Source organism: Antennarius striatus, chromosome 2 (genome assembly GCF_040054535.1).
Source record: "Antennarius striatus isolate MH-2024 chromosome 2, ASM4005453v1, whole genome shotgun sequence".
Classification (NCBI taxonomy): Eukaryota; Metazoa; Chordata; class Actinopteri; order Lophiiformes; family Antennariidae; genus Antennarius; species Antennarius striatus.
The window spans coordinates 3,527,059-3,784,857 of record NC_090777.1 but is presented as its reverse complement, the minus strand read 5'-3'; the positions used below and the strand labels follow the sequence as shown (position 1 = coordinate 3,784,857).

The window sequence follows — 257,799 nt, the reverse complement described above, 5'->3', positions numbered from 1 at the left end:
TAAAATGATTTAAAATCTAGTTAGATAATTAGTTGGTTAGTTTAGGAAGAAATCAACTTGATTAATCCCCCCATTGGGGAAATTATTAGTTGTTCACTGTAGTGTAAATTCTTGTTAGTCTCTCTCACACACACACACACACACACACACACACACACACACACACACACACACACACACACACATGCATGTAGTTGAGAGGTCAAGTGGCAGGCGGGGTAAGGGTGTAAGAGTTAGGACTAGAACTGTTAGGGTTATGGTTAGGTCGAAGGGTAGTGTTAGGGTTAGAGGTTAGAGTTTAAGGGGTTAGGGTTAAGTGTAGGGTTAGGGTCCAGAGTTGGGTTAGCGGTTAGGGTCAGGACTAGAACTGTTAGGGTTAGGGTTTTTTTTATTTCTTTATTTTTTTGGACATATTACAACAGTCTTCACCACCTTCATCTCATTTGTAACAACAACCGAAAAAAGGGTAGAAGCCTCTGGTTGGTGTCCCCGTCCAAAGATTCAACTAAACACCTCATCACAACAAATTCATACAATAAATACAATAAATTCTGACAGTCAAATGGTTTAGGGTTAGGTTTGGGGTTTGGGTTAGGATTAGGATTGGGGTTAGGGATAGTGTTGGGGTTAAGGTTAGGTTATGTTTGGGATTGGGGTTAGGTTTGGGGTTAGGGTTAGGGATAGTGTTGGGGTTAAGGTTAGGTTTGGGGTTGGGGTTAGGTTTGGGGTTAGGGTTAGGGATAGTGTTGGGGTTAGGGTGGGGTTAGGTTTGGGGTTGGGGTTAGGTTTGGGATTAGGGTTAGGGATAGTGTTGGGGTTAGGGTTGGGTTAGGTTTGGGGTAGGGGTTAGGTTTGGGGTTAGGGTTAGGGTCAGAGTTAGGGTTGGGGTTAGGGTTGATTTAGGATTGGGTTAGGGTTGGGCCTATGGTTAGGTTTGGGTTTATGATAAGGTTTTCGGTTGGGGTTGGGGTTAGGGTTGGGTTACGGTTGTGTATATGCAATTTCCTCCGGGATTAATAAAGTATCTATCTATATGTCACAGCGTACAATAGTGCTGACAGATGAACAGTAATAATTGGACCATGTCATGAAACACCAGGGTGGGATCTACTTTGAAAAGCTGTGTCATCCAGAACTATGAACATTTCGTTCAAACTTTATTGATAGAAACATGCTTTTGCACTCTGGTGTTTCACCAATATAACTTTAACATTGCAGTTTTTAAACAATACTTTCAGCCTTTGTAAAGACAAATGGTATTTAGGATTAGATCAACATGTCAGTCAGCTCTTCATGTTGCTCCGTAGAACACTTCCGTTTGGTCCTGGTTCTCCAGTGGGCTCCTCTTGTCACTGTGGTGCAGCAGATTGTCCTTACGATTATTAAACAGTTCCACCGAGGCTTCGAGGCTTCCTGCAGGAGGTTGAATCATGGTTCCGTTCAGAGGACTGACTGGAGGGGGTGCAGCAATGGGCCGTTGGTTCCAAACCTTCCACAGATTTCACTTTAATGGCCGCCCAGACTTCTCTTTTCTCCCGTCACCCAGTCGAGTCCGATGAACGTTAGGCTCATGGTCATGAATAAGAAACCCAGGGCTGTGAAACACGCAGCCTGAAAACCAAAGAAGACCAATCAGAACAGAATGACTCCACCTACTGTTCTCCTGGCATCATATGACCTTCAACACCCCCCCCTTCCCCTTCACTCAAGCGGAGACATGGGCCCACCTGGATCTTTGGTCTGGTGTTCATGGGCTCTTGTTCTGGGGGGATGATGCGGATGTAGAACAGTCCAGGAAGAATGAAGATCAGACAGGGAGCAGTGGTTGCCCCTGGAGACAGGAGAGCAGCAGTGAACCAGTGATTGGATCGTTTGATCTGGCTGTTGACATCTGGTGATATTCTTATATGTCGTCTGCATCAATGTGGTAAACATTAAGGGTCTAACTTCAGTCATTTTTTTGCTCTGTGCGCACATTAGGGTTAAGGTTAGGGTTAGGGTTAGTGTTAGGGTTAAGGTTTAGGGTAGATGTCGGGGTTAGGGTTAGGGTTATGGGGTTAGGGTTAGAGCTAGAGGGTTACAGCTAGGATCAGGGGTCAGGGTTAGGGTTAGGGTCAAAGTTAGAGTTAAGGTCAGGGTTATGATTAGGGTTAGAGTAAGGGTCAGGGTCAGGGTTAGGGTTAGGGTCAAAGTTAGAGTTAAGGTCAGGGTTATGATTAGGGTTAGAGTAAGGGTCCGGGTCAGGGTTAGGGTTAGGGTTAGAGTTAGGGTTAGGGTCAGGGTCAGGGTTAGGGTTGGGTTAGGGTTAGGGTTGGGGCTAGGGTCATGGGTAAGGGTTAAGTTTAGAATTAGGGTCAGAGTTAGGGTTAGGTTTAAGATTTAGGGTCAGCGTAAGGGTTAGAATTAGGGTTAGAGTTAGGCTAGGGGTTAAGGTTTAGGGTCAGGGTCAGGGTTAGGGTAAGTACTGACATCTATTGGAGTGTTGGTCTTACTAAATCAAAAAAGTGTTCAAAAACACAGTAATTTATTCAAAATACACTGAAATCTCACCAGTAATTCCAAAAATGTCTCGAATGTTGGGAACAAGGATGACCAGCAAGTTGACGGCAAACAGCAGACACAGGGCGATGGCGATGTGACGGAGCCAGTGGAATGGTTTTCCAGGAAACAGCAGGTGCTGGAGGGCACGCCGGATCTGACGGCAACACGTGTGAACATGCATGACGCTAGATCAAGGTTTCAGGCATTAATTTACTCAGAACAATGGGCTAAATATCCTCTTGAGTTTTAACCTTTAACTTGTAATCTTGGTCAAATTACATATTGATCAATAATTTCAAAGAAAATTTCTTCGAATTTATTGTTAATTTAATGTTGAATTTATGTAACATACGTTAACATTTCATTTGGTATGAGTGCTGGCCTGAAGGCCTTTACTATACGCTAATAAGTGCAGTAAGTGTAGTAATTTGTACAAGTGATGTAAATGAACACAAGGGCTCTGAAGCAGCTTAGACCCTCCAACGTCTGTTTTTACCCTCCCTTCTCTAGAGACGTCTTTTTTTAATGTCGACTTCATTGAAATCTGCCTAGCTTTCTAACTGTCTTTAATAAAACTAAAGGTAAGTCAGGTGAGATGGTGTGTGTGAGACGTTCATGAATGTTCTCACAGGGAACAGGACCACAGGGACGGTCAGGGTGACAGCCACCAGGACGGCCAGCCGGACACACAGGATGAGGGTGTCCAGCGGATCCACCTGGCTGTAGGTGTGCAGCAGCTCAGCTTCAGTGTTTTCTACGCACGCACACACACACACACGCGCACACGCACACGCACGCACACACACCACACACACACACACACACACACACACAAACACACAGAATATGAGACGTGTCTCTGCCGTCATTCAGGAGTACGCTGCAGCTGGAATGAAGGGCCGTGACCTCACCGTAGAAGGTCAGGTAACCAAACACAGCGGTGAAGAAGTACATGATGAACATGCCCAGGATGGAAACGTTGCCAACAGTCTGCATTCTTCTCTTGGTTGGGCTTCAGGGGAACAAGACACATAGTTCTACATACAGTCCATAGAAACCCAGCGTACATGAAAGTAAGACAGAAACATGGTTACTGCTCTAGAGCTCATGTCCAACCCACGGCCCCCCAGCAGAACAAACAATTCATTTTACTGATAATAATGAGAATTGGTGCAGCCCTGAACTTGTTTCTCTGCAACCAGCGAGTCCCATCTAGGGGTGATGGAGACAATGACACCAGAAGTGCGTTCTGGACGTCCGGTCGATTCTGTAGTTTGGTTTGGTTTGGTCCCTGCAGAAAATCTCACTTCACAAAGACAGGAGGTTGGAAATGGAAGCAGGGTTTCAGTGCTTTACGGGATCTCAGGATATTCTGCCTTGACTTTAATCCAGAACAGACTTTAATCCGACCGGTACCTAATGGCCCGCCGCCTGGTCCTTGGTTGTGACCTAATGGTTGGGGACCGTTGTTTCAGAGGAAGTGTGTGTACTGTGGGTGTCCGACTGTGTGATGTGTGACTTACTTGCTCAGCTCCGTGTAGATAGGAAGCACTTCAGGGTGACATACAAAAGCGAAAGCCAGGATGGGGATGGCATATGCTGTCTGAAAATCAAGAGACCTGGTTGTTGTCTTTGAGGTGGACTTTGAACTGGCTTCTACAAATAGTTCCCAACTGTACATGGGTTTGGAGCTCATGCCAGACCAGTGTATAGTCAAAGAACAGTTTGAATGCACAAGGTGTTCTGTGTTTGAGAGAGTTCCTGCCCAACCTCTTGGTTGATGGTGAAGAACTTGGCGGAGCACGAGTCCTCCAGGATGACGGTGTGGTTTACAGAGTGGTTACCAAACACCTCCAGAGGGCAGGCGATGTTGAACTTCTTGTAGATGACCTGGTGTGACAGAGGAAGTGTCAGGAGCTAAAAAACAACACACTGTTTGATTCTCTTTGGACGCTTCTGAAGTAATGTGTTGTTTTTGTTTCCTGTTATTTACCAGTTAGTTCCGGCAGGACACTGTTTTCACGCTTACTCACCACACAGACCGCTGGGTCTTTGGCTGCTTCATTACAGACTGCCACGTCATTGTGAACGTACTTGTGTGTATTTCAATGACAAAGTTTCGGCCTCTCACATAATGCCTTTAATCGACCAGAGAATAATTCAGAGTCAAAAAAGGCGAAAAAGCGTTAGGAACCCCTCGCCTCCAATCAATAAAATTAGGTAACATAAGTTAAAAGCACCAAATCAAGGTTTAAAGTCCAAACATACAACATAAATTTGTATTTCTAGCACATGGGGCACAGTCTAGATGGCCAAAGTCTTAAGTTTTTGTTCTTGGAAAAATGTGAGAAAATAGGAATTAGGTGGGGTCCGAGTGCCAAGACGTCAGATAACTGCTGACTAATCAAAATGGCAGAATTTGAGGGGGAAGAGATTCATAAAATGCGTCCGCCAAGTCAACATCAGGCACCTGGGGTGAATTGTTATGCAAGCTTGCCAATATTAAAATCAACCAAACTCAACCAAACAACCGAATTTAACTATTGAAAGATTGAATAAATGGTCTGTAAACCTTATCGCAGTAGGTCTCACGGGACTGTTTTCTGATCTGAGACCAACAAATAATAAACAATAAAAATAAAAGAAAGAAAATATGAAGCATTTCAAACAAGTCTTAAAACAGCTTTTGAGAAAACCGTGAACAGAAAGAAATTGGGAAAAATGGAAGATGATTTGAAATCCCCTCGGGGTGTGGTCTAAGATTGTATTTCCTTCAGATTGTGTAGAAAAGAGCAAAACACAACCTCAGGTCCTTTGTGTGACGTTGTGGCTGGCAAGGGAAGAGTCCTCCGAGGGCAGTCAGAACCCATGACTAGGGACAACAGTTTTAATAAAGATAAGAATGAGATTTATTTGAAAACAAGGGTGACAATCCATTCAGGAACATCCCAACTCAAACTAGGAACTGTACAACAGCACAATCCTTATGTCCAGGTTCAAGAGATGTTACAACAAACACACAATAAGTCATCAACGACAAATGTCGCAGCTAGTCCAGCTAATCAACAAGCCCTGTGGCATTTAAAAGAGGTAGTCTTAAAAACAGAAGTGGATGGAGAAACAGATGATGCACATCAAACTATTTGAATTAGCAACATTAGCAAGAGACAGAGAAGAGAGAGAGAGAGAGAGAGAGTGGAGCATGAGATGTTGAGACTAATAAAGTAAATGAAAGAAGTAAGACAACGAAGAGAAGCAGAAGTTGAAAGTGAGGGGGAAGGGATATCAGCGGTCCCTGTTGGAAGGTCACTAGATCAAAAGAAAGTTGATAAGGAAGACATTGAAGAGGATGTTGAAGAAAGTGAAAAGGCAATTAGGGAAAGAATTTCGGCAAGACCAAAAGCAAAAAAACAATTATAAATTACAAGAATACAGAACCACATCATGCAACTGTCGACCAAACCCAAAGAGGCGGGCGAGGACTAATAGGTCACAAATATGCTCTCTTCACTCTCTCTGATGCAGAACATATTAGATCTAAATTGCCATCACCATGACAAGGGAGAGCAGCATGGCTTGTCTCCTTCATTGACATCGCATCAGGACACATTTGAGGTCTTTTTTAGGGACTTCAGAAATGCTATCAAAGTAGATTTGACTCGGGAGAGTTACAAGACATTGAAGGAGAAGCAGGAACTGACAAATTAGAAAATGACACACCCCTAGCTGAAATAGCTGATGAATATATATGGCTCACTCTGCGGCAGGTGTTCACAACTAAAGTAAAGGGAACTGATCCCATGTCACGCAAGCTGAAAGTAGATGAGACACAATCTCATAATCATAGTAACCATGCAGTGACAGCCTTCCTAAATAGCAAACGTATCACACTATCACCCAAACGTCATTTGAAGCTGACAGAAATGTTGAGACAAACAAACTTGCATTTTCCTACATGTTCCCAAAGAAATCTGGCTGGATTGATGGGAGACCATGACAGTGTACTGCACAACTGTTAATAAGAAGAAACAAATAAAATGATAAAAGTACAGGGTACAGCGCTCGAGAACTCAGGCATCTGTATGTACACAGAAGGACACATTGTCATTTTGACAAAGAAACAGGCCAAATTGCTGAATCATAAGGCACTACCAAGAAACCATCCAACAAACCAATCAAGAAACCAACCAAGGAATCAATGAACAAACCAAGGAACCAACGAAGAAAACCAACCAAGGAACCAAACAAGGAATCAACCGAGGAACAAATCAAGGAACCAACCAAGGAACCAACTAAGGAACCAAGAAGCCAACCAGGGAACCAACAAAGGAACCAACAAAGAAACAAAGGAACCAACCAAGTAACCAAACAAGTGACCAAGTTTCATGGCTAGATCCAATCTCATTGTATGTTGGCCGTGTCATTGTGGATGACTTTAGTCTGAGTGGATTTACGTTTATTCCTGAACGCTCAGTTGTTGCTTGATGGCTATCAGACTGGTCAGACTGGTAAGTCATAGTGAAGTACATATTGATGCATGTTCAGTTGCTGGTGGTGTGTAATGTACATTATAGCTATTTCCATGCTACATCTGATTATTATCATGCAGCCCTAGTGTCAACTGGTCGTGGATAAATGGAGATTGTTCTGGCAGGAAAGGCATCCAGCATAAAAAACAACTACACGCATTTATCTAAAAAAGGAAAATGATGACGCGCTATGACGACCCCTAATAGGACACACCCAAAGGAAGTGTTTCAACACTGCCTGACCAAAATATGTCACCGCCCGGATTTAACCAAGCAAATAGACGAGAGCCTTTCGCTGGATAAACATTATTATGTTGAAAAAAATAATAAAAAATGTACAATTGAACCCACGGCTGTGTTTCATAGGGAGGTTTCCATGTAAATAAAACAAAGGCAACCACAGAAATTTGGAATGAGCAGCTTTATAGCCATAAGAAAATAACTTTTCAGTTACACTAATTCGGAAAAAAAAGTCTTCTATTTTCCAAGGAGTCTAGTGATTGGGTTCTGAAGCACGTGAAAAAGGTTATGTGGTCTGATGAGTTCAGATTTATTCTCTTTGAGAGTGATGGGGTATTGAGGTGGAGTGATGTACCCATGATGCCTAAAAATGAGGCTAACTGACCCCCTGATTAAACTGAATGACCAGCTTTCAATGGATTTGATGTACAGTGCGCCCCCGTTCTTTGCGGTGAATGTGTTCTGGGAACCACAGGCGATTAAGGGATCCGCGATCGGAATCGCAACCTGTTTTATTTATGGAAATTTAAAAGTTTATGAACCCTCCCCATACCGATATTAACCACCTTCTATTTGTACTACCTTTTCTCACACTCTTATTGACTGTTTAAAGCTCTTTTGTGTCTCACAAAAGTCTGAGAATGATAAAACAGAGCACAATTTCGGATGCTGTTAGCCAATAGAATGCGTGTACGGTATCATGTAACTCCATACCAAAAATCCGCAGTGAGGTGAAGTTGGGTGGGTTGATGCGCGAATGTGCAAGGGCACACTGTACCTTGATGGCATGGGTACAACACAGTCACTATTCATTGGGCTCAACATGTGAAGGAGATGTTAAAGGAGCATCAGAGGTGACTTTCACCCATGGACTGACCCCCAAAATCCCCTAACCCCTTTGAGAATCAACTCAACAGTACGACATGTTGGTGACAAACCCACATGAATCTGGCTCGAGATAATTGGCTAATTAAACGCCACTGGGATTGGGCACCACAATGAAAGCTGTGGAAGCTGAAAGCTTGTCCAATGAAATGCTGTGTATGTTTTTGATTGGCCAGGTAACTTAAGAACAGAACTTAAGTTATGAAATATTTATGACGTTCTGAAATATTTATTCTTGCACTCCTTTCCCTTTGTTATAAAATAATGATTTCATATTCTCATAAACTGGCACCTGCATGAAGATGCTGTAAGTTATCCCTGGGACCAAAAAATACGCACCAGTGATTTGACCTCAAGCCCACAGTGTGTTTGACAGAATCGTGAACCTTGCCCTGTCCTTGTTTGTGAATGTCACGGTGCTATCAGTCATTACCAGTGAGCCTGTTAGCCCTTTATTGGTCCTGTTCCACTGTGTTTACCAGCTACTCTCTCTTGTCTGTTTACTATTTGCTGCTGAACAAATTTTCACCGCTTTGAAGCTGAACACAACACAAAGAGACTGATGTTATGACCTGGACAGAAAAACAGAGCTGAAAGAGGCTAAAATGGTGCAGAGTTGGGTGTTCATCACTACATGCAACATTTTTTACATCACAGCTTTTAAGTATTGCTTCACCTACTTTCTGAGCTAATTATGCATTCATTATTTATTTACATGTGTTCACTTTTAATTTTGGAAAATCTAGTGATTACCACTGTGGCTAAAGGTTTACGTTTTGAGCAAAAAACAATAGAACTCATCACCTTCTTTAGATGCACACACCAATCCAATACAACATGTGTTTTTTTTCTAGAGCTATTTGTACCAGACTCACCGCAGAGAGGAAGAAGACCATACAGGAGAGAGAAAATCCACTTGTATAGCCAAGATATCCTGCGGCAACAAGAGAGGGGAGAAAAAAACACTGACATTTTTGAGAAAGCTTTATTAAAATAATTTGTACTGTATGAGAAAACAAGCTTGGACCTTAAATAATTAATGGCCTTACACAAAAACTGGACCAAATAGCCTGTAGTATTACAACCACCTGCATAATAATGTGTTACAAATGCTCCAACCCTTCAAACCCTTCAAAGCATCGGTCCAAAACGGTTGGACCATTTTGGACCGATGACAGTGTTCTGTTTCATGGTCAGGGTGAGGCGGAGCTTTCCTGGATCTGGCTTGTGTGTCCAGGAAATCCAATAAATGCTAAGTTGGTTTGAGATCCAGGCAGCTAGAGGCCTCGTCAACTCCATAAAGTCACTCTTGTGTTCTTCAAATCATTCCATTGGTCTGTTGTCCAGTTCTGGTGCTCATTTGTCTATTAACGGTAATTCTGGCAGTAACCAGATGCATTATGGGCAATCTGACTGGTCTGCAGAAAGCTTTGATCACCTGTGTTCTGACCCCTTCTTTGGACCCAGCATGAACCCTTTCAGCACTGTCTCCTGTGTTAACTGTTCCATCAGATTGGCGTACGCCTTCACCCCCCTTGTGAGTCTTGGATGCCTACGACTCTGTTCATGGTTCAGCAGTTGTTCTTCCCAAGACCAGGTTTTGATGGTACAAACTACTGAAGACCAGGACAAGGTTCTCTCACCAAGTGGTCCGGACTCTAGACTTTACAACTGGTTCTCTTCAAAGTCGATCAGATGCTAGACCGTTTATCCAACTTACAGGCCAAATTATTCACTTCCTGACTCATAAATCCCACCTATTGAGTGATGTGAAGTTATTCACTTTACCTGTCAGCAGCTACTTGTATAATGTCACTACTGATTGGCTTGTAAAGCATTCCTGGAATCAAGCTTTAAGTGTTGATAGGTTGAGGGACATACCCAGGTGTTTCATCAGCGTCAGTGGGAGGATGATGCACAATGTGACGATGATGATGAGGTAGTTTCCATTCATGAACCAGTCACTGGATACAGTAAAGCAGAAACACAAGATATCAACAGAGATATCAGTTGTCTCATGAAAGGACAGAGTCAAAATAACAGATATACCAATATACCGAGATATCTCCAGAGTCAAAAATGTATTTGGGTTGAATTCACTTTGTATTATATTTATGATATATTAACATGTGAGAATCAGTGTTTCAGTGCAAACTGAACAAATCCTCCCTCATCTCCCTTCTAATTTACCCCTCACCCCTTCTCTGCAGATGCTTGAACCAACTCACTGACGTGATCATTCCTAATCCAGTCCATCCTCTTGGTTCCCAATGGAAAAGGCAGCATCTTCAACTCTGTCACCTTCAGCTCTCACTGACTCAAAGCAATTGATGATCCCCTCATAAAACCATTCTAAGAAGTGGTCAGAATAAGAACCACCTAATGTACAAACATTGCAGATCTATATGAACTAATCATTAATTGTTCACTGTGACAGGAGGTCATTCACCTCATGAAAATCCTCTTTGAATTCACACATATGGGATTTTATCATTTTGAAGAGAGCAATGCTAAATTTAAAGAGTCTTGAGGCTTCAAACTCCAAATGAAGTGAACCTTCACTCGGAGTTTCACTAATGCTAATGACACAATGCCCCATTAGGCAAACCACTGGAGTCCTCAACAACACTAAAGAGCCCTCAGTCGTAGGTTAGACTAAACTCTGGTTTTCTTTTCCTTACCTGTCCCCTATAACCAAGTGCTGGACTCTACCTGCCACTGCTGTCATCATTGGGCTCCTTGTTGCCCATGAGGATATGCTCCACCAAGGACAAACCCAACATTTACCTTCACTCTGTCGACAATTCTATTGTTAACTGCACAACATGGACATAATTGCTTGGTGTGAACCTTCAGAGAAAGAGGCTCAGATGTGCTTCATAGTATAACATGGTTTTTTATCATTACTGAAGTCATCATTTAAGATTTAAAGACTTTTAGGCAAGACAGTGAGGTGACAAAGATTCCTTTATTTTCAGTATTTTACAGGAACAATAAAACATCTTGGTTCATATGAATCTTCAGTGTCCTCATTACTTAATTGGGTTATTCTAATGGAAGAGAAATATTTCACTCTCAGAAATTTTGGGACCCATAAGGGCTGTCGTCCAAAATCAATAGAAATGGAGCTGAGGCCGCAAAATGTTTTTGGAGAAAAAAAAAATCTGGCAATGATTATCTGGTCATGTTCATATTGATCCTGATCAAGATTTCCACAAGCCAGTAAAAGTGCTTATTTTAGCCTTTTAGCTAAACATCATGCATGCTATTTGTTACACTTGTTGTTAGCGGTACTCACTCAGAGCTGGACGTGTGACCGAGGAAAGCCTGGATGACCAGTGGTAACTCAGACTTAACGATGAACAGGTAACTAGACATGGCTGCATGGGAGGGAAAAGCAGTGTTTATTAGTGTAGATTACTGGTCACCTAGTTACCCAATGGAGAACACTGTCAAACCTATTTGTTTCAGCATAAATCAATCCGTTTACCCACATCAACACCATAATGTAAAGGAATAATTCCTGGGCCGAACCTTACCCATCAACCAAGCTTTTTGTAAAGCAGTAGTTTCTGTGCGCTGATCAAACAAGCCAACCAAAAGGCATCAGAGTGCTGATGTACTAGATCTATGGACTAGACTTCTGAGACTGTGGTAAGAAAGATGACAGAAGACAGAACCAGATTCGTCCTGTGTGGACCAGTCCAGGAAACAGTCCAACACTCACAGTCTCTGAACTCTATTCATGACGGCATGACAATGAAGGACGAGGCTGGCTTAGTGACACATCTGAAACTGAACATGAATCAAAGGATTTCTACTGACGTTATGTCGCTCTGAAACATTCCCAACATCTATCTCCTCTACATGGCTCTTCAGTTGAACCATGTGTCCAGCGCTACCTGGATTACCTGTTCCATACAAAGATGGACAGCAATGAGTGGAGGAGTATAATCTAAGGCAAATGAAAGATTTCCAGACCTTCATCAAGTACCTGAGTCATGGAACCAACTGCACTGGAGCCAAAGCATCATCAAATGTGAAAGCAGTGATGGAGGCCCTGGGTGTCTGGACCAGTCTCTCGTCCACCTCAGATCCTATCGGTAAAGATGTCTGAATGGCGCCCCATGGGGCTTGAAAGCCTTTGGGACAATTTGGCTGAAAAATGTTCCATTTCTCTGCATTCATTGGGAATGTGGACACCCTCTTTGGCAAGATTGTTGCCACCTCGCGCCTAGAGCCTGCGGACTGGAAGAAGCAGCTGGGATGAGTCCGTCAGATGAGCAGCAGCCGTGATGCTCCCGTTGATACGATGGGGACAGAGAAATGCTATGACTCGGAGGTCCCTGTGCATGAAGGCGTGTTCTACTATAAGGTTTGACATTTTCTGCTTGTCCAAACTAACGTCACTGCTGTCAGCACAGGTGAGACGTTTGGAAAAGAGGTGAAGAAGCGTGTCCAGGCAGGATGGAACGGGTGGAGGAGGAAAGTGTCAGGTGTGATGTGTGATAGAAGAGTTTCAGCTAAAATGAAAGGAAAGGCGTACAAAACTGTGGTGAGACCAGCGATGTTGTTTGGTCTAGAGACAGTGTCACTGAGGAAAAGACAGGAGACAGAGCTGGAGGTAGCAGAGATGAAGATGCTGAGGTTCTCTCTGGGAGTGACCAGGAAGGATAGGATCAGGAATGAGTACATCAGAGGGACAGCACATGTTAGAGGTTCTGGAGATAAAGTCAGAGAGGCCAGACTGAGATGGTTTGGACATGTCCAGAGGAGAGATAGTGAATATATTGGTAGAAGGATGCTGAGTTTTGAACTGCCAGGCAGGAGGCCTAGAGGAAGACCAAAGAGGAGGTTTATGGATGTAGTGAAAGAGGACATGAAGGTAGTTGGTGTGAGAGAAGAGGATGCAGAAGACAGGGTTAGATGGAGGATGCTGATTGGCTGTGGCAACCCTTGAAGGGAAAAGACCAAAGGAAAAGAAGATTATCACTATTGTAAATTATGCAGGCTGATCAAAGCCAGACTGAGGATGATCTCTGCTCTTTGATTTGTGGCCTTTGTTACAGACGTTCAGCTACCAACTAATTTACAGCCATTATAATGACAGCTGTGTTATTTCCCTAAACCTAGACATTAAACTTGTCATAGCTGTCATCCCACTTTGATGAAGACATCAGAGCTTTCATGTCTTTCATTTCATCACCTCTTACATCTCTGACCTTCTCACTATATAAACCCGTTCACAGTTTAAACAAGCAGCTGTTGGTATTGTAATAGAAAATAATTCAAAAATGCCAAGATTAAGACGAGCTGTGGACCCTTCATGTGACGCAGTCATCTGTGCTGGGGGTGTTGGTTTTAATGTTCACAGGGTCATCATGTGTAAATGCAGTCCATACTTTGAGTGAGTAACTTATTGATTATCAATGTAAGCTGATAGAGTTGTAGTTCATCTTCTCACACACCCTGATCACTCTCACCACCAGGTGGTGATCAGCTGACAGCTCAGCTCCTGTCTTTACCCATGTGTCATGAACATCTGGCTGTAGATCAGCTGACACGACTACCAGGTTAATCATTGATCTGTGACCTGGGGCTCACTGGTCCCGAGAGTAATTGTCAGTGTTCGTGTGTTTGTCCGTTCGTCCGTCCGTTCGTCCATCAAATATCTTCAATCAGGAATCGGATAAGATAAAAAGGCGAGGGAGAAGGCTAGTTTGAGTAATGACCATAGATCATAGCTAGTGCTTTGATCTATGAAAGTAGGTCATTGCACTAGCTTTGATCTTTGACCTATGCAAGTAAGGTCAGGGTAAAATTTTGAATTCAGGGGTGTCGTAGGATGTTGCAGTCTGTGACTATCTTGGTTCTAAATACTTTTCTTTATTCGCAGGGCCCTTTTCTGCCGACACGCAGGCGATAGAACACATTTCACCATACCAGATGTGTCTGCAAAGGCGATGAAGATCATCATTAAGTTTGCATACAGAGGTTCTGTCTCTGTGAGAAAAGACAACATACAAGATCTGCTTATAGCAGCTGACTATTTGATTGTAACTGGCATTCTAGAGGTATGCAGAAACTTCCTGGAAAAGAATCTCACTCCAGAGAACTGCATTGGTGTTTGTCGGTTCACCATCTTAGGTCCTCGAGTACTGCACAAGGCTCACTTCCTGTTACTGAATAGGTTTGAGGAGGTTGTTTCCAGCAAGGACTTCCTGGAGCTTAGTTTGCAGGAACTCACTTACATCCTTGATAGTGATGAGCTCAATGTGGACGAGGAGAAAACCGTGTATGAGGCCGCCGTTAGGTGGATCAACCATGCACCTGAGCAAAGAACCTCACATTTACCTGCACTCTTGTCAAAGGTAAGATGACTTTCTGTCATTATGCTTCATTTAAATGTTCAGGCTCGGTAGTTGGTTTGTCTTTTACAGGAAAAAATAATTAAATTATAAGGTTACCTGGGTGCTTTTACACCTGTAGATAAACTACATTTTATCAGGATAAAGTAACAAAAATATATTTTTGTCATTTAGTTTTGTGATGAGCCCTGTTATTACTAAAACATTTCTAAAGTTAAAAGTCGTATCAGACAGAAACTGCTAGTTTTTATTGTTGGTGTCTTTAACAAAAATTTGGATTATCACAATTTCATCTGTTCCATTCAAACTCTGTTCTGTTTCCTCTGTAGGCTCGGCTGGCGTTGAGCAGTACAGACGACATTAAGACTCTAATGAACGATCCATATTTGAGCAACAACACTCAGTGTGTGCAAATTCTAGATGACGTCTTGCGACTCAAAAATCAGCTGTCCCATGCCGCACCGCCCAGGAGATTTTGCTCTGACCTCGCTGCTCGTCCTCGTTTACCTCATGCCATCATTTTTGCTATTGGGGGCTGGAATACCAATAGTAGGACTAACATCATCGAGGTTTACGATGACCGTGCTGATTGCTGGTTGGACATTACAGATCATCAGGAAAAGCCTCATTGCTGTCATATCACTGTCTACCATGATGGGTTTATCTACTGCATTGGTTTCGATGACGGGAAGGAGTCTTGGAACAGCGTGCGCAAATTTGATGTGAACAGACGCGTTTGGCTTGAAGCAGCACCATTGAATGACCGCCGCTGTGGTGTGAGTGTCGCTGTTTTGGATGGATATATTTATGCAATAGGAGGGGGTGATGGGAAACGTTCCCTGAACACTGCAGAGCGCTACAGACCTGAGACGGACCAATGGAGGCCAATTGCACCTATGCATCATAAGAGAAGTCACGCCGGTTGTGCAGCATTCAATAACAAGGTGAGTGAAGGTACAGAGTAGTTGGAAATAGCTCTGGAGTTGTTCTCATGCTGACAGGAAACATTGTTAGCTGTTAATTCAAATATCTGTGGACTAGACTATATGCTAGAGGTTATTCAATACAGTAATCCCTCGCTTGTTCGAACTTCAAGATGCACTGCTTCACTAAATCGCGGATTTATAGTAGGAAGTCATGTGATACCATACTCGCATACTATTGGCTAAGAGTGCGCTGCGTTGTGAGACTCACGGAATGCAGCACACTCCCAGGAAACACAAAAGTGTTTTAAACAGTATATCAAAGTGTAGGAAAAGGAAATACAGATAGAAGGTGGTTTAGTATCAGTATGGGGAGGATCATAAAAGTTTAAATTACAATAAATTCCGCTGTATCGCGGAATTTCATTTTTCACGGGTGATTCTGTAACACATTAACCGTGAGTAACGAGGGATTACTGTATTTGTACAAATATGAAGTCAATTATATGAAAGAAAAGAGAAGAAAATGAGGGAATCTTTCCTGGGGTTTCCGCCAAGAAGAGTGATATTTGTTGACTGCCTTCCTTTTTTTTCCCCTTTTCTGTCCAGATTTACGTCTGTGCTGGTCGTTACTGGTATAGGTGCCTTCAAAGTTGTGAATTTTACAGTCCAAAGTTTGACCAGTGGACGCACTTCTCCAGCATGAACATCAAACGCAGTGGATTATGTGTCGTTTTGTACGACAACCGGATCTTTGCGGTGAGTAAACAAAGAACTAACCTAGACTGAGGCCAGCACCTGATTTTATCTGGTAGCACTGTCAGTGTCCTCTTGTTGGTGTCTAGTTGTCGTTACGCATGTCATGTTCACAATCTTAGTTTCTTAGCACGCTACACAATATGTTAAATTTGATTTGAACCCAAACACTCACATGACTATTTTACTTTGTCTTCATAGCTCGGTGGCTGCATTAACGACGATTTAAAAAGCGTTGAGGCCTACGACCCAGAGACCAATCGGTGGCATGAACTACCCCCCATGTTGAATGCCCGCTGTTACTTTGGCACTGCAGTGATTAACAACAAGCTGTTTGTCATGGGGGGCATCAGGGGCTTCCCCAAAATCAATTCTGTTGAGTATTATGATGCTAAAACCAATACCTGGACTACAGCCGGTCCGATGAGGACTGATCGCAGGGGTCTCAGCTGCTGTACCGTCTCCAATCACCCCAGCGTGAAACAATACACCAAAAGTCGTGACACCTTGCCACGAGTAGAGGAAGTGTAAAACTTGGAGCACTCTTCACAAGATCCAGCATTACCTATCAGAGTGCTGTCGGGCATTTTTGGGAAGACACCATACGGGTCTTCAGGAAGGTCACGCCTTGGAGTGCGGGCCCTGATTGAAGGGCCACCACTTCCTGCTGCGTTTAAACTTTGGACTTTAATGGCAGGAGTGTAACAGAATTACGTACGCAGCAGAGAAGTGATTGGATATGTTGACATTATTGTGTTCAAACAGCTTCCTGCTGCTTCGTACACAACAGAGGACACTATCTCCATGTTAACACCTCAGAAGGCCCTGCTGTCATAGGTCTAGACTGCTGGGAATCCCTCCCATGATATGCTGAGCTCCACCCTCTCCATATCCTCTCCATCTATTTATTCACATTAACTTCCTTACTTCCCTGTAGTTGTTTGTTCTCTAATTCTGTTCATGGAGACACAGAACCTGGACCTGGGACGGTCGCTCCCTGCTGCTCATCATCAACCCCCTCTGTTATCATCAGTGCTATCAATAACATTTGCTCTTTCCGTATTTCCTCTATAGCGGCTTCTTCCATGTAGTATGAACTGTCTGCAGGTGTTCCCCCTGCTCTACCTGAAAGTACTTGAGATAACTTGTTGTCATGATGTGATGCTTTGAGCTGCATTAAACACACACCTCCAGTGTAAACCGATGCCTTACCTCCAATGTTGTGCAGCGTTATGATGATAGCCGCTACAATCTTCCCTGGTTGGCCGAAAGCTCTCAGACCAAGCTGCTCATAGGCACGAATACCTGCAGTAGAACCATCCTTTGGATAACCATTAACTAGATAACTGAGAACCTACACAGACATCTGCAGTAGAACAAATACCCTATCAACAAGCAGACGGGAGACATGCATAAAGAACTACTGGCCTAATGTAGAGACAAGGAGAGCTAAACGGAATCAGTCCTTACCAACAACTCCAGCACTGCGTAACAGTAGGTGGATGGAGTAGCAGGAGAGGCAGGCGATACATGTCAGCAGGGTCCTGCAGGAGATACAGATGTGTCCAGATCATCACAGTCCCTTTCCTGTGGAAGGCTGGTTTGAAGACTGCAAGTCTCCCGACATGAGCAAAGAGCTCATTTAAGCCAAACCACAAGGATTCCTTTACCCTAACCAAGTTCTTCTGGTGTCCTAATCCTAACCAAGTTCTTTTGGTGTCCTAATCCTAACCATGTGGATTCTTGTGGATATATTCTGGGATTTCAGTGAAACAAAACAAAAGATATTGAAATAGAAAGTCAGCATTTTATTCCTTATTTTACCATCTTTAGGAAGGAGCTTTGGTGTTTTTGCCAGCAGTCTGTTTGTAGGACTGCTTAACAAAATGAATGGAGTCGATCAGGAGGGGGCAAGTTTTTTGACTGGTGGGTCACAGAGTTCTAAAATTTGACAGAGGGGGCAGTTAAAGAGCAAATGGATGATTGTTTACTGATGCAAATGACATAAAAACTGTTACAGAGAATCAAAATTACAATGAATTTGTTTTGGTAAGAGTTCAATTTAATACTAATAGTCCTCAACTTACAAACATTTGACTTACAAACATTTGTCGATAAGAACAAACGTGTTTCGACATATCCGACTGGTCCTGCAGTTCTCCTGTCTGCCACAACCCCCGTCGTCTCCCCCTCTTGTTGTTAGCTGTTGTTGTTTCTGTTAGTATCTCAGTGCATCAGGCTTCCTACCTTGGATACTTTCATGTTTATCATGATGATAAGCAAAGGCTAGTGAAGGTAGTGGTAGTGGTGATCATCTCTCTGATGACAACTCTGACTCTGAACAACAGTAACTTCCTCCTCCTCTTACTTCACTCCAAAGGTAAGCTACATGCTACGTGCTACATGCTAAAGGACTGTGCAGTGGATCATCAACAGCTGACTCTGACTGGTGTTGATAATCTTAAAACTGGTGCCGGATTCCTTCAAAAGTTTTTTCTTCATATTATTAGGAGCAAAAGTTAACCATAAACTAATCTGAATTAAAACGATCATGTGAATAACAAGTGACGCTTAACGGTAGATATTGGAACTATATATACTGTATATATATATATATGTATTTTAATATGATTATATTTTTTTATTCTGATTTATTTTACGGTAATATAATATGTGCTTTAATCAGTTTTTTAGTGATTTTACAGTCCAGTATTTCTGGTGGATGGACATTAAGTCCAGTGAAATGACTTAAACTGCATTTTATTTTTCAACTTTTTTTTAAAAACAACGTATAATCAAGAACTGAACTCAAAATGAGCTGTACCTGTATTTTATTTTATTGTGTTTACCTGTTTTGATGTTGTCAGGTCGTCCTCCTGTAGGAACTAAATGATGTAGGACCCAATGTTGGCTGGGTCAGGTTTCTGTCTGGAAGCATTAACTGACGCTAACGCTGATCTCTGCATGTTTTACTTGTTGATGTTAACTATTGGTGGAGTTAACTGAGAAACCTAATGAAATCAACAGTCATCAAACATAAAGGGGCGTGTCTGACTTTTGATGACCAGGAAGTGACATCAGCGTGTCATTCACGTCACTGTGGTGGAAAACCTCAGTGGATTAACGCTGGATTTAGCCTCTACACCCTCCAGGAGGAAAATTCATTCAGCACGGTACTACAGGATTTTATTTGTTGTTTGTTGTTTTAATGTCCTGTAATTGATTCTGGTCAGTCTGAGGGAATAAAACTGTAGTATTTAGAGTAGTAATGACATTACTTTAATATTTAGAGTAGTAATGACATTTAAATGACATCAAATGAAGGTTATAGATTAAAATGTAATAAATAACAACTTACAAACAATTCAACTCGCAAACAACTTCTCTGAACCAGTTATGTTCGTACGAGTAACGAGGGATTACTGTAGTTTAGAGAAGGAAGGTGTGTCACAAGGAAACTGAAGCTGGGCCACAGTACGCTGAGATGCTGCGGTGTGTGTGTGTGTGTGTGTGTGTGTGTGTGTTGTGTCCTTACAGGAAGAGGATGATACCCGTGTTGGACATGGCGTAGGACAATCCCAGAATGCCACTGCCCATGATGGCATTGCTCAGGTTGAAGATGGACATCCCGAAGGAGGTGTGGCCCTCGAACTGGAAGAGGAGAGAGTGATGGTCATCAGTGATGTCATGAGCGACTCACTGTCAGACGACATCCTGCACACGTCACCAGGACAGGTTGAAGGTTCCATCCTGGATGGAGAACCGGACTCGCCATCATACTCACGTCCGTGAACTGAGGTCGTTTGGATCCACCATCCTTGTGCTGCAGGAACGTTTCTTCTTGTGATGGGACCCTGAAACAATCACCACAAACACTGAACGTCACGACGGCCTCATCTGTTACCGTGACGATCCTGGGTTCATACGTACCCGTCATGCACCGCCACAGCAACACCAGGGTGGTGCTGACCGTTTGGGACCTTGTGCAGTTCCATAATCAGGAGATGAGTTCTGATGGAGGGAAGGGTCTTCTGATGGAGGGAAGGGTCTTCTGATGGACACACGCTGCATATATATATATAATATACTGTATATACTGTTGAACTATATATCTATAAATATAAATATAAACTGTAAAACCTTCAAGAAGCCATACTTGCCGTTCTTCCTCAAAAATCCCAAACTCACAACTACCTCAGTTTAATGCCGAAATTAATGATATTGATTGGAGCAATGAACTGACTTTAGAAAACCCAGAACAAATCCTGTCTCAACTCTATGAAAGAGTGGAGTCAATACGTAAAAAATGTACTACTGCATACAAGGTACAGTCTCGGCAGAGTAAATTACCGTGGGTAAATTCCGAAATCTTGCAATTACTCAAACAGAAGGCATTTTCTCGTAAAATGTATAGATCATCAAAAACGGAAAATAAAACACAATTTATTGAGATCAGAAATAAATGTACGACTGAACTATATAAAGCTGCTTAATTCCAAAAACAAATTACCCAAGCTGACTTGGGTTTCCATTCCACACGATCAACCATGTCTGCATTATTATTTTTCACTGAACAAACACGTACTTCACTCAACAAAGGTCATGTCACTGGAGCCATTTTCATTGATTTCTGTAAAGCCTTTGATACAGTGAATCATCAGATTTTATCGCACAAACTTAGCTCATTCCAACTTTCTTCTTCTGTGGTAATGATGCTCTCCTCATATTTATCAAACAGGTCTCAGGTGGTTAGAATTGATCATGTAACATCGTCCCCTTTAACGTGTGATATGGGAGTTCCACAGGGTAGCATACTGGGACCCTTACTCTTTCTACTGTACATCAATGATCTTCCAAATGTGTGTAAATACTCCAATTGTTTGCTATATGCCGATGACTGTCCTTTTTCTTTCTGACCCAGACCCTAATATTGTAAACTCTAAACTCTGCTCTGATCTCGGTATCCTACATGACTGGTTGAATGCTAACCATTTAACTATTAATGCCAAGAAAACAAAATGCATCTACTTCCACTCACCTAAGAAATCCAAATTAATCTCAGACCCAATTCACTTTGCTAGTCATAAGCTATACATTACAGAAACCTATAAATATCTAGGAGTAGCTCTTGATTCACATCTCACTTACCGAAATCATGTTCATTATTTAACAAACAAGCTCAACCAGAAACTACGTATATACCAAGATCAGGCCATGTCTTACCATTACTGTCTCTAACACATATCTTCATGCAGGAATTCTTTCAACACTATCTTACTGCCTCCCAATCTGGTCCCTCACCACAAAGGAAACTACTGAGCCAATAGCGAGACTGTACAATAGAGTTTATAAGATTCATAGTAAATGTCCACTCTGGACTCACCACTGTACTGCACTTTCTCATTCTAATGCCTTGACCTTCCAGAACTATACAAATAATAAAGGCTATGAAATTTTACCATTGGATTCAAAACATTAACACGTCTTCAACACTCACTGATCTGGTGCCAAGACCCAACATGAGACAGGAACTCAGTCTCCCAAGCACTTATCCCAGTACCAGCTTACAAAAATAGCTCATTCTTTCACACATATACCCAACTCTGGAATGTGATACCATATTATATTAGAAGAATAACCTCTGTTACACGTTTTAAACAGACATATAAACACTACCTGATGGAAAGATACACTTGCAACCACTAACCTAACCCATAACGTGTGCATATTTCATTCAAGTCCCTGCCTCTTTGAATGTTTTGTGTTGCTGTCTGTTTTGTTGACTGTTTTATGATGTCTTTCATGTGCTATAGAACAGGAACCCGCTGTAAACCAGTTTTAACTGAGTTAGGCCCGATTAATGTAACTGATTGTTTATTATGTTACTTTTAATCCTTTCCTGTATAAATAAACAAATTAAAAAATATGTGTATGTGTGTGTGTATATATATATATATATACATCAAAAACGGTATGTGTGTATATATATATATATATATATAAATATATATATATATATATATATCATCACTGGTGTTAAGGATTTGTTACTTGTTGTTGGTTATGATCAGTTTAGTTTTTGGGTTTGGTGTTGGTGTTGAAGACGGTGACTCCCATTGAGCCCACTATGGCTAAAAGAGGGGACAACGAAGATTTGGTCGTCCCATCCCTGAACTAGCTAACCTGTCCCAGGTTGGAAAAGGGTTTGTCCCCCATTTCCAGACAACTAATTACGAGCAGTACCCATGGCCACAGGCTCCGAAGGACGCTGTTAATTTTTCTGCTGAGAATGCCTTTTGTTAGCAGAGGATCAATTTGGCGTTTAGAGCCACACTGGATTTTTAAACTTGAATTGTTTATAACCAAGGCAGCAACAAGACACCAAAGCATGACTGGACATTTGCAGCTAGGGTACTTTTAAAAACTTTTGGGGACACCAGGCCGGATTCGAAATTTAATGAACATGTAGGCAACTACATGGAACTTTCTTGCTGACCTGCATTACCACTTGTCCACTAATAGGGTGTTTACTGGGACATCTGGCAAATTACAAAATTACTTCATTCGTCATATTTCAGAAGTCATTGGAGAAGAGATCAGAACAGTAATCAAAAAATGCATTTTGTCGCTGTAATGGTGGACGAGTAGAGCGAACGCCTCTCCAAAAGTACTGGTTTTTGTCCCAGTTGGGATACGTTATAAACACCTCAGGGTGAAATGAACGGCTCGCCACTCACACTACACACCGTGTGTGTTTGTGTCACGCGTCAGGTCAACAGAACCACAGCGTGGCCCCACTGATAAGAGACTGGATGACCTCGCTGCTCCAACACGTGTCCAACACGTGTCCCGTCACACGTGTCCCATCAGACATGAGCAGGAGTCCTCACATGGACGTCTGTCTGTCTGTCTGTCTGTCTGTCTGTCTATCTGTCTGTCTATCTGGGTACCTACCTACCTACCTACCTACCTACCTACCTACCTACCTATCCGTCCATCCATCCATCCATCCATCCATCCATCCATCTTGCTACTGAGGATTAGGGTCAGATTCCGCGTGATCAATCTCCTCACCTTGACGCAGGTAGCTCCACCCACACTGAGCACCAATCAGAATCCACAGATTCTGGGCAATGCTTTGAAGTATTGAACGTGGACTGGAAGTTTTATTTGATCCATGTTCTAAATGTGGGTTTAATTCAAGCTGTCTGGAGTCAACGGGTTTAGAACACGACAAGCAGTCGAGGCGGAACTGCAGACTAAATAGACGCAACATCAGCTAGAACAACAACACAGCTACAAACAGCTGTTTGTTTCAACCTGCTCACAAACCTGTGTGTGTGTGTGTGTGTGTGTGTGTGTGTGTGTGTGTGTGTGTGTGTGTGTGTGTGTGTGTCCCTCTCTGAGATTATTCATCTTCACACACCTGTAGCAGGAACATGACAGCTGCACATCGAAGGCAACACGCCACACAACACGGACGTGCAACACTTAAGCAACCGTCACCTCTGGCCTCATGTCAACAAGTGGGACAAGTTGAGAAACTCCGTTTGTAAGGGCAGAATTCTGACGAGTGCTGTTTCACAACCAGTGTTCATGAACACGGAGGACGTGTGACTGATGTTTGGAAGCTTTTCAAAATAAAAGCAGAGCACATGTTCCATGAGGAGTCGATGCCGTTCCTCAGTGGGAGCTAATGCCACATCAGAAACACACGTCTGTAAATGTCACACCACCGACACGCAACATTTCTGTAAATGTCACGTCACAGACACACTCCAGTAGTCTCATGATTTTCCAACAAAACACTAATTTGAAAAAAATAAAATAAAATGTGTATTAAAACCTGAAATTTGCCTAAATTAGCTTCATAACATTTAACTAACTTAGATGACTTTATGTCTGTAAAGCATTAATGAAACTTTTGAAAGCCTTCCAGGAGCGAGCTGCTCAAATGATAGACCTGAACAGGAGAACTTCTGATAGACCTGAACAGGAGAACCTCTGATAGACCTGAACATGAGAACCTCTGATAGACCTGAACAGGAGAACCTCTGATCGACCTGAACATGAGAACCTCTGAGAACAAAGCCCTCTCCTCCTAAGCGCACCTTCATTCTGCCTGGACCTGCAGGACCACATGACTCTGGCCCGACTGGAGACGGGACAGACTTACCTCCAGAAGTAGAGGCCTGTGTGGGGACGCCCAAGGACCAGAGGTGCAGTCTGGGTCGGGAGAGTGGTCCAGTCCGGTCAAGCCTGTGGATCCACAAGTCAAGAATGTCTCAGAAAGAGTTTGGGGAGAGGGGAGACAATGTGGGAGACAGCGGTGGGGGTGGGGGGCAGTCCTGTGTGATGGTGTCAGGTTTCTGTGATGTCAGACTTCCACGTGTGTCCACACACTCCTCTTTCCACCGGAAGGCAAGAATTATGCAAGGTGACGGATCGGTCCAGAAAGACAGCTCTGGGCTGCTGTGGCTCGGTCCGACAGAAGGGACGACAGGAGCTGGGGGACGACAGGAGCTGGGGGACGACAGGAGCTCTTTGAGATGGTCCTGTGGTATAAGAGTGTAGCTGCTGCGTTGTTCTGCATTGGAAGCCAAGTGGGAAAAAAAAGACCTGATTAGATCAATATGGAAACGTTCCATGGAAAGGTAAACAAGCAGTGTTCCAAGAAGAACCAGCGCTGACCTGCCGGCTGAACACAGCTGTGTGAAGCCACACATGGTCCAGGAGACACTCCCATGGTAGCATTTGTTAACCTTTGTGTAGGCGTGGGGATCCGGCTGATCAGGACACCCCATGACGACTAGAAGTTAATTATTAGTATGTTTCAGTGTCATTTGTCCTCCTCCATCTCTATATTGTCAGGTTTGCAATTTTAAAACTATCAAAAATGCAATTTTTTTCTTCACGCTCACCCTGGAGGGTTACCTCTGGACGTGTGGGTTCGTGTTTGGGTTCGGGTTCAGGTTTGGGTTCGGATTCGGGCTCAGGTTCAGGTTCAGGTTCAGGTTCAGGTTCAGGTTTGGGTTCAGGTTAAGGTTTGGGTACCGTTTAGGGTTAGGGTTAGGGTTTCGGTTCGGGTTCAGGTTTAGGTTCAGGTTCAGGTTAGGGTTTGGGTTCAGGTTCGGTTTTGGGTTTGGGTTTGGGATCGGGTTTGGGTTTGGGTTTGGGATCGGGTTTGGATTTGGGTTTGGGATCGGGTTTGGGTTTGGGTTTGGGATCGGGTTTGGGTTTGGGTTTGGGATCGGGTTAGGCGGATTGGAATTTGAGTTAGGGCTAGGGTTGCTCCTCAGCTCTGTGGAGCGTCTCCAGGTGATCATGCTGGAACGGTCAAACATCACTGAAGCTCTGAACCAGGATGAAAGTAGTGATGCTTACGATGAAGAATGATGACCAAGAGAGAAGTGTGGTGCTGGTAACAGTGCATTCTGGGTAGAACGGGTGGAGTTTAGATCACATCTGTGGAGATAAGTCCTGATTAGAGCGGTCAGACAGGAAGTGTCTCACTGCCTTCAGAAGTGTCTGTCAGAATCAATCCACTACCTAAAGAACAAACACATTAGAAGGCTTTAAACAGCGCCACCCAGTGGCCTCTGTGTGCCGCTCACCCACTCCTCAGTAGCAGCAACAAAATCCACCTTTATTGTTATGTTGCCGTTTATGTTTTTGTTTCAGACTGAAAATCATCATGATGCTCAAATGACCTCAGCTCCATTTTGAAACTTTGTAGAAGTAGAAAAGAACATTACCAATACTACATGAATAATAACTAAGAGGATCAATGTATATCTTTGAATAATATCATAATACCATTGTTATGATCTCTTAACCAGCTTACATCAAGACAAACCAGATTATTGAACCACACATGGAACCAACTTCAAACCTGAAGAGCTTTCAGACCTTTCTGGGGTACACTCAGGAGACAACACTCTTCTTCAAGGTATTTCATGAAGGATGCATCAAACAAAAGAGCTTGGGAACTAAAAGCTCTGCTTTTGGTCAGTTTGGTCAGTAACCCAGCCTGGATCCTGACTCCAGGCTGGTTTAATGACACCAGGATGGCTATAATCTAACAATAAATCACCAGTGGTCTGGTGTCAAATGCAGACATCAACAGACAATAAACAACCTTTATTCATAATTTAATAATCAACATTTTTGTAAATGAAATTATTATTTTAGAACAAAATTCTTCTTTAGTAAGAAATATTTATGATAAAATCTCGATTCAAGTGACTGCACTGATAAGGTTTATTTTGAAATATAGCGACTCACAATCAGTGCGTCAAGGTAGGACAAATATTGATCTTTTCTATATCAAAGGGTGAACAAGTCAATCAATAACAATAATAATGAGAATTAGTGGAGCCCTGAGCTTGTTTCTCTGCAACGAGAACCCATCTAGGGGTAACAGAAACAATGACACCTGAAGTGTGTTCCGGACTATTTGGGGACCTCAGGATATTCTGCTGGATTTTAATCCAGAACACTAGCACAGTTGTGAGCGCTTCATTTTGGGGTAACGGCTTGTAACTTGTCACGTGACCGAGACCTGTCAAGAGGCACAGGCGCACGCAATCGTCTGTGCGTCATTCCTCCCAGACGTCACTTTAAAAAAAAATTAAAAAAATCTTTACACTGATAATCAATTAAAAAACATTCAAAAGTTCCGTGCATAATGGCTCGCGGTTTTAGTAGAGTTCATCAGAGGCCAGTTCACAACTGGGTCGTGATTCTCCTCCAGAAACTGGGCACACCCACGTCTGGTGACGTCCCGTTGCTACGGCAGCGACGCCAGGTCACTGGGTTCCACCAGCTTATGAATCTTTCCCATGGTGTTTGTCCTGCTCAGGCTAGCATGTGTGTGTGTGTGTGTGTGTGTGTGTGTGTGTGTGTGTGTAGGGTGGGGTCTCTCCTGTGAGGTCCACAAAGGGGTCTGAGTCTGTCCCGGTTCTGGTGATCACACATGACTGACCACTGGTGCTGTTGACACACTCACGACTGCCCCACCTCCAGCAGGCCAACATCACAACCCGTCTTCTAGAGGTCAACTGCTCTCCAGCTGCACAAAAGCATTGTGGGTATTTCTAGAAATGTTGTTTTTGGACTCCAAACTGCCCCCACAAGTCCTGTTCGATGGTCACCAGCCAATCAGCTCAGTGGTTGTGCTGCTCCATGAAGATCCACTTATCTGTGACGTGGCTAAGCTGCTTACCGCAGGTGAACGAGGGACGGCTGGAAAACATTTGTTTACATTCTTGATGAACTAGATGATATTCCAGAGTGACATCATGTTCTGTTAGACGGTGGAACACACTGACCTGGACTCTACAGGGTGGGGCTGTTTGGAGTTTGTGGGTGAGCCAAAACGATCCGGATGGAGACAATCAATAAGGTAACACCAGCTAGGTGTGCTATTGACGACAGCATGTCAGGCTACTGACGATGAGCACAGAGGAGACTAGAACAATCAGAGGAGAACCAACAAGGAACAAACATCCAGAAAGCTAAAGCACTGACACATACAGACAGGAACAGTTACTGAAGGAGAACACACACACACACACACACACACACACACAGTACGGGGACACACTGCTCTGAAAATGACTGCAGCCAATGAGTTCATGTCTAAATCATACATGTTCAGATTGACACACTGCAGTGTTTACCTGTAATGATTAAATGGTGACTGGGAGACCTCCCTTTTCCTAACTGTTCCTGATAGCCGCTACTTCTCTCTGCTCTCATCCCGCGTCCAGTGAAGGACAGGAAGTGAAACATGAGGTCAAATATTTTTTTTCAAGAACGAAATAAAAAGTTTTTGGTTTCGTTTTCATTCCTGCCAAAATACCAAAAGTTTCCGGTTTTCGTTCCATGAGCCGGTTCAAAGCCCTGGATACAACCAGATGACCCTGGTGATCCAGGCATGTTCTGCTGAATCATGTTTAGCTCTAGAATCAGAGGGGGTCAAACTCATTTTCACTGGGGGCCACATCAGCATAATGGCTGTCCTCAAAGGGCCAAATGTAACTAATAAATGTAAATAAATGTAACTCAATGTAATGTAAAATAAATAACTCATTTATTGTGAAAGCCTAAACGCAGCACAGAAGAAACCAGCTTGGTATCTAAGCAGCGCAAACAAAGCCTAACAAGCAGGATTACATCACAATATTCATACTAGCAAATCTGAGGATATAAAAATATCAAAGTGCCTTTTTATTGAAGCTAAACTCCATCAGTTTGTAATCAGTACAAGAAGTTTAGCATGAGAACACGCATCATTCCTGACAATCAATAAAATCACAGAACCGCTGACTCTAGAACCTCAGACAGACCGGTTCCTGTTAAACTTTCACTTCTGCCTCTCCACTCTGACAACAGGTGACACCACAGCTGATGATGGCTGTGGGGACAGCTGTGATTGGCTCCTTCCAGTTTGGTTACAACACCGGTGTCATTAATGCGCCGCAGAATGTGAGTATGTACAAATATAATTAACTCCCTGCTCATTTTGAGCATGAACTCAAACCTTTCATCACATCCACACAACTAGAAGGTTGTGTTTCCTCTGCTCCGTCTATGACTCCTTTATGTCCTCTGCTCCGTCTATGACTCCTTTATTCCAAAGGACTTTTTGCTTTGTTTTGCCTTTTTTTTTGTGTGTGTGGCGTCTCCTTCCTCCCACATTTGAGAACCTAGACTCACTTCACTCAGAGTGGATTCAACCCTTAGTTAAAGTCTGGTTGGAGTCAGGGATGTTTGATCTTACCCATGACCCTTAGCGGTGAGCTACTGAGCCTGTGACATGAAGCCATTCCCGAGGCCTTCAGCAGCATGTTGGACACATCAAGGATTAAAGAGCTCAAGCCACTTAAGCTAATGCTATCTATCCAATCTAGCTCCATCACGAAGCAGGTGTCCAACAGACACGCTATACTCATGTTGGGATGTGTTCCTACCATAAATGTCTAGCATTTGTTCATGTAGGCTAAGAGCTGAGTGTCCCACCTGCAGGATTCGATTGCTGCAGATCTCAAAGTCATCAAACTGGCATCTCTCAGAGGCTAACGGCTAAGCTGCATTAGCCGCTTCATCAAGCAGCCTCTCTAAACTGCCCCCACCCAGCTCTGTGTCTGACCTGATCAGTGTCATTCCTACAGTCACAGATGACTCCACTGCACCGTGGGCTGTAGGCTTTCACTAAACACATGTCAAAGGGCAGGAAGGTCCATGAGCTGAGACCTCAATCAGTCAATCAATCAATCAATCAATCAATCAATCAATCAATCAATCAATCAATCAATCAATCAATCAATCAGTCAATCAATCAATCAATCAACCAATCAATCAATCAATCAATCAACCAACCAATCAATCAATCAATCAATCAATCAACTTTTAAAAAAATTGTATTTACTGATTATAATCCCCGCAGGGAAATTAGAAGCACATTCTAGTTAGTTCAAATCAAATCATACATATATACGTGTGTACACACACACACACACGCACGCACGCACGCACGCACGCACGCACGCACACACGCACGCATACACACACACACACACACACACACACACAGGGGCCTGTGCGCATGCAGAAGAGGTAAAGTGGCGGGCAGCTCCTTTATTGGTGCGCCCCAAATGAGCAACTTGTAAGAGGGACGGCGCCTTGCTCAATGGCACCTCGGCAGTGCTCTGGAGGTGAGCTGACACCTCCCACAATCAGCTCACCTCCGGGTGTTCTTTTTTTTGGGCGGGAACGGGAATCAAACCGCTGATCTTTGAAACATTGAACGTCCCGCTCTACCGCTGAGCCACTGCCGCCCCAAATCAATCAATCAATCTATCAATCAATCAATCAATCAAGCAACCAACCAGCCTACATGGTGCTGGTTTATTTAATGGTTGGTCAGTCTGTGTTAGTCCTACCAGCTGAGCCTACGGTGCTGCTTTGTTCAAAATACGGTCTTTCTGTGTTAGCCCTACCATCAACAGGTAGTCTGTCTGTATTAGTCCTACCATCAACAGCTGGTCTGTGTTAGCCCTACCATCAGTGGCTGGTCAGTCTGTGTTAGTCCTACCATCAACAACCAGTCTGTCTGTTAGCCCTATCATCAACAGCTGGTCTGTCTGTTAGCCCTACCTTCAACAGCTGATCTGTGTGTGTTAGCCTACCATCAACAGCTGGTCTGTCTGTTGTAGTCCTACTAGCTGAGCCTACGGTGCTGCTTTGTGCTTCAGATCATTGAGAGCTTCTACAACGAGACGTGGACCAGCAGGTTCTCGGAGCCCATCCCTCCGCCCACGCTGACCGCTCTCTGGTCGCTCTCTGTGGCCATCTTCTCTGTGGGAGGAATGCTTGGCTCCTTCTCTGTAGGCCTCTTTGTGAACCGCTTTGGCAGGTAGGACTTGTTTAGATTCTGCTTTGATCACACCTTCATTAAAGGTTCTACCCTTCATAAATGCTCTCACTGTCTCCACAGGAAGAACTCCATGCTTATGGCCAACGTGCTCATCTTGATTGCTGTTGTGTTCATGAGTTTTTCCAAGATGGCTGCCTCCTTTGAGATGCTTATCATTGGACGCTTTGTCGTGGGTCTGTACTCCGGCCTGTCCACGGGCTTTGTACCCCTTTACGTTGAAGAGATCTCGCCCACGTCCATCCGTGGAGCTTTAGGGACTCTGCATCAGCTCGGAGTAGTGATCGGCATTCTCATAGCTCAGGTGAGATCCTCAGACAGGTGGCGTAGGGATAGGAGGTGAACGACACCTCTCTGCTGCCAGCTCTCATTCTAAAATGTTTAGTCCACACGGGTGTAGACCCGGCCACCCTCTGGTCCCCAGCCCCTAGATGTCGCTCCAGTGCTGGCCAAAGATACACTACACTGTACTGAAAAACAAGTTGGATAGATCTTTAATTTTTGGCTTGCCTGAACTTTTTTTTTTTAGAATATTGTCCGCACATTTTCATGAAAATGTATGCCTTAAATGTGTTTGATTTGGCCAAGAAGTGACATCAATAGCAAGAAGAACAATGGGTCAAGAACAGAGATCTGAGGAACCCCATAGTGATCTGGATTTATTATTGAAAATGAATAGTAGGACTTCAGTCAAACAAGAGTCAGGTCAAACATGGCAAACCAACCAGTGGACGGTGAAACCACAGAGAATTACTCTAGTCACTTTGTTCTGGAAAACATTGTTAGGACCAAGACATACAGACCCAGTAACTTCCTGACTTGTTCATTTTAGATTTACATAAAATCTCAAATGGACAGGAACACTTTTAAAGGGTGTTCCTGTCCATAGAAGTGTTTTGTGTGTGTTGTCTAGATCTTTGGGATAGAACCCATCCTTGGAAACGCCTCCCTGTGGCCCCTTCTGTTGGGCTTCACTCTGCTGCCGGCCGCCCTGCAGTCCATCCTGCTGCCCTTCTGCCCGGAGAGCCCTCGGTACCTACTGATTGACTGCAATGAGGAGAGCAAAGCTCGCATCAGTGAGACACAAACCCATGAACACAATAGAGTTAAAAACACATGATGTAACGAGAGCAGCAAAACCATTTCATTTGAAGTAACTCACATGAACATGCATCAGGGGCCCCCTATGTCCCACACTAGTCTACCTAGCACATACGGATCAGATCCAGAGGACGTAACCTGAAGCATTGTCTTCCAGTCCTAATCAAGGTGCGAGGCACGGATGATGTTAATGAAGACATGCAGGAGATGAAAGAGGAGAGCGAGCAGACGTTAAGGGAGAAGAAGGTGACCATACCTGAGCTGTTCCGGTCCCCCAACTACCGCCAGCCTATCATTGTTGCCATCGTCCTGCAACTCTCACAGCAGCTGTCTGGAATTAACGCTGTAAGTCACAGAACGTTGGAACGGTGGTGCCAAATTCAGTAGATGGGTGGTCAAGAACGCTCAAAAAATTCAGTCTGAGAGGGTCCAGCAAACAGGACGTAGCTTTAGTTACCTTTAGTTCTCACAACACGCTCAACCGTCTTTGACTCCTCCCTGTGTGATGTCATCTTCAGGTGTTTTACTACTCGACGGGTATCTTTGAGCGAGCAGGAGTATCCCAGCCGGTTTATGCAACCATTGGTGCCGGCGTGGTCAACACCGTCTTCACTGTGGTGTCTGTAAGTCCCAGAGGAACCATTGGAAAAAGATCTTCAGTAACATGTCTTCTTTTTGTACTGGTAATATAATTTCTGTTCCTCTATGCAGTTGTTTTTGGTGGAGCATATGGGGAGGAGGCCGCTTCACCTCATTGGTCTGATGGGAATGGCTGTTTCAGCGGTTTTTCTAACTGTTGCCATGGTGCTGTTGGTAAGTGCTTGAGATCACCTTAGGTTTTTTTAACATAAGGTACTGGAATATTTAATGTTGTGCTGTGTTTCTTAGGAGCGGCTCAAGTGGATGTCGTACATCAGCATTTTGGCCATTTTTAGTTTTGTGGCCTTTTTTGAAATTGGCCCAGGCCCCATCCCTTGGTTCATTGTGGCTGAGCTCTTCAGCCAGGGGCCTCGACCGGCTGCCATTGCAGTTGCTGGCTTCTCCAACTGGTCTGCTAACTTCTTAGTAGGGATGTGCTTCCAGTATGTTGAGGTAAAGAGCTTTGATTAAACTTGTGTAGGTCAAACACATTGGCTCCCCACAGCTGACTATGGGTGGGCCCTTTCTCTTCTGTGCTATTTGCTTTTCATATGTCTAAATACATTTCAAAGTTGATATGGGATGTTTGGTGTATTTAGCCATGGTTACAAGAAAACCTTGACACATGAGATGTAGCTTTACAAAGGCTCCCAGGAATGAGCCATGATGAGTCCTTCCTGTTGGAAATGAACGTACATCTAAATTAGGACATTTATGAGGAACTTCAATGGCACCTCCTCCTTATGTTGATCATTTAGGACGCTTGCTGATCATAAGAGGCCTACGGTCCATTTCAACTGTAGCCCACCCTGTTTGCAGAGTCTTTGGGTTTTTGTGTCTTGTGCAGGTTGTCATTCTGTGACCTTTATCTATTTTTTAAGAAGTGCTATTTGGTTTTTGATGTCCATGCAGCAACTCTGTGGTCCTTATGTCTTCATCATCTTCACCGTTCTGCTACTTGGCTTCTTCATCTTCACCTACTTCAAGGTGCCCGAGACCAAGGGCCGCACCTTTGATGAGATTGCAGCAGGGTTCCGCCAAGCGGCTGGTCAAGGTGCTGACAAGTACTCTGCACCTGAAGAGTTCAACACGCTCAGGGGGGACGAACCCAACCTGTGAAAGCTGCCATTCATGTATAGAGTCATCGCACCGCTGGTACGATTAGCCTACAGCATTACAGCACTGGTATTACTAGCCTACAGCGGTACAACACTGTGGTAGGGTTCAAATATGTCATATAAGCTAATGCTAAGGTCAGTGTTACAAATAGATAGACAGACAGACTTTAATGATTCGAAACGGGGAAATTCCCATCACCACTAACAGCACTGACCATCATGTGAACGTTCAACAGTTGGACCAGTAATGACAGAAGCCTGCAGTCCATGATGCTGAGCTGTGGAACTCTTCTTCATGTCAGGTTCCTTTTCCTAACGATCCAGTTGTAAGTTAGTAAACAGCTTTAATTGTGAATAGTGAGGCGTTTTTCAATGGTCGGTGCACGAGAGCAAATCCTGTTGCACCACTAGACACGAAGGAGGTGACTCACAGCAGTAAGTAACCATTATTTTATGTAATAATTTCCCCAAAGGGATCATGACAGGTTGTTTCTTCTTTTCATTACTATGAAATTACTAAGTACACATTTTTGACCCAGTCAAATGTGTGACGCACTGATAGTGAGACACAGGTGCAATGTGAGAGGGTTTGCATATATAAATGCTGAGGGATGAAAGCAAATATCAGTCGTTAATCATTTGTTCTTGTGCTGCTCGTGAAGAATTTCTGTTGCACTATTACTTTGTGTTTGCATGTTAAAAATGCACGTTAAAGCGCTTTGAAATGTCGATTGATGTGATTAAGCACTTCACAAATAAAAGCTGATTGACTGATAAATGTATTTTTTAAGTGTGCAAAAGGTTTTCACACAAACTAAGTTTGTGGACGTGTACAATAGTTGTACTTTTTTGAAATATTCTGTGTGCATGAAAATAAAGTTGTGCAGGAATATCTTCAACACTGTCTCACTAATGAACAAATACAAAGGTCATGTATTAAAGTGTTTCACTTAAGTAGTGAACACACATGTTTGAGTTTGGAGACGTTCACTATGGAAAAACAGAAAGAGTCTGTGAACCAGGAACCTACTTCCTCAACATGCACCACTCTGCTGCCCCCATCAGGAATATTAAAAACTAATTTTATCTGCTGTTTCTACTCATAAGGAGGATTGTGAACGTCAAGTTGACTATATTAACATCGTCTGCCATCATGTGCATCTTGCTAGCTTACTAGCTTACTTTGACCTAGCCAAAAGTATGAATGACTGATCAAAAGGAATCATATTGAACTCAAACAAAACATGTTGAAATGATGTTACACTAAGTCAGGAAATACAGTGAGTGTTTATTTTGTATAACATGGTCGTGTGGTCACATGGTCATGTGATGCTGTATATCTCAAAAGAGCTGTCAATCAAAAAGAAACAGGCTAATCAACTGATCATCCAATCATCATGTGGAAGTCCAGCGACCAGCCCACTGTGGTCACTTCCATATTCAAATTCGATTTCAGTTTTCCATTTGAACATTTTGGAGAACAGGCACTCAAAAATGTACACGAGAAAAGTTCACATCCAGACACTGACTGAAGGACTAAACAGGCAGATTGTTACCGGAAACACAACCATCTACAACGTATGCTGCCAAAGTTTTAAACCCGATGTGAAGGGAAGAAACTCTCATCCATCCTAAAAACATCTTATCTTTCCAGGAGGCTACAAAAACAGAATGACCCCAGAGTGCTGTGACTATCTATCAAGTAGTTTCTGCTGTCTGATCTGAACTCTGATTTCCAGAGTCACCCAGACCCTGAAAGTGTGAAAATAGTACATCAGGTTTGAATTCAGGATATACTATACTATAAACTATACTAGCATCGCAGGGAATGAACTTCGAAAGCTCCCCATCAGCTGCACAGGATTGTCAAAGTTTCACCCAAAACTGATCCTGGTCCTGAATTCCAGCTGTCTGAAGTTGTTCTAATGAGCTCTACTGAAAACTGGCTGTCTCTGGCGGCACCATTAAATGCTAATGAGCTCTGTCCATTAGCACTTACCATGCCTGTTACACACCCGTCTCCTGGAGAGGATGTGGCTAACTGTAGCATGGGCTAATGTTTACAGTAACATTGGAAACATAATGCTGTCATTAAAAACACCTCCACACACCCCTAGCCCACCCCATTCTTCTTCTGGGACACACCTGACACACCTGGGGTGTGTACCCCCCAAGCGACAGCACGGCAACTCACTGCTACCTGACCACTGGACACACCCAACTTCACACGCCCTTATCCTGGGAGAGGGGGGTGTTCTTGAGCAATTGGGGCGGGGCAATGCTGCATTAATAAATGTTAATAAATGTTCATTTGACTTTATCATAACCGTATTATAAAAGATGTCATCTTGATGTTTAACATTTGTCAGACCTGCTGAAGGTGAACGGTGTAGAAGTCTTCAGAAAGCATGGTATGGGGGTAGGGTTAGCAGGTCAGCAAGGTTTGTAGGTCATTGATGAAATAACCAAACAGGTGATCAGTAACCGAGGACAGGGGGACCGAGACAGGATCGTGTCTCAACGCAGTTCAGCCGTCGGCCACCAGGACGTCTGAGGAGCTCGAATCAAGTGAGTCGACTGGGATGAACATTCATTTTGATCACCTGGGCAAAGCTGAGCATCCCTGGTTTCTGGTTTGTGAAATGGAAGCTTTCAACCATCCTGGGATATGGAACGTGTCATGCTATTCATTCATGCTAATCATGCTGAATTATACATGAACTCATAATGAGGCCAAGCTGGTCCAGTTTTCAGTGTCAAGTCAGCCTGACACGACTGAACTGGTCAGCGTTCCCAAAAAACTCCTGAAAGAGACAGTGCCGTTAATCATTAACTCCATTTCTAAAATAAATAATCAGTCTTTAGACAGAGGTTATGTGCCTCCATCTCTCAAAGTAGCTGTAATTAAGCCCTTCATCAAAAAACCAACCCAGATGGAAGTGTTTTTTCTAACTACAGGACAATCAACAACCGTCCCTTTTTGTCTGAGGTTATGGAGAGAATAATTACCAGTCAATTAAATGAATTCTTGCAGGATAACAACCAGATGAACAGAGACTGTTGCCCTAACAATAAGACCGGCCTCTGATGGAGGCGTCCCGTCCATCTCAGTTCTGTTAGGCCTCAGTGATAGACCTGTTAGACCTGTGATACAGTTGATCTAACATTCTTCTGAAGCTGCTGCAGAATGTTGTGTTTATCAAAAGAAGAGCATTAGATTGGTTTCATTCCTATTGATCAGATCAGTTCCAACTCATTCATGTAAATAATCACTCAGCAGACAGTCAAGAGTACACTACGGTGAACTACCAGGGTCCCTCAGACCAATGCTACTGTATTTGATTTATACATGCTGCCACTAGGTTACCTCATTACAAAGCAGAGCATTACCCTTCATTGTTATGCTGACGACACCCAGCTGTACAAATCTGTCAAACCTGATAATCCTCACAACTAGTTCAATTAGACTTAGTGATCAGATCCTAGATGAAGCAAAATTTTCTGAAAGGTATCACTACGGAAACTGAGATGTGGGCTCAAGAGAACTCAGGCACAAAATCGCCCGAGGTTTCGAGGTCTGCACAATAGTTCCTTAGTGCCTACTGCTGAGGTACCAAACCAAGTCGTTATCTTAGCTCGTATATTAAGAATGTCTCCAAAGCAGTATTTTTCCATTCATGAAATATCCGTCAAATTTGAGATTATGTCTGTTCAGGATGCAGAAAAATATCATACATGCTTTTGTTACCTCTAGATTAGATTATGGCAACTCTTTACTGTCAGGATGCCCATTTTGCAGACAAGCAGGATGACCCCCCCAACATCATCCAATCTTAGACTCTTTAAGACTCAGACCACTGAGCATCAGTAGTCATCATACACACCTGTGCGCACACACAGGTTCATAAAGCAATATTTTGTTGGTATGTATCTGTTTACATTTCTAGATTTATACAGCAGAGTTTGTTCGATGTTCTCCTGCCCCCAGAACTCTTGTCTGCCCCTTCTTTTGTAGGTTTGTGGTCCAGCAGTTGATGTGTGTCAAACATGCATACACACTAGATTGAGGTTGTTTGAGGCTATCACTCTCCTCAAACACGTTAGATTGAGCTTGTCTGAGGCGATCTCTCCTCACGCTGCTGTAGCTTTACGCTACTTTGGGAACGTCTGTTGATGCTATGAGCGTCTCTATCATGCTAACGGGTCTCCACACATTCATGATACTCTTCTTCCTTGGTCTGGTAGGCTCCCATGGTTGGACCTACTGCTGTTGGATACCTACCCAGTATGGTCTCAACCTGCATAAAGAGGCTGTGGTTTGGTCCTACATTCTGAATACTGACTCCAGGGAAGATGACTAAAAACTGTCTTAAAGCAGGAATCATGTTTCACGTTGTCATAATAAATCGAGGCGTTGGAGGCTGGGGTCACATGACGTCAACACACACACGCACACACTTGTTGTTTAAAGCAAAACTATTTAATGAGCTTTAGAAATCAGACACATGATTATTTCCACCGATCACCTACAACATTACGACCACCTGACGCCACGATGGTGGCAACAGATCTGACGCTGTGAGGCGGAGACTCCAGGGATCACACCTGATTGGTCCCAGACCTGGGGGCTCTGGAGGCTGAACTAACACCTTACACACCCCAGGCACGCCACACACACTTCTGCCTTTCACATTTGACCTTTAAGGACAGAATGCCTTGTGTTCTGATCCGTCCCAGCAGCGGTCATAATGTTACGGCTGGTCAGGCCAGACCAGACCAATCGATACAGACTAACTCATTGTTGTCAACACAACTGTCATCAAAGAGTCACAAAAGTCTTTAGGAGAAATTTATATCATGTCTAGTTTTAAAAAAACAACCTTAGAAATAAAAGCATTTTGAAAACACTTTGAAAATGATTCCATGTGTGGACGTCCTGTTTTCACCCGATTCAAATTAAACTCTAAATACAGCCTTTATGAGGACTAGCGTAGATTAGCTGCTAAGTCACACATCAATAGAGTGGATTTAAGACAGAAACAGTGGGTGTTGAACACCCCCCACCACACACACAGACACACACGTATAAACACACACACACAGGAAGGGGATGACACGGTTTATCAATATTATTGCTATTATGATTATCAATTCAATTTATGGCCAACTCAGACGTGTCACTGGTGTCAGTGGTCAAGTCACTTCAATCAGTGGAGCTACAGGAGGAGGAACCAGTGCTAAACCGGTGGCAGTAAGCAGGAAGTTAGCATCTCTGACAGTTACCATGGAGACGGGAGTAACTGGACCGACAGTTTCTGCTCTTCCTGGGGATTTTAGTGTTGCATCATTCGTTGGAGTGTTGCTTCATCACGCTCTGGTAAATAAATGGTTAACCCTAATCCTGAACTCAGTTTGCTGCGTTTGTTCATCCTGTGAATGAAAAGGTCAAATCTACCAAACGAAGCTGGATTTGGACGAGTGGGGGCTCAGAGTCTGGATTGGATCTGGATAAGTTAGATACGGGAGTGAATTTTTGATCCATGAATGCTTCAGCATCTTTATGAATGACCAGGAAATGTTTGAGAGGAGAACGTTAAATATTGAGGTAGTTCAATTAATTCATGTCTTTCTGCATGTTTCACATGTCTGTGAAGACTTTTCAAAGGTAAATATTTATCTTTAGATTTTTTTTTCTAGGACCATCGTTGTGATTTTGTTCCCGGTTCCTCTGACCTTTTTGATTTTACAGTTTGATCTGTTCTCCAGAACAGAATCCACTTTGTGAACATGGTTTAGACTCGACTACTCTTCTGGGCTGGCTCACAAATAATTAATCCCATATATGGCTATTTTAATAGCTATGCAGACAAAGCTCAACAGTTTTGTCGGCCTTCCTTTCCAGCTAGATTAGATCCTATTCAGGGTCTGGTCCGTCACTGACCGGTTCCGGAGGTGCATCCAGAAAGTCAAACATATCATCCAGAACCTGCCACAGGCAGTTGTCTAGAGGAAAGTCATTGTCCACCAGGTTGACCAGGAAGTAGTTGTCATGGATGTACTTGATGATCATCCGTGAAGGAGACTCGTCTTCATAGAGTTTAGCCCACTGCTCGATCCACAGGGCGAAGGCCTCGTCCTGAGGAAACGGGTGGGAGTGGGTTAGTGAACGGAAGGAAGCCAGGCTGAACGATAAACCCAATGTACCCTCAAAGGTACAGTTTGATTGAGCCCGACTTATTTAACATTCTGCAGAGTTCATGTTACCTCAAGAAAGTAGTGCATCCCTGGGATGCGCTTCAAAAAATGTGTGCATCCCAACATGACGTTTATGCATCCCAAAAGTAGTAACAGAATACAGCGGTACCTCTACTTACGAAATTAATTGGTTCCGGAAGAAATTACGTAAGTAGAGACGCGTTTTCAAACCAAATGCCCTAATCCGTTCCAAGCCCCAAAAATTCCGACATAAATGTTTTTTCTCCGTCATTTTCTCGGGGTCCATAGCTAATACTGAAAAAGTTAATATATTTACGTAAAACTATCAGAACACCTCCTGGGTTGAGGGCCGAATGACGAGGACCCTGCATAAACACTGATCTAGCTCCACACAGAAGTGCCTCTTAGCCAATGGGATGCCAGGAAGATGCTAGGTAATAGCCAATGGCAGAGCAGCTATGAGAATGTTGCATTCAGGAACCTGTGGGAGCTGCGAGTATCAGCCCATACTGTAGTTTTAGCTTTCGTAATTCAAAATTTCTTTCGTAACTAGAGGCAATATTTTCCTGTTGAGAAATTTCTAAGTAGAAAATTTCGTAAGTAGAGACATTCGTAAGTAGAGGTACCACTGTATACGGTAGAAGCGTATACGCAAGGATTGAGTTTAGCCAAAAGTACAATATAAAAACTAAACAAAACGTTAATTTGAGTGATTTTAATAACTATGTTAAAGCCTGGTGGTCATTCTTAAAAAAAAATAAACAGTTTTAGAAATAAAGAAAGATGTATTTTAGTTTTTTTTTTCACTTTTGCTTAACACTCAAAAGTTTTCTTTGCGTTCAATTCATTTATTCTCCTGTGGACACTGCACCAAGCTGACAGAACCTTCTCCATACAGATTTCTTATAAACTGCACCGTCATTATTTGGTGTTGGGTGCTGACATGTAGCTGTGCCTCACCCATGGAAACAATCATGTCCATTTCGGTGCAAACGTTGGGATTTTTACTGGTTTTCTCTTGGCTTCTTCTGCCTCTTTATCCGTACTGTTCACAGTAATATCTGTCTCTGTTTCTTCATTAACTTTTGATTGTTTTCTATTCAAGAAAACACTCAAATTTTGCATCTTTTTCTGAGGCGTGGTGATAATGTGAGACTAACTCGTCGCTCTCTCACTGCAACGTGTAACACGCGCAGATGTCGTGTTGCCGTTTGGTCGATTTTAATGAGGCTGAATTACACCAATGTTTCGAGATCGAATTACACTTGTTTCGAGATCGAAACATAATGTAGATTTCCAGCTTTGGGATTTAAATAGAGAAATGAATACATTTTGAATACGGAAGTGCTTTTTGTCCCAATATTATATCGCGGAAAAAGTTAGCGTTTATTTTTTTATTGCAAGTATTTCAAGCTTGCGTCCCAGGGACGCACATTTCCTGATGATCTTGTGTCCCTGTCAAAAACTGTGTGTCAAAGACGCAAGAACGCACGCTAACCAGAACTCTGATAGTGAAGTGAAAACGTCGACAATATTTCATCTCATCACTAAGAACCTCCTGTGTGACTGCAGGTGGGAACCGTTCTCCAACTTGACAGAGCTTTGTCTACCAGGCAGACCCCTTACCTTCCAAAACAGGAAGCTGACCGGGTCCACCACCGTGGGCTGCACTACCTCCCTGCCAGGGAAGATCCCCCAGGTCACAGCGTTGGGCTGCATGTCGTGGGCGTTGGTCAGGTTTCGGCCCTGCACACAGACGAGCGCACGTGACACACCGATCACACCGACTCACACACCAACCAGGAAGGCTTCGTTCACACCTACGTGCACGTTCACGATGTGGTAGTTCACACGCGGCTCGTACTTCTTCAGGACTTTGAGGAGAGCAGTCACATTTTCACTGGAGGTGAAGAACTCCAGGTAGGCCTGTCCAACATAGACCAGAGGGTTACCACGCTGAGCAACCCTACACCCAGCCCTACGCAGCACAGCGTCCTACCTTCTGGAACACATAACCCCCTGCAGAGCCCCAGCCCACCACCGGGTCTGTGGACGGCTTGCCGTTGATGTTGGGCTGGGAGTTGATGGTCAGGACCCCCCGTCGGTTCACCTTCTCCAGCTCGTCTTTCAGCAAGTTGGTCTCTGGGGCCAGAGGCTCGTCGTTCCATGGCAGACACATCACCTGGCAGAAAAAACACACACACACACACACAATGAAGGGTCACGTGTCGATTCAAAGGTTCAACTTCACAGTTTAGAGACCAGTAGGTGTAGATTCTCTCTCTCCCTGTGTGTGTGTGCGTGTGCGTGTGCGTGTGTGTGTGTGTGTGAGACCTTGTGTCCTTTGCTGTTTGGGTGGCCTGTGATGTAACTGGTGAAGATCTCATACACGCTCTCCTCGTTCTTCAGCTCGTCGCCCCACATCTGCAGCAGCGCTTCCTTCGATGACTTGCTCTTCAGGTAGAACAGGTAGTAGTCGTTCAAGTCGCCGAATGCTGGAGACGCAGAGTTTCCCCTGAGGATGTTGGCATCGGTTAATCGTTTGACAGCAGACCTCATTCAATGTCACACCCCTGGTAGTTCCACTGTAAACTTACTGTACCTACAGTCCATAAAGGCACCAAAGACATAAAGGAAGTCCTCACCATCGTCCGTTGGGGAACTCGTCCCAGTCCTGCGTCCTGTAGATGTAGCTCTTGGGCCTGGAGGCCCAGAAGATGGGTCGGACGTCTTCCACCTTCCGTTTGGGATGGGCGCTCAATGCCCAGGGAAGAGGCCGTCTGCCGGAACACATGAGCAGTCCAGAAAACACATGAGCAATCCAAAAAAACATGAACTTTAAGGAGGACTAGTAGAGGTGTGACAGTTTCATGAACAAGGTGACTACTTTCGTGACTAGTTGTTATCCTTTCTATTCATGTGTGTTGGTGACAGGAAGTGACTGACAGTTTTTGTGACCATCAGGTGCTTTGGAGGGGACAGTCTAGTTCCCGTCACTCACCGGGGGTCCTCGATCCACAGCCCCAGCTGTCGGAGGACCTCTATGGTGGCCACCTCTCGATTCAGCGTGTAGAAATGGAGGCCGGGAACATTGCCCGTGTCCAGCAGCTGACGGCACATCTTCACTGCCAGCTGGACGCCGTAGTTACGGATGGCAGCATCGTTGTCTTTGATTGGCTCGAGGACCTTGGAGATCTCGTCCGGTACCTCCAGCTTGGACAGCTTGACGAGTTGACGCAGGGAGTTGTAGCCCTGGAGACAAACCGGTACCAGGTCAGGTGTAGCCATCCTACACTGATGGACAACACTCATCACCACCATGTGGACGGCACCAGGATAGGAACAGAAGGGTGGAGACACACACCCATCATGCTCAGTGCCTACCAGAACTACCAGTGGGGGTGGGGCTCTGATCTGGGCTTGTAGCTTGTCAGGTTGAGGGTCAGCAGGGACCAGAATGAGGTCAGCTGACTGCCTGAATGAACGACTATTGTTCACCAATAGGCTTTTGGCCCCGGCTCAAGTTGGAAGTGCTCACTGTAGTGCCGGGCTCGCTGTAACACAATAAGGCCCCCTTCTGGGGGAAGGAGCAGTGAAGAGCCCACAAACCCCACTGCAATCTGACGCATGAATAGGATGGCAGCTTGAAATAAAGAGACTTCATTATAGAACAGTAAAGTGGTCTTGATTCCTTCACCTTTTTGCCTTGAATCACACTGGGACGTTTTCTGATACTAACTGGGTTGAAGCCACGCCCACCTGTCTTCAGTGACTTACCTGAATAGGAAAGATTCCAGGTAGGATGGGACATGTGATGCCGATGGCCCTGCAGTCATCTAAGAACTTGAGGAAGGTTTCTGCTCTGAAGAAGAGCTGCGTGATGATGAAGTCGGCTCCAGCGTCTACCTTCTCCTTCAGATGCTTCAGATCTTCCTCGTAGCTGTCCGCCTCAGGATGGCCTGAGGGGTACCCTGGATTAAACACACACATTTACAGCCCTGACCGACACACAACCACATCCACAGGTCACAGTGACGGGAGTCCAGAGGCATACCCGCAACACAGATGTCAAAGTAGTCGTCAAACTCAGAGCGGATGTGCTTCACGAGGTCAATCGCATAGTTGTAGCCTCCCTCCTCTTCCTCCCAGTCGGCTCCTATCGGGTCTGAGGAGAGAACCAACATGTCACATGTTGAGAATCCTTCTTGGTGAGTTCTCACATGCAAACATGACAGGATTCATAAAACACCTGACAGAGAGTTAAGTTTACCATTCAGGTGAATTCCAACTTTACTTTCTCAGTCAAGAATAAACTTTTGAATAAAGCCAAAAGGCAAATCCTCAGAACTAACAATCTGTTGTTGAGGCCATCTGTGTGAACACAGTCTCTGTTTTGACTTTGTGCCTGGTTGTTCCTGGAACTGTTCTGAACAGACTCAATAGGATGTCACCAGAGATTAGCCTGTGGAGGACACGAAGCAGCTGGAGATACGAGTTGAATCCGTTCTGTGACTGAGCTGGAAGTCAAACAGCATTCAACCCATTTTGATCCGTTCCTCCTGATGTGAACTGGTACCAATCAGGAACCGGTTTACATCCTGTGCTCAACTGGAATCTGTCTCACCTGCCCACTGAAGTTGCCTAAATTTGCTCAAGTGTTTATGATGCTGGATTCTATTCATCTTACAAGCAAAAGAATTTGGGCACTGCTCAAACCATTTCCTATGATGCTCCGCTTGTCACACTGCTATCTAAAGAAAACATTTATTACTGGAATGCAAACTAGAAATACAAAAGCAGCTTATGAACGGACGGTACGCTGCACCGGGCCCTCCAGATGACACCGCTGGACGTCTCGTAGCGCTGCTCTGTCAATCAGTCCATGAGGGAGAAGTTCCCCAGCGTAGAGGTGGATGTGACACGCGTGCTATCCCATCACACGCTGGGTTACTTATTTCCATGTGAAGACAGAGCATTTCAGTCATCACCCTCTAACACATCTCACCTCATGCAAGAAGCTACGACCACATGCAGGTCCACAAACACGTTCAGTTACCCCATCATGACATCTGAAGGGCAAACACTGGACAACAACAGCTTTAGAGTCCTTCCCTGGAGCAATAGGGTAAATTATTGAGCTATGGAACAAAGAGCAGTAGAAAAAAGTCAGTTTGTCTGGTTTTACCATTTACAGTATAGGTTCAATAAATAACCAAACCAGCTGTCCAAACCACTGACTGCAGGTGTTCATATCCGGGGTGTACCCTACCTCTCTCCTGTAGTTTGCTGAGATGGGTTAAAGCAGAACTTGTGACCTCAGATAGCAGCTAAAGACGAGTAGTCTGATCTAAAAGAAAACGGACGGAGCAGCAGCATCTTCTCTTTATGCACATCCTGTTCCTGCCCTTCAGGGGACTGTGTGTTCTAGTCTAACAGCTTCTGTGTCCGTGTTGACTTTGAGTCGATCCAGACACTCGTCACCTGGTTTTGAGCTGATCGTGACACGCCAGCCTGACACACGTGACCCAGTTCTGAGCTGATCTTGACACGCGTGACCCACTTCTGAGCTGATCTTGACACGCGTGACCCACTTCTGAGCTGATCTTGACACAGGTGACCCAGTTCTGAGCTGATCTTGACACGCGTGACCCGGTTCTGAGCTGATCTTGACACGCGTGACCCGGTTCTGAGCTGATCTTGACACGCGTGACCCAGTTCTGAGCTGATCTTGACACGCGTGACCCGGTTCTGTCCCAGTTTACCGTCTGACAGCCGCTGACGAATCCACGTTCATCCATGCGTTGGTTGACACCTGGAGAATGACGTCACCACCAGCAGCTAACTACCAGCTAACTACTAGCTAACTACCAGCTAACTACCCGTCAGAATGGGTTCAGATGCCATCTGCTCGTTTACACAGTCAGACAACAAAGTAGTTTTTTAACCCCCCCGACACACTGCTGCCAGTCATCAGGTCCAGTTAGACCTCCGTGTTGGTTCAGCTGGACCTGCCATAAAGTTTAATTACATGACTACAGTAATTGTTTAGCGTTTATAGAAGTTGCTCTACTTTCGGTCATATTCTGTTTATTCAAACTCAAGCCTCTGTGTCATTACTTCGTTTTCCTGATTTCACTGTTATTCAGTCAGGTCCGCTGACACATGAGGGTTTGATTGTCGACATAACGATGTGAGCACAAGGACAACCTGAAGGCTCTCATTGCAGCATGAGAAAACAAATGTTAAGTAGGGGTGTCGATGAACAGGTTTATAACCTCCTGAGGGGAGCGTCACAAGAACGACAGCCTACCAACTGAAAGACTGCCGATTGAGAAAATTGACGGCCCAGAAAGACGACACACGGGACAGGAAGGGCTAGGACCTCAACCAGTATCTTCCGTGGTGGAGAAACCCAATCAATTTTTGTGGAAAAGCCTTCTTAGATATACCCACAAGGGCGCTGGGGTGAGAACCCCAGAAGGATGGATTCAACGGTATGAAACCATGGAAACAGAAACACTGTGGGTGGTGGAGGTAGACTTCCCACCTTTACTCACTCTGAACTGGGCAGCAGGGACCTAGGTGTGTGAACATGTCTGACCTCCTCGTAGAGCCATGATGTTCTTCAGACCCTGGCGCTTGGCCTTGTCCAGGTAGCCGGTGATCTTCTCTCTGGTTTGGTTGCAGCAGGTCAGGTGGAGGATGCTCTCCAGCCCACAGTAGTTGACTGCTGTGCTGGCAATCATGATGGATGAGGTCTCCTTGTCCGAACCAGGGTCCCCCGCAGGGTGCCATGTGATGTCAATGAACAGGGGCCCCCCGGAGCCCATACGGTCAAATCTGAAGAGAACGAGAGACGTTAAAACAGGAGTCATCATAATTACACCAACATTTTGTCCTCCAGTTGGTAGATTTGGAGGACAACTCAACAAGTTTAAGGGTCTGAGCGACTTTGCGCAACCAAACCAGGCATGCTCTTAATATTCTTCATAATGCACACATTTCAAATTTGAATTTGACAAACATCTTTGGGAATATTGTAACTTTTCAGAAAAAGGTTAGAAATATAAAAGTTCCCATTAAGGCCAGTGAGCCAGTCATGTGACCTGCAGAAACATTCATGTTTTTTAGCTATGGCTCAGCCGCCAGAGGGACAGATGTTCAGATAAACTTTCCTTACTCATAATTTTGGTTTATGACTGCACAAAATAATCTAAAGACAGACATGGCAGAGAACTGAGGTGAGAAAACATTCTGGTACATAAAACACAACTCATTTCTTCATCATCATTGGTGACATGCAAATGAGAGAAAAAGTCGGTCTGAGGAGAGGACCACAGACCGACGGGTGGAAATGACCTGACACTGTGTTGATGGAACCATCCATCCATCCATCTTCCACCGCTTATCCGTAGTCGGGTCGCGGGGGCAGCAACTTTGACAGGGAGCCCCAAACTTCCCTTTCCCCGGCCACATCCACCAGCTCTGACTGGGGGATCCCAAGGCGTTCCCAGGCCAGTGTTGAGATATAATCCCTCCACCTGGTCCTGGGTCTGCCCCGAGGTCTCCTCCCAGCTGGACGTGCCAGAAACACCTCCCTAGGGAGGCGTCCCGGAGGCATCCGCACCAGATGCCCAAACCGACTCAACTGACTCCTTTCCACGCGAAGGAGCAGCGACTCTACTCTGAGCCCCTCGTGAACAGCAGTGTTTCTACCTTATCTCTAAGGGAGACACCAGCTATCCGCCTGAGGAAGCCCATTTCAGCCGCTTGTATCTACGATCTCGTTCTTTCGGTCATGACCCATCGCTCATGACCACAGGTGAGGGTAGGAATGAAGATTGAACGGTAGATGGAGAGCTTTGCCTCTCGGCTTAGCTCCCTCTTTGTGACCACAGTGCGGTAAAGCGACTGCAATACCGCTCCTGCTGCCCCAATTCTCCGTCCAATGTCACGCTCCATTGTTCCCTCACTCGTGAACAGGACCCCAAGATACTTTAACTCCTTCACTTGTGGAAGGACCTCATTCCCCATCTGAGAAGGCAGTCCACCGGTTTCCTGCTGAGGACCATGGCCTCAGATTTGGAGGTGCTGATCCTCATCCCCGGCGCTTCACACTCGGCTGCAAACCGGATCAGTGAGTGCTGCAGGTCACAGGCTGATGACGCAAACAGGACCACATCCTCTACAAAAAGCAGCGGTGCAATCCTCAGGCCACCAAACTGTAAAGCCTCCTCACCATGACTACGCCTCGATATCCTGTCCATGAAAATCACAGACAGAAGTGGTGATAAAGCACAGCCCTGGTGAAGGCCAACAGCTACTCGGAACAATCTGAGGTTCGACAATCGGAGAGGCCATGGAGTGTTGATGGAACCACAGACAGAAAAACACAAGACGACTGAAGCAGAGACAACACTCAACCTACAGTAAACCGACTGGCCCCGTGTCTGGTTTCATGTTTTTGTACTTATCTAGATTCCACTTTAAGATCCTCTGTTTATTACTGAAGCTCTCATATTTTAGTTGTTTAATGCTGGAAGTCCTTTCTCTAATAGTCCTACCTTTGTACTCTCTTTCTGAGTAGTTATCAAAGACACCACAGTAAGACACAATCACATGGGTACAATAATCATCAAATGAAGGCAATACCAGATCAATAAGTCAAGTTCAAAACGTAAAAATAAAAGTGATCAGTTCTCATATTAAATCTAACAGATCTAACACTATAGAAACAACGTCAGTCCTCCAACCAGCTAACACTCTGGAACCATGTAGTTTGGATGAGTCTCTTTGGTGAACCAAAGCGAAACTAAAACGGGTCGGATGTTTAACTGATGTTTAACACTTTTAAGACAACACTAAAAACACAAACACAACATCACTTTCGAGGCGAACATCAGCAGACTGGTGAGCCTTTGAACTCAAGTCGGAACCGTCACCCATCAGGAACCGATCCCACACCATCAGACATTGGACCAGACGTGGGTCCAGGCTTGGGTTCTATTTGGAGTAGGAACATATCAGGACTCTTGGAAAGTTTAAAGCGTTCTAAAAAGACTGCTCTAAAACTGTCTCTTTTTCATTTCTGCTACTGGATCACAACTTCAGTAACGGTAAGTAGGAGCCTGAAGGAACTGCTGGTCCCTGCCTGAGCTGCGCTGGACGTTCTGTCCCTGTCCTTAGTGTCTACAACTACGACCCGTTTCTAAAGCCCAGTGCCGACCGTACGCGAGTCTATCCACCTCTTCACGTCGACAAAAACTATCTGGTTCCACTTTTTAGAAGCACATCGTTTGGGTCACTTAGAGATGACAGAACCATTACCCACCACTGATGGGTCTGTGCCAGAACACAAGGTCTATCAGCCCTAACTTTTAAACTGGGAGGTGGGACGATCCTGTCATGAGAAGCTGACGACAGGATCACGGAACTGAGGGATGTGTGGAAAACTACACCGCAGCAGTTTACCCCCAGGAGGTCATATCTCGTGCAACGATAAGCTGAAAAGTACACATATCAATCCGAGTCAAGTTGCGTTAGATTGGGTTGAATTGGGTAGAATTATGTTGGGTGGGGTTGGGTTGGGTGGGGTAGGGTCAGATCAGACCGAGTCGGGTTTGTAGTTGCGTCCACCTTCATATCACATGCCTTGAGATCAGGTTGACAGCCCCATTGGCCGTGCGTGGAGGAAAGAACTCCAGCGAGAACCAGTGGTCTCCAGATTCCATCCTCCTCCGCATCTTGTCCCGGAGCCGGTCTGTGCGGTCGGTGTCCAACACCGGCGTGGAGCACCGGGAGCTGTCCTGGGAGCTCTCCCCGCTGCTGTTGCCCAATCCACTGGAGTCACTCTTGCATGATGACTTCCAGCTGCCGTCCACTCGCTGAAGCTGGTTCACCATGATGGAAAGTCACACTGAGGGAAGAGAACACGCAACGCAACCATGTTAGTGTCCATCAGGCGTGGGACAACACCACAAGGGTTGGGGGCAAGACCACCAGGGTGTGGGGACAAGACCACCAGGGTGGGGGGACAAGACCACCAGGGTGGGGGACAAGTCGTCCAGGTTTCACTATGACTGAAGTTTTACTGCCCCCCACTCACCCCCCCTCCCTGATGAAAGACCTACAAACCGTTTGTGAGGAATCTGATGTCCCTTCCCGACACAAAGGGACTGACCAGATTAGTTCTACAGTACTGTATATCCGTGCACTCCACGCGTGAAACCCCCCCAGTGGTGGTCGACAGCTATAAAGAGCCTGCTAGCTCGGTCACACGTCCTTAAAAACGCGCCATCCTGTCGGGTATTAGAGCTGAACACCCGCGGGGGTTCCAGCGGGGAGCCGAAAGCCTTCAAGCCCGAGCCAGGCTCGCTCTCCTCGGGGTGAGAACCCGCGACAGCCCGCTACTCCTACCTGTCGGTCCTCGTCTTCACAGCACCCCAGTCTGGCCCATTCAACACCGCAGCAGCCGCTTCAGCAACAGAAACGCAAACCCCACACCGCGGGCAGCCAATGAGAACGTGGTGCGTTCGTGAGCATGGGAAAGACCAGCACCATCGGCACAACCGGTGGAAGTGAAGCCGTATCTTCCGGTCGGATCGACATCCGCTGCAAAAACGATAATACATCCACCGACATATCACATTTTGATGATGATGACTACAATTTTGACAGTGACATAACGTATGACATACGACACAATCATGACCATGACGAGAATTTTAATGCAACATTAAACACTTATCGTTGACTTTGTAAAAACTTTAACTGAGATGAAATGCAATGCACACACTCGTTAACTTTGAGCAATATAGTTTGATATTTTGTTAAAACGACGGTTGGTGTAAGTTAATCACAGTAGTTAAACATGGAATACGTGTGAAGAGTCGCGTCAGTGAGAAAACGGTTTATTTCTCTGCCATTGAACGCGTCGTGAGGCTGTCTGTGTTTAAGGGCGTTACTGCTGCGCACAGTTTTACGCATAATCAGGCAGTCATCGCTGAGTTTGTATTTTAACTAAATTCCTCTGGAACACACCTGACACTTTCCTCATGTATGTATAAAACACGCACACACACACACACACATACACACACGCACATGCGTCGGTATGCCCGTTATAAACAGGCTGATGCGTAAAAGACGCGCAGCCGTGACGTTTTGGCTCCGCCTGCAGCGCCACGGGACTGAGTGGGGGGAGATGCTGCCTTCACAGGTCGTGGGAAATCTGAGGATTTCACAAATAATGGAGGCGTAGTGAGCATTTAAAATCCACTTCAAGTACAGCTGCGGGGGGGTGGGGGCAGATTTCCACGACACGCTCTACTGGACGTGGTTTCGGCAAAAACGTGTTTTTCCGGTTCTACCAGTGGTTCCGAATGCTTTCCGCGCCGCAGGCATGACCGGATCGTGACACAACGGGAAGATGGCGTGTTGCACGAACGGCTTCTGCTGCCGGTGCTGCTGCGGGGATGGAGAGACGCGAACCCCCGAGGAGCTGGTAAAGACCACCGACGCGCACCGGGCGGGCACCGGGTCGCTGTTTCCCGGTGGAATTCCACCTGCGTCTCGTCACGGAGCGTCGGGTCCGCCTCGCTCCACCCTCTTCCCACTTGTTCTGCCGCGGACAGAGGTCCCCGGTCCGCGGAGGTGTCCACGCCCGGGGCGCGCCTCGGACGGGCTGTGGACCAACGCACCGACCCCCGATGGGTTTGCACCCCGGCCGCACTGCGTTTATTCCCATTGAACAACTGTTTGGATTGATTCCCGGTCCTGCAATGCCGGGTTCGGCCTTGTTGATGTGAAAGCCGCAGTAGATTCAGTGGCCGGTTTAAAGCCCCTGTTTTTATCACCTAAAGCTACAAAACGAATCTCCTTCAGGTCGTTGGGATCCCAACACAGGGTGGTTGGTTCCTCTGAATGTTCTACTGAACTCAGTAGAGTTACTTATGTTTAAATCTATTGTGGTTCCACAGCAGAAGTTTGGCCTCCAGCCATCAGGAGACCTGAAGTTCTGACAGACTGAAGCAGCAAAGCTGATCAATATTATTATTATTATTATTATTATTATTATTATTATTATATGGATAAATGGAATAAATATAAATACTTACAGAAGGCCGACGAAAGGCTGGTATACAGAATATTACTAATGAGAAATCTCTAAGTCGTGATTTTCTCAAACTGAGATTGGGCTGTGAAAACCGAATAAAAACACGGTGGATTTATTTGTGAATGAAGCAAAATGAAACTTAAACTCAAGTGTTAACACACATTCTGGATTTAGCTCTTCAGTTCTGTTCTTTATGAAGCACCTTCAGTTGTTTACATGTTGGTTGTCATTCACTGGCTACCCACTAACCCCCAACCAGACCATCCTGGATAATGGTCCTGAACCGTGGCACAACAGTCTGGATGGTCCTTGTCCTCTTAAACCTAGGGGACACAACCTCCATGGTGTCAAAGCGATGTGAGACGTGTACTCATTAGAACAAGGATATTTTTTCACGGCAGACGAGCTCAGGGTCACGCAGAATGTTTCACACGGTAGAGACTGACCCTACTGACTGACTTAATATCCGGGAACCTGATCAATCGTGCTGTTTCGGAGACATGGTGCTTCATAGAAATCACAAAAAGCATATATTTATATTTTTAAAAAATCAATGAGTTGTTGAGGTGCAACTTAAAATCCAGTTTTTATTGGCAGTTTTTCCGACTGTTTTCAGTTGTATTTAAGGTAAAAACAAAATGAGGAAATGACTGCATTCTGTTTTATAAATTTTTTGAAGGACAGCCCAACTTTTGCGGGATCTGTGTTGTGTAGTGTATTTAGATTATTCCTGTTTTTTCCACCAAGACAATCCTTGGGGAGCTCCGAGAAGAAGGAGAAGATGAGATTCTTCCCAGGAAAGACTATGAGGTGAGAACCCTGAGGACAGAGACATGGTACTGATTGGACATGTTGGGTCAGCATATGTCTGTGTTGTGGTCTTTCTAGAGCCTGGACTATGACCGCTGCATCAACGAGCCTCACGCAGAGGTTCTGGAGGGGATGGAGAACAGGGTAAGTCTGGTAAAGTGTTTGTGACCAACACTTCACTTCTCTGGTGAAGTGTTGGTCACACGTTGGTCTGCATGCCAGCAATACACCAGTGGATTTGTGTTCCTGCTGAAGCAAAGGTCAGGTGGACGATACTGAGAGAATGGTATCAACAGGCTGTTGGCTCTAAGCCTAAACCTAACCCTAAGTCTAACCCTACTCCTAAATCTAACCCTAAGTCTAACACTAACCCTAACAAAGTTTAAACCCAACCCTAAATCTAACCCTAAACCTAACCAAAAGTCTAACCCCAATCCTTTCCAACCCTAAACCTAACTCTGAACCTAACATTAGATCTAAGTCTAACCCTAAATCTATCCCTAAACCTAACCCTAAATCCAATTCTAGGTCTAATCCTAAATCAAAACCTAACGCTAAATCTAATCTCAAACCCTGACCCTAACCCCTGAACCTGACCCCAACCCCTGACCCCAACCCCTTGACCCTATCCCCTAACCCTAACCCCTGACCCTAACCCTGACCCTAACCCTGCCCTACATGTCAATCACATGTAGGGCAGGGTTAGGGTTAGGTGGAAGGTGTTTAAAGTTAAACCCAGGTTAACTCATCGACTGCCAGCTCTTTGTTCTCAACTGATCTTCTTCAATGGACGTTCTCCGACGCTCCAGATATTTATCAGTGTTTGTGTTTGTTGTTGACCAATCCCATGATGCTTTGCTCAGAGTGTTCGGGTGAACTCTGACGTACACAAACTTTGTTGCATCATAAGCTGCTGCAATTTCTCCATCTTCCTCTGGTTCTCCATCTTCTGTTCTGTAGCCGGCTCAGTCGTCATGGCAATAAAATCACGATGATAAATTCATGACAATAAATTCTAGACGTCAGTAACAGCTGGTCAGTTAATTCGTCTGTGGTTTCAACTCTGCTTCAGGTTTTTGAATTTGGATGTTAACATGAACATTTTCTCCATCTCCCAACAGAAGTCCAAACAGTATGAAGCAGTTCGATGGATCATGATGTTCTCCATTGGAGTCACAGTAGGGCTGGTAGGTTCATGTCAGACTCGTTGTCATGGTAGGTCTGGTAGGTTCATATCAGACACCTGGTTATGGTAGGTTGCCTCCTTTCTCTTTCAGGTTGGCCTTTTCGTGGATTTCTTTGTGCGTCTCTTCACCAACATCAAGTTCTCGGTGGTTGCCGACTGTATCCTTCGTCTCCGTTGAGGGCGACGCCCAACGGGTGTGGTCCAGGTTTGGTTTTAAACTGTCTACATTTGATCAGGTTACTTTTGGCTTCACTTTACAATTTTGTGAAAGCACTGAAGGACTTAATGACACACAAGTCACGTCTGATAACTAATAATTAGAAATAAGAAGAACATAACTTGACCGAAGGAAAAGATGAAGCAAACGGTGCTAAAATGTTTGTCGCTCAAGGCTGAGAACACGGTTTGGGTGACGCCTTCCAGCCGCTAGAGAACAGACCACACACAGGTTCTGGATGCTTTCCAGAGAGATCACAAAGTTCACTGATGTCCCGGACTTTTAATTCCTTGCACCCATAATGCCTTGCAGACTGTTGTGTTAATTGTAACCTATCGTCAGTGGTCACTGGATCTTAACTGGGCCCCCTCCAGCTGTGGAGCGCTGCAGCGACAAAGGCTGCCTTGTGCTGTCTCTGCTGGAGCTCTTGGCCTTCAACATGACCTTCATCTTCATCGCGGGCGTCCTCGTTCTCATCGAGGTAAACCTCGTGTTCCACGTTCAGGTTTTCATTTGTTCATCAGAATCAGAATCAGTTTTATTGGCCATCGTTTGTTGAAAAACAGACAAGGAATTTGTTTCCGGCAGGTGGTGTCTCAAACTGTACATTCATACCTTAATTTAACTATTCTAAATACTTTAAATACTATACATTGTGTGGGGGAACACAATGTATAAGTGCTGAGTCCATGTAAACAGGTTGCAAGGACTTGGAGACAAATAATTTAATATTTATTATTCAAGTGTCTTATGGCTTGGGGGAAGAAACTGTTCTTTAGTCTGTTGGTTTTTGAGAGGAGGGCTCTGTAGTGCCTCCCAGAGGGTAGACTTTTAAATAGACGGTGTCCAGGGTGTGATGGGTCTGAGATGATCTTCCCTGCCCGACTCCTAATTCTTGAGGAGTACAGCTTTTGGAGGGAGGGCAGGGAGGTCCCAGTGATCTTCTCAGCAGACCTGATTGTCCTTTGTGGTCTTGTCCTGTCCCTTTGGGTGGCAGCACCGAACCAGACTGTGATGGAGGAACACAGAACCGATTCACTGACTGCCGTGTAGAACAGGACCAACAGCTCCTGTGGCAGGAGCTTCCTTAGCTGCCTGAGAAAGTACATCCTCTGCTGGGCCTTCTTGAGGATGCATCTGATGTAGAGAGTCCACTTCAGGTCCCGGGAAACAGTAGTCCCCAGGAACTTGAAGCTCTCCACCGAGTCCACAGGGCTGTTTGCAATGGTGAGGGGTAGCAGAGGGGAGGGGAACTTCCTAAAGTCCACTGTCATCTCCACAGTCTTGAGCGTGTTCAGCTCCAGGTTGCTACGACTACACCAGTCCACCAGCTGTCTCTCCTCCTGTCGGTATGCAGACTCATCCCCGTCCTGGATGAGTCCAATGACAGTTGTGTCATCTGCAAACTTCAAGAGTTTGACGGCTAGGTGCGAAGATGTGCAGTCGTTGGTGTAGAGGGAGAAGAGCAGCGGAGAGAGGACGCAACCCTCGGGGGCACCGGTGCTGACTGTCCGAGTGTCTGAGGTGATCGCCCCCAGCCTCACCTGCTGTGTCCTGTCTGTCAGGAAGCTGGTGATCCACCTCACACAGCTGGAGGGATCCGTTGAAGATCTGTGTGACTGGAGCCAGTTGATCCGCACAGACCTTGAGGCAGGAGGGGGAGACACCATCAGGGCCTGGTGCGTTCCTGATCTTTTGTCTGTGGAACTGCTGACTCACCTCCTGGACGGTCACACTGAGGGGGGTTGGGGGTGGTGCAGGCTGGGGGTGTGAAGGGGATGGGGGGTGGAGGGGAGTGGGGTTGGAGGTGGGGCAGGCAGGGGTGTGAAGGGGGTGGGGTGCAGACAGTGTTTGTTGAGGGGAATGGAGGTGTGAATGGTGGTGTGATCTTGGCTGCAGGTAGTGGAATGGGGGTGGTGGGTGTGAAGACCTTTTCCAACCTACAATAGAATCTGTTGAGGTCGTCAGCCAGGTTCTTGTTGGCCTCAGCAGGGGGGGACAGGCGTCTGTAGCCGGTGATGTCCTGCAGACCTCTCCACACCAACGAGGGTTGGTGGCTGAAAAGTTTCCTTTTAGCTTGTCAGAGTAACTCCTCTTAGCTGCTCTGATCTCCTTTGACAGTGTGTTCCTGGTCTGCCGGTACAGAGCCCTGTCCCCAGATCTGTAGGCCGCCTCCGTAGCCAAGCGCAGTTGTCTCAGCTTGGCTGTGAACCATGGCTTGTTAGATAGATAGATAGATAGATACTTTATTAATCCCGGAGGAAATTGCATATATCCACTGCTCAGGCATTAGATAACAAATAATACTGGATAAACACCAGGAGAAAAGGAAACATTGACATCACAGGACATACCACAAGACATACATTACACTAACAGACAGGCACATGCAGCACTAACAGGACTTATATACTAAACTATAACTAAAATATAAACAGTATAAAATTTAAAAATATTACAGTATTAAAATATAAACAGTATAAAATTGAATTAAAATATAAAACAGTATAAAAAATAAATAAATAAATAATATATATATATATATATACAACAGTATAAAATTTAAATTAAATTAAATTAAATCCATATTCAACCCCGTGCTGACCTCGCCACCTCCCCCCCGCTCCTCCTGAGAGAGTCATTGTACCCCCTGATGGCACGGGGCACGAAGGAGGACCTCAGCCTCTCTGTGGAGGCGCTGTGTAACAGCAGTCTGCCGCTGAAGGTGCTTCTCTGCTGGGAGAAGGTGGTGTGTAGGGGGTGCCTGGTGTTGTTCATGATGGCCTTAATTTTAGACATGGTCCTGCTCTCCAGAAGCATATCCACAGAGTCCAGGCTCAGCCCGACCACTGAGCCCGCTCTGCGGATGAGTCTGTTCAGACGGTCCATATCTCTTTTCCTGGCCCCCCCACCCCAACACACAATGGCGTATGACAGCACACTGGAGACTACGGACTGATAGAACATGAAAAGGAGCTTAGGACAGATGTTGAAGGAGGCCAGCCTCCTCAGGAAGTACATCCTGCTCTGCCCCTTCTTGTACACACAGTTGGAGTTGAGTGACCAGTCCAGTCTGCTGTCTAGCTGCAGTCCCAGGTACTTATAGTTTTCTACCACCTCCACCTCACTGCCATTGATAATCACCGGCTGTGGAGAGGGAGGTGCCCGCCGGAAATCCAGAACCATCTCCTTTGTCTTGGAGACGTTGAGCTGGAGCTGGTTCTGTTGGCACCACTCCACGAAGTCAGCCACCAATGCCCTGTACCCCCCCTCATCACCCTCCCGGATACATGCCACTATCGCGGTGTCATCGGAGTACTTCTGTATGTGGCATGTATCCGAGTTGTGCTTGAAGTCTGATGTGTAGAGGGTGAAGAGAATGGGGGATAGAACGGTCCCCTGTGGCGCCCCCGTGCTGCTGGTCACCATAGAAGACAAGCAGTCCCCCATACGGACGTACTGGGGTCTGTCAGTTAGGTAGTCCGTAATCCAGCTCACGAGGTAGGGGTCCACAGCCATGGAGGTCAGTTTATCCTGCAGGAGCTGGGGCTGGATGGTGTTGAAGGCACTCGAAAAGTCGAAGAAGAGCACTCTGACGGCACAGCCCCCGGCGTCCAGGTAGGAGAGTGTGCGGTGGAGGAGGTACATGACAGCATCGTCAACCCCAACCTTGGCCTGATAGGCAAACTGGAGAGGGTCCATAGCACCCTGCACCTGTGGACGCATGAGCTCCAGGACCAGTCGCTCTAGGGTCTTCATTACGTGGGAGGTAAGAGCGACCGGTCGGTGGTCGTTGAGCTCAGTAGGGCGTCCTTTCTTGGGTACAGGGACAATGCAGGAGGTCTTCCACAGTGACGGGACCCTCCCCAGCCGCAGACTGAGGTTGAACAATTGTTGCAGGGGGTCCCCTAGTTCCGAAGCACAGGCTCGGAGGAGTCTTGGGGAGACCTTATCTGGTCCAGCCGCCTTGTAGGGACGGAGCCTCCTCAGCGTTGTCGTCACCAGGTCTGCAGTGATGATGGTCTCGGTCGTGGTGGGAGCAGGAGGTTGTGGCGAGGTTGGAAGTCCAGTGGTTGAGGTGGGGCCGTTGAGCTTCGCAGTTCTTGGAGTGGGCTCGGGAGAAGTGGCAGGGGTGGAAGGAGAGGAAGCACAGGAGGAGGGAGCATCAGTGGAGCGGTCTGTAGGGCCAGGAGAGGCCTGTAGGCCAGGAGAGGCCTGGGACGAGGAGCCGGGAGTGGTGGGGGAGCTGAACCGATTGAAAAAGCTGTTAAGTTCATTCGCTCGTTCAATATTCCCCTCCACAGTGCTGCGCCCTTTCCCGTGTCCGGTGATGGTTCTCATCCCATTCCAGACCTCCCGCACTTGGTTGCGCCCCAGCTGCTTCTCCAGCTTCCTCCTGTACGCCTCCTTGGCCTCCCTCAGGCAGAGTCTCACTTCCTTCTGGGCCTTCCTCATCTCCTCCTCATTCTTGCTCCTGAACGCCCGCTTCTTCCTGTTCAGGACAGCCTTGACTTCCTTGGTTACCCATGGTTTGTTGTTGGGGTAACACCTGATTGTCCTAACAGGGGCCACGGTGTCCACACAAAAGTTTATGTAGTCTGTAAAACACTGAGCTGCCCCCTCAATGTCTTCCCCATGTGAGCCCACGATGACATCCCAGTTGGTGGTCTGGAAGCAGTTCCTCAGCATCTCCTCTGCTTCCGGGGACCACCTCCTGACCTGTCGTGTTGTTGCTGGCAGCCGTTTCACCAGCGGGATGTAGGTAGGCTGTAGGTACACTAGGTTGTGGTCTGATTTACCTAGTGGAGGGAGGGGGGTGGCGGTGTATGCCTCCTTAGCATTAGTGTAGAACAGATCGATGGTTCTGTTCTTCCGTGTGGGACAGTCTACACACTGGACCATTGTGGGGAGAGATGAGTCCAGGGTGACGTGGTTAAAGTCACCGGTGATGATGACGAGCGCCTCCGGGTGCCGGGTCCGAAGAGCAGAGGTGGTCCCACAGATGGTCTCTCGTGCCGCCTCAGGGTCCGCACGTGGAGGGATGTAGACGGCGAGGACGATGACGTGTGAGAATTCACGCGCCAGGTAGTAGGGTCTGATGCTAACAGCTGTTAGCTCCAGATCGCGGGTACACAGTGTTGATTTCACCGTCACATGTCCTGGATGGCACCATCTATCGTTGGTGTAGATGATTAATCCACCTCCTTTCTTCTTACCGGCGGTGTTCGTGTCCCGGTCCGCTCGTACGGAGGAGAAGCCGGTTAGTCGGACGTTAGCGTCCGGCACGTCGCCAGTTAGCCACGTCTCAGAGAACACCAACAAGCTGGTCTCCCGGTAGCGATGATCAGTCCTGCACAGCGCTGTCAGTTCGTCCAACTTGTTGGGTAGAGAGTTCACGTTCCCCATGATGACGGAGGGGACGGAGGGCTTGACTCTCCTCCGGTTAGCGGCTCTAGCCGTTAGTCTAGTCCTTTCAACTCGACCCACTCGGCATCCGCGATATCTCCATCGGAGCTCAGCGGGGATGAGATCGCGTGTTGCGGGGTCTCCTTTGACCCTCATGGACATCAACTCCTCCCTGGAGTACACCAGCATATTACTATACATTATCTAAATTTATGCTAGAAAAATACACGCAGAAACATAGAAAAAAACGCAAAATTATGCAAACAAACTCGCTCTGAGCAGAGGAAACTGCAGCCTGCTCGCGCATGCGCAGAAGAAGTTGTTGTTGCTGTATGTGCAGAAGGTCTTGGTTGGCACACACAGGTCCTCACAGAAGCTAATGTAGGCTGTCACAGTGTCCGTGTAATCATCCAGGTTGTCCGTAGCAGCTTCAAAAACACTCCAGTCGGTGCAGTCAAAACATTCCTGTAGTTCCTGCTTTGCCTCGTTGGTCCATTTCTTCACCGTTTTCACCACAGGCCGAGATGTTCTCAGTCTCTGCCTGTAGGCTGGGATGAGGTGGACGAGGCAGTGATCAGAGTTTCCCAAAGGTGCGCGGGGGACCGAGCGATAAGCGTCCTGAGTTACAGTGTAGCAGTGATCCAGCGTGTTGTTGTCCCTCGTCGGACAGGTCACATGCTGTCTGTATTTAGGGAGCTCGTTGTTTAGTTTCTCTCTGTTGAAGTCCCCCAGGATGATTAAAAATGAGTTTGGGTGTTTTCTTTCAATATCCGTGATTTGTTCCGCTAATGTATGGAGTGCAGCATCCACATTAGCTTGCGGTGGAATGTAAACACCGACGAACACGAAAGAGGAGAACTCCCGCGGAGGATAAAAGGGCTTGAAGTTGATGAAGAATGTCTCAATGTTCGGTCCACAGAACCTGCTGAGCACTGTGACATCCTTACACAAACCTTCGTTGATGTAGAAACATAATCCACCGCCCTTGGTTTTCCCCGACTGCAGACTTCATGTCTACTAACACGCCCTTTAGAGCTCTCAGGGGTTAACTCACACAAACTGGTCATCTGGGACACCAGTGGGTTTGTTGCTGGGTCCTCACCTGGGTTCAGGTATAAGTTGCAGGGACCATCAGGTCCTGAACCTGAGCCTGGTCCTGATGGGTAGGGTGGCTTTGCCCCCTGGGGCAGCTGGTGTCTGTCATTGATACAGTAGCAACCCCCGTGACCCGCAATGAGGAAAAAGAGGCTGAAGATAGCACGGAGATGTTTTTTTCTTTTCTATATTAAACAAAACATTTCGTTGTTTGTCATCTTGGAATAGATTTGTATGAACAAATATTAAAATACTTTCATTAATAAAGTTCAGTTCAGAACTGGGAATGGTTATCTACAGTTTAGTCTGGAGACGAGTTCATTCCACCAACATCTGGAACTAGTTAACAACTAAACCAGGGTAAATCAGTCGTTCTGGTCTGCTGTGGGCCAACTGCACCAGGACTGAGGTGGAACCTTATGAGGACTAAACTAGGTTTTGTACTAATTCACTTGGTTCTCAAAAAACTATTTAACATAAACATTGTATTTATTTATGTGTTATTATTAGATTATTATTATTAATATAGATTATTGTTATATTTACTCTGTTTACATTTACACTGTATGTTTTACACCTGTCCTGCTTTATATGCTTTCAGTTGCCCCTTGGGGGCAGCCACTGAACTTATTTTTAGGTGGTCAAAGAGGGTTTTGGGGAGATTAAAGAGGTTTTTAGGGGGTTAAAAGGGGTAAAGGGGGTTTTAGATGCTTAACCCTTCGGGCCTGTTTGGTACAAAAAGTGACATTTTTGTTGTTTTTATGTGTTCCTCTCCCAATAAATCAGTCAATTAAAAGACTAAGTATATGAAATGTTGCCAGTCATTTTCTTTCAACTTTATTTTCTAAATTCCTTAATGCCTGTCATTAGAAGTGTATAGAATAGCAGATTTTCATTGTGTATACACCTTACCCGATTTGTGCAAAAATGGTTGAATTGACTCCTATTATAACCACATATTTTTCATATACTATAAGCATATATATATTATATCTTTATGTATTATATATGTATATTATATACAGTATATTACTATATACAATAATGCTGACATGTTTTTATGAAACTAGATCTTCATTGTCTGCAGCAAGCCCAAAATCACTGCACAACCCAGAAACAGACTCGCTGTTTGTGTTCACACACCTGTAAAAACCTTCAATAATTTTAATATCTTTATCAGAAATATTAAACTGTGCACTAACTTGGAAATATTCCATATGTTGTGTTTTTCCCATTGGAAGAAAAACAGGGTTCTAATGGCAAATTCCACATAAACATATAAAATAATAATAAAAAATTTAATAAACTTTATATCTATAGATAGGGCTGAAATAATGGAAAAGATCAGATGCATTGAAAGAAAAAAAAATTCTGTATTACATTTTTTTTTACCCTTTTATGAGACAGTCTTTTTGTGACTTATCGGGTAAGGTGTATAGCCATTTTAATCGGCCCCCAAGGGTTTTAAAGGCGTCTGATAGGACATTGTCATTGTCATACATTGAAGGATTTTTTGGAATGCTTGGCTATTCTAACCGTGTCTCACTGGTGTGTGATTTTGCCAGAAGTTGTTGTGTTGGTGTTTGTGAATACATTTCCTGTTACAATCACGTTCTAATACTCACTAACACTCACATTTGTCTTGTTGTTTATTCAGCCTTTAGCTGGAGGTTCGGGGATTCCGGAGATCAAAAGTTACTTGAATGGAGTAAAGATTCCTGGAGTTGTCCGGTTGCGAACCTTCCTGTGCAAAGCGACTGGAGTGGTGTTCAGTGTGGCTGGAGGTGAAGCATGACCCCGATCTGAACCCAGATCAGTGTCCACATGACGGCTTGGAGATGAGCCGGGAGAGGGGGGGGGGTGGGTGGGCCTTGCTGGTCTCAACTCTTACTCTCCTTCCAGGTTTGTTTGTGGGGAAGGAAGGTCCCATGATTCATAGCGGAGCCATCGTGGGAGCTGGCCTTCCTCAGGTACCCCCCCCCCCACCCCCACATGTTCATCTCACCACAACACAGAAAACGATTCCCATCCAGAAAACCCTTCCCACCTGACTTCACGTGTCACTGCTTGTGTTTAGTATGTCACGTTGGGTTCTTGTGGAAAAACCTCCACTCCACCTCAGTGGAGAACCTCCGCCCTACCTTGGTGGAGAACCTCCACTCCAACTCAGTGGAGAACCTCCATTCCACCTCAGTGGAGAACCTATATTCCACCACCTGTGGAGAAACTCCACTCCTCCTCAGTGGAGAACCTCCAGTCCACCTTGGTGGAGAACCTCCGCTACACCTCGGTGGAGAACCTCCAATCCACCTTGGTGGAGAACCTCCACCCCACCTCAGTGGGGAACCTATATTCCACCACCTGTGAAGAAACTCCACTCCACCTCCTGTGGAGAACCTCCACTCCACCTCGGTGGACGTTGTTCAAAAGACACCTTCGTCTCCACGTTGGCTCACGTCCACCTCCACAGCACACTGCCACTCTTTTTATTGACTGCAATAAAAAGTTTGTTTGGGTGGATGCCCTCTGTCAGCTGTTCCTCCAGCCCCCCTACAGCTGTGACTGGTTTGTTCTTCTGGGTTCTGGATCGTGGTCAAACAAACCTTTATCTCCAGTGACTTCACCTCTTATCAACTGGATCACATAACGTCACTGAAACCTGGCTTCCAGCTGGGTGACCTGTGCCCATTTGGTCCCCAAGGTGGGCGGGCGGGGGGGTTGGTGAGGCTTACCGGGGCATCTTTGGTGCAATTACTCATCTGACCCTGTTTTACTGCAATATTTCTCAGCACTGCACACCCCCCCCCCCCCCACACACACACACACAGGAGGCCGTCCTGGTGACCTCCTGTTTACTGGAGGCTTGACCACTACCTCCCGGCCGTTGGGGGGGGGTCACGTCGCCCACAGACTTTCGTCAGTCCTTATCAGGCTGACATCATTTCACCCTCCACCTCTGACCTTTGAATGACCAACTTTATTTACTCTTCCTTCTCTATGAAACCACTTCCTGTCCACCCCTGTCCTCTAAAGGAGACCCGCTCGATTTTGGGCCTGGAGCCGATAACCTACTGTAACTCAGCTTGGGCAGGTTCCAATTCAAAATTGACTTTGATTAATATGCAAACAGTTGCACTAAGTCCTGATTTAAGAGCTGCTTTGGATGCCATTTTTTGTGTCGTCATTATTATAGAACACACACGCTCAGGACCAAACGTGTCCAGCAGACGTTCTTTGGTTTGAAGTGGTGGGTTCGGTTGTATAGCACGTCATTCCTGCGCTGATGCTATGCTTAAGTTTGTGCAACTTTACACTGCAGGTTTTAACCACTATTATATTATCCAATCAGAGCGCTGCGTGATGGTTTCCTCAGCCACCCAAGCGTTTTTCAGTTAGTACCAGATTGGATCATTTGAAAACGCCAATCAAATGACACAAAATTTGACATTCACTCAAATGGGAATCAAACAACTGTGTTCCACTCAGGCTCGAACATGTCTGAAAAAGTTATGCGACCCTTCATTGACACCTGGAAAGTCAGAAAAGTGAATGACCAGACCTTCTGGAACAGAACTGTCCTCTGACCTCTGACCAGTGTCGACTCAGACTGGACTGGACCCAACCAGAGCGGTGCTGGTTTGTGTCTCTCTGCACAGAGGTGTGGTGATGTTCACATGGACTTGACCTGATGACAACATCTGGTCCCGTCTGGTCGCGCACCAACACACAGGGGCTATGTTGTCGTGATCTGTGTGAGGAGGTTGGCTTGTTGCTAGGAGACGGTTGTTTCCAATCGGCTGCGACACAGGTCAATAAGGTTAAACAGCTCTGGTCCCTGGTTAGCGTTCCTGAGATGTTCTCCTCCTCTATCAGTTTCAGAGCATCACTTTCAAGAGGATCAAGCTGAACTTCCCGTTCTTCCGCAGTGACAGGTAGGCCTACGGAAGCGTCCAATCACAGCTCCGCTCACCACTTCTCTGGACGCCACTGACGTTCATCATCACTTTTTCCAGGGACAAGCGGGACTTTGTGTCGGGAGGGGCTGCTGCTGGGGTGGCCGCTGCCTTCGGGGCTCCTATAGGGGGCACTCTCTTCAGTCTGGAAGAGGGCTCGTCCTTCTGGAACCAGGCCCTCACCTGGAAAGTGGTGAGTCATCAGTCTAGTGAAGGGGAACGCTTGTTCTCCTGTCTCTTTGTTTCTTCTGTCTCTTTGGTTCTTCTGTCTCTCTGGTTCCTCTGTCTCTCTGAGTCCTCTGTCTCCTTGGTTCTTCTTTATGGTTCTTCTGTCTCTTTGGTTCTTCTCTTTGGTTCTCCAATCTCTTTGGTTCTCCTGTCTCTTTGGATCTTCTGTCTCTTTGGTTCTTCTGTCTCTCTGGTTCTTCTGTCTCTTTGGTTCTCCAGTCTCTGGTTCTCCAGTCTCTTTGGTTCTTCTGTGTCTTTGGTTCTTCTGTCTCTCTGGTTCCTTTGTCTCTTTGGTTCTCCTGTCTCTTTGGTTCTCCTGTCTCCTTGGCTCTTCTGTCTCTCTGGTTCCTCTGTCTCTAGTTCTGCTCTTTGATTCTTCTGTCTCTATGGTTCTTCTGTCTCTTTGGTTCTCCTGTCTCTTTGGTTCTCCGGTCTCTTTGGTTCTCCTGTCTCTTTGGTTCTTCTGTCTCTGGTTCTTCTCTTTAGTTTTCCTGTCTCTTTGGTTCTCCTGTCTCTTTGGATCTCCTGTCTCTTTGGTTCTCCTGTCTCTTTGGTTCATCTGTCTCTCTGGTTCTTCTGTCTCTTTGGTTCTCCTGTCTCTTTGGTTCTCCGGTCTCTTTGGTTCTCCTGTCTCTTTGGTTCTTCTGTCTCTGGTTCTTCTCTTTAGTTTTCCTGTCTCTTTGGTTCTCCTGTCTCTTTGGTTCTACTGTCTCTTTGGTTCTTCTCTCTCTTTGGTTCTCCTGTCAAATGAGCTGTGCAGCGATGGCTGTGGACCCACGAGTTCCAGCCATGGACATTTGTGCTTCTGAGAAGTAATCCTGTGGGATCACAATGGTTCAATCGTTCTCCAGTCAGTGTTATCGTACGGGTCTGTGGACATTAACGTGTGGGTGACGTTCAGACGCCGTTTGGACACCAATGCTGAGTGAGCTAAGGAGTAGTGTGTCTGAAGTTAGCTTTTAACTCGATTCAATGTTTTAATCATCTCAAAGACTCCTCTCTTCAATTATTTTAGGTTCCTTTACCTCTGAAATGTCTCCTTAAAATTAAATATCACAACCCATGATCACCAGTATGTTGTGATTGGTCAATATTGTGTGACCACTGAGGATATATGGAATAAAGCCAGCTAATGGAACAGTGTTCAGGGTTAACCCTAACCCCCCAGAGGAACAGTACCCTAACCCCCCAGAGGAACCGCTCTCCTTCCAGCTCTTCTGCTCCATGTCGGCTGCTTTCACGCTAAACTTCTTCCGCTCGGGGATCAGCTTCAACCGATGGGGGGCCTTCCAACTGCCGGGGCTGCTCAACTTCGGAGAGTTCAAGGTCAGAATCGATGGAGAAGGTCGTGGGCTTCATTCATCAGCTTTCATTCAGCGCGTCACCCAACAATGAAGAAAACACAACAATGTTTTTATCGTTTTTAGTGCATTTTTAAGCTCATTTTTTAATTTTTCTAAAAACCTGATCAAACATTAAATTGATGATTTAATTAATGACATCATTGAGTTTTCAATGCTGGAAAAAAAGGAATTCCAGTTCACTAACTTTCAAATTAATATTTATAAAAACTATTTGTGGCATCATGTTAGTGTTAGAGCTGTTAAGTCCCACCCCTATCTACACAAAAAAATGCAATGGTGTATTTTACGTGATTTTAAATTTTCAAAATAAACTTTAGTTAAGAAGAATTGCACTTCATTGGAACAACTTAACCAAACCCCCCCCATGCCCCCCTCCAGTGTCCAGAGGGAGACAAGGACTGTCACCTGTGGACGGTGGTGGACCTGGCCTTCTTCATCCTGATGGGCATCGTCGGAGGCCTGATGGGGGCGCTCTTCAACTGCCTGAACAAGATTCTGGCGAAATACCGCGTCAAGCACATCCACCCCAAAGCCAAGTTTATCAGGTGACGTCGCATCAGGAAGTAGTTCAGTCTGACCCCGTCGTCACCGCATCACGTGTGACACCGTCGTCACGGCGTCACGTCATCACATTGTCACATGTGACAGTGGCGTCACCCAGCTGTCATCACATTTGACATGATGTCCTGTCAGGCTTTACTCAGAGCTGCTCTGTTCACTGCCCTCCTCCAGAGTGTTAGAGAGTCTGCTGGTTACCATGGTGACAACATTGGTGATATTTACAGCTTCCATGTTGTTGGGTGAATGTCGTGACCTGCCCTCGTTCAATAGCACTGTGGTAGGTTGTTACACGCACGCACACATCACATCAGTCCTCCAGGAGATGGAGCCATTTCCTCCGTCGTTCCCTCATGCCGTTTCTGACCTCCACTCTGACCTTTTGGTTCTGACCCTCCAGCTCTCTGACCGTGAGGACATCAACTCAACCATCCGCCAGTTCTTCTGCAGCAACAGCACCTACAACGACATGGCCACGCTGTTCTTCAACCCTCAGGAGGCCGCCATCCATCAGCTCTTCCACCAGCAGGGTGAGACGCACGCGGGGTTTAAAGGCATTTCTGCCACCGGCCCTTCCCAGCATGCCTTTGGGGGAGGTTGTTAGTGTTGGTTGGGGGTCTTGTCTAATCACTGCAATCAGATGTCGCTCACCTGTAGATATACCCGTCCTGTTGTGAGCAGCATCAACGCAGCATTTAGACCAGACCCGGTTGACAAGAACGTGACCTTTGACCTGTGCCATGTCTCCTAAAGCCTGAAGCTGCCTCACACTCCATCACACACACACACACCATCACACACACACACCATCACACACTATCACACACCATCACACACACCATCACACACACCATCACACACACACCATCACACACACACCATCACACACCATCACACACACACCATCACACACACACCATCACACACACACCATCACACACACCATCACACACACCATCACACACACCATCACACACACACACCATCACACACACCATCACACACACACCATCACACACACACACACCATCACACACACCATCACACACCATCACACACCATCACACACACCATCACACACACCATCACACACACCATCACACACCATCACACACACCATCACACACACACACCATCACACACACCATCACACACACACCATCACACACACACACACCATCACACACACCATCACACACCATCACACACCATCACACACACCATCACACACACCATCACACACACCATCACACACACCATCACAGACACCATCACACACACACCATCACACACCATCACACACCATCACACACCATCACACACCATCCCACACACACACCATCACACACACACACCATCACACACCATCACACACCATCACACACCATCACACACCATCACACACCATCACACACCATCACACACACCATCACACACCATCACACACACACCATCACACACACCATCACACACCATCACACACCATCACACACCATGGAGTTAATGCCCCCCTGTTTTGTTCTGGCTGGGATCAGAGCGCAGTGCTCAGTTGTGGGTGTTGCCCACTGGTCTGAGTTGTGGTGGCTCAGCTCCAGGTGTGTCCCCCCCCAGGTACCTTCAGTCCCGTGTCTCTGCTGCTGTTCCAGCTGCTCTACTTCCTGTTGGCGTTCTGGACCTATGGCGTTGGGGTTCCCAGCGGCCTGTTTGTCCCCTCGCTGCTCTGTGGGGCGGCGTTTGGGCGTCTGGTGGCCAACATCCTCAAAGTGTAAGAGCACGTTCACCTGATGTCCGGGGGGTGGGGGTGTCCGTGTGGAACGTCCACCAACATGTGGCTCCATCGTCTGTTAGGAAACTGGGATTTGACATTTACTCGGGGACCTTCGCCCTGATTGGAGCTGCTGCCTTCCTGGGGGGTGTGGTCAGGATGACCATCAGCCTGACGGTCATCCTCATTGAATCCACCAATGAGATCACATACGGGCTGCCCATCATGATCACTCTAATGGTAGGCCTTCAGCCAATGAGCCGCTCTGAATGCTGAGAATACGTTGCTATTGGTTCAGGTTTCCTGATCGGCTCACATGACCTTCGCCTGTGTTGATAGGTCGCTAAGTGGACGGGAGATTTCTTCAACAAGGGCATCTACGACATGCACATCCAGCTGAGGGGGGTGCCCCTCCTGGAGTGGGAGACGGAGGCGGAGCTGGACAGGTAGGAGCTGGTGGCTCCGCCCCTGGCCTCTGTGTTCATAGGCCCCGCCCCCGGCCTGTGAGTCCATGTCCCCTGTGACTCGTCCTCCTTTCCTACTCTCTAGATTGACTGCCAGCGAGCTGATGGAGCCCAGCCTGACCTACGTGTACCCTCACACCCGTGTCCAGTCGCTGGTCAGCATCCTCCGGACCACCGCCCACCACGCCTTCCCCGTAGTCACCGAGAACCGGCAGAACGAAAAGGACTTCATGAAGGGAAACATCTTGGTCAGCAACAACATCCGTTTCAGGGTGAGTCCCGCTGGGTAGGGGACCTGAGACAAGGGGACCAAAGACGTGGAGGCCTGAGCCAGGGGGACCTGAGACATTGGGCCTGAGACAGTGGGGACCTGAAACAGACAGGGGGTTTTGAGACAGAAGAAACTGAGACAGGGGGCCTGAGACAGGGGGACCTGAGACAGGGGGATCTGAGATAGGGGAATCTGAGACAGGGGGGCCTTAGACATTGGGCCTGAGACATGGGGGGACCTGAAACAGGGGGACCTGAGACCGGGGGATCTGAGACAAAGGGTCCTGAGACACGGGGGCCGAGACAGGGAGTCTGAGACAGGGGGGCCTGAGACAGGGGGCCTGAGACAGGAAGCCTGAGACAGGGGTGCTGAGACAGGGGAGCCTGAGACAGGGGGGCACGACGGGACGCTGAGACAGGGGGGTCTGAGCGTTTGTGATGCTGCCACCCTCTGCCGCTGATGGCGACCCTGTGGTGGACTTTCTGGTGATGCTCTTCATCTCAACAGACGAGTAGAGCGAAGCAGGAAGTGATGAAGCAGGAAGTGATGAGCCCACCCCCCCTGTGTGGGGGTGGGCTCAGGTGGTCAGGTGCAGCTTCAGCAGTAATGTTGGCGTCTTCTCTGACGTCTGCAGCCAGTATTTGTTCTCCCCCTGGTTTTGAACCATTCATCAGTATCACCAGTAGGTGGAGCTAGAGGAGCATGTTAGCAGGAGCAGCTTCTGGCTGAAACGGGGCAGCGGCGCTACAATTCAAGCTCGTTGTTTAGAACGTGTACAGGAAGAAGGAGGAAGACAGAAGTCAAGCTAAATGAAAGAGTGAGAGAAGGAACGAACGAGACGGACAGGAAGCGCTAGAGACAGACATGCTGAACACATTAGCAGGAAGCTAACGACGCGGGACAGATCTGTCCCGGTAGGCTAGCGCTCCTCAGCAGGTGAGGACCTACCTGTCTACCGTCTCACGTCTGTCTGTCCGTCCTACTGGTAGAAATGCAGCGTGATGACCCGGGCAGCGGAGCAGAGGCGCCGCTGTCAGTCCATGAAGTCCTACCCGTCCAGCGAGCTGAGGAACGTCTGCGACGAGCAGAGCGCCGCGGCCGAGCCTTCGGAGGAGAGGGAGGACCTGCTGCAGCAGATGCTGGACCGGAGGTAGGAGCAGGTCTAGCAGTAGGCCGCCAGGGGTAGGCCGCCAGAGGTAGGCCACCGGCAGTAAACCGCCAGGGTTAGGCTGCTAGGCGTAGACCGCCAGCGTCACCATGGTTACTCACCTGCTCAGGTAGGATGAGAACAGGTAGGACTAACACATTAAGTAGAGGTCATGAGATCAGTCAGCTGACAGAAGTAAAGAACCAATCAGATACACTTGGGTGGAGTTCCCCTGTATTATCTGACTGGAGGAGGTGTTCAGCCACTGGTCTACCTGGGGCGTGTCCTGATGGGCGGATCCTGAGGGGTGTGTCCAGATGGGTTTGACATTGCGTTCCGCCCACAGACACGCCCCCTACCCCGCCCTGTACCCGGACCAGTCACCCAGCGAGGAGTGGACCATGGAGGAGCGCTTCAGACCACTCACCTTCCACGGCCTCATCTTGCGCTCGCAGCTGGTCACGCTACTCATCAGGGGGGTGTGCTACGCCGAGACCCAGTCGGTGAGACACACACACACACACACACACACACACACACACACACACACACACACTCTGAACGTCTCCACACTGTCTACCAGAGTGCGTCTCAGCCCAGGCTGTCCTACGAGGAGATGACGGAGGACTACCCCCGCTACCCCGACATCCACGACCTGGACCTGGCGCTGCTCAACCCCCGCATGATCGTAGTAGGGACACCCACATGCTGAGTCAGCAGTCAGTCCTGCCAAGTCAGTGATTCTAAATGACGCTGGTGTCTCCTGTGCTCCTAGGATGTCACCCCCTACATGAACCCGTGTCCCTACACCGTGTCCCCCCACACCCGGACGTCCCAGGTCTTCAACCTGTTCCGGACCATGGGGCTCCGGCACCTGCCGGTGGTCAACGCCGTCGGGGAGGTAAGAATAGAGCACAGAGCTCCTGAAAGCTCTGGAGGGTCTCTGTCTAGCGCCACCTTCAGGTCCTGACCGGGGTGTCGACCCGGGAGCCTTTTTGTGAGAGTCCGTTCAAATGCAGGCAGGCTTCATAGCATCAGGAAATATCCCAGCATGCATCAGTCCAGGCTGTGTCTGACCACACTGTGGTGTCTTTCAGATCGTTGGAATAATGACCAGACATGATCTGACCCACGAGCAGCTGACAGCCAAGCTGCGCCAGCACCACATCACCATCTGACCTGCAGGAAGTCCCTCCGGCTCTCCACCTGGACCCCCCCGCCCCCCTTCCTTGGCACCTGGACTCTGTCCCCCCATCCTGGTCACCTGGACTCCGTCCCCCCATCCTGGTCACCTGGACTCCACCCCACCCGGTCTTAGTCACCTGGACTCCGTATCGCCCCTGCCCCCACGTTCCTGTCCCCTTGCCCCCACCCCCCCCCCCCCGTCCTGGTCAGTTGTCTCTGTCTCCTCCAATATGTAGACATTCCCAAAGTCCTACTTGAACAAGGTTCAGATGCTCAGCATGGTACCGTAGGATGGTCCGCTTCAGTAGGCAGAGCCTACCGAAGAACCTATCATAGAACCTACTGTAGAATCTACTGTAGAATCTACCATAAAACCTACAGTAGAATCTACTGTAGAAGCTACTGAAGAACCTACTGTAGAACCTACTGAAAACTACTGTAGGCAGAACCCACTGAAGACTCTAATGAAGAAACTACCGAAGAACCTACTGTCGAACCTACTGTACAGTAGAACCGACCGAAGAACTACTGTAGAACCTACTGAATACTGTAGGCAGAACCCACCGAAGACTCTATCGAAGAACCTACTTTAGAACCAAATGTAGAACCTACTGTAGTACTTACTATAGAACCTACTGTAGAACCCATTGAGGACTCAACTGTAGGCAGAACCTACTGAAGATCTTCACAATGTTGATCTGATCATAATAAATTTAGAAAAAATTTAGCTTTAGAACCGTTCCTGACAGACTCGCTGTGACTCTAGAACCGTTCCTGACAGACTCGCTGTGACTCTAGAACCGTTCCTGACGGACTCGCTGTGACTCTAGAACCGTTCCTGACGGACTCGCTGTGCCTCTAGAACCGTTCCTGACGGACTCGCTGTGACTCTAGAACCGTTCCTGACAGACTCGCTGTGACTCTAGAACCGTTCCTGACGGACTCGCTGTGACTCTAGAACCGTTCCTGACGGACTCGCTGTGACTCTAGAACCGTTCCTGACGGACTCGCTGTGACTCTAGAACCGTTCCTGACAGACTCGCTGTGACTCTAGAACCGTTCCAGACGGACTCGCTGTGACTCTAGAACCGTTCCTGACGGACTCGCTGTGACTCTAGAACCGTTCCTGACGGACTCGCTGTGACTCCAGAACTGTTCCTGACGGACTCGCTGTGACTCTAGAACCGTTCCTGACGGACTCGCTGCGACTCTAGAACCGTTCCTGACGGACTCGCTGCGACTCTAGAACCGTTCCTGACGGACTCGCTGTGACTCTAGAACCGTTCCTGACGGACTCGCTGTGACTCTAGAACCGTTCCTGACAGACTCGCTGTGACTCTAGAACCGTTCCTGACGGACTCCTGTTACTCTAGAACCGTTCCTGACAGACTCGCTGTGACTCTAGAACCGTTCCTAACAGACTCGCTGTGACTCTAGAACCGTTCCTGACAGAGTCGCTGTGACTCTAGAACCGTTCCTGACGGACTCGCTGTGACTCTAGAACCGTTCCTGACAGACTTGCTGTGACTCTAGAACCGTTCCTGACAGACTCGCTGTGACTCTAGAACCATTCCTGACGGACTCCTGTGACTCTAGAACTGATCCTGACAGACTCGCTGTGACTCTAGAACCGTTCCTGACAGACTCGCTGTGACTCTAGAACCGTTCCTGACGGACTCCTGTGACTCTAGAACCGTTCCTGACAGACTCCTGTGACTCTAGAACCGTTCCTGACGGACTCGCTGTGACTCTAGAACCGTTCCTGATGGACTCGCTGTGACTCTAGAACCATTCCTGACAGACTCGCTGTGACTCTAGAACCGTTCCTGACAGACTCGCTGTGACTCTAGAACCGTTCCTGATGGACTCGCTGTGACTCTAGAACCATTCCTGACTGACTCGCTGTGACTCTAGAACCGTTCCTAACAGACTCGCTGTGACTCTAGAACCGTTCCTGACGGAAACGCTGTGACTCCAGAACCGTTCCTGACAGACTCGCTGTGACTCCAGAACCGTTCCTGACAGACTCGCTGTGACTTTGCTGAGATTTCTTTTGAAAACTCTTTAGCTGCTGGTTTCTCTGTAGGATCTTCTGGTTTCTCTGTAGGATCTTCTGGTTTCTCGGTAGGACCTGCTGGTTTCTCTGTAGGATCTTCTGGTTTCTCGGTAGGACCTGCTGCCGGTGCTGCAATGACTCAGCTTCAGCTGCATGATGGGAGCACCAGGCTGCTATGGGTTCTGTTCCATCCTCCACGTCGGTGGAGAGCAGAACATGAGTCCAGAGGAACGGGGGAATCGTGTTGTGCAGCATTCCAGACCTGAAGGAGCGTCTGCGTCACACGGCTTCAGCCAAACTGCATCATGGGAACAAAACAGCAGTCAGACGTCTGCTCTGTGCCTTTAAATAATAAAACCTGTCAGTCAGAACCCGGGTCTCTCTTTATTCCATTCCATCAGGAGAGGGGGGAGGAAGGGAGAGGGAGGAAGAAGATGATGGGAGGGTGATGGACTAATTGCCTGAAATCACTTCCTGTGGACCCTCCAGTCACTCAGCTGCTGCTTCTCTCAGGGGAGAGGAACCTACGACCTGATTGGTTCAATTCATGACACCCAAACACACAGTTGTGGATCTCGTAATCGTGATCAGGTGCACAATTATCAACAGAAACCGCTTCTGACATGATCACATGATCACCAGGAGTTTGTGTGTGTGTGACTTCAGGTAGAACAGAGCGTGTTCTACACTAGCATGACACACAGTAGCAGTAGCATGACATGCTACTCTCAGTCTTACTCTGACTAGTTCCTCGGGATGTTGGGACTTGCATAGATTAACTCGGGGTCACAGTAGTTGGGTTGACAATGGGTGAATGTTTCAGCAGTGCGTTGATCAAACAGCCTTTGGTTCCTTCTAGATCACATGTGTCAAACTCCAAATAAGGCTATTTTAACTTTGACAAAAAACAACGTTAACGTCCTAACTTGTGTTTGATGTTATTTATCTTTATTCTTTGGATAGTTTGATCCTTGATTGATGGAGTTCTGCGGGTTTGATAACCTGACAAATTAAAATGATTTATGTTAGAACAGAGAAACAAACAAACATATTTCTTCTATACAACTGTTATGTTTGTAACTTGAATAAGTAATAAATTTAGAGTTATTTATCATTAGTAGTTAGGTTTATTTTACATTACACTGAGTTACATTTAGTTACATTTATTAGTTACATCTGGCCCTTTATGCTGATCCTCAGTGAAAATGAGTCCGACACCCCTGATCTAGATTAACGGTGAAGTTTTAGTTCCAGATTTGTTATCTTGAGACCTCGTCACCTCCAGCACACACCTGGACGACTGCTTGGCGTCTTTTTAATGTGTTTCTATTTATGCCTAAGGGATTCACCTACTCAACACACACACAACACACACGTCATCATGATGGAGAGTGATGATGTTTACAAGTCTCTCCTCAGATGATTGGAGATGTTTAGCTCCATTTGTTCCCACCGGAGATGAACGTGACCTCTGACCTGGAGGCTAATGGAACTGTGTCCTTGTGACAGGTTGCATCATGGGTAATAGAGGATGAAGTCAGGGTTTCACTCCTGCTGGTGACATTATCATCATCATGTTCTAGAGAACACAAGTTAGTGATTAGTTTAATTACAGATTATTCTGCTGGTTATTTTCTTCATCAATGTTTTTATTGATTGATTGAAAATCAGGATGAAGATCTTCCACCTGCTGCTCCTCTGTTTCTTATGGCCATGTTGGGTTCCTCTGGAACCTGAAGACAGGCTTACTGAAGACAGGTTTACTGAAGACAGGTTTACTAAAGACAGGTTTACTGAAGACAGATTCACTAAAGACAGGTTGACTGAAGACAGATTCACTAAAGACAGGTTTACTGCAGACAGATTCACTGAAGACAGGTTTATTGATTATCGGTTTATTGATGACAGGTTTACTGTTGACGTATTTACGATTGGTTTAAAACCATCATGTGATCCGATCGCGGGGGCGTGTTCATAGTGCAGTAAGGGCTAACCAGGTTATTCTTGTGGTTGGTTATTAACCTGTATCAACTGGTTCATTGTTTTGTTGCTTTCTACCTATAATTCTCATGTTGATTGCATGCCCCCCCCCCGCCCCCCGTCCACTCATGTCAGCCACACTCACTTGACCTGAGGTGTGGAAGGCAATGAGATCATTATGGGAAATGACTCTGGTGGTGCATTCCAGCTCTGATAATCACCCTGTCACGGGGATTGGGGGGGGGGGGGTTGTGGCGAGGTGGGGGGCGTCAACATGCTCTGCCCCCATCTGCTTGTGTTGGTTTGCTGTCCTTCTTTGGTGGTGCCATCCTTTGAAGCTGCTCCCTTCCTCTACTGACTCCACATCATCATCATCATCATCATCATCATCATCATCATCATCATCATCATCCCTTCATTCTGCCAGCGGTCTGATAAGATGCTGTGTCAGCAGTTTGACAGCATCAACACTTTAATGAGTTAATATGTGTGTGTTGTGTGTGTGTGTGTGTGTGTGTGTGTGTGCGTGTGTGTGTGTGTGTGTATGCGTGTGTGCGTATGCGTGTGTGTGTGTATGTGTGTGTGTGTCATGACTGATTTGTTCTGCTGCCGATGTGCGGATTGATCGGGACGTGAACCGGTACCTGCTTAAAACCTGCTCCTGACCGGTTTAGCTTCAGAGAGTCTGTTACTATGGTAACAAATCCAGAGGTTCAGCTTACCTCATTTCATGAAACAGGTCAGGGTTACTCCTCTGACTCCGGGTTGAGTTACCTCCCTGTGTGAAACCAGAAACCCTGATTTCCTTGATTTCAGGTCTAACACATCCAGGGTTTAATTAAACCTGCTGCATGAAACGGCCCTCAGCTGTTCCTGTGGTCACCAGCAGACGAACACACTCGACCGACATTTGCTGCAGCGCAACCTGGTTAAAAAGGACCAAGTTACTCTGGTTGTAGGAGTGACACCGAATGCGGCTATAGCTGGTTGGGTTCTGGTTCTGGTTCTGTTTCTGGGTCTGGTTATGGATCTAGTTCCTGTTTTGGTTCTGGTTCCAGTTCTGGTCTGGTCTGGTTCTGGATCTGGATCTGGAGATGGTTCTGATTCTGGATTTTGATCTGGTTTTGGTTCTTGTTCTTGTTCTTGCTCTTGCTCTTGCTCTTGCTCTTGCTCTTGCTCTTGTTCTTGTTCTTGTTCTTGTTCTTGTTCTTGTTCTTGTTCTTGTTCTTGTTCTGGATCTGGATCTGCATCTGGTCCTGGTTCTGGACACTTGTAAACCCTGGCTCGGTCGTCGCTGTTAGCCTCAGGTATTTTGGGCCTTTGTGATTCACATTATTTGAGTTGATTTGAAATGATTGAGACGCTGTCTGTTCCTCAATAGAGTTCTCAACTTATTTTTAATGAGTAGCAGCTGTTGTTGGTTGTTGTTTCTCTCTTAATGCCAGGTAATAAAGCAGTGCTGTTTGTTATTGTGCTTAACCCAACCAGTGGTTTAGGTGCTATTTTTCCTTGGGACTATCAGGACACCGGTGGTTTGGGGATCTGGATATTCTCTGGTGGTTTGGGGATCTGCTTGCCTGGGGGGGAACATTGATATCTGTCACCCAGCAGCGGGGGGTCGGCCCACGCCCAGGGACACCACTAAAGAGGTTTTAATGATGTTGAAACCAGCTGTTTGCATTCATGTGTGTCGCTACAGAACATGTAGAATAAAACCCAGAAATCTTCACAGTGTCTCCTTTTGGCAGCTCTGACAGGAGAAGCGTTCTATCGCCCCCGTTCTGGCACAGGTTTAGAGGTTAGGGTTATGGTTAGGGGTTAGGGTTAGGGTATTTAGACAGCATCGTCCTGTACTTTACTCTCGTTCGTATAAAAGAAAACCACCTCACTGAAGTGACCGGTGACAAAATGAACTTCTTTGGTTTGTTTAGGCAACCAGGATAAAAATAGCATGAATTAATGCTAAATATATGCGGCACCATCCCGGTTGTGTGAAAATAGCCTTATCAGTGTGAGGGTGGCACTAGAGGGGTCACATTCACGCGCTGCTGTTTCCACCGCTGGCAGGAAGGTGGAGGATGATGTAATGGCGTGGGAGACAGGGATCAGTCTAGGACAGGAATAGACGGGCTGGGTGCCATGTAGGTTAAACTGTTACCTATCAGCAAGGTGGACTGAAGTAGCATCAGTTGTAGCCCTGCCTCCACAACCTGCGTTGTGGAGGCAGGGCTACACAAAGTGTTCAGGGTGGTGCAGAACTCCAGCGACACCAAGGAGCTGATGGTGTCCTGGGAACCACGCCCAAACCCCTAACCCTAACCCCAACACTTAACCCTAACTCTTCCCCTAACCCCTAACCCCTAACCCTAACATCTAACCCTAACCCTTACCCCTAACTCTAACCCTACCCCTGACCCCTAACCCTAACCCCTCACCCTAACTCTACCCCTAACCCTAACCCAAACAAGCAGTGGAAAGCATCCCGCCTGGATCCTGGAATGTTGGTGCAAAGCCGAGGGCAGGTTGCCTGCTACCCATGATGCATTCTGGGAGATGCCACCAAACAGCAGTTTTCCTTCTGACTAGTATCCTCCACGTCTTTACCAGATCTTTCAATGATCTTAAAATAATGAGGCTTTAGTTGTGTAAAGAGTGCACCCTTGTTACTCACGGTTAGTGCGTTCCAGGAACCACACGCGAATGGCGAATTCCAGGATAGAGCGACAAACTATTAATCTTATTATTTACGGTAATTTAAACGTTTATGGACCCTCCCCATTACTGATATTAAACCACCTTCTATCTGTATTACCTTTTCCCACACTCTTATTGACTGTTTAAAGCACTTTTGTGTCTCACAGAAGTCCGAGACTCACAGAACAGAGCGCACTTCTGGATGCTGTCAGTCAGCGCATGCGGTATCACATGACTACCTACTAAAAATCTGCGATGAGGTCGCAGAGTTTTGACGCGCAAATTTGCGAGGGTGCACTGTATATATTTTATGTATCACCATGACCAACGCTGTCAGTGGGTGTCGTCCCACAGGAACGGCCAAACCTCAAAAAAGTTTAGGTGTAGGGTTTTTGTGTTTGGGTTAGGTTTAGGGATTGGGTTAGGTTAGGGTTGAGTTTAGGGTTTGGGTTTGGGTTAGGGTTAGGGTTAGAGTAAGGGTTTGGGTTAGGGTTATGGGTCAAACCTCCAAAAGTTTTTCTTTGTATTCAAATTGGTTGGAAATTGCAGTACGCATGCCGGGGCAGTAGGTGGCGAGTCACCCTTTTAACGTCATGCAGGCCCACATGACCATCACTGTGGTGACAGGATCGGTGGTTCACATGTAGGAAGACATGATGCTGTGCAGCTTATTAAAGGTCATGACCTTTGTATTATACTGTAAATAAACAGTGTTATATATAACCCCTCCCCCCTTGACGCTCCAATCATTTCATTCCTGCAGAGATGAGGGCAGCAGGGGGGTTCTGGTGGTATCTCTGGACAGGCTGACACCTGGTGATGAGCTGGTGATGAGCTTCTCTGCTGCAGCAGGAGTGCCATGTTTGTGTGTCCTGTCATTTATCAGGTGCTACATTCCCGCTCACACCAGACACAACCCTGTACCAGAACCAGCATGGACTCACGGCCGTCCTCGGCCCGTGTTGGTGTCTCCGCAGGTGATGCTGCAGGTTGAACACGTCTCCTCCACATGGAGGCGTGGACTAAACCAAGTCATGGACTTGTGGTACAGGTGGTGGAGGGTCGTCTCCTTATCAGGAGGTCACGGCTTCCAGTCCCAGTGCCTCCGGTCTACATGCCGACGTGTCCTTAAACACATCGTTAACCCCACTTTGCTGCCTGAGTGTCATAGGTCACGGTTGACCAGGGTCAAATGCAGTGAAGAATTTTACCCCCAGGGGGTGGCAGTAAAAACAGGAGCTATTTATTATAGGTGATCTTGTTATTTTAGAAGTCACAATAGGACTTTATTATGTCTTTAATTTGTGCTCTAATCTCTAAATTAACTGAAACTGAACGAGTGGCTGGAAGGACTCTGAACACGATATGTGTTGTCTGATCAAGTCCCAAGGTTTCAGTTTTCATGGCATGCAGACTTTTGTCCTCTGAGGACAAAGAAGGGCCTTCTGGGTAATGTGTCCTTGTTTACCTTCTGTCTTCATGTAGGCTAGTGGCTCAACTTAAAATAAATTGGTTCAATCTAGAAATAAAATCGAGGCAATGTCTCCCAGTCAGAGACGAGTCCTCTCAAGCCTCCAGAACAGAAACGTCCATCAAGAACTGAACTACTGGCACCTCTCTATGGCATCAGCCATTGGTGGTGGACGGAGCACCAAGTGTCCCAGGGTACTTCCTGCTCCTGAACCCCTGCTGTGGTGATGGGGTTAGGGCAGTGCTTCTCAATTATTTTCTGTTACATACCCCCCTTGCAAGAAGAAAACAGTTTGCGTTCCCCCATTCTCTGCCACAACTATAAATAATAATATCAATTTTCTATAAAATTGTTGTAAGTACACCTCTGTAGTTATATCCTTAACGTTATAGCTAACAAAAAAGAAAAAAGAAACATAGTTCAATTTATAACAAAAAAGTCTATAATGGAAAAGATTTTAAGGGCGTCAATTTGCCTGAAATTAAAACAAAAAAACCTGTAAACATTTTTGACAGAGTTATTGCACCATTTCTTCTTTTCCTCTGAGCTTTTCCCTTCAGGGGTCGCTACAGAAAATCAGTGTCCTCCATCTAACCCTGTCTTCTGCATCCTCTTCTCTCACACCAACTACCTTCATGTCCTCTTTCACTACATCCATAAACCTCCTCTTTGGTCTTCCTCTAGGCCTCCTGCCTGGCAGTTCAGAACTCAGCATCCTTCTACCAATATAATAATGCATCTACAATCACCACGTTATTAAAACAAAAGGAAGTTTAAGGAGTTTAAGGCATCGCGTGGGTGGTTGGAGAAGTTCAGAAGGAGGACTGGAATTCACTCTGTTGTTCATGGTGGGGCAAGAGGGCATGAACCAAAGAGGGCAAAAAACAATGAGGACAGCAGTTAAAAGGTAAATGACCGTCATTTTATTCTTTACTCTATTCTTTGTTTTTTACGTTATGCACAACTCTCATTTACTGTGTAATAATCTAATTATAACATGTATTTGTTACATGTTTTGATGCATTTTTTATGCTTTATAAAACATTTATGTCGGAATTTTTGGGGGCTTGGAACGGATTAGAGCATTTGCATAGAAAACGCGTCTCTACTTACAAAATTTTCTACTTACGTAATTTCTTCCGGAACCAATTAATTTCGTAAGTAGAGGAACCACTTTACTCCCTGCATACACCTGACAGTGAGAGCGCCACTGCCAACTACTGTAGTGGATGCGCAATTACACCTTATTCTGGTACGGCAAAAAAGCATGTTCCCCAGGGTTACACATGCCCGCCCCCCAGAATCTACCCCCTGGGGTGCGCGCCCCACAATTTGAGAAGCACTGGGTTAAGGTTAGGTTAGTCAGTCGGTAGTGGTCTGTGGGTCAGTCGGTATCGGCCCATTGGTCAGGCGGTACCAGTCCATATGTCAGTCGTTACCCTTCCATGGGTCAGTTGGTACCGGTCTGTGGGTTCGTTGGTACCGGTCCGTATGTCAGTCGTTACTGGTCTATGGGTCAGTCAGTACCAGTCTGTGGGTCAGTGGGTACTGACCCGATACCAACTGACCCACAGTTGGTACCGTACCTTGGGTCAGTTGATACCGGGTCACACAGAAAAAAATCCAGAACTTCCACTATTTCTGTTTTCTTTCTGATCTGGTTCTGAAAGTTGAATTTTAAATGAGTGGATTCTCTCTTGACTCTTGACCCTTGTGGAGACGCTTGCCTCGGTCACATGACTACCTTTTTAAAAGGGGCCACTTTGGCCTCTAACACAAAACTAACAAGCCAGCAGAACCAACAAGAAACAAACTGTGTGAAACTGTGTGAGCCTTTAACACCTTCTGTCTGCGTGAGACTTCAGAAACCAAAGGAAACCCGTTGGCGTTTCCACCGGAGCCAATCAGAGCTCAACACCTCCCTCCATGAGCCTGGAGTCGCTTCCAGGTGACGCGTCTCCAGCTGGGAGCTGAACGAATGTCAATTAGCCTGGTCCTCCTCCGCAGCGGAGCGTCTCAGGGTCCAGGCTAATCGCTCATCATTAACCCTGGTGGATGTCTGCCTGTTGCCTCATCTCCTCATCATCGCCCCTCCCCCGCATCTCATCAGTTAATCTGTGATGCTCAACAAACAGCAGAAAGTCACCCAGCAAACGGCGTTTGTGACGGTTCACCAGTGGAGACTAAGAGGCTGCTAGCGTCGCCCCAGAGACCTTCAGACGTCTTCATAGTTCAGAGCTTCATGGACGTTTTTATTTAGTTTGCTTTTTGGTTTTTTTAGTTCATGTCATTACAACAGACTTCACCACTTTCGTCTCATTTCAACATCAACAACATCTGAAAAACGTGTTGGTGGGTAGAAGTGTCCACTAGTGTCCACTTGCGTCTACTAGTGTCTACTGGTGTCCCCTGGTGTGTACTGGTGTCCAATGGTGTTCACTGGTGTCCACTGGTGTCTCTTGGTGTCTACTGGTGTCCACTGGTGTCTCCTGGTGTCCACTGGTTTCCATTGGTGTCTACTGGTGTCCACTGGTGTCTACTGGTGTCTGCTGTTGTTCAGCGGTGTCTACTGGTGTGCACTGGTGTCCACTGATGTCTCTTGGTGTCTACTGGTGTCTACTGGTGTCCACTGGTGTCTACTGGTGTCCACTGGTTTCCAGTGGTGTCCACTGGTGTCCACTGGTGTCTACCAGTGTCCACTGGTTTCCATTGGTGTCCACTGGTGCGTACTGGTTTCCACTGGTGTCTCCTGTTGTCCACTGGTGTCCACTGGTGTCTACCAGTGTCAACTGGTTTCCATTGGTGTCTACTGGTGTCTACTGGTGTCTGCTGTTGTTCAGCGGTGTCTACTGGTGTAGACAAACCACTATGTCTGCGTTGGTCTTCCAGCAGTGGACAGCTGTAGGACAGACACCTGGAGGACAGACAGGTAGAGGACAGACAGGTGTAGAACTCTGTTTGTTCAGTGAGGTAGGACTCTCACTGTGTGTTTTGGGGACATAAAAACCTTCTCTGGATCATTTCCCTCTAAGCGTTTAGCGTCTCTCTCCATCGTGTGTTTGGTTCCTCTGGTTTTTCTGTGGATGAGCTTCAGCCCCACATGGCAGCACCTGCAGCGGCCCCCGCTGACCCGGGCCCTCCATCATCACGGCCCCGGAGGGGCAGGAACCCGTGGCTGCCTGAACCCTGCACACACACGTCCTCCTGTCCTCCCACACACACATTAGTCACACTCGGGCGGTTTTCCCAGCGTGTGACGGAATCATGTCGGTATAAAACGGCGCCGGCAGCCGGCGAACGCCAGCCGGTGGAGGTGGAACCGCAGGAAGATGAGCTCCCGTCTGTGTGTCTGCTGTTTGTCTGCGCTGCTACTCATCACAGGGGTGGGAACCGGACCCGTTCCAGACCTGCAGGTGAGTGTGTTCCCAAGGACCCCCGTGGGTTCCCACGGACCCCCCTGACATCAGGTCTCACGCGTGACTCCTGTCGCCGTCTCCCCTCAGAGTGTGAAGCATCTCCTGGAGGAGGAGCTCCACGCCGTGCCACGCACCCCCTCGGACCTGCTGGGGGTCGGAGATGGGGACACGGACAAGTCAGTGTTCGGGGCCCCGGGGCCGCACACATGGGGCCCGGCCGACTCCAGCAACTCGGCACTGGATGCCAAGGAGGACATCTTTGGGCGGCTCATGCAGGACCTGGTGAAGACCTCCAAGCGCTCCTGGAGTCGCTACAGGAAGGGTGGACTTCGGGGGGGTCTGCGGAGCTGCTTCGGGGTCCGGCTTGACAGGATCGGGTCCTTCAGCGGGCTGGGGTGCTGAGGTAGGACCCCCAAACGTAGACAGAGAAACAGACAGACAGACAGACAGAAACAGGTATGTCTGTGATTTAATATTTCATGTTCTTTTGTTCTGTCCACAGGCGGCTGAGACCCCCCCACCCCCCCCCAATCTAATGTTAAATAGAAAGTTGTTGACATGTATTTATTATTAAATGTTGCATCAGTTTGACTTTGATTGTTACTGTTTTGTAGTAAAATAATGATTTTGCATAAGAGGTGGCTTTAATAAATTAATTTATCGACTTATTTTTGGTTTGATTGAGATCATATTTAAATAAAGTTCTATTTAAATAACTTTCAAGATCCTCATCTGGTTCTTCCTGCATCTCTCTCTCTCTTTCTCTGTCTCTCTCGCCAACCTACTATAACCCAAACAAACAAACAAACACACAATTCACATGATTGTATTTTGATGCATCTTATAGCTGTTGGGCTGATTGAGATGTCACACGGTGTAACGTACACACCTCACACGGTGTGACGTACACACCTCACACGGTGTAACGTACACACCTCACACGGTGTGACGTGCACACCTCACACGGTGTGACGTGCACACCTCACACGGTGTAACGTACACACCTCACACGTTGTAACGTACACACCTCGCACGTTGTAACGTACACACCTCACACGTTGTAACATACACACCTCACACGTTGTAACGTACACACCTCGCACGTTGTAACGTACACACCTCACACGTTGTAACGTACACACCTCACACGTTGTAACATACACACCTCACACGGTGTAACGTACACATCTCACACGGTGTGACGTACACACCTCACACGGTGTAACGTACACACCTCACACGTTGTAACGTACACACCTCACACGGTGTGACGTGCACACCTCACACGGTGTAACGTACACACCTCACACGTTGTAACGTACACACCTCACACGTTGTAACGTACACACCTCACACGTTGTAACGTACACACCTCGCACGTTGTAACGTACACACCTCACACGGTGTAACGTACACACCTCACACGTTGTAACGTACACACCTCACACGGTGTGACGTGCACACCTCACACGGTGTAACGTACACACCTCACACGGTGTAACGTACACACCTCACACGGTGTAACGTACACACCTCACACGGTGTATCTAACTAGCTGACTACAGTAATCCCTCGTTCCTCACGGTTAACGTGTTCCAGAACCACCCGCAAAAAACGAAATTCTGTGATACAGCGATGAACTATTTATTTTATTATTTTCGATAATTTAAACGTTTATGAAACCTCCTCATACTGATTTTTAAACCACCTTATACCTGCATTACCTTTTCCCACACTCTGATAGACTGTTTATAATACTTTTGTATTAAAGAAAACTTTTGGGAGAACCGTGAGTTGGAACGAAACGCACACACGGACGCTATCAGCCAATAGCATGCACGTTTTAACTAACTCTCTAACTAGCTGACTAGCCTTTAGCCGTGGCAGAGTGCCTAACTAACTCATTAACTAGCTGGCTAGCCTTTAGCCGTGGCAGGGTGTCTCCCAATGACAGTTGATCAACCACGTGAACTGGACTCAGGTGACTACGTCGTGACGTTCAGAGACAACAATGTCCTGAGTGGTCGGGGGCGTGTCCGTCCCTGAGACGGCGTCGCTAATGGAAGCTGATGTGTCAGACGAATGTCCCATATCTGAGAGGCGGCTTTAAAAGGAGTCGTTTCCGACAGCTCCTGCTATCAGAGGCAGGTGTCTGGAATGCCATCCCATTCCTGGCATTCCTCCGAGGGTCAAACCCCCGTATAAAGAGCAGCAGGCTGTGGTGGGTTCCAGCATCAAACAGCTGCCAAGAGAAGCTGAAGAACATCTGTCTACTCGCTGATACAACATGCTGCTGTCGTCCATTCCCTTCTGTGGCCTCCTCCTCCTCATCAACCTGCAGCTGTTCACCACATATCCCATCAGCCCCGGCTTGACGGAGAGCGACATGGAGATCCTGCAGGTGAGCTTCCAGAGGAATGATCCAGGCATGAGGATACTGGTCCAGACCGGAGCCGTTTGGTTCAGTGTCCAGGAAGTATCCCACTCCAGGAGTGTGTTGTCCACAAGAGTGTGTTGTCCACAGGAGTGTGTGTTGTCCAAAGGAGTGGGTTGGCCAAAGGAGTGGGTTGGCCAAAGGAGTGTGTGTTGTTCAGGGGAGTGTGTTGTCCACAGGGGTGTGTGTTGTCCATGGAGCCTGCACTGACTCTTTGAGGCTACTCAACATAATCTGAAGGACGTTTCTGCTTTTTATTTAGTCCTAAGTGATGAGTCAGCATTAGCCGCCGTCTGTCCTACGACAGTCTTGGAACGTCTGTAACCTGTTAACCTCAAGAATCCATCGTATTGTTGTGGACGTTGCAGGTTATCCTAACCAAGCTGGAGGACTCAGTGTCCCAGCAGTCCGAGGGGGACCGACTTCCTGCAGAGAGGGACGATGTGGACAGCATAGCGGAGGACGCAGTCGGTTTGAGACCCCAGACTGGACCCCGTGAAGCGGTCCTCAGGGCGTTCGTCTCCACCAAGAGCCTCGGCAATGAGGCGATGCAGAGATCCTCGGGCTGCTTCGGCCGACGGATGGACAGAATCGGCTCCATGAGCTCCCTGGGCTGCAACACTGTAGGCAAATACAGTAAGTTACAGCAGATCTTTTGTTCTAGTCCTAACTAGTCACCCTTGATTCGGCCAGTGAAATGTGATAGATGTAGATGGTCGATGTCATGAAGTCTTAGCGACGGTTCTCTGAGCAGAAGAACAACCAGCGTTCTAACAGACATTCTCAACTTCTCTTGCAGACCCAAAGTAAAGATGAAGTCTTACTGTCTAAATCCTGGAACTGCAACGTCTCTACCAGAATCTGTTTTTATTTGAATGCTATTTATTACAAATATTTATTTAATATCTTCATGACTTACAAGCGTTCTGTGGAAATGAAATGTAAGACTGTTCTGTCTGCACTGTTGGATCTTCAATAAATGTTTACAATCTGCACGTCATCAAGAAGCCAGTCGTTTTCCTGTGAATGGTGTTCACACAGACAGACACACACACACACACACACACACACACACACACACACACACACACACACACACACACACATACACACACTGAACCGACATGTTGGGTCAAGTTATTGAGGTTCTGGTAAAGTGGACAGGGCCATGTCCCCCTCAGAGTCCAGTGAAGTTCGACGCTGTTGGACTTCCTGTGCCCTGTCAGACGTAGACTGGATACGACAGGAGACAGTCTGTCCATGAAGGGCGACGCGTCTCACTTCCACATGGGAGTCATGAGTCACGTAAAGCTGTCAAGTTGGATCAGATTCAGGTGCCAAAGCTCCAGATTCTGGTCCTAGTCTCGTTGAAGAGGTTTTGGTTGAGTTGTGTGAGCCCGGTGACGTTCCACTGATGACGTGATGCTGTTGGATACCAGCCTGAGAAAGGGTTCCATGGAGCATCACGTCGGGAACATCTGATGCTGACAGAGACAACTAACACAGGCACATAATAAAATAATTAGCACATTGCTACTGCTAACCTATCTGGTCTGTCCAACTTGTTATACAAGTCAAGACTGGCCAGCCGACTCATCAGCCACCAAACCAGCATACTGAACCTGGATGTCCTGGAAACATCTTTTCTAGTCATGCTCAGTCACTAACATGACGGAAAAGAAACCTTTTGCTCTGACATGTCGTTTCAACATTATTCCTGTTTCATATGGAATTCTTAAGGATTTTCCTAACATGAACAGTCCATGTTCACGTGTGTCCGTGGATCCACGCTGCTCAGCGGATTGAACTCTGTCAGCGTTCAAACATGTCCTGGTTCGTCTTCCGTCTCTCGTGGGTTGCAGACCAACGGTTATGTACTCTACATTTCTGATGTTTGAGAGGAAGCTAACGAGTTGCTGTGTTTTAATGTAGAACTGAGGTAATTACTTTTTAAAAAAATGTACTTAGTTCATTTTTTTCTTCACACCTTCATCACATCAACATCAACAACAACATCCAAAAATTGTGAATTTCCCGTCGCCCAGAATCAACAAACACCTCTCTCATTACAATATGTTGTCAACCAATTCAGACATTAAATGTTTTTAACCATTTCATACATTGAATTTTGACAGACATTCATACCCTTATCCAATTCCAGATATGATCCTTTGTCTAAGATACAACATAGAGCATAAACCATGTGTACGTTCTTTGGTTTGTTCCTAGACGGTCCAAACTAGAAGTTGACCGTGCCAGTGTTTTTTACAAGAATATAATGATCATATCAACCTCCCTCAGCAGACAGACAGTGTTTATCCAAGAATTAACCAGTTTATCACAGACACTTTAACAGTTATGCATTCCATTATATTATCAACAGATATCAACAGGGTCTCTACAGTCTCAAACTTAATGTTAGCCCTTACTATTGACATGATTCTGTTGTATTGATCTTTGGTGTAAAAACAACTATTGTCCATCTTTATGTCCATCTCGTATTTAACCAACTTCTCTGCAGTCCTGATCACCATTGTTTTCGTCTGGTACCAGAGAAGGCCCGTTTGTTTTGATGAAGATCCTGCAGTTGTTCGTCCAGGTGTTGTCGATCAGCCCATTCTTCTTCAGTTGTCGAGCTTTTTTAGCGAGATCAGCATTCTTTTTAGTGACATCTCATTAATGTAGACATTTTTCCCTTTCAGTTCGAGTCTTTGTTCAGAAAAGCAAACTTGTGTTTACAATTGTTATTCAAGTCTCTCATGTCTCAGGAGAGACATGAGAGACATGAGAGACATTGTCCAAACGACATTGACGTTTTGTCCTCATTAGACGGTCACCTCTCTGCAGGACATTTACCCTACTATGGTGTGTTTCAGCCTGCGTTCCTGTCTGTACACAACAGAGCTCCAACATGGATCCTGAGGTCATGCTACACACACACACACACACACACACACACACACACACACACACACACACACACACACACACACACACACACACTGGCTCATCATTTTGTAGAAAGCCTCAAGAGCATTCTGACACCCCTGCCTGATAAGCAAGCTGGTCAGATGTTCCTTCAAGTGGTGTTTGGTGGTGGGTGATTTGTGTGTTTGTGTGTGTGTGTGTGTGTGTGTGTGTGTGTGTGTGTGTGTGTGTGTGTGTGTGTGTGTGTGTGTGTGTGTGTGTGTGTGTGTGTGTGTGTGTGTGTGTGTGACTATGTATATAAAGTGTTGTGTTGAAGGCTCCGGTATCGTAGTAGCAGCAGACGGATATCATGAGGACTGCGGTCCTGGGGGGCCTTCTGGTCCTACTGTGTCAGCACACACTGGTGAGCAGCCACGTACTGGGAAGACCCTCGTCCACCAGTGACCTGGCTCAGCTCAAGGTAAGACCTACCTGACTGCAGGTCGACGGCGTAGGTTGCGTTGGTGTTGACGGTCTCTGTCATGTTGTGTCCTTAGGCCTACTGCCCCTTAAAACGTAAGCCTGCTAACATTAGTGAGAATTAATGTTATTTTAAAACATTAATTCTAGCGTGTTCCAGCGGATGTCCTCAGACTTTGATTTCAATTCACCTGAAGTCAGGAGGAAATCAGATCCACTAATGATGGAAAAACTGTATATACACTGGAAAGGTCGGATTTATTTGATTTTTTCTCAATTTATTGTGACAGTCTCACGAAAATTTGTTCAAAAATTACAAGATACCTTATAAAGCGTCGTAGTCGTAGGTGACCATAGTCGTAGCAGCTGCGTAATTTCATTGCACTACAGCTACATATCTGAGACAGGAACCAGGAACTGAGGAACCTCAGTACCAACTTCATTTTAAGTCAGTTTCGTGTGTGTGTGTGTGTGTGTGTGTGTGTGTGTGTGTGTGTGTGTGTGTGTGTGTGTGTGTGTGTGTGTGTGTGTGTGTGTGTGTGTGTGTGTGTGTTAATGAAGTTGACTTCATTTCAGTAACCTAAAAGATTCATTTAGTTTTACTTGACTGGTTTTGGAGTGTAGGGAACAGGGAACGCTGTTCAGGATTCAAACCAACAACCCTCATCTCTGTAGTGACGTCCGTGTTCAGACTTCCTGTACACAGATGTACTTATTAGTTTTTCTGAAAGGAGGTAAAAGTAGAAAAGTTTAGTATTTTAGTTTCAGTCTATTAGAGCCAAGAACCTTCCGTACTGTCGGCTGATCCGGGATCAGCTGACAGTCAGGGTCAGGGTTTTCAGTCTGTTCAGTTTGTTTAACCAAAGACTTTAACAGGAGCCCATCAGTTTGAATTAAACTAAAACCAAGCTGTCCTTTAATGAACGACATGGCGGTTAACTTTAACCAGGTTAGTGTCTTCACCCAGGTGTTCCCGGTTAAAGGACTCTCTTGTAAACTATGGTTCTACGTCTCCATGGAGCGTAACGAGGTTCTTGTCTCTCCACACCAGGCTTTACTGGAGCGCTTCGAGGACACGCTGGCTGAAGCAGCCCAGCAGGAGGTCTCAGATTACGACGTCACAGACCAAGACCCAGATCACAGCCAGGCCGGCCCGGGTTGGAACCTGGACCAGGAGGGGGATCAAGAACCGTTGGTACAGGACAGATCTCAGGGGTTAGCTGAGGGCCGTATCAGGGCAGCAAACCCAAGGAGCCGCCTGCAGGACCTGTTGATGACCACCAGGAAACGGGCCTCCAGCTGCTTCGGAGCCAGGATGGACCGAATAGGAAACGCCAGCGGTCTGGGATGCAACAACGGACGAGGTAAGACAGAAACGAAGAGAAAGACCAGAAATCTTCAAACGATTTGCATCAGATATGTGTGATCAATAGTCGTGATCGATAGTCCTGACAGGGCGGGGCTAGAGTTGCATTGCATCATTGGATCTTGTTCAAGTGCAGAATGACCTCGTCCCTAAACGAACACATCTTCTCTTCTCCTGCCAGGTTAGGCTGAAGGTTCCTGCGGCGTGTCCCAGACCGCTTCAGTCCACACGAGGACAGTCGGACACGGAGAGACGGCGTGTGGACGGCGTGTCCCCTGTTTGCAGTGGTGTCTCTAGAACGTTGTCCTGCAGGCTGTTTCTTTACTGCACGTGATTCACATGAAATAAAGTTTTTTTTTTCCATTAGAGGAAGTCAGTCTTTATTTCCTGACACTTCAAGTGGTGAGACTGCAGACAGCCGTCACTGACATGACGACGGTTGTCATGGAGACACTCATGCTGAGTTTGCAAACCGCACACAGAAAACAAAGGGATGGAAACAGGCGTCATGTGTTGTTTGTGGCTGCTGCTGGTTGTCTGTTCTAGATGTTAATGAGCGTGTTTATTTAGAGCCTGGAGGTGTGACTGCGATCAAGTGTGTGTGTGTGTGTGTGTGTGTGTGTGTGTGTGTGTGTGTGTGTGTGTGTGTGTGTGTGTGTGTGTGTATGGGGTGGGGTTGGGGGTGGGTCTGACAGGCAGCAGGAAGGAGATGTCACTGTATGTTACGACACCGTGACAGTCACGCTGTCGACTGGGATCACGTATCTCAGCGGTCCCCCTCCACCGGGTTAGGTCCCGACCTAACTCATCTTTTTTTATTGATCATCATTCCAAAGAGGTTTTATTTGGAGATGACTTCTGTGTGGAATGAAGCACAGACGAACGCACGTGTTGTAATCGTCAGCGTTTGTGTGTTCGTCCGTTAGTCCGTCTGTCCGTTTGTCCAACAAATATCTTCGCAACCGTTGCAGATAGAAAGATGAAACAAAAAGCACATTACTGGGGCGGCAAAGGGGATGAAGATGACCTGATGACCTTGACCTGGACAAAACTAGGTGAAGGTCAAATTTTAACTCATGTACACTCAGGAACTGGATAAGATCAAAGCTAGTGTTTTGATCTATGGAAGTAGTTCAGAGCACTAGCTTTGATCTTTGACCTATGCATGTAGGTCAGGGTAAAATTTTGAATTCAGGGGTGTCGCGGGATGTTGCAGTCTGTGACATCAGTGGTTCTTATTATTATTGTTATTGACTGACTTGTTCACCCTTTGATACAGACATGATCAGTATTTCTCCAACAGTGATTCACTGATTGTAAGTCACTAAATTTCAAAATAAACCTCATCAGTCACTGGAATCCAGTTTTTTATTGCAATTATTTCTTGTCAAAAAAAGATTTTTGTTCTTAAATAAATAATTAGGTTTACATAGATGTTGATAATTAATTTATGAATAAAGGTTGTTTATTGTCTGTTGATGTCTGTTGACGTCAGACCACTGGTGGTTTATTATTAGACCATTAGACTCCTGGTGAAGTTAACGATTATCCAGCAAATGAAGCTCCGTTAAATATTGTCTGTGATGAAGGCAGTCTGTGGAGCCAAAAAAGGTTGGGGGCCTCTGATCTACACCATAAAACACCAGTGGATCACGTCCCTGTGGACCAGGACCAGCTGCGGTGGGTCACACCTGATGTCCAGATGGTGCAGGTCCAGCGACAGTGAGACATCAGCGCCCCCTGGTGGTCACCCGGCCCGACCTTTCAGGGCTTGAGATCCGACTCCCACCCCGAACGGTTTGTCCCCACAAACAGGACAGTACGGTTTGTGTCCTCTGTCGCCATCAGTGTGGACAGACGGTCCAACGGGGTCGAGACCACCGGGGACGGGTCCACCGGGGTCGGGTCCAGCGGGGACCGGTCCCTCGCTAACCAGCTCCGGCGTCCCGCTCGTCTCCGCAGCGGGACAGCAGGAGGAAGAGGAGGGGGACGGAAGCACGGGACAACCCGGGACCGGACGGGTCCAAACGGGACCAGACGCAGCGGGACTGACCGGGAGGGCAGGTGAGCGGTTCTGCTCCGAAGGAGCTGCGTTCGGTTCCAATAGAGATCGATGACGTCACGGTTGTTGTTAGGGTCAGTGTGTCAGGTTCTGGTTGTGATTTTACAATGACGTCACCAGAATGGTTCTCGTTCTGGAGAAGAAGTGTCTCTTACACCGGACCATGACTCTATGACAAGGTTCTACTGGTTCTGCTGATTCTCCTGGTTCCACTGGTTCTACTGGTTCTATTGGTTCTCCACAGGGCTGACCAGAACCACTAGATTCATTAACTCAACAGACAAACTCTGGGGTTGTCCTGCTGCTCTCTGGGAGTTTGTGTGGCTGCGTTTTATTGTTGTTGTTGTTGTTGTTGTTGTTTCTATGACGACTGGACTCATGACTGGGTTGTGTCTCAGAGCTGAAATGTCGATCATGTTCTCACAGATCTTCAGCTCCTGTCTGTTCTGGAGGAACCAACAGAACGTCTGTTGGTCTTCTGCTTTAACGCCGTTTATTAACTGAACATTAACAAGAATTAAATCCTTAACTTAAGTCACCAGGTTCAACCAGGACCTGCTTAACTATCATAACTATTACTATACTATACTATAACTATAACCACTACTAGTCAGCAGTAGCTACTAGCCAAGTCGGGTGACAGCCTTCCAGAGTCTACATCCTGCCCAGAGTTTCTTCCTCATCGAGGGAGTTTTTCCCCGCTGATGTCGCTTATGCTTGGTCTGGAGGGTTCTGTTGGGTTTCTCTGTCTGTTAAAGCGCTTCGAAATGTCTACCGATGTCATGAAACACTATATAAATAAAAGTTGATTGATTGATTGATTGATTGATTGATACTAGTAACTTCGTGGACACGTGTGAATGAACCTTCATGGACACTTGTGAATGAAGCTTTCTGGACACGTCAATCAATCAATCAATCAATCAATCAATCAATCAATCAATCAATCAATCAATCAATCAATCAATTTTTATTTATATAGCACTTAATCATGGCAACAGACATTTCAAAGCGCTTTAACAGACAGAAAAACCCAACTGAACCCTCCAGACCAAACATAAGTGGCGGGGAAAACTCCCTCGATGAGGAAGAAACTCCGGACAGGACCCAGACTCTTTTGGGAGGCCATCCGCCTCGACCGGTTGGCTGTGACATGTGTGAATGAAGCTTCATGGACACTTCATGGCTCTAACTTCGACATTATGTGAGAATGGGTCTTCACCTTGTTTCCATGTCTGGCTTTGGGGTCTGACTGCATGCTGTCTCCGTGGGGGGGTTAGTGGATCACTCAGCTGGGACAATCCAGAGGCTGTTCTCTCATGACAGCTGACAGCACAGCAACCCCCCACCCCCCACCCCACACACACACACACACACACCATTGTCCATTGAGCTGCCACACCCACGTTCTCTTCTTCAGAAGGACGGCTTGTTTCCATGGAGTCCACTGAATTATTCATATCTCCTTGTCTTCTTCTTTTATGTGTTTACTTCCTGACTTCAGAGGTCAATGTTTGTGTTGTGGTGAAGACCCTGGTCCAGACAGGTAAAGATGAAGACATAGAGTTGGACCTAAGACTGTTCTGAGCTCTAGTCTCAGCGAATCAGCTGGTGACAGTCTGGGAAAAGACACGTCTGGATTTGTTGTGCAGGAATGTGGCACGTTCTAGATGCCTCAAGCGAAAGACAACGAGACACAGCTAGAGGCCTGATCCACGTGGTTAAACACCAGGTTCCATGTCTTTAGTTGGTCCACGTGGTTATACATCAGGCGTCAGGATGTGTGTGGTGTCAGTGTTTGTCAGCCTCTAGAGAGCCTCTTTAGACCAGAACACACTTCATTTTGACAACTGTCCTGTTGGGTTTCTCTGTCTGTGAAATCGCTTTGAAACGTCTACTAATGTGAATATAAATAAAAGTTGGTTGATTGATGAACTACATGCTAACTAACAGACGTACGTTCACTCCACTTCCACAGCGTCAGCTGGGCTTGACGAGCCGTGACACTGGTTCAGCGCTCCAGTTGTTAGACAGAGCCCTTCTACTGATCGAGCCACATTGAGCTTTCAGACACGTCAGCTGTCAATGACTTGTCGGACGAATGGACAGTCCTTGATCAGGTCATGTATGTCCGCAGGACCAGGTGTGATTCAGACGACCCAACACGATGATCCACAAACACCTCAGGGTCATCCCGCAGGTGAGTGATTGATGTCCTGTCTGTACTGGGTGAAGAATATAAATATTCTAATAATCACAGCTGAACTTTTGGATTGATCATTAGATGGCGCTAATCAGTCTAGGTCGTGCCTGAAGAAACTCCAGGCAGGACCTAGACTCTGGAGGGCAGTCATCCGACTTGACCGATTGGGTGAAAAAGAAATAAGCTGGGGATGGAGCCAGGGCAAGGAAAAGAGAGAGAGAGAGTGGCAGATAGGTTAGGTTGAATTTCCAGTCCAGATTGTGCTGTAGTTGCCTTTGGACTTCATGTCTTCCATACTTGTTCCCCACCTGTCAAGCAGAAGCACAGAGACAGAGGCAGTAAATTGCAAAAGAAAAGTATGATCTACCAAAGAGAAGGGTTTTTAGTCTACTCTTAAATCAGCTAAAGGGGTCTGACCCCTGGACCAAGACCGGGAGATTGTTCCAGAGTAAAAGAGTCTCCTGTTCTACTCTTAAAGACCTGACAGGTCACCAGAAATCCTGCATCCTGAGATCGAAGAGTCCTGGGAGGGTGATACACTTCAATGAGATCCTCAAGACGGAGCCTGACAGTGAAGAGCTTTATATGTGAGCGTGAGGATTTTCAATTGTATTCTGGATTTAATCGGGAGCCAATGTGAGGATACCAGGACAGGAGAGATGAACTCTCTCCTCCAAGTTCGAGTCAGTATGCGGGCAGCTGCATCCTGAGCTAACGTTAACTCTGTCTAACATTAACTCATGGGAACCCCTTTGCATTATTGTGATCAGATTATAGCCCTTCACCTGAGATGTGGGATTAGAAGCTACTGCATGAACCTCAGATTATGTGCCTTAGCATGCTGCAAGTGAGACTCTTTAATCCCCTGCTGTCATGGCAACAAGGCCTACTAGCTTAGTTACAATATGCTGTATAAGACGGAACAAGCTTCTGCTGGCCTTATGCTGTAGGACTGACACAGACCTACCTGTAGGACTGACACAGACCTACCTGTAGATAGATAGATAGATAGATAGATAGATAGATAGATAGATAGATAGATAGATAGATAGATAGATAGATAGATAGATAGATAGATAGATAGATAGATAGATAGATAGATAGATAGATAGATAGATAGATAGATAGATAGATAGATAGATACTTTATTAATCCCGGAGGAAATTGTATATATCCACTGCTCAGACATTACATAACGAATAAATACTGGATAAAAACCAGGAGAAAAAGAAACACTGACATCACAGGACATACCACAAGACAAAGACTACACTAAACAGTTTAAAATGAAATAAAATCCATTCAACCACGTGCTGACCTCGCCACCTCCCCCCTGTAGGACTGACAGCTCTTGTGGAGCTGTCAGTGAGCAGATGACAGCGTCCAGACTTCTGCTGTACTTCATGCAGAAGAAGGTGAATGTGGTCATGAGGTCCAGGCCCAGTGTCTGCTGTGATGTCTGCAGGTTCAGTGCTTGTTGCTGATTGGTCAGGCTTTACTGTACATTATCAGCTCAAACTTCTGGCTCCACTCTCGTTAACGTGACTAATAATTCTGGATAAAAAAAACCACAATGGGTCCTGATGTCATGTTTGAAGCGACGTCTCCACGTTGAGGCTCCCGCCTTCACCTCACAGATCTTCTGACAGCCGATGAACCTTATTCCAGGATAGATATCAGGAACAGGAAGTAGAGCAGCCATCAGGAGGAAGTTATGATGGATCAACATCCGGGCTGTTCTTTTAGATGTTTGAGTCTCAGTCAGCAGCTGATGGTGGTGTGTGAGTGATTGTGTGCACGTGTGTGTGTGTGTGTGTGTGTGTGTGTGTGTGTTTGTGTGTGTGTGAGTGTGTGTGTTTGTGTGTGTGTGAGTGCGCTCCGTGCAGACAGATGGAGCTTAGGGTGTAATCTTCCGTTTAATCGCTGCTGCTCAGTTGGTCCTAATCAACAGTCTGTTCAACATATTGTGTTGTGCTGGGACCATTGAGGAGACTGGGTTGACCTCTGACCTTATGTCAGCGTGATGTCGGTGAGTCAGGGTCAGTCACTCGGCCCTCATGGACGGCGTTGTGCAGGGGCAACACTCCTGAACACAAACACATCAGATCCGTTGATTAAAGAGACGAACGCAGCAGGTGTTCAGTTCTAGACCAACCAAACCCACGACTCTGATGACATTCTGATGTTAGCCGCCGCTAGCTTCAAGTGGTCATGTGACTAAACGGTACTTACACAACTAGCTTCAGGTGTGTCTACATGAGCCTACCCAAATAATCCCTAATTAAACAGCTTTAAACCTTTCAGAAGATCCTGGTTTGATTTCATAAAATCACCAACAAATACTCCTCTATAAAAAATGTAGTTTTTTGTTTTTACTACAAATAAACATAAAACTTTGTAGAATAATTGAACGTTTGTATGAGCAAATAAACAGTTGCAGAGACCTTTTTAGCAGGTGTAGCATTTCTCCTAATGATGAAGATGATGCTAACGGTTCCCCGCCGAGCCGTTCACACATGCCCTGGATTCCTTTTTAAATAGTTTTTTTTTAAAAATAGTTTTTTATCACATTGTTTTCAGCCATTCCCATTGTTTTTCTGATTTCTCAGTGTCCATACGTGACGGGGCAGCACACATAGAGGAAGAGGAGGATGAAGATGAGCAGGGCGGGGCCTTTGAATTGGATGACGTCAGACCACCAGAGACGAGCGACCCCACAGCAGAAGCAACCACCTACCCCCAGGCAAGAACACCAGAACCCCCAACCAGAGCACCGTGAGACTGGACCTCAGTGAGGGCAGCAGCGGGGGCCTGAGGGGCCACAGGTGCTCAGGTGAGGTACCACGTATACACAGCTGACGTGGATGCACTGAACCTGTAGACTGTGTTATTTACAATAGAGACTTTATGAATCCAGAGAAAATCGTGATGTTTCAATGTTCTGGTCTTTCAGATATGGAGGTCAGGGAATCTCCAGAAGGGTAAGTTCTGACATCAGGGACGTTCCCTGGTAGAACCTAACTCAGTTCTACCAGGTTCTCAGTAGAACTGACCAGGAGAACCCCTGGCAGTCTAGTGAGAGGTGGTTTTTCACCTGATCCTCATGGTTGTTGGTTCATAGCTTTAGACGTGTTCAGAGGTGAAGGCGTCTCCTGCCAGCTCTCATGTCTGGCTGGTCGTGGACGTTCGAACTTGACGCAGACGGGATTCATTTGGAAGCTTTACAAATGTTTTCACCTGACTCATCTCTGGGGAAAAGTCATTTTAAACACCCTAAACATTTCAATTCTTCAATTCAAACTGTAACTCAGCGTTTAACAAACCTTCACCTGAGAACCTTTTCACTGTCATCTTCTTCTTCTTCTTCTTTCACTGTCATGAGTTAAATAAACAGACCAGAACCTCTATCTGACCCGGACTGTGTGACATGTGACCTCTTGATGCGTTCACAGACGGTCCACCTCGTCCGACTTTGGAGCGAACGTGGAGTCGGAGGTTTCCTTGACAACCAGCTGCGTTTATGAAGGTAAGGAGGAAGAGCCGCCGTGTGTGAAGAAGAGCTGTGTCGCAGCGTGAAGATGTGTCTGTGCTTCCGTTTTAGCAGACAAGACGTCACCGCGAGCTAGCGAATGGCTCAGTGTGGTGTCAGAGCTAACGCTACGATTACACAAAGGTATGCAGTGGTAGCATTAGCTGTGGTACGAGCTAGCTCCTACCTTCTGTGCTCCATCCTTTAATTGATGGTAGACTAGGGAGCTGCTTCCTGTTTAGACAGGAAGTTATTGCCAGTGACATAAGCACAGTATCACCTAGCAATTAGCATTAGCAGTTGGTAGCAGCCATTCTCTCCCAACTCCTGTAACGTACTTTTTTTTTTCTGTACATGATGTTAATAACGTTTGTAAGACTATTGGACCAGAACCCTCTAATTAGCAAAACGCACGTCGGAAGTGGTTTCAGATGAAAACTTTAATACAATAACAGCTAAAAAGTTTTTCATTTACAACATAAGACTGAAGATTCATTTTCTTTTTTTTAATTTTCTATACTGGTCTGATCCCCAAAGGGAAATTAAGAGCTCACTCTAGTAGTAATTCTTAATCAAACGCATGCATGCATATTAGTGTGTACACACACACACAAGAGCCTCCAATGAGCAACTTGTAAAGGGGGACGGTGGCTTGCTCAAGGGTGCCTTGGCAGTGCTCCGGAGGTGAGCTGACACCTCCCACTGTCAGCTTACACTCCCTCATTGGGCTGGTCATGAGTAGCGTGTGGATACACAGTCATCATCTGATCATGTCTGAATATTCACCAACAGAGAACTCATTCACCAGCCATTGTAACGTTCATTCATTCATTCTGAGCATTTACGTTCATGGACATTGGTTCGATTGTTCTATAGGGAAACCTCTGGAGGCAGATGGTCGTCGGGGTGAGTCCCACGCTCCTGTCAATGGTTGTGTCCCTCAGCTGGAGGATGAGGCTTCCCCTTCAGCCACTCCACTGACTGGACATCACACGGGTGGGGTTGAAGCTGAGGATCCTGGTCCAGAGTCCAGTCAGGACGTGGAGGTCAGAGACCCCGAGGTCCTCTACGATGACGTTCCTGCTGAGAACCTGCAGCAACCAGTGGAAGGTGATCAGGTTGTGACTCTGACTGTTCGCTCTGCACTGTGTGAAACTACCGCGTGTCTTCTTCATGTGTAGAAGACATCTACGAGGACATCCAGAGACCCGGTCTCCACGCCTCCAGCAGCTGGAGCTCCGGAGAGTTTGAGAGCTACGACCAGCCGTCGGATGAGGAGGCTCCGGCCAGCAGGGGGCAGGTAACTCCTCGGACAACCTTCAGCACTCCTGTCAGGATTGGTTGTTATTGACAGCAGTGCGCTGCCATGGCAACACAATACCACATGACCAGTTGGTCTTTCTTCTGATTCATGATGTAAGCCAACTTATAAAATGTGAAGCACCTGGAAAGTGTTCTGAAATTTATTGTTGGTAATAAAATGAAGCTATTTAAAATGTTTATTGGCAACATGTGTCTGCAGTAAAAGAAGCATTAGCAAGGTAATGATTAGCTACTCAAAGTTGACTGATGCAGTTTGGCGTGCAGCAGGGGGCGCCACAGATTCGCTGCTGTTCACCCAGCTCTGATAAAGAACTATACCGGACAGGTTCAGCACAGAGTCCGTTTGCTTGGGTTTCACACAGCTGGTTTATGTCCTACCAGGTTCTATTCATGTGTTAATAAATGTCAGAATATGAATCTGGTAGCTGAGCTGGTGGGTGGAGAAGAGGAAGCAGCTGGTCGTCACGCGTCGCTCCAGCTCTGCTCCTTCAGGCGTTTACTGTAGACAGAAGTCAGGATGTTCCTCAGTGCTGGGGGGGCAGGCAGGTCGTCCAGGTGCAGCAGGAGGTAGGTGGTGGGGGGTCAGCCAACCGACACTCCGTTTGTACGTACATGATAGCATTTGAAAGAGCCTGAGAACCGCAGAGCACGACCCGCCTGACAGCTGACGCAGCGTTTCTACTACTTCTGATTGGTGCTCAGTTTGTGTGTGTAACGTACTCACACACACACACACACACACACACACACACACTACGCCATTAGCATGGCAGTCTTTCATTCATGGGTGATGTCTTCATCTGTTCCGAGGTGAGATGAGAGGAGTGAGGAGGCACTGCCTCACAGCAGGAGGTTGTGGGTTCGACTCCACCTGTAGAATTGCGTGTAGTATGCGTGTTCTCTGTACCCTAGCAGCTGGTGAGGTGTTGATATTGGTGACCTACCAGCCTCAGGTCTGTTGATGCTTCAGCGCTAAGTCAAAGTGTGTCCGTCTTCAACGAGGTCTTTCTGCTCTTGGGTTCCTCCGGACTGCCAGCTGCCAGAAGATGTCGTCAGACTGAAGGAGCGCTGTGCCCTCCCCAGGAAGGAGCTGGGCTCGCGTCTCAATTCGCCTCATGGGTTCAACATCAGACAGAGCTGTGACACAAAGGTACGACTGAAACTAATCACCAATCAGGTCAGGTTCTACTGGACCTGAATCAGAGCCGATCACTCAGTCGTGTAGAGATATTTAAACCGGAACTGTTATCTGAAACTTTTCTGGAAGTTTTATCTGGAACTGTTCTGGAACTTTGTCACGTGGACCGGGGTATGGACCCAAATGCAGGACACAGTTGGTGAAGCTTTTCACCATGGTTTAATCAGAAAACCCACAACTCCAGACACAGGCAAGAATCCAAACAAAACATAGGTAGAATCAAGACAGGAAACAACAACGGAACCTCAAGGGAAAGAACCTCAGGACAAAACTACAATGACAAACCGGCACAGAGGATAGAGAGAACCTGGCTTAAAAAGCCTCATGTTAATCAACCTGATAGAGTCTAGGTGTGGAGACCAGCAATGGGTGTGGAGATGGGCAACAGGTGTGGAGCTGAGGCTCAACCCCCAAGTTTTGCCTCTCCTCCTGCCACAAATCAGCACAGCCACACCAAACCGTGACATTTTATCTGGAACTGTTCTGGAACTGTTATCTGGAACTATCATCTGGAACTGTTATTTTGAACTGTTCTCCTGAAACTGTTCTGGAACTGTTATCTGGAACTGTCTTTTCAGGTGCAGCAGCTGATGAAAGCAGCGCGGAACGGCACCAAGGACGGTCTGGAAAAGTTAGCCATGTTCCGCAGACTGTCCTTCCTTCAGAGAAAAGACTCCACAAGTATGGACGTGTGTGTGTGTGTGTGTGTGTGTGTGTGTGTGTGTGTGTGTGTGCGTGTGTGTGTTCACATGCTGTTAGAGGACATCGACGTCTGGTGTAACGTGCTCGGGGCAGTCTTTCCTCTTCCTGTCCATATGCAGACAAATGTTTGTGTTGGTGGGACTGAGGCAAAGGGACCAGTGAGGCAAAGGGACCGTGGGTTGAATTGAAGTCACGTGACCAAGTCAGTACATATGTCATATGTAGTAAAGGACTAAAAGCAGCCATGACTTTGTGCTCAGGTGATGAACCGTCTAAACCAGCATTGGAAAGCTGGGCAGATCCTGAAGGCACCTGTGCCTACATTGACTAAAGCTACCACAGCAGGTCCCTGTGCCTCTATGCACTAAGGTTTGTGTTTGTCTGCAGGTGGGGGGACGGACGATGCCGGCTACATGGACGTGTCTGTGTGCGAGCTGAAACACCCCCCAGCACAACTCTGCCCAATGCCAGAAGGGCTGACCAATCAGCAGGTAGGTGGGTGGAGCCAGTGTGTCCAGCTGATCCTGGTAGGTTCTTCAAAATGAGCCTCACAGACCGGGTTCAGAACTTAACTCTAACCCTAACCTAATTAAAAAGAAGAAGAGAACGGACTCTGTGTCCTTGTAGGTAAACCCTGATCAATACTAATTATCAATACCAATTATCAATAACAATCATCAGCTGACATGAACATCTAACATCCATCATCTGTCATTTAGTAGCTCAGTCCACTGGATGAGGCAAAGGAGGGTTACCGGATCAAGACTCCTGTGGGCAAAAACATTTAGTGTGGGAGGGGCAGTGGGAGGAGCCAGTAAATATTGAAGGAAATATCTTTTTACTTATTAATAAAAGCTGGAAACTCCCCCTCCCCCCACTTAGATGGTTTCCTCCACATGGTCCACCTTACATCCAGCTCCACGGTCATCAATGAAGTTGACAACAACAGTGATAGAAGTGTGGAACACTAACGTGGGTTCCTCACTGCCTACCTGGTCGTCCTACCGTGTTCCCTCACAGCGGTGAAGGGTGTTGGGTCAAATCTGGAGTCTTAAAAGAGACAACAGAAGGAACTGTGGAACAGACGTTGGTGAGGAAGAAGGACTTTCACAAGAGAGGAAGACGATGAGTTTCTAGAACCAGAAGTGAAAGTGAGACCAGAGCGACGATATATTTAGCTTCGCAGTGGTTGTTGGTTTGCTACAGCTTAAACAGCGTGAGCCCACAAACAGGAAGTCAAGCGCATTGAATTCTTCCATTTGGTTATTCCTGTTTATTTCAGCGTGTTCCTGTTTTTAGTCGACCAGCATGTACCAACGCGTCGTTACAACACGGCTCCAATGTCCAGTCCTTCCCTGTCCGAGTGGCTCTGACATGAAAGCAGAGTTTAAAACGGTGACGTGATGTCACGTCAGTAACCCTGTTTGTTAGAGCACGTCACCATGATAACACATGCTAACCTGCTGGCCTGCGTCCTAGCCTCAGCTGTCACACGTTCACTTTAACAGAATTGTTGACGACACTCGTTTGTCGCTGCCCCCTTCAGGTCGTCAGACGCCTCATCCTCAGCTCCATCGTGCAGAGTGAGAGAAGATACCTGGAGTCGCTCCAGAGAATCCTCCAGGTGGGTCACGTCTCTGTTAGGTGGCCTCTGGTCGCTCCTTTACAAAGACCCCGAGGAGAACCTGTTTCACCCTTCACATCCAGTCAGAACTGACGGCGTGGTAGGAACTGCAGCAGGTTCCTTCTTCATAATGTTTAGCACCTTAGCTCTGATGCTAAACCCCTGAACACACCCCAAGCCTGTTTATTACTGAGACATAATACAGGAATAATACAGTAGAACCTCTGATAATAACATAGTAGAACCTTAGGTAATGATACATCCTAATCACATCTAATCATAGAACATGTTTCATTTCTTTGTCACCACAGGAAAATGTGTGAAAAGACTCCACTAACAGTAAACTGTCAAACGTTCTCCAGGTTATTGACTAAACCCTGAAATCATCTCTGATCCATTCCATCAAACTTTTTGTGCTGCTGGCAACTGAACCTGTGGACCGTCTCATCTCTCAGGAGTACCAGAAACCATTGCTGGAACCCCAGGTCTGGATCCTGAACCAGAAGAAGGTGCATCAGATCTTCTACCGGCTGCAGGAGATCCATCAGTGCCACTCAATGTTCCAGATCGCCCTGGCGTCACGCGTGGCCGAGTGGGATCGCAGCGAGAGGATAGGAGACTTGTTTGTGGCCTCGGTGGGTCCAGCACACGGCCAACCACAGACTCTGGTGCAGCCAGTCAGAAGGTCTGGACTGCAGCAATAGTTTCTACTAATCCTGATCTTCCTCTGTTCTCCACAGTTCTCCAAGTCCATGGTTCTGAATGTCTACAGCGATTACATCAACAACTTCACCAATGCCATGGCACTCATCAAGAAGGCCTGCATGTCCAAACCTCTGTTCCTGGACTTTCTTAAGGTTTCCACACGTCTCTTTAAACCGGTTTCACACCGGTTCACATGCTGCTTACTGGAACTGATGTTGTCCAGCCTAGAATCTGACGTGACAATCAGAAAGATTCTGACAGGATGTCTCCATGTAGAAGAAGCAGAACTCCAGTCCAGACAGGATCACTTTGTATGGCCTGATGGTCAAACCCATCCAGCGCTTCCCCCAGTTCATCCTCCTGCTGCAGGTAGGCCGCAGATGGTGAGGTAGGGCTGACATCAGGTCAGTCTGATCTCAGGTCTGACCTCAGGTCTGACCTCAGGTCTGACCTCAGGTCTGATCTCTGGTCAGTCTGATCTCTGGTCAGTCTGATCTCTGGTCAGTGTGATCTCTGGTCAGTCTGATCTCTGGTCAGTCTGATCTCAGGTCAGTCTGATCTCTGGTCTGATCTCTAGTCTGATCTCTGGTCAGTCTGATGACAGGTATGATCTCAGGTCTGATCTCAGGTCAGTCTAATCACAGGTCTGATCTCAGGTCTGACCTCAGGTCTGATCTCAGGTCAGACTGATCTCTTCTTACATTTAAAACTGTTTGGCTTTCAGATTGTCTTTCTGACATGAGGAAGTGGAGGCACTCATTCATATCTGTTGCAGTGCATTGTTGGATGTGTATGGTGAAAATGGATCTAAATGTTCCCCCTCAACATTCGCTGTTTCAAAGCCTTCATATTTAGCCACTCGCGGATGTTTTACCCACGACCCCCTCCATCAAGCTGCAGCACGAGTTTCACGTCCTCGACTTTCACAGACAAGCAGGAATCAGTGATTTAATCTGAATCTCCAGTTGAAGTCAACTGAAGTCTCTTGGATGAGAGACGAAACGTCTTCAAGAACTTTAACGTCCAGTGGATCGACTCAACAGCTTTTGGATAACCATAACCTGGATGACTGAGAACCTACACAGACATCTTTTAATCTGAAGCCTTTCTTTTAACATATAGTATTTTATTTTTGTCAGGACATGCTGAAGAACACTCCGCCGTCCCATGGTGACCGTCTGTCCCTGCAGCTGGCGCTCACCGAGCTGGAGACGCTGGCCGAGAAGCTGAACGAGCAGAAGCGTATGTCTGACCAGGAGGCTGAGATCCAGCAGATCGCTCACAGCATGGGGACCCGGGGCCTCAGAAAGGTGAGGCCCACATCCGGAAGCTCCCCGGGGCCCCATGCTGAGCTTGATGCTGGGGCAACCAGAGCTTCACACTGATCACCATCTGGTCAGCTGCAGCTAGGAGTTAGCATTCACACACTGACAACGCTGGGTGTTCTGAAGCTTCGTCAGTAGTTATGGTATCTGTGGAAGGACTGTTTACAGACTGGAAAGACTTTGGACGGACTGGACAGACTGTGGACAGACTCTGTGGACCATCCTCTGTGGACCAACACCTCCAAGCCCACCAGTACTACCCCTCATCTCTCCATCGGCTGGGGTCCTGCCTCCTTTTTTCCTCCGTGCCGCCATACAGTCATCCACGCAGCTGTAGTTGTGCCTTGAATTTACCAACTACTTGATGGGAAACTTGTATTGAAGACAACAACCCCAATTGTCTAACTATAACCATATTGACACTGACTCTATCTGGCCTATCTGCCACTCTCTCTCTGTCTCTCTTTCTTTTACCCTGTTCTTATCTTCCTTTGATTTCTTTTCCACCCAACCGGTCAAGGTGGATGGCCGCCCAAAAGAGTTTGGGTCCCATGCGGAGTCCCCCCCCCCACTGTTGCTTATGCTTGCTCTGGAGGGTTCAGTTGGGTTTTTCTGTCTGTTAAAGCGCTTTGAAATGTCTGTTGCCATAATTAAGCGCTATCTAAATAAAACTTAATTGATTGATAGACTGGACAGACTGGACAGACTGTGGACAGACTGTTGACCTCAGTGGACAAATTGAACAGAGTGTGGACAGACTGGACAGCTCGGTGGCAGTCTGTGCTGATGTCCACTGTGTGGACCGGTTGGGGGTCTTCCTCTCTGTGTTGCAGCTGCTGAACTCGGGGCAGAACCAGCTGATCCAGGCAGAGCTGCTGACCGAGATTGTTTATGGTGACAAAGGTCAAGTCCTCAAGTCCAAGGACAGGAAGCTGTTCCTGCTCAACGACAACCTGATCTGTGCCAACGTCAACCTCAGGTGAGTGTCTGAAGACCCCTGAAGACACTTCCCCAGGCCAGTGGGCGTCCACCAGTGGGCCCACACAGCTTCTTGTGTGGTGTCACACCCTGGGTGTACTCCGCCTCCGGCCAGCATACTTTCTCTAGAACGCGTGACGCAGCAGAGGGTGTGACAGTCTGATGGTCTCGTCGTCAAGATAATGTTAGTCAGAGGGAACTTTGGTGTTTACTCAAAGCCATGACTCTGCTCTTGATTGACTACAGAGACTGTGTGTGTGGTGTGATCCTCATTTACACAATGGTCATTACTAATGACACACACACTTGCTGTAACACGTACACACAGGTAACCTGATGTTCCCCGTCTCCTTCAGGGGCCCCCCGGACATCAGCAGCCTAGTTCCTGTCGGCCCGAAATACACAGTGAAGTGGAGCGCCCCCCTGCTGCAGACCCAGGTGGTGGAGGTGGGACAGGACGGTCTACACAGCAGGGATGACCCCCGTCCATCCAGACGCTGCAGCTCCTCCCCCAGCACATCAGGTCCGTCACATAATCTGAGAATAAACCAATAGCCACAGACAGGGCTGTCGGTCTCTGGTGTTGATGTGTCCTGTGGGGTTCCCTGTGTCTCAGGTCAGGTGTTCCTGGGCCCCCCCAGACTGTACCAGGAGCTGGAGGAGCTGCAGCACGACCTGGGCGTGGTGGAGGAGGTGTCATTGCTGGTGGGAACCCTGCAGGGAGTCTACCAGGTAGCAGCTGGTCTTTGAACACATCACTTCGTTCATCCGACTTAGGGCCACTGTCAGCCTGAGCTGACCTGGTAGAACCATTGAGGTCACCTGACTGGTCAGACCTACAGCCCATGCTAGTGTTAGCTAGTGTTAGTTTTCTAACACATCACAGTCCTCGGCTGCATTCATTTCCTCCTACAACTGTCATCCTGGGCTTCAGAACGATGGATCCTCTGCTGTTAGATTGAACATTTTGTGAGATCATCTGACTGTGATACTAAACGAACCACCAGGACTCTCAGCTCCTTCTTTCTCCTCATTCACCCCAAGCAATTCTTTCCATTTCTGCCGCCTCAGAGTGATTCCCCTGGTGTCGTCCTCATGGAGGCACATGAGCAGATAAAGGTCTCATGCTGGGCCAGCCTTCACAGCAAAGTCCTGCTGTAGGATCTGTGCCGGTGGACCAGCAGTGTGTCCTGATTGGACCATCGTCTATCGCATCGGCAGCTCAGTCCAATCAGAACCAAACCCTTGTTGTTGGACTCAGAGGAGCTCTGGGGGCTCTTGGTGGAACCTGGTTCTTGGTCTTGACTCTTCTTCTCTCCTCTTTGTGGCTGCATCAGAATCTGAACACCATCGTGTCTCAGGACTGGTGTCTGGCTCTGCAGAGGCTCATCCGTCTCAAGGAGGAGGAGATCCAGAACGCCAACAAGTGTCGTCTCCGTCTGTCGGTACCAGGCCGACCCGACAGGTAGGGTTCAGGAGCATAGAAGACGCAGGATGGGGGTGGAGGCTGCTGTTTTCACGCCCGCCACACTCTGTGCACACAGATCTGGTCGTCCAGTGAGCGTGATGGTGGTCTTCAACACGCCCAGCCCCCTCAGCAAGATCTCCTGGGTCAACCGGATCCACCTTGCTAGGATCGCTCAGAGTAGGTGCTGAACCGGTCTGATTAATCAATCAATCTATATTTATGTAGAGTTTAATCATATCAAAAGACATTTCAAAATGCTTTAACAGACAGAAACCCAACAGAACCCTCTAGAGCATAAGAGATGGTGGCGGGGAGAAACTCCTTCACTGAGGAAGAAACTCCGGGCAGGACACAGACTCTAGAGGGCGGTCATCCGCCTCGACTGATTGGGTGAAAAAGAAATAAGCTGGGGATAGAGACAGGGCAAAGAAAAGAGTTTCAGGCCATTGGATTTCCTGTCTTCCATGCTTGTTCCCCGCCTGTCGAGCAGAAGCACAAAAACAGCGGAAGTATCTTGCAAGTATTTGAAAAGTCTAATTTAATATCAGTAGGAAAAACAAAGAAAAAGAAGTAACAGAAGCTCCAAAGCAAATAAAGTCGCTCTCTTTAACGGGAGACACAGAGAAAAGACGCTCAGCGGTCTAGGCCTATAGCAGCTGATCTAGTAGAATCTGCGTCTACTCTTAAATAAGCTAAGGGTGTCTGCCCCCCGGACCGAGGCTGTGAGATCAGTCCAGAGTAAAGGAGCCAGCTGGCTAAAGGTTATGCTTCCTGTTCAACTCTTAAAGACCTGACGGGTCACCAGAAATCCTGCATCCTCAGAGCGAAGAGCCCCGGGGGGGGTTGATACATTTCAATCAGACAGGTCATCACTCAGACTGCTGCTCAGTGTGAGGCTGGACTAACAGCAGAGTTCAGCAGCACCAAATCAGTGGTGGTCTGTCTCCGCCCTCCAGAGTCTGTCTCCACCCCCTCCAGAGTCTGTCTCCGCCCCCTCCAGAGTCTGTCTCCGCCCCCTCCAGAGTCTGTCTCCGCCTCCTCCAGAGTCTGTCTCCGCCCCCTCCAGAGTCTTGGTCCTGCCTGGAGTTTCTTCCTCAATGAGGATGCTTTTCCCACCGCTATCTCTTATGCTCTGGAGGGTTCCGTTGGGTTTCCCTATCTGTTAAAGTGATTTGAAATGTTTGCTGACGTGATTAAATGCTGTATAAATGAAGGTTGGTTGATTGATTGATTTATGAAGTACAGCTACTGGTTAGACTGTTCTCTATAATATTTATTCATTCATAATATCACATAATGTAATAAAATATAATACATTAACTTTGACAAATTAGCTTTAATCAAACAATTCAAAAATTGTGTGTCTGTGTCTAGGACCAGAAAACATTATGGGATGGGAGTGTCCCCCAGATGAGGGGGTGACCAGCGCCCGGTTCAGCAGTCCCGTGTTGACCTGCAGACTACCTGTCTTCTCCAGAGGTGACGCCCTGAAGGTGAGCTCCGCCTCCAGGAGGAACATGATGCTCCTCACTGTCTTCTTCCTCCTTCCTAAACAACACGCTAAGGAAGCGAACCGTGAAGAAGCATCAAGAGATGATGAAACTAAGACGCCACCAGCTGCTGCCTTAAAATAGAAACTGGGCAGAACACACTTCGCTTCCAGCGTTCTTCTTTTGGATGGAGAACACAGTCTGGTGTTTCACTGCATTCACAACCCACTCATCAAAACACACAGGTTCATGTCAGAACATCAGTCCCATCCATCTTCTCAATTTTGTCTTCAGCTGCCTCTCCACCTTGTGGGTCACTGATTGGTGGTTCTTGGTTTGAGTCCCTACTGTGTGGAGGTCATATGTTCTCCCTGTGTCTGCTTGGGTTCTATCCAGGTTCCCCAGCTGGGGTGTGATGTGGTGTCTAGATCAACTGCAGGAGTAGATTTGTATGTAGCCATGTGGTGAACTGGTTACTTGTCTAGGGTGTGCCCTGCCTCCCACCCAATTGCAGCTGGGATAGGATTCAGTGTGAACATGTGACCCTGATTCAGAGCAGCTGAAGACCAGACAATGCTGATTGTCTGATTCCTCTTCAAGGAAATGAATGAATGAACATGTTTTACTTCAGTAAACGTCCGAAAAAATTAGAATCAACTTCATTTTCCATTAAACAGGAAGTTCTTGTAAAAATAAAGGTAAAAAGTCTTGAAACTTTGCTCACTTGCCAGAAGCGGGATGTTTAGCAGTCTCATCTGGGGTGGGGTCATTCAGGGTGGTGTGTCTACACAGGTCACAGTGCCCCCTACAGTGTGTGGTGTGGTGGTGGTGTAGTGTTGGTATGGTGGGAGTTCGGTGGTTTGGTGGTTGGGTGGTAGTGTTGGAGTGGCGGTTGTGGTGGGTGGGTGGTGGTGGTACTTCTTTCCAGTCTGAGGACATTTGGAAGACATTATCATGACACCATCTGGTGAAGCAGGATTTCAACCTCGTATCATCATCACTTTATAATTTACAGGATTTTTTTCTAATTAGTATGGGTTAGGGTTAGGGTTAGAGTAAGAGGTTAGGGTTGGGGTAAACATTTTAGCTAGTTGTCTTTTTCTCCATCCTTCTGTATTTATGGAGGAATGCAAACTAAATCAAACCTGTTTTCTGTGTAGGTGGAGGCAGCTCTTCACAGTCCAGCTCAGTCGTGTCTGCTGGGTTTCTGCACCGCCAGCACCTCCTTACCCCAGGGTTACCTCTGGGTGAGTACCTTACCACAAGGTTACCTCTGGGTGAGTGATAACTCCAGGGTTACCTCTGGGAGTACCTTATTTTAGGATTACCTCTGGTGAGCACCTTACCACAGGGTGTTGTAGGGAAGTAGGATGGGGTTTCTCCAGCATCCCTCCAGAAATGTTTGCCTTGTTCTCATAATAGGACAAGTACACACTCACATAAAATTCTACATGTATCTCATCTACCTTCTAAAATCTGATGAGGACCTCTTGAAGAGATTATTTCCACAGTATTGATGCCGGCCCTTTTTTTGTTCCCACAATGTCCAGGTTGCTGGGGGAGGAGGAAGCTCCAGCTATGGACAAGTTGAGATCTACTCCCTGAACCGAGCCAATCCTCGCCTGGTCAAGACTGTCCCTCTGAGGTCTCCGGTTCTCTGTTTGGAGTATGTCAAAGAGCCTTGTCTCGGCACAGAGGACAATGACAAAGACCATGTAACCACCAAAATGGGAAACATCATCTGTGCTGGCCTCCAGGATGGCAGGTTAGTCAGTTCTGTTGGTTGAAGATCAGAACAGAAACATCACACATCAACCAATCGAGAGACTTCACACACTGTATAGTCGCTATGTATTCCACTTGAATGTGAGTGTTTTCAGCTGAGTTCCCCGCTACACTATCCATTCATCCGTCTTCTGCAGCCTGTTGCCTGTGTAGGGTTGCAGTGGGTCTATCCCGATTGACATCAGACAAGGTTCGGGGTTCACCGTCCATCCAGTCAAACACATATTCACACCTATAGGCCAACTAGATTTACTAATTCACGTCTGATTCATGTTTGTGCACATGAACATGAAGGGAACCCACGCAGACACAGGGAGAACATACAAATTCCACATAGAAACATCCTCCGGTCCTCAGGTGGTTTAGAACCTAGGACCTATGCTTCTATGCAGGACAAATCCAGACTTCCAAATTTATTCTGGTTTATCATTTCCTGGCTGAGGAAACTCTTAAAATTATGAAAACTTCTTTTTATATTGGATGTTCTTCAAAATTCAGTGGGGGTGTTCATGAGATTTGATCCCAAGTTCTTTAGTATAGACTCATGTGGAGACATACTGTATAGTTGTACCAGGTGTGAACAGGAGTACATCTACTTGTAACTGGATCACAAAGGATAGAAGATACCAGGTCCAAACCGTGCTTTCTTGTGTTGTGTTCGACTATTCAGTGCCCCTGCTTTGTCCCCTTAGCATACATGTGTACAGCAGCGTGGACACGACTGTTCAGTTCTTGCTGAGCTTACTAACCCCTGATGGCTGTCCAGTCCTCTGCATCAAACACTCGCTGTCCTACCTTTTCGCTGGAATGGCCAATGGGACGGTCGCCGTGTACCACAGAAGAACAGGGGGTGAGTACTGACTGTAGAACCCACGTCACACTGGAGGGTCTGCATGTCACAAAGACTACTCTGACCATGGTCCCTTCCTCGTCTCAGAGAGACTGTGGGACGTGCACTCGTGCAGACTGGTGTCACTGGGTTCGGAACCGGTTCGTATTCTACTAAGCATTGAGGATACTGTGTGGGCCAGCTGTGGAAACCAAGTCACCGTCATCCAAGGATCTACTCCCGACACAAAGGTGCGTTGTTTGGTTTGGAACCTGGAAATCTGTGGTTTTTAGCATTCTTAAATCCCTGGTTTCCCCCCTGTTTCTCATGGGGGCTTCTGAACCATTCTTTATCTGCCCTTCACCTGAGACCTGTTTGCCTCGGGTACCCTACCAGGAGTACAACACTCCTGACAGCATAGCTCTCAGAATCCCTAAAGCCCACAAACCTCTCCATAAGGTGATGGTTCCTCGGGGAAGTGGTTAAAGGTGTACACATATAAAAGGTGCTATGTTATGGAATGTAAGACAGAAGTGTCAGATTCTAATAAAATGGACACATGGTGAAGACAATTATTACCAATTGGGACACAGTGACCAACCTGTACATCATATATGTCAGGAAGAACATCTGATCTGTGGTCAGCTCCTCCCCCTCATCAGTCAGATGTCCCCACATTTAAGCAGGGACATTTAGGTAGGGGAAGTCTTCCTCCTTGTTTGTGGACAGATCATGACTAGACGGACACTCTTGAATGAAGTAACACTCAGAGTTGGACACTGGAACCGTACTCCTGAGTGGTTCGGTTCCAGTGGTTCTAATTGGTCGCTGATGAGCCAGTGTTCATGTGTGTTCGGATCTTCTGCTACAACAACTTTGTGAAACTGCTGATATAAGAACGTGATTTAAATGAACGTGTAATGAAAGAAGACAATCCAACAGAATGTTGAGTTGCAGCACCGAGACAGTCTCTGATGTAGGTGGTCATTTTGAACTTCTCCTAACTTGTTTGTTAATTCCAGTAAAATGTCTCTGGTGACCTTTTAATGAGTTTGTGTTCAATGTAAGGATTCTGTTACACAATTAATTTTTGGTTGTTTTTTTTTAAATCAAAATTTGGCTTGTAGATCCACAGACCAAATTTGGTACAGTGGAACTAAATTTTTTCACGATGCCAGGTTGATGTCCATGAGCGACGCTCAACATGTCTTCAGCTCTTGTTGACTTTCTGTTTGTGTTTGGAGACTGGATTCCTTTCAGGTTCCAAAATCATTCTGTTAGTGCTTCTATTTACTTCGTGTTCTCTAAGAATACAGTCGTGACCATAGTTAATAATGATGATGATGATTTCATGGTGTATCGTGAAACAGAGTTGACCAGGAGTTACCAGAGCTGCTGGTGTGTAACTCTTTACTTCATAGATATTAGGGTTGAGCCGGATACTCGTTTCATACGAGTATCCGGTACGGATAACTTATTTTTGAAGAGTACGAGTACGATACGAATAAAACCCGTTAATACTCGTGATCGGACTGAAGGAAAATCATCCTGACTGTTTTCACGCTCTGTGATTGGCCGGTCACACATACTTCCCACCCCTCCCTACAGACTGCAGCTAGAGTGGAGCTTGTTCTTAACCCACTCTCCGGCACACACAGACATTTACTGATCTCTGTGTTGGTGGCTTCACTGTAGCTCACTTCTTCTTGGGTTTTCTTCAGCTTGTCTCTATTTCGGTGTTTGGTTACCTGGTGAACTTGTTGTTTTTTTGTTGCACGTACGCTTTCATTTAACCACCGCCTCCACTCGTCTTTTTTTTTACCTGCTCTAAACTGTGTTCAAATGAATAATTCTAAGACATAGCACGCATACACACACACACACACACACACACACACACACACACACACACACACACCGCAATCAACATTGTTTAACTTTATGTGGAAAAAAAATGGCACAAAAAAAACAGTATAATGTAGCGATTTAAGCCCCACCCATTTCTGGTCAAACCACACCCACTTCCAGTTTAAGCCCCGACCATTCCGGGTACAGATATGTTTACAGATAATGTAGTTGGTTGAACAGATACAGATACAGATAGTGGTGTACTCGCTCATCCCTAGTATGTATTCAGATGGGGTGGTGGAGGGTGGTTTTGGAGCTGGATGTCAAGGCTGGACCTTCCATTGTGAACACGAGCGTTCACCTGTTGTTCTGACTCACACATCTTGGTAAAATTGTCAGTGTTGTCTATGTGGATATGATGAGTAGTGAATTGCTGCTCATAGACAACCCCTAACCTTTGGCCTCTGACTCTGCCCTTCTGTGTAGAGTTTCGAGGCCCATCCCGATCCGGGCTGCAGCGTTAGCAGCATGGTCCACTCGGGTGGGGGTGTCTGGATGGCCTTCACTCAGGGCTCTTCCATCTACCTGTTTCACACGGAAACCATGGAGCCGCTGCAGGAAGTCAACATCTCCACGCGCTCCGTCCACCTGACGCCAGGTAGGGCCGGACAGGAAGTCAACACAACACTTTGACTCTCACACATGAGTCAAAATGAAAGACTGAACACAAAAAGTAAAGTTTCAATCTAACATTGGCTCAATGAAAGACCCACCCCCGGACATTTTCATGAATTATTTGTCATTAATTTTTTTGTATGTAATATTTTTTTTCCATAATGCTGTGGGTCCTCAGTGTGAGGCCACAGTGTGGGAGTGGACTGGAACCGGTTCATGCAGCTGAGTGTGGCCATGTTCATGGTCGATTTTCTGTTGCCCTGCAGGTCAGGTTTGTGTCTCCAGCCTGCTGATCTGTCAAGGCCTGCTGTGGGTCGGGACCAACCAGGGCGTCATCCTCACCTTCCCCGTCCCGACCCTGGAGGGCATCCCCAAGATCACAGGTCAGGAAGTGCTTCTGCTGCCGACTTCCTGCAGGGTTCCATCCCTGAAGCCCGACACATGTATGACACACAGAACACAGAGAACAGAAACCAGAGCGGATGGAGTTTCAACTTCAAGGGTCAGATACCAGCAAATATCCTGTCACCTCCTGACACATCGGCTAGCTTGGTCTTGTTCTAGAACCATAACTGTTCGCTTAAAGACCCGCCGACAGAGTGGATCAGGACCCACACCCTACCTGTTTCTCCTGTCACAGTGACATGTCATATTCAATTCTTTGCACCTGATGCCATTTAAAATTGTATGAACTCATTCAGAACTATCACACTCCTCAGGTAAAGGGAAGACGTCTCTGAATGCACACTGCGGTCCGGTGGACTTCCTGCTGGCGATCATCAGTAGCCTGACATCTGAGTTGCTCAGACGGGACTCCATCCTCAGTGACCTCAATGAGGGTAGAAGCGATGCGGAAGAAGATGGAGGGCAACGGATGGAGCACAGTAGTTACCCTCAAGACTCTGAATGTCCTTCACATAGGGAGGACAAGCCCAAGAGTCTCCTGCTGCAATACCGTCTCCACTCAACCTGCCAGCTGCCTGGAAAGATCCTGACAGCCCAACCTGAACTGGGGAACCCGAGGGCCCCCTCAGACTCTCTGGAACATAGTCCAGAGGATGGCTCCATCTATGAGGTGAACGAGGACCCAGATGTGTGGGTGAGGGGGCGACCAGTGGACTGGGGTAAGGAGGGGGAAGCCAAGCGCAGCAAAGTCACCTCAACAGCCATCTTCTCCGGTGGCAGAGGACACCGCAGAGTAGACCGGACAGCCCCAGTGGACGGCATATCAGACTCGGCTCAAAACACTCTGCTGGTGTGGCAACTCCCCCTGACACTCAGCCAATGACAGATGACTTCTGCGACAGAAGACTAGCTCTAGGCACAGCCATGAATTCCAAGTGGTTCATCTGTGCCTTTTGAGCCATTGACACAGGAAACACAGCAGCTTAACGCTCATGAGTTAGTAGGGCACAGAGACAGACACGTTAAGGTGCAGCAGCCCCGCATGAACACATGAGGCGTTAGTAGAGGTAGAGGCAAAAGTGGGCTCCAGTTATTCAGTGGAAATTCATTTCCCTTTAGTGGATGCTTTAAAGCTACCTATTGGGCTCATCTTGCTATCTAAACAAAGTGGTCCATAGGTCCCAGGAAAACTATTTGAATCATTGACTTACATTGGGTTTTTGTTGGTCGATAGTCCAGCCCTTTTCTGCCCTCTGAAGAAAGCAGAACACCTGATGATACCTCATTTATTGGTTCTGTGCAGGTTTGACACTGGCAACACACTCTTTGCACTCTGCACCACTACTACATTCACTGTTTCATGCTTTCCTAGTTTTCTGTGTCATAGCCGAACGCCGTGTGCATGCAACACGTTTACCAAAGACGCAGGTGATGTTACCACTCAAGCCTATGGACTGCAGTTGGCAGCTAGGAGGCATCATGAAGAACAGCGTTCTCGTACTTCAGCATCATCAGACACTAGGAAATTCAACTGCATCTGATTTTTACACGGAGCCAAGTGGTTATTAATGTCACTTAGCATCTTTCTGAAGTCTCAGGTTTCAGTCTAAATGTTTCAGGCATTCTGATGTTTTTGTTATGTACCTCGATGACATGAGAAGCTAATTTAACATGTTAAATGAGAAGCTAGTGTCAGTTTCCTGCTATAATGATTTCTCACCAAACTGCATGACGCACATTTGATGCAAAATGTTAATTAGTTAACGTTATAAATGTCACTAGGTGTTTTTCTCTATGAAGTGAGGTCAGCTTGTTTCTCCTCTGTATCCATTATTTATGCTAAGCTAAGCTAACAACGGTAAATGTGTCCAGTGCTATCCTAGTAAATGTTTACGTGTGTCTGGCTGTCTGTGATGTTAAAGTGTTCTGTAAATTGTGTTTGAATGTTCAGAGGATGAATTGTCCAAGGTCAGAGCTTCTCTTCCTGCTAAACACATAGCAGACCACCCTTCCACCAGGTCAGAGCTTTAATCTGCCCCACCAGCTCTAGCTTTGAATTAGTTCTGGAACTTCAACCATTCTGGGCTCAGAAGTAGGACAACAAGCTGTTGGTAATGATTAAGAACAGTGAAGTCTATAAGGTAAAAGTCTGACAGGCTGGGATTAGGAAACTACTGATGTCGAGTAATTTTACAAGTTACCTCACATGATCATGTTTTTATAAAATGAACACAGAACTATGCAGGTACCTATCAGTACCTCCCCGTCCCACCATGTTCAGACCAATGAGACTGATATAAAATGCAATTTTTATGTCTCATCCACAATTCAAAAATGGCATTTTCCAATCACTGGGTTTACACTTATTTTAATTCAAACTGATCAATTCTGTGAATTGAGAACATTTTAACATTTTGGGGGGGAGTATAAGTGCCTTATTTTTGTTGTCATTGAAAATTATCTCATGTCAACCCAATTTCAGCACGTATTTTCCATAAAATGACAACGGATTAGTGATTGGAGGATTGGGACTCAATTTGAACCAATGAGAATGCTCAAAGCATTTCACCTGACATATTCATGTTTGACTCAATGTTTGAGATTTTGATCTTATTTTCAGTGGAATGCTGAAGATTTTATGGAAGATCAGGAGTCTTCAATGCTACAAATATGTCTTAATTTAAATGTCTTTTTCTTTTATGTTATTTCTAAATCAGCCGCCCATCATTGGAATAATGGTTCAGTGAAAAGTGGTTTCCAGTTGCCGTCCCTGATGATTATCTAGAAATGATTTAATGTCCAGACAGCTTCTGTCTGCAGGATCGAGACCATTTCTGAAAAAAAAAAAATTCGGAATCCTTCATCATGTCTGTTATTTCCCATCTTTAATCCATTAGAGTGATTAATAATCGTCACAGTATTGATGCTAACACATGCACTTTTGAGAAACATGCAGTTTAATGTGATCATTTGTTAACAACGGGTTTAGTTTGTACTATCAGTTACTGTTTATACTAGTGTTTGAAAGTTTCACTGTGTGATGAAGAGGAATGTCAGCTGCTTCATCTCTAGAATGAAAAATATTTCATGTCAAAATGAAAATTTTTACACAACGTTCAGGGTAGTCACAATTATAATTCTTGAAATGCAAAGAAATTAAGACACTTTATCAGAAATCATAAAATCCCAAACATAGAAAATTTCATGTGATTGAAAATGAAATCACGACATTACTCATAAATTTGTAACTACGGGATTCTATTGTTATTAAAACATAACTTTTGTTATTAAATGATTTTTTTTCCTAATAAGTCTGCATAAAATCATTTCAATCAGGAAGTTGATATATCAAACACGAACACAAATACAATCTGATTTTCTTTGGTCTATAATAAAATGTATTCTAATATATTTTTTCTTTCTCACATTTTCACACCCAAGGTCTTAAACTTTAACTATTCTCTAATTCAATGTAATCCCTGCCAAGTTCATCTCAACCAGTTAGGGTTAGGGTCAGGGTTAGGGGTTACACTTAGAGGTTAAGAGTAGGGTGAGGGTTAGGGGTTGGGGTTAGGGGATAGGTTTACGATTAGGGGCTAGAGTTGGGGGGTAGGGGTAAGGGTTAACATTAGGGTTAGGGGTTATCGTCAGGTGCCTAACTTCCTGATGTTCAGAAGAAAGGTGACCTGGATTCAAATTTATACAATTTAATGAATGTAAAATAGTTTCTAGCTCCTCTTAACGTTGAAGAAAATCAAATATGACCATATTGAACCTTCATCAACATTAACGAGGACTAGTTAGTTAGAAGTGGTCAAGTACCTGTTGTTGAACTTTATTGTCGTGAATGATTCACACCCAGTTAACTGATGAAGAGAAAAACACTTGAGTTAACAAGGTGGACAGCAGCGAGACCCTGAACGCACCATCAAGCCTGTTGTGCTCAATGTGTGGTGTCATCGTGGTGAGGTAAGGTGTCACCTGTGAGGTGGCCCCTGTGTTCAAGGTGAAGACCCGAAAGCGGAACCGAGGCTGGGGAAAAGTAAGACCAGAACAGGCAGCTAGTGAAGGGATTCAGCCAAAGAACACGGGTAGAACACAGACACCAGGCTCGGGGATCTGAAGTTCTGGAGTGGGGCGACCAGGCAAGGCTGGTAAGGAGGGGGTAGGATAGGAGAAAGTTAAGAAGGGGTCACATGACCAGGAGATAGATGAAGGTCCAGTAGCGTCTCTGTGGTCTGATGTGAAGCTGCGATGGACCCCATGATGGAGACAGGTGCGTCTGAAGATGTCAGGGGTTAGAACACAGCTCCGTCTCCTGCAGAGGTGGGTTGTAAATCCAATGCCTGTGGTGGATTTCTCCTGGGATCAAGGAGAGAGGAGGATCTGTGAAGACACATGGAGAGTCGTCCACCAGCGGACGAGATTCAACTGATCCATCAGATAAGGCTGGAGACAGATCACCAGCTAACTTATTTACTCCGTTGTTAAACACTGGGTTAAACACCCACCACTAGATGAATCTATGGCCTCACCTGACATTATGAAAGAAAAAAATGGAAAATGGAAGAAATTAAATGGTTATATTTATCCGGTGATGTGTTTTATAAAGTTATTTCCCGTTTAACATCACCAATTTTAGATTACTTTTAGTCAAAATTGCTGAATTTTCACATGAAATACTGAGAAGTTACCTATGGTGAGGCAGCAGCCAACCGAGCCTCGGCTAGTGAGCCAGTAATGCTCTCTCTCTATATGCCCCTATAAAATGTTCAAACATGTTTGCTATATGAACTACATTTCCATGGTTCAGCTAATGTATATATTGTACAGTGTTTTTTGTCAACAACTGTATGTGTGTAACGTCTTTCTTGAGTTGAGTCCTGACAAGATTCCTGGTCGTATCCTGAGAGACTGTGCTGACGAACTCAAAGAGTCTTCACAGACATCTTCAACATCTCCCTGAGCCAAGCTGTTGTCCCAAACCTGCCTCAAAGCCGCCACCATCATCCCTGTCCCAAAGAAGTTGCCCCCATCCTGCTTCAACAACTACCATCCCGGTTGCACTCACTCCTATATCACGAAGTGCTTCGAGTCATGCACCACATCAAGTCTACCCTTCCTTCAACCATGGACCCTCTTCAGTTTGCTTACCGGTCAAACCACTCAACCGATGACGCCAACTCCACTGCCCTACACTCGACCCTCACCCACCTTGAGACCAAAGACTCACACGCCAGAATGCTGTTCATCCGCTTCAGCTCACCATTCAACACAATCAACCCCCAGCAGCTCATCCATAAACTGGACCAGCTTGGACTCAACACCTCCCTATGCAACTGGCTGCTGGACTTCCTGACAGGGAGATCACAGACAGTTGACCTTCCCCTTGTCATCAGGAATGCTCAACCAACCATCCTGGAAGATGCCGTTCCCCAAAGGCAACAGGAGGGCACATTATGCTATCATCAGGCTGCCTTACTTCCAGTGGCTTCCACTCCACTAGCTGGATCATTAGCTGTAGCTGGCTTAACTGGTGCTGCAGGTTTTGCATCCGGACCTCCTGAGTCTGATGCTCACGCTCCCTCTGTTCATCTCTCTGCCGTTGATCCTGGAGGAAGGCTTGAGAGATCTTACACAGACTTTCCACCGTCTCTGGCGCCCTGCCATAGGTTGCTCCTGCCTCCTCCTCTTTCTCTTTTATATGCACCGTCAATGATGGCTGGTTTTTGTCATTTGGCGTGCTCTGGATCTGGTAGTTTTTTTGGTTGCCATTATGTTTCTACCACCATTGATTGCCACTCATCCCACCTCTGACACCATATGTAAATGGGTTTGTTTGATGAGGCCAGGTATACAGAAATGAGACCAAAAGATCCTTTTATTTCTTTACTCTCAAGTTCAACAAAAAAGACCATATGCTGTCAGCAGCACATCCCCCACCTTGAGCTGATTCAGACAAAATCCCCAGAATGCTTTAGGCCAAGGCCTTCATACTGTTGGTAATGACCAACTGCCCTATCAAAGGAACATAACCCAAACTCGCCCATACTTTTGGTGACAAAATGAACAAAAAAACATTTTAAAACCACATGTCACATAATTCCACTACTCGTGGTAAGCAGTCTGCTTAAATTCAGCAACCCCACCATGTGTAACAAAACCATATACTTTTTAACAAAAATCTACCACCCCTATCACAGTGGTATGCTCTGGTCCCTTTCAGCTCCCTATAAAAGTATCACTGAAACCAGGTGTGAATCTTTTAGAAGATTTATGCCAGAGCAGGTCGTAAGTATTACATGCATTTGTTTGACCTGAATTTAAATAAATGATTAAATCAGGCACTTTCTTTGTCTTTTATAAATCATGTGAAAAATAAATACAAGGTAATAAAAATGGGCACAAACTGAAAACAATTGTGATGCATAGCTGGCCTAGCAGCATTCATGTGTACAAGTTGGGCCATGTGGATCAAACAAATGTTTGGGGAGGTGCTGACCATGTGGAGCAAAAATAAAAAAGAATAAACTAGACCAGTACTAATTAACACATTTTAGTTGTAAGGGCAGGCTGGAGTTCAGAGAAAAGAAGCATCAGACAGGGAAGATCCCAGACCAGATCCCAGACTAGACCTGGTCCAGGACTGCCAGACAAACTCCAACACAAACAGCAAGATCCAACTTAGTCCTGGACCAGCTTTGGTCGGTTTCAGCATCAGAGTAGAGGTCCACAGTGTTCCACGGGGGGCAGCAGAGACAGCCTACTGGGATCAGGACTGGGTCCAGGATCAGCTCCCATCCAGGATCAATTGGAGGTCCAGTCACAGGAAGGGTTCCAGGATGAGGATCAGGTTCAGGAGATGTCGGTGGGAACCAGCATCCGTCCTGGATCGAGGACATCAGACAGAGTTAAGCTGGATCATTAGGCTTCTGGTCCTGTGTAGGTCTACTCTGTTCTAACTCTGCTTCCACTTGGTCAATAGACTGTGGTCTCAGCTGGTCTAAACTGGTTTGAACTGGTCGGAACTGGTGTAACGCAGTCTGAACTGGTTTGAAGCAGTCTAAATTGCTTTGAAGTGGTCTCAACTGGTTTGAGCCAGTTTGAACTGGTTTGAAGGGGTCAGACCTGGTTTGAAGCTGTCTGAACTGGTGTGAGCCAGTCTGGACTGGTTTGAGCTGGTCTGAACTGGTTTGAAGGGGTTTGAACTGGTTTGAAGCTGTCTGAACTGGTTTGAACCAGTCTAGACTAGTTTGAAGCTGTCTGAACTGGTTCGAAGTGATCTGAACTGGTTAGAAATGGTCTGAACAGGTTTGAGCCAGTCTGAACTGATCTAAACTGGTTTGAGCCGGTCTGGACTGGTTTTGAGCGGTCTGAACTGGTTTGAAGCAGTTTGAGACTGTGCACTGCCCTGACCTCCAGCCTTCTTCTTGTAGTAGATGAATCCAGCCAGGGACAAGATCAGACCCAGGATCAGTCCTGAAGCCCCGACCACGATCTTGTTTCTCTCAGACTTGGGCATGGAAGGGTCTGAGGATAGACAGGTAGACACAGGTTGACGGCAAGACAGACAGGTAGACAGCTGTGCAAACAGACAGGTATTTACCCCAGGTGGTGACCAGAGGCTGTTTCAGGCTGATGTGCTCCACCACACAGGAAATGGTCTCTCCGGACCTGACAAACACATCACAGGGCTTGCCACACAAAATGAGACTGAACCTGGGACGGACCAGGATCTGTGTCTGGACCTGGACTCACCTCGGAGTGTACTCCAGGTGGGACTGGATCTGGTAGTACCAGTCAGCGTCTGGCAGCTCGTCGGTGACATCGGCGGTGACTTTGTGTCCATCTCAGAACCAGTTGATGCTGATCTGGGAGGGGTAGAAGTTGTAGACGCTGCAGACCAACATGTTGGGATGTCGCCCGTCGGGCAGCGTCACAGCCCGCAGTCTCACGTAGGGCTGAACTGGGACGACCAAGACTGTGATCATTAATGCTGCAGGTTTCAGTGCCGCCATTAGGGGGCGGAATTCTCCAAAACAAAAGCATGAAGCGCTCCAGAAGACGAAGAGAGGAAACCACATTTAAATACTCGGTGCTTCAAAATGCAGCTTCATGAAGAAAAACATTTCAAACAAACAAACACTGTGACCTGAGAGTTGCATCGAAGAGAGTCCAACAAGTTACCATGGAAACAACAACAGAACAGAGTCCATGGTCGTTGTTCTGAGGGACAGTACTGTAGTAGCCCTGTCTCTCCAGTGACGTCACTGTTGTGATTGATCCCTCGGCTGATCTTGAATCCAATAATTACTTCAATAAATAATTGAAGTGATCATAAGATCACTTAATAACTGATCTGATGGTGTCACAGAAACTCACCTGATTTGCCCAGAGTAGCATCGGTGTAGGTGTTGATGTTGTATTGACAGAAACTGTCCTTTTGTCGTTTTGCACCTTCCAGTATTTCTGAATGGTTGTTGAAGTAATCTGCTTGGTACTGACCAAACTTAGTGTAACCAACAAAGTGACCCACATTGCTGCTGAAGCTTAGGAACTTCACTTTGTTGAAATAGAAAGAGTTGATGTACTCTATGTCGTTGGGTTTAGTCGAGTTAAAGTTACAGATGCCCATGTCATAAATCAAGTATCCACCTGCAGAGCAAAGAGAGAATCGTCTGTGAAGCAGAGTCTACTGACATTCCACCAATCATTCGTGGTGGAATGTTTAAATGTTTAAATACTTGAATGTTAAAATAATATAATAAACTACAAAGCATAAATGTGTGAGAGAAGTTGACAGTCTATTCAACCTCAGCATTGCTGAGTCCTGCTGCACTGTGGTTTTTCCCCTGGCTTTGGGTCTCTTCCGTCTGACCTTCTGAAGCAGTGCGATCATGCTGGGCAGGAGTCCTCCCACACTTCATCTTCCCTTGATGGATCTGCAGCCCTTTGAATGAAGTCACCTTCTGTAAACCCGCATTTACACGTTCCGAGAACCTTCTCATTGTCTTTGTTTGTTCCGTTTTTTGCCATTTCATCCATCAGAGTAGGCCCATTGTCAGGTTCAAACAACCTAGAACATTTAAAACACACTCACAAAAAGGAGAAGACAACAGTTTATATTTTTTACTCGCGAGGAGAACGGACAGAGATGTGGTCAGTTACGGATCCCCAACCTGTTCTCAAAATGTCTCTGCCGAACCCTCTCCTTTATTCACTTGGGGCGTTCCCTGTTTACATTATTTTTCTAAGGGATGGGGTCAGAGAAACAACAGTAAAACAACACCTGTGGAATGATGCCATTAAAGAGTTCATAATTCTTCTTTTTACGACATCCTCTCCTTAAAAGAAAACAACCAGGCACATTCCTGACTAGCAGTTCAGAGGTCATGCCCTGCTCAAGGGACCTCTACTATCACTCCAGTGATCCCATTGCTACTGTTGTCTCCCTGAAAAATAACTCAATACATAGCAAAACACTTACACACAGACATAAACATTTATATGGTCATGAGGTGTAATACAAAGAATAAAGGAATATAAAAGAGTAAATATGACATAACTTATATACATTATTCTAACACCCATCTTTCATCCCGCCTCTCAAAGGGTCTTCGGGTTGTTTTTCTTTGTGCCTTGTCATAGTCAGATTGGAAGTGCTTCCAGTGTGTAAGGTGACTAACCGCCCTCTCCTGTTACCGTCTCTCCCGTTGTCCACCGGTCTTTCCCGATTGCCCACCAGACTTTCCTGGCTGCCAACTGCTCTTTCACAGTAGTCGATGGTTCTCCAGATGTGTAATTTAGATGACACGTCTGGACAAACTGAACATGGACAAACTGCGTCAGCTAAGTCGAGAGGTAGAAGTGAGTGCGCGGACTGAAAAGCTTGGGAACTGCTGCTGTAGAGAATTGACTCAAGAACTTAGCCCCGCCCAGTCGCTCTTGCATTTTACTTTTCGGTTGGAGATGCAATGGGACAGGCTACAGATTTCCTCCTGGTTTGCAGTGCTTCACGATAAGTGGAATTAAGTCAAATTTGCTGAAAAAGTTTAGAATTGGTGTTGTGAACGGAGCAATGTGAAACTAAACAACTGTGGTAAATATATAGCATACAGAGCGCTTGTTTGTTGCCTGGATTGAATGGTGCAAATTGTAAATTAACTAGCTAATGTCAGCTAATGGTAGTTAGTTAGCTAACATCTTAGCTAAATAACTTTTAACAAATAGTTATTTGCTGTGAGGCAAGAGGCAACAGTAACTACAAAAACTCATTCAGTTTTTTTTCTTCTCCAGTTATTGAGAGATTTAGTCTACCACCTGATGCTAAAGTATGTTACAAGGATGCAACAGGAACAGAACTTGATGAAGAAGTATTCAGCGACATCATTGGACAAGGCAACCTGGAGTTGACAGTTTTCTTTGATGATGGTGAGATACACAGGCAGGTTTAATCAAGTACTATACACACTAACAAATAAAATACATATTTTCCGTTTCCTTCAGACTCCATTTCCTTTAGACTTCAGAAGCTGGGGTAAGAGATGTCTGACCCATGCTTCAGCTCCAGTTCCTCAACTATAATATGAGGTCCCCTGCAAGAAACTAAGAATGAAAATGCAAGAGATTCAGTATCTGCTAAACAGGTTGCAACAAAGCTCGAATCGTTTTTGATTTTGACTCTTCTCTACTCAAGTCTTGAAAAGTTTAATACTGCCTGCTTTTACATTCTCTGTATGTTTGCTTGTTTTCTCTTTTCATTTCTTATCAGTTAGTTGAAGCTATCTTAAGAAGCAAGTCTGGTGGTGAGGAAGTACTACAGGAGTACCAAGCAACAGATACTCTGACAGATGCTATTAGAAGACAAATTGATACGTACTTTCTGTTTTATTTCAGGAACACTTTTATGATGCTGCAAGCAGCACAGGATAATTTTCTTGGCATTTGATAACTGTCCAACGGAAGATGCGTCGTGGATGTTCACTACCACCAAATAGCCCTATGGACATTTCTCTAGGGGGCCCAAAAATCATCAAAGGACTGTCAATGTTGAAAGGCAGCTTGATGGGGATGCTAGTCAGGAGGCTAAGTCTTTGCTCAACCATTATACCATTGTATGTACTACCTTCATTCACAAATGTGATGAAGGTGTGTTATGTTTGTTAGAGTTTGTTATGTTAACATTAAAAATAAATAAATAAATAAATAAAATACTTTTTTTAATGCTCAGTCTTCTTTTCCTTTCGCTTTTTCCTTTCATGGGTCACCACAGCGAATCAGTTGCCTCCATCTAACCCTGTCCTCTGCATCCTCTCCTCTCAAATCAACTACCTACCATTGGAAACTCAGCATCCTTCTACCAATATATTCTCTATCTCTCCTCTGGACATGTCCAAACCATCTCAGTCTGGCCTGTCTGTCTTATCTCCAGAACCTCTAACATGTGCTGTCCCTCTGATGGACTCATTCCTGATCCTATCCATCCTGGTCACTCCCAGAGAGAACCTCAGCATCTTCATCTCTGCTACCTCCAGCTCTGTCTCCTGTCTTTTCCTCAGTGACACTGTCTCTAGACCAAACAACATCGCTGGTCTCACCACAGTTTTGTACACCTTTCCTTTCAGTTCAGTAAGAGGATAAAATAAATGTCAGTTTTTGAAAGAATTTTATTAGTGGATTCATTCTTACAATAATTTTAACACTTGAAGGTGTAGATAGCCTGACACTGAAGTGAGTAAAGCTAACACTAACCAGTGTGTAATAAAGCATGTCAGCAGTGTTACTTGTCTAATCATGTAGTGTTAACTTAACTCTGTTCAAGGAGTTGCAGAAGGAACTCTCACACAGTGTTAAATGTTGAACTGTTTGCAAAGCTGATGTTACTCTAGAGAGTGTGGAGCTATATAAACCCTGAAAAAGTGTTGAAATCAACACTGTGGGAGTCACTTCAACACTGGACAGTTTGCTGCGCAATGCTGTCTCCTTATTGTAGTTTGTTCGAAAACCTAGGAATGGCAGGTTGGACATTAGCCTGTAGTCTGAGAGGAGGATAATGTCTAGGTTTGGTTACTTAAGGAGGGGCTTGATCACAGCTACTTTAAAAGATTGCGGCATATATTTTTAAGGACTGATTACTTATTGACAGTATGAGTTTATTAGTTAATGGTTACACCACTTTGAGAAGCGTAGTTGGAATTTTGTCTAGCAGACTGGCGATGGGTTTAGCAGAAGAAATTAGGGGATTTAAATCGGAGAGTACCATTTGCTGAAAGCATTTAAGGATCTTGCTGGTTTTAATCGATTTTTGTGGGTCGCCAAATTCTTTCCAGTCTGCAGGAGCGTTGCATGAGTTTGCGGACTGATGGGTTAAACCATGGGAAATGTCTGTGGGAAATTCGGCACGACGGCATAGTGGTTAGCACTGTTGCCTCACAGCAAGAAGGGTATTTTTTCTTTAAATTTATTTATTACTGCATCAGAGATTGATCTTGTCAGGAAGATTTTATCCTGCAGCCCACTGTTAGTTGGGCAAAGTCAAAAGTAACTCGGGTGTGATCTGACAAGAAGCCGTTTTGTGGGAAAATAGTCAGGTGCTCTACATCTACACCATGGGTAAGATTAAGATCGAGGGTGTGGTCGTGTGTAGGATCATCCACCACCTGTGAAAAACCTAAAGAATCTAGCATAGACTTAAACCCAACGCAGAAACTATCATTCACACTGTTGAAACTGACTTTTAAACCTCTTATTACTATAACCTTATGTTTGGTAACAGCCAGATTAGATAAAAATTCAGAAAATTCTATCAAAAAAGAGGAATATGGTCCAGGAGGGCAATGTGAAATTACAAATTCAGAGGAATCAGTTAATTTATTTGAGGACCCTAGCACATTCAAGCTGAGACTTTCAAAAGTGATGTAGCTAGACTCAGAGTTGTAAATGGCTGCCACGCCACCCCCTCGTCCACTATCACGCGCTATGTGAACGTTGATATGGCTGGAAGGAGAGGCTTCATTACTCATTCTTATGTAGACAGGTTTCTATTAGCCCGAAAATATCAATGCTGTGATCGGTTATTAGGTCATTAACTAAAAGAGCCGTAGATGATAATGATCTAATGTTCAAAAAACCACATTTAATTCTCCTGTCTGGAATTTGTCTGGGTACACACTTAATGTGGATTCAGTAACTGTGGTTAACTGACGTAATTATTCTAGATTTTGGCAGTCTTACAGTTCTGTAGAGTGTCTGTGTAGGTTCTCAGTTATCCAGGTCATGGTTATCCAAAGCTGTTTAAATCAATCCACTGGACTTTAAGGAAGTTCCTGAAGACTTTTCGTCTCTCATTCAAGAGACTTCTTCTGTTCTGAACTGAAGAAGTCCAGTTGTGAAGACCGGATTGATAGTGACATCACAAGTCCAAGCCAATCAGCTGCATTCGTTTCCTTTGATAAGGAAGAAGGTTCCCACAGCCACGCCCACGAGACCCACCGTCAGACCCACGCCACAAAAAACTGCTGGACCGATGCTGGGCTGGTCCACCTCCACATCTGGAAGCACAAAAGGTCCTTTAGCCATCATCCAACCATCATCCAGCCATCATCTAATCATCATCCATCCATCAGCCATCCATCATCCAACCGTCATCAACCATCATCTATCCATCATCATCCATCATCCATTATCAATTATCATCCATGATCTAACCATCATCCAACCATCACTCATAATCCATCATCATTAATCATCATCTGTCATCCGTCCATCCAGGTTCTCTCCAGCCTGACTTTCTCCTTTTTTTCTACCATTCAGGTCTTGTTTGTTCACTTCGTATTTGTTGGTTTGCTACTTCCTGTTTGTTGGTCAGCACTAGTTTGAGGGCTTTGAAGTAAAGGTTTGTCACCCCAGAATCTGGTGAGCGGCTGCTTCAGGGCCTGGTGGTTCAGGGTACAGCTGTAAATGTCTCCCTGCTCTGGGTTGAACTCCAGCCTGGAGAACTGGTTGAAGGAACCGTCGTCGTTGGGGAATGGAGCATTGATGCTAATTCCTTCCTTCACCTCCTCGTTGTTCTTGATCCAGGAGATGTTTACAGGGGCGGGGTAGAAACCAGTCGCATGGCAGATCAGGACGTTGGGCTTTCCCAGCTCCACGTCGTCGGCGGGGTAAATGATTGGACGGTTTGGAGGATCTAGACAGAAACACAAGGACAGTTATTCCCTTGAGGAGTTGGTGTGTTGTAAGAAGCACAGACAGAGTTTTCCCAAGCTGTTCAAATCAATCCACTGGACTTAAAGAAAGTTTCTTGAAAACGTTTCGCCTCTCATCCAAGAGACTTCTTCAGTTCTGAAGGTGGCTGGTCTTATTAACCAGCTTATTAACTCTGTGGTGTGTAGTCAGTGCTATTCACATTTTGATGACCGTAGTTGAAACCCATCTGGCTCCTCAACAATGGTGGTAGGGGGTGTCAAAGGCGGTCATTGAAATGCATGTTTCACCTTTGTATACTAATGAGGGTCATTAGCATGAGACACATAGATATATAGATAGATACTTTAATAATCCCGGAGGAAATTGCACATATCCACTGCTCAGCCAAACACCAGGAAAAAACAAAAACAAAACAGGACAAGACATACACTACACTAACAGACACATGTAGCATTAACAGTACATATACTAAAAAAATAAAAATAAAAATATAAACAGTATAAAATCAAATTAAAATTAAATTACATCACCTGGGTTGATCTGCTGAGTCCATCTTTTTGGGAGTTTTGAAAGGACCTAATTGTAAATGAGTGAAAGGTGATGTCGCAGACCATCCCCCCCTGTTGAAAGATGACTTCTCCACCATGACATGGATGCCTTCATTCACTCCTCTCTCAAACCATCTGTCTTCCCTGTCCAAGATCTGAACATTGGTATCCTGAAATGAGTGTCCCTCTTCCTTGAGGTGAAGGAAGACTGCTGAGTCCTGACCTGATGAGTTGGCTCTTCTGTGTCATGCGTTTTTGTAATGGTTGTTCGTATACAAAGGTTCTGTGAAAGTTGCATTTTGACAACCCCCCTTTGACACCCAACCAAGGTCGTCGAAATGTGACCACACCCTGCAGGGTTAATAAGCTGGGACAAGACCAGCCACCTTCAGTACTGACACTTGGATGAGTGGCAAACTGTTTTCAAGAAGCTTTCTTTAAGTCTAGTCGATTGACTCAAACAGCTTTTGATAACCATGACCTGGATAACTGAGAACGTACAGTAAACAGACAGACAATGTTTTGTGGGAACCAAAGGACATCCAGAGATGACAGAGGAGAACCTGCAGCTGAAACATGTGAGAACCTGAACACTGGACTGAAAGAACACGCATGAGGACAGAGAAAGAAAAGTGAGCTGCAGTCTGTTCACAGAGGACAGGAGGAAGAAGAGTTTTGTTCTGAAGTTTAATGATCTTTACCGAGATGAACTGCTGGGTTTTCCAGAGCAGTCAGCGTCTTATTAAGGTTTCCTTTGCAGGTATGTAGATTTTCCAAAGCTGTGTCAAAGACCCTGTCGTAGGCCACGGGGTCGGAGAAGTCGGGCAGGAGGACAACTCCTCTGTTGTTGATGAAGTCTGCGTACCAAAGCTCTTCACTGTCCAGAGAATACATCTCCTCTCCATCAGAGGCTGAACAACCAGAGATACGAAAGTGTATGTGTTGACCTGAAAATACAAAAACAAGGTTCAGCTGTCTGCCTGACTTTCTGCCTGTCTGTCTGTCTACAGGTTGTAACGTGACTGACATAAACTTACTGTCAGCAGAGACACAGAGGACCAAGGACAGAACGACGATCTTCATCATCATCGTATTCATCAATATCAATATCTTCGTCATATCATCATCTTCATTTTCGTCTTCACCTCCCTGGGCTCGAACCAGTGTGATCCTGGGAACCGTCAGTGGAGGACTGGTGACAACGCCACAACAGCTGAAGTGTCATCAGAGAACAGCCAACCAGAATTGAGGAAATGTTGACATCACCAGTCACCAGGTAGAGACAGGCTGCTGCTGCTGGACATGTGTGAACTGATCAGTAATCAATACTGTTGTCAGACAGCGTATTCCGTGTCCTCTGGTACTTGTGCTGGGATGTCGTCTTTGCAATGGAGTCCAACTCGTTGGTAGTGTGGAACAGAAAGTAGAGAACAGACTACTTCCTGTTGTTAACTCGATGTGGCGCTGGAGAAGCTCCTCTTCCTCAGGTGAATGTAGTCAGACCAGTCTGACCACAAAGACGTCCTGCAGCGCCTGAACGCAGCAGCAGCCCAAGGAAAGTCACACATCTTCCCTTTGTGTCAGAGCAGCCAATCAGAAGAACCCCTGCTGATGAGTCATGAGCTGTTAGAGCAACTGAAGTGTTTTCATTGATCAGCTGCTAACCACTGCGGCATCTAACCTGGATCAGAGGTTACTGGTTACCAACAGGTTGGCTTAGCATTGCATCTGCGGTCCAGGTGAAAGCTGACTGTAGCACACCTGTGGCTAATGCTAGCGAGCTGAAGCATGCTACATGTGAGGAGGGCAACTGTTAGCTTGTTGAGGAACTGAGACGTACCTGGTTAGGCAGCCGACCAATCAGAGGACTGACGCAGACAATGTGTGGTAGGCCTACAAACATCCTGCTCTGGCATGTAAACATATATGCAGTAATACTGCTATAAACGTGTACATAATCACACAGTAATACTGCTATAGACGTGTAGATATAAAAACAGTTATACCGCTATAGACGTGTACATATACAAACAGTAATACCGCTATAGACGTGTACATATACAAACAGTAATACCGCTATAGACGTGTACATAAGCAGTTGGTTTTTGTTGGGAATTTCCATTGAACCATAGAAAACACCACCAAATGCATCTGCGTGCACAAACATATATAGCACAACACTTAGTCCTAGTCTATTACATAATTTTCTGAACACAAAGTACAGAACAAGCAGCACATAGATAACTATAACTGAGTCAGGCTGCTGGTGAGCTCATTCTTCAAGGACAGTTTGACCCAAACACTATAAAGATCACGGTCAATGAACATTCGAGGCTCTTCTCCAGAGGTTTTTTGCTGCGTCTGTTGGAAAGCCCAGCGCTGTATCCTCACCAGTATTTTAAAAGCTGCTGAACTTTTTGAGTAAACCTGATTTTGACTACAATTTGTCTCATAATTGAAGATGCACCTCTCAACCGAGCTAAAGAACCGAAAAGGGTTTTGTTCAGAGTAAAGCCCTGACAGTGTCATCACAGTTAACAAACTGAAGTTTTTAAAACCAGACCAACCAGCTGAGCTGGAAATCTTCCCAATTGAAGCTAATTCTGACAAACACAAGAGACCAACCTGAGGGGATGATGAACAGCACAGTTAGAGGAAGATGAGAGGAGCGGTGGAGAACCAGAGGAAGAAAAGGGGAGGGAGAGCGAGAGAGAGAGAGAGTGCTGCTCTAATCCTCTGATATAAAGCCATGCAGTCGGGTGAACAGCCTCAGACTGAAGGATGGGATGTCGGATGCTGCCGTCGGTCTCTGGAGCGTCCTCTGGTCTGAGCTGCACCCGGCAGGATGAGTGGTCCTCTCTCCCTCCTCCTCCTCCTCCTCCTCCTCTCCTTCATCGCTCCTCGTCTGACCGTTGGTGAGTCCACTGACCTCCACACCTCAGTTTGATGATCACCACTGACCACTTTAACCCTTTAACTCCAAACCACTCTAAAGGGTTCACAGTACGTCCTACGTCTGGAACCTAGATCGTTCTGTCCTGCTTTGAACTTAAAATGTACTTCAATTTGAAACGGGTTGAAATGATGTTTGTAGATGATATAGGGTATGTGATGATTCAGTAATTTTGGAAAATGGTCTTAAAATTGTTCACCTGTGTTACCAAACAGGAAGTGATCACTTCCAGTTTGCTCAAAATAATGACCTGTGTTTGGGACTTCTGTCACTTGGCACGAGTCGTCATTCCATGAAGTAAAAGAGAGATTCCTCGTGTAGTCATGAAAAATTCGAACAATAAAGACAGAGAGGGAGGACGGGGGGAGTTGTAAAGGGGGGAGAAGGTGGGAAATCGTGGTGGACACGTAGATTCATATTACAACTGTATACATAACGGAACTTCTTCTTCTTCTCCTTTCGGCTTTTCCCTTCAGGGATCAGTGAACTACCATCTAGTTAGCACACAATCACAGGTGGATGGATGGATGGATGGATGGATGGTTGGTTGATGATGAAGGAGGAAGGAAGGAAGCAGGACCCCAGACAATGGACAGATGAGGGATCAACCAATCAATCAATCAATCAATCAATAAAATGATTAACCTTCATTTGTGTAGCGCTTGATCACATCAGCAGACACTCCACAGCGCTTTAACAGACAGAAACCCAACCTATTCAGATATAAAGTCGCCCAACCTGTAGATGATGATAGAATGCCAACCCTAATGCCAACCCTAACCCGAACCCTAATCCTAGCCCTTAACCCCTAACCTTAACCCTAACCTTTAGCTAGAAATCACCGTGCCTCTGCGGCCTTGGGGTTGATGTTGTTACTGAGAACCTAGAAATAGGACCATGAGCTATTATGACCTGGTGGAGTCTGCCATGAAATTACTAATTTTTCAGTAATTTTGGAACCCTTTGGGAGTCGCCCCCCCATGACACTTACTTTGTTCAATATGTCATAGCTGAGGTTAGCGAGGCGTTACGTTTTCCCAACCAACAGGTCAAGGCGGACGACCGCCCGTCAGAGCCTGGGTCCTGCCCGGAGTTTCTTCCTCAATGAGGGAGTTTTTCCCTGCCACCGTTGCTTATGCTTGCTCTGGAGGGCATTGTTGGCTTTCTATCTGTAAAGCCCTTTGAAATGTCTTCAGATGTGATTAAGCGCTATATAAATAAAAGTTGATTGATTGATTGATAGTTTGTCATGTTGTTGTATTTATCTACATTTTGATGACATACTTTTTGTTGGGTAGATTATATCAGGTTAACATCACCTGGCGTAAATTTCATTTTTGGATTTTACAGGGAGAAGAGAGGTTGTGAGTGAATAGATTTATTTCAGAGAAATGAATTTATTATTATTAATAGTAATAATACCTATTAGGGGTAACAGATGTATTATTATTATCAGTTTACCAGAGTCTGCATAACTATGAAAATTATAGAATGTTGGTGATGTTACCTGGAAGACTCGTCCACTATTCATCCACAGCACTGTCGTCACCTGTTGTTGTTGGTAGGGTTAGGGTCAGAGGTCAATGGTCATGACTGACCTGTAGACATGGGGTGATTGACATTAGCGACATATAGTGTGGTCCAGTGTGGACCCTGTGCTGTGACTCTCTCTGACTCCGCTGTGATGGACAATCTGACTGCATTGCTACTATTCATCTGTCAATCAATCAATCAATCAATCATTGAAACATAATTGGACTAAAAACAGCATTACTGCCGTTCATGAAACGTCATTGGACGACTGCTGTGGAACCCAGATGCAGAAGATTATGATGGTCCTGCTGACGGAGAGTTGAAACCTGGTACCAAAGGAAACTGTTGGGGGGAAGCAATAAATTACCTAATGGGTTTTAGAGATGTGACCTTCAGGGATAAAAGCCCATTGTGTGACGGCGACCCGTATTGTTCCAGGTAATCTGGACTTAAAAATGATTAAATGCTTGAGGCTGTCCAGGTCCCTAAATGCATGGACATTAATCCGAAGCACAGCTCAGATTTCCAGATTTTGGAGCTTCTGTCTAAATTTTGAGCAGTGAGTGTATGTGGATTTGTGCTGCTCCAACCGAAGAGTTGAGGTGACCTGAGATACCAGGACCACTCAGCCAAAGGCCAAAGAACTGAACGAGTTTCAGAGGATGCTGAATGAAAAACAGGAAAAAGACCAAAAACACCTTTATGTAGGTCAGATTTTACAGAATGATTCTTCTCTGGTTGGTTTTCAGTTGTGTGTGATTTCTAACATCCTCCAGCTCTTCATCCCCTCAGTATAAAATATTCAGTGTGTTCATCTACTTGTTCTTCATTCATGTCTATCCGGAACAGCGTTCTCCATTCTGCTCCCATGGGATTGGATCACATGTCACCTGGTGCCACGCCCTCACAGCTTTCTATCCTGATTGTGTTCCAGTCCAGCCTCCTTCCTGAGTGAGTTCATCTCCAGACCAACGTTCTTGTAACGTTGGGGTCAGATTACGTTCAGGACGTCTCGACCCCATGACGAATAGAACCAGACTGGATTTAACTCAGGTCACTGTGTGCATTCTCATCGCATCTCTTCATCCCATCAGAAGATGGTTGATAGTTCAATAAATCCAGTCAGAGGAGCTGCAGGTGATCTCTAAGCAGCTGGTCATGTGACCTGCTCACCTTTCGGCTGCTGCTGTGTTCTCATTGGAGCCTTTGTGGTTTATTTTCTCTAGACTGAGAGAGTTCGCACTGACTTAGATTCACGGTGAACTATTCTCATGCAACATCCGTAAAGACATAATTAAGACGGGTGGTGGTGTCACCTGTGGTCATGTGACCTGTGGTCATGTGACCTGAGGTAGCATGTAGCTGGAGCTGCTTCGGGGTCAGGAGTCAGTGGTGATGGAGCTGATGACGTTTGCAATCCTTTCTCTTTTAAAAAGGTCATCTTCTTTTCTGGAGTCATTCCTCACATACAACCTGTAGGTTAGCCTGGTGGTCAGTCTGGTAGGTCTTTTTCTGCTGTGTCTTGTGTGAGTTGTGATCAGCTGACATCAGCTTCCATCTCCAGACGACACCTCAACAACTTTTTCTAGAATTTGTAAACGTTTTTTCGTTTTTCTGCTGTGGACAGCAGCACGTCCAACTCCAGATGAACCCGAATCAATGGGATTCGTCTTCAAACAGGCTTCATGTTTGCTGGAGCAACTTTCTTCTCAATCCCTTTCTGCTGGTCTTTGACCTGGACCGTTGACGAGTCGTCCTCCACGCCGTCCACCCGTCTCCTCCGGGTTCCTCAGAGCTGGACAAACAGGAGGCCTGACCTTCTCACAGGTCCAATGAAGACCACGTCCTGAAGCAACACAACACATGAGATTTAGAAGCTTTCGCATTGACTGATGGACAATAAAAACATAATAATGATATATGGATTTTCTTGCAGGCTGTCAGCTGCTCCGCTCGTTGGAGCTCTTTCCAATACGTTTACGTTGCTCTGGATAGATCTTCTGCTTCTTGACGGGTGAAAGGCGTTTCTCTTGGGTAGGGATTTTATCTCCGTGTTTGCTTCTTATCCACTGACAGATGAGGTTTCTCTGAATACAGACGTGTGTGATCAAAGCTCCCTGCATTTCCTATTCAGCACCAGCTTTGGTTTGAGCCCATCTCCACCGTTCCCACGGCAGCAGTCAGGCTGGTTGTCCACGTTGGAGCCACCAGCGGACGTCCGACTCCGACCTGAGAGGGGAGGAGGGATCACTCCCGTATCTCATTTCAACCCACCTTAAGCTCATTCCAGAATATGCTCCCCTCAGTTAAACCATGGATTTGTGGTGTTCTCTGATCCGTCCATCATGACCCAGTGCTTCATGATGTTTCTGCTAATCCCTCCACCTCATTGTTGGTGTGGACAGGGGGGCCGGCTCTCTGGATGAAAGACTGGAGGGAGGATTAAGAGGAAAACATGGGAAAAATAATCCGTAGGCAGGCTGACGTCATGCAGCTCAGGCCGCCGCTGGAGGTGAGGCGTCAGGCGGCGGTAGGCTCTGCTTCAGTAGGCTTCACGTCGGTAGGCTCTCTGGGAGCTTCCGTTTCCCAGAGGGCACCGGTTCGGTTCCCGGGCGTCAGGTCCGACCAGATGCTGCATATCCTCCAGTTTGGTTTGGTTCCTACAGATAACAGCAGAGTTCTTCATCTGTTCCAGCTGGAACCACACGTTCCTCTTTCATTTTTAAGATGATCACAATGGATTTAGAAAAAAAAAAAAAAATCTAAATATTTCCCACACAAAAACATGAAATTTGCATATGAAGGAGCTGCATTAGTTAAACTAAGGGTTCAACCCCTGTTACAACGATCCAAGCACTTCCTGTTTCACATGAAAACTCTTTTTAGTGCCTCAGTGGAAAGAAACCCTTCAGTTATGGCTGAGACTTTTATTGTGAAAGGGGTAAAAGTTCCCAAACACACTTAAAATCCAGTTGTTGTCATCTTCATCAGCATTATTTGGTCGTCAGTGTGCCCAACCCATTGTGCTCCCACCCTCACATGGAGGTCCCTCGTCTTCCGTGTGATCTAACGTGTCAGCGAATCACGTGTGTGTGTGGATATCACGCGTGCTTTAGTGAAAGTCTTCACAGCTGAAGACGTGTGATTTCTGTTAACCCTTTTAATCCCAGCGCTCAACCACAGCGTAGAACTGTGCGTTGATCCTGGGATTAGAGCAGCCAGCAGTGGACTGCTTTCATTAAACTGAGGTTGACCTTCAGTTCACCTCTACACCCGTAGGGGCATCTGTCCTCAGTGGATGACGTGGTTGACTCGTTCTGCTGTGAAGCACCAGCGATGCTGAACAGCTACAGTTCCACACGAGAACAGAGAACCCGAAATAAACGCTGCAGTCGCCTCACAACCCTCCCCTCGGGGAAGGTTGTGAATATTCAAACCACAGCTGTCGCCATGGATACCGCAAATAATAGTTTAGTTTGCTTGAAGTGTCATTACTTCATCCTGATCACACTAAATTATCAGACTGCACTGTTCTGGGTTGAACCTGTATGTCTGGTTCCTTTCTGAGATTAAGGACATCAATCCAGTTAATCTGATTGGCCCAAACGCACAAATGACAGTCAGCCTCTGAGGACTCAAGAATCTCCAGAGTAACACCATTACACTTAGACCATGTGTGATGACACACATGACACATGAAACATGACATCATATATAACACATGACGCATGACGTCACGCATGACAATTTATACGCATGCACGAGCGGGCCTCAGGTTTTAGTCTACTCTGTGTGGATGTTCTATGTTTTCATCTCTTTTATCTCTTCTGACCTTTGTTCATGGGTTAGGGTCAGGGTCAGGGTCAGGGTCAGGGATTAGGGTTAGTGGTTAATGTGTTCCAGGACCATAAATCCCACAATATATCAACAAACTATTTATTATCTATGATAATTTAAATGTTTATGAACCCTCCCCATACTGACATTAACCCACCTTCTATCGGTATTACCTTTTCCCACACTCTGATAAGACTTTTTGTATTAAAAGTGTTTTTATTACACTTCTGTCAGCCAATAGCATATGCGTACGATATCACGTGACAACCCACTAAAGCTCTGCGATGAGGTGAAGCCGTGCATCTTGAAGCGAGAATAGGCGAGGGACTGGTGTACGTATAAAAAACAAATGGTGCCACATGTGACTATGAAAGCTACGCTTTGCTACCACGATCTGGAGCTAACAGCTGTTAGCATCAGGCCCTACTACCTGGCGCATGAGTTTCAAAACGTCGTCCTCGCTGCCTACGTAACGCCGAGGTCGGACCCTGAGATGGCACGAGAGACCGTCTACAACCACCTCTGCTCTTCGGATCGGATACCCGGAGGTGCTTGTCATGATCACAGGTGACTTTAATCACATCACTTTGGACTTGTCTCTCCCTAGACTGGTCCAGTGTGTAGACTGCCCCACATGGAAGAACAGGACCATCGTTCTGTTCTACACTAATGCCAAGAAGGCATACACCACCACCCCCCCACCCCAACTAGGTAAATCAGACCTCAACCTAGTGCACCTACAGCCCACCTACATCCCGCTGGTGAAGCGGCTGGCAGCAACAACCCGTCAGGAGATGGTACCCTGAAGCTGAGGAGACGCTGAGGAACTGTTTCCAGACCACCGACTGGGATGTCATCGTAGGCTCACATGGGGAGGACGTCAAAGGGGCGGCTGAGTGTTTAAAAGACTACATGAACTTCTGTGTGTACACGGTAGTACCTGTCATGACAGTCATGTCGTCAGCCTAATAGCATTTCTGCCTAACTCATTTTTTTGCCAAATTGAGATATTGGCCTAACTCTACTCTCCTATCACTGCTGCACCACCCTGTATAATTGCCTATGTCCTCAGCCAATCAGAAGGCTTGTAACATTTAAAAAACACTATCTTCCTTAGTCAACTAGCTGACTTGGGCATTTTTGATGGCATATAAAAATGTGCCCAAGTCATCTCAAATTGACATGTCTGCCTACCATTCCATCCCATTACTGCCGCCATGTTCCCTCCTATCAAGACATGAAGTATCTGGAGCCTAAAACAGTTATTTGTGACCTGTACAAATAATACTGTAAAGCTGTTGGTGAGAATGGAGCACGGGTTGTGAGTGAGGGGTATTTCCGCCAAGTGTTCCGTGAGTTGAAATACTCTGTGTTCATACCACGGAAAGACCAGTGTGATGTATGTGTTGGTGCCAAGGCAGGAATATAGATCAGGATACCCTTAATGCTCATTTGAAATTAAAGGCTGAAGCTCAGGCTGAAAAAGCTAAGGATAAACAGGAATCCAGTGACAAACTCTCAGTGTGGACAATAGACCTGCAGCGTGTTCTTTTGTGCCCCAAGACCCAAGCAAGCACAATGTATTATAAAACTAAATTGCAGATGCACAACTTTACTTGCTTCAACCTGGGTAACAAAGATGGCCATTGTTACCCCTGGGAGGAGCATGAGGGCTCCCTCGGCAGCGAGGTTTTTGCCCATCTGCAGTTCAAACACTTTGAGTCAGTCTTAGAGGCCAACTCAAATATTAAAAAAGTCATAGTCTGGAGTGATGGCTGTGGCTGTCAGAATCGGTGTTGCACCATTGCAAATGCCTACCTTGATCTGGCCATGAAGCATGATGTCACCATTGAACAAAAATTTCTGGTTGCAGGGCACACACAAATGGAGTGTGACTCTATGCACAGCTGCATTGAACGCCGTATCAGGATGGACATTTACACTCCACGTGATTACATTGTCATTTTTTGAAACTGCTCGTTTGAACCCCTCCCCATACAAGGTCACCCAGTTGTACCACAACGACTTCAAGCAGTTATCTGGGGCCTACATCACAAACATCCGCCCAGGCAGAAAAGCAGGTGACCCCACAGTCCATGACCTTCGGGCTCTGCAGTACTTGGCAGATGGTACGATTCGCTATAAGTTAGCGTTTGCGTCAGACTGGGAGGTCCTGCCTCAGCGAGTGACCATCCCCAGGGAACCCTTCCCCTGGGTCCAACTCTTTCCTACCCAATTGCCGCTTACTCTGACAAAATTCCAGGACTTGCAGGCAATGAAGCTGGTTCTACCAAGAGTGGTCCATGACTACTATAACAACCTGCCTCACCAAGGCAAAATAAAACAACCTGGGTTCGGCAAGTGAAATATCTTAGTTAAAGTTAGTCCTTAACATTAGTTAAGATAAAAGTTAAATGACCAGGTTATGTTAAGGTATGTTAAATGTTATGATATGTTTAAGGAAACACATTGGAAACATATTTGATGGTTTAATGTTTTTATAAAAAACTGCCTAAGTCAAATTTAGTTCCCTGCAAGATTTGCATAAGTCAGTTTTATATGTTACATAATAGTTATTGTGTCTGTTTTTTTATTTCAAACTTGTTCACACATCTGGTAGGAGACACCATTAAAATATAAATAAAAAGTTCTTACAACTTGCTGAAAAAAAGGTGTTTTTTCTTCTTTTCCAAAAACCTGAAAAAATGAGTCAGGCAGACATGCTATTAGGCTGACGATGTGTTACCCCAACAACAAACCGTGGGTAACCAAGGAGGTGAAGGTTGTCCTGTACAGGAAGAAGCGTTCAGTGGGAATGAGGAGGAGATGAGGAAGGCCCAGCAGGCACTGCAACTCTGCCTGAGGGAGGCCAATGAGACCTATGGGAGGAAACTGGAGAACCAGCTGGGGCATAACCAGGTGCTTGAGGTCTGGGGGGCATGAGGACCATCACCGGGTATGGTGAGGGGTGCAGTACAGTGTGGGGAATGTGGATAGAGCTGATGAACTCAACCGCTTTTTGAATGGGTTCGGCTTCCCCACCTCTCCATGCTCCTCATGTCAGGAGTCCTCCGGTCCTGCAGACCACATTCCACATGCCTCCTCCTCCCCCTGCCCCTCTACCTCTACATCCCTCTTCAGCAGGAGGGGCAAAGTCATCTAGGTCAGTGAACACTGGTTAAACAGGGAGTGGTGAGGGAAGGGTTTGCACTGTGGGGTTCCTGGCTGTCAGATGTCACATGAAGTTCTTTGTGATTGGTTGATATGCCTGCCTGATGTCATTTCCTCCTCTCTTCCTCCTCTCTTCCTCCTCTCTTCCTCCTCTCTTCCTCCTCTCTTCCTCCTCTCTTCCTCCTCTCTTCCTCCTCTCTCATGCAGGTTATCTGACCGTCTCCATTGAACCTCTTCCTCCCGTCGTCGTTGGAGACACGGTGACGCTCAAGTGCAACTTCCAGACAGACGGCAACCTCCGAGAGATCGTCTGGTTCCGAGTGAACACACAGGTGATGGTTAACCAGCCTCGCCCTGTGTGTATAAATAAACAAATAGATAAACAAACAAGTAAATAAACAAATAGATAAATAAATGCTGTAGATAAATAAATAGATAAATCAATAGATGAATGAATAAACAAATAAACAAATTGATAGAAGGGTAAACAAACAAATAAATTAACAAATGGATGGGTAAATAAATAAATAGATGGATAAACAAGAAAACAAACAAAATAGGTGAATAAATAGATTAGACAGACAGACAGACAGACAGACAGACAGACAGACAGACAGACAGACAGACAGACAGACAGACAGACAGACAGACAGACAGTAAGACAGACAGTGTGTACTTAAATGCCCCTCCAGTCCATCCATCTTGGCGTCAGGTGTTCAGGTTATTTGAATCGTCATGGCGACACCTACAGTGTTCAACCCCTTTAGGTGACTGACGGAGGCAAGCAGAAGATCTTCACGTATGACTCCATGTACAACAGCAGCTACTCTCACCTGGAGGACAACCGCAGACGAGAACACCTGTCCTACCACTCCACAGTGAGGTATGTCTGTAATGTCTGTGGTCTGATCAGCAGACCCTGGAGGCCCATCAGCATGAGACCTTCTGTTCACACTGTCTCCAGTCTTAAAGCTGACGTGTTCAACAGGCTTCCTGAGGTCCACATGGATGACGACGGTCTGTACGAGTGCCATGTGGGCATCTACGACAGGAGGACCAGAGACAAGGTGGTTCTGGCCTCCGGCAGCATCTTCCTCACTGTCATAGGTGTGACTTTGTTCCTCAGGTCATCAAATTCAACACTTCCATACTTGCATATCCTTCCATACTTGTGTAAAAATATTCCACCTGTGATGACAGCGTGGGTCTCTGAACATCGCTAACATCTTAAACATATTTCTTGATGACCTGTTTAGTTGTTGAGAAAATTCTCTGTAGACCAGTGTAGACTGTCATGACGACCTCCAAAGGGTCAGGGTTAGGGGTTAGGTTTAGTGTTGGGGTAAGGGCTCTGAGTTGGAGTTCGGGTCAGGGTTAGGGGTAGGTTAGGGCTCAGGGTTAGGTTTAGGGTTAGGTTTAGTGTTGGGGTTAGGGCTTGGGGTTGGGGTTAGGTTTAGATTTTGTGTTGGGATTAGGGTCAGGTTTAGGTGTTAGGTTTAGTGTTGGGGTTAGGGCTCGGGGTAGGGGTTAGGGGTTAGGGGTTAGGTTTAGGGTTGGTGTTGGTATTAGTCAGGGTCATCATTTTACTGATGGATACACATATACTGTATTTTTAGCTTCCTTCGTGTGTTTCAGTGCCTTTTTGTTTTCTCTCAGTTCCTCCCAGATCGATTTCTCTGGAGGCAGCTGATAGTCCAGCTCCATTCAGCCGCTACGAAGTCCAGAACTTTTCCCTGGTCTGCACCGTTACCGGGGCAAAGCCAGCTCCCATGGTGAGATGTAGCCTTGTTGCTCTCTCTGAAGGTACCCAGTATCCACAGTCAAATATGTGTGACTCCTTCAGGATCAGGATCAGGATCAGGGTCAGGATCAAGATCAGGGTCAGGGTCCATCTATACAGGATTAAGGAATAAGAAAAAGCTTTTATAAATCCTAGGATTCTGGTTATTTTACTGCAATATGCACCTAGAAGTGTTTCTGGATTTGAAATCTCAAATGCTTAAAGATGATGAAAAGTATTTCAGTGACTCCATTTGTTGCTGCTGCCACGACTTTAGTCTGTGTGGACTTTGTGACCTCTTTGGAAAGTGGATTAGGGACTGTGTGATTAGAGGACAGCTGTGTCTGCGATGAAACAAAAACCCTGTGGAGATTCATTCGCCTTTGAAGCAAACACGAACAAGATAAAACAAGCAATAATAGGTCAGTGACGATCTTGATAAAGTCAATTCATCAAATTATCCAAACACTGACTGCCTGTTGAGTGGTTACATGACCTCATACCAATACCAGTATCAGCATCTAGCACTGAGCTGCCCACTGACACACAGTACTTGAAGGGTGTGTGTTCACAGCCCTTTGTAAACTGAGGTCGCAGGTGTGTTGTTTTTCAGTTCGTGATATTTATAGCCCTGCTTCTGGGCAGCTTCAGAGATATTGTCACTGTTGCCTATAGGTAGGTCAGATGTTCTCTGAAAACAAAGAACACAATAAAAGCATATTATTACAATTTATTTGAGACCAAATGGTGAAGCAGAACAGCCCTGTGTTTGGAGTATAAAAAAAATAAGTTCTGTTCATCAACCCAGGAAGGAACGATGTCCTGGTTTCATATTTGACGCTCCAGCCTGATTGGGAGGAAGAATTCAATGCCCCATTTACAAGACCTGAATTCAGTGGACAGTATTCTACCACACACACATTCAGGGCAGGTGCAGCCCGTCATCTAGTCAAACAGTGGATAGTCTTGACAAAGAGGAATTGCAATGAGGCAAATCAATGTCCACCTAATCCCAAACCCTAACCCTAACATCAACCCTAACCCTAACCTTCAACCCCTGACCCCTAACCCTGACCCCTAACCCTGACCCCTAACCCTGACCCTATCCCCTAACCCTGACCCCTAACCCCAAACAGTAACCCCAACATCAACCGTAACCCAAACCCTAAACCTAACCCTTAATCTTAACTCCTAACCCTAACCTCTGACCCAACTTTAAACCTAACCATAAATCCTAACCCTAACTCTAAACCTAAAACCCTATGCCTAACCCTAACTCTAAAACCCCTGAACATAATCCTAACCCTAACCCGTAAACCAAACCCTGCTTCTGCTGTGCAGGGACGTGCAGCGTGCTGCCTCCTCCCTGACTTAAAATGTGGACCCAAAGAAAGAGACCTTAGCAGCTAGCAGGATGCCATTCAGTGCTGTTAGACAGAAGTCATGACTCAGATTGTGACCTGAGGCAGACGGAAGAACCTGGATTCTGATTTGAAATGTCTCCAGTGTTCCTGTTGAGCTCTTTTGTGTTTTTGTCTGGATTCCAGGTCTACTTCAAGCGGGATGGTGAGCTGATTGATGTGGTCCCATCTACCCAGTCATCCTCAGTAGGAGAGCAGAGCAAGGTTCATGTTCAAGAGAAGACCCAGGGCAGGAGTCAGGCAGGACTCTGGAGCGGCCAGGTTTCCACCAGTCGAGACATTGATGACACTAAACTGCAGAAGTCTGTCACCCTGCTGGAGAATGCTGGGAAGCTGGCCCAACTGGGCCAGGACAGCCCAGATCACCCCAAAGACGAAAACGAGCAAATATCCAAAGCTGACTCTGAGCCGACCGAGGTGATCCCTGAGACGGTGGTGAGCAGGGAATTCCCCCGCTGGGTTCAAAGCAGCGATCCGCTCTACTACTCCCAGCACCAGCAGCAGGATGCAGGGGATGGCACGGTGCAGGTGAGAGCCATGCTGACCTGGAACCTGAACCCCCAGGTAGACAACGAGGCCCTGTTCAGCTGTGAGGTCAACCACCCAGCTCTCTCCATGCCTATGCAGTCAGAGGTCACACTGGGTGAGTCATGAACCAAAAAACTCCTGCAGAGTCTAAAGTAGAAGCACCGTCGACACCTGTTTCATGGTGTTTCTTGAGTTTGTTCATAGAGTTAATATGGGCTTTGGCGATGCATTAATCTGATGTACCAGAAGTAATCACACCCTTAATGATCATTTTAGATACCCCCACAGCAGCAGGTTGGTTTCAGCATCAACACGATGGGGGGAGGGTTTAGGGTTTCTCAGGTTCTCAGCATCTGGATTAAACACCACAGATGAGAAATACTCTTTAAACACTGCAGTCAGACTTTGGCAGATGGACAGTGTTTGTCACAGTGAACTCGAGCTTCACTATAGCCACAGTCCAAAGGACAGAGTCCGGCCACAAACACTCTGAAGAGACAAGGTTCTGACGTAAGACTAGACCCGGAACCACTCATATAAAGTGAGTCACAGTCAACCTTCAGTACAATGTGTGCTGCTCGAATCATGTTGGTACCACAGTTTTATGAGGTGTTGTCAGGGCAGGGTGACCCCCTGAGAAGCTTGATGCATTCTGGAAACATCTGCATTAGTGAAACCAGGAATCTCATCTGATCGATTGATCGATTTATCCGTCTCCATGTCTATCACAGACTGATGGAAGTGGAGGTGGTGTTGGGTGGTGTCTGGAGGTGTTGGGTGGTGTTTGCTGTTGTCAGGTGTTGTTGGGTGGTGTTGGGTGTTAGTGTTGGGTGTTATTTGGTGGTGGTGGTGTTGGGTGTTGTTGGGTGGTTGTAATGAAAGAGGTGTTTGTTGATTCTGGAGACAGGAATTTCACAAGCCTAATGGCTTCTGCCCAGCTTCAGCCTCTCCTAGAAGACCCAACCTGTCTGTCTTTCTCTGCCAGCCTCTCCTAGAGGACCCAGGCTGTCCATGAGCCCTAGTCAGGCCCGGGTGGGCGACACGGTGCGGATCGCAGTCCAGGGCTTCCAGCTGGGACCTTCAGCCGTAAGTTTCCAACTCCCAGGGAGCAGCAACGATCTGCATTCCCACTCCATCCAATCAGCAAACAGACAGACATGACCCGGTCCACTGTGTAGCTCTATCATCCAATCGGCACGCAGACAGAATGTGACGTGAGTCATACTGAACCATCGCTCCACCAGCGTGATTTTAATGTTTTTCCAGCTGTAATCGTTGATGTAGTCCAGATTTCGTGTTTAACACCTTGATTTTGTAGAACATGCACTGGACCTGTCCACGTTTCTGATTGGTCACTCCCTGCAGAGCCCCTCCTCCCCGTGGACACTCAGTAAACCTCGAGTTGACTCGTCACGTTTGTGTGTGTATATGTGTGTGTGTGTGTGCGTGTGTGTGTGTGCAGAGCGAGGTCTTCCCTCAGCCCATCTTCACCTGGACTCGGGTCGGGGGTCGTCTCCTGAACGGCGGTCTGGAACACGTGGGCAGAGAACTGGTTCTGGAGCGGGTTCCAGCCGAGCTGAACGGCTCCATGTTCCGCTGCACGGCCCAGAATCCTCTGGGCTCCACCGACACACACACCCGCCTCATCGTGTTCGGTGGGCCTGTTTGAGGAGCATCGTTCTGATCCCTATCGTTCAGTCAGTAAACCTTCTTCTTGTTTTCACAGACAACCCCAAACTAAAGAAAGGAAGACAGTTTGTCGGTAGGTCGTTCACACCACACGTTCTATCACTTCATGGTGTAAAGAATGCAGATGTCTGCTTTAGTGTCGGACTGTTCATGAAATGATTTAGAGTCGCAAATGAGGGGAGATGTCTCTCAGACTGGTTTGGACCCGTCCAGAGCAGAGATGTGAGGATGATGGTGAACGGTGATGAGGATGGTGCTACAGGAAAGAGGAAGACCAAAGAGAAGGTGGATGGAAGACATGAGGGCAGATGGTGTTAGAGAGGAGGAAGAAGACATGGAGAAGGACGACATAATGATGAAGAAGAAGAAAGGGAATAATTGTCATCACTTTATAGTAACAGAACAAATACCGTATTTTTTTAACGATTGCAAACAATTTGAATCAATAATTTGCTTAAAAATGAAAAAGTGAAAATTTGGTTTCTCTTGTTTCCTTTTATAGAATTAATAACTGCGGTTAAATCCAAAATTAGGACATGATGTGTTTTGTTAATTTGTCCTAAAAAGTGGTTCCTCTGATTTAATTAACTACGTGTGTCGAATAAACAGTCAGTAAACATTTGAATTCTTCGATTCACTATTGGTGATACTGAATGGCGTTAATGGATTCCTGTCAGACCGGAAGACATGACAAGAACACGGACATCACTAACGGGTCACGAGTCACATGTTAACATGATCATTTCGGTACCGAACGACCCGACCCAGTCCACTAGTCTTCCTGTGTCATGTATGACGTCCAACACGTCTTCTGTGTGTGCAGCCATCGCCGCGGCGACCGGGAAGGCCTCCCTGTCCTTACCCTCAGCGGTACTGCTGCTGTCCTTCACCTGTGGACGGACCTGAGGTGACGGAACCAGAACCAGACCCTGTCCATACCTACCCAAGGAACCACAACCAGACCCTGTTTGTACCCACCCTCAGGAACCAGAACCATCTTAACAACCGGACCTTTATGGACCCCTGTCCAGAGCTCAACCTGCTGGGTCCTGCTGGAACACAGAACCCTTGGAGAGAGGATCAATCTAGATACAGCATCAGACACAAACCTGGACCACCTTAAGTCCCTCAGTGACCCGGGTGACTCCCTGGGTTCTCCTCCAGCTGGTGAGGAGTTAGTAGGAGGATCTCAGTGTTACTGTGTGTGCTGACCCATTAGGTTCTTAGCTCTCCTACTGACACCAAACCAGACCAAAGATCCCTTAAGGTCCAAGACGTCACGTGACAAAGTTAAAGCCCAAAAGAGACATGTCCAGAAATGTCTGGTGATCCAATCTGCTCAGACCATCAGGGATGAGGGTTCTAGACTCTGTACGAGCCTCAGGATCCAGAAGCAAACATCTAGAGAACAGCACTAATCTTTATTTCATCACAACACAACTGACTTGTGGATTCTGTTGCTTCCACTCTTTGCTCGTGACTCAGGATCACATTAAAACTATTATTTTTAATAAACTGCTTCCTGTCAGTCATTTCCTGTTTGTCTGGAGGGAGAGGATGTCGCTTCGCTCGACTCATCTCTCACTGGACGGGCAGCTCTTCATCCTATAACAGCCTCTAACAAACCGGTTCAACCGTTAACTGTTAATGTTCAGGGTTGTCATCATCTGCAGCCCTACGGTGCTGTAGGCCGTCCCAAGGCTCCATCATGGCCCTGTTGACCCCAAGTGGGATTTCATCTGTGCTTTTCTCCACAAATCCTCTGCTACTTTTACCGGTGGTCTCAGTTCCATCAGCTGACCCAGTGTTTACACTGACTGAGACAGTAGATGTAGGATTACTGTTGATAGAGGGAGCTTAGAGCGGGGAGGGAAGTGTTGATAGAGGGAGCTCAGAGCCACGCCCCACTAACACAGAGTGTTTTGGGGTGGAAGTGTTTAATCAATATTCAATCAAAATATATCGAGGTCCATGGATCTTTGCGGGGCGAGAGATTTCAAATACAGTGTAGTTCGACGTGTCACAGCTGAATGACATGAATTAAAAACAACAGAATACGGAAATTTAAGGTTTTTTTAATTCATTCTTATATAATCTGTTATGCAAGATTACAATATATAGAGTTGTTGATTTCACTTTCCCTCTTGATCAGTATTTCCACATCCTGACATGCACACAAACGGAGTTGAACATACACACACACACACACACACACACACACACAGACACACACACACACATTCTCTAACTAGTGCTATGATTTAATTCAGGACATGAAGATCTGCTCCATTCCATTCCATTTTTTAGGTTCACAGAGACAGCTCGGATGCATTGACCGCGTTGCTTTATCGAAGAGTCTCCATGTGAACGTGATTCCACTCCCTTCTTGAAGGCTGGTCTGAAGCTCAGACCTAAATGTCCCGTGACATTAAACACAAGTTGTGTAGAGTTCAAGGTGAAGCCAGACGGGTGAGCCTCAGAAAAACACTTTAAAAAAGATGGTTAAAAGTAAAGATTCTGGACCAGAAGGTCTGTGAAAGGCAGAAAGATGACGCTGAGGAGCTTCAGTCAGGTCCCAGCTGTCTCTGTTCAGTGCAAATCAGTCTCCTGCTACTTAAATCAATAGTTTCTGGTACACAAAATAGAATCTAAGGCAGTTCTCTTTGACGTTACAGCGTCTGTTATTGTTCTCAATCATTAACACAATATTTACAGGAGTTAATCGTATATTTACTGTATATTTACAGATCTCTCAGGACGCTCCTGAACATCGTCTCACTAGTGATCATATCCCTTTTATGTGCTTTGTCCAACATTAGCTCGCTAAACCAAGAGGGTGTGTGAGTTTTTCCCATGATGCAGTGTGTCTTTCTGAACGCTGGTACAAACGTCATGTGATCAGGACTCCAGCAGGAGGCAGTCCTCGTTCTCCGTGGTGGGGAGCATCAGCTGCTGCTCGTAGTACAGACTTTTGGCGTAGTTGATTTCTTGAGAGATTTTGATTGCGAGACTCTCACTCTTCACGTGGACCTGTGGACCAGAAGGACCGTCGTTAGGAGACTGGATCTGGATCTGACACACAGCGAATGATGGGCCTGATTCTGGATCTACCTGAATCAGGCTGTCACACAGGTACTGACATTGTGGTCTGTTAGCTAACTAATCTCGTATCTGGTAAATGCACCTGACACTGACAAGGAAACAAGACCTAAGAACCTGAAAAAAGAAAGAATGAATGAATGAATGAATGAATGAATGAATGAATCCACCCATCATCCATCCATCCTTCTTGGATGCTCTCATCATCTGACACCTATCCTCAGCACGGGTCACAGGTCTCCTGGAGCCTATCCCAGCTGGCTACAGGTGAGAGGTGAGGTACACCCCAGATGACTCGCCATCTCACAGTGAACCAAAAGTGACCAGAAGTGCGACTCACTTTGCGTGTCAAGTGGCCTTTTGCTTCAGAAGGTACAGGTGACGAGACCCAGACCACCTTTGAATGTGGTCTGACCTGAGATCAGATCACACTGCACCATCAGAACCAGAACCAGTCTGGTACTGGAGGGTCAACATCACTAATCGCTGCTTCCTGTCTGCAAAGCTGTGACGGCTGTTGTCAAGGAGGTGATCAGCAGCACAATTAAATCAATAAATCAATCAATAAAACACAATGTGACCTTGTAGTTGGTACTGTGCCGTTAGATGTGGGAATATAACACTGTCCAATGATTATTACACAGGGAGGACAGACACGACCTGACGTAGTCACACCATCGCCTCACCATGGGTCTCTGGTGAGACGGTCCAGGGATGGCAACACCACTGCTGGTGCTCTCAGCCTTCTTGGTGAGCTGCACATACACCCTCCCATGATCCTTAGAGACGAGGCAGTGGTAGAGATCATCATATTTGACTTCCAGGAAGATGGCCTCACGATCCACGTAGTCCCCCGGTTTCAGGAAGTAGACCACTTTGGACGAGATGAGGACGCAGTAGGTATCAATGGGCTCCACCGCAATGAAGCTGAAAGGAAACGCAGTGAAGTCTTAGACTGATGGACGGTCAGAGACAGTCTACCCACAGCCAGGCCGGATGATGACACTCACAACTCCGAGTGGATGTTGTCCGTCAGGCGGAACAGCTGCTCCTGGCCGTCGGCCTGGGTGGCCGAGTATCGAGGCAGCAAACCCTGGGGTCCTTTACAGCAGCGAGGCTTCCTGACCCGCTGGACCCCCAGTCTGGAAAACACGGATGCACGTGAGGATAGACGTAGTGTTAACTGTCAATGTATGATGACCACCTTCAGAGTCATGTCTGAGTTAGCTTTCGGGCTTTTAGCTCGGGGTTTGGCTCAGAGGCTCAGCATTGCTTCACTAAAGCTCACAAACAGGAAGTGGTTGCACAAACAAAGAGTAAATTAACAGCACATTGATCAAGTTGAACGCAAGCCAAACCAACCCGTCATCACGCAAATGCTGGAAGGACACCGGAAGTTCTGATCTGGAACTGAACACCACAATGCATTCAAGTTCAAACGTGTGTGTGAAAGAATGACTAAGGTGATGAACCAGAGTCAGTAGCAGGAAGATTTCCCTCGAAACATCACTCAGCTTCAGCAGCCGTAAATCATATGAAATCCAGCGGCAACATTTCTGTCCAATCAGAAGAAACATGCGGTTTTTTTTTTTAATGTGTTCAATTTCACAGCACCCACTTCATTCAAAGTCCGTGTTCAGTGCCAGCAACTCAGCATGTTCAACAGGTTCAGCCTAACATGTTTGTAACATTCAGCATGTTTTCATGGAGTCCTCTCCTGCATGACTGGGTGAACACACCTGTGGTTGCTGAGGCTGGCCATGTCCCGGACCGTCTGCGCCGTCTCCGAGGCAAAGTCCAGCGCTCCAGCCACCGGTTTGGTCACCGTGCCAACGAGTCCTTTCCCCAGACCCGAGAAGAAGCCACTGACTCCACCTTCCGTCTTCATCCCCTCTACTGTGGAGGTGATGATGCTGGTCATGCCTCCAATGATCCCTAGGGGGGCGGGAGGGGAGTGTATTTGACACGATACAGAGTGACGTCATGGACAGTAAATGATGTCTAGTCATTCGTTCATGTTTCTGCTGACGACTCCAGTGTCAACATATCATTTAGCTGTTTTTTCTACATACTGTACCCTCTTTGTTGATTGGTTTAAGGCTGTGCCCCCAGACAGACAAATGTCCCCCATTACCGTGAGCCAGTCCGTGGATCCCGGCTACCAGATGCTCTCCACTGGTGGCCCCATGGTATCGGATGTACTCTCGCTCGTTCTGGTGCCGGTTGTCCATGGTCTTCCCCAGCCCGTCCGACAACGTTCCTGCAAACTGACAATCGGACGATGTTCACGCAACATGGATCCGCCACCGTTTCCATCAAATACATTTTACTCATTGGATCTGTCTATCAGGTAAAAGGTTATCCGTTACTTCAAGAGTAAAAACAAGAGCATCAGGCAACAAGTGAAAAATAAAAATCTGTTGTACAAATATATGAATTATAAAAACAAGCCCGCATGAAACGACTGTCACAGACAGAAACCTACTTTGGCAGCAGAGTTGGACACCCCATGGGTGACGTTGCGTATGAGGCCACCCACATTGCCATACTTGATGAGCTCAGACACGCCCTCAGTGACATCATTCAAGAGGCCCATGGGGTTTCCCAGGAAGTCCACGGAGCCCAGGATCTGGGCAGCCTGACTCAAGAGCTCCTAGAACAGGAATGATCACATGGTGACGATGCCACGCAAAACGGACTCCCCACATCATGACAGGGGTTATGTTTAGGGTGCTCTGTGGCGTGTCCATGAGGGGACAGGTGATGGAGGGTAGGGTTCTCTGTGGTGTCTTAGGGTTAGGCTTAGGGGTTAGAGTTCTCTGTGGTGTCTTAGGGTTAGGGGTTAGGGTTCTCTGTGGTGTCTTAGGGTTAGGGGTTAGGGTTCTCCGTGGTGTCTTACAGTTAGGGTTAGGGGTTGGGGTTCTTTGTGGTGTCTTAGGGTTAGGGTTCTCTGTGGTGTCTTGGGGTTAGGGGTTAGGGTTCTCTGTGGTGTCTTACGGTTAGGGTTAGGGGTTGGGATTCTTTGAAGTGTCTTAGGGTTAGGGGTTAGGGTTCTCTGTGGTGTCTGTGGTGTCTTACGGTTAGGGTTAGGGGTTGGGGTTCTTTTAAGTGTCTTAGGGTTAGGGGTTAGGGTTCTCTGTGGTGTCTTACGGTTAGGGTTAGGGGTTGGGGTTCTTTCTGGTTTCTTAGGGTTAGGGGTTAGGGTTCTCTGTGGTGTCTTGGGGTTAAGGCTTAGGGGTTAGGGTTCTCTGTGGTGTCTTAGGGTTAGGGGTTAGGGTTCTCTGTGGTGTCTTAGGTGGTATCATAGGGCTAGGGGTTGGGGTTCTCTGTGGTGTCTTGGGGTTAGGGTTAGGGGTTCTCTGTGGTGTCTTAGGGTTAGGGGTTGGGGTTCTTGTGGTGTCTTACGGTTAGGGATTGGGGTTCTTTGTGGTGTCTTAGGGTTAGGGGTAGGGGTTCTCTGTGGTGTCTTAGGTGGTATCATACGGTTAGGGGTTGGGGTTCTCTGTGGTGTCTTATGGTTAGGGCTAGGGGTTGGGGTTCTCTGTGGTGTCTGTTCATCAGAGGACAGGTGATGGTAAACGATCATTTCTGGTAACTATGGAATTAAATGTAATCCTTACATGCTTACATGTGATTACCATGTTTTTCCAGTTGAAACAACACAGGATCCCTCAGGAACTCAATGCCTGCCTGACTGGACACGAAGACCAGTTTGTTTTCCTCACAGCTCTTTTTTTCCTCAAACAGATACTGAACTTGATTTTCATAGATGCTGTACTGATGAACATCCTGAATGAACCACATTTCTTGAATGTGCTGTTCTGAATGCATCTGAAACTGTCCAGTAGGTTAGTAAACTAGAAGCCACCTGCAGACGAGCCCCTCACCTCTCTGAAGTGCTTGAGGATGTCGTTGATGATGATCTCCTGAGTCTCGTAGGGGTGCACTCTGGTGAACGGGTACATGTTGATGATGGCATCCTCAAACCGAACCAGAGGGAAGCCCAGGGTTCCCTTCAGAGCCTGTGGAACAGGAAGCAGAAGTGACTTCCTGATGTCCATAGATTAAAGCAGTAAGCTAGTCTGTGGACAGAAGGTCCGTCTTTGCCAGAGGTTGTTAATGCGACAGCTGAGTCACAGTCAACAGGCTTTGTGTCTGAAGCACCATTAAGTGTGAATGCTGGTGAGACCCTCTGTTAGGACAGTCTACGAGAGGCTTTGGTTCCTCCTATTCCTTTCATAATCTTTTCTGCCTAAGGGTGTGCTGATGAGAAGTTCCAGACTTCTCTGGAACCAAAAGGTTCTGCTTCCCCCCATCACAGATGATCTACTGACAGATTTAGGAAGCTGCAGGAGAAGCAGCATGAAGCCAGACCTGGTTTAGTTACCTTCAGATCAGGAGGCAGCTTGTGGGAAGTGAAGACACTCAGTTTGACTTGTGGGAGGCTGATCTTCAAGTTTTCAAAGTAGTAACGCTTCGGATGTCCTGCATCCTCACTAGGTTTCTCATGGAGGTTCTCGTCCAACTTCTCCAGCTCTGCAACCATCACAATTACAATTTATTTTTATTTCTAGCATCACATAAACATGAGCAGTTACGTTCTACTAAGGACCCACCAGCTTCTGTCTGTCCATATCCAAAGAAACTGAGCAACTTGAGCAGTAGCTTTTCCTCAACGATGACTGTGAAGCGCCGAGTCGTCACCATGAGGTGCTGTGAAGACATCATAACGACATCAATCATCCAAACATTTTTATATTTTTAATTATTTTTTGTCTTTATCACTTAATGAATTATTTAAGACAATGTTGGACCTCTGGGGGAGCAAAACAATGTGCTGCCAGCAGAGGAAGCAGCGAGGTTAGCTGGGATGAAAGCTAAGCTCAAAAGAGGTTAACTCCTACTTTATATGTAACTGAGAACCTACACAGACACGAGTACGTCAGAGGTAGTTAGGCTATTTGTTACCTTTGTTAACATGTTAGTGTAACTTTGTTAATATACCTTTGTTAATGTTAATATACCTTTGTTAACATGTTGATATACCTTTGTTAATGTTTATATACCTTTGTTATCATATAATATGCTAATCTACCTTTGTAAGTCTGTTAATAAACGTTTGTTAATATGTTAATATACCTTTGTTAATATATGAATACTGCGGTGCACTGCTCGCGCCCAGAGCTTGCCCTGCCTTAGGCCCTAAGACAGATGGGATAGAATCCAGCTCCCCGTGACGGCGGATAAAACGGTTCGGAAGATGAATGAATGATAATATATGAATATACCTTTGTTAATATACCTCTGTTAACACGTTCATATACCTTTGTTAACACGTTCATATACCTTTGTTAATATTCTACTATTCCTTTGTTAACATATTATTATACCTTTCTTAACATACTAATATACCTTTGTGAATTTGTTAATATATCTTTGTTAATATATTACTATCCCTTTTTTAACATTCTAATATACATTTGTGAATGTTAATATTGCTTTGTTGATGTTAATATAGCTTTGTTAATATATTAATATATATTTCTTAATATGCTGTGCAGTCTATGATACGATTTTGATAGATTGGGCTTGAGGTTACAGTAAGGGGTTTCAAGGTTAGGGGTTAGGGATTTGGAATAGGGGTTAGGGTTTGGGGTTAGTCGGGTTAGAGGTTTTGGTTAGGGATAGGGTTAGTAGGGGTTAGGGGCTGGGGATAGGGCTAGTAGGGGTTAGGGTTAGGGATAGGGGTCATGTATGATGCTCAGGTCATGGTTTTTTAGTGTTAGTTTATTCATGGGTGAGGGACGACACGACACACAAACTGCATTGAAGCAAAGAGTCCATATAGGTTTGGTTCAGATCCCAATAGAGAAACTCGGATTGTTTCACTGCCTGAGGATCCCACAGATTCCGTGTTAACATGGAGTTAGAACCTCTCGTGTCTATAACACCTGATTTTAGTCCAGGAGCTGGGATGACCGAAGATTTCTCACTGTTCCCAGTAGGCTTCTGAGGCTGTTGGTGTGAAGGCTGGGGGAGCCCTGGCAGCTGCGCCGTGTGACACAACAGTGTGTGATGCTCACCTTGAACAGATCTGTCAGCATGAGGCTGCTGGGGACCTTCACCGAGTTGACCTGCAGGGCGGGACCGCTGTCGTTGATGCCGCCGTCATTGGAGCCGGGGGTTACACACAGCATCACGGGCTGGGTGGTCCCCAGCAGCTGGTTGTCCACCTGGTACCCCCCCACATAAAACACACCGTTCACACACCTCATGACAACAGGATGTAAAACATCACCCGGCCAGAAAATAACATCACCATGTCAGGGAATTTAAGATACAATATTTTTGAAATGACAGAAGTTTCAAAATACAGTTGAACATAACAAGAGTTCAGGCAGGGCTGACAGGTCAACCCCCCCATAGGACGACGTGTGTTCATGTCTGTCTATCACAGTCCTGTCTCCCTGTGAACACCCCCGCTGACGGTGGACAATGGGTCGCGCATCACCTGGATGTTCTGGATGCTGAGCTCCAGCACCTCGCTGGCAGCGGTGCGGGTGACGTGGACGTAGATACCAGACAGCGTGGTGAACACCAGCTCCTCAGGAACCTTGTTGACCAGAGACACGCCCAGACCGTCTTCCAAGTTCACCAGCACCTGAAGAGGGACGAGGGTTTACCGTCAGGCTCACCAGAGAGACCACGAGAGTCCCACCAGATAGACCAGGAGAGTCCCACCAGAGAGACCACAAGAATCCCACCAGAGCGACTGCGAGAGTCCCACCAGAGAGGCCATGAGAGTCCCACGAGAGAGACCACAAGAGTCCCACAAGAGAGACCACAAGAGTCCCACAAGAGAGACCACAAGAGTCCCACCAGAGAGACCACAAGAGTCCCACCAGAGAGACCACGAGAGACAACGAGAGCCCCACCAGAGAGACCACAAGAGTCCCTCTAGGGAGACCACAAGAGTCCCACGAGAGACCACAATAGTCCCACCAGAGAGACCACAAGAGTCCCACCAGAGAGACCATGAGGTCCCATCAGAAACACCACAACAGTCCCACCTGAGAGTACACGAGAGTCCCACGAGAGTAACCACAAGAGCCCCACCAGAGAGACCACAAGAGTCCCACTAGGGAGACCACAAGAGTCCCATGAGAGAGACCACAAGAGCTCCACCAGTGACACCATGAGAGTCCCACGAGAGAGACCACAAGAGTCCCACCAGAGAGACCACGAGAGTCCCACCAGCTTCTGGACCTCATCACTCAATCCATCATGCCTGGAGTCTGGAGACACGCCCACGTCCTGAAGAACTATGATCTCCTCAGGACGGAGATCAGTGTCTGAAGACACACCAAAGGTCTGACCTCATTGAACCAACAGCTGCAGCACAGCTGGATGTGGGTTCTAGTCTCCTGTCCGTGGTCCTACATTTGCTGAGTTATTCCTCACCAGACATGGATTGCTCTTGGGAGTCAGATCAGAGTTGCAGGTGTTGTACATCTTTTTGGGAGGTGTCATCTTTGCCACACTAACATAATGTAACTGTTGTGACCCAACACCAATCGGTCACACACAGCCCTTTGGTTCAGTTCCGTCACACAGCTCAGCCCAACGAGGGTTTGACCTGCATTCGGTGCTGATGGTGGAACTGCTCAGTGATGCTCACATAGTTTGATCAGCAATAAACACTCTCAACCTGAATCCGCACCTCCAGCATGTCGTCATTTAAACAGAGGTTTCTATCAAATACATTAATGACATAATAATGATGATGAGTCTGGTGAAGGCTTCTCTACCTCCAGCTCCTGCTCGGGCTCTGCTTTCACGTCCTCTTTGGTTCGGTCCGAGTTCTGGACGGTTCCCCTCTGATTGAAGTCACTGATCTAGAAACAAAGGGACAGCAGAGAGCTGAGAGCTGCTAAAGGCGCTAACGGTGCCAGCTGCACCGGCTCCACGGGTCGGAACACGTCTCATCCTGGTTTAACTTTCTAATACTCTGGGCGTCGTGATGAAGACTGAAACAGGTTAAGGAAGTGAAAGTCCAGGTGTCATGACAGAAGGTCAGCTGACAGGAAGTGCTCTGCCTGTGGAGCCCCGGAGTGAACAGACGGACACTGACCTGGAGGACACGCGTGGGCCCGTCGGGCAGCACCTGGACCGACAGCACCCCAGACCCAGGTCTCATCTTCTGGTTGATGAACTGCTGCTCGGGGGGGGCCTGCAGCAGAGAGTCGGGTCCCAGCACCACCTGAGCTCCATCGCACAGGCCGGCCCGGCCCCCCCTCACCTGGACCACCAGCCGGGGTAGACCGCAGGTCAGCATGCCCGAGCTGAAGTACCACGTCTGGGTGGTGCTGCGCCGCGGGTCGGGCCTTCTCAGCATCAGGGGCTCAAAGCTGGGGGGGCAAAGATGATAAGTCTGAGCGCTGCTCCCGGTCCTGAACCCCCCCCCCCCGCCACTGAACCCCCCCACATCACACAACACACCTGTTGTCACTGACTGCTGCGAGCCCAGCGATGTCCAGCACCAGCACTGAGTCCAGGGGGCGGGGCTGGGCCGGCTTGCTCTGGGGGGGGGACGAGCCTTCGTGACAAAGCATCCCAGAGCCCGTCATCCTCCACAGCTGGGATCGCTTCCCTGGTTCCTGCACAGGGAGAGAGTGTTAGAGCCGTGACAGTGATGGGGGGTTCTGGGATCCCCCCCCCCCCCCCCCCCACTAAAGCACCTTCTTCTTCAGGACGACCCGCTGCGTCTTGGGGTCCACGTCCAGAACCAGCTCAGCACAGCCAGCCGGACGCCTCCTCCCAGCAGGCCTCTGCTCAGGGCTCCTGAAACGACAGGCCAACGTGAGCCCCCCCTCAGACAGACACAGAACCATGTGACATGATGTCACCACGTGTGGGCGTGGCCCCGTCCGTACTGGGAGAAGGTGTGTGTGGCTGCGATGTAGATGAAGTTCTCGTAGTAGAGCTTGTTGTATTCCCTGAAGAAGTTCATGTCGGCGGTGACCTCGGAGGAGCCCGCCCCCTTCACGGTCAGCGTGAGGTAGGGGGGCAGCGTGGGCTCGTCGCAAGCGAAGTCCAGACGCACCCCCGCCTTCACCTCCGTGTGCAGCCGCAGGTCCGCCACGCCGTGCTGCCAGAACTGGATGGGCACCTGGGGGGGGTTCAGACTTGCATTTAGTCCAGGAGTGAAGGACAGCGGGCGTGAAACAGCCCCCATCAGGGCCCCCACCACTGATGGTGAGTAGTGAGTCAGTCTAACCTCGGACAGGTTGTCGATGCGGAAGGGTGGGGGGAGCTGGTCGGTGTCGGTGAAGGAGATCTGGTAGGTGGCGCCCTTCAGGGTGACCTCAGTCCGCAGGAAAGAGCAGTTCCCCAGGGTGTCCCTGTTTCAGGGGGGGAGGGGGCACGTGGACAGTCATTCAAAAACAGCCGCTCAACACTGGAACACAAAACGCTGATTCAGCTACTTTAGAGCAGAACCAATCAGCACTCAGAACCTCAAGTCTCCAGAGAACCAACACCCCCCCCTTTTTTTTAACTTTCCGTAACTCTGTTACGTATTTCGCTGTTTTTTTCTTGTATTTGTCTCTTGTTAATAACTCAGTCAGCCAAACGTGACTCCGGTGGCGGTGTAAGAGGAGTAGGAGGAGTAAAAGGAGTAAGAGGTGTAAGAGGTGTAAGAGGAGTAAGAGGAGTAAGAGGTGTAAGAGGAGTAAGAGGAGTCAGAGGAGTAAGAGGAGTAAGAGGAGTAAGAGGAGTAAGAGGAGTAGTTGATGTAGGGACAGTTGGTGGTGATGGTGTTGGTGTTCTCCACCTGGCTGGTCCAGCGGGTCAGACAGTCTCACCTCATGTTGACATGGAAGGACTTGGGCTTGTTGACCTCGAAGCCTCCTGACCAGGTGCAGTCGCCGGCGTCCATCAGGCGCACACACAGCAGCTGGTCGTAGTCGTTGCGGGGCCAGTGGAACACCACGCTGGAGCCGGGCAGGGTGGAGATGTACCCCTCTGGGTTTACCGTCCCCTGGAACAAAGGCAAGGGGTCACTGCTGCTGGACCCACCATGATCTCACACCAGAGCATCCAAGAGCGCTGAACCCCGGAGTGCTGGGGGGGTGGGGGGGGTCCATACAGAACTGGGAGGTCAGGCATCGGCTCAGCAACACTGAGCCCTGACCTCAGGGTGAACGGTACCCAGATCTACAGGACGTCCTACAGCTTCTAGACCTACAGGATGTCCTACAGCTTCTAGAGCTACAGGATGTCCTACAGCTTCTAGAGCTACAGGATGTCCTACAGCTTCTAGACCTACAGGATGTCCTGCAGCTCTCTCTGGTGGTCAGTGGGGGTCTGAATGTTTCTCACCTTTCCTCTGGCGAACTCCCTCTGAGCGAAGGCCAGCTTGTGGGTGGAGCGGTTGTCCAGCAGGTACCGCGGAGCAAAGGTCACGATGTGGGAGTCTCTGTAGCGACCTTTTCCTTTCCGCACACTGATGCCTGTCAATCAAACGGTGGACAGTGAACGGGTGAAACGCAGCAGCAAAGAGTCGTGATAACATCCAATAAAGTCATGTGTGACACGCCCTCCATCTATTGTCACGCCCTCCATCTATTGCCACGCCCTCTATCTGTTGTGGAAAATGGATTTCCACGGCAACAGGCCATATGTTAAGTCTTGCTAGCTTTGAGCTCCACGCTCCATCTGAGGTGATTCTGACTCACCTATGTTGTAGATGAGGCCAGGCCTGTTGCCGTGCTGGATGACCTTCACTGCTCGGACTCCGCTGCCCCCATCCAGGGAGAAGCCCTGGCACCACCCGGGGACTCCATCCGGGTGGATCCCTTTCCCAATCCGCATCGTACACCTGAGATCAGGACACCATGATGATGGGTGAATACTTTCTCCATCTGAGACGTGATTGGAGGACTGCTGGTGGGGGGGGGTCTGATCCACACTCACATGGCAGGCTGCTCCTTGTCGGTGTAGCAGAACAGTAATGGACTGAGGCTCCGGGCCAACTCGTGCTCCTCAAACTGACCGGCTGCGTCAGATTTACCGTTGTCCTGACGGAAGATTAACGGTAGACCTGGAGGGAGACCAGACCAACGAGTCACTGCAGGGTTTTTCAGAAAGCTGCACACGAGCGTTAACACCAGGTGAGAGCGTTACCCGTCTTGTTGATGAGCCAGTAGGGGGCAGAGATGAGGATCTTCAACGCCCCCGGTGCCCGCAGAACGATCCGGATGGTGAGACACAACAGTTGCTTGTTGGTGTCGTACAGCCTCATGCGCACCACGTAGTTCTGGGTGCCGGGGGGGATCAGCAGCTCTTTGCACAAAGGGAAGTTCTCCAGCAACACCCCTGAGTGAAGACATGAACGACATCAGCAGACAGAACCAGGAGAACGCTGGGACGCTGAACCTGTGACGGGTCCTGACCCAGCTCCATGTTCTGCGAGGTGTCGGCGGCGTGCAGGACGGCCTCCTTCCCCGGCTTCAGGGAGCCTCTGATAGACGAGCCCTTGATGTAGTAGACCAGCTCACAGGGCAGCAGGTTGGCCAGCACCATGGTGGGCAGCAGGGACACGGTGTGACCCGGCTGCCGGTAGATCTGCTGGGCGCTGCCGGAGTCCTTCTTCGCAGGCTGCTGCTCTGGGTAGTTCTCCTTCTTGATGACGACACAGAACCTGCAGGGTGCAGACGGGAGGAGGTCGGACCGGACGGGAACCAGAAGAACCCAGACGTCCGCTGGAGGTACCTGAAGTTGTGCTTGACGCTGTCGTCCATGTCCGCGGAGTGACACTCCCTCTTGCTGCTGCTGATCTCTCCAGGACGCTCCACGCTGGTCCAGTGGACGGGCACCTTACAGAAGAACAGGCCCAGCCCTTTGGGCCGCGCCTGCAGGCGCCAGCTGGTCAGGTGGAGGGGGACGGCCAGGGCCCCGCCCGGTAGCACCGGGGGCAGCACAACCGGCTCTGGCAACACAAACACACACAGCAAACCCTGAACACACACCTCTAGTGTTGATGTGGCATCAACACTAGAGGTGTGTGTGACCACGCTGCGAGACAACCACGCCCAACAGGAGACAGTCAATCAAATCCAAGCCGATTGGTTTGAGATGGTCTGGAGTCTTACTGTCAGGAGCAGACGGGCTGTCCAGTCTGACATCCATCGGAACGTCCAGCCGGTTCTTCACCATCAGGGCGGAGCGGACGGTGATCACCTTCCTGGCGCTACCCTCCATGGTGATGGAGAACACCACCCTGACCGGGGGCAATGGTGAGAACTGGGGGCGGAGGGGGGCAAAAGAGTCAACGTCAAGACCGAATGCAGGTTCACACGTCTACACGTCGCCCTGTAGGTCATATGAGGTCATGTGACCTACAAGGAGACGTGTAGGTCACATCACAAACAGCGTGTTAGCATCAGAAATAGTTTTTCCGGGGGTACATTAGCGCTACAGCTGCTGCTGGGGGGGGTGGGGGGGGTACAGGACTCACATAAACGTGGGGGTGGATGATGTTGGTTCTGCTGATGGGACTGCCGACCTGTGGAGGCGTGAAGAAAGGCGTGAAGAGCAGCGTCATTCTGATATAAACATCAAAATATCACAAAGAGGAAGCATCTATCATCGGTCCAATTAGAGGACCTTCAGGTGAACATCTGGTGCTTCCTGAGAACCTCACCGTGTTGGACGCGTTGTTCCTGTCGGCGGCGGCGTAACGGAAGAACACGCCCACTTTGTCCACGGACACGGGCTTGACCTGCTCCCACCCACACACCCGCACCAGCAGCTGGTGCAGCTTCAGCTCATGAGTGTGTCTGCAGCAGAACCAGACAGCCGTCAGAACCACAGACACCCCCCCCTCCACCCCCCGTCATCCACCCAGAGCCCCCAGAGCCGTACCGGTGGCGACGCTTCTCACGGGCTTCAAACTCAAAGGGAACCTCCTCCCCAGGCAGAACCTCGCTCCATTGGCTGACGTTGTGGGGGTCGTCGCCTCCAGCGCCCTGGACCTGAGAGATGGAGTCTGCACTGCTGCTGTGGGACAGCGCCACCCTGTGGAGGACAAGCAGACACTGAAGGAGGTCCAGTGCCCTCCATCAACTGATGAAAGATAAACATCCTCAGAGCTTCAACAGCTGAGCTGAAGGTCGATGAAGGTCATCAGAAAATTTCTGAGACGCTGCAGGAAGTAATGTTTCATAGTCACTGCAATTCGCTAAGAGCACAGCATCCATCCATTATCCATCATCCATCCATCCATGCAGCTTCCTGCTGGAGCCTTACTGTGTGGATCTACCCCACCTCAGTACCGGTTGACCTTTGACCCTATGGGTCATACCTTGTGGGGGTCGTCGTCAGCGTGGCGAACCACATGGTGCATCCTGTGTGGTTCCGCAGGGCGTAGGGCACGAACGGCTGCCTCCTCCTGGACAGCCGGACCTCTGCTGGAGGAACCAGAGAACAGAACAGAATGTGGTGTAAAAACAGCTGGACTTGAAATAAAAGTCCACAAAAAGAAGTCCTGACCACACAAATCACTTCTAGTAGTGACAGTGAACATTTTCACCAGTGTGTTCTATACTTACCACTGAGTGAAACACTCAATAAACTGTTAAGACATGCCAACAACTGTACTGAATGTCATTTAAAAAGATTCATGGAAGCACAACGCTGGTGAAGGAGAACTAGTTATTAAAGTGTTGAACCCTGGTGTCCTGAAACCTTCCAGAAGGAAGGCTGGAGCTCCACTTCAGGCCCTGCAGACTCTCCAACCCATTCATTTGACTTTCAAACCAGCCTCTTGGCATCAAAATCTATTCCCACTCCCACGCCAGCGCAGAAAGAAACGTCTCGCAACGCGCAATCAGAAGTCTCTTCTGATCGATCAATCAGGTGCGGTGGAGCGACGTCCACCACAAAGCAACCGACACCTTCAGCAGCGGCGAACACCTCGTGCATTTTCACCACGGCTTCATAAACACTGGCCATGCAGTGAAAAGCAGAGACACGTCATGCAGAGCGAGAACAGAGCAGAAGACATGGAAAGAGATGGGGGGTGGGGGGTTGTTCATTTCTAAAGAGATACGTCACACCCCGGATGGGATCTAGTCCAGGTTTCTACCTGGTCCAGGCAGGTGTTTTCTCTCCAGTGTCCAGGTTGGTGCTCATGGGGGATTGTTGGGTCTCCAGGGAAGAAAAGATCTAGACCTGCTGTTCTTTAAAGCGCCTTCATTGGACTTATGTCGTGATTTAGAGCTGGATCACTAAAATTATCTTGACTTGAGATTTAGGTTTGACAAAATCAAATCTAAATAAAATAGTCTGACTGATTATCAATGGCCATGAAGACCAAGAAACCAGACAGGACAAAATGAAAGCTTTCTACACGCCTTACAGGTGTGAGGCTCAGTTAGCATTAGCCAGCTAACCTGAACAACCCTGTGTTGCCAGGCGAGGGAGGGGCGGATGATGTCAGAGCCTCACTAGCGTGTCACAGACATGTTGTGAAGCGTGTCACTGCTGTAGCCTTCAAACGGCAGGCGGACCACGCTAGCCGTCTTCTGTTAGACAACGTCAGTGACAACAACATGCACACGACCCAGCTAACCAGCCAGCAGAAAACGAGCAACATCTCACACACGCACACACACACACACACACACACACAGACACACACACACACACACACACACACACAGGAGTCAAACACACTTGCTGCTTACACAACATGATTGCCAGGCATGAACAAGACAGGCGTGATAGAAACTGGATTATATCATTCAATTGTTTATAAAGATGGTCCGCATTAATGTAGTTTGACTATGATGGAGGCGTCTGTCGCCCTACGACAAGCCTACACACACCTACCCATGGACAAGAGTCCATGACGTCGGCTGAAGGCGACTGTCTGAGAGACTAAACTCTGAACTGTACCTCTGGAGGGAATCTGTTGCTCGAGGCAGGCCAAGCTGGCTGAGCTCCTAGTTCTAAGGTGAGCGAGAGGAGCACCTGATAGCAGAGAGAGACAGTTACTACACAACATACACATGCAGTGGCACACAAAGGGTTACACCTTCACACGCTCACATTACTGCTTTTCTGAAGAGTGCACATCATGCACCACTGGAACTCATCTGTTTAGTGACGACACCACCCAGCATCATACTAGTCCCCACTGGAGGGTCACACAAGTCTTCACTGGAGTGTCACATGAGTCACCACAGAAGTCTCCATTGGAGTGTCACACTAGTTCCCACTGGAGCGTCACAAAAGTCGTCACTGGAGCGTCACACTAGCTTTCAAGGGAGTGTCACACCAGTCCTCACTGTAGTGTCACACTAGTTCTCAAGGGAGTGTCACATGAGTCGCCACTGGAACGTCACAGAAGTCTCCATTGGAGTGTCACAAAAGTTACTGGAGGATCGTCATACGAGTTCTCACTGGATTGTCACACTAGTTCTCACTGGAGCATCACACTAGTCCTCACTGGAGCATCACACTAGTCCTCACTGGAGTATCAAACTAGTTCTCACTGGAGTGTCACAGAAGTCGTCACTGGAGTATGACACAAGTCGTCACTGGAGCGCCACACTAGCTCTCAAGGGAGTGTCACATGAGTCGCCACTGATACGTCACAGAAGTCTCCATTGGAGGGTCACACTAGTCCCCACTGGAGTGTCACAAAAGTTGTTACTGGAGGGTCACACAAGTCCTCACTGGAGCGTCACACAAATCGTCACTGGATAATCACAAGTCCTCACTGGCATGTCACACTAGTCCTCACTGGTGGAGCCTCAAATGAGTCGTCGGCGGCAGACCAGTGGCCGGTGTGTGTGAATGCATCTCGTATCATTAAGGGCTACTCAGAGAAATGCACCTCATCAATCTGTCCTACATGGTCAACCAGAGAGGCTCCGGTCAGTTCGCCTCCAGCCCGGGTCAGTCGTTGTTTCTTAAAATAACGGGAAGTAATAACTTCCTGTCAGTGACTCTCCAGACGTTTGAAAGGAGCAGCAGGTCATCAAATCTGTATTCTATTAACACTGGATTAACTCTTCAGCTGTAGGAGCGCTGGCAGCTTCTGTTGCTTTGATTTGTTTGATGGATTTCATCCAACAAAGGAAAGTTGTATTTTATTACAGACATAAAGAAATGTAGACTTCAAGAAGGACAGTAAACATCACAAGCACATTTTTCTGACCCGACCACAGGTTGACAACATCACTCTTTTCATTATAGTCGTATTAAATGTGCACATTTTGCAGACAGCTTTGTCATCCCTGGGTGTTAGTGGCGCTCTAATATCAATGCTTTCCATTCAATCCATTCAGGCAAACAATGTGTGGAGCTGGACTTGCTGGACTTACTCTGTCCAACGCAGGGCGGGTCACCTGAGCAGCCCCTCCAGGGCTGAAGGGGCGGGGCCTGGCTCTGTTCCTCCTCCTTACAGTAGTCGGCCATCCAGGAGCTCTTAGTGGTGTTGTATTGCTCTGGGAAAAACAGAAAGACGGATGAAGACATTGCTGGTGGCCAGAATCCATTGGGTGGAACTGATTGACTCAATCTCTGAAAGCAGGATCCCCTACAGCCAGTATTAGCTTCATCTCTAATATTAAACACACAATGTGTGTGTAAAGTGTGATATGAGAACCAACTTGAAATCCTTTTATTAAGGTAAATAAATGTGGACAAGAAGTCGACCAACGTCCTCACCCAGTAGAGCAGACGTGATGTTCACATCCAGTCTCTGCTTGGCTCGAATCGCCATCTTCATTCGTGGAGGGTGGAGCCGCCCGGCGGCCTGCTGCTGCCAGGACAGGAAGCAAGGCCAGGGCTCAACGAAGGGTTCCCAGCCTGCCAACAACACAGCGAGCAAGACCATGATGCTTTGAGGCAGGTCAACAACATTATTACTGGAAAGAGCCTGCATCTATTGACCTTATGGTTACTATTGTTTTATTCTGTCATTTAAAATTATACTAAAATAAACCAAACCAAACTAGACTAACAAAAATAAACACACCCAAATTAAACTAAATCAAAGTAAACTAAAACTAAAAAAAACTCAATCAAACTTACTAAACTAAATTTAAACCAAACCAAAAAAAAAATATACTAAACCAAACCAAACCAAACTAAACCACACAAACCCAAAATAAGCTAAACCAAACACAACCAAATTAAACTAAACTAAATCAAACTAAACCAAACTCAGCCAAACTCAACTAAACTAAACCAAATTCTACCAAACTAAACTCAACTAAACTAAACCAAACTACAGTGCGCCCTCGTTACTCGCGGTTAATGTGTTCCAGGAACAGCACGCGAATAACGACTTCCGCAATTTTGTGACAAACTATTTATTTTATTATTTACAGTAATTTAAACGTTTATGAACCCTCTCCATACTATAATATTAAACCACTTTCTATCTGTATTACCTTTTTCCTCGCGCGTGTTGATGCGCAAATGCGCGCAGGATTACTGTAAACCAAACTCAACCAAACTACACCAAACTAAACCAAACTGAACTAAACTGTGGTCAGACTCGCTGGTGTGATCCGTTACACACCTGACACTAAGAGTTATTTAGAGATAAATTCAATCCTATCACTAAAGTGAGTTGGCGTGTCCTCAATGACCTCAGACGGCGCTCTGGAGATCACGTAAACAGTCTTCCACACCTGCAAACCGTTCTGCTGAATTTCTGTCATGTCAAAGAGAAACATTCTCCAGGAGTCCTTGTTCATCAGACGCTGGGCTGGATCTCATTACCTGCCAGCTCTCTGTTGTAGTAGTCTCCAGACAGGGTGAAGCTGGCGGTGCCTTCCTGGGTGGAACCGATGCGCTGCAGCACGTTGAGTCCTGCAACGAGCGAAGACAGACAGACAAACTATGGCATGACGTCATGTGATCGTTTTTCACGGAGGTGTGAGCTTCGTTCTCTAGACGTCAAAAACACTTTTACACTCTGGATGGTCACGTAGCAGCTAAAGGTCAGGAGCAGTCACTTCAGTCTTGGGCGTTTTGTATCAGTCCCCGCCCTCGGTCCAGTCGCAGTGGTTTCCTCCTTCATTCTTGGTCCAGTCGCAGTGGTTCTGGCTTCACACCAGACTAAGACACAAACCTGATGGACACCTGGAACGTTTGTCAGATCACCTCCAACACAGAAACAGCTGGGAGTGTGTCACCGGTGTCTCTGGCTCTAAACAATGGACATCAGCTCTTACTCCAGTGAAACACATAAACCCTAACCCTATGACAGCCTGAAGGGGTGAGGGAGTGTATTGTGTTTATTTACGCAAGGGGGAGTGGGGGTGGGCTCACACTAGTTGGCGATGCTGGAGCACAAAACAATGAAAAGAAACAGAAAGACAAACACACAAACAAACAGACACAATGACAGCCAGCCAGACAGACAGACACCTACTTGAGAAGGTGAACTCGGCCAGAGGGATGTCACAGTCCAGACAGTCGTCGATAAAGCAGATGCAGACGCTCTCGGCCTTCAGCTCCACGCCCGACAGAGGAGCAGAGTGTCTGCCGGAGCCCGACTCGGCTCTGGCTCTGGGACGGACGGCCACGGCTTCAGCGTTCTCCAGCAGCCACGTAGCGGCCTGGTCCAGCTGGCCTGAGGAACGGCATCCTCTGTTAGACGCCGTCGTTACAGTGAGGTCTGAAACGTTACGTCTGAAACCTGGCGTCACCTTTGCAGTGCAGCAGGGCCATTCTGCAGTCGTCTCTCCTGAAGCCCAGGTCTTGTAGACGCGTCAGCTGGCCGTCTGTGCACAGGAAACACAAACGCAGTCAGAATCTGTGCGATTAAACCACAGTCTTCTATTCTGAAGACAAACGACACGGGTGGTAAACTATGCATGACAGAACTGTGGTGGTGGAATCAGAAGCGCTGCGGCGTCTCCGTACCTATGAGTTCCTGGGTCTTCTGTCCAAAGCTGTCCCTGGCTGCAGCGGTGGACTCGCTGCTGGACGCCGTCACGCTGTCGCCGTCAGGGGGGAGACCAGTCCCGGTAGTGGGGATGGACTTGGCGATGGCTAAGAAGAGCTGAATGTCGTTGTAGGACAACCGGATGTCCAAGGCAGGAAACTGGACCTGACAGAGGACCCGAGCGCCGTTAGCATCCGTCCGCCGTTCACCAGCTACTCACCACCGCACGCAGACGTCGTGACGCTGACCTCCAGCAGCGGCGGGATGTCCTCCACGTTGAAGGCGTCCAGCAGCCCCGAGCTGCTCTGGTAGGTGGGGCTTCCACACAGCTCTACCTGAACGTTGACCGGGTCGATGATGGACAGCGCCGTCTCCTGCTCGCTGCCCAGCCGACACGAGAACACCTGAGGACGCCACACACCTGTGAGTGAAGCCTACTGAAGCCCAGTCGCCGTGCTGAGGACCTCACCTCGATTCCTGCCAGGCTGCCTGAGAAGGGTCTGTCCACGAGGCGGGGCTTGTAGGTGAGCACGGTGGTGCCCTTCAGGATGATGGCGTTGGTGTCCACACTGGACGAGTCCTCCACCACCACAAACTCAGTCCCTGCACACAACCAGACAAACACACACGTCGTTGAAGAGCGGTGACTCGTCAGTGTCTTAGGGGTAATATCCCTGTTGTCATGGAGACGTAGCTGTTCTACGTGGCGTTCTGTGACAGAAGTCGCTGCGCTGCACAGAACGACCCTCGGCGTCGGGTTCCCCACCTGTGACGTTGATCCTGATCTCCAGGCAGTGTTCCTGGTTGACGGGCACCGTGGACCTCTTGGTCACCACGCCGCTCTTGACGGTCTTTGGCATGACGGCCTCTGTGTTGCTGGAGGCGGGCACACCGGCGTCGGAGCTGGAGGCGCTGGACCAGCGCTGACGAGCCTTTGCATCGCCGGACGCCTTCTCCGCCGGCACCCGCAGGAAGTCCCGGACCAGCTGCAGCCAGTCGAAGATGAGGAACACCCTCAGGTTGTTGAGGACCACGGTGAAGCAGGAGGACTCACGTGACGACCTGTAATGCAGCTCCAGCTGCAGAGACGCCCGGTTGGTGCCTGTTCTGGAGGGCTGGAGGATGCAGTCAAAGACGTTGGGCCGCCCAGGAGTCGCCCCACTCCGCCCAGTGTAGCGGGTGTCGTACGCCAGCAGAGAGTGAGACACCAAGTTCACAGACTTGGAGCCATTTGAGAAACTTTCAAAGAGCAACTTGGACTTCATGAAGTCGAATCTGTGCGAGAGACAAACAAGCAAAAAATCGTCATTGTCAGGTTGTTGGGTCAAGAGTCTTGACAAACTTTTAAAGACTGCATCTGTAAATTATTTAAAAGGACAGAACGGCTGACCTTGCTAATGAACGATTGGGCTCCGAAGGTGTCGGGCTGTCCAGGAGCTCTAGACTGACATCCATCATGTCCACCAGGAAGGACAGGGTGGTGTAGACGTCACCGCTCAACACCGTCTGTACAGAGACCAGAAGAGACAGACAGAAGGGAGTCAATCGACCAGAGAAGAGACAGAACACTGGAGACGGACTAGTGACGATCAACCAGAGAAGACACGAAAGAGTGGAGACGGAATTAAGAGAGACGATCAACCAGAGAAGAGGCAGAACACTGGAGACGGACTAAAGAGAGGAAGAAAACATGCGACCCCAGACGATGCACGCAACCCGGGACGACTTCACGTAACCCCAGACAACATCCCACATCCTTGCTGATGTTGCACAGGTGCTCACATAGGTGCTGGGATCCTGCAGGTTGTACGGGCGCAGGAAGTCCTCCACCGGCTCCCCCAGGTTGTTCTCCAGCAGCCCTCGGATCAGCTGGTAGTGCTCCAGGTCCAGAGAGCAGTGAACCGACGACAGGCTGCCGTGGATGGTCATATCGGGCACCGCGTGGCTCAGCTCCCTGCCGTCCAGAACACAGGAGGGGTTCAGGCGCGATAGGTTCTAACAGTCTGATAGCTGCTGTGAGCTTCTAGTCAGACATGAGAGCACTGGTAAACTAACGCCGACGCTTCACTCGTCTCCCACTGGACTGAATGAACTCATGAGGAGCCATGTTGTCATTATTTTAAATCACTAACGCCATGACACACGCAGGTCACATGTTTAAGTTCCAGTGATACCACTAATTGATCTAATCCTGACAGTATAGTTCTCGTCATTCTGCCCTCTAGAGCTCTTCTTTATCTCATCCTGACAGTAAACTCCTGGTTTTGTGCTCCCTAGAGCTCGTCTTTAACTGGACAGAACCACCGTCTTCAGTGGGACGTGAACAGAAGCGGGTCCTACTTGTCCAGGTTGCGCTCCACCTTGAGCTCCAGGCGGCAGCGGTCTTTCAGCAGTTTGTCTCCGGAGCGACGGACTGAGTACGTAGGGAAGAGCAGGTCTGCAGACTCAGAGGGTCCCGCCCCCCCGTCCCACGGCTGGCTGGGGAGACGCTCGGCAGCAAAGATGTCCATCTCCTGCAGGTCCAGAGCAATGCAGTCCAGCAGGCACACATGGGTCTCTACCAGGAAAGAACATCATTGTGGGGGGGTGAAGGGGAAAGACAATCACAGGATGACTGACGGGTGTGAACTAGCCCTGTGAGGTCCAGCAGCTCAGAAGGCATTGGGTCTGAAGCCCTTCAACTGGAACCAAACACATTCCCACATAGCACCACTGGAACCAGAGCCCCTACTAACCCGCACTGTAAGAGTCCTTCTCCTCTGGGGCCCCCCCTGCTGTTGGGACTTGAGGCTGGCCCAGCTTGAACCCTGTGGAGGAATTTCTTGACCAGTTCTGCTCAGTGTTTGTCCCTGGTGCAGTCTGTACGCGTTCCTTTTGAAAACAAAAGAAAAACAGAGGAACAGTTTTTAAAACTATTGGAGTTCCTCAAGTATTTGACACACAGAAAGGAAATTGTTTTTTTGGCGGGGAGGCAGCACCAAAAACACACGTCCGTTTCCAGGGGACCTGATGTGGTTTAAGACAAAGTGACGCTTTGACTCTCCACTTTATATTCAGCAGCCAAACCAGCCGACAAAGGGTAACAGGCAGTAAATCCACAGCGAACATGAAACAACAATCTGTGCTGCTCTGCAGTGATTCCACATCTTGGTGTGACGAGCATTCATTTACTGCTCGGTGACCATGGAGATGGATCAGAACAGAACATTTGCCACAGGTTCTCTGATCATGGTCACGTCCACCTCAGCGCTGGGAGCTCTGATTATTATTCAGGCCGTTCAACCAGACGCTACTGAGTCCAAACTAGAATGACAGGAACGTCTACTGGTTAAATCACAGCGGACACTCGGCTGCAGCCCAGGAGGAACCAAGAGGAACCAGGGAGAACCAGGAGGAAAAAGGAGGAACCAGGAGAAAGCAGGAGGAAAAAAGAGGAACCAGGAGAAACCAGGGGAAACCAGGAGGAACATGGAGGAACCAGGGAGAACCAGGAGGAAAAAGGAGAAACCAGGAGGAACCAGGGGAACCAAGAGGAACAAGGAGGAACCAACTGACACTGGCTGTTTCTCCCCATCATGGAGGGACAGCAGCTCCTGCTTCATCATCCCTCCACAAAAACGGCTGCAGGCTGAGGAACGGTTTGATTGGTTGGGCCATGATCAGGATAGTTGTTGACACACAACCCACTCAGAGCATAGAGGCAGAAACACCACACACTGGATTCAAACCAACAACAGATTGCATGCATGTACCTGGTAATGGGACGGCTCCTTGTATGCATTAGCATGCAGTATAAAATTCTTCACAAAAAACACAAGATGCATGTGAGCAAGCAGCAAACCAACAACCTGCCATTCTCCTGCCACACACACAGTTCTGAGACCTCTGGCAGCCTGACGCTGGGGTCCACACACACACCCCTGATGACCAGATGAAGGACAAAGCTGCTCTCTGAAGGTGGTTCTGCTCCAGCCCAATGCAGAACATCATGTCTCATCCTATCCAGAACCACTCAGGTTCATCTCCACCTCCTGTCCAGTACAAGCATGTGCTGTGGAGGCAGCCCATACTACAGGTGCATACTGGTGCATACTCTTTAAAACCCCTTTAAACTACATGGTTCTGTTGAACCCAAACAGACTGGATGAGTCTACTCTGAAGAACTGGGCAATGCACTTAAATCTTCTGAGATGATGCTCAGAACAATAAGGAACAAGCATAATCACTAAAAACAAAAAAAGACAAGACTAGTAGAGACGTTTGGAAGGTTAGGGTTAGAGAATCATTCCTCAAAAACGCAACAGGCAACGCTGCATTCATTCAGTCTTTCAGTTTTCATTCAGAGGATCAGGTCAGCTACTGACATCAGAACCGTGAGTTTGTTTGATTTTTGAGAGCCAGGTTTTCATCCAGATCCCAAAAAAAGAGGAGGCGCGAGGTTGGTTTGAAACCTGGTTCTATTAAAGACATGAATGCAGCTGAGTGAGTCATGAGGAGAACGGTGCTCGAGTGAAGGAACGGCATGGTGACTCACCAGTGAGGGGAAAAAGGCGTGAACCATGGTGAGTTTCTCTACCTTGTCCCTGAGGGAAAACGTCCCACGAGCGCCTGACGGCAGGAAGCGGTTCTGGACCCTCAGCTGGCCCAGGTTGGCCACGACCATCCGGGGGGACCGGGAGCTCTCTGGGATGATAATAACTGGGGCACCCGCCTCGATGTCCAGCAGAATCCTGGAAGCCCGCTGGGGATGGTCCCGAACCTGCAGGGTCAGACAAACAGAAGAACCCCAACTGGATCAGAACTACGTTTCAAACACCGTCAGTTTCCTGAAACACAATCTGAGTATCTTGATCCAAATGACTGAACAGTAAACAAAAACAACATCCGGTTGGGTGGATGTAGTTGGATGTACTTAGGGGAGGAATATCTGAACAACATTAAGGTTCCAACACCCCCACGCAGACCAAACCCACTGGGCCACCTCCACAGCACTGTGACACATGACTGATGGGTCGGTTCACTCCACCCATCACGTCGGAATAACGTGTTTCAGGCTTGGGCACAAGTGGAACAAGAACCCAGCATTATTCCTCCCACCATGATGCCCAACAGCAGCAGAAGCACTTCCTGTTTGCTTTACTTCAGATTCTTCACATGCTAGCGGTGGATCAAGCTCAATGGTCTCACACACACTCCCCCTAGAACTGCCACCTTATCGTGGTGGGGGAGTTTGAGTGCCCAGATGAACCCAGGAGTTCCCCTGTTGTCAGGGGCTTTATGCTCCTGCTAGGGTCTCCCTTCATAAACAGTCCCTGGAGCCAGGCCTGGGGTTGGGGCTCGTGTGCAATGACTTGGTGGCCGGGCCTCTGCCCACAGGGCTCGGCCGGGCTCAGCCAGAACAGACGACGTGGGCCCAACCTCCGGTGGATTCACCACCGGCCGAGAAAATCATAGGGGATGGATGCAGTGTGGATTGGGTGGCAGTTGTCAGCGTGGGGCTTGACAACTGCCACCCAATCCCCAGACAGAGTCTAGCTCTAGGGACATGGAATGTTACCTCCCTGGGGGAAAAGGAGCCAGAGCTTGTGAGGGAGGTTGAGAGGTTTGAGAGTCCCTAGGAGGGATACTAAATAGTGCTCTGACTGTGGACTCCATTGTTCTTCTTGGAGACTTCAACGCTCACATGGGCAACGACAGTGAGACCCAAAAAGAGATGATTGGGATGAACAGCCTCCCTGATCTGAACATGACCAAAACGAGTTTTGAGAGTCTGTTGGGAACGTCTGGCAGAACCCTCTATCAGTGAGGTCTTCAACTCCCACCTCCGGGATATCTTCTCTCCGATCCCGCAGGAGGCTGGGGACATTGAGTCAGAGTGGACCATGTTCTCCACCTCCATTGTCGAAGCAGCTACTCGGAACTGTGGTCGAAAGGTCTCTGGTGGCTGTCGTGGCGGTAACCCCTGAACCAGGTGGTGGACACCAGAAGTAAGGGATGCCGTCAAGCTGAAGAAGGAGTCCTATCAAATCTTGTTGAATTGCAGGACTCCGGACGCAGCTGACAGGTACAGGCAGGCCAGGCGTATTGCAACCAAAGTAGTCACAGAGGCAAAAACTCGGGTCTGGGAGGAGTTCGGGGAGGCCATGGAGGAGGACTATTGGTCAGCCTCGAAGATACTCTGGCAAACCATTTGGAGCCTCAGGAAGGGAAAGCGGTGCACAGCCAACACTGTTTACAGTAGAGGTGGACAGCTGCTGACCTCGACTGAGGACATTGTCGGGCAGTGGAAAGAATACTATGAGGATCTCCTCAATCCTGCTACCATGTGTTACACAGAGGAGCAGAGGTTGAGGTCTCAGAGGTGGACTCGTACATCACCCAAGCTGAAGTCATCGAGGTGGTTGGCAAACTCCTTGGGGGCAAAGCACCGGGGGTGGATGAGATTCACCCTGAGTACCTCAAGTCTCTGGATGTGCAGGGACTGTCATGGGTGACACGTCTGGTTCTCAACCGGTAAAGGGTGGTGTGCCCTCTCCAGGTCGGTGGAGAGTCTTTGCCCCAAGTGGAGGAGTTTAAGTATCTTGGGGTCTTGTTCACGAAGTGAGAGAAGGATGGAACGTGAGATTGACAAACGGATCGGTGCAGCTTCTGCAATAATGCAATCGCTGTATAGGTCTGTCGTGGTGAAGAAGGAGCTGAGTTGAAAGACGAAGCTCTCGATTTACAGGTCAATCTACGTTCCTACTCTCACCTATGGTCATGACCTTTGGGTCATGACCAAAAGGATAAGATACCGGATCAAACGGCTGAAATGAGTTTCCTCTGTAGAGTGGCTGGATGCACCCTTAGAGATAGGGTGAGGAGCTCAGTCACCAGTGAGGATCCCTGAGGGAAGACCTAGGACATGCTGCAGGGACTATATCTTTCGGCTGGTCTGGGAAAGCCTCTTGATCCCCCCAGAGGTGCTGGAAGAGGTGTTTGGGGATTGGGAAGTATACCAGTGAACACGGTTTTCATTTTTTCAAATCAAATGTGCAACGAGAACCAGTCCTGGTGTTGTGTGGATGAGTATTAATGTTACCCCAATCACACACCCCTCCGCCAGGCACAAAAATAAGGCTGAGGCAAAAGGACATTATCCTGTTTGCAAACTTGGTCCACAGGTGGTCACAGCCCCCAGTGGCTGGTCGCAGCCCCCAGCAGGTGGTCGCATCCCCCAGCGGGTAGTACTCACAGCCTGGCCCTCCATGGCAGCCCGCTGCCTGCCCAGGACATCCTGCAGCTGGGTGAAGTGCTGGACGAAGGCCACCACCTCGGCCTGGAAGCGCTGGGTGTGGACATACTGCACTGACGCCATCTGCAGGGACACCTTGACATCGCATTCGCGCACCAAGGAAGGATCCGGAAGGCCGTACCTGAGCGGACAAACGTGACCAGGTGACTAAGAGTGTCAGCTGTTCACTGTCAGGAAATGAATGGGGGAATAAATACTTGTGGATGTTGAAGACAAGAGCCTCCCCCCCTCGCGTGGTGAAGCGCTCTCTGTAGAGGTCGCCATGGGGGGTGAGGTCGCTAAGGGACAAACTTCCCAGACTTCCTTGTAAGGCCAGGTCGCCGTCTGCCGTGAGACATGATGGGATGACATGAGCCAGAGGACTGGAACAACATTAGCAGTGAGGCGCTGCATACACACCGCATACAAACTACATATAATTCATACACACTGCATACACACTGCACACACGCTGCATGCATACTGCATACACACCCAACACCTCCCAGTGGGCGGAGAGTCGGGACACGCTGGCTCTGGCCAGCTCACTCAGCTTCCTGTTCAGCACCAGAGACAGGGAATGGACCTGGAAGCAGGTTCAGAGGAACGTTATCGGATGATGCTTCGTAGTTTATTTTGTTACGTTAAAAACCACATTCCACAGCAAAAGGGACCAACAGGACTCGACCGATCCATTAAACCAATCACGGACTTACTTTGAGATCCACTTTGGTGTTCACGGCCTCTGCTGAGTCCTCCTCACTGATGTCTGACTCACAGAGGGCGTGTCCCGCCACTGGGTCAGGTGACATAGGAAACGCCCTCAGCGCATGATTGTTGGCTGTTGAGCCGATGCTAAAGAAGTCCAGGATGACGACCCACGTCTGCAGCGTGATCAAAACGTCCAGGCAGTTAAAGTCCACGTCCACACTCCTCCCCACGCCGCCGTAGCGCGTCTTGAACTCTGGGTGGTTCTGGTCCACCAGGAGTACGTTGATATGAACTAATGAGTCATCAAAGCCTGGGGGGGGCTCAGGAGAGGGTGTGTGGGGGGTAGGAGAGGGTGGGGGGGTGCTGGGACAGGCGGGGTCCCTGTTGGGTTTGCGACTGGAAGCTGAAGGGGTGCTGGGATGTCTCTGGTAGAGCTGGAAGACGTTCTGGGCCTCCTCCATGTGGGCGGGCAGTGAGCGGGGCATTTCTGGGTACTGGACATTGGAGGCAGAGGGGCAGCTTTGAGAGAGGTACTCCTTTGGACTGAAGGTGGAGGGCTTGGGTGCCCCGCGGGACACCATCAGGTGCTTGTACTTAGACTCCGGGTTCTGCTCCAGGAGGTCCTCCATTAGCAGTGAACGCAACGCCAGCTGCACCGCCAGCAGGTGGGGGTGGTCTTTGGTGAAATCTCCCTCCAGGTCCTGGAAGCGCAAACTGACCAAGCCTTGAGCGCCCTGGGTCAGGTCAGCGCTGAGCTGCACCTGCAGCTCGGCCACATGGAAGGTGACCTTGAGCTGAGTAAATGAGGGGGGGTGGAGAGCAGGCCTGTGAGACTGCAGCGGCAGTGGGGAGGAAAAGGACGGGTGGGAGAAGGTGATATGAGGAGAATCCCTGGCAAAAAACCCCCCCTGAAGGTCAGGAAAGCGGTGGGGTCTGCTGGAGGAGGGAGTTGGTGGTGGCGGAGTCGGAGGTTGGCTGGGCGTGGCACGATGGTCCTCCATCAGAGACAAATTGTCCAGTGTCTGGAGGACTTGTTCATACACAGATTTGCACAGGAACACCTATCAGCACAGAGTCACACATTGATTTATTGATTAGGTAAGCGAAATTGATCAGATAGAACTTTGTTAATCCCTAATAACTAATAACATCAACACTTCTGAAATAGAACATGTGCAGTCATGAACAGTCAATGATAAGTTCTTGAAAGTAAAGCTGGAGCGATTGGCACAGATTATATTTAAAATGTTCCACAAGCTCAAATGACATTAGTTTTAGAGTGACAAAGTCAAATCTCTTCTCCTGCTTTCTTTGCAACCCCCAAAGATTCTTCTTTATATTTGAAGTTGGAAGCAGTGTTAATACTGCAAACATTTGAGACACAACTGTGATTTAACATGAGCTTGTCTGCTGTGGTCATGATTAAGTGCATACCTGAACAGGGTTGACGAATCTGCCTTGGACTCGTAACAGCCCTGTGCTCTGGTAAGGTTCCTCTGTGGTGAGGAAGGTGAATTGAGAGTCGTCCTCAGTCGGGACTTTCTCCAGGGTGAACTGGATTGTAGTGTCTTTCAATATGTGGAAGGCTGATGGAGAAAGCAAATGATTGTGAACTCGTTTGACAAACTGCAATGTAATATATGATTGCTTCATCCAGAGTGAAAGCACGCATAACTAAGCACCGGTGATAGACCTATCCTCACCTGTTCCACGGCTGAGGGATTCAAAGAAATCATGACGTGTGAACTGGGGTTCATCGTGACTGATGTTCCCATTGTGGGATGGTGACGAGCTGTAGGCAGCGTTGGCTCGAGACGGTCTCTTCAAAACCAAATGACTGATGTTGAGTGAGTACAGTCGAATGTCCTTCACAAAAACCTGTAATCTGTCCCCTTCAGAGTCTTGTCCGGGAACAAAATTCTGTATAGTTATGCTTCCAAGATGACCAACCAAAAGCTCAGGGTGTCCAGGTTTGCGTGGAATTGAAACGACTGGTGATTCAATGCTAATATTAAGGGTCAGCTTTACAAAAAAAGTGTCTAAGGTGGAATCGGGGTCATTGATGCAAAGATCCTCCTCTTCCTCAAGTGTATAAGTCCAGTTTTGACTCTGAGTTCGTGATCTCCGTGAGGGAGTCTCAAAAAGCGAAACCATACCGCTGTATTCTGCTGTCTTTGTTACCAAAACTGTTGAAACTTTGGTGGCAGCACTTTTCAGCATGGAGCGGAAATTGTCTTCCACTTCATTAGCAGACAGACTCAGCTCCTTCAGGAACTTGGCTGAGTGGTTATAGTGCAACGATGCCATTTGAAGTTGTAAAGAACACTCTCCATGGGATTTTTCCATTAGGTGAAAATTTAAAGCCTCTGACGGAAAGTTGCCGTTAGCAAAAAATGCTAATCCACCAAGGGTTGAGGTGCTGTCCTCAACATTGCCAATGCTAACCACAAATTGGCTTCGGCCTCCTTCCTGGGCTAGATCAACCAACTGCAGGGAACCAAGGGAACCATTAATGTCCAGCCGACTACCCATGGACACGTTGACCTTTGTGCCAGTGATACTAGCAGTGGCAATCTTCAAGCCTTTCTTTTCAGCTCCAAAGACGGTGCCACTGGACACAGTCCGAAGGAGGAGCATGTTCAGACGATGTATCTCCACGGTCAGCTCTTTGTTCTGGTCATAGGTGGTCTTGTATGTCCCTTCTCCTTCCTCATTCTGAGGCTGTTTTGTACTTTGTTGCAGCGATGATGTTGAGGAGGTTTCTTCTTTGGGGAAAGACTTCTGAAGGAACTTCAGAAGCTCAACCATGGTCTCAGGGTTGAGAATAATGTCCAAGTTGTTGACCTGCATGCTGGTCACTTGAAGCGAGCTGTCCAGGTTCATGGAGGGGCATTCTGAACTCACAAACTGATACTCAAGCTTTATCAGGGCCTCTTGGTCTTTCAGAAAGGAACTGAAGGGCGAAAGTCTATCCACGGGCAAACCAGAGGTTGAGTCGCGACGATGGGGAGACGTGCCGTCGGCAGCAGTGGGGGATGAAGGTTGGCTCTCTCTCAGGCTGCCCGTGGGTATGTCAAAGCTGAGATGCTTGTGAGAAGCCACGAGAAGGTCAAAGTCTGAGCCATATGTTTGCAAAGTGTCGACCAGCAAAAGACCATGGACTGTCAGAGACACCTCAGCATCGTATGGCCTTTTGATAAAATGAGCATTTGTGCCAAATACCTTAAGAACAGATATGTAGCGGCCATCACTCTCTACACCAAGCTGCATATAGTTAATGTTAAACTCTGCTAAGAGCAGACGGGATTCCACCAAGACTTCCCTTGTGTGCTGCTCTAAAGTCATCACACTCTGAGTCAGGTTCCTAGCCGAGCCTTGCAGCTTCCAGGAGCTGTCCTCTCTTCTAAAGATCTTGTCATGGCGGAGGGTAAGATAGTCCGGAGACTTTAGAAATGGGTCTCCCTCTGGGCTTTGGGTCCTTTCACTTACAGTTGGGCTGCTCAGCCTAGCAAAACAACTCCTGAGGGCAGTCATCTTCTCAAGGTTAATATGGATCTTCAGATCTGGTAGGGTTCCCGACAGCACTGCTCCAGGGAGCTGGGGGTCTGAAGTGTACCGTAGTCTCTGCTCGAGCTGCAGCAGGACGTTGAACTTCTCCACCACATGGGTAGGCCCTACCTCGCTCTCCTGGAGATGTTTCCAGTTGTCTCTACAACGACCTACCATTATCTGCAGGTCATTGAAGGACAGAGAGTATCTTTCGTACAGCTTCCTGCAGTAGGACTGTGCACATTCTGGGGATTTCATGCTAGGAAGTTCTGGGCTTCTGAGTTGCTCTTTCATAGGCAGGTCTCTTTCAGGTGGGGGAGACCCTGGGGGGGTGGCAAGGGGTGTCTGGTACTCATCGTCACTCATGTCTTCTCTATCAGGCTGAGTTGTTTTCGAGCTGGCATTGGTGTCATCTTTAAAGGAAATGAATCACGACAGGAGTCAACAAGGTCAGAATCCTCATGATGCAAAGAACAAATGTGTTGATAAAAAGGCTGTTTTACCCAGAGAGTTTGTCAGTAGAATTCTGCCTAAATCGACAACCACTAGCATGGGGTCCTCTGACTGAAAGTCATCTGGAAAAATCACCTGGGGTGCACAAATGTCCAACTTCATCGTCCATCGCTTGCTGTTTTCCTAGAATACAATCACAGTGGCAGTATTTAGAACTGACTTAACGATGAGATCATGTTAGCACCAATGAAGACATCTTACGATAAACTCTCCTACGAGCAGCTGGTCAATGGTTTGTCGGATCTCTGCCTTTGTTTGGATCTTCAGCTTGTTGTACTGCCTCCTGGCAGCCTCTGCCACCCTCAGCTCCAGTTCTGACTGGTAGCCAAACCCTGAAGACCACAGAAACAGGCTGAGAACACAGGAACATGCCAGTTTCAGAAGCACAACACACACGAGTGTGTGAGCCACACTGGTACCACTTCACGCCACACTGGCACCACTTCACACCACACTGGGACTACTTCAGGACCTACCTGAGGTATGAACCCTTCCTTTGTAGAAGAACTCTGTCACTTTTTTGATTGCTTGAGGGTTATAGATGATGTTTAGTGGAGTAGTTTTAACTTCCAGTCTTCTCTCGAACTTGCACCTGCCAGGGTTTCTCTCATAAATCATTTCAAACACTGGTGATGAAGAATCGTCCGTTCTGGGTCCTAAGGACACACAAACAAGAACAACTGCCATCAAATCTCAGTGAGCGCCTTCTCATTCATATCAACACCTGCATGACTGGACTCACTGACGATGCTGTGAGGTCGTATATTTAGGTGTGTGACCAGCAGCTGGAGGTGGGACACACACAGCAGACGGGAGGAACGCAAATTAACGCCATGCTCTGCATCTCCAGAAGGGATGACGCTGTATAAACACTAGACTGTTGGGGCCGGCGACGCTTTGGGATTCCCCACATCTACAGCGGGTCTGAGGCGTTCATCTCAGGCCATGTCCACACGTATCCGGTTAGGCCTACCGTCCACACAACGCATCCGTGACAAAACATTCGGCATGCGTTTTGATTGGACTGCTATAGCCAGAGTTTTCGGTTTTGACACGTTCTACGTGTGATAAAATCCTGTTTCAACAAACAAACGAACAAACGTTCATGTTCCTCACAAAAGGCGCTGACACCAGTTCTGGGTCAGACCGGGTTGCGCTGCCTGCTGGTGGGAGAACTCAGTGATGGAGGTGGTCCTGCAGGAGGAACGGTGTGAGACGTTGTACACGTCCCGGTCCTCTCTCCTGTCGTTGTCCTGCTTATGAACGGCCTGATGCCGTTGCGTGTGGACTGAGATTCTTTTAAATGCCATGCCGTGTGGACAAAAGCTTCTCTAAGCTTTTAAAAATACCAGGCGGGGTTAGGGTTAGGGTTGTGGGATTAGGATAAGGGTTGTGGGCTTAGGGTGGTTGGGTGAGGGTTGTGGGGTTAGGGTTAGGGTTGTGGGGTTAGGGTTAGGGTTGCGGTGTTAGGGTTGTGGGGTTAGGGTTGTGGGTTTAGGGTTAGGGTTGTGGGGTTAGGGTTGTGGAGTTAGGGCTGTGGGCGTGGCCAATCCGGTGCTGATAGCGGTCCTGGTCTCCCTTAGAGGACGTCAATTCAATCAGTCAGGAAACAATGAGCTTACCAGAGGCGCTGCTTGGTTGACCGCTGGGCTGCGGAGCAGCAACGACCAGTTTGTCCTTTAAAAGCAGCGGAAGATAAAAACAATGAGGACACGATAAACTCCAGTCCGCTCACCAGTTCCATTAACGCTTACCGTTTTAGGAGAGACCAGTACAGGGAAGATGGTGCCCTGAGTCGTTAAGTCTCTGAGGAACAAACTGCCCAACTTCACAGACAGCAGGGACGACTCCGAACGAGGGAGGGACTCCACGATCACGTTCACACCTGGAACCACAGCACACCTAGAGTTGGTTCTACAAAATTATCTGGGTCTGTTCTGTCCTGTAATCGCGGTCCAGTCTGTCAACACTTGGATTGTTCAGAAGCCACCTTCTCACATAGAACCATAGTAGTGTTGTGTTTGCATCTAATCCGACTTCCTGCAAACCGACATGAGTAGATAACACCTGTACTCCTCCGGTCCCAGCATGTGCGCACCTGAGAACTCCAGCTGAATGACTCCACGCTCGTGCAGCTCCGCCTCCTTGTCCTGCTGCAGGAGCGTCACTCGGCCCTCCTCCAGGAGGAACTCCAGCCGGGCAAACAGGTGATCTCTCCTGGTGAACGTGTTGAGGGTGTGCGAATCCTCCAGGGGGTCGAACAAGTCGTCTGTCTCTGCTGGAGAAGCGTGAGATCATCAGGGTGGAGCTGGAGAGGACAACCAAAGGTTCTACGGAAGACCCATCAAACCAATCCTGCATTAGCAACAGGTCCTCTAGCAGTCTGCTGAACCTGGTACTTTGGGATTTCTGATCAATGATTTGATTAATGATTTATTGGGATATTGATCGTTTCTTTTTGACGTCCAGGTCAACATGTGTTAGTTTCTGATAAAGTCGGGGTTATGGGACCATAAGCGTTTTGTCGACAGACACTTTTCCACTTGCTGGAGCCAATCCCAGCTGACTAAGGTCAAGAGGCAGGGAACACCCCAGACGTGTCGCCAGTACAGCGCGGGGCCACATGACAGACAAACACCCATTCACACACACACTCACACCAATGCACAATTAGAACTGATGGATCCACCTCAGCTGCTTGTTTCTGGTGGGGGTTGGGGGGTGGAGTACCTGGAGAGAACATACAAACTCCACACAGGACGGATTCGAACCCAGAACCTCCTTGCTGTGGGGCCACAGGGCCACCCGACGGGCCACCCGACGGGCCACCCTCTAATACATTACACTGAATTTCAGACAATAATTTAATTTGCTCTTGTGGTCTCAACACGTCTAACGATCAATAAGTTCAGTCCCTGAACTGAAACAAGTTCAGTCTGGACAGAACCCCCCCACATTGTCTCACCTAGGATGTCCCAGGAGGACGGACTGGGCAGGAGCTCCTCAGGCCTGTCGGGATCCTGAGAGTCTCCATACCAGCCCCCCCAGCCAGGAAACCAGGACTGCAGATACTGGATCATCCCTGAGCTCCCACTCTTAGGGATGGAGGTGGGGGGGGAGCAGGGCTGGGGGTCACTGCTGGGCTCTCGTACATTCTAGCAGAGAAGGATAGAGAAAAACGACGAACAAAAGAAAAGACAGAAGATCAGAGATGGACGTGAGCCGCGGGCGCCTGAAAACAATCAGCTGGTGGGACAAAACACAGGTTCAAAGGTCACAACGCTGGGATAAAGGTGTTCACTGACTGACGTGTTGCTAGCGGTGTTAGCGCTGCACTGGTACCTCTATGATCTCCTCCTGCTTTCGGAACCAGTCGAACACGACCTCCTGGAGGCTCTGCAGCTCCTCTACAGTTTGTTCCTCCTCCACCCGCTCCAACTCTTTCTAGGTGACCAAAAACACACACAAAGGCTACATCAATCCATTCCAATCATCATTCACACACACTCACAGGATACACCGTGTGTGTGTGTGTGTCTCTGTCTGTATGTGTGTGTCGCACCTCTTCCTCGGGGGTCAGCGGGACCCGTCGCAGCATCCGGAAGTACAGGCTGGTGTAGGTCTGAGCGTCTCGCGCCCGTTGCAGGGCGAAGGCCCAGCTGCCCCGGCGCCGCTGCTCGCGGATTTCATTCAGGTTGGCCTGGATGGCAAAGAACCACCACCGTCGAGGGCTGGAGGAGGAAACAAGGTCAGCTTTACATCACCTCTGTTTGAGAGACACCATCTGAATGTAAACCCAGCTCTTCTCTCTCGTTTGCAGAGAGAAAGAGTTCAGCAACGGAAACTCACTCTGTAGCGACGTTAACTCTGGGCCTCCACTTTCGGTAGCGCATCTCTCTCTCCCTGCGGTCCAGCTCTTTAAGGAACGCCATCATCTGTTGGTACTGGACCTTCAACACACAAACACACACACACACACACACACACACACACACACACACACACACACACACACACACACACACACAGATGACATGTGTAGTCGATGAAACAAGTCAGAGTTCTCCACCTAGACCAACTCAATCAAGCTGACAACAAGTTCATTATGTCCACACTGCAAACCTCCACCAGTGCTCAGGCCACGCCCTCAAAGGGGGCGTGGCCTGAGCACTGGTGGAGGTTTTTTAACCCCTGACACTCCATGGCTGGTACTGAAGGAGTAAGACACGGGTGGTTCATTCAGCTTGCTAACCATGCTAATCATAATGCTAGCACAGACCTGTGACAGGTGTAAGGACAGGGGCTCCAGCTGGACCTGGCCTTCGATGCGGGGGGCGCTCCGGGACCTCAGGGGTTCTTTGGAGGTGTTCCGCCTGAGCAGAACGGAGGCACACACCGGCTCAAAGATGTACTGGTGCTCGCGGCTCTGCATGCAGCGGGTCATGGCCTCCTGCGGAGCGACACCGCGGTCAGAACGCAGGAAACAATTCACCACATCCGTCCTCATGATGGCGCCAGAGACGCCCAGCCTGGATGTCGGGGGGTGGAGGGTGGGTAGGCCTGGATCAGGCCTGGACCGCTAACCCCCATCAATTCAATGTAAAAGGCATTTTACAGACGTTCACATCCTGACTACAAAGATAAATGTCTGTTCTGGTGTCTGTTCTGGTGTCTGTGTGTTCTGGTGTCTGTTCTGGTGTCTGTTCTGGTGTCTGTTCTGGTGTCTGTTCTGGTGTCTGTGTGATTCCTGTTATCCTGCAGGATCACTGACCAAACAACAAACAACAGAGAGAATTAATAATTCATGACATAATTGTTGCTCCCGAAGTTACATGAAGGTCCTGTTGACCTCCAGCCTCTCCTGTAGCCTGTAGGGCTAACCCTTCAGGAGGAAGGTGACCTTCAGGAGGAAGGTGACCTTCAGGAGGAAGGTGACCTTCAGGAGGAAGGTGACCGTCAACGGCTGTGACCTTCAGGAGGAACTGACCTGGATCTGGTTCACAGGAAGCGTTCCCAGCAGGTCGGCCTTGGTGTCCCAGTAGACGCTGAAGTCTTCTATCTGGAGCTGCTTCTGTCTCAGCAGCTTCTGGACCTGCAGACCAAACAAACGTGCGTGTGAAGGTCAAACAGCCTGCAGGCCATACATGAAGACTCAGAAATGATCCCGGGGTTCAGCCCTACCAGCTCTCTGGACGGGTTCTGGGCTGAGACCCTGTTGATGCAAACTCCAAAGGAAAAGGGAGCTTCTGGGTTGGACGAGTCATCTTCAAATCTAAGATGCACATCCTGGATCTTCAGCTGCACACGGAGCAGAAAATCAAACCATATCTGCCTCAGTTCAACGTGACTTTATGTTCATAATCAGAGGGCGGAGCTTCAGTGGAGCCAGAGAACATCTGGTCGTCTCACAGGAGCAGCTCAGGACGTCTACAATGTTCAGTCTCCAGTCTAGACACACACACACTCCTGTCCTGCCGATCTAACATGTAACGTTCTACACACACACTCTTGTCCCGTCGCTTACCCAGGTGTCCCTGTGTGATGATGTCATCAGAGCGCGGCTTACCTCGATGTTCTCCACTATCCTGGTGACGACTGAGGCCGTGACGGAGTACCAGTACGACTCCCCCCTCTGTTCACACTCACTCTGTGGACCCACAGACAGCTGCCGTTAATGCACACACACACACACACACACACACACACACACACACACACACACACACACACACACACACACACACACACACACACACACACACACACTCACTGACAGTCATGACCTGACAGACGTGGGAGTGGCCCAAGCACAGGTGACGGTGTCTGTCTAATCTGGATCACCCACCTTGAATCGCTCCTCCAGAGCCTTGAGGAGGCGCCGTTTGCGCTGCCTCTCCTCCTCTCGCTCCGTATCGCCGTCGTACTCCTGCAGGTGGGCGGGGCCAATGATCAGGTTGAGCTGGGACATGCAGATGACCCACGGGTCGCTGTGAGGCCGGTAGAACGGGATCTGCAGAGTGATTCTCCCAATGAAGCCTGTGAAGGACAGGAGGCCTGGATCAGAACACAGAAGACAGCCCGGGACGTGTCTAACCTCTGGCTTCAACAACATGACTCAACTACCCAGCATGCAGCAGCCATGAGGGGTCTGACCACAGAGTCACTCCATCAATTTAACATTTGTTATATTCATGCAATGAATGAGATGCAAGAGAAGACAGAGTGACAGTGTGTGTGTGTGTGTGTGTGTGTGTGTGTGTGTGTGTGTGTGTGTGTGTGTGTGTGTGTGTGTGTGTGTGGTGCCTGTTGGTGTGTTTAACCCCGTCCCATCCGTTCACCTGCTTTGACTTCAAAGGGCAGACCAAACTCCTGGAGGGCATCTTTCCTCAGGGGGAGGTTCTCCAGCTCCACGGCGCCTGAGGACCAGAGCAGCACTGATGATGTTTGATGTTACATAAGTCTGACTTGAGTTAACCTAACTCTGAAGTCCAGGAGGTGTTTGTCGGTTTACATCTGGCTGAGCTTGGCATCAGGACTGTGACTCGACACCGACTCTAAGGTGTGTGAGAGTGATTGGATGGAGCTTCTACCCCAGGTGTCGCTGACCTCACACAAACACACTGAGTCAGAGGCTGGGTTGTTCACAAGGGGGCGGGGGTGGGGGGTTGTTCCTGCCACCTCTAACAACGTTTAGGGGGTACAAACGGGTGTGAAGCTGCAGGAACCAGAGGTGGTCACCTTTCAGGAGGGCGATGGAGAGCTGGTCCGTGTTCAGGTTGCTCACATACTTCCCCAGGTAGGTGTTCAGAACCCAGGCCACCAGACCCTCCAGCATCCTGCAGTCAGGGGGCCCCCCAGGGGGGGTCACGAACCTCGCTGGCAAAGCCCCTGCAGAAAGAAGCCGGGACCTATGAACACACACACACACACACACATGAAGAGGCCAGGATCCAGTGGACACAACACACACACACACACACGCTCATTAATCGTGACGTCACCGCGCTGATCAAACTGGGTGACGTAAAGAAGGCTCGTGCTGACTTTAATGAGACATTGAGGGACTGTCTGAACCCAGAGCGGCGCTGTGACGTCACTCACAGGAGTGGTCGCGTCTTATCAGCCCGCGGATGACGTCACTCCTCCGCTGCTGGCAGGCGACAATGACTTTAGGACAGTCGGCTAAAGTTAGCTGCTAGCAGGTCGCCGCATCGGGCTGATACCGACCTCTGATCGATCTATCGATCAGCGACGGGAGGCCGTGAGGTCAGAAGGGGGTCGCGTCAAAACAAAGACCACGAGCAAAAGCAACACACACACACACACACACACACACACACACACACACACACACACACACACACACACGGCTGTGGGGACAGACAGACAAGGTTGTCCGGCTCCGCCAGCCTTTAGCTAACGCTAGCAGGTGTCACGGCGGCGCGCGAGGCGGACAGCCGGCTTCCGGTGAGGCTCGCGGGTTCCACTCACCGTTCGACCGGAGATCCGTTCCTCCTCCGCGGCGCAGCTCCTCGTTTTCTCTAAACACTCCCGGGGTGCACCGAGAACACACCGCCGGACAGCTTCTACTTCCAGCACACACTTCCTGTCACGTGACAACAACAAAGCGCTCCACTCGTGTTGCGTTCGGGGAAACTCTGTAAAACTCAGCATTTCAACCGGATGCGTGATGATGATGAAAATCCGAAGGAATTATGTGGAACTCGGACATCGGCACATTATTCCTCCGGTCGATGACCCGAACTCGGACCCGTCCTCTCGGTTACCGATCACGTAAACACGCACGGTGAGCGACCGTGTCAGCGTCAGATCAGGGTGAAGCACGGACACCTGAACGCACCGTGACGCACTCAAGCACCGCGGGGAGCCGCGTAGGAACACATCGTGCTTCCGGTTACAAGATGTTGTGTTGGGGAGGTTACCTGGCTGTCACGTGACAGCAGCAGGGGGCGGTCCCATGAAGCTGCAGTCCAAGGGGCGTGTCTTACACAGCACGTCATAGCCATTAACATGAATTTTATTTATATAAATTATTAATTTATGTAAGTAAATGTATGATTTTTTTCCCCGGACATGTTAATATAACATACTTCACATCTTCATCACATTTACAACATCAACATCTGGGGGAAAAAAGGGCTGACGGGATGAAGCCAATGAGCTTATGAAATTCCCATCCCCCCAGAATCAACAAAGTCTCTGTCATTACAACACATTATCAACCAATCCAGACTTTAAATGTATTCATACGGTTCATACATTGAATTTTGACAGACGTTCATATCCTTATCCACTTCCAGATGTTAGCCTTTGTCCCAGATATAATCTAGACTCCAGATTATCATTCCCGGACGAGCCCTCTCTCTGTTACATTTTTACCATAGTTACTCCATGTGCACCAAGAGTAAAATAGCACTGCGCTGTAACCGTGAAAGATTTGTGTTTCTCAGTCCTACTTTATAAACTTCTTTGGTAAAACAGCATTGCTCATTTCAGAAAAAAGAACTTTCGAGTCAACAATAAAGTACTTCCAGTAACTGAAACAGCATTGTTTCAAGCAACCAGTGACACGAGGTGTGTTTGCCTTCTCTTTGAAAATACAAGCATGACTTAGCAATGCAGGTAAGAGCCATTGACTTGACTTTAATCTTTACCATGCACGTATAAGGTAAACCTACCATTTTGTCAGTAAGAAACAAAACCTTTAAGACTGGCAAATTGTGCTTGTTGATCTAAGAGTATGATTCTCGCTTAGGGTGCGAGAGGTCCCAGGTTCAAATCACAGACGTGCCCTTGACTTGATGAAATGAAGCCGTGTGAGATCAGTTAGGTTCAGGGGTCCTTCTTTCAATTACCTCATGAATCCTGTGCTTTGTAATTGTTTTGCAAGTGTGAAAAAAATGCCATCAACCTGTGGTGAAGTCTGATGACACCACCTAAACAACTCCACATAACAAAACCTACTCATCTAACTGCGCACTGCAAGTATTTGTACCCCTAACAGGAAATGGGACGTTTTTGTGATTTTAAAGTAAACATACCTTTTAAAAATTCAGGAACAAGTCTCTCTCACCAAGGTTTTTGTGGCTCATTGGTCTAGAGGTATGATTGTAGCTTCGGGTGCGAGAGGTCCTGTGTTTGATTCCCGGACGAGCCCTCTCTCTGCCTAAGTCATTGATCTAAAAAAAGTTATAGTTTAAGGTTACTCTGCCAAAACCCCAAACCACAGCAGAACCAAATGAGGCAGAACCAGCACTCCCCTAGTGGATGGTGAAACAGGACCACTGTGCAGCTTGTGCTATCGCCAGCCACGGAAGCAGACAGAGGTAGCCGATTGCCGATGATCCACCACACAAAGGCCTGTGAGAGAGAACAGGAGAAGGAAGGAGAGAGACAGAGAGAGCAGAGGCGAGAGTGGTGCTAGAGGGACCAGAATAGCAGAGGATTAATGGGAGGCAGGGTCCTAACTAAGAAATCCTATGGCTCGTCAGCAGGACTAGGCTAAACCTAAACATTGAGACTGCTACCCTCGATATTACTTATATGTTAGGTCGAACAGATATGTTTTGAGTCTAGATTTAAAGACATCTACAGATTCAGACTGTCTAATACCTATAGGGAGGTTATTCCACAAGAAAGGGGCACGATAGGAGAAGGCCCTCTGGCCAGCTGACTTCTTATTAACTCTAGGAACACACAAGAGACCTGTATTCTGAGAGCGGAGAGCCCTAATCGGCGTGTAAGGTTTAGCAAGATCAGACAGATAGGTTGGAGCAAGCCCATTTATGATTCTGTATGTCAATAAGAGTACCTTAAAATCGGATCTAACATGAATCAGGAGCCAATGTAATACAGCTAATACTGGGGTGATATGGTCAAATTTCCTAGTTCTAGCTAATATTCTTGCCGCTGTGTTGTGAACCATCTGAAGGCCCCTAGTTCTAGACCGAGGCAACCCTGATAACAGAACATTACAATAATCAAGTCTAGAGGACACACAGGTTAGCCGCAGTAAGACAGAGTACATGTGTGTAAATGAGAGGGACCCAAGTGGAAGAGTCAGGTTACAGAGAGAAGAGATCAAGAAGGTGGAGGATTTGAAGTACTTAGGGTCAACATTCCAGAGCAATGGAGAGTGTGGAAAAGAGGTGAAGAAGCGTGTCCAGGCAGGATGGAACGGATGGAGGAAGGTGTCAGGTGTGATGTGTGATAGAAGAGTTTCAGCTAAAATGAAAGGAAAGGTGTACAAAACTGTGGTGAGACCAGCGATGTTGTTTGGTCTAGAGACAGTGTCACTGAGGAAAAGACAGGAGACAGAGCTGGAGGTAGCAGAGATGAAGATGCTGAGGTTCTCTCTGGGAGTGACCAGGAAGGATAGGATCAGGAATGAGTACATCAGAGGGAAAGCACATGTTAGAGGTTCTGGAGATAAAGTCAGAGAGGCCAGACTGAGATGGTTTGGACATGTCCAGAGGAGAGATAGTGAATATATTGGTAGAAGGATGCTGAGTTTTGAACTGCCAGGCAGGAGGCCTAGAGGAAGACCAAAGAGGAGGTTTATGGATGTAATGAGGGAAGACATGAAGGTAGTTGGTGTAATAGAAGAGGATTCAAAGGACAGGGCTAGATGGAGGAAATTGACTCGCTGTGGCGACCCCTGAAGAGAAAAGTCGAAAGGAAAAGAAGAAGAAGAAGAGGACACAAAGGCATGAATCAAAATTTCTACATCAGCCATGGCTAGAGAGGACCTAATTTTGGAAATATTACGTAGATGAAAGAATGTGATCTTTGTCACCTCTTTAATATGCTTGTCAAAGGCAAGAGTTGAATCTAATGTTACTCCAAGGTTCTTGACTGTTGAACTATGGGTTATAAGACATTTATCTACAGATATTGTAAGTTGTTGAAATTGGTTTCTATATCGGGCAGGGCCAATGATTAACATCTCTGTTTTGTCTGGGTTAAGGAGCAAGAAATTACTGGACATCCAACTATTACAGAAAGACAGGCCTCTAGTTTAATTAATTCAGATCGATCACCTGCTTTTATGGGCATGTAAAGAGCACTTCTGTCTGTATTGTGCTAGGTTCAGATCATTTTGAGGAAATTTATATGACTGGGATTAGGTCCTTGTGCATCACAACATGGGTTCCACTGTGGAACTTCAGCCCCTCTAATAGTGTCACTTAAGCAACACACTAAACAATCCACCAGTTTGTGGAATTTCTATGACTTAGAAATTCACTGCAAATCTTTCAAGGGGTACCTTTCGTGGTTCGTTGGTCTAGAAGTATGATTCTCGCTTTGGGTGCAAGAGGTCTCTGGTTCAATTCCCGGACGAGCCCTGCACACTGGATGTACAGTATATTCCATTTCAACTGTGAGATTACCACAAATAAAATGGCATTGTGTCTGATTTTCTAGGGTTGTGTAATTCTGGCATCAGGTGCAAGAGGTCCTACTTTCAATTACCTAATGAACCCTGTGCTTTGTAATAGTTTTGCAAGTGTGAAAAAAATGCAATCAACCTATGGTGAAGTCTGATGACACCACCTAAACAACTCCACGTAACAAAAGCTACTCATCTAACTGCGCACTGCAAGCATTTGTACCCCTAACAGAAGATCGGGACGTTTTTGTGAATTTCAAGTAAACATACCTTTAAAAAATTCAGAAACAAGTCTCTCTCACCAAGGTTTTTGTGGCTCGTTGGTCTAGAGGTATGATTCTCGCTTCGGGTGTGAGAGGTCCCGTGTTCGATTCCCGGACGAGCCCTCTCTCTGTTACATTTTTTCCATAGTTACTCCATGTGCATCAAGAGTAAAATAGCACTGCACTGTAACTGTGAAAGATTTGTGTTTCTCAGTCCTACTTTATAAACTTCTTTGGTAAGGAAAGGAAATACACACTTCCATCGACTGCATTCTTTCTAGCAAAGCAATGTAAATAGTCCTATTTGCTTCCCGTTGGAAAATACAAGCATTTCTTAGCAATTCAGCAAAGAGCCAATCACTTGAATTTCATCTTTGACATGGACATGGAAGTTTGACATGGACGTGGAAGGTAAATGTATCTTTAATGCACTCCGACACAACACCCTTGCGATTGGCAAGTTGTGGCTCGTTGGTCTAGGAGTATGATTCTTGCTTAGGGTGCGAGAGGTCCCGGGTTCAAATCCCAGACGAGCCCTCTGTCTGTTATATTTGTTGCATAGTAACTCAATGTGCACAAAGGGTAAAACAGCATTGCTCTGAAACTGCATGAAAACGTAGTGTTTTTTTTCAGTCTGACTTTGGAAAAAAGACCTTTCTAGTCAACAATAAAGTACTTCCAGTGACTGAAACAGCATGGTTTCAAGCAACCAGTGCAAAGAGTTGTGTTTTCCTTCTCTTTGAAAATACAAGCATGACTTAGCAATGCAATGGGACGTTTTTGTTAGCAATGCAGGTAAGAGCCATTGACTTGACTTTAATCTTTGACATGGACGTGTAAGATAAACCTACCATTTTGTCAGTAAGAAGAAATGTCTTTGAGACTGGCAAATTGTGCCCGTTGATCTAGGAGTATGATTCCCGCTTAGGGTGCGAGAGGTCCCAGGTTCAAATCACAGACGTGCCCTTGATTTGATGAAATGACGCCATTTGAGATCAGTTATGAGCACTTCTGTCTGTATTGTGCTGGGTTCAGATCATTCTGAGGAAATTTATATTACTGGGATTAGGTCCTTGTGCATCACAACATGGGTTCCACTGTGGAACTTCAGCCCCTCTAATAGTGTCACTTAAGCAACACACTAAACAATCCACGAGTTTATGGAATTTCTATGACTTAGTAATTCACTGCAAATCTTTCATGGGGTACCTTTTGTGACTCGTTGATCTAGAAGTATGATTCTGGCTTTGGGTGCGAAAGGTCCCGGGTTCTATTCCTGGACGAGCCCTGCACACTGGATGTATATTCCATTTGTATATTCCATTTGAACTGTGAGATTACCATAAATAAAATGGCAATGTGTCTGATTTTCTAGGGTTGTGTAATTCTGGCATCAGGTGCAAGAGGTCCTTCTTTCAATTACGTAATGAACCCTGTGCTTTGAAAATGTTTTGCAAGTGTGAAAAAAATGCCATCAACCTGTGGTGAAGTTTGATGACAACCCCTAAACAACTCTACGTAACAAAAGCTACTCATCTAACTGCGCACTGCAAGCATTTGTACCTCTAACAGAAGATTGGGATGGTTTTGTGAATTTCACGTAAAAATACCTTTTAAAAATTAAGGAACAAGTCTCTCTCACCAAGGTTTTTGTGGCTCGTTGGTCTAGAGGTATGATTCTCGCTTTCGGTGCGAGAGGTCCGGGGTTCAATTCCCGGACGACCCCTGCACACTGAATGTATATTCCATTTCAACTGTGAGATTACCACAAATAAAATGGCGTTGTGTCTACTTTTCTAGGGTTTTGGAATTCTGGCATCAGGTGCAAGAGGTCCTTCTTTCAATTACCTAATGAACCCTGTGCTTTGAAAATGTTTTGCAAGTGTGAATAAAATCCCATCAACCTGTGGTGAAGTCTGATGACACCACCTAAACAACTCCACGTAACAAAAGCTACTCATGTAACTGCGCACTGCAAGCATTTGTACCCCTAACAGGAATTGGGACGTTTTTGTGAATTGAAAGGAAACAATCCTTTTAAAAATTCAGAAATAAGTCTCTCTCACCGAAGATTTCGTGGCTAGTTGGTCTAGAGGTATGATTCTAGCTTCAGGTGCGAGAGGTCCCGTGTTGGATTCCCGGACGAGCCCTCTCTCTGTTATAGTTACTCAATGTGCATCAAGAGTAAAATAGCACTGCGCTGTAACTGTAAAAGATTTGTGTTTCTCAGTCCTACAATATAAACTTCTTTGGTAAAGAAAGGAAATACACACTTCCACCGACTGCATTCTTTCTAGCAAAGCAATGTAAATAGTCCTATTCGCTTCCTGTTGGAAAATACAATCATTTCTTAGGAATTCAGCAAAGAGCCAATCACTTGAATTTCATCTTTGACATGGACATGGAAGGTAAATGTATCTTTAATGAACTCAGACACAGCACCCTTGCGATTGGCAAGTTGTGGCTCGTTGGTCTAGGAGTATGATTCTCGCTTAGGGTGCGAGAGGTCCCGGGTTCAAATCCCGGACGAGCCCTCTGTCTGTTATATTTGTTGCATAGTAACTCAATGTGCATAAAGAGTAAAACAGCATTGCTCTGAAACTGCATGCAAACGCATCGTTTCTTCAGTCTCATTTCAGAAAAAACAACTTTCTATTCAACAATAAAGTACTTCTAGTGACTGAAACAGCATGGTTTCAAGCAACCAGTGCAAAGAGTTGTGTTATCCTTCTCTTTAATAAAGTATCTATCTATCTATCTATCTATCTTTGAAAATACAAGCATGACTTAGCAATGCAGGTAAGAGCCATTGGCTTGACTTTAATCTTTGACATGGACGTGTAACACAAACCTACCATTTTGTCAGTAAGAAACAAAACCTTTAACACTGGCAAATTGTGCCCGTTGATCTAGGAGTATGATTCCCGCTTAGGGTGCGAGAGGTCCCAGGTTCAAATCACAGACGTGCCCTTGATTTGATGAAATGACGCCAGTTGAGATCAGTTATGAGCACTTCTGTCTGTATTGTGCTAGGTTCAGATCATTCTGAGGAAATTTATATTACTGGGATTAGGTCCTTGTGCATCACAACATGGGTTCCACTGTGGAACTTCAGCCCCTCTAATAGTGTCACTTAAGCAACACACTAAACAATCCACCAGTTTGTGGAATTTCTATGACTTAGTAATTCACGGCAAATCTTTCAAGGGGTACAGTATATTCCATTTCAACTGTGAGATTACCACAAATAAAATGGCATTGTGTCTGATTTTCTAGGGTTGTGTAATTCTGGCATCAGGTGCAAGAGGTCCTCCTTTCAATTACCTAATGAACCCTGTGCTTTGTAATTGTTTTGCAAGTGTGAAAAAAATGCAATCAACCTATGGTGAAGTCTGATGACACCACCTAAACAACTCCACGTAACAAAAGCTACTCATCTAACTACGCACTGCAAGCATTTGTACCCCTAACAGAAGATCGGGACGTTTTTGTGAATTTCAAGTAAACATACCTTTTAAAAATTCAGAAACAAGTCTCTCTCACCAAGGTTTTTGTGGCTCGTTGGTCTAGAGGTATGATTCTCGCTTCGGGTGCGAGAGGTCCCGTGTTCGATTCCCGGACGAGCCCTCTCTCTGTTACATTTTTTCCATAGTTACTCCATGTGCATCAAGAGTAAAATAGCACTGCACTGTAACTGTGAAAGATTTGTGTTTCTCAGTCCTACTTTATAAACTTCTTTGGTAAAGAAAGGAAATACACACTTCCATCGACTGCATTCTTTCTAGCAAAGCAATGTAAATAGTCCTATTTGCTTCCCGTTGGAAAATACAAGCATTTCTTAGCAATTCAGCAAAGAGCCAATCACTTGAATTTCATCTTTGACATGGACATGGAAGTTTGACATGGACGTGTGTGGCAAGGCGAGCGGCTTGAAGCCGTTACCGACAACGCCACCTGGGGGCTTTCACCCCAGGATATGGACAAAACTTATGGATGTGCAGGTTTTGGATTGATTCAAGGCACACGGTTCGAAAATACTCCACGGGACCAGAGTGTGATTTCCAATTATAAAAGAAAAAGACTTTATTAAACAGTTATTTTAAAATGAGGACAGACGAAAAGAATACTACAAATATGATTATAAAAAGTATGAGGGATTACCAAAAACAGAGCTGGGGCTTACCACGACAGCGGTAACAAAAAGGGGAGAGATCCAAAAAAAAAACTACACTGCACCCGTGACACAGCAAACCAAAAACGTGGATAAGGAACCACCACCAGGGGAACCGCTGCCGCTCTGGGCCCGCAGCACCTGTCAACGAAAAGAACACAATTAGAAACAAAAAAAGCAAGGCAACCCTCACACACGATAACCAAATAGCAATAAACCCCAAATAAACTGTTTAACACACAAATTATCCAAAAGAGGAAAAAAAGAGATTACTACACAATAAATCAAATATAACCCACCAAACTGATCAATAATAACTCAACGGAAGAAATAACAGATGAATAAATTAAAAAAGGGGGAGAGTCTGCCCCTCCAATTAAAACCACCCTCCAGGGGTAGTGGCTCAGCGTCAATTAGAGGGTCGGGATGCCCTCTCTTGGCTCGCGTTGAGGACGCCGTATGATACGGCCTTGACCACCGGTAATGGTGTCTGGCCCGATATAGGCCGAATCAGCGCCGGATTGTGGTGGTGGAGGCCTCCAGATGAGCCAAACCCCGGAGCAGACACACAGATGCAGGGGGAAAAATAACACAACGAACAGAGAACCAAGAACCAAGAACCAAAACAGCAGTGAGCTCTCAGTGGCGATGACGGCCGCGCACTGCAAAATAAACAAATTAACCTAATTAAAATACGACCACCGGACATTACAAAAATAAAAAGTTACAGATAAACATCCTACCGGAGAGCAGGATTGAGGTGTCACTCGCGGCAGGAGGAGGAAGCCCGCAGCCCAGACCAGGAGAGGTGGTTCTGGGAGAGAACCATAACCCATATCGCAACCAGACCTTCAGCAGCTTGATTTAAAAAGACAGACAACTAAGCGTCTTACCCTCAGGATGCGCACCGCACGCGCACCGGCCCAAGGGAGACAGCCCAGGTCCCAGTAACACCACACTGCCGGACGGGGCAAAACCGGAGTAAATACAGGGCCCATACACTGAACAGATCGAGGAGAACGAGCATGCCTACCTTATTTTCCCACTCAACCGCTCACCGCAAAACGCTTCCACGCCCAGCTGTCAGCTCCGTAAAGGAGGAAGAGGAAGCGGAAAAAGGATGGAGAAGGGTCCGACCAGGTCTATTTATGCGGCACTCGCTAATTGTTGGCTACACTACCCCCTCACGGTGGGGAGTGTAGCACTATCCTGCCACATCTACCCCCAGATTTTGCATCGTCGGCCCGACGATGAAACAGAAACTCGCAGATGCTAACACCAGGGCCTAAAAATGGCGATTTGGGCATTAGACGCAAGCTGTGCGGGATTACCATGCTGGCCTGCAGGTAAGGGGAGATGGTGAAGATTGGGATGGTGGCCAGCTGTAGTGCGAGCAGTCCGACGCGGAACATGCTGACTGGTACTGGGTTGCTCTGAGGGGGACAAAGAATGAACAGATGGTAAAATGCCCCTCGATGTAGGTAACGCACTTGAGCTGGCCTGAATCTCTGGATGGATTTCAGCAGAGGAACTACTTGGGCCCGCAGGAGGCAAGGGTGTTTCGGGTACCAAGAGCCACAAGTCACCATCACTGAGGGAGTCAGCGTCCACCTGTTCTGATCTGCAAGGCGAGCGGGCCCTATGAGGGGCTACTCGAGCCTCGGGGCCAAGAACAGCTTTCAACATGTCTCGATGGACTGTTCGGGCCTGGTGCAAGTTATGTATTGGAGCAACAGTGTAGACTGCCCCTTGATTTTCTGGGGCTGTTAGTACCTGGTGAACAACAGGGCTCCAAACATCCTGGATTTTATGCCGACCCCTAGCACTGTGATCTTTTAGGTACACCAGCTGACCCACTGGTAATGGCGACTCACGAACTCGCTGATCGTGGCGCTCCTTTCGACGACCAGCGGCAGCCAGCAGTCGCTCCCGAGCACCCACAAAGGCCACATTAAGTCTGGCTTGATGCTCAACAACCCAATCCTGTACTTCCCCCCGCACAGGATCCTGAACTCGCCCTAAAAGGAAATCAATGGGGAGACGAGGTTCTCTACCAAACATCAAATAGAAAGGGGACTCTCCGGTACCCTGATGAGGGGTGGTGTTGTATGAAAACAACACTTGAGGTAGACAGGAGACCCAGTCCCGCTTCTTGGAAGCTGGAAGAGTGCGCAAAAGGTTATGGAGGGTTCTGTTGAATCGCTCACACTGCCCATTGCCCGCCGGATGGTACGGAGTAGTGCGAGATTTAGCTACCTCATACAAACAGCAAAGCTGGTGAATCAGGGCACTCTCAAAGCTCCTACCCTGGTCTGAGTGCAGACGGCTCGGAACACCAAATTTATAAAACCACTCGGTAATGAGGACCTGGGCCACAGTGGAGGCCCGTTGGTCCCGTGTGGGGACAGCAACAGTGAACTTGCTAAAAACATCAGTCATAATCAAGACATTTTCCACACCGTTGCGGGAAGGCTCAAGCAGGGTAAAATCGACAGCCACAATTTCATTAGGTTCTGAGGCAAGCAAGTGACCCATGAAACTATGTGGAACTGAGCCAGATTCTTTAGCAACCTGGCAACGCTCGCACTCTTGGACCCACCGTTTAATGTCTGTGGACATCCCCGGCCAGTAGCAGCGCTGCCTTACCAGGTCGGTGGTCCGGTCAATGCCCTGGTGGCCATGCTCCTGATGCAACCGGTTTAAGGTCTCGTGCTTCAGGACAGCCGGCAAAATCAGCTGGAAGGATTCACCCCCGCCATGAGGCGGAAAGACCTGTCGATGGAGTACACCCTCCCTTTCAACCAAACGGTCCCACTGACGCAACAGAGCCATCGCTGGCTTTGAAACCTGCGGTCTCTCGGTGGGAGTTGGCCCTGCCTGTCTCCGCCAAAACACCAGAACCTCACTTACAAGGGGATCTGCCTCCTGCAAGGCACGGATATCAGCGGAGGAGTGAGAGGGAAAAGCAGAGACAATACCCTGGGTAGCCACAACCCTCGGGCCTGAACGCGCTGCAAGCTGAAGGGCATTGGGGATTGATGAGCCTGGCACAACACTCTCAGCCAAGCCAGAACCAGACAAATACTGCCGAGAAAGTGCGTCAGCATTGCGATTACTGCGACCCGACCGATACTTTATCTCGAAATCAAATGCAGCCAGTTGAGCAGCCCAGCGGTGCTCAGTGGCTCCAAGTTTGGCAGACTGCAGGTAGCTCAACGGGTTGTTATCAGTGAAAACCAGACACTTATGGCCCAGCAGGTATTCACGAAACTTTTCGGTCATGGCCCACTTCAACGCCAAAAATTCCAACTTCATGGAGCTGTAATTATCCATGTTGCGCTCAGTGGGCCTGAGGCCTCGGCTGGCATAAGCTACAGGCTGAACGCCTCGGTCGGTCTCTTGGGAAAGCACAGCCCCAAGGCCACTGTGACTAGCGTCAACTTCCAAAATGAAAGGACGAGAAAAGTCGGCATAAGTCAACACCGGGGCAGACACCAACTTTGACTTCAAGGCCTCAAAACTGGCCTCACACTGGGACGTCCAGGAAGCACTAAGAGCATGCTCAGACCCTTTTCTGGACTTTTTGCTGGTGAGCTCAGCCACTAACTTATGCAAAGGACTGGCCAATTGGGCAAAGCCCTCCACAAAACGCCGGTAGTAGCTGGCGAAACCCAAAAAAGAGCGTAGCTCAGAAACATGACGGGGCCGTTCCCATTTGGACACAGCCTCAATCTTTTCGGGGTCTGTGGAGACACCCTCACTGGAAACGACATGCCCAAGTACTTAACTTCCGTCTGGAAGAAGGTGCACTTCTCAAGTTTGGCCTTCAAGCCTTCCTTTTGAAGGCGACCGAGCACAACTTTCAATCGCTGCAGATGTTGGGACACAGAGGAGGAGAAGATGACAATATCATCAAGGTACAGAAGGAGAGACTGACCTTGCTGATCTCCAAACATTCTCTGCATCAGCCGCTGGAAAGTACTTGGGGCGTTACACAGCCCAAAAGGCATCCGATTGAACTCGAAAAGTCCAAATGGGGTACAAAAAGCGGTCTTAGGCCGATCTGGCTCCGACACTGGTACCTGGTTGTACCCACTGGCAAGATCAATGGTTGAGAACCAGCGGGCACCACTGAGTGCATCTAGGCTTTCCTCAATGCGCGGCAAAGGGAAAGCATCTCTCCTAGTCTTACTGTTAAGAAGACGGTAGTCTACGCACAAGCGCAAACTGCCGTCCTTCTTGCGGACCAAAACAATGGGCGAGGCATAAGGGCTACTACTCTCCTTAATGACCTGTGCCTCAAGCAGCTGGTTGATGTGAGCTTTTACAGCTTCGTACTCAGAGGGGGGGATACGGCGGTATCTCTGCCTCACAGGGACATCATCCAGGAGAGGAATGTCATGGGAGATGAGGTTGGTACAGCCCAAGTCGCCCTCATGGGCTGCAAAGACTGAGCTGTATTCCTGCAACAAGGACCTCACCTCCACCTGCTCCTCCTCTGTCAACATGGACAGGTCTACCTGTGGGGCAACCCCTGAGGTTGGGCCAGAAGCCACTTGGGAGGAGACGGTAGCTGTAGTCGGCCTCACCTCAGTTACCCCTGTGGGTAGACTAACAACTTGGGCGCTACTGAGAGCACCCAGACAGGTCCGTGGGTGCAAGAGAATATCAATTGTCCCCACGTTGACCACCGGAATATAAGCCATACCCCGGACAACAAGAACCAGACAGGGAGACACCAGCAATCCATGTGGCAGACCAGAATCAGGGGGCTCAAACAGCACCGTCTGATCGGAAAGATGTGATGAGCAAGTGCTGGCCACTATCTTCATTACCCCACCAGGGATACGAAGGGCCCGCTTACCTTGCACCCTTACTGGACCAGTAGGGTTTTTGGGAACCTGGGCTGCGGCCTGGTGACATTTCTGAAGGGCCTCAATGACTGGGCCAGGGGCTTGTAGCACCGAGGGTGCCTCGAACAGAGACCGGCCATAGGCCCCAAAAAGATCTTGATAGCAACGTCTGATAACGTTCATCCCCAAAACTCCAGGGACTGAGGTCACAGCTACAGGAGGGTTCTTCACAACCAAGATCCCACAACGGGACATTACCTTGTCACAAAGGGTCACATCAAGCTCTAAATAGCCAACATATGGGATGGCTAACCCATTAGCTGCCCGGAGCCGCAACCAATTGCAGGACTGCAGGCGATCATGGTCCCAAGGTGCGAAATGCTCCTGAAAAAAACGTTCAGTGATGGTGGAAACCATGGACCCAGTATCCACCAAACACGACACCGAGACGTCACCCATCAACACATTTACATTTGGACAGGGAGACATTAAACCAGCCAGCTTACTTTCCACAGAGCCTGGAGGAGCCCCCACCGAGCCGTGGCTCAAAAGCTCAGCGGGCTTCAGTTTTCCGGCTGCTGAGTGGACAAAGCAGGCCTAGAAGGGTTAGAAGTTAGCCCAGTGACAGAGTGAGCACGAACACGAGATGGAACTCGCTCCCCATCGCACTCACGGGCAAAGTGCCCAGGCTGTTGACACCTTCGGCATATGACCGAATTGTGTGATGTCCGACTTTGGGTTCGGGGGGCCTGCAAGGAAGCTACGGTGCGGGTAAGCTGGTTAAGCTGCTCTTGTTGACTCTTTAAAAGGTCTATCAGTTCAGCTAAACCAGGCCCCTGGGGGACAACCGCCGGGGCTGGAACAGAACGACCCTGGACGCTAAACTGCAACCCATGAGCGGAGGGAAGAGAGCAACTGCGCCCACGAGAACCCCCCGGAAGACCCTCCCTCTCCCATCTAATGGCCTCCCCACGCACCTCTAGTAGTGAAGCAAAGGGCTGGCGCCGAACCATTTGTTTTAGTTCCCGTCGCAGAGAACTGTCAAGGACATGCTCTACGAACTGATCGCGCAGCAGAATTTCAGAGTTTGGCATCCCATCAGGAGCGCACTGCTTGACCCTATGCATTAAAGCTAACAAGGCTAACGAAAACTCCTGTAGAGACTCTCCTTCCTGTTGTTGCCTCGCAAAGAAAGCCTGCTGCAGAGTGACATAAGACAGGGAATGGCCGTACAGCTCTTGCATGATGGAAAAAATGCGAGCTGGATCATCACGCTCTACACCTGGTCGAAACCTAATCTCCTCACGCGCTTCTCCCTCCAAATGGTCGATGATAAAGAGGGCCTGGTCAGCAACAGAGAGGTGGCGGGCTCGCATGCATGCCTGTATCTCCTCAATCCACTCAGCTACCCCGATACCTGACCTACCGTTAAACATGGGACATCTGCGGTCCCTGGGAATAACCACCAGCCGCTCCGTCACAACAGGAGGAGCACCACCAGCTGCATCTGAGGACACTGACGCCGCCCCACCAAGGGTCGCACGAGACGCAGCACGCTCCCGGAGCAGCCGCTCATTGTCTGCCTTAAGCTGCAGCACAAGCTCCTTGAGCTGCTGCACTTCCTCCTCCATACCGACAACGAAACTACCACACCCAGACCTCCGATAGGAAGGGAAAAGATAATGATTTTGGGTATGAAAGATGACTGTTGCGTTACTGCTGTTTTGGTTCTATTTTAAAACCTGAATCAACTGTTCAGTACATACACTACAAACAATTTTTTTCTTTTTAAAAATGGAAATCACATCTCTGTCCTTTTTAATTTGTGGATCCTGCCGACGACGCCAGATGTGGCAAGGCGAGCGGCTTGAAGCCGTTACCGACAACGCCACCTGGGGGCTTTCACCCCAGGATATGGACAAAACTTATGGATGTGCAGGTTTTGGATTGATTCAAGGCACACGGTTCGAAAATACTCCACGGGACCAGAGTGTGATTTCCAATTATAAAAGAAAAAGACTTTATTAAACAGTTATTTTAAAATGAGGACAGACGAAAAGAATACTACAAATATGATTATAAAAAGTATGAGGGATTACCAAAAACAGAGCTGGGGCTTACCACGACAGCGGTAACAAAAAGGGGAGAGATCCAAAAAAAAAAACTACACTGCACCCGTGACACAGCAAACCAAAAACGTGGATAAGGAACCACCACCAGGGGAACCGCTGCCGCTCTGGGCCCGCAGCACCTGTCAACGAAAAGAACACAATTAGAAACAAAAAAAGCAAGGCAACCCTCACACACGATAACCAAATAGCAATAAACCCCAAATAAACTGTTTAACACACAAATTATCCAAAAGAGGAAAAAAAGAGATTACTACACAATAAATCAAATATAACCCACCAAACTGATCAATAATAACTCAACGGAAGAAATAACAGATGAATAAATTAAAAAAGGGGGAGAGTCTGCCCCTCCAATTAAAACCACCCTCCAGGGGTAGTGGCTCAGCGTCAATTAGAGGGTCGGGATGCCCTCTCTTGGCTCGCGTTGAGGACGCCGTATGATACGGCCTTGACCACCGGTAATGGTGTCTGGCCCGATATAGGCCGAATCAGCGCCGGATTGTGGTGGTGGAGGCCTCCAGATGAGCCAAACCCCGGAGCAGACACACAGATGCAGGGGGAAAAATAACACAACGAACAGAGAACGAAGAACCAAGAACCAAAACAGCAGTGAGCTCTCAGTGGCGATGACGGCCGCGCACTGCAAAATAAACAAATTAACCTAATTAAAATACGACCACCGGACATTACAAAAATAAAAAGTTACAGATAAACATCCTACCGGAGAGCAGGATTGAGGTGTCACTCGCGGCAGGAGGAGGAAGCCCGCAGCCCAGACCAGGAGAGGTGGTTCTGGGAGAGAACCATAACCCATATCGCAACCAGACCTTCAGCAGCTTGATTTAAAAAGACAGACAACTAAGCGTCTTACCCTCAGGATGCGCACCGCACGCGCACCGGCCCAAGGGAGACAGCCCAGGTCCCAGTAACACCACACTGCCGGACGGGGCAAAACCGGAGTAAATACAGGGCCCATACACTGAACAGATCGAGGAGAACGAGCATGCCTACCTTATTTTCCCACTCAACCGCTCACCGCAAAACGCTGCCACGCCCAGCTGTCAGCTCCGTAAAGGAGGAAGAGGAAGCGGAAAAAGGATGGAGAAGGGTCCGACCAGGTCTATTTATGCGGCACTCGCTAATTGTTGGCTACACTACCCCCTCACGGTGGGGAGTGTAGCACTATCCTGCCACACGTGGAAGGTAAATGTATCTTTAATGCACTCCGACACAACACCCTTGCGATTGGCAAGTTGTGGCTCGTTGGTCTAGGAGTATGATTCTCGCTTAGGGTGCGAGAGGTCCCGGGTTCAAATCCCGGACGAGCCCTCTGTCTGTTATATTTGTTGCATAGTAACTCAATGTGCACAAAGGGTAAAACAGCTTTGCTCTGAAACTGCATGAAAACGTAGTGTTTTTTTTCAGTCTGACTTTGGAAAAAAGACCTTTCTAGTCAACAATAAAGTACTTCCAGTGACTGAAACAGCATGGTTTCAAGCAACCAGTGCAAAGAGTTGTGTTTTCCTTCTCTTTGAAAATACAAGCATGACTTAGCAATGCAATGGGACGTTTTTGTTAGCAATGCAGGTAAGAGCCATTGACTTGACTTTAATCTTTGACATGGATGTGTAAGATAAACCTACCATTTTGTCAGTAAGAAGAAATGTCTTTGAGACTGGCAAATTGTGCCCGTTGATCTAGGAGTATGATTCCCGCTTAGGGTGCGAGAGGTCCCAGGTTCAAATCACAGACGTGCCCTTGATTTGATGAAATGACGCCATTTGAGATCAGTTATGAGCACTTCTGTCTGTATTGTGCTAGGTTCAGATCATTCTGAGGAAATTTATATTACTGGGATTAGGTCCTTGTGCATCACAACATGGGTTCCACTGTGGAACTTCAGCCCCTCTAATAGTGTCACTTAAGCAACACACTAAACAATCCACGAGTTTATGGAATTTCTATGACTTAGAAATTCACTGCAAATCTTTCATGGGGTACCTTTTGTGGCTCGTTGATCTAGAAGTATGATTCTGGCTTTGGGTGCGAAAGGTCTCGGGTTCTATTCCTGGACAAGCCCTGCACACTGGATGTATATTCCATTTGAACTGTGAGATTACCACAAATAAAATGGCATTGTGTCTACTTTTCTAGGGTTTTGTAATTCTGGCATCAGGTGCAAGAGGTCCTTCTTTCAATTACGTAATGAACCCTGTGCTTTGAAAATGTTTTGCAAGTGTGAATAAAATCCCATCAACCTGTGGTGAAGTCTGATGACACCACCTAAACAACTCCACGTAACAAAAGCTACTCATGTCACTGCGCACTGCAAGCATTTGTACCCCTAACAGGAATTGGGACGTTTTTGTGAATTTAAAGGAAACAATCCTTTTAAAAATTCAGAAATAAGTCTCTCTCACCGAAGATTTTGTGGCTAGTTGGTCTAGAGGTATGATTCTAGCTTCAGGTGCGAGAGGTCCGGTGTTGGATTCCCGGACGAGCCCTCTCTCTGTTATAGTTACTCAATGTGCATCAAGAGTAAAATAGCACTGCGCTGTAACTGTAAAAGATTTGTGTTTCTCAGTCCTACAATATAAACTTCTTTGGTAAAGAAAGGAAATACACACTTCCACCGACTGCATTCTTTCTAGCAAAGCAATGTCAATAGTCCTATTCGCTTCCTGTTGGAAAATACAATCATTTCTTAGGAATTCAGCAAAGAGCCAATCACTTGAATTTCATCTTTGACATGGACATGGAAGTTTGACATGGACGTGGAAGGTAAATGTATCTTTAATGCACTCCGACACAACACCCTTGCGATTGGCAAGTTGTGGCTAGTTGGTCTAGGAGTATGATTCTCGCTTAGGGTGCGAGAGGTCCCGGGTTCAAATCCCGGACGAGCCCTCTGTCTGTTATATTTGTTGCATAGTAACTCAATGTGCACAAAGAGTAAAACAGCATTGCTCTGAAACTGCATGCAAAGGCATCGTTTCTTCAGTCTCATTTCAGAAAAAAGAACTTTGTCGTCAACAATAAAGTACTTCCAGTGACTGAAACAGCATTGTTTCAAACAACCAGTGCAAAGAGTTGTGTTTGCCTTCTCTTTGAAAATACAAGCGTGACTAAGCAATGCAGGTAAGAGCCATTGACTTGACTTTAATCTTTGACATGGACGTGTAAGGTAAACCTACCATTTTGTCAGTAAGAAACAAAACCTTTGAGACTGTCAAATTGTGTCCGTTGATCTAGGAGTATGATTCCCGCTTAGGGTGCGAGAGGTCCCAGGTTCAAATCACAGACGTGCCCTAGACTTGATGAAACGAAGCCATTTGACATCAGTTATGAGCACTTCTGTCTGTATTGTGCTAGGTTCAGATCATTCTGAGGAAATTTATATTACTGGGATTATTTCCTTGTGCATTAAAACATGAGTTCCACTGTGGAACTTCAGCTCCTCTAATAGTGTCACTTAAGCAACACACTAAACAATCCACGAGTTTATGGAGTTTCTATGACTTAGTAATTCACAGCAAATCTTTCATGGGGTACCTTTTGTGGCTCGTTGATCTAGAAGTATGATTCTTGCTTTGGGTACGAGAGGTCCTGGGTTCTATTCCTGGACAAGCCCTGCACACTGGATGTATATTCCATTTCAACTGTGAGATTAACATAAATAAAATGGCAATGTGTCTGATTTTCTAGGGTTGTGTAATTCTTGCATCAGGTGCAAGAGGTCCTTCTTGCAATTACCTAATGAACCCTGTGCTTTGAGATTGTTTTGCAAGTGTGAAAAAAATGCAATCAACCTGTGGTGAAGTCGGATGACACCACCTAAACAGCTCTACGTAACAAAAGCTACTCATCTAATTGCGCACTGCAAGCATTTGTACCCCTAACAGAAGATTGGGACGGTTTTGTGAATTTCACGTAAAAATACCTTTTAAAAATTCAGGAACAAGTCTCTCTCACCAAGGTTTTTGTGGCTCGTTGGTCTAGAGGTATGATTCCTTCTTCAGGTGCGAGAGGGCCAGTGGTCGATTCCTGGACGAGCCCTCTCTCTGTGACACTTTTTCCATAGTTACTCCATGTGCATTAAGAGTAAAATAGCACTGCACTGTAACTGTGAAAGATATGTGTTTCTCAGTCCAATTTTATAAACTTATTTGGTAAAGAAAGGAACTACACACTACCATCGACTGCATTCTTTCTAGCAAAGCAATGTAAATAGTCCTATTCGCTTCCTGTTGGAAAATACAATTATTTCTTAGCAATTCCGCAAAGAGCCAATCACTTGAATTTCATCTTTGACATGGACATGGAAGGTAAATGTATCATTAATACACTCCGACACAACAACTTCGCAACTGGTAAGTTGTGGCTCATTGGTCTAGGAGTATGATTCTTGCTTAGGGTGCGAGAGGTCTTGGGTTCAAATCCCGGACGAGCCCTCTGTCTGTTATATTTGTTGCATAGTAACTCAATGTACACAAAGAGTAAAACAGCATTGCTCTGAAACTGCATGAAAACACAGTGTTTCTTCAGTCTTATTTAGGAAAAAAGAACTTTCTAGTCAACAATAAAGTACTTCCAGTGACTGAAACAGCATTATTTCAAGCAACCAGTGCAAAGAGTTGTGTTTGCCTTCTCTTTGAAAATACAAGCATGACTTAGCAATACAGGTAAGAGCCATTGACTTGACTTTAATCTTTGACATGGACGTGTAAGGTAAACCTACCATTTTGTCAGTAAGAAACAAAACCTTTAACACTGGCAAATTGAGCTTGTTGATCTAAGAGTATGATTCTCACTTAGGGTGCGAGAGGTCCCAGGTTCAAATCACAGACGTGCCCTTGATTTGATGAAATGAAGCCATTTAAAATCAGTTATGATCACTTCTGTCTGTATTGTCCTAGGTTCAGGTCATTTTCAGGAAATTTATATTACTGGGATTACGTCCTTTTGCATCAAAACATGGGTTCCACTGTGGAACTTCAGCCCCTCTAATAATGTCACTTAAGCAACACACTAAACAATCCACGAGTTTATGGAATTTCTATGATTTAGTAATTCACTGCGAATCTTTCATTTGGTGCCATTTGTGGCTCGTTGGTCTAGAGGAGGGATTCCCAAAGTGTGGTGCGCGAGCTGCCACTAAGGGGTGCGCGAGTGTAATGGCAGCTGAGCACCTTGAAATACATAATTAATTAAACAAATAATTTAAACACTTTTTAATGGAGGATTAGCAGTTGAAATATTTAAATTCATTCACGTAAATCGTTTGTAATTTTCAATTAAAAAATGTTTTAGGAAAATTTTAAATAATAAAGAAAATACCCAAAATGCACTTGGCTTTCTCCTAGCTACGTGCTAGCTTGTTGTGATAGCAACAACAATAATATATATATACTAAACTATAACTAAAATATAAACAGTATAAAATTAAAATATAAATAGTATAAAATTTAAAAAATATTACAGTATTAAAATATAAACAGTATAAAATTAAATTAAATTAAATCCATTCAACCCCGTGCTGACCTCGCCACCTCCCCCCCGCTCCTCCTGAGAGTAATTGTACCCCTGATGGCACGGGGCACGAAGGAGGACCTCAGCCTCTCTGTGGAGGCGCTGTGTGACAGCAGTCTGCCGCTGAAGGTGCTTCTCTGCTGGGAGAAGGTGGTGTGTAGGGGGGGGGGCTGGTGTTGTTCATGATAGCCTTAACTTTAGACATGGTCCTGCTCTCCAGAAGCAAATCCACAGAGTCCAGGCTCAGCCCGACCACTGAGCCCGCTCTGCGGATGAGTCTGTTCAGACGGTCCATATCTCTTTTCCTGGCCCCCCCCCACCCCAACACACAATGGCGTATGACAGCACACTGGAGACTACGGACTGATAGAACATGAGAAGGAGCTTAGGACAGATGTTGAAGGAGGCCAGCCTCCTCAGGAAGTACATCCTGCTCTGCCCCTTCTTGTACACACAGTTCGAGTTGAGTGACCAGTCCAGTCTGCTGTCTCGCTGCAGTCCCAGGTACTTATAGTTTCCTACCACCTCCACCTCACTGCCTTTGATGATCACTGGCTGTGGAGAGGGAGGTGCCCGCCGGAAATCCAGAACCATCTCCTTGGTCTTGGAGACGTTGAGCTGGAGCTGGTTCTGTTGGCACCACTCCACGAAGTCAGCCACTAATGCCCTGTACCCCCCCTCATCACCCTCCCGGATACATGCCACTATCGCGGTGTCATCGGAGTACTTCTGTATGTGGCATGTATCCGAGTTGTGCTTGAAGTCCCATGTGTAGAGGGTGAAGAGAATGGGGGATAGAACGGTAATACTTGACTTGTCCAAAATTGGTTGAGGTTCCCACTATTGAAGTTATTCTGTTGTTCTGATTTTTGATCCAAGTCATCCATTCTTTGTTGTCCCTGTTCTAAGACAACAATTCTTCAATCTTTTTGCGTTTTCTTCCATTTCGTCCTTCATTTTTTCCAAGGTGTCTAACATCGGTTTTAGATTTTCTTCCAACTTTTCATCAAAGTCACTCCTTAACTTATCAAAGTCACTCTTTAACCCGCTCTTTAACTCGTCAATAGAAGAGACCATCCGGTCTACAGTATCCTTCATATTTTTGTTTTCATACTCCTCCAATTTTCCAATATGAGTCAGAGAGAGAGCGACAACAGGAGACAGAAGATAGACGTCTTTAAGTCAGACGAGGGAAGTTTTGAATTGTTTTATGTTTGAATACATACATCACTTTTCACTGGAACCCCCATCATCCTACCCCCATCGTCTTACCCCCACCATCCTACCCCCATCATCCTACCCCCACCATCCTACCTCTGTCATCCTACCACCACCATCTTCCAGGGATTGCAGTGCAGATTATGGTAGGGACAGGAAGCTGACTTCCTTCTGGAATAAGGTTCTCTTTGACTTTCTGGTTTTACTGCATCACAGAACAGGAATGAGCTGCTGAACATGTTGAAGCTCACTGACCACTGACCAGCCCATTCTACTGACCTCAGGAGGCAACTCCGATGGGACCACGACCTTTGACCCCTAGGCCGTCCATCTCCTGAATGCAGCACTGATGAAGCTACACGAACAAAGACATTACACAGATTAACATAGAACAATACAGTAATCCCCTCGTGTATTTGCGCTTTAAGACGCACGGCTTCACTGCATCGCAGGTTTTTAGTAGGTAGTCACGTGATACCGGGCACACATTTTACTGCCTGACAGCATCCGGAAGTACGCTGCGTTCCGAGACTCATAGAACGCAGCGTACTTGGGTGAAACACAAAAGTGCTTCACACACTCTATCAGAATATGGGAAAAAGTGGTACAGATAGAAGGTGGTTTAATATCAGTATAGGGAGGGTTCATAAATGTTTAAATTACCGCAAATAATTAAATAAATAGTTTGTCGCTATATCGCGGAATTTCGTTTTTTTTTTTAATGATGTGAGATTTCTATTTAAGAAGAGTTTAGGATGTTTCCAGATTTTTTTCAGAGCTATAGGTGCACTCGAAAGGCCGGTTCCCACAACTGAACGGCTGCTCTTGTGGCATGACAATGTAATAAAGACAAGGATAAGTGTGTGTTCGCATGTGTGTGTGTGTGTGTGTGTGTGTGTGTGTGTGTGTGTGTGTGTGTGTGTGTGTGTGTGTGTGTGTGTGTAATAACCAGAACATTAATCCAGACCACACTGTGTAATCTCCAGCCACATTCAGATGGGGGGGGAGGGTCACAAGCTCCGTCTGAATCCCACCACCTACTGTTCACGCTACAGATACACAGTAGCTGACCAGTTCGTGGTTATGTGATTTATGTGATCTGAACACACACACACACACACACACACACACACACACACACACACACACACACACACACACAGACAGTCATGTGACACAAACCAACCCTCAGAACATTGGTGATGCTGCTAACATTCAGAGACACCCTCAGGTACTTGTGCCCAATCAATCAATCAATCAATCAATCAATCAATCAATCAATCAATCAATCAATCAATCAATCAATCAATGAAGTTTTATCTATAAGCGTTTAATCACATCAGTAGACATTTCAAAGCGTTTAACAGGTAAAGAAACCCAAGAGAACCCTCCAGAACATAAGCGACAGCGGTGGGGAAACACTCCCTCATTGAGGAGGAAACTCCGGGCAGGAGCCAGACGCTTTTGGGCGGTCATTCACTTTGACCGGCTGGGTGGAAAAGAAATACAATGAAGATAAGGACAGGGTCAGAGACAGAGAGAGAGAGTGGCAGACAGGCCAGATAGAAGCACAATTACAGCTGCATGGATGACTGTATGGTGGCATGGAGTAAGAAGGGCAGCAGGACCCCAGCCGATGGGTTGATGAGAGGTGATACTGATAGGATTAGAGGAGCAGGTCCACAGCGGATGGATGGATGAGGGGTGAACCTTAGAAAAACCTGTGAGGACATAGAGTACAGAGACTCCAGGGAAGAAGTCGAGTTAGTAAAGGTGTGAATGGAGACTAGGAGAGAGAGAGGTGGGAGAGGGGGAAGAGTAACAGAGAGGATCAGAGAGAAGAAGGAGGAGAAAGAAGCTCAGTATGTCTTGATGTTGAGTCTCAAGCAGACTAGGTCTATGAGAAAAAGAACTCAGCAGTCTAAGCTGCCTTAATTGTAAAATTTTTGAAACAGAAATGTTTTAAGTCTTGTCTTAAATAACGAGAGGGTGTCTGCCAACATGGGCAGCAGGATTCTGGATTAGTTGAAGTGTCTTCAGTGACTTTTTTTCCCGCATCATCAGTTACGTAGATGGGAAAAGGCCATTCTAGAATGCTGTTTTATGTGTGAGTTAAACAACAGATGCTGATCGAAAATGACGCCTAGATTCCTCACAGTGGTTTTGGCCCCAATAGTGATGCCATCCGAGGTAATTACATCACTGGGCACTACATCCCTAACTGATTTTGGGTTTAGCGCAATGACCTCAGTTTTACCAGAATTTAGACGCCAAAAGTTATTGGTCATCCAATCATTAATCTCTCTACACACAGAATAAAGACACGTGTGTGTTCAGATGTGTGTGTTCACACATAAAACACATACGTGTGTGTTGGGGTGTGTTGAATTCTGTGTTACTCGCAGCGTATCCATAACGTTGAGAACAGGGATGTCCGACACGGATGTGGGGGCAGCATCTCAGTCCACCAAGTGTTGGACTGGGGACCAGAAGTTGCCAGTTTGAAACCCGGGTGGACGAAACACCTGGAGTATGAGCTGACAGCGGGAGGCGCTAGTCCTCCCCCTGAGCACCTCGACGAGTGTGGATATCATGGGGTTTGCTGAGGGCTGTAAGGACTTTGTATGACTGAAACTGGAGCTTGGTTCCCATCGCTGGGAGTAAGTCAGGCCTGTTCCAGGTGCATGCTGGACTTCAGGGCTGTCTCCTTTTCTCCATTTTCTTCAGCACAGTAAGAGTAAACACTGTTTTTAGACAGAAAGAAAGACTTAAATTCCAACGACAATGCAAAAATATTTTATTATGCCTTTGCTGTATGTCCCCACATCTTTAATCTGCATATTGAATATTATACGACTCCACCCTCATGGACTATCATTCAAAAGTTATCAGTGTGACCAAGGGACATGTAAAAGATAGAAAAATCAAGTCACTTCAAAACTCTGTAAGGAAAGTGTTGAATCAGTGGAAGTGGACCAGATGACATCATCATCATGTCAATAAACTGACATATTATGAGGTAAATACGGAAACATTTACACAATAAGAAGAGCTGTCTGATGTCTGACTGAAACACAAAGATGTTTTCATCAGGGTTAAGCATCAAATACTGAAATTCTATGTTCACATATTGTTAAAAGGGTTCAAAAACAAGTCCATTAAAGACGGAAAAATACTCTATAGAATATTTCCATGTTGCCAGGATCCTGTATTTTGTGCCATATACAGTACATTTAGATTGGGTCCTTGGTGCATAATAACAATGATTTTTCCATTAAACGTTCTGCTTTAATGACATTAGATCTAGCCCTGTGATCGAGGCTTTGTGTTTTAAACCTTTTAAGTTGGCAAAGCTGAAGTTCTGTGCTGTAAATTAAAAGGGAACCTCTGGATTGACACCAGTTCTGCAAGAGTCGAACGAGTTCCTTTGCAATGAAATATCTGAGTGGGTCAACTGTGTAGTCATTGACACCAAGAGGTCAGACAGGCAGCATCATCTGATTTAGGATGACCTGCCCAGAGACAATGTCTTCCTACAGGCCAATTCATGTCTGACACATGAATTCCTGAACCTTTGAAGACCTGCAGAACGAAACCAACATGAAGCAATGGGGATGTCTTCTAATGCCACAGGTACATGTGTGTGCTTCATTACACATGTACCCCTCCTCCCCCTCTAGCAGAACTTCACCTGTCTCAATCTGAATGAGCGGAAATGCACATCTTTCAAGAAGATATAACAGAATATTTCATTGTTCTCTAGAGTCGGTGCTGCACACGGAAGTCTCATGACTACATTCACTGAAGGTGAGACCTAGATCATAGTGACCTCAGCCTGACTGAAGGTGTCCATCTGATTCTCAGGAAGTTCTCAGAGATGGATCCTGGTGGGTGGTAGGTAACGCTCTGATTTCCTCTGATTCCAACAGTACCTCAGCAAACTTCTTTCAAACACCTGTATTTGACGTAACCCATTTGGTGCTCCCCCGCCCATCAGTCATTCCCTTCCTCCTCATCCTCTCCTCTGCCTTTGCTGAGGCGCTGGAAGCAGTGGACAGTGGAAGCAAGGAAGAAGCTGGCCATGATGGCCGCCACTGAGACCGAAATGCCAGAGAAGATGACAATGAGGTAGTCAGTCAGGGTGAGGGTCCCACGACACTCCCGGAAGCTGTCTTCAGAGAGCAGATTGAGGGGAACACGACGCCCGTCCGCAGGCAGAGAACACTCTATTCCTGCCATCCCTGGAAGAGAGAGAACAAGAATTGAACCAACGGTGTTCAGGTGCATCAAACCCCTGCTTCTACCCACGTTCCTGCCCTCTCTGCTGACTGTTAAAAAGTCAAACTATCAATCCTGATATCGCATTGCAATTCTGGGGAAGTGGCCCCTCATTACTGACAACGACCAATGGAATCAGCTTCTTTCTGAAACCAACATCTTTCATCCTTTGGGTAGAGGTTGAATCGACTTAAACTCCAGCCTGGGTTCAACTGAATCCAGGTTTAAACAGTGCTTATTCAATGAAACCTGCATCAAGACTGTTTTATACAAACCAAGCATCAAACAACAAGCATCAAATGTATGTTGAATGAATCTGTATTTGTAATCTCTGATAAACACTGACTACGGCTGTCTGTAGCGCTGCAGCACCTTAACATGTCTTCTGCTGTGTGGAGAGACGCTCTTCCATTTCATCCCGACCATTCTGTAGAACTGCTGTACCCAAGAGTCACTAGACATTACTATCAAGTGTGTGTGTTTATGTGTCTGCTCATTCATGCGTGTGTGTTTGATTCACTGAAATACCAGAAGGGGGCTTCCTTTGTGAAAAAGGACTGAGTGACCTCATCCCTTGGTGATATTTCAGTCTCATGGCGCTACAACAGACAGCCAGACACAGACAAAGCTCACATTTAGGTACCGTGTGCTCTGATCGTGGCTGTCAAAGCGCACATACATGTAAAACACATGCATACATGTGCAATCATGTGCCTGCAAATGTGCATGTGTTCACATGCAGAGAATTACTCTTAATGTGATGTGCAAACAAATGAGGACACATGCAAACACGCATATGTTGCAAGGACACGCTAAGGCTCGTATGGAAGCATTCTGAGCACTGATAGGCGTTCACTCGTACATGTCGACCAATTGGCACGCTCAAAACAGGCACATATGACAGTGTGGGACGGACAAGAGTCTCCAGGTTTCAATACGCAGACGCGTTTTTAAAAATATTTTCCAAAACGAAGGAGACGTTCTTCTGTCTGCGCCAAAAGAGGTAAAACCCTGATGTACAGACAGGAAAACTGGCTATCCACACAAAAATATTGAACATAAAACAGTCAAAATTTTTAAATGAGTTCAGATGTTGACCCAATTCCCCACATTGCCCTCTGCTTTGCAGGCTCCTGTGGAGGGTAGCATGTTTTTCCTTCAAGGGGTGGGGGGCTAGCAGTCATCCAGCGCTGCAGATTCAAGATGGATGAATATAGTGACGGAACGTTACAGAAAACATCGTGAACAGAGTTTCTTTTTACTCATTATGTCCATGGTATCTGCTACCAAACTGCTGTGTCAGCAGAGACCTGTCTGTAGGTTGTGTGTCAGTGCAGACCTGTCTGTGGTAATTGTCCAACCATGGCACAACTTATTGACTGGCGTCATGATGAGCAGTGACAGTTTAAACCACTCTTCTTATGACTCAACGTGGAGGAGAAGTGAAAAATGAAGGAGGTTGAGGTGTTTTCTCCTCTTTGAGGCTAAATTTCTAAACAATAAAGTTCACAGGAGGTTTGACAGCATCTGACTTCAGCTCACACGACTTACAATATGATTGATTATCTTACATAGTTCTAAGAGGGAAACACATTTAGTACTGGTGACCAATCAAAGCCATGATCATGGGAGAGGGGAGGGGCTTCAAACCATGTATTTAACACGAAGACCCTGAGACAAAGCAGAACTCAGAATAACACTATGGTGACCCCATGTCCCACCCATCCCCGCCTCTGATTGGTTTGACCTGATTCTCATATTGTTCACTGAGCGCCACTGAAAATCAACACTGGCCTAAAACCAGTGACGCGGTTTTGAATCAGGTACTCTTATCTATCGGTATCGTTATTGACGTTCAATGATTGTTTTCTCTCAGTTGTTGCAGCACAATATAACTGTATGCTAAACATATAACCAATGAGCTAAAGGCTTTCTACTTTTATTTTTAACTTGTTTTTATTATTTTTAATTCATACTTCTTTCTGTTTACATTTTTCATTTCTATTTTCATTTACTATTTCTATTTTCTGTTCTATATTACTTGTGTTTTTTGTGCGACAATGTTTTTTTTGTACAAAAACTTTCAAGAAAGGAAAAATAAAACCTGAAAATGGACTCTACTTCTACATCCACACTATTAAGGAAATTTTGGACAAAAATTAAATATTTTTGCCCCACCACAGTTGTTTGTAATAAAACAGCTGGTTATTTTAGAATAGTAGAGATATTTATGAGTAACTTTAAATATTTGACTCTCAATCAGAAACTTGTGAAGCACACTTCTCACATTTTATTCTGTATGTTCTTCCTTCCAGCCCAGACTCCTATATTTAAAAACTAATCAAGTACATTTGATTATTTCATACTCATTCAGCCAACTACTGACTTATTTTAAAATGTATCTTATAATTATTTTATTTATTTATTGAGTGTTGCATCAAACTTTTTGAATTTTTACCTAAGTAAAACGATGAATTCTTCTCAGATATGTATTTAATGCAACATTTTTTTCCTGACTTATTTAACATATGGATGCCTGAAAACCAGTACATATCCAGTAAAGCTAGCTTATTTAGCGCTGATCTATGACTAGCGCAGTGGGGCCTTTCATTGTGTCTGGTATCAGACCTCTGCCTAGCCTTGTTCTTGCAACACCAAACATAGAACTCTGGCTCTGGACAACGAGAGGTCACTGTCTTCTCACCAGCCAACCATTTTGTGACAAATAGTTGCAGGGCTGATGTGTGATGCACTTCTGAGCACGAAGATGGAGACCGGCTCTCGGTCACTCTGACAAGATTTGTATTTGTCATGCTACTTTGATGCTCTTCATTAGCATTGCTGTTGTAATTGCTCCAACTGACTGTTCAAGCAAACGCTAAACACGAACGTGACTCTCAAAATTGACTCTGTTGATCAAGAACAGGAAAAAGACTACCTATTGGTATTTGAAGCATCTTACCCTTTGGGAGCTTGTGTTGGTTCTCCAATAACCAAACAAACATTTTGGCAAAATGACAGTTACAGAGCCAGGGATTCCCCTCCAGACGCAGCATCCGGAGGGAAGGTAAGGATTCCAGGATGTTGACATCCAGTTGGGTAAGACCATTCCTCTCCAGCTCCAACTCCCTCAAAGATGTCAACCCGGTGAAAGCATCCCTGCCCACCATGTTTAGATGAGGGTTGTTCCCTAGTCTTAGTTTGATCAAACTCCTGGACTCCCCAAATGTCCCAGAGGGGATTTCTGTAAGATTGTTGCTCCCCAAGTCCAAAAAGACTAATCTTGAGGAGGTGCTGAGGGTCCCTGGATCCAGCTGAGAGAGGGAGTTGTTCCTAAGGTCAAGGTAGACCAAATCACTGTAGAGGACCAAGAAGTCTGAGGGGATCCAGGGAATCCAGTTGTTGGAGAGCATGAGACGACGAACGTCCAGAGGGATGGAATCCGGGACTCTGGTCAGACCTCTGCTGGTGCAGTCCACGGTGTGATGGTCTGGGCACAAGCAGCTGGATGGACAGTTCTGGCCTCGTGTAATCAAGGTAGAGGAGATCAACGCAAGGAAAGCTTTTAGCCAGTCAATGCATGGTAACATTGTCGAGGGGGCGGAAGCCTTAATAAGGAGGCAAGGGGTGAGGGTGTCTCGACAGTGGGTGAGGAGGGAATTTAGGGGGATAGATGGATACACAGCTTACAACACAGGACACTCACAGAAGGGGAAGGGGAAAGAAAGGTCAGACGACGATTCAGCATGTCACTGGCATCCATCCATGTTAAGCGATCTATAAAGTGAGAACAGCCCAAATAGCCATCGACTGGCGAGCATCGTATTCCGAAAGATCGTGAAAGCAGCAGCCCGGATCAAAGAGCAGCCTGCTGGCTTTAAGGGAAGACAGGGGAGGAGCAAAAGAGAGAGCATGCGAGAAAGCAGGGAGGACGGGAGGAGGGAGGATGTGCAAGAGAAGAGGATTAACACTGAGGTAAATAGAGGCTAACAAACCAGCGGCAACGGGGGTGGGGTTTGTGGGATCAGCCATGGGACATGTGTTTGTGTGTATTTGTGTGTATCTACGTGAACTAGCTGGGAAAGCCCTCCATGCTTCATTAGTCAACAACTGAGGTAAACCATTGACCCTGTTATTGGATGAAACTGAACACCAGAGCAAGTCTGTAACAACCCAAAGCCTGTCCCAGGATTTCATGTCGGTCCTTTTTCACACAGACAGACTTCACCTCATCTCTGACACCGAAATTAGTACAAAAGAAGAGTCCCATGTGGTCCTCTAGACTCACCCACCCCGCTCCCCCTTTTATTCTCACCTTTGCTTCATGGAGATATCCAAGCTGTTTTAATCAAGCCACTGGACTTTTAAGATGTTTATTGAAGAAGCTCTACCTCTCATCCAAGAGGCATCTTCAGTTATGGTGGTGGCTGGTTTTGTCCCAGCTTATTAACCCTGTGAGGTGTGGTCAGTGCTGTTCACATTCCAAAGACCGTAGTTGAAACCCTTCTGGCTCCTCAAGAATGGTTGATGAAGGTAACAGGGGGGATCAAAGGGGTGCAACCTTTCACTGAACATACTTGATGTTCACCAGAGAGGATGTAAAGGACAACAGTTTGCCCTTTTTGGATTGCGAGGTCGGCATAAAAGATGACAGAAGTCTGAGTGTTGGGGTATACAGGAAACCAACACACATGGACCAGTACCTGCTTTTTGACTTTCAGTATCCACTGGAGCACAAACTTGAAATTATCAGGACACTGCAAAACAGGGCTGACAAGCTACCAAACAGTACCCAAGACCAGGCAAAATAACACCAATACCTGAAAGGGTGTCATTGGCGGTTACTGGTTATCGGCCGCTGATTGTTGGTTCCGGCCGTTGATTTACCGTTTGGCGGTGGTGGCCTGGGGTGCAGCTTCTATACTGTCAGGACCTTCACTAATCTGGTGGTTTATATTGTGAGAGGTAATGAAACAGATGTACACAGGGCACCAAGGTGGTGCAGTGGGTAGCATTGTTGTAAGATGGTTCTGGGCTCAATGCCTTTCTTTGTTGCTTCTCTCCAGATTCGCTGGCCTCCTCCCTCCAGAAACATGAAGCTGAGGTGGATTGGTTGCTGTAAATTATCCTTAGGTGTGAGTGTGAGTGATTGGTTGTTTGTCTTTCATGTGAACCCTGAGTCAGCATCTTGTCCAAGGCGTAATCCATCTCTCACCTGTAGCCAGCTGGGATAGGAACCACTAACCCTCTGGAAACATCAGTCCTCCAACCATCTAACACTCTGGAAACAATATCAGTCTTCCAACCATCTGAAACTCTGGAAACAACGTAAGTCCTCCAACCATCTAACACTCTGGAAACATCAGCTGATTTGTAGGGGCTGTGATCTAGTTAACTGGCCATATATAAAGAAGAGTCCCATAAAGAAGAGTCTACATTCAAATGGTGGTTCATGCTGATGTGACTCATAAGCCCAGACATGCTAGTTTTTTATTTCTATGATACAAGGAGAGACAACAGTCTGAAAGAGGAGAGAGATCAGGACAGTGACAAACCATTTGTCACTACACATTGACCTTTAGTGGTGGTAAATCTTGTTGGATCATTGCTGAATTGTGTTAGCGGACATTGCTACTTATGATTGTTTTTTCTTCTTTTTTAATTACTCATGTGCATGTTAGTGACACCTTTTCATCCAAAGCAGAATTTTTAGTTTGCATTAACCCGTTTGCATCTGATTAAAACATCTGACGCTGGTTCTAATCAGAACATGTCCAGCAGCATTCTGGATCAGCTAGAGAATATGTAGGGATGTAACCTGATAAGAGAAGTACACTAGTTAGGTCTTGATATTCCAAATGCATGAATTCATTTTCCAGAATCTTGTTGAGACAGAATTCGCTAAAGTGAAACTCATTGAATTTAATTTCATTGATTAATTTCCAGTTATTAATAGATGTCTTGCATTCTGTACCATTTGGACTCGATGGTTCAGCTTCTTGAATGTGTGCTTTTGGACATTATTCTGGTATACCCCTCATGACGGCAAATTAATTTTGATATGGACCATTATTGAGTTCAATCATTGTACTGCAAAAAAGAAAAAACAGCTGCTTTCAGGACTGTTTGATAAAAAACAAGATACTGTCTACGTGCTTCTGCTCGACAGGCGGGGAACAATACCGTAATCCCTCGCTTAATCACACTTCAAGATGTGTGGCTTCACTACATGGCAGATTTTTAGTAGTTAGTCACGTGATACCGTACGTGCATGTTATTGGTTGACAGAATCCGCGTGTACTTTGTGTTCAGAGACTCATGGTTCCTCCTGCAACTTCTAATACAAAAGTGTTTTAAATAGTTTGTGGTAACCCATGTTGTTCTCTTGTGTGTGTTGCCCTGAGTTGGCCTACATGTGTGTGTTCTGCATGTGTTGGCGAGACTGAGAAGGGGGTGTGAGAGTGAGAGCATGATTGGGAAATCGCTGTCAGTTCTTGTTTGTTCCTCGTGGACGCCAAATAAAGACATTCAAGGAATATCGTGTGCGTCATCCCTCCCCATCAAAAACACCGGCGGGGTTACAAGTCTATAAGAGTGTAGGAAAAGGTAACATAGACAGAAGATGGCTTAATATCAGTATGGGGAGGGTTCATAAATGTTTAAATTACTATAATTAATAACATAAATAGTTTGTTGCTATATCGCTGAATTTCGTTTTTCGTGGGTGGTCCTGGAACGCATTAACCGCAAGTAACTAGGGATTACTGTATAGAAGACAGGAAATCCAAAGGCCTGGAAATCCCACCACCACTTCAGCAACTAGAGAACAACTATGACTGCAAATTCTCTTTCCTATCTGCCACTCTCTCTTTTCCTTGCCCTGCCTCTATCCCCATTACATGGTGATCCCTGGTTACTCGCGGTTAATGCGTTCCGGGACCATCCGTGAAAAACAAAATTTCGTGATATAACGAGAAACTATTTACTTTATTCTTCATGGTAATTTAAACGTTTATGAACCCTCCCCATACTGATATTAAACCACCTCATATCTGTATTACCTTTACCCACATTATTATAGACTGTTTAAAGCAACTTTTGCGCTGCGTTCCATGAGTCTCTGGATTACGGGGCGTCAGCGGTAGAGCAGATGTCTTGAAGACCAGACATCGCCCAGCCATCGGCGGTTTGATTCCCACTCCCTCCGGAGTGTGAGCCTACAGTGGGAGGTGTCAGCTCACCTCCCAGCCACTACCGAGGCGCCCTTGAACAAGGTACCATCCGCCCCACAAGCTGCTCATTTGGGGCGTGATCCCTCATGCGACCCCTCACTCTGTCTCCCCATATATATACTAACTGCATGCCTGCAGGCCACTAGCGTGTTCTATGTTTGTTCAGGGGCCTGTATACAACATACGTATATATACGCATGTCTAACCCTGTATTGGTGAGTGTAAAGAGAATTTCCCATTTCGGGACTAATAAAGGATGATTCCTCTTCTTCTTCTTTCCCACCCAACTGGTCAAGGCGGACCTTCCAGAATCTGGCTCCGTCGTCCTGTCTGACTCTGCCCTCGAGAGTCTGGCTCCGCACTCCAGAGTCTGGATCCTTGGGGGATCACCTGGATCCTTCACCTGGATCCAGGTGAAGGTCGACTAGAGCGAAAGGAGGAAGCAGGCGGGACAAAGTCAGCCTGAAGACTACATGACAGGAAACCACGGAGGAATCACGTGACCTTGTAAGGAGCTGCTGGACCCTTGAGACAAACTACAACATAATCAGTCCATCAGTGCCAAACACGACACTAAAATGTGGCTTACAGACACACACACCTGAAAACCTCACACACCTCAGTGGACGTGTGTGAGGCTCCTCAAGAAAACAATCCTTACGTTGAGATATGAAGACGTTTTTGGTCATTTTTAAGTCATTTTAATGGAGAACAGGATCTTTTTCACATTTGTGGATGAGTGCTTCCATAATATAACAATCAGAAAAGGGAAGTCAAAGTGCGAGGTTCAACCCATGGCCACAGCGTCCTGCTTGGTCCAGTTTGGTAATCCAACATCATCACATCCCACAAGAACCCCAGTTCCAACCTGCAGTACATGTTTGTTATGGTTCCTCAAAAGTTCACTAGTCCAACAAAACAAGAGCAAAAGATGTGCACCTTCCAAAACTTAAATTAGAAGAAGAAGAAGAAGAAGAAGAAGAAGAAAAGGAAGAAGAAGAAAAAGAAGAAGAAGAAGATTAATACACTTTAAAGTGAAAACATCTGAAGATGGTTGAGGTATTGGTGGTGCTCTTGGTTCGTGAGACCAGGTTCAGTGGGTTTAGGTCACAGGTCACGTACAGAACAGGAAACCTGGGCTTTGTGCTAGTGCAGAAGTTTAACACCTAAAAAAACAGATCACAATGATTTCACACGACCCACGGTGAGAACTGCAAAGTATAAACTATCGTCACAACAGCATTTATAAAAAGCATCTTATCAAAATTCACATTTTTAAAAAGCGACAGAACAGAGTTCTGACAGGTCCAGACTAAACATCACGTTCCCGTTGGAAGCTCACACCAGACGGGCTTCAGCTGCTTCCTGTTGGGTCAACACTCACCATGCCCACCCCCCCACCCCCCCGAGGCCTGACAGTGTTAAACCGTGAGGGGTTGAAAGGGTTAAACACATGGAGGTCATCAGCGCTCATCGCGGGTCTGAACGTCTGACAGAAACCTGAGGAGTGACGTTGATTTGAAGAAAGCCATCCGTCCAATGACGACTCAAGAACAACAAATGCATAGTAGAGCCTGCAGAAGAACGCTGGTCCCCTCTGGTGCTGGGGGGGGGAAGGGGGCGGGGCTCTGATGACGTCGTCCCACCAGTCAGGGCAGCAGAATCATACACGTTTTGGCATTTTGAAGGTGGAAGACATTTTTTCCGGCCTGTTTGACCCGGAGCTGTTGTTAAACTGCCGTATTCAACATTTATACCAGTGTTAATCACATGTTCAGCGTCGGTTCAGAGGTCATTTTGTCTGAACTTTGTGAACACTGTCTGCATCCTAACCATAGAAACAAGTTCAGGTAACATTTGGATCATTTGGTGTATTTATTCTTTAGTATTAACCCATTCCAGCACTGACCACAGGGCATGGGGGGGGCTCCATGAAATCCAGTCTTGAGTCCTTTCAGAGGGTGAATCACGAACTGAATGCTGAATGTGAGCTCTAGTCATTTATCCAGTGCTCCGTGCTCCTGACGTGTCGTCCAGTTAGACCAGCATCCCACCATCACACTTACGGGTCAGAGGCTTATCTGGCTGTTGGTGAGAGCTGTGACCGACACACTACTTCCTGCAGCTGTACCTTCACTTCCTGTGAACGGCAGACAGCATATGAAAACATCATCACTGATATTTGCTCCATCTCAGGTGACAGAAGTTCATGAAAACTTGTTTTCTTAGTATGAAAAGCTGCATGTGTTCACATGAGCACCTGACACGGGGGGTGGGGGGGGCACATGTCTAGGGTTAGCATACATGCTAACCCGCTAACCCAGAACAGACGATTAAATACAGCGCTAACCATCTAAAGAGCCCTTTTAAAGGGCGGATATCTTCATTCCATCCTGGGAAACACGGACCATCACAGTGCTACAATCTGCCCCGCCTACGGAACACTAGCCCCGCCTACGTTGTGAAGGTGAACAGCTCAGGGATCATCCAGGGCTTTGGGCACGAAGCCGCTGACTGATTGTCTAGATATTATGGGATGGTGACAAACAGAAGACAGTCCCACTGTCCTCAGGTGTTACGTGGTTAGAACATGAAACTCGTTAATTTTCTCAGCCTGCTTCATCCGCTTACGCAGGTCACGGGGGAGCCGGAACCTGTCCCAGATTGTCTTAGGGTGCGACGCCAGTGTACCGCGGAGCCAGACACACACACACACACACACTCATTACTACGGTCAATTTGGGAACGGCCAATTAACCTAAAGCGTATGTTTCTGGAGGTGTGAGGAAGCCGGAGAACCCGGAGAGAACCCACGCAGACACGGGGAGAACATGCAAACTCCACACAGCACGGGACTCAAACCCGGACCCGCCTTGCTGCGGGCCGACGGCGCTACCCGCCGCGCCACCGTGTCGCCCACGCCCATGAAACTGTTCTTGACAATTCATGATTCAATGATGAGCAGCAACATGCTGACCCGCTTCGTATCAACCTGTTATGACCCACTGGTGCTGTGGTTTCTGACCCACTGGTGCTGTGGTTTCTGACCCACTGGTGCTGTGGTTTCTGACCCACTGGTGCTGTGGTTTCTGACCCACTGGTGCTGTGGGTTTTTTTTATCATCCTGCTAGAACATACCACTGCCATCATAGAATCCAGTTCCACCACAGGGTGTGCGGCTGGTTGGTGGTCATGATGCACGGCTTCATGTCAGAATCCTGTTGATCCCTCAGGATCAATATCAGTGTTTCTCTTTTTGTCCATCTGGTTGCGTCGGACGTCTGGAAAAGTCCAAAAACGCACGATTGGTGGAGCACACTCCCTTCATCAGTTGATTTCAGTTGTAATTCCTCCAAATGATTGCTGAACTTTTAGCCCGGAGAGTTATTTATTAGGAGACAGACGCAGTCAGACAGCTGAGCAGCTGGGAACCTGATGGCTGACAGGTTCAGGAGGCCCCTAGACCTCCACCGAGGTGATCTGGTTCAGCTGGGCCCTCATGGACTGGATGCTGTTCAGGATCTTCTTCTGGTGCCCGGCCAGTGTCACCCCCACTCTGTGGATGTCCCTGCAGAGAAACGAGAGTCAGGTCCATGTCACTTTGAACGTCTGCTCCATGCTCCATCCACTTTGAAATGGACCTTCATTCAATGGAACACTTCAAATAAAGGGATGAAAAAGTACTAATATGAAAATAAATATAAGGAGGTCATTCTTATTTTCTGCTCGCGGTTTGGTTTATGGCACAACGTGCCAAAAACGTACTCCAGACCAGTAGGTGGCAGCGCATCATACACCAGATACAGCTAGCTGCTGCTCGCATGAGGTAAGCATGGCTGTAGCTACTTCTGCTAATGCTAGCCAGTTCATTTACTGAAACCTGTGTTACTTCTTACCCGTTGCCACATACATGTACAGAAAAAAACGTGTTTTTCTTTGCGTTTGCTAAATAAACCTGCTCATTATTGCGGGTCTTAGTAGCTGTGTTGTCTTTATGAAAGGCGTTTTGTGTCTGCTTGTTAATGTTACGTTGGGAACGCACTCGATGGTCATCTGGGACACCAGCTGGAAGCTGCTGAAGCCCTCGGCAGCGAAGCTCTCCTGGTACTGGCCCATCTTGATGGCCTCCAGCCACTCGTCCACGGTGCTGAACGAGGAGAAGTCCGGAGCACTGCGATCCAGGAGGGGCAAGTGGACACTAGTGGCAGAAAAGAGAGTGGATTAGAGCTGCGGGTCCAGGGCGACACGGGGGACACCCTCTGAGCAGCACCTGGACGACAGCGGCGTGGTGGTCTTCAGGCTGCTGGGGTTGCGGATCATCTTGTCCAGGTTGCTGACGATCTGGCTGAACTTCGGACGACTGTTGCGCTCTTTCTGCCAGCAGTCCAGCATCAGCTGATGCAGGGCGCTGGGGCAGTCCATGGGGGGGGGCAGCCTGTAGTCCTGCTCTATGGCGTTGATGACCTGAAGGAATGTTGGTTCAAAGTCAGCTCAGTCACATCAGAGGAGACACGTCTGCAGCTGTTTGATAGCAAACCAAATGGAATGTCTGAACGTCTATCATGTGACCTGACTCCCCTGGCGACACAATGACGTGGTGTTGCAATGATGTGGTGACGTGGTAATACAGTGACGAGTTGATAAAGCGGTGCAAGAAAATGGATGGATGGATGGACCAGCTAACTTTATTTAAACTCACGTCCTGGTTGCTCATGTCCCAGTACGGCCTCTCTCCGTATGACATCACCTCCCACATGACGATGCCGTAGCTCCAACAGTCACTGGAGGACGTGAACTTCCTGTACTGAATGGCTTCAGGAGCCGTCCACCGGATGGGGATCTTCCCTCCCTGGAACCCAAAGAGGAGTAAACAGTGGACAAAAAAACGAGTAAACAAAGAAACAAACAAGAAAACTTACAAACAGACAGACAGAGAAACAACATCACTGCTTTCATACCAACCCACTGATTGATTGATTGATTGATCATTTCATTCATTCATTCATTGATTGTTGTGCCTGTGTCTTTGTTCTGTCACCTGACTCAGGTCAGACTAGTTTATTTAAGAAACATTGATAACCAGACAGACAAAAACCTGAGGAGGTTCACTAAAGAACCAAACGGAGTCACTGCAGCCACCAACCAACCACACGCTGGGGTAAACCAACCACAGGCTGGAGCAAACCAACCACATGCTGGGGTAAAGTAACCACATGCTGGGGCAAACCAACCACACTTTGGGGCAAACCAACCACAGGCTGGAGCAAACCAACCACATGCTGGGGTAAAGTAACCACACGCTGGGGCAAACCAACCACACTTTGGGGCAAACCAACCACATCCTGGTTGGTTTGTCATCCATGTAAATTAAACACTGATATGATAGAGAGAAAACGTTGGTTCCCCTGCGAGATCTTCCTAGTGGCCTCTAAAGAACATGAAGACTCACCAGGGCGCTGGTGTAGGTGGGGTCTGACGTGTCGTCCTCGATGAAGCGCGATAGCCCAAAGTCGGAGACTTTACACACCAGGTTGCTGTTGACCAGGATGTTCCGCGCTGCCAGGTCTCTGTGGACGTAGTTCATGTCACACAGGTACTTCATTCCTGATGCGATGCCGCGCAGCATCCCCACCAGCTGGATCACCGTGAACTGGCCGTCGTTTTGCTTCAAGGACAAAAGGTTGAAGTCATGATGATGGGACATTATTGAGTTGTTACTACAAATCAACCACTCATGTACGCAAACTACTACAGCTGTATTTAGGGCTATTACTGGGCGCCACTTATAACTACTTTTTGCGAGTATAGTCAACTTGTGAAAACACATTATAAAATTACAAAATGGAAACTATTAAAAAAATGTATAATTTTCTATGATATTATTATTATATAAGCCGCTACTTTTTTCACAAGCTTTGAACCCTGTGGCTTAAACAAAGATGTTTACGGGCTAATGGCCTCCAGGGGGCGCTCTTCTCTGGCAGAGGCACTGCACTGAGGTAGTTTGACTGTTTCACATCATGTTCGCGCCTCATGACAGAAAACACATGAAGGAAGCCTCACGATGCAGCTTTAAGTTAAAGATGCAGGAAACCGAGCCGCTGCACATTAGCTTGGCGTCACTGAATTGATGGCGAAATGTTGGTGACAACAGCGTTGTTTTACTATGTGTCTTGGGCACTGTGCGCAAAAAAACGGGAATGTGGCGACAACAGCGCTGTTTTACTATGTGTCTTGGGCACTGTGCGCAAAAAAACAGGAATGTTCCAACACCTCCACACCTGCGACGTATAGACACCAGTCCCCTACATATGTACAACTTTTTTTCATATAAAATGTAGTTGCTGCACCTTATATTCACGTGCGCTCAATAGTCCAGAAACTAAGGTATTCTGAAATATAATCAAAAGTGATATTACATCATAATTGTTTTAAAAGTGACAAAACACATGATGCTCCTTATTCCTTTCCGTTGCCATGGACACTGCCCATCCATGTTACTGCTGCTCTGCGTGGAACCATCTACCAAGGCTCCGGCACAGGGGTTCAAAAGACCCCATAATCTTTACATATCTTTGGTAGTGATGTCATCACACACTAAATGCCAAAATAAAAAAGCCTCCATTCCACTGCTGGAGTGATGAACATTAAACTATGACATGTTGGAATGAAAGCTTCCTGACAGGAGGTAGAAGCATTCAGCATCTCTTCTTTACCCTGAGGAACGAGTCGAGGGATCCGTTCTCCATGAACTCAGTGATGATCATCACGGGGCTGCTCTTGGTCACCACCCCCTCCAGATGGATGATGTTGGGGTGGTCAAACTGGCCCATTATTGATGCCTCGCCCAGGAAATCCCTCCTCTGACGTTCGGTGTAGCCAACCTTTAGTGTTTTTATGGCCACCAGGATCTCTCTCTTGCCAGGCTGTCGTAGGTTTCCACTGCACACCTCTCCAAATTCCCCTGTGAGGAAGATGAGGCAGTCAGAGAAAGTATACTTACCATTATGTCTCCTTTGTAAAATACTAACAATATCTCTGTTCCTTGCATTTTTCATACACTCTTGTCCTTTACCTGCACCAATAACTTGTTCAATCTTTACACAAGAGATATCGATCTCTTTGGCAAACTCTCGGACAGCTTCATTGGGGTCTTCATAGGTGAAAGGGTCGATATAGATCTTCATTCCTGGTGACACTTCAACAAAAAGAGAAGAGACAGCAACAGCTATACCCAAAGATGCAGCGCGGTTAGCGCTGAAGACTCACGCACTTCAGCCTTAGAGCGACCGGCTGTAGTTACTTACTGTGACCACTGGTGTAATGCTGGACTTTGTCTGTGTACTCCGATTCTGTTCTGTCTGAGCCTCTCCTGCTGGGAACAACCACATTCTCTAGTATATCCATTTCCAGTGATTGGACCATGTGATTTCAGTGAAGCTCTGAAAAGCTCTAGTCAGAACTGGGCAGTTTTGTCAGAACACAGAGTTCTATGTCTGATGAAGCGAGGACTAATCTGAGTCTAAATCACTTCTTTCCCTTTTGGTGTTTTGGTCGCGCACTACTGTGATTTATTCACTCCTGTGTTTAAAATAATATGATGCTCCATGCTTTTGCAAGAGATATGCTCCCATCTTGACTTGAATCTAAGTCACTCTCATGTCCTACAAGGTGTTCACCTCATTACTTTAGGGTTAGGGCTAGACGTTAGGGTTAGGGTTGGATATAAGGGTTTGGGACTAGGGCTTAGGTTTAGTGGTAGAGTTAGAAGTTACGGTTATGGTTAGACATTAGGCTTTGGGCTGAGGTTAGGGTTAGAGGTTAGGGCTAGGGTTAGTGGTAGGATTAGACGTCAGGGTTAGGGTTACAGATTAGGGGTTAGGGTTAAGGCTAGTGTTATCAGTGGTATCTGTGACTCCTTTAGTGGTATCTGTGACTCATTCAGTGGTATCTGTGACTCGTTCAGTGGTATCTGTGACTCATTCAGTGGTATGTGACTCGTCCAGTGGTATCTGTGACTCGTTCAGTAACGTCTGTGACTCGTTCAGAGGTATCTGTGACTCACAAACACCGTGGCAGCAGCAGTTTTAGGGTTCGGGTTAATAACTGATTTAGTGTCATGCAGGTCTGCAGTCTGAACAACTACCGATGCAAATGAACCACCACGACGCTGCCCAACAGTCGGCTACGTGGTTGTGTCAGCTGCCTGTCAGTTGACCTGCAGCATCACTGACTCACCTGCAGCAGACAATGATCAGGACAGTGATGGCTGTTATGAATACAAGCCCAGCAGCAGCCGAACCAATGATGAGTGGGAGCTTCTCCTGGATGCTGGACTTATATTCTGCTACAGATCGAGAGAGAAAAGCAAGAGACTCTTGTTAAAATAGAATAACATTAGTCATTACCATTAAGGTTCCGCCCAAGTAACACACGCACTATGTTTTTCTACTGTAAGTTTTATTATCCCTCCTACCTTCAGTCATTGTTTGGAAGTACATTTTCCCACTGAACCGTCCAAACCCAGCAACAGTTCGAGCCCGAACTTGAAAGACGTAAATAGTTCCAGGCTTCAAACCTCGTATGACAGCAGTGTTGGTCTGACTCCTCGTAACAGATGAGTTTGACTCTGCTTGGTTCTGAAACATGAATCAACAATTTAACAATCAGGGGGGAGGGGTTAAATAAATAAATATTATCAATAGTATTAATAAAACACTAAAACAGTCAAGTCAGGGCCAGGGTTAGGGGTTAGGGTTAGGCTTAGACATAAGGTTAGGGTCAGGGGTTAGGGGTTAAGGTTGGAGTGTGTCTTCAGTGACAGATGAAGCTGCACCAGGTGTGATACTGCAGTGCAATACAAGTTTGGTTTGACTCTACATCTGATGGCACCTGATGTTTGATTTTGATGTTTTCCACCTCTATCACAGCCACAGACTTCTTAGTGTATGAACCTGTGACCTTGTGGATGTGATCTCATTATGGATGATTTGAGAAATGAATCAAGACGGGTTTGGCTGACAGTGTGGCTCTAAGGATGGCTGCAGGTGCTGTAATTAATATTGGCTCAGTTTTTTCCAGCATGCAGCCTGATGCACCTGCAGGTGGATTTAAGTCTGATGACAGGGTACTGATGGACAGAAAGCACTGATGGACAGAGGGTATTGATGGACAGAGGGTATTGATGGACAGAGGGTACTGATGGACGGAGGGTATTGATGGACAGAGGGTACTGATGGACGGAGGGTATTGATGGACAGAGGGTACTGATGGACAGAAGGTACTGATGGACAGAGGGTATTGATGGACAGAGGGTACTGATGGACGGAGGGTATTGATGGACAGAGGGTACTGATGGACGGAGGGTATTGATGGACAGAGGGTACTGATGGACAAAGGGTACTGATGGACAGAGGGTACTGATGGACAAAGGATGCTGATGGACAGAGGGTATTGATGGACAGAGGGTATTGATGGACAGAAGGTACTGATGGACAGAGGGTACTGATGGACAGAGGGTATTGATGGACAAAAGGTACTGATGGACAGAAGGTACTGATGGACAGAGGGTATTGATGGACAGAGGGTATTGATGGACAGAGGGTACTGATGGACAGAGGGTACTGATGGACAGAGGGTACTGATGGACAGAGGGTACTGATCAAGGTTGGGCTTCTAACATGCCTGAGCATTATTTCCATGCTCTGTATAAAACCATCTACATTGTGCCCTTTATTTTAGATGTAGATTATGCACTTGTTAACTGATGACACACAACTGTAATGCTCTTGTTCTGTGGTCATCGGAAAACACACTACGTATTATTGAAGTATTTGAGGGACTGAGGAAGTGTGTGTGTGTCTTTGATGGGTGGCTCGTTCTTCAGCAGCACTCATGTACCTTCTTGTAGAACTGCAATTCATAGTCCAGGATCTCTCCGTTGGGCTGGTCGGGCTGGGACCAGGACAGAGTGATGCTGCTGGGGCTTCTGCTCACCTGGTGGATAATGGACACTGTGGAGGGCGCTAGGAACAAAATGAATGACAACATCAGAGGCCGTAGAGAAGTCCGAAGTGTTGGACCAGCTGGTGTGAGAGTGCTGTGCTGATGGTGACGTGCTAATGATGGGTTAGCCTCACCAGCCTGGTTGGTGGTGATGTTGACAGAGGCGTACTGGGGTGAATAGGGACTCTGGTCGGACACGCCGTTGACAGCCTGTATTTCAAAGGTGTACTGTGTGTGAGCCAGGAGGTCGCTGACGTGGACGCGGGTGTCGCTCAGGCCCAGCTGACGCGGGACAAACTGCACGTTGTCTCCACAGCGGGTGCAGCCGCCCCGCCCGCTGCCACAGCTCTTACAGATGATGTTGTACACCACATCTTCACGCCCCCCGCCCTCCTGCGGTGGGTTCCACTGCAGCCTCAGGGACGTCTCATTCACCATGGAGATGACGTTCTGTGGGGCCGATGGTACAGCTGAAAGGAAGAAAATCACACACGGATATGAACACGTAAAGTCAAGCCGACATGTTTCCATTCACTCTTCTTCTCAGAGGAACTGTCTGCTCAGCAGAAGAAAGACCATCACTGATAGCTATTATCATAGTACATCAATTCTAAATTAAAAAACATTCTTATGTAGCAAATTTGTTGTGTGTTTTGCATGCGTTGGAGTGTGAGAGCCGTACTTGTACAAGGCATCTGGGGCGGGTCGGAGTCGGTGCGGTAGTAACCTTGGCGACAGACACAACTGGTGGCTCCCTCAGTGGTGGTCCTGCTGTTGATGGGACACTGAAGACAGGTGTGGTCTCCCTGCACCGCCTTGAAGAAGCCTGACTGACACGCTGTGGAGGACACCCACAGCATCAGGGAACCGCACACAGATGACAACAGACACGCTGTAGAGGACACACACTGCCACACACCTGCCTGGTGTCGCCCCTGACTCACATCGGATCTGCTGTCTGCTCTGACTCCACATAACAATAGCATAGGAACAAAACTGAAGAGAGTTTTGTTCCAAGAAAGACGTTTCGTCTCTCTTGGATGAGAGACGAAACGTCTTCAAGAACTTTGTTAACATCCAGTGGGTTCACTTAAACACCTTTAGATACATAGGAACAAAATCATCATAGGTTGGAACTGACGGACCTGGCTAGGCTAGTAGTCTATCAGCACGCTAGCCAGATTGTTAGTTTCTCTTGGGCGGGGCTTCTGAAGGCGTTTGCCTTGGATTACTGCATTAGGGACTACAGCAGTTATCCTGTGTTAATGACTCTTTTCCTCAGCCATGCTGTGACTCATAGTGTTGAGGGACTGACCCAGTTGAGGACTGGTGGGTGTGAGGGGACACTGGCAGGGCCCTTACCTCTGCAGACGGTGCCGTTGTCCACCGCCTCGAATCCAGCTTTACACATGCAGCGCCCGATGGGTACCATCCAGTCCCCGTCCCCGTTGCAGTACAGCTTTATGGGGACGTCCACCTCCTCCCCATTGGGAATGCACACCCCTCTGGCTGCCACCAGAGAGGTGCTCTCTGCTCCAGACAGCGTCTCAGAAAAGACAGCGCCGTTCTGGATCACACGGGGACATTTCCTGTAGTAAACTCGAACGGCAATGAGTGACATGCAGGCGCCATAATCCTGGAATGCCAGGTAGAAGCCGTTCCGTGAAACGGGTCCAAAACTACGGACTTCACTGTTGATCTTCATGATGCGGCCACCAAGATCCACCTGCGAGAAGCTCTCATCAGCAGCTATGGTGTCCACTTTCACCCAGGGGTTCTCCATCCAGGGTGGGGACAGCTTGGTAGCTGTGTCCGAGTCCGACTCGTAGTAGAAGAGGTTGAAGGTTTCTTTGCAGGAGCCAGGGACGTTGGGTATGGAGCCACAGTCACGCACTGAGAACTTCATCTGAACGTGGATGCGTTGGGCACCGAGGCGGCGGATGTATTTGGTGCGCACCCAGTTGTTCTGGCTCATATCGAAGACATTGCACACCTGGTATGTTCGGATGGTGTTCATGTTTTCATCATAGCCGCTAACTTCTTCCCACTAGAAGACACATAAAATGGAGTGGTACTTTACAAATGTACAAAATCAATAACGGTTAGAGACGTTACTCCTGACGGCAACACATCCCCATCCCCGAGCAAAATAAGTTTCTGACATTCAAAATATAACATTTTCAGTGATCAGCAGCTGAAAATCTCAGAGACAAGTTCAACAAGGCAGTCACAGACTGCAACATCCCGCGACACCCCTGAATTAAACTTTTTACCCTGAATTTTTTACCCAAGCTTTGATCTAAACCACTAGCTTTGATCTATGAAAGTAGGTGAGACCATAGATCAAAGTACCAGCTTTGATCTATGGTCTTACTCACACTGTCTTTCTCCCTCGTCTTTCTATCTTATCCGGTTCCCGAGTGTGCAAAAGAACTAGTTTTCTCATGGTCAAGGTCATCCTCTCATTTTCATCCCTTTTGCTGCCTGAATAATGTGCTTTTTGTTTCATCTTTCTATCCGCAACGGTTGCGAAGATACCTGGTGGACTACCGGATGGACGAACGCACAAACACTGACAATTACAATACATCACCGCTTTGAGGCAGGATGTAACCAGTTAAAGGGGATCTAAAAAGACTAGCATCAGACACTAAACCATGAGACGAATCAAAGAGTGACTTCTGGCCCATCAACAAAAGAAATACACTAACAAATGTAGGCTTCCTGGTACAGTGACCTCTGACCCTTCTGGTTAAACTGTTTGGTGCTGGTTAAACTGGGTGGTGCTGGTTAAACTATACATGTGGTTCGGTTTGTTCTACTCACCCCCTGTGAGGGGTTGATGGTCCAGCCCAGTTCTGCCGTGGCTGTAGTTGAATCCATCAGTACCTCTGTACAGGAAAAAGAAGATGCTTGTTACTGAGGGAGAATCATTACGGGGATTCAAGCCCATGTTACATTTATATACTGTATGTGTGTGTACAGTATATACAGTATATACACATACATATATATATACATATATACATATATATATATATACACATACACATACATATACACACACACACACACACACACACACACACACACACACATATATATATAGTGCGCTACGTTCCGAGAGTCTCAGACTTCCGCGAAACCCAAAAGTGCTTTAAACAGTCTATCAAAGTGTGGGAAAAGGTAATAAAGATAGAAGGTGGTTTAATATCAGTATGGGAAGGGTTCATAAATGTTTAAATTACCGTAAATAATAAGACAGTTTGTCGCTATATCCCAGAATTTGTTGTTCGCATGTGGTTCCTAGATTTAGCGGTGTGTAAAAACACGCTGGTATTAGTCGTGCTTTCTGCACCACAGCTGCAAACGGGCTCTTGTTTCCAGCTGCTCGCTTCCTGTTAGTGTCAGCAGCAGTTAATGAGGAGCTGGGAAGGAGCGGCGTCCAGGTGTCAGAACCGCCGCACATCGAGACTAAAGAGGCCACAAAGCGCTGACCCATTCCCATCCAAGAAGGCAGCAGGGGGTCTGAAGATCTGGACCAGCAGCTGCTGGGTTTGTAAAGCAACAGTTCAATCTGTGAGTCTCTTAACTTCTGTTAACATGTTTCCTGTCTTTCTCTATCGGATTGAATTTCATTTGGGAAATATCAACCAAATCCTATGATCTTCCTCTTCTGACTCATTTTTTTGACTTGATTAACAGCTTTTTTTTAATCATTATTCAAAAGGGTTCGTTATTGAATCATGAACTCCAGCAGGATGACAGAGCCAAGCTGATGGTGACCACACAGACAGGAGCAAGCGCCTCATCAGCCGCCTCAATGACATCACTGCATGTGTGAGGAACACAGGAGGCGTCCTCACTGCCGTCCACACAAGGACAGACACCATCAGGATGTCAGACACAGGCATGGTGTGATGAGTCAGAGCTCTTTAACACATACCAGTACCAGGAAGTGTTTGTCTTCTAGATTCTAGGATTTGGTAGGGTTAGGGAGGACCATTATGTATATGTGGAGACCTGAAAATGTGTTTTTCATAATAGGCCCCTGTTACGACAGGTTCAGATCATTAGTGATGTCTTTAAGGCTCACGTAGACCTGTCTCCTGTGACACACAACATGTTTTAACTTGGGATATCTCTATCGATGACACCAGCAGGCCGTACCATGACAGCTCTTTGGCTAACACTTTGTGTTTAATGAATGGAGGTCTGTTTGATACGATCACCTTGGTGGCTGGGCTGACGGGGGAGACCAGGAGTAAAGGTGTTTTACATTACTACCCCTTTCTACACCACCTTGCCAACCTTAGCCGTGCCATCCAGAAACATCACGATGGACTTCACTCTGCCGTACCCGATCACTTCTCCCACCACCAGCACCGCTTCCACCACAGAGCACCGCACCACCGGCACGAGCTTGATGGCATGACGGCGAGGAAGCTTCTCAAACCTGGCCGGAGCCGCCTCCTCCCTAACCAACCATAACCCTAACTTTACCCCTAACCATAACCTTGACCCTAACCCTAGCCCCTAACCCTAACATTAACCCTAAACCAGTGGTTCTTAATCTGGGTTCGATCGAACGCTAGGGGTTTGGTGAGTTGGTCTCAGGAGTTCGGCGGAGAAGGGGGTCAAGACAAAACACCCGACACATCATCGGGTGAACAAACACGAATCACTGTGTACGTTTGACACATCGTGTCAACTCGTGATGACACACCCCCCTTAGCCATCACTGACTGCAGGTGATCACGCTACATCGATTAGCCTACCTGTGCTACATGGGATTTTGTGCACTCAGTAGTTGATTTATGCCTGTCGTTGATGGTGCCTCATCTGATTGCTTTCTTAATATTGTAATTCCTAGTAACTATGTTGAGTAAAAAAAGAAAGTGGTCGGACGAATATGTGCAACGTGAATTTACATGTAGTGTATGACGGAACGTGATGGGAGTCAGCGTTCTGCAGGATTTACAATGTCAAGTTGAGCAACTCTAGTCTGTCACTGGCAAAAATAAAGGAACACTTCCTTAAGCTGCATGGAAAACAACACAAACAGAATTTGCTGTGAAAATGACATCAGAGTAACACTTGCCAAGGTGAAGCCATGCATATCTAAACTGGTCTCTCAATAACAACAGCAGAAGTCACACTGATTTGCAGGTAGGTCATTTCATGTGAGTTCATGCACTGTCTTGGTTTTGTTCTTTGAAAAAGGTGACATTAATGCACAATTCATTAAATATACCAGTAAAACATATACTTATGTCTTAAATTTGGGAAAAAAATGGGGGTTTTTTACCAAAGAAGGGTTCGGTGAATGGGCATATGAAACCGGCAGGGTTCGGCACCTCCAACAAGGTTAAGAGCCACTGCCCTAATCTTAACCTTAACCACTAACCCTAACCTCAACCCCTAACCGTAACATTAACCCTAACCTTAACCCTAACCTTAACCCTAACCCCAACCTTAACTCCTAATCATAACCTTAACCCCTACCCCTAGACCTAACCCTCCTCCACAGGCATGGTGCCAAACTTAGCACACTGTCCCCCACACACAGAGAAACCCCCCCCCCCACTACCCTTCTACCCACACCCCCACCACTATATACACACCACTATAGACAGAGAGAGAGAGAGAGAGAGAGAGAGAGAGAGAGAGAGAGAGAGAGAGAGAGAGAGAGCTCTTGTTTTGCTTTTCTCTGCACGAATCAAAGGAAAGTAGGCCAAACCGGAGGAGAGAGTAGGCCACGTCCTGCACACATAATCCTTGTAGGCCACACCACACTCTGCACACCCCACTGGATTAAACCCACAGGGATACATCAGCAGAACCCACTTTGCTTCATGTCACGATACTTCCAACTGCAGCTCTCATATGTTCCTGGGACTGATTTTCTTCTCTAGACATTAAATATGACTCAGTTTCCTCAAAGGAGAGCTAATCCATACAGACTCTGGTGTTTAGACACCGTCCTCTGATTCAGAGAGACTCTGGTGTTTGGACAAAATCCCCTAATCCAGACAGACTCTGGTGTTAGGACAACGTCCTCTAATCCAGATAGAGTGGTGTTAGGACAACGTCTACTAATCCAGACAAACTCGTGTTAGGACAACGTCCACTGACCCAGACAGACTCTGGTGTTAGGACAACATCCCCTTATCCAGATAGACTCTGGTATTAGGACAATGTCCACTAATCCAGACAGACTCTGGTGTTCGGATAATGTCCTCTAATCCAAAAAAACTCTGGTGTTAGGACAATGTCCTCTGATCCAGATAGATTTAGGTGTTAGGACAACGTCCTCTAATCCAGACAAACTCTGGTGTTAGGATAACGTCCCGTAATCCAGAAAGAATCTGGTGTTAGGACAACGTCCTCTAATCCAGATAGACTGGTGTTAGGACAACGTCCTCTAATCCGGACAAACTCTCGTGTTAGGACAACGTTCACTGATCCAGACAGATTCTGGTGTTAGGACAAGGTCCTCTAATCCAGATTGACTCTGGATTAGAACAAGTCGAGACAGATTTCAATGCCTCGGCTCGCTCCCCACGTACAGGAACTGTGTTTATCTAACGTTCCCTCCCAAACATGGTCCTTCCTGATTGTGGATGAGGATGGGTTTCTTTTATTTCAGGAGGACATAATCAGATTCTTATTAAAATTTCATATATTGGAAGTGGGATCCAGAACAAGGAAGGACCTGGAAATAGATGCAGACACTCATCTATCGGCGAGAGGTGGGGTACACCTGGATAAGACACTAGCATGTGGGGGGCCACATGAAAGACAGACAACCACTCGCACACACTCACACCTACAGACAGTTCAGTATGACCAGCCCATCTCAGCCTCATGTTTCTGGAGGTGGGAGGAACGTGGAGAACCTGGAGAAAATCCACACAGACAAACTCCACACAGGAAGGAATCGAACCCAGAAACTTCTTGCTGTGAGGCGTCAGCGCTACCCACTCCACCACCACGAAGGCTTACATAATTAAAAAAATAGCAGGACATGACAATTACAACTTGTGGCGGTCTGCCACATCAGGAGCCAGACCTAGACCATGATACAGACCAGAAGGACGCCCGCAATGGGGTAACACTAACAGAGAGGTACAGAGGACCAGCACCGTCTCCAATATGTGGATGAGATCATCCTGATTCTGAGGCATTAAAGGGATTTCATGCATATGTGTGTAGCATAAAGATAAAACTCTACATCATTGATGAGCTAACAACAGCAGCAGGCCTGAAGAATAAGAGGCTTTCACTTCATTTGGCATCTGAACAGATGTAGGACCAGTGAGAACCATCTGACAGCTGAGAGGGAACCCACTGGAACACCTGTGAAATAGCGGGGATGGCATCCCAGGGGTGTATGGCACTGGGCCATATCCAGTCAGGAAAGGCTCATAGACTCTTCAGCCTGTTGAACAGTGTGTTCTCCACAGGATGAGAACAACACAACCCAAGAACATAGACTCATTAACTTTGCTATCCAGCATGGATGACGCTCCATCTAGCTTGATGCACTGGGAATAGAATCCTGTCACAACTAGTCCGAGCCCTGAGGAAGAAGAACAGGACAGCCTCATTCCTGTGGGAACCTGGACTTGGGAAATAAAGACTGAAAGAAATTGATCTTGAGTGTCTCATAAAAATGATGTGAGACCTGAACGTTTACCTGCGAAAAGGTACAGCTTTAACAGTTAGCCTAAGTTCCTGTGTGGATGGAGTGAATGTGTAGTGGAACAACAGACACAGAATTACATTTCAATAAATAAAAATATAATAATATCCAAAAGCAACACATGACGATGAAGCAGACTATCACTGTAGGAAACAGTGAGTAGTCACACCTCTGGAGATCTACCTGGAACACTACAAGGTAATCTTTGTTGGCATGTCTTTGCTCATATTTCATGTATTTGGGTGTATCCATCAAAGTCAGCAAACAGCTCTGTTACATAAGGATTATCCTGAGTCAACAGCACACTATCAAAAACCCATGTCTAGCAATCCTGTGTTTATGGGATATCATGCAATGAAAATCACCTTTAGTTTAAGGAACCAAGCCACATGAATCAGAAGAGCAATGTCATCTGGCAGTAATGTTGCTGATGGCATCTACACAACTGGCATCTAAGTGCTAACATAAAGCACTACGTTAGCTAGTTAAACCATGACAAGTCCTTCCCTGTCTGGAAGGTTTGATTATTATTGTGATCAATTATTCAATGGGTTATTGTTATTAATGGAACACTCAAATTAGAAATACTGCATTGTCATAATTGTAATTTAAGACGAGAAAATAAGACATGCCATATAAATAAACGTGGCATTGCTTCTCTTTTGAAAAAGGGGTTTCTTTTGTCTAGCCAAGCCTATCCCACAACCCTGGAGGGTCGTTGGGGCACAACAGACAACCCGCTGTTGTCATCATATGGTGTGTCTTGGGCAATTGAACCTGACAGCGCCCATAAAAAACTAATTGCCCAGCTTGAGATCAAAGAAATGTGTCTGTGTGTGCGTCTTCCAACTGAAGTGAACAGCACCCTGCTGACCAGCACCAGCTAGTGAGGTGCGGGGTATGCCACCTGCTTTGGTCCATTAGTGTCCCATCAGTGTTCCTATTAGTGTCCCCATCAGTGTTGCATCACTGTTCCCATCACTGCATACACCACTGACAAATCAGTGTATACACCAGTGATAAATGAGTGTATACACCATTTATCACCGGTGACATATGTGTATACACCAGTGATAAATGAGTGTACAGTGCACCCTCGCGGATTTTTGGTAACCAGTCGCGTGATACCGTACGCGCATTCTATTGGCTGATGGCATCCGGAAGTGCGCTACGTTCCATGAGTCTTGGACTTTTGTGAGACACAACAGTGCTTTAAGCAGTCTATCAGAGTGTGGGAAAAGGTAATACTGATAGAAGGTGGTTTAATATCAGTAATGGGGAGGGTTCATAACCGTACCATAAAGAATAAAATAGTTTGTTGCTATATTGCGGAATTTGTTATTTGCCTGTGGTTCCTGGGATGCAATAACTGCGCCCTGTATAACCACTGGTGTATACAGGGCGCACTGAATACACCAGTGGTAAATGAGTGTATACACCAGTGGTGAATGAATGTATACACCAGTGATAAATGAGTGTATATACCAGTGATGAGCGTATACACCAGAGGTAAATGAGTGTATACACCAGTGGTCAATGATTGTACACACCAATGATAAATGAGCGTATACACCAGTGTTAAATAAGTGTATACACCAGTTGTAAATGAGTGTATACACCATTGTATACAACCCAAAATCGTTCGGTTCTTAGTCTTGAACATTGAGGGACACGCGTGAACATTGACACGTGACGAGGAGCTTGACAGAAGGACAAAGATCGGAACAACACCTCATCCTCCGTGGGAGCTGAAGCTCCATCACGTTGGTTTTGCAGCTCTTCACAGCTGAACGGACGGGCCCCCGGGGGCCACAGCTGTGCAGACACGCAGTGCTTAGACACGCAGGCTGATGGAGCTCTGCCACCCCCCCACCCCCCCTCCTGTGACCAGCATCCTTACCTTCCGCCGCCCCCACCGCGCGCAGCATCCACAGCAAACACAACACGTCCATCACCGTCGTCCTCCCAGGCGCGTGAGCGGGAAACAGCACCGCGTCCATCCCGCAGCCTCCCGCAGCCTCCCGCAGCCCAGCGGCCGTGGATTCATTCGGAGCCGCAGCGCGTCAGCCTCCTCTTCCTCCTCCTCCCCCACATCATCATCCTCACAGCGGGATGGAGGCTGAACGGCGGCTGCGTGGGCGAAACCAAACGGAAGGGGACGGAACCACGACACCGGGAGACGCGCGCGTCCCGCGACACCCACCGACCCGCCCACGGACACGTCACAGCTCCTCCCTGCGTTTTCATCACTGGGGGAGTGTGGGGGGGGGTCACTGCGTGTCGTGTGCAGCTTTATGTCTTCATTAACGCAAACATCTGAGCGTGACGTCAGTGCCGTGGGCTGTTGGAACGATCCGGTGAACCGAAGGAACCGGAGCAGTGGCCCTCTGGGGGCCCTCTGGACGTGCAGTGGGGGTCCTCTGGAGCAGGTTCAGATTCAAAAAGAAGTCAAAAAGAGTCAAAGATTAAAGTTCACAAATCAAGAAGAAGAAAAAATATTCTGGGAAATGTTTACATTGTAAAAAGACAAAAAAGAAAAAATCCACAACGAGGACATGTTACTGATTTCTAAATTTAAAATTAAAAAACAGTAAAACTTAACAACAGGGAAACATTACTGACTTTTAGCTTTAAAACTCGAAATCAGGATGAATTCAGACGGGCATCCGATCCCCGCAGCGTTATTTTCACTTGTGGTACGGCCTTTAACATTTCTGCCTACAGGCAGAAGGTGGGGTACACCTAGTATGAGACTCCAGCTTAACGTGAGGCCACACAAAGACCCAAACACACACCATATTTTCATGTCTATACTGTATCATCATTTGTCTTGCTTGTCAGACTTGTAAGACATTTAAACGGCACCTTTTTCACAAGTCATTCTCATGGATCTTACTGAGTAGCACAAATGTTTCTGCAGAAAACGTGTCGCTGACGTGAGAACAGAAAATACACTCCCTTCACTCTCAGGATTATATCGCTGATCGTCACAGTCAGTGACCATTTTTTCCTTCCCAGTGGGAGCTGGAGATGAATCTGTCTGGAACAGGGGTCACCAACACTGTGCCCACGAGCAACCATGTGCCCCTAAGCACACCTTTTGGCGTCCGCAAGAAATGGTCTAAAAATAGCAAAAATAGCACTGTTTTTAGAGTCAAACATGAACATGATCATCTCAGTTCAGGTCATATTCTAGCTTTTTGATCAGTGGCAGTTTGTTGCTATGTTCACAACAAACAGCTCTCATGAAGGGTTTTACTTTATGCTGAACATGCGAGTCAGCTTGCACCAATGCTAGCAGAGTCTTCTGCTTATTTAAAGCAAACTCAGATTGAATATTTATGAAGATGGAAAGAGGGACTTATGTAAATCGTGCTTCCACCCAACAATTTCATTAGCAATGGCTCAGCTTCAATTACTGTGAGATTGCAAAGAAAAGAAAAACTTAATAGCTCAACCACCAGCTTCACCTTACATTTAATGTTTTAGTTTAACTTACCCCACAACCCGCGACAGCAGACGTAAGCGGGTATCAAATCAGTCAATCAATCAATCAATCAATCAATCAATCAATCAATCAATCAATCAATCAATCAATCAATCAATCAATCAATCAATCAATCAACCAACCTTTATTTGTATAGCGTGTCATCACATCAGCAGACATGTCATAGCGCTTTAACAGACAGAGAAACCCAACAGAACCAACAGGGTAAAGGACAGAGATGAATGGATAGTTCAACATACTTTTACTGATTTATTTATTTATATAGGATTCATTACAGGAAAGAGCAGTTTTCCTCTGGTCTGTCTAAATTCAGGTTACGTTGGAAATCCAACAGAATTCCGTGCCTTGGCTTCACGGCTGCTCCACAGAAATGTGTGTGTGGTTTAGTACCGTCAGAAGGGATGAGCAAGAGGAGAGAGACAATTCACTGAGGAAATAGAGCAGAAGAATGTGGAATCCAGCCTGACTCCAGATGACTGACGGCTGCACAACAGATTAGAGCAGCCCACAGCCCGTTGCCATGGAAACGTGTGCCAAGAGAGATGAAGTGCGGCAGATTGTAGGTCAGTCGTCCGTCAGTGATCCAGTCACACGGAATTTGTGTAGACGTGTGGGTCGGACATGGTTCTGTACTGAAAACAGCTGCTCTCAGATCAATAGCGGATCACACAGTGGATCACACGGTGAATCCACAGTGGGTTCACAGTTGGTCCACAGTGGATTACACAGTGGGTCCACAGTGGACTCACTCTGTGATACTGTATATATGTACAGTAGAAGTGTATATACCTGCTACCTCCAGCTCTGGCTCCTGTCTTTTCCTCAGTGACACTGTCTCTAGACCAAACAACATCGCTGGTCTCACCACAGTTTTGTACACCTTTCCTTTCATTTTAGCTGAAACTCTTCTATCACACATCACACCTCTTCTATCACACATCACACCTGACACTTTCCTCCACCCGTTCTTCACCTCTTTTCCACACTCTCCATTGCTCTGGACTGTTGACCCTAAGTACTTCAAGTCTTCCACTAGTATGTACACACACAAACACATAAACACACACAGTGCTCTCATTTGCGTGCGTCCTTCCGTCTTTGACGCACAAGTTTTGACAGGGAAGCTCGACCGTCAGACAAGCTTTATTAAATGCACTTCCATGCAACAAAAATATTCACGGTTTATTCATTTCTCCACTTAAATTTCAAACCCAGAAATCGCCATTGTGTTCTGATCTTACGCAAGTTTCTCGTCACGGGACTCATCTCTGTGATTCAGCCTTTTTAAAATCAACCAGGGGCGGCACGGTGCTGCAGCGGGTAGCGCGGTCGCCGCGCAGTAACTCAAGTTTGCATGTTCTCCCCGTGTTTGCGTGGGCGATTTCCGGGTTCTCCGACTTCCTCTCACCTCCAAAAACATGCGCTTCAGGTTAATTAGCCGGTCCAAATTGACCGTAGGTATGTGTGCCTGTGTGTTTGTCTGTGTCTCTGTGTGGCTCCGCGGTGAACAGGCGTCGCACCTGGAGTTTACGCCGCCTCACGCCCTCAGTCAGCTGGGATAGGCCCCAGCACCCCACGACAGAGGATGTAGCGGTTGTGACAATTGATGAACGAATGAATACACGTCTGCTCTTTTTACACACTGAGTGAGGATCACTAACCTTCGAAAAAGGGTGAAAAGTTGGAGAAAACCCAAAAGTGACAATGAGTGCTTTCCTGAATAAAAAACAATCAAAAGTTGATGAAGAGACGGATGTTACTGTGGACAGTATGGAAGAAGCGTATGAAACGCATCCCAGGAATGCACTACTTTCTTGACGTAAAATGAATTCAGACATACATATGTATACATATAGACATATATATAGAGTATAACTTTATTTATCCCTTAAGGAGGTTCCGTCAGGGAAATTAATTTCTCCGTCGCATATATACACACTGTATACTGTGAATGTGTGTGTGTGTGTGTGTGTGTGTGTGTGTGTGTGTGTGTGTGTGTGTGTGTGTGTGTGTGTGTGTGTGTGTGTGTGTGTGTGGGTGTGGGTGTGGGTGTGTGTGTGTGTGTGTGTAGATCCATACAGTTCCAGCACTCTCTAGTGGATGAAAATGTAACTGCACCAATTTAAACAGAAGCGGGGACAGATGGCTGGCTGGCTGGCTAGATGGGTGGCTGGATGGATGGATGGATGGATGGATGGATGGATAGATGGATAGATTGTTAGATAGATAGATAGATAGATAGATAGATAGATAGATAGATAGATAGATAGATAGATAGATAGATAGATAGATAGATAGATAGATAGATAGATAGATAGATAGATAGATAGATAGATAGATAGATAGATAGATAGATAGATAGATAGATAGATAGATAGATAGATAGATAGATAGATAGATAGATTAGCAAACTTAGGTTCCACAGCTCTCCTTACGTTGGGCTCTGTGGCTGAATCTCCCAGCAGATTATGATGTCACAGTGGAGTGGGAATAGAATATCCCTTCCTGCGGATGTGGGGATCACAGTTGGGATTAAGTGTGTCTAGGTAGCGGACCGTGTTCGGTGAACACTCAGCAGGACTCCTGCTGGACTCCCGGTGGACTTCTGGTGGGACATGAGGAAGTGGAGTTACGCTGGAGAAGAACAAACGATGAGTGACGTCTGAAGAGTTGTCGACCTGTTGGGGTAAGCTAAAGGACTTGGTCTCTATCTGCTGTTTGTCAGGGACATTTTTAGACAAGTCAAAGTTTTTATGTCTTCACAGAGAGAGAACAGAATGAAAGTCAGACATATGCTCTCCCTCTGTAGGCTCCATTTTTCATGTTAAATGTTTTTCTCAGCTCCAGCAAGATGAAGGTGAGATGGACCATGCTGGGAATGGTGGTCTTCTTTCTGCTGTCTGTGGTCATGACCTGCTGCTTCATATGGCAGTACAGGATGCCCAAGCTGCCAGCCGGTAAGGTTTGCCGTCAGACCGCCCACACATAGACCTGAAGCTACTTTTGGAGCAGGACTTTCTTAGCCTCTTGCGTCTAATTGCACATAAAGAGGAGCCCCAGCAGGATTACACAAAGCTGAAAATAGTAGTGGCAGGATTATGAGCCACGTTAAAGCAGACTTTAACTCTTGCTGAGTGAGGCGGGGATGAAGCTGTGCTGGTTGTTTCTTGCTCAAATGATCAGATGCTCTTGCTTTTATATGAATCTGCTCTTTATGTGTAACACAAATGAAGATTTGGTGTTTCCTGTAAGAAGCTGTGCACAAACAAACACTATGTGGTGATGCTCTGGTCAGATGGCTCCGTCAGCGTGAATAACACATAGTCAAACAGAATCTATTGAAACATCTTCTTCCAGTATTCATAGGTTCATATATATCATATGTTTGAGTGTTAGCCTAAACAATAGTTCCCCGAGATTTGAACATCCAACCAATGAACAGTCAGTTGGTCAGTTGGGCACTGTCTGTATTTCATTTTGGAGTCAAGCAGTCCGTTCTCAAACGGACCTTTCCCTTTGGTTGACGCAGAGAAACTGTCTGTCCATGGGTACAAAAGAGCGACATGATGGAAGGATATTTCCTGATGGGGCTTGGTGAAAGTGTCTGTTCAGTAAGCAGGAGGTTCTGAGTTCAACCCACATGCTGCCCACCGTTCCACCTTGTCTCTCCACATTTGCAAGTCCATAGTCACTTCGAGTGGAAAAATAGAATTTTCCCATCCAGATATTGATAATCTTCTTTGCACACTGTACTCTGTTATGAACTGTTAAGCCAGCGAAGTGTCCCTTATGTACTTTTCATGGATCCATTAAGTAGGATCCAAACTGTGCATTTCCGGTTGTACACTTGCAGTCTGTATCCTACCACAACACAGACATGTTGTGTGTGGTATGTGTGTATTAAATGGTGATAATGCTGTTTCCATTCCACCACAGACGTGAATGCAGAGGAATCTCCAGCACAGGAAATGTGTCCTCAGTTCCCTGAGCCTGTTCCCCTCAAACATCCCATCATACCGCTGAAGGCAGCCCTGGAAAAGGTGACTCTCTCCGACTGTTCGTGTTTAAGTGCATATGTTACCTGCCTTGGGTCTCACTGAGGTTTCTCTTATAGATAGATGTGGGGTCTCACTGAAGTTTCTTTTACAGGTAGACATGCTTCTGAGGTCGAGCGTTCACCCCACCAGGTTGCCAGCCATATCAGCCATTGTGGTTTTAAACGACTCTGTGCTGTGGAATGGAAACTTTGGCAAAAAGAATAGAAGTGACCCCTCCTCTTCTGCACCCAATGAGTACACAGTGTACAGGTGAGGAGCATCACAAATGACTGGGTGGTGCAAAGTGATGTCGTGAAGTAGCGTCTACCCATACATACAGCATACTACCATTAAGACAACAATAGGTAACAATGGGCCAGTGAATACAGAGTTCTGCAAGCCCTGCAGGTTCATTCATCATTAACACACACGATGCACCCTGTGGGTAATTCATCTCTAGGGTAATGCATCTGAACTCGAGATAGGGGTTAGGATTAGTCCGTCATTTTATTAGTTAAGCCACATATATGTATCTACATGATCAAGGAGAACCACTCACCAAATTAAAAGATTATTTCAGATCTGTGCAGCATCGGATATGCATTTATCTAATCGAATGAAATAAGAATGAGTTACATTCATTTTAATCACTTCGATTGCAGAATTGCAAGCCTCTCCAAAATCTTCCCTACGCTCATGCTGTACAAGCTGTGGGAAGAGGGCCTGGTGGATTCTCTGGATGACCCATTTGAGAAATACGCTGATAACTTCACAATCAAGAACCCACTTGGAAAAGCTAGTGGGCCAACAACGGGGTCTGTCCAGACCCGCTTTCCTGCCCTCACTCTACGCAGAATGGCTAGCCAGCTCTCCGGTAATCCCAAAGTTCTGATTAATGATACGTCAATCCCCTTTGAATTAAACTATAATATCTACCATAAAATAGGGCTGCAGAGTGACTACCAACACTGGCTTGTTGGGGGGTTTTTTTAGCATCACAGCATCATATTTTTATCAGATCCCTTACTTGAGTTAACAATTGCATTAATATGACTTCATGGTATTATCAAAATGTTTAGCAGTATCTTGTGAAGAAATCACACTAGCGTCTAGACTCTTGTTTGGTATAACTGACACATGTTGAGAGCCGATTACAACACCTCAGCTAACCTGTGCTTGCTTGAACACAGACTAGCTATAAGTAAGCTAAGCTGTTTCCACAGATGGAGCTAATCAGCTCTGGGCACTCAAAATAAAAAAAGAAGGGATTAACAGAGGGGGAAGCCCCTCTGAAAGAGTCCATCCCATCACAGACTCAAACCATGATATTACCATGTGAAAGTGGGACACCATTCACACTTAACATGCATCCGAAGTCATTGAAACATTGAAATATTGTTAAAGGGGTCATGGAATCCATCAAAGGGTAAAATTAGTCTTTCTACCAAATGTCTGAGAAATCCATGCCGATCCTGAACAACAAATTAGTGCCATGGGACTCCTGGCAGAACAGCCAGTGAAACATTGTATGAAGCCGTTCACCGATAGTCAGCTTCTCTGCTACCTGTCAAACACACATGAATCATGGTTGTACTGAGAGGTCGATGATGAAGTGGATTAAATTCTCATGCAGGTGTAAATAGATTCTTTCCACATATAATTACTGACACTGTATACCTTCAGAGGAGCCTCCATATTTATGAATAGCACACAGATCTATGCACCACTTTTACTCACCAAGGTTTTCTACTATTTTCCTCTTCTTAGGGTTGCCCAGAAGATTAAGGTCAACCAATCTCCTGTGGAGTGGAGACACAGCGACGGCCCTTGACTTGTTACAGGATGATGTCCTCGTGTCAGATCCAGGCACAAAGTAAGACTGTGTTTCTTCTGTTCCGTTTGCTCCTGCTGCCTTCAGTCATTTAGGCTTATCTGTTGTGACAAAGGAAGGAAAGGGTCTACGTCTTCTGATAGAACTTTGGCTATTTTGGATCCAAATTGGTCTTGCAAACATCTGCTGTTCTTTCCCCTTCTTCAGATGCCATTACAGCAACGTTGCATTTTCTTTATTGGCACACATCCTGGCCAGGAAGGTAACTGGCTCCGACTTTGAGAGATGGGTTTCTGATAACATTCTGGAGCGGCTCAGCATGGAAGACACTGGTTTCACCTTGACTCCAACCATTCAGAGGCGGATGGCTGTAGGCGTTTACAACAATGGTCAACCTGCCCCCCATTACAACCTCGGCTGGTACCGACCTGCTGGCCAGATGTATTCCACAGCTGCTGACATGGCTAGACTCATGATGGTTCTTCTGGGTGGTTATGGTGGGACTTTGCTCCGCCAGGATACCCTCAACACAATGCTGACCCCACTTTTCCGATGCCACAGGAGCTACTTCGCCAATTCCACTGGCACACCGTGGGAGATCAATGAGCAGTTTGGGTATGATGTAGTGAGGAAAGATGGCGATTTGGACGGGTATGCAGCCACCCTCTCCTTGGTGCCGAGGCTCAAGCTTGGGATTGTGATCCTGATGGCTGGGGTTCGTCCAGCGGACAAAGATGTTGTGAGCCAAGCCTACAACTATCTCATCCCAGCAGTGGAGAGCGCTTTCAGGGGTGCTCGTCGGATTGTACGCCCACCACCCAATCCGGCTCCATACATTGGCTTTTTCACATATAGGAACATGACTTTTTATGAGATCAAGTTGGACTCAGACAGAGCACTGGTCATGCAGCAGTTTGGACCACAGGTAGACACAGCAGTGCCATCCAAGTACAGAACTATTCGGCTGGACTACCTGCAGGACAGGGTCTTCAGGGTGGTTTTCGAGAGCCCTTACCCATGCAACCTGAAGGTCCACAGCGCCTCAGTCTCCCTTGAGGCACAAGACAAACAGTTCTTCAACTTTTATCCATTTAACAAGAAAGGTCTGTCACCAGGCTTTGATTCCCCAGGGCTCAACACCTACAAGGTCACAAGGATTGCTGGCAAGCCATACTTTAATTCTTGAAGTATTACATGCACAGAATGTTTTGGGTTTTTGTTTTTCATGATTGGGTCGGTGGATGGTTTATACCCTGTCTTCCTCAGTTAAATGAACTTTTAATGTTATGTTTAATTTTGTTGTTAAAATATTTTATACATATCCAATCATTTAGTCTACACCTTGACTTTGTCTGCTAAATGACAAGCACAGGTTAAATTGATATAAATGTATGTGTAAATGCATTAACATGGTGTTAGCATCATGTGAAAGCGATACCCTTAAGTGCCTAAAATTTGTCTGAGAAAGAGGACACAAATTCAGTTGACAGGAATATTCTGAATTATTCTGTACCTATTAATAGAAAGTAAACATTATCTTAAGAACTGTTTAGTTTAAGTTTTTATCAGTTTTTCCAGACATCGGTAGACATACTACAGTATGGTGAACAGAGACATTTCTGTTAAATTTTCAGAAGAAACCAATAGAAACTCAATACAACATGTTTTGCTAACAAACCTACATTGACATAGTGTGTTTAGTGCTGACTGGCAAATGTTACCTTCCTAAAATTCTAAGGTGTTGTGAGATGATGGGTGTAAACCTGACCTAAGCAGGTAGGATGTCAGGAATCATGACTGAAAATGTCTTGAATTCAGTTAAAATATGCCATAAAGCCTAATGAAACGTGAGCTAGCAAACAGCGGATTGCTTTCATAGCAGACACACATGGGAACCTTCACTGTCTTTTATGTCAACAGTGACCAGTATGTGGAATTCTGTTCGCCTCTCTCCTTTGAGCTTTTTCCTTTCCAGAGTTTCTTTATTTTCTCCAGGTCTGATTGATATTAACTTTGATTCTGATATCAAATATTCTTTGAAACCATCAATGACAAGAACTCCCTGTGGGGCCTTACTGGCATGTAAAGGAGAAATCAAGCAGACAGAAGTCCTAAAGCCAGGCAGACAATAAGGGGATTGGACAGGAGGAAGGACACGAAGAGACAGGAAGAGAAAGGGAAGCCGGTCCTGGTCATTGGTGCCACCTTCATCTACCATCAATGCAATGAGAACTGGACGGATGAAGAGACGGGATGTGACCCCTGCCCCACAGGCAATCTGCTGCTGGTGATGCTTGAGGTGCACCTGGAGTTCTTAACTCCGCTGAACGCATTTTATTCATCAATTTGGACAAAAACGTCACTGTTGGAGTTTCTATCAATTAATGCATTTACTCAAAGGTACTGTTATACTTTTTTGATGTGTTTTTTTAATTAACATGTTTGATTCAATGTTTTTGATCTGTTACAAGTAAATAAAGATTTTGTACAAAGTAGGTGAGTGTCGTCCTCTGGTGCAACGGGAAAGTAATTCTGAGTTGAAGAAGAACAGTTCAGTCACTACGGAGTTTTGATTTAGGCATCAATCTAGTCAGCAATGATTTTGAAATAGTCAAGTGAAATTCATTTGTGCAGTGCTGAATCACACCAGAGGAGGGTTAGAGTCAGGGTTAGGGTTTGGGATAGGGGTTAGGGTTAGAGTTAGGGTTACAGTATGGGCTAGGGTTAGGATTAGAGTTAGCGTTAGGATTTAGGCAAGGGTTAGGGTTTAGGATTGGGGCTTAGGGTTGGAGTTACAGTTTGGGGTTAGAGTTAGGGCCAGGACTTAAGCTAGGGCTAGGGTTAGGGGGTAGGGTCAGGCCTAGGTTTAGGTTTTGGGGGGGCATCTTTTTACACAACAAAGAATTTATAGACAGCTTCTGTTGTTAACATAACAGTCAACAAAATGATTGAAACATTTTTTTAAAGGACTCATTTCTCACGTTCACACAGGTGACGTCACAAGTTACTTGCATACATATACATACATGGTCAATAACCATTCACGGTCAGAAGTTACAGGTTGCTCGATTTTATTCTAGAAGATTTGGGCACAAGGCAGGGTACACTCCGGGCGTGATGCCAGTGCACCGTGGAGACTCATGAAAGACAAACAGGCGTGCACACACTCACACCTATGGACAATTACATGTCGCTGCACAGCAAGGCGGGTTCTGGCTTGAGTTTAGGTGAGTCAGTGCACAGGTGAGTCAGCTGCCCTTAGTACTGTTTTTGAGTTTGTTTTCCTAATTTTGAATCCTACGATTTATTTTCTGCTACTATCGGGAGTGAAAGAAGGTGAGTAGTGACATCAGGTGACAGACTGATGACAGGAATCCTCCTGTGCTGGAGGGTTTGGGTACATCAATCAACCTTTATTTATAATCATATCATTAGACATTTCAAGGCGCTTTAACAGACAGAGAAACCCAACAGAACCCTCCAGAGCAAGCATAAGCGAAAGGGGCGGGTAAAGCTGTCATTGGGGAAGAAACTCTGGGCATAACCCAGACTCTGGACATCAGGTCTTCCCTCTGGGGGCAGTGAAGGACCTGGAGCTGGAGGCCTTGACAGGCCTTGATGTAGCAGCTGAGCAGGACCTCTGGCAGCTGGAGGCCAAGGTGGAGGCTGTGTGTTCTCATCTCGTTTAGTCCAGAGTCCTAAAACCTCTGATGCTGGAGTGTCTTGACCAGGCCAGGTGAGGCTTCTTCTCTTGGTTTTAGCAGTTTTTGTTTAAACTATTTTATCCACACATTAAAAAAGATCTTTTCAGCCAAAGTGACTTTGACACAGATCAATATGTTCATGTGCTGAAGCCACACTTCACTAGCTTCAAGCTCATTCATGGAGACTCTGAGAGCACACAGATCGATGTCTGTCACCCTCCCTGCTCCAGACCACCAATCAGGATCAGGATTAAACCACACCTTCAAAAAAGTCACATGAAATAAACACATTCAATGACATGAAGCTGCAGCACCGGTTTTAAATGCTGTGTGCACCTTCTGCCACCAGGGGGCGCTCAACAGCCACAGCACAGGACGTGCAGCGTGGGATTATGGACTGATTTACTTGTTCAGCGTGAATTTATCGTACTGGATTGATGTTAACAGAAAATATGGTGTTCATAACTTGTGTTCACTTCCGGTTTCCTTGCCTTCTCAGATCTCCTTCCTCACTGACTCTGGAACCTTCAAACTGGAATATGTCTATGTGTCAGTATTATTGGAAACATTTGGAACACTATTGAACACAAAAAAATAATAATAGCAAAACAAACAAGACGTCAACATTTACAATGTTTGGTGAGGTTCCTCACATTCTTGAGGTGCTTTGGTTATTTCTTCAGTTTCAAGCCAAATGATGTTCTCACGATTAAAAGACCCTTTAATATAATGTTATCCTCTCTATGATGTGCAGAAGCATCACTTGTGTAATCCTGGTTATATTGTGAGTTTGACTGGTGGCGGTGGCTGACAAAGCACAGCCTCACTCGGAGGTGGGACACATGGAGGTTAAAGATGTTGCCTCAGAACCATCGACTCTCAGCCTTCATACTGAGACCCTTGCAGTGTGTCGAGTTTTTTCATACAAGGATGTCACTGAAATCAGGAAACTACCCAGAGTGAAGAATATAGAAACTTTGATGAATGATTTCTTTCTCGTCTGCATCGGTACTCCCTACACACAGTCAGTTTGGTCATGTGTGTCTCTGTTCATGGCTGAAACCAGAATAAAGATGGTTGCTACCAATTTCGATTGTTTCCTGTTTGAATGAAGTGCAGTCAGACTAGGAGTGTGAACGCACACAACTTGAGATTTTAATGGCCACAGATTTTACAGAGACGCTGTGTAGAAAGCATGAATACTGTCAAACATCTCCAGATGTCCCTTCCGTCACATCACTGGGACAAACACCCAACAAGATCTTCATGCAGGAACATTTAAAGACGTTGTGAATGATTAAGAGTCTGTCCTCCTCAGTCAGACTTCTGGTGGCTTTTAGCTTTTATTATTTATTGAACGTGTAAAATATGACAATGATAAAACACAAATCAGGCACAAACCTCAGGGGCTCAGCCTGGGGGGGTCTCGACTGCACATGGACTAGCTCTGGGGGCCTGGTGAATGTTGAGGGGCCAATTCATTTATTTCTCTGAGTTCAGTACTTTATGTGCATACGTTATGAGCTGGGAGGGTCAGTGGAGACACTTCATGAGGTCTCAGGTACATCAGGTCTACCTGACTGGATCAATCAGAACATGCTAAGACCAGGTTTGATCAGGTTCACGCCCCTCATGTAGACACAAGCCGTTACAACGGAAAGAGGATCATCATCATCACTCTTCATCTACACACTTTACCATCAAATGCACCTCCAAGAAGATGATATTCGTTCCCTGGTTGATGAGAATGGCTGGATTTCCCCCTGACAGGCTGCTGCCTCCTACATTTTCTGGATCATGACCTGAAATTTACCTGCATACATACGACAGACAGAAGGAGAAGACGTGTTAGTCCACAAATTCATCTGGTTGAAACAGAAAATTGAAGCTTCTGACTTTAATAACTGAGTGTGATCAAGTCTGGATTCATGTCTAACTGAACACACATCCTGGTTGGATGATGGTGGATGGACGTGTGTCTTACATGCAGGCATGATGGACACCTCGGCCGTCACAATGCTCTTCACGCCCAGGTTGGACAGAGCTCCTCTCACCAGGCCACAGGTGAAGGCCAGATACTGCAGAGTGAAACAGGCGTCAGGGTCATGTGACGAGCACCACCCCAAGGCTGATGGACCACACCAAGCATGCTGGTCTAAGCCTGAGAGGACGAGGGGGTTTCTACAGTTCTTCACCAACACAAAACAACCAGGGAGGACTACCTTTGGGGCTTGTTCCAGATACTGTTTTCCAGCTGACAGCTGGCCAAGGAGTCTGAACTTGTTGTCCTGAAGAACATAGATGCCCTGAAACACACAGCCACAGCAGTGCCACACATTTGTGCTGAGAAGGAACCATCCAAACATCTGAGGAACGAGCTCAGTGTTACCTGGTGGTTGGTTCGGAGGTTGTCAATCTGCTTCTTGAACACACAGGTCCAGAAGTCTTTACAGATGAACTTCATGATGTCTAGCTCGTCTTTAAACCGTGCTGTATCTTTGGTCAGTCTAGACAAACGGAGGTGTTAGTTCATGTGTCTGTTACGTCATGATTAAAATGTTTAAATGTCCTGAAAAAGCTGGCCACAACAGTTTAAACCAAACCGGAGCAGAGAAGGGCTTCCAGTGTGACCGTTACAGCCTGTAGCTGCTGATGAGTCTATTCTAATGACCCATCAAAATCAAGTGGTAGCACTGAGTATCAAACATCAAAAGGTTGTTGATATCTCTGATCCTGAATCCAGACAGTCAAAGTTTGTTCATAAAACATGAGAACTGGCGCTATGACATCAGACACGTCTCACTGTATGCTCTAGTAATAAGCAGTCATAATTAAATTATATATTATATGTCTACAACATGCACTCCTGGCCTACCGTATGTCTGTGTGCTGGGTAGGTTTATTATGGAATAGTGTGCTGCTCCGTTCACCTGTGACTGTCTCCCACTGCTCACACTCACACTAAATTGGTATTTTTAACCATGTATGGAGATCTTACTGACTGGAGAAACCTCTTGGATGAGAGGTGGAACGTCTCCAAACAAACCTAAAGCATCTTCCTGATTTATGTCAACCTGGATGACTGAGAACCTACAAAGTTCCTCTAATAAGCTTTCTAAGCAGAGACAAATAAAGTTAAAATCAAACATTCAAAATCAACATAAAATTGTCTCAATAAATAATTCATGACTCCAATAAGCTAATACAGACACATGAAGCATGTTCTCTGTGTTTCACCTTACTTCAATAAAATGCATTTATAGATAACAATAGAGAAATAGATTAGTGTATAGTAATGATAATAGGATAGTAATGGATGGTTGTAGATAATAGTATAGATAATAGTATATTAATAGATGTTAGTAAAGTAATAGATAATACTGTAGTACAGTAATGATAATAGTATGGTAATGATAATAGTACATTAATAATATTACTCTAGTAATGATAATAGTAGATTATTAATAATACTCTAGTACAGTGATAATAATAGTACAGTAATAATAACAGTACAATGACAATAGTATGGTAATATTAGTAGTGCAGTAATGATAATATTATAGTAGCATTTAATAGTGTGGTACCTCTCGAGGAGCCCCTGACCCACTAAAGCCCATATTCTCCAGTTTGGTGATGATAATGATAATAGTAATGATAATAGTATAGTAATGATAATAGTATAGTAATTATAATAGTAATGATGATACTCTAATAATGATAATAATGGTACTATATAATAGTGTGGTACCTCTCAATGAGCCCCTGACCCACTCTGAAGCCCATGTTCTCCAGTTTGGTGATGATAATGATAATAATACAGTAATGATAATAGTATATTAATGATAATGGTTTAGTAATGATAGTAGTATAGTAATGATGATACTGTAGTAATGATAATAATAGTAGTATATAATAGTGTGGTACCTCTCGATGAGCCCCTGACCCACTCTGAAGCCCATGTTCTCCAGTCTGGTGATGTTCCTTCCGTTGTCCTGCAGGAACGACAGAGAAGCGATGAGCCCGGCTCAGACACCGACCACCGGCAGCAGCTCACCGAGCTACCCGCTCACCGTCTCTCCGGTCTCGGACGTCTTGTAGACGTACTGGATGACTTCATTGTGTAGAAACTGGAACGGCGCCTCGTCCGCCATTCTTGTGGTTCTTTAGCAGCAGCTGGTTCCGTTCCGGGCCCACATCCCCACCAACGACGGCCGAAACAACGACTACCGACCGGGCGGTGTCTGCCGCTTCCGTGTTATTCCACTAGACCGGCAGGAAGAGGCGGGGCGGGGCGCTGTCCAACAGTCCGTTACTACGTCATTACCGCCACCTGGTGGTCAGGAGGTTCAACAGCCCATTTTTTTCTTCATCATTTCTCCTAAAAGACACATACAAGCATTAATTTATTTTTATTTTCTCCCATACCAATTTCACCTGCAGCAAAATTTTCATGAGGAGTCTTTATCATTTTGTGCTTACATGAACTTACATTACTCAGTAACAGTGGTGGGCAGTCAGGGCCAGCGAGGGCCTTCTCGGCTGGCCGAACATAAGCAGAGATCATGATAAAATAAATACATATATTATCATGAGATTCAATTAAGGTTAACTTTGATATAGAGAGGACGTACTTTTGTTCTATCCATTCTTTTGGAAAACTCTTATTAATGTTTTCCAAAACACTGCTTTCTTCTTCTACCGTGTTAAAAAGGTTGTGAACAGGGTTGTGTGCATGTTGTTGGTCACATGTTCCATGACTACACGGTTAATGCGTTCCAGGACCACCTGCGAAAAACAAAATTCCACGATATAGCGACCAAGTATTTCTTTTATTATTTATGGTAATTTAAAACGTTTATGAACCCTCTCCCATATCGATATTAAGCCCAGTGTTCTTGTTTGCATGCGTCCTTGCATCTTTGCACATTTTTTGACAGGGATGCATGATTGTCAGACAGCCTTGGACACAAGCTTTAAATGCGCTTCCATTCAACAAAAATATTCACAATTTTTCCATTTCTCCACTTAAATTTTGAACCCGGAAATTGCCATTATGTTTTGATTTAACAAATAAATTACTCGTCACGAGACTCACCTGCGTGATTCTGCCATTTTAAAATCGACCAAATGGAAACATGACGTCTGCACATTTCAGACGCTGCAGTGAGAGAGGAGTTAGTTGGATCCTCCAAAGCAACAATAAAAGTCCTGTTGGGTTTGTCTGTCTGTTAAAGCACTTCAAAATGTCTGCTGGTATGATTAAGCGCTACACAACTAAAGGTTGATTGATTGATTATCAGTTTGCCTCCGAAAAAGATGCAAAAGTTGGAGGAAAAGCAAGTGAAAGTCAGGGCTTGCTTGAATAAAAAACAATCAAAAGTTACTAGAGAAAAAGAGATAGATATTATTGACAGATATTTCTGAAATGTGTGTGGAGAAGGTTCTGTCAGCTTGGTTCAGTGTCCACAGGAGAATATATGAATTAAAGACAAAGAAAAGTATTGAGTGAAAAGCAAAGGTAGAAAAAAAAACTATTACATCTTTCTTTATTTCTAAAATGTTTTTTTAAATGACTACCAGGCTTTAACATTTTGATAAAAATAATACATAATTTGACTCTTTTGTCTTTTCACTTCATCAGTTATGATGTTATTAATAAAATAGTTACAA

General features: G+C 46.8%; 16 protein-coding genes and 4 non-coding genes across 30 annotated transcripts; 12 read left to right on the top strand and 8 right to left on the bottom strand.

The window, feature by feature from the left end:
* Window positions 1-783: 783 nt before the first annotated feature.
* On the bottom strand, window positions 784-24,804 carry slc38a5b (solute carrier family 38 member 5b). The gene is made up of 16 exons (XM_068327727.1): window positions 24,419-24,804; window positions 20,173-20,307; window positions 20,027-20,096; window positions 19,778-19,893; window positions 17,713-17,786; window positions 17,455-17,547; window positions 11,494-11,575; window positions 10,077-10,159; window positions 9,071-9,129; window positions 4,312-4,431; window positions 4,065-4,144; window positions 3,453-3,553; window positions 3,171-3,295; window positions 2,551-2,695; window positions 1,728-1,831; window positions 784-1,611 (listed from the first exon to the last, which is right to left on the bottom strand). The coding sequence occupies exons 2-16, from the start codon at window positions 20,235-20,237 to the stop codon at window positions 1,507-1,509; spliced, it is 1,422 nt and encodes a 473-aa protein (XP_068183828.1). The 5' UTR covers window positions 20,238-20,307; window positions 24,419-24,804; the 3' UTR covers window positions 784-1,506.
* Window positions 24,805-27,285: 2,481 nt separating this feature from the next.
* LOC137604939 (solute carrier family 2, facilitated glucose transporter member 1-like) lies at window positions 27,286-34,399 on the top strand. The gene is made up of 10 exons (XM_068329199.1): window positions 27,286-27,646; window positions 28,639-28,731; window positions 30,501-30,661; window positions 30,743-30,983; window positions 31,593-31,755; window positions 31,938-32,125; window positions 32,299-32,403; window positions 32,492-32,593; window positions 32,669-32,872; window positions 33,332-34,399. The coding sequence occupies exons 1-10, from the start codon at window positions 27,629-27,631 to the stop codon at window positions 33,536-33,538; spliced, it is 1,482 nt and encodes a 493-aa protein (XP_068185300.1). The 5' UTR covers window positions 27,286-27,628; the 3' UTR covers window positions 33,539-34,399.
* A 3,603-nt stretch (window positions 34,400-38,002) lies between these two features.
* mthfr (methylenetetrahydrofolate reductase (NAD(P)H)) lies at window positions 38,003-50,479 on the bottom strand. Of its 2 annotated transcripts, none has more exons than XM_068327997.1 (12): window positions 50,170-50,479; window positions 49,405-49,669; window positions 46,355-46,593; window positions 43,808-43,918; window positions 43,531-43,724; window positions 42,755-43,005; window positions 42,399-42,533; window positions 42,088-42,268; window positions 41,753-41,935; window positions 41,578-41,679; window positions 41,380-41,499; window positions 38,003-39,673 (listed from the first exon to the last, which is right to left on the bottom strand). In XM_068327997.1, the coding sequence occupies exons 2-12, from the start codon at window positions 49,653-49,655 to the stop codon at window positions 39,452-39,454; spliced, it is 1,989 nt and encodes a 662-aa protein (XP_068184098.1). In that variant the 5' UTR covers window positions 49,656-49,669; window positions 50,170-50,479; the 3' UTR covers window positions 38,003-39,451. The 2 variants fall into 2 exon arrangements, with proteins under 2 accessions (XP_068184098.1, XP_068184105.1); XM_068328004.1 differs by lacking the exon at window positions 50,170-50,479 and adding an exon at window positions 49,888-50,139.
* Window positions 50,480-51,000: 521 nt separating this feature from the next.
* Window positions 51,001-71,702, top strand: clcn6 (chloride channel 6). 3 transcript variants are annotated; one of them, XM_068327970.1, is made up of 23 exons: window positions 51,001-51,256; window positions 52,616-52,678; window positions 52,757-52,822; window positions 53,800-53,865; window positions 53,956-54,022; window positions 54,456-54,562; window positions 62,240-62,366; window positions 62,485-62,552; window positions 64,456-64,514; window positions 64,596-64,728; window positions 65,976-66,089; window positions 66,506-66,672; window positions 66,860-66,965; window positions 67,086-67,215; window positions 68,297-68,450; window positions 68,534-68,690; window positions 68,790-68,896; window positions 69,000-69,186; window positions 70,175-70,335; window positions 70,679-70,835; window positions 70,916-71,023; window positions 71,108-71,233; window positions 71,430-71,702. In XM_068327970.1, the coding sequence occupies exons 1-23, from the start codon at window positions 51,182-51,184 to the stop codon at window positions 71,508-71,510; spliced, it is 2,586 nt and encodes an 861-aa protein (XP_068184071.1). In that variant the 5' UTR covers window positions 51,001-51,181; the 3' UTR covers window positions 71,511-71,702. The 3 variants fall into 3 exon arrangements, with proteins under 3 accessions (XP_068184071.1, XP_068184088.1, XP_068184079.1); XM_068327978.1 differs by lacking the exon at window positions 51,001-51,256 and adding an exon at window positions 51,379-51,465; XM_068327987.1 differs by lacking the exons at window positions 62,240-62,366; window positions 62,485-62,552 and having other exon boundaries at window positions 51,002-51,256.
* Window positions 71,703-83,034: 11,332 nt separating this feature from the next.
* nppal (natriuretic peptide A-like) lies at window positions 83,035-83,639 on the top strand. Its single transcript, XM_068341310.1, has 2 exons — window positions 83,035-83,131; window positions 83,222-83,639. The coding sequence occupies exons 1-2, from the start codon at window positions 83,048-83,050 to the stop codon at window positions 83,534-83,536; spliced, it is 399 nt and encodes a 132-aa protein (XP_068197411.1). The 5' UTR covers window positions 83,035-83,047; the 3' UTR covers window positions 83,537-83,639.
* Window positions 83,640-85,070: 1,431 nt separating this feature from the next.
* nppb (natriuretic peptide B) lies at window positions 85,071-86,557 on the top strand. Its single transcript, XM_068341088.1, has 3 exons — window positions 85,071-85,535; window positions 85,937-86,204; window positions 86,368-86,557. Exons 1-3 carry the CDS (start codon window positions 85,422-85,424, stop codon window positions 86,376-86,378), a joined length of 393 nt encoding a protein of 130 aa, XP_068197189.1. The 5' UTR covers window positions 85,071-85,421; the 3' UTR covers window positions 86,379-86,557.
* Window positions 86,558-88,831: 2,274 nt separating this feature from the next.
* Window positions 88,832-90,688, top strand: nppa (natriuretic peptide A). The gene is made up of 3 exons (XM_068339767.1): window positions 88,832-88,956; window positions 90,007-90,319; window positions 90,503-90,688. Exons 1-3 carry the CDS (start codon window positions 88,846-88,848, stop codon window positions 90,505-90,507), a joined length of 429 nt encoding a protein of 142 aa, XP_068195868.1. The 5' UTR covers window positions 88,832-88,845; the 3' UTR covers window positions 90,508-90,688.
* Window positions 90,689-91,846: 1,158 nt separating this feature from the next.
* LOC137605457 (rho guanine nucleotide exchange factor 10-like protein) lies at window positions 91,847-117,840 on the top strand. The gene is made up of 29 exons (XM_068330163.1): window positions 91,847-92,385; window positions 94,362-94,583; window positions 97,196-97,419; window positions 97,540-97,567; window positions 98,039-98,112; window positions 98,188-98,259; window positions 98,992-99,225; window positions 99,297-99,415; window positions 100,475-100,588; window positions 101,215-101,317; window positions 101,726-101,829; window positions 102,885-102,962; window positions 103,418-103,597; window positions 103,703-103,819; window positions 103,944-104,036; window positions 104,807-104,977; window positions 105,826-105,971; window positions 106,327-106,493; window positions 106,587-106,702; window positions 107,308-107,435; window positions 107,515-107,615; window positions 108,813-108,931; window positions 110,089-110,175; window positions 110,479-110,693; window positions 111,406-111,563; window positions 111,651-111,793; window positions 113,877-114,048; window positions 114,332-114,448; window positions 114,785-117,840. Exons 4-29 carry the CDS (start codon window positions 97,542-97,544, stop codon window positions 115,351-115,353), a joined length of 3,723 nt encoding a protein of 1,240 aa, XP_068186264.1. The 5' UTR covers window positions 91,847-92,385; window positions 94,362-94,583; window positions 97,196-97,419; window positions 97,540-97,541; the 3' UTR covers window positions 115,354-117,840.
* Window positions 117,841-120,004: 2,164 nt separating this feature from the next.
* Window positions 120,005-123,452, bottom strand: LOC137602724 (HLA class II histocompatibility antigen, DRB1 beta chain-like). Its single transcript, XM_068325694.1, is given in 6 exon segments — window positions 120,005-121,357; window positions 121,887-122,000; window positions 122,077-122,144; window positions 122,229-122,436; window positions 122,853-123,125; window positions 123,284-123,452. Coding segments are annotated over 5 exon segments (675 nt in total). The 5' UTR covers window positions 123,106-123,125; window positions 123,284-123,452; the 3' UTR covers window positions 120,005-121,325.
* A 2,678-nt stretch (window positions 123,453-126,130) lies between these two features.
* Window positions 126,131-130,730, bottom strand: LOC137602716 (H-2 class II histocompatibility antigen, A-U alpha chain-like). Its single transcript, XM_068325682.1, has 4 exons — window positions 130,264-130,730; window positions 129,928-130,173; window positions 128,374-128,658; window positions 126,131-128,020 (listed from the first exon to the last, which is right to left on the bottom strand). The coding sequence occupies exons 1-4, from the start codon at window positions 130,343-130,345 to the stop codon at window positions 127,899-127,901; spliced, it is 735 nt and encodes a 244-aa protein (XP_068181783.1). The 5' UTR covers window positions 130,346-130,730; the 3' UTR covers window positions 126,131-127,898.
* A 1,279-nt stretch (window positions 130,731-132,009) lies between these two features.
* LOC137602591 (immunoglobulin superfamily member 21-like) lies at window positions 132,010-147,618 on the top strand. Of its 2 annotated transcripts, none has more exons than XM_068325457.1 (10): window positions 132,010-132,141; window positions 140,928-141,052; window positions 141,488-141,603; window positions 141,709-141,827; window positions 142,377-142,492; window positions 144,048-144,564; window positions 145,435-145,535; window positions 145,912-146,104; window positions 146,176-146,211; window positions 146,962-147,618. In XM_068325457.1, exons 1-10 carry the CDS (start codon window positions 132,072-132,074, stop codon window positions 147,042-147,044), a joined length of 1,476 nt encoding a protein of 491 aa, XP_068181558.1. In that variant the 5' UTR covers window positions 132,010-132,071; the 3' UTR covers window positions 147,045-147,618. The 2 variants fall into 2 exon arrangements, with proteins under 2 accessions (XP_068181558.1, XP_068181566.1); XM_068325465.1 differs by lacking the exon at window positions 146,962-147,618 and adding an exon at window positions 146,303-146,558.
* Window positions 147,619-148,201: 583 nt separating this feature from the next.
* On the bottom strand, window positions 148,202-187,880 carry vps13d (vacuolar protein sorting 13 homolog D). Of its 3 annotated transcripts, none has more exons than XM_068325429.1 (67): window positions 187,745-187,880; window positions 186,992-187,161; window positions 186,592-186,669; window positions 186,099-186,289; window positions 185,820-185,900; window positions 185,435-185,551; window positions 185,241-185,345; window positions 184,533-184,703; window positions 184,103-184,203; window positions 183,816-183,984; window positions 183,596-183,697; window positions 183,219-183,408; window positions 182,352-182,531; window positions 182,008-182,138; window positions 181,876-181,930; window positions 180,730-180,909; window positions 180,455-180,585; window positions 180,244-180,376; window positions 177,895-180,153; window positions 177,626-177,777; window positions 176,197-177,252; window positions 175,976-176,066; window positions 175,699-175,825; window positions 175,442-175,622; window positions 172,784-172,966; window positions 170,943-171,078; window positions 170,548-170,764; window positions 169,990-170,161; window positions 169,598-169,713; window positions 168,974-169,482; window positions 168,677-168,810; window positions 168,456-168,611; window positions 168,186-168,372; window positions 167,969-168,043; window positions 167,692-167,892; window positions 167,037-167,126; window positions 165,975-166,115; window positions 165,629-165,751; window positions 162,601-162,706; window positions 162,162-162,314; window positions 161,941-162,076; window positions 161,755-161,802; window positions 161,390-161,540; window positions 161,010-161,226; window positions 160,691-160,938; window positions 160,422-160,613; window positions 160,212-160,338; window positions 159,974-160,116; window positions 159,618-159,748; window positions 159,101-159,276; window positions 158,515-158,638; window positions 158,171-158,406; window positions 157,976-158,078; window positions 157,737-157,894; window positions 157,369-157,645; window positions 157,046-157,132; window positions 155,749-155,898; window positions 155,321-155,470; window positions 153,854-153,950; window positions 153,625-153,773; window positions 153,125-153,259; window positions 151,723-151,890; window positions 151,372-151,504; window positions 150,977-151,172; window positions 150,248-150,379; window positions 149,924-150,164; window positions 148,202-149,168 (listed from the first exon to the last, which is right to left on the bottom strand). In XM_068325429.1, exons 2-67 carry the CDS (start codon window positions 187,086-187,088, stop codon window positions 149,037-149,039), a joined length of 13,014 nt encoding a protein of 4,337 aa, XP_068181530.1. In that variant the 5' UTR covers window positions 187,089-187,161; window positions 187,745-187,880; the 3' UTR covers window positions 148,202-149,036. The 3 variants fall into 3 exon arrangements, with proteins under 3 accessions (XP_068181530.1, XP_068181546.1, XP_068181537.1); XM_068325445.1 differs by having other exon boundaries at window positions 162,601-162,703; XM_068325436.1 differs by having other exon boundaries at window positions 182,352-182,528.
* Window positions 187,881-191,977: 4,097 nt separating this feature from the next.
* On the top strand, window positions 191,978-192,049 carry trnap-cgg (transfer RNA proline (anticodon CGG)). Its single transcript has one exon. It is a non-coding gene; the product is annotated as a tRNA-Pro (tRNA).
* A 2,339-nt stretch (window positions 192,050-194,388) lies between these two features.
* trnap-agg (transfer RNA proline (anticodon AGG)) lies at window positions 194,389-194,460 on the top strand. The gene has a single exon. It is a non-coding gene; the product is annotated as a tRNA-Pro (tRNA).
* A 1,021-nt stretch (window positions 194,461-195,481) lies between these two features.
* Window positions 195,482-195,553, top strand: trnap-cgg (transfer RNA proline (anticodon CGG)). Its single transcript has one exon. It is a non-coding gene; the product is annotated as a tRNA-Pro (tRNA).
* An 8,786-nt stretch (window positions 195,554-204,339) lies between these two features.
* trnap-agg (transfer RNA proline (anticodon AGG)) lies at window positions 204,340-204,411 on the top strand. Its single transcript has one exon. It is a non-coding gene; the product is annotated as a tRNA-Pro (tRNA).
* An 8,256-nt stretch (window positions 204,412-212,667) lies between these two features.
* Window positions 212,668-217,936, bottom strand: lrrc38a (leucine rich repeat containing 38a). The gene is made up of 2 exons (XM_068342910.1): window positions 217,070-217,936; window positions 212,668-214,070 (listed from the first exon to the last, which is right to left on the bottom strand). Exons 1-2 carry the CDS (start codon window positions 217,695-217,697, stop codon window positions 213,823-213,825), a joined length of 876 nt encoding a protein of 291 aa, XP_068199011.1. The 5' UTR covers window positions 217,698-217,936; the 3' UTR covers window positions 212,668-213,822.
* Window positions 217,937-222,060: 4,124 nt separating this feature from the next.
* Window positions 222,061-241,174, bottom strand: LOC137607242 (ephrin type-B receptor 2-like). 5 transcript variants are annotated; one of them, XM_068332884.1, is made up of 16 exons: window positions 240,950-241,174; window positions 234,171-234,235; window positions 232,707-233,391; window positions 232,027-232,182; window positions 231,479-231,814; window positions 231,240-231,364; window positions 229,816-229,978; window positions 229,578-229,686; window positions 228,647-228,714; window positions 228,415-228,537; window positions 228,056-228,303; window positions 226,789-227,004; window positions 226,039-226,188; window positions 225,610-225,803; window positions 225,382-225,537; window positions 222,061-224,907 (listed from the first exon to the last, which is right to left on the bottom strand). In XM_068332884.1, the coding sequence occupies exons 1-16, from the start codon at window positions 241,047-241,049 to the stop codon at window positions 224,799-224,801; spliced, it is 3,003 nt and encodes a 1,000-aa protein (XP_068188985.1). In that variant the 5' UTR covers window positions 241,050-241,174; the 3' UTR covers window positions 222,061-224,798. The 5 variants fall into 5 exon arrangements, with proteins under 5 accessions (XP_068188985.1, XP_068188993.1, XP_068189003.1 ...); XM_068332892.1 differs by having other exon boundaries at window positions 228,647-228,711; XM_068332902.1 differs by having other exon boundaries at window positions 228,647-228,711; window positions 229,578-229,683.
* A 3,945-nt stretch (window positions 241,175-245,119) lies between these two features.
* On the top strand, window positions 245,120-251,215 carry LOC137613037 (putative beta-lactamase-like 1). The gene is made up of 7 exons (XM_068341866.1): window positions 245,120-245,243; window positions 245,399-245,514; window positions 246,494-246,597; window positions 246,707-246,864; window positions 247,257-247,468; window positions 248,362-248,467; window positions 248,633-251,215. The coding sequence occupies exons 2-7, from the start codon at window positions 245,409-245,411 to the stop codon at window positions 249,609-249,611; spliced, it is 1,665 nt and encodes a 554-aa protein (XP_068197967.1). The 5' UTR covers window positions 245,120-245,243; window positions 245,399-245,408; the 3' UTR covers window positions 249,612-251,215.
* Window positions 251,216-251,823: 608 nt separating this feature from the next.
* Window positions 251,824-256,397, bottom strand: trappc6b (trafficking protein particle complex subunit 6B). Its single transcript, XM_068332110.1, has 6 exons — window positions 256,200-256,397; window positions 256,054-256,121; window positions 254,519-254,636; window positions 254,352-254,435; window positions 254,114-254,207; window positions 251,824-253,942 (listed from the first exon to the last, which is right to left on the bottom strand). The coding sequence occupies exons 1-6, from the start codon at window positions 256,278-256,280 to the stop codon at window positions 253,911-253,913; spliced, it is 477 nt and encodes a 158-aa protein (XP_068188211.1). The 5' UTR covers window positions 256,281-256,397; the 3' UTR covers window positions 251,824-253,910.
* Between the last annotated feature and the right edge of the window lie 1,402 nt (window positions 256,398-257,799).

What these genes read in the sequence shown, in the direction of transcription:
- slc38a5b (XM_068327727.1), bottom strand. Translation starts at nt 20,237, where the DNA reads ATGGAACTGCACAAGGTCCCAAACGGTCAGCACCACCCTGGTGTTGCT. An exon ending in ACGGGTATCATCCTCTTCCT is followed by an intron (nt 17,787 to 19,777) that starts GTAAGGACACAA and finishes TATCTCCTGCAG; the next exon opens with GACCCTGCTGACATGTATCG. An exon ending in AACGCTGCACAACATTGGAG is followed by an intron (nt 11,576 to 17,454) that starts GTAAGGCATCGG and finishes CCTCCCATGCAG; the next exon opens with CCATGTCTAGTTACCTGTTC.
- LOC137604939 (XM_068329199.1), top strand. An exon ending in GGAGAGCAAAGCTCGCATCA is followed by an intron (nt 31,756 to 31,937) that starts GTGAGACACAAA and finishes ATTGTCTTCCAG; the next exon opens with TCCTAATCAAGGTGCGAGGC. An exon ending in CCGTCTTCACTGTGGTGTCT is followed by an intron (nt 32,404 to 32,491) that starts GTAAGTCCCAGA and finishes TCCTCTATGCAG; the next exon opens with TTGTTTTTGGTGGAGCATAT.
- mthfr (XM_068327997.1), bottom strand. Translation starts at nt 49,655, where the DNA reads ATGGTGAACCAGCTTCAGCGAGTGGACGGCAGCTGGAAGTCATCATGC. An exon ending in CTTTGACATCTGTGTTGCGG is followed by an intron (nt 43,725 to 43,807) that starts GTATGCCTCTGG and finishes TGTTTAATCCAG; the next exon opens with GGTACCCCTCAGGCCATCCT. An exon ending in GAGTTCCCCAACGGACGATG is followed by an intron (nt 42,269 to 42,398) that starts GTGAGGACTTCC and finishes CAACATCCTCAG; the next exon opens with GGGAAACTCTGCGTCTCCAG.
- clcn6 (XM_068327970.1), top strand. Translation starts at nt 51,182, where the DNA reads ATGGCGTGTTGCACGAACGGCTTCTGCTGCCGGTGCTGCTGCGGGGAT. An exon ending in TGGAGGGGATGGAGAACAGG is followed by an intron (nt 52,823 to 53,799) that starts GTAAGTCTGGTA and finishes ATCTCCCAACAG; the next exon opens with AAGTCCAAACAGTATGAAGC. An exon ending in CCCAAAGCCAAGTTTATCAG is followed by an intron (nt 66,673 to 66,859) that starts GTGACGTCGCAT and finishes GCCCTCCTCCAG; the next exon opens with AGTGTTAGAGAGTCTGCTGG.
- nppal (XM_068341310.1), top strand. Translation starts at nt 83,048, where the DNA reads ATGAGCTCCCGTCTGTGTGTCTGCTGTTTGTCTGCGCTGCTACTCATC. An exon ending in GACCCGTTCCAGACCTGCAG is followed by an intron (nt 83,132 to 83,221) that starts GTGAGTGTGTTC and finishes GTCTCCCCTCAG; the next exon opens with AGTGTGAAGCATCTCCTGGA.
- nppb (XM_068341088.1), top strand. Translation starts at nt 85,422, where the DNA reads ATGCTGCTGTCGTCCATTCCCTTCTGTGGCCTCCTCCTCCTCATCAAC. An exon ending in GCGACATGGAGATCCTGCAG is followed by an intron (nt 85,536 to 85,936) that starts GTGAGCTTCCAG and finishes TGGACGTTGCAG; the next exon opens with GTTATCCTAACCAAGCTGGA.
- nppa (XM_068339767.1), top strand. Translation starts at nt 88,846, where the DNA reads ATGAGGACTGCGGTCCTGGGGGGCCTTCTGGTCCTACTGTGTCAGCAC. An exon ending in GTGACCTGGCTCAGCTCAAG is followed by an intron (nt 88,957 to 90,006) that starts GTAAGACCTACC and finishes TCTCCACACCAG; the next exon opens with GCTTTACTGGAGCGCTTCGA.
- LOC137605457 (XM_068330163.1), top strand. Translation starts at nt 97,542, where the DNA reads ATGGAGGTCAGGGAATCTCCAGAAGG. An exon ending in GACAGAGCTGTGACACAAAG is followed by an intron (nt 100,589 to 101,214) that starts GTACGACTGAAA and finishes CTGTCTTTTCAG; the next exon opens with GTGCAGCAGCTGATGAAAGC. An exon ending in TGTTCCTGGACTTTCTTAAG is followed by an intron (nt 103,820 to 103,943) that starts GTTTCCACACGT and finishes GTCTCCATGTAG; the next exon opens with AAGAAGCAGAACTCCAGTCC.
- LOC137602716 (XM_068325682.1), bottom strand. Translation starts at nt 130,345, where the DNA reads ATGACGAAGATATTGATATTGATGAATACGATGATGATGAAGATCGTC. An exon ending in AAACCCAGCAGTTCATCTCG is followed by an intron (nt 128,659 to 129,927) that starts GTAAAGATCATT and finishes GTTTCTGTCTAG; the next exon opens with ATCCTCCAAACCGTCCAATC. An exon ending in GCCGCTCACCAGATTCTGGG is followed by an intron (nt 128,021 to 128,373) that starts GTGACAAACCTT and finishes TTGTGCTTCCAG; the next exon opens with ATGTGGAGGTGGACCAGCCC.
- LOC137602591 (XM_068325457.1), top strand. Translation starts at nt 132,072, where the DNA reads ATGAGTGGTCCTCTCTCCCTCCTCCTCCTCCTCCTCCTCCTCTCCTTC. An exon ending in GCAGTCAGAGGTCACACTGG is followed by an intron (nt 144,565 to 145,434) that starts GTGAGTCATGAA and finishes TTTCTCTGCCAG; the next exon opens with CCTCTCCTAGAGGACCCAGG. An exon ending in CACCCGCCTCATCGTGTTCG is followed by an intron (nt 146,105 to 146,175) that starts GTGGGCCTGTTT and finishes TTGTTTTCACAG; the next exon opens with ACAACCCCAAACTAAAGAAA.
- vps13d (XM_068325429.1), bottom strand. Translation starts at nt 187,088, where the DNA reads ATGCTGGAGGGTCTGGTGGCCTGGGTTCTGAACACCTACCTGGGGAAG. An exon ending in GCCACACACACCTTCTCCCA is followed by an intron (nt 158,079 to 158,170) that starts GTACGGACGGGG and finishes CTGTCGTTTCAG; the next exon opens with GAGCCCTGAGCAGAGGCCTG. An exon ending in AGCCCGAGCAGGAGCTGGAG is followed by an intron (nt 155,899 to 157,045) that starts GTAGAGAAGCCT and finishes GTCCCTCTTCAG; the next exon opens with GTGCTGGTGAACTTGGAAGA.
- lrrc38a (XM_068342910.1), bottom strand. Translation starts at nt 217,697, where the DNA reads ATGTTACCATGCATTGACTGGCTAAAAGCTTTCCTTGCGTTGATCTCC. An exon ending in CCAACACAAGCTCCCAAAGG is followed by an intron (nt 214,071 to 217,069) that starts GTAAGATGCTTC and finishes TCTCTCTTCCAG; the next exon opens with GGATGGCAGGAATAGAGTGT.
- LOC137607242 (XM_068332865.1), bottom strand. Translation starts at nt 241,049, where the DNA reads ATGGACGCGGTGCTGTTTCCCGCTCACGCGCCTGGGAGGACGACGGTG. An exon ending in AATTGCAGTTCTACAAGAAG is followed by an intron (nt 229,979 to 231,239) that starts GTACATGAGTGC and finishes TTCATGTTTCAG; the next exon opens with AACCAAGCAGAGTCAAACTC. An exon ending in CCACCTACACCAGCGCCCTG is followed by an intron (nt 226,189 to 226,788) that starts GTGAGTCTTCAT and finishes TTTGGGTTCCAG; the next exon opens with GGAGGGAAGATCCCCATCCG.
- LOC137613037 (XM_068341866.1), top strand. Translation starts at nt 245,409, where the DNA reads ATGAAGGTGAGATGGACCATGCTGGGAATGGTGGTCTTCTTTCTGCTG. An exon ending in AATGAGTACACAGTGTACAG is followed by an intron (nt 246,865 to 247,256) that starts GTGAGGAGCATC and finishes CTTCGATTGCAG; the next exon opens with AATTGCAAGCCTCTCCAAAA. An exon ending in AATGGCTAGCCAGCTCTCCG is followed by an intron (nt 247,469 to 248,361) that starts GTAATCCCAAAG and finishes TCCTCTTCTTAG; the next exon opens with GGTTGCCCAGAAGATTAAGG.
- trappc6b (XM_068332110.1), bottom strand. Translation starts at nt 256,280, where the DNA reads ATGGCGGACGAGGCGCCGTTCCAGTTTCTACACAATGAAGTCATCCAG. An exon ending in CGTCCGAGACCGGAGAGACG is followed by an intron (nt 256,122 to 256,199) that starts GTGAGCGGGTAG and finishes TCGTTCCTGCAG; the next exon opens with GACAACGGAAGGAACATCAC. An exon ending in GGTGTCCATCATGCCTGCAT is followed by an intron (nt 253,943 to 254,113) that starts GTAAGACACACG and finishes GTATGTATGCAG; the next exon opens with GTAAATTTCAGGTCATGATC.